The sequence below is a fragment of the Rhineura floridana genome, chromosome 1, assembly GCF_030035675.1.
Source record: "Rhineura floridana isolate rRhiFlo1 chromosome 1, rRhiFlo1.hap2, whole genome shotgun sequence".
In the NCBI taxonomy this organism is placed as follows: Eukaryota; Metazoa; Chordata; class Lepidosauria; order Squamata; family Rhineuridae; genus Rhineura; species Rhineura floridana.
In genome coordinates, this window is record NC_084480.1 from 283,717,759 (window position 1) to 283,990,216 (window position 272,458).

The following is a 272,458-nucleotide window of genomic DNA, read 5'->3' on the forward strand; positions in this document are numbered from 1 at the left end:
CATCTAGTCTAAAGCCCTGCTGAATGCAGGGTGCAACTACAGCAGAACCCTAAGCACGTTTACTCAGAAGTGAGCCCAATTTATTCAGTAGGACTTACTTCTACGTAAGTGTGCATTGGCTTGCATCCATACTGAATTCATGGCAAAGCCGAGGTTTGAAACAGAGACATCCTGACTTCTAGCATGGGTTCTCAGTCATTACGCCACACAAGCTTTCATTACACTTGTCCAACCATCAGGTTTTGTGTCATACATCTAATTGGTCTCCACTATTAATTATTACAGGAATCGCTGTCAAAGCAATTGTAGGTAGCAACAAGCCATTTAGGGCATAAGAAGGAGGAAACAAAATATTGTGAATCATCTCTCTGGCAAGTCTACACACGATAGGCAAAGAATGCACCTTCAGCCGGAAATTTCCCAGGAGAAAGCTTTTACGCAACAGGGTGGGGCTTTGCATCATGGCAACCCAGTTCATACAATGTTTACAAATGGCAAGCATTTGTACCAGGCATTTCACCCAGGGTTTTTTTTGCTGTCCCAGTTCTCTCCTAAGATCACTTAACTTGTACAAAAGAGGAGCCAGTGTGACGACAACAACAACAACAACTTCTACTACTACTACAAAATGTTATCTGATGTCTAAGCAACAGGATGCCATGCTGACCATGATTCAGAAAGTGTGGAAATAATATGGCTTTCCTGCCTACAGTGTTCTCACAGCCACACCTTGATTTCTTTATGACCTCTTTGACCCACTGTTGCTTCTCAGAAATTACACCTGAGATTTCCAAAGCTGCCTGAAAACTGGGCGTCTACATGCTTTAGGAAAATTGGGAAATTCTAGCTGACACATGATCCTTTTTAATGTTTGAAGCTCAAGGATATATTTATTACTGTTTACTAAGTGGAGGATAAAGCTATCAATGGCAACTAGCCACAGTGGCTATGTTCTACCTCTGAATGCAGTTGCTGAGAGTCACAAAGAGGGAAGAGGGCTGTAGTGCTCAGGTCCTGCCTGTGGGTTTCCCACACGTATCTGGTTAGCCACGGTGAGGACAGGATGCTGGACTAGGTGGACAATTGGCTTAATCCAGCAGGCTGTTCTTATGTCTCTCTGTCTACATGGGGCTTGCAGTGATTTCCCACTCAAAGGGCTGACAAGGACCATATCAGGTTAGCTTCACCAATTCTGGAGCATCGGGTGCTCCCAGGGATTTAGATTTTAAAAGGATCTGCAAATGGCTGATATAAGTGGAAATTTTATGTGGACTTTGTAGTCCACTTTTTAAAAAAAAAAAGTTTGTATCATGCTCAGGTGATTATTCGATGTAACTGACTTGTGCACCCATCATCTTCATATGATTTTTTCTTTTAAATATGATTTCTTCAATGTGATGAGGTCTATAATTTATCACATCCTGTGGAACTTAGCTTTCAATTAATTTCTAGAATTGAAAATCTCTCTCATCTCATACTAGGAATGACATGTTCAGCTAGCACACTAAAATAATGTCACTCTTTTGATGACTATATTAAAAATGGTTGCAAGAACCTGGCCTAAATCTTTCTCTGTCTCTGATATACAAGTTCCTCTTTCCAGAGCTTGCTCTCATAGTGTGCTTTGAACCAGAACGTTCAGATTTATATAAAGCATTTTTCTACCCTCTTGGTTAATCAAAAAGGCTCCCAAGCGGCTTAGAAGACCAGTAGTAAGATAATCACTGCCCTCAGGTTTACAATCTAAAAGACAGGACACACAAAGAAAAAGGGATAGGGAGGGAGAATTAAAAAGCAAACTCAGGCACTAGTTCATAAAGTTACATTTCTTATAATGACCAGCTGGGATTCAACCAGTTCAGGTACCAATTCCTCAGTGGGACCAACAGAGCCTTGAGGAGAGATCCCCACAGCTGGAAACTCCATGGCCTGGAAGGAGTCAACGGCTGCAGAAGAAGGCACTGGCCCTTTACCTGGTCAGGAGGCAATAATCGGGGGAGGGGCGTTTTCAAGTAACTGACTATGTATACCCCCCTCCTCAGTGGTGGCCGGTGCCCATTGGAACTGGTAGGGCGGAAGGTAGGACGCCCAACAGCAGGTGGAGCCTACTGTTGACCATAACATGCAGAGGCAACTAATTCTACATGTGTCCCCATCCTCCCTGCTGAGTTCTACAAGGACAACACTGAGACCAAGAAGGAGGAATCCTACAGGCAGGGCCACCCTCGGACTGGTTACAAATAAGAAGGCAGCCAGGTGGGGGCTGGCTGAGGGCAGACTGAGGTTAGTGGGGCAGTGGCCCCCTTGCCCTAAAAAGCCAGCCTCTACTGCTCACTTGCTCCAGGCCCTTGCTGAGACAAATCTGGATGTTTGGCCTCAGCTGCAGGAGTATTATTTGTGGGCCTCAGCTGCAGGTGTATTATTTGTGGTCTTCAACTCACACCTTGATCTTCCTCCAAGGTCCAGCCCTGCTAAAGGAATCAGGAACTACGAACCTCCCCTTGTTTGGGCAATCATCCCTCCTCAGCGGTGGGCATCCTCGCAAATCATGTCAGTTTGCAAACATTTTGTTGCAAACATTTTGTTGCTGATGGTCCTGCCCCTCTAAGTACTTAACATATTTGTAAACTTTCTTCTGAGACAACACCACAGCAGATCAGCCAATGGCTCGGGTGCTTACAAGCAGGCAGCATATAAAAAAAAGCTAAATATACATGTTAATAAGACATTCATTACGTTTAGGGATGGGGAACCTCAGGTCCTGGGGCCAAATGCGGCCTCCAGACAATGGTGGCTGGTGGCTCCATGTCAGTGGGGCAGTAGAATCCACACTGTGTTTTACTCCAGACTTTGAAGGAGAACCTTAGACAGCTCCTTGAAGGTTCAGACTAAAACCCAGAGCAGATTCCATTGCCCCACTGACATGGACCCACTAGCTGCCATGGTCTCCAGGCTTCTCTTATGGTCCTTGGGACTGTGCTCCTGCTGGGAGGAAGGGCGGGATATAAATCAAATAATAAATAAATAAATAATATCCCCTCTTTTCAGGCAGTGTTTTTGCCTGGCTGGAACACATGCTTGAACTGTAATGTTTCTTGATGCTGGGGGCTGAATCTGGGACTTTCTGCATGCAAAGCAGATCTCTACCACTGAGCTATGGTCCTAAATAGAAGATAGGTGAGGTTAAGAAGTTTTCCACAGCTGGAATGTATCCTGCTGTACAAAGTTAACAGTCCCATACGTTGGTCTACCCACTTTTGCCTCTGGTCATGACCATTGCTGGCAAGCAACTCCCAGAAGGTTGTCCATAAAGGAATGTGGCCTTTGGCCCGAAAAAAGGTTCATTAGGCATGATGTAATCTGTTTTCTTTTCCACTCACTCTGCTTTCATTATTTTACTGAAGACAAAGGTGAAAGCAGAAGAGCAGCAACAGTGCCCTCTAGAAGCGCAAGAGTTTTTAGCAGCCTTTGATATTTTGAGGCTCTCAGTGAAACCATCAGCAGAAGCCACATCACTTTTTCTCATAATGACAGCAAGCCTATATATTCTTATATTATGCATGCATTTATGCATAAATATGTCGATGCCCTTGAATCCTCTTGGCCAGGTTTACTAGATGTAGCCAAACGCATTGAAGTACACATAATATTTTACAGAAATTAAATAAGGGTGTAGAAAAAAGGTCTATAGGTAATCAGGAATGAAACGGGGGGGGGAGGAGTTTTTAAATAAATAGCCAAGATCCAAATTAATTAAAACAATATTTTCAAGATTGGAAAATGTAGTTAGGTTAAGGAAGTACACATACTGGACATTTAAAATGTGTGGTATGATCCTAAGTGTGTTTACCCAAAGGTAAACTTCACTGGGATTAACCCCTTAGCAAGTGTGAACTGGATTGCAGCCTGAATCATACAGAATTAGTTCAAGCACTCTTCCTGCCAAACTGTTACTTTCTCTTATTTAAACAGGAGACTAAACAAAGTTATATGTCAATGAAATGCCACAAACAACAATTACAGCAAATATTTCAGAGGAAAATTTATTTCAGATTTCAGGAGGGGAGGGTTGAGATTCTCAGCAAGGTCTAAGGACCCTTCCTTGGATATATTTGAGATTACAATGCAACACAACAATGTGTTTTACAGTTTGATATGTTTACATTGGCACACCCCATAAGAATGGTAGCAATATTACCGACATTGAGCCAGAGCGAAGCAGTGGTTAGACTGTCAGACTAGGATCTAGGAGACCCAGATTCAAATCTGCACTCAGCCATGAAGCTCACTGGATGACCTTGGGCCAATCACTTTCTCTCAGCCTAACCTACTTCACAAGGTTGTTGTAAGGAGAAAATGGGGAGGGGAGAATTGTATATGCCACCTTGAACTCCATGAAGGAAAGGTGGACTATAAATGTAATAAATAAATAAAAAATATAAACACAGGACAAACAGAAACTCACCCTACCATCACCACCACATCATTTTTTAAGTCAAGGGATTTATGCATTGGGTATGCATGCTTTCTAATGGTGTACTGGTTTGGGTTTTGGACTAGGGTGGGGGAGAACACGGTTCATAAGCACTAATCAGCTATGGAGCATAAGAAGAGCCCTCCTGGATCTAACGAAAGACCCATCTCAGTCCAGCAGTCTGATGTCACAGTGGCCAACCAGATGGCTATGGGAAGCCCACGAGCAGGACAAGACAGAAACAGCACTCTCCCGCTTCTGCTTCTTGTTAACCTTCAATCAATCGCTCTTTCAGCCTCACCTACCTCACAGAGTTGTTGTGACGATAAAATGGGAGGGGGAGGAAGAACCTTGTATGCTGTCCTGAACTCCTTGGAGGAAAGATGGGATAACTACCAAAACAAACTGGAGAAAGCCCCACAATTGATTAATAATAATATTTGGCCCCATAGTTGTGGTAGGTTAGCAAAATTCAATCAAAACAATATTACGCTGGTGCCTTACTCCAAACAAATTAAACAGAATTAGTCTATCTCTATCTCCTATGTGATGGCAGAACTTGTAGAAAATGGAGAATGTTTTTCTACATGTGGTGATCCTGTAAAGAAACGTTTCAATATTGGTCTACCATCTTTCTTGAAATTGGCAACATTGCTAGACAATGGATCTTTGATAATTCTTTGGTTTTTAAGAATCTGATTGTTATGTCATCGCTACTGCCCGGTTAATCCTGGCAAAACATTGGAAAATCACACATCTTAACTTATTGGAGAGTTTTGGCATCAGGAAGTTTGGCAAACTGCCTTAGTGGAAACACTTACTTACGAAATTAAAGTGCAGTGGAAAGGACCTACAGCTGACATTTCATGAAGTATTGTATAAGTGTATTGAATGCACCTCATCTTCCAGGGACTGTTTTAGCTCACCTTCAACACTAGAACGTCATGGAGAATTGTACCAGGCTAGGGAACTGCAGATGGTCTGATTCCATTCTGGATTTTATATCCGCATTTGTTTTCTGACCTTCTTTTCTCTGTACACTTGGTTCCTGTTTGTTTGTCTGTTTACTTGAAAAAATCAGTAAAAACTTTTTTTTTTTAAATAAATGGTGGGTTAGCCAGAAACGTATGTACTCCTGAGGAATAATTACATGGGGTAGTTCAATTGATATGAAGTAATTGAGAAATGTGCTTAGTCTGCAAATGAAAAACAGAACATCATGATAAGCAGCACACTTCCAAATGTTTATATTGTGTTCGTCAAAAGCTTCCTTTTTGAAAACTAGTGTTTGAAAGAAAAATTGTTTCCCAGTAAAAGCAGCAAGAGTCTTGAGGCACTGTAAATGAAGAAATTGATAATAGCATAAGATTTGTGGGCCAGAGCCCACTTTTTCAAATGTGTAACAGACAAATGGGGCAGGCAAAAAAAGTGTTTACTATGCAGAGCCAAATGGAATCAAGATCCAGTGAAAGAAAGGGAAAAAGAATCGATCAGAGTGGGGGTGTCTGTGTGACCCTCCAAACTGGCAAAGCAAGATTTTTTAAAAAGCATAAACGAAGAACTAACAGAACTAATAAGGAGCAATTACTTTCTGTGGTGAGCTAGCACTCCCCACCTCTGTTCCAAGTCTGACAGTACCAAATCTACATATGAATTCCAACTCACTCGCCTCAAGCTGGGGTCTCCTTTTGAAATATTTTGCTGCTGAAGTATGGCAATTTTCAAGTCTGTCGCTGAATGCCCAGGAAGACTGAAATGGTCCCCCATTGTTTTCTGAGCATTGCTCTACTAGTGTGAGACTGCTGAAATAGAATTCATATGCAAATTTGACACTATCAAAGTTGGGTCAAATAGAGACTGGGAGCTGGGAGCGGCTAGCTCACCATAGAAGGTAATTGTCCCTGGTTAGGCATTCATGTACACTAATGATCTCTCTTTGCCAATTCATTACCTGTTAGGAGTGGGTCCCACACCAACTCTGATTGAATCTTTTACCCTTTTTCCTGGCTCTTGTCTGCATAGTAATAACCTCTTTTGCACTACTGGAGTCTTTGGGCCTCCTTTTTTAATGACTTCCCCTTCCTGTGTTTTCCATGCATCTGAAAAAGTGGGCTCTTATGCCACAATACATCTGTTAGTTTTTAAGGTGCCACAGGACTCTTTGTTGCTTATGCAGCACAACAGGTGAGCACAGTTGCCCCTCTGAATTTTGTTTCTCACTAGTTGATCTCACATAGGTCTTTAAATGAAGGTGGTGTGATCTGCTTACACTAGCTTTGCGGGTTAGATTTATTACTACTGCTACTGCTTCTACTAATAAAATTTATATCCTGCCCTTCCTCCCAGTAGGAGCCCAGGGTGGGAAACAAAAACCCTAAAAACACTATAAAACATCATAAAAGCAGACATTAAAATATATTAAAACAAAACATCTTTTAAAAAATCTTTAAAAAAATAGCTTTAAAAACTTCTTTAAAAGCACTTATTTATTTCAGTTTAACATTTCTGTATCATTTTTCACATTAAATCTGAAGGCAGCATAGAAAACCTTTAAAAACATGAACATCAATATTAACATTTCAGTACAGAAAACAATGCAGCAGATAACCCTGAGTAGAATTAAGGTCACAGCAACCCACTAAAATCAAACACCAGCACAGGCCTGTTTTTAAAAGTTTAAATATCTTAGGAAGAAGCATTTGGAATCATTCTTTCCAGTTACTTAAACTATGAACCCACTTTGCTCAGAAATTACCTGCAGTGCATTTTTTTTCCTGTTCCACTTTTTAAAAAAGTCAAGCTTCATTCAGAACTTTCACATTAGTGTGGGTATACTAAAACTGAGTGTGCTAGGGTTGCCAGGTCAGATGCATCCCAAACCCTGAGATTTCAGGGGTGGGCCCTGAGTGATGTCATGGGGGTGGGCCTGAGAGATGTCAGAGGGGGCCCCAAGTGATGTCATTAAGCATGCTTTATTAAGCATCAACGACAGTTGCTTGGAGTGTTCAGTTCAAACAAAAACATTTATCTGATTGGAAATTAAGTTAGAAATCTTAGGTAAAAGATGGAGCCTAGGTATTTAATTTAATTTAATCTAGCCTGCTTGCTTCAGGCAAGAAGGGTTTAAGTGCCCTTAGGCCAGGCCAGTCATCAGAAGGCCATTGTTGGAAGAAAGGCCAGTGTGGTGGAAATGTTAGATGGGAGTACTCAGGGGTAAAGATGGATGCCCCTGAAGGCTGCAGTTCCAAACACACTAAGGGACTAAGCCCCATAGAACTCAATAGGACTTACTTCTGAGTAGATCAGAGCTTGGAAGTAAATAGTTACAGGTAACAAGTTACTTGTAATTCATTAATTTTTTGAGGAACAAGTGGGTAATTCCTTTACATTTTTATTCTAATAGAACTAGGAGTAATTTTATTACTTTTGAGGAGTAATTGTAATGTTTCCAGCATTACTTTTGGGCATTCCTTGCAGGGGGGGGGGAAGCAGGGGAAGTCTTCTGTTCCTCTGATTTGTGGATGAAAATCATGTGCCTCAAACTGGGCTTCTGTGCAGCGTTGCTCTTCCCTCATGATCTGTGGGTGGGTAGGAGGCGATGAGGGAGGAGGTGGAGAGTGAGATGGGGTGGAATGGAGAAAATTATTTTAAAAAATGGATGGTGGTGGTGAAGAATGGAGTGGAGCGGGAAAGGAGCTGAAGGGCAAGAACATGGAAAAAGGAGGAGAAGGAGGCAGCAGCAGAATGGAGGTAAAAGAACTGTGGAGGTGAAAGAGAGCAAACAAAGTGGTCCGGTAGAGACCATCTGGGTAAAAATAAATGGAGAAACAAATAAAACCGACATGGTAGTAGGTGTCTACTACAGACCCCCTGGCCAAGAAGAGGTGGTAGATGAGGCCTTTCTCAAACAAATCTCTGAAATCTCAAGGAGGCAAGAAGTAGTAGTGATGGGGGACTTCAACTACCCAGATATCTGCTGGGAGACAAACTCTGCGAAGCACAAAGCCTCCAACAAATTCCTGATAGGCCTTGCTGATAATAATAATAATAATAATAATAATTTAATTTGTGGGTCGCCTATCTGGCCAATGGCCACTCTAGGCGACGTACAGTTTAACAACAATACATTACATCATAATAAAATACATCATAAAATACAATATAACAATAAAACAATAAAACAATTCCAGTACAGAGTAGTAGGCTATTCGTCGTAAAAATTTAACCCTCCCCGGAAGTCCCAAAGGCCTGATAATTTTCTCTTTCAAAAAGTAGAAGAAGGAACAAGGGGATCGGCAATCCTGGACCTGATCTTAACTAACACGGACGAATTGGTCATGGGAATTAAAGCGGTCGGTACCTTGGAGGAAAGTGACCACGTAATGCTGGAATTCGTGATTCTGGGGAAAGCCAAAGAAGAATAGAGTCAAATATGGACCTTGGATTTCAGGAAAGCCAATTTTAGCAAGCTCAGGGAAATGATGGGTAGGATCCCATGGCTAGATAGTCTAAAGAAAAAAGGAGCCCAAGAAGCGTGGGAGTTCATGAAGAAAGTATTACAAAAAGCGCAATCGCAAACAATTCCAAAGAGGAAGAAAAATGGGAGACGTCAGAAAAAGCCAATGTGGCTACACGGAAGACTGGTGGAGGAGGTAAAAATAAAAAAGAGCATGTATAAAAATGGAAGGAAGGACGCATCACCAAGGAAGAGTACCGACGAGTGGCTCGGGCTTGCAGGAATAGTGTAAGGAAAGCTAAAACCCAGAATGAGCTGAGGCTGGTGAGGGAAGCAAGGAACAACAAAAAGGGGTTTTTCAGATATGTTCGAAGCAAGAGAAAGACCAAGGAAACGGTGGGACTCCTGCTCAATGAGGAGGGCAAAATGTTGACAGATAACAAGGAAAAGGCAGAACTGCTCAACGCCTATTTTGCCTCCGTTTTCTCCCAAAAAGGGAACAGTGTGCAACCTTGCATCGGTAGCAATCTCAGTAAGGGGTCGGGATTGCAGTTCAAGATTGATAAGGAGATAGTCAGGAAATACCTAGTTAACCTAAATGAGTTCAAATCTCCAGGGCCTGATGAACTGCATCCCAGAGTATTGAAGGAACTTGCTGATGTACTCTCGGAACCTCTTGCCATCATCTTTGAGAAATCCTGGAGAACGGGAGAGGTGCCGGAGGATTGGAGATGGGCAAACGTCGTCCCGCTCTTTAAAAAGGGTAAAAAAGAAGATCCTGGGAATTACAGGCCGGTCAGTCTGACTTCAATACCGGGAAAGATATTAGAACGGATAATAAAAGAGTCCATTGGCAACTATCTAGATGACAATGCTGTGATTAGTAGGAGCCAGCATGGGTTTGTCAAGAAAAAATCCTGTCAAACTAATCTCATCTCTTTTTTTGATCGGGTCACTAGCTTAGTAGATGGTGGAAATGCTGTAGATGTCATCTATCTAGAATTCAGCAAAGCGTTTGACAAAGTCCCCCACGACCTTTTGATTAGCAAACTGGTTAAATGCGGACTAGATGGAAATACTGTCAGGTAGATTCACAACTGGTTGGAAAACCATACTCAAAGAGTGGTCGTTGGTGGCTCTGCTTCGGACTGGAAGGAGGTTTCGAGTGGAGTGCCACAGGGTTCTGTCCTGGGGCCAATACTCTTCAACATTTTTATCAATGACTTAGATGACGGGGTGGAGGGAAGCCTTATGAAGTTCGCGGATGATACGAAACTGGGAGGGATAGCTAACACAATGGAAGACAGGAATAAAATCCAAAGGGACCTGGATAGACTAGAAAATTGGGCTGAAATTAATAAAATGAAATTCAATAAAGACAAATGCAAGATTCTGCATTTAGGCCACAAAAACAAAATGCACAGGTACAGGATGGGAAATACCCGTCTTAGCAGTAGTGCGTGTGAGAAGGACCTTGGAATTGTATTGGATCGCAAGTTGAACATGACCCAGTAGTGTGATGCTGTGGCAAAAAAGGCAAACACGGTTTTGGGCTGTATAAACAGAGCTATAGTTTCCAGGTCAAGGGAAGTAATAGTCCCACTATATTCTGCATTAGTCAGGCCTCATCTGGAATACTGCGTTCAGTTCTGGGCGCCTCATTTTAAGAAAGATATAGACAAGTTAGAGCGGGTTCAGAAGCGGGCGACGAGGATGATAGCCGGTATGAAGAACAAGTCTTATGAGGAAAGGTTGAAGGAACTTGGCATGTTCAGTCTGGTGAAGAGAAGGCTGAGGGGGTGACATGATTGCACTCTTTAAGTACCTGAAGGGCTGTCACATAGAGGAGGGTACAGATTTGTTCTCTGCTGCCCCAGAGGGTAGGACTAGGTCTAATGGTTTTAAGTTGCAGGAGCGTAGATTCAGATTGGACATTAGAAGGAACTTCTTGACAGTAAGGGCAGTTCGGCAATGGAACCGACTGCCTAAGGAGGTGGTGGGATCCCCTTCGCTGGATGTCTTCAAGCAGAGGCTGGACAGCTATCTGTGGGAGATGCTCTAGCTGTGGATTTCCTGCTGTGAGCAGGGGGTTGGACTCGATGGCCTACAAGGCCCCTTCCAACTCTACGATTCTATGATTCTATGATTCTAAAGATGACAATGTGTGTGTGTGAATACTGTATTTGCACTTGGCACACAAAGTGGCCTCCACCACCCTCTCTGGCTACTGTGCTGCATTTGCAGTATTTTAACTTTTTTGCATCTCAGGGAAAATTGTTTGCTTGGGTGAGTGTCCCTTAATTGGTGGCAGGGCAGGGTCTGGGAGGTAGTTAAATAAGAGAGATTATCCTTGCTGGCTGAGTGGGGGGGGTTGTACTTGGTTTGACTTGCAAAGATGTGAGTAGTGGCCTCTGCCTCCCTCCCCACCTCCCTTACCAGCGGAGAGACCACCATTTCTATCTTATGGATAAAAAGAATTATTCTACTACCTCTGTATTTGCGTGTTTATTTTTAATGTTGTTTTAAGCTGCTTAGATGTGCAGTAGCCAAGACCAGTGCAATTGTAATGGTAATTCCTACTTTTTTGGGCCATGTAATTGTAACTCTAATTTATGACTTTTAAAAAGTAATCTTCCAAGCTCTGGTTAGATCTAGTTTGGATTGTGCTGTTGGTCAAGCTTGACTAGGGATCCTCTGCAAAGATATCCATATCCAAGCAAGGTTAGCAATCCCCTGCCTGGAATGCCCTGCCCCTACCTTTCATCCCATATAATAGTTTGTTGTCAAAACCAGTTGGTCATTGCAGAACATTTTTAAAAAAATCAGTATTAGTTTCCTTCATAATAAAAGCTGTGGTACCTAAGTAAGCCCTGACTAATTGCTTTAAAAGTAGGATTAGAGGGGGAGAGAAAGGTTTACAATACAAACACAATTCTTTACTATGTTCACTCAAAAGTCCCATTAGTTTACAGCATGCTCCTAACCATGCCTATTCAAAAGTAAGTCCTATTGAATTCAGTGAGGTTTGCTCCGGGTATGTGGGATTAGCATTACAACTTTACTCCCAGAAAAGAGAGTATTGGATTAAAGCTTCATATTGGGAAGGTTTTCAAAACACTGCCCTCTTCAACAGCCCAGGAAAATTTAAACTTGTCTGACTCCTGCACACAAGAAAGAAAAAGACTGAAAGCGATATACTTATTCAATTTATGAGATTTTCAAATAAGGTGGGGGAAAACAAGTTTCTCGCCTTGCAGTGGAGTCTAGCTACTGCCTGGAGGTCAACAAATCACAACCTGTCTTCACTTATTGGCTACAAACCTGAAAGGACAGGGTTAGAGCAGCCAGCTGCGAGCTCATTTAACAAAAGTTGTGGGGGGGGTGGCTGAAGTTTTGGTGAATATCTCATGAACCAGACCACCTAGAATGAAAGCTGAGAGTCTGGAGATTAACGTGACTCGCCCTGAGACCCAGAGAGGATCCTCAAAATCTGGAGTTTCTGGGTGAAACCAGAGACCTGGCAACCCTAGAATGTGCCATCATGTTTACTGAAGTGAGTGGGAAGACTTTCATTAATTTCAGACATCAATCTACCTCCAAGTCCTCAAACTATGAGCTGCTTCATATGTTATGTGTTTTCTACACAGAAATCATCCATGTATATCATAATGTGTGGTTATCACATATGCATGTTCCCACATGACAAATGAAAGAATCCCTAAGTGAAGGGTAGATGCATAGTACATGTTGATTCCTAAAATACCACCCATGTAGTCAACCCAGATCAATTGCTTTTTAAAAAAATTACATGTACATTCAGTCTTTTCTCCAAGGTGATCATGGAAGCATACATGGGACTCCCCACCCCCCATTTATCCTCACAATAACCTTATGTGGTAGATTAGGCCGAGAGATTGTGACTATCCCAGGGTCACCCAAGTGAGCTTCATGACTAAATGGGGATTTGAACCTGAGGTTTTGAGTCTGACACTGATGTGGGATCTCAGGTGCTGCCATATCTCAAAATTTCCTTAAATATAGAGATATGGAGGAACTCTAGCATGCAATGAATGTTACTCTGATACTTAATTTCTACCAGGAACTCACTAAGAGGATGCAGACTTGCATCCTCTATGCTGAAAACCTTTTCCCCTTAAGCCTTTTTTATTTGCAGGCTGTGGGGAGGAAGGGAGGGGTGAAATGTCACATCTACAACATACATTGAAAGCACATTCAATCCATATTAAAAGCAGAAGGCTTCCCTCAAAGAATCCTGGGAACTGTAGTTTGTTTAGGATGCTCTGGCTCTGTGAGCAGTAAACTACAGTTCCCAGTATTCTTTGGGGGAAGCCATATGCTTTAAATGTGGATTGAATGTGCTTTAAATGCATGGTGCAGATGTATCTGTTGTATGTGTGATGAAGGTTTTCTTTAGAACATAAGATGAAACTTGCTGGATCAGATCAAAGGCCCATCTAAGCCAGCATCCTATTCTCACAGTGACCAAACTGCAAACAAGGAATTTAACAGCACTCTCCTCCGGTACACAGAGACACTGTGCCTCTGACAATGATGGTAGAAAGGTAGCCATTATGGCTGATAGCCCTATTCTCCATGAATTTGTCTAATCTTCTTTAAAGCCATCCAGGTGAATGGCTATCATTACAGCTTGTGGGAATATATTCCGTTGTTTATCTACCATGTGAAGAATTGCTTTCTTTTGTCCTGAATCATCCAGCATTCCACTGTATTGGATGACCCCAGGTACTAGTACTATGAAGGAGAGAAAAGCTTCTCTTTTTCTGCTTTCTCACACTTGTATCATGTCTCCTCTTACTTGCCTTTAAATCAAAAAGTACCAAAAGTTGTAACCTGTCTTCAGATGGGAGTTGCTCCTGCCCTTTGATCATTTTGGTTGCCCCTTTTTGAACCCTGAATGACCGTGTCTTTCTTTAGACTTACTAGGCAGGTCATAAGAGTGTCAATTATTTGAAATTAGACTAGACTAGCCAGGTGTGAATCCCTGCTCAGACAAGGAGCTCATCCCCGGGGCAGTCAACAACTTTCTGCCTAATCTACCTCAGTTTACAGGGCTATTGTAAAATGGGGGTTACACCCTGAGAGCCTTGGAGGAAGGTCACTATATATATGAAAACTGGTTTAGCTCTGAGTCTAAATTGCAATGACACACTCTCTTGATAGGAGGTAGAAATAAATCTCATTGTAGGCCGTGGACTATTCACTTTCCTGATTGGGATTTGGTGTGTGTGTGTGTGAATGAACTTGCATCAGAAGCTTTTTAGAGGAAAGAAAGGTTGGGAAGTCTTCCAGCTTTCATCTAAGGTTGACATCGGGGCGGAAGTTGTGTACAGAGACTTGGCTGCGCCTCGGTACGTGCACGAAATACGTGCCGCCGGCTCTCTGGATCCCAGAGTAGGACGTTCCGCGTCGCCCTGAAGAAAAGGAAAAGATGCTGGATTGGTAAGAGGCGCGCTAACAGGAAGTGAGAGGCAGCCGCTCCTGTAGCCGCGGGGGGTGTGTGCTCGAGAGTGACCAGACGCTGAGCAGGAGGAACCAGAGACCCGACCCCTTAGGTCCGAGAGACTGGTGGGAGGAACCGTTTAAACCTCCTGAGGCTCGTTCACAGTGGGCGGCTGGAGATGGAGAAAGAAGGTGAGCGCTTTGTACAGGCGGCGTGTTTTCCTTTCCATTCCGCCCACCCCCACCCGGGGGCCAGTAAGAAGGCTGCGGGAGGCAGGGGTCGGGGAAGAGGAGGAGGATGGCGCTTCATGTTTGAATGGGGGGGGGGCACTGAAATGCAAGAAGAAAGTTGGGCACTGGGAAGTATAAGGGGTCGTGGGAATGGAGCTAGGAACGCCAGAACGGCCGGGGAACGAAGTTTTGCCTCTCAGTTTTTACGAATCCTTCTGATCTCCAGTGGAACAAATAAAGCCAAGCTTTTCATAATACAGGTGACAAAACAATCAGCTGGTTTTCCAAGAAGGTTGCCTTGCCGAGTATATTGTTCTGCACAGGAAGCACTTTGTGTATGAGGGAAAGAAAAAATGAAATCTGCACACGGAAAATAGACCTGTGCACTGATGGATTTGTGTGATGAGCTTTGTATTATACCTGGGCCTCCTGTTTCTTCCTACATGTGCCTTTGGTAACACATGGATGGAAGACCTTTCTGTGTGAGAATGTATAACCCACATTGGCTCTAATGTGTTATGGCACCCTTTGTATTCATCCTTCATGCCTTCTTAATTTTTAATTATTATTTGAAATGTGTATCCTGCCAATATGATTTGATAGCACTCCCAGGGTGGCTTCTAATATACAATAAATACCCAGTAAAACAAGGTTAAAATGAGATTATATTAGATACAGAAATAAATAGCACAAAATGTAGAGAAGTTGGCAAATAGGGATATGTAGGACAAAACATATTAAAAGCCCCCTATTTGATATATATGTATTTAAGAAAGGCATATGCCAGTTGAACAAGACATCGCCTTCCTGTCTAAGGCCTGTTGCAACAAAAAGATCTTGCATAAACCTCCTAAAATAGAAACAAGATGGCCTGCCAAATCTATTTGGGAAGGGAATTCTACAGTATGGATGCTACTACAGAAAAGACCCTGCTACTAATAATTTAGCATTAGGAAAAGACAGGCCATTTAGGGCTAAGGTAAAGGTTGACACTGGTGTTTTGAATTGTGTTTGGAAATAAATTGGGAGCCAGTGCCAGATCTCTTAGCATGGGTGTAATGTGCTCCCAGTACCTGCTGATAAGTGGGCTGCCACATTTTGAATTAAATGGAGTTTCTGAACAGTTCCGTGTAGAGTGCATTATCCAACCTGAAAGTTATTAAGATTCTCCATGTAGAGTGTATTATAGTAGTCTAGCCTGGAAGTTACTAAGATGCATGTGTCATGGTACCAATACACTTAGGATGATGTCTTTACACACCATGTGAAATCCCTACCTCAAAAGATGTCCTAAGCTGGTTTTGCTCCTACCTCAGCGGGAGAACTCAGAGAGTAGCACTAGGGGATGAGGTTTCAGAGCCTTGGCCGCTGGACTGTGGCGTGCCACAGGGCTCGATTCTTGCCCCAGTGCTTTTTAATGTCTATTTGAGACCGCTGGGTGATTTCATTTGGAGTACTGGCCTAAAATTCCATCAATATGCAGATGACACCCAATCTACTTGTCTTTTAAATCCTCTCCACAGGCTGCTGTAACTCAATTGTCCAAAGGGCTGGAGTTAGTAGGGGAATGGATGTCTAGGAATAAATTGAGATTAAATCCTGAAAAAACTGAAATCCTCCTGGTAGGCGATCAGACGAATTTAGGGATAACTCATGTGACTTTTAATCAAGTCTCTATACCCTTGAGTAACCAAGTCCGTAGTCTAGGTGTTATTTTGGACTCTCAGTTGACGATGGAGGCTCAGATAGCGGCCATAAGTTGGACCGCTCTTTATCATCTGTCCCTTATTCGTAAAATCTGTCCATTCCTCCCTAGGCATCTTCTACCGACGGTTGTTAGTGCCTTGGTTCTTTCACGCCTGGACTATTGCAATGCTTTGTACATAGGTTTACCTTTGAGATCTGTGAGTAAACTTCAACTTGTCCAGAATGCGGCAGCACGACTCATTAAGGGTTGCCATTGGAGAGAACATATCACTCCAATCCTTCGGGAACTACATTGGCTCCCGATAGTGTCAAGGGTGAAGTTCAAAATACTGGTTATAACCTTTAAGTCTTTTTCTGATGCTGGTCCGATTTACTTGAAGAATAAACTTTCTCTTCTCGGAGAAGGTGGTTGTACCAGATCTTCAGCAGCTAGATCTCTCCTGGTTCCCTCAATTAGAGTGGCTAAACTAGCCGGCACTAGGTCTAAAGCTTTTTCTATTGCGGCTCCCCTACTTTGGAATACCCTGCCAGTGGCCATTCGCCTAACTCCATCACTTTTGTGTTTTCGGAAGCAGCTGAAAACCTGGCTTTTTGATTAAGTTGGTGGGGATATTCTGTTATAGCCATTCAGTGTAGGCTGTGGACTGGCTGTCATAATTTCATTCTGATTTTTATGTTGTTTTTGTTTTACTTATATGCTGTAATTTGTTTTAGTATGCTGTAATTTGTATTTCGATATGTATTTTATTGTACGTCGCCTAGAGTGACAGGTCTTACCTGCCAGATAGGCGTCTAATAAATTTTAGATAATAATAATAATGTGCCCCAAATAATCGTATAATGCATAACCACATTAATATCTATAAAGGCAGATTTAAAAGCTAATGTGAAAGTGATCACTGTGTTTAATTTAGCACAGCACCAGAGTTTTATGTATGGTTTAATATTCTCTTTCTGTGGAAATTTTTTATTGTCCTTCTCCTTCAATTAGATTAGCATAATGTGGATCCACACTATGTTGCCTTGACATACTGGTTCATATTCAATGCTAGTCCTACTCAGAGTAGACCTACTAAAGGTAATAGACATGACTAACTTAGGTCCATGAATTTCACTGAGCCTACTCTGAATAGGACTTAATTGACTGAAAAAAATGAAATGGACTGCCTTCAAGTCGATTCCGACTTATGGGTGACCCTATGAATAGGGTTTTCATGGTAAGTGGTATTCAGAGGGGGGTTTCCATTGCCTCCCTCTGAGGCTAAGAGGCAGTGACTGGCCCAAGGTCACCCAGTGAGCTTCATGGCTGTGTGGGGATTCAAACCCTGGTCTCCCAGGTCGTAGTCCAACACCTTAACCACTACACCACACTGGCTCTCTAACTACAACCCAATATTATTTGTTTTCATCTTTTGAGTCAGATTCTTTTAATGCTGTTTTCAATTTATGGAACTTACCTTTGCATAGGTAGAATGTCCAACCTATGTGTAGATGATGATAATTTTCAAATGTAACAGGAGTGTTCTGTGTGTGATACAGAAATCTTGTATGCAATACATTTGCTTGGTCAAATTTTAACATTTGTCTAATAAGGTAAACCTACCTGAAGAGGCAAAGTCTGTACATGCACTTTGTAAGCATTCTTCAAATGAGAGTGCATGAAAAAAAAAGAAAAGTAGCAGTGGCTAGTTATTCTAACACTTAATTCTTGAAACACTGAGTTGGTTATTTATTTAATTTAAAAAAAAATATTTAAAACTTTTATCTACCCCTGAATCACTTGTGGTATACATAAAATAGGCCATACATATGGAACAATAAAATTATAATAAAACCAAACATTACCTTAAAATGTCTGCTGGAATAAGAACGTTTTAGTCAAAGAGAGCCAGTGTGGTGTAGCGGTTAGAATGTCGGACTAGGACCTGGAAGACCAGGGTTCAAATCCCCAGTCAACCATGAAGCTCACTGGGTGACCTTGGGCCAATCACTGCCTCTCAGCCTAACCCAGCTCACAGGGTGGTTGTGGGGACTAAATGAAGTGGGGGAGAACCATGTACACCACCTTGAGCTCCTCAGAGAAAAGGTGGGGTATAAATGCAATAAATAAATAAATACTCCTGAAGTTCAACAAGGAGGGTGCCTGTCTAATCTCAGATCATGCCTGTTGCGGAACGGGGACCTTGAGCAACTTTTATTTGTTATTGAAAGTTTCATAGAATCATCTCTGTTACCCACCAACTCTGCCCCCTCAAAAAAAAAGGGGGGGGGAGAGAGAAGTGGCCCTAAGCACCTTTGTTCTTGTGTCCTAGGGCAAACTCCTGTCCTTTACAGATACTTATTGTTGAAAGGAAACTTAATGTTTTGCTTTGAATGTGACTTTAATCACATCATAACAATCATGGCTTTGTTGCACAACATGGTGTCGCTAAAATCGGGTTTGTTTAGTTTTGTGAATGTGTTTACCTTCAAAGATCAGTGTTTAGTATTCTAGATATCCTAAATATCTTGATAGACCAGCTCAGAATTCAGAAGGTCAGGTATTTTGTTTGAAAATCTCAAGAGCTCTGGATATACCCAAAGTGCTCCAATGCTGATTGAGATTATCTGAATTGTTCTTCGTGTTTCCAGATGAGTGAGAGTTTTCTGGTCTCCTTGGCAGTAGGTTTGTGAGCTTCTTGGGCTTTCTGAGCTTGGTAAACCTGTTTCATAAGAACATACTACCTTCTAGTCCCCCACCCCACCCAAAGCTGGGGTGCTTTGAAATGCTAGCAATTCAAATTATGTGAGGAAGTGAAAAGCTTAAATCTATTTTTGGCACTTAACCTTGCTCAACTTTCATTTCACCTTGCTAAAAAGTATTCAAGAGTGAAAACAAACCTTTCCTTGTTTTTAAAGCAGCAGTAAACTAAACAGAAGCCGTTTGCCTGTGTATTTTTAGTCACAGCTCAGCGATCTGTAAAATCAACATATACATAATTTAACTGACTTCCTCTAAGTTAGAATGCAGACGTTTTAATGCTTTTCATTTAGGGCTTCCTGTTCTAAATAAGGAATTCAAAGCTTAGCTGTGTGAAAACGGTTAACTTGCATGGTCTTGTCTGTGTGCAGTAAAATAAACAGCAAAATATAACTGTAGTGTTTAAAGTTGTATTTCTTTATTTACATAGTTCTCTTACTGACCCCTTACCCACCCAGGATGGGTTACAACAATAAAATGTACAATTGTAAAACAGTTACAATCATAAAACAAGAAAAGTTTAAAATCAGTTTGAAACAGCCCATACATAAAACAATTAAAAACAATTCCAAATAATAAAACAATTAAAAATAGTTTCAGTGCAGATGCAGACAGGAATAAAGATCTCCACTTCAAAAGGCTTTTTTAAAGAGGAAAGTTCTCAGAAGGTGCCGAAAAGACAACAGAGATGGTGCCTCTCTACCTAGGCCACACTACACATTTAAAGCACTATGATACTATTTTAAGAATCATGGCCAAAGAATCCTGGAATCTGTAGTTTGTTAAGGGTGCTAAGAGTTGTTAGTAGACCTTATTCCCCTGACAGGGCTACAATTTCCAGAGTGGAAATTTCCTTGGGCCAACTTTGAAAGGTGGGTGGGACCACCCACTTGCCAATCATCTAATGGCATAATGTTGCCAGGTGATTGACATGTGGGTGGTCCTGCTCACCTTTCAGAAATAGCCCGTGAGGGTGGGAGGGGAGAGTGAGCAAGCAGGACTGAATTCACTGCCCATCAGCTAACGTGGGGAGTTCAGTCCTGCTTTCTGCACATGTTGGTTGCTTCTCTACCTTCCCCACACTTGGCATCATATATGATGTCAGGTATAGGGCACATGGGTGTGGTTTAAGGTGCCACAAGACCTTTTGTTGTGAATGTATTTGTTGGGGTTTGTAGGACAGTAAGCAGGCAGAAGCCTTACATCCAAAGATTCTTCCCTGCCAATTCCCTCCAGCTTAGACTCTTCCCCCTGAGATATGCCCTTTTCTGGTCTTGGAGTCTGGATGAAAAAAATCAGTTTGAGTCCAGGATACCCAAAGGACCACTTGTTTTTCACATGTACCTGCCTATATGCTAAGATCTTTCACAGAGGCCTTTCTCTGGATCCCCCCTTGCCATTTGAAGTGCAGTAGGTGGCTACAGAGGAAAGGGCCTACTTGGTGGTGGCACCACAATTTATGGAATACTCTCCCCAGGGAGGTTCATCCTGCTTTGATGTCATTTTGGCACCAGTTTAGTTCTGCACTCATAGATAATAACCCAGTATAAATGAATATTTGAGTGAATGGTGTGACATTTTTATTAGGGTTGGTAGAGGCCTAGGGTAAATATGGTTTTAGCCTCATAGTGTTAGGCTTGCCAATGTTTACTGTGGTCATTTGTATATGTGCCTTAGGGATTGTTGGGATTGGTAATTGTTGAGAGTGTGGAGTGAATGTTTGCAGGTATAGGTTGATTGAAGTCCAGGTATGTTAGTGGGTGTAAAATTTCTGTATTAGATGAGTGGGATCCTTTGTTATGGATTTTGATGTTTGTTATACTGTATTATGTAATTTTTAGTGTTTTATATATTGTATTTAATTTTTTTCTTTGTACATTGCTTTGCTATCTGTTCTGCTGAAAAATGGTATATGGGTACTTGAAATAAGTCAGTCAACACACACACACACGGCTTTTTAATTATTGGTATGTTGCTCTTATGCTGCTTGGTGTTTGTTTTAATTCTGCTGATGACTTTTATGCTACTCTTTTTTGTTAGGGTGATGGTGGTGTTCTAAATGCGTTTGTTTTAAATTTGTTTTACTGTAATTTTAACTTTCTGTAAGCTGCTCCAGGAACCTATTGAAGCTTGAGATCTGAATAAAAACATAAATGTTATAAATACTGTAATTAAATTAAGCTATCTTGCTTTTTGGCCTCGTAAGAACCTCACGGTGACTCTCAACACCCGTTATAACTGCAGTTCACAAAACAATAAAGACTTAACCAAACAATACAAATGAAGTTAGATATTTAAACAATGCAAACTAGGAATCAGATATTTAAAATTGCAGAAGGAAATGAAACAAGTGTTCTTCAACCTTGGTTCCCAAATATTGGGACTACAACTCCCATCACTCATAACCACTGGCTAAGATGGCTGGGGATTCTGGGAGTTGTAGTCCAACAACATCTGGGGACCCAGGGTTGAAGAGCACTGAACTCAACCAATCAAAGGAGCAGCGGAATGAAGAAGGCGTTGGAAGCATGTTGAAATGCCGTAAAGAGGGGACAATTGGACCTCCCAGGTGAAAGAGTTCCACAATTTGGAGACTGAAACTGAAAATGCTCCTGACTCATATCCCAGACAAACCTGACTTCTGCTGATGCCAATGAGATGCAAAGCAGGGCCTCCAACTAGCACAGTGGGTGGGCAGGCTCATGTGTGGGAAGGCGGTCCTTTGAATCCCCTGGGCCCAGACCATTTATTTATTTAATTGGTATCCCGCCCTTCCTCTCAGCAGTAGCCCAAGGTGGCAAACAAAGCACTAAAACACTTTAAAACATCATAAAAACAGATCTTAAAATACATTAAAACAAAACAGCATTAAAAACATTTAAAAAACAACCTTAAAAAAGAGTTAAAACATTATTAAAAAACATATTAAACAATTCTGACACAGATGCAGGCTGGGATAGGTCTCAACTTAAAAGGCTTGTTGAAAGAGGAAAGTTTACTGTGGCTGACACTTGCTGTTGTTCAGCATTATGCTAATACACACTACACCTAATTAGAAAACTGAACGAAAGCGCAATCCTGTATGTGTCTATTTGGAATAAGTTCCATTGAGTTCAGTGGGGCTTATTCTCAGATAAGTGTGTGTGTGTGTAGAATTGCAGCCTAAGAATAACTTCCATCTGTATTGTAAGGAGCTGTAGATCTGAAACAGAGAAAGAAGCCAAGCTCTGCAGAAGCTGAAGGAAGAGCTCCTGAAGAAAACAATGAAGAAGCAGAAAAGTCAAAAAAATCTCCAAGATGTAAGTTGTGCCATTTTTCTGCTTAGCATTTCACTTCATCCAAAGTGAAATTGTATCTATGGGTTAAGATTTTGTCTGTGCGTTGCAAATTTACTTGGCAGTTCTTTTGTTGGAATGTGTGAAAATTGTTTCATTGGAAAAAGCCTATGGCTGCAGCATACTCTGTTACTAGTGCAGCCCTGTCAACGAAAGCACAAAGGTTACTAGCCTGCAAAGAAGCCAGGAGCCTACATTTTCTGTGCTGGCTGTATACAGAAACTCCCCTTCTTTGTGACCAGCGTGAAGCACATGCTATGTAACCTCTTAAACAAATGAAATATATTTGACTTCTACCAAGTGGGCTAGTGTACAAGGCATGGATCATTCTGTCTCTTTTATGCCAGCCTGCTGAATTTCTGTGCTGGTGGTAGGTGATGAGACTTTCCTTCCTCCATGGCTAGTATGGAAAGTACGTGAGTTGGTAGAGGAGGAATGGAATAATCCATCCCTCCTCCCCTAGCCCACTCACTTGCCCACATAGAATTTCTCATCATCTGTGGCTACCAAGCAAGTTGTTAAATACTAGGCTGCATTACTGGTTGATTCTGCAGTTCATATTTACTATTCTGAAAAACAGTCAACCGACCAAGCATTGCTGCAGATGAATATTCATTCAAGTTCATGCATTGCTTTCTTGGCCTACAGCAGTACTACTAATGGCCCATCTGTTTGAGAAATGAACAGTAGCTGGAAACTGATTCAGATGCTGTACTACCCTCCTCCCTTGAAGAATTCTGAGGATGGCAGTAATCCCTTAAGTAAGGCTGCATCTCAGTCTAGCTGGTTAACTGCACCCCCAATGAGAGTAGTTCTTTTGGTTAAAGCTCTTCTGCCTGTTTCAGCAGCCTTAGACCCCTAGAGAGTGGTGCAGGTGGTGGGTCTCTTGGAGCTCCTAGACTGGGGTCTCCAGAGCTAGAGAATGACAATGTGTCTTCATAAGGAAGAAAGGAGTTGGCAAAATGGTCTCCTTCTGTGTTAGAGGTTCTGGGGAAGTGGGGATCATTGTGTCTAGTTCTGTGGATAGTTCTGTCTTGTCTTCCAATTCTCCCTCCCAAGTCCACAACCTCATCCCCCAAAGAGGGGACGTTGGGTCCCAAGGTCATGACACTGGAAGGCTGAGACTAGGGCACACTAGTCAGGAAGCTAGACAAGAACTATATTGTCTTGTTAAAGCCGTACAACTGGACTAAGGGTTGTGTTGGATACATCCGCAGTCCTCATTGGAAGTTAAAAACATCAATAAACTTAGTCATGTAGGAGAGCGAACTTGCATTTATAGCAAGAACAGAACAGCAACATGAAACTGCTGATTCCACCCTGATAAAACTTAAGTCTAGTGCAACCTAGTGACTAAACTGTGTAATGACACTATCCTCACAGTAGCCTATAGCAGTGGTTCCCAACCTGGGGGCCGGGACCCCCAGGGGGGCCGCGAAGTAATCCAGAGGGGGCCGTGAACAGTAAATAAATGAATTATTTATTATTATTTTTTAAAGAAGTCTTCACTCCCTCGACACTGTCTGCTTCCCACTGGCGCTGCAGATGACACCCCCTTGCTCCAAACAAGAGGGGAGGCCTTTTCTGAAGCTCCAGAGCGTCTTTCAGGCGCACTAAGGGCAGACATCTGCCTATAAAATACATGGCAGATGCCAAGGAGGCTGAGGGTGGAGCTACCAGGAAGAAGAGGGGATTACTATCACTGATTCCCATCTCCTTGCACTGCCGCTGCTGACAGCGCCCTTACTTAGAATGAGAGGAGAGGGCTTTTTGTGAAGCAAAAAGAAGCAAGGCTGCACAGAAAGGCTGCTTTCCCCCTTCCTTCCTGGCAGCCAGCCTGCCTCCCTGGAGGGAGGGGGTCATGAATTTTTTTCAGCTTATAAAGGGGGTCCCGTGCTCATAAAGGTTGGGAACCACTGGCCTATAGTTTCTATGTGTGGTTGGAAACTCTTGATCAGGTCATCAGAACATGTTGGTTATAAGTACTGAATTAGATGACCGATTGGTTTGGCCTTGAAAGACTTATCCTCAAAAACTAGACCTTCGAAGTGGCTTTGTATGACTTTTATAACATTCCTTTACAGATGTCTTAATTCCACGTTTTGCAAAGCTTTTCTTTGGCTGTCTTGCAGCAGTCATAAGTGGAATGATGTATGCCATGTACCTTTCGACGTACCATGAACGCAAATTCTGGTTCTCTGGCAGGCCGGTAAGGAAACAGAATAATTAAAAACAATATGGGAAAGCCCCCTATCCCTTATTCAGGGGAAGAGCCTTTGGCCTATGGACTGAATGTGGCCCACCAGGCTTCTGTGTCAGAACACTCAGAACAGGCTACAGCCCCTTTCCCCAGGCCATGCCTTTCTCTGCACCCTTATTGTTTTTATCTGGCTGGACTATCCTTGAAGTGTGCTATAGCTTCTTGTTTGCCTGGATGGAGTGTTATGTGGGATGGGTTGGTGTAGACACGTTTGACTTTTGCACGGCTGGAATGCTGCTTGCTTTACAAAGGTAAGAGTCTCATCCGTTGCTCTGCCTGCTTTTAGTTCTGGTCCCACCAGCCAATTGTACATGTGACATGCAGCCCTGTGACTGAGAAAGGTCTGATACCTCTGCTTTGTGTTATAGTGCGGGAGTGGAGAACCTTCAACCATTCCAGTGTAGCTGGAGTATGATTCCCATCATCCCTGACCATTGGCCATGCTCTCTGGGTTCTGATACAGAAACAGGGCGGACACAAGAATAAAGCAAACTTCTGCAATGTCTAGTTTTGGCCATGAGGGACAGGATGGTGCTCTAAGCTGGATTCAGCATATCGTCACTTAGAGCTTAAACTCCCCTTTCTCCTAATCCCACAGTATGGATATAATAGGTACAACTTCCTGCTCTTCAGAGCGTCATACATAGGGTTCCCAGGTGTGTCTCTCGCACACGCACTGATCAAATCCGTAGAATCATAGAATAGTAGAGTTGGAAGGGGCCTATAAGACCATCAAGTCCAACCCCCTGCTCAATGCAGGAATCCAAATCAAAGCATTCCCCGACAGATGGCTGTCCAGCTGCCTCTTGAATGCCTCTAGTGTCGGAGAGCCCACTACCTCTCTAGGTAATTGATTCCATTGTCGTATGGCTCTAACAGTTAGGAAGTTTTTCCGGATGTCCAGTCTAAATCTGGCTTCCTGCAACTTGAGCCCATTATTCTGTGTCCTGCACTCTGGGACGATCGAGAAGAGATCCCGGCCCTGCTATGTGTGACAACCTTTCATGTACTTGAAGAGTGCTACCATATCTCCCGTCAGTCTTCTCTTCTCCAGGCTGAACATGCCCCGTTCTTTCAGTCTCTCCTCATAGGGCTTTGTTTCCAGTCCCTTGATCATCCTAGTTGCCCTCCTCTGAACCTGTTCCAATTTGTCTGCATCCTTCTTGAAGTGCAGAGACCAGAACTGGACGCAATATTCAAGATGAGGCCTAAGCAGTGCTGAATAGAGGGCAACTAGTACTTCATGCAATTTGGAAACTGTGGTTGCTCAGCTTCAGCAAGGCTGCTATATCATGAGTCTTCAGTTCACATCATGGGGCCCCTTGGTGGTTCTGAAGGATATGTTAAAATCTCTTCGAGGAAGATCCATAGCTGTATTGCTCTCCCAGCAGACACTGACTTAGTTAAATTTCCCACTGATACCATAAGGTCGTAGCTCAGGGCCCCATGCTTGGTGTGTAGAAGGGTCCCACTTCACTTCCTTGTATCTCTGCTTAAAAAGAATCTTGGGTAGCACTGTTGGAAGAGAGCCTGAGAGTTAATACCAGTTGGAGTACCAGTGTCAAGTTAGTTAGGTTGTTCTCAATGAACATGAAGGCAGTTCCTTATAGCTCATAGATATTCCAGAATGATTCCCATTATTGTGATGAATAACTGTGCATCAGGAACTACAAATAGAGCCTTGTGCAGCCCAGGTCTCTCCCATGTAAATTATTTTATACTGCCTCTCTGCAAGGAAGGGTGTTTTTTTTTAACTTTTAATGCTTTTTACTTTATTTAATATTTTGTAGAAGCTACCCAGGGGGAGTTTATTGATGGATGCCTTTATAAAACTAATAATAATTATTAGGTGATATCTAACATTAGTGTTACTCAGAGTAGACCCATTGAAATCAATGGACTATATACCTTAGCTGGATATCACCCCTTATTTTTATTATTGTTATTTTTTTTAATATATTGTTATGATTAGTAATAATAATGAATGGAAACGACAGTGCAGTCAAACTTTCCTCATGGTTTATTAAAAATGTAGCCTTTGTCAAAGTATGTTAAATGGTCTTATCTGGACAAATGAATGTAAATATATATTTATTTTCTTCTAGGAACTTGAACGAGAAATCACGTTTCAAGGTGATAGTGCCATTTACTACTCATTTTACAAAGACTTGTTAAAAGCTCCTTCCTTTAAAAGAGGTAAGACAAATACACTTTATAAATAGTGAGACAAAATCAAACAATTTTTTGGGATGCAGGAGAGAAAGTGTGTAAGCTTTGATACTGCAAAAACTCTTGTGCAGGCTTATATAACTCAGGGAGCTTTGGGTTCATTGCATAGCGGCAAAGGCCAGAGGTTCTCTGTCAAGTTCATCATCAAGAGGCAAGTGTGGATTTTGTAGCACAGGAGTGGGGAACCTTTTTCAGCCCAAGGGCCACATTCCCTTCTGGGTAACCATCTGAGGGTCACATGCCAGAGGTGGGCGGGGGCAGAAGCAAAAGTGGGTGGAGCAATGCATGTAAATTTTATATTTGTACAGTAAGCTAGTTTCTATACACCAGTCTCTATCCTCCATCAAGGCAACCAACAAGCATTAGCAGCGTTCCAGGACAAATTCCAGCTGGCAAAAACACTCAGGGTGTGAAACAGGCCGATGAAGGATGCCGTCTGGGGAGAGGGTGTATGACTTGGGGAGAGTTCCAAGGGCCACATAAAGAGTTCTGGAGAGCCACATTTGCCTCCCGGGCCTTAGGTTCCCCACCCTTTTTGTAGCAGAACGAGTTCTAGAAGGGAATTGCCTCGTCCCCCAAACAAGTGAGTGTAGATTCTCTCAAATAAATCAGTCTAATATTGCCTATTAGAGGTGGCATCTTGCAGCTTTTCGTACAGCGTAATATTCCTGAAATTCTAAAGGCAATTTCTATATTTCACCCCATGGAGACACACCTTTTAAAGTCACCTTCACAGTAACCTTGTTCAGGCATTTGTGCTTCAGGAGGGAAAGACGACACAAGTAGGGGACTTGCCGGGCACAAACCAGTCCTGCCCTCAGTGTCCCCATCCATTCCGTCCACCTTCAATCTTCCCATGTTGAGTGGGAAAGTGTGAATGGGGCTTCCAATCGCATTCAGCTGAAAACACTGAGAAGTGTCCCACTGGCTGGGAGAACAGTGTGCTATCTGCATTCCCAATAACAAGGAGGTGTGCAAAATGTGCTTTCCTGAGCATGCTTAAAGCTTCCTGCTCAATGTGGAAAGGTTGGGGGGGAGGTAGAATGGGGGGGGGCAGTGCATGCAGGGCGTTGGGGGCAGGACACATTGGCATGGGCTCAGCTCATGTAGACATTCCCTGTTCTGGCGTTAGCACCTGAGCAGCGCTAAAGTAGCAGAAACAAACACTGTAGAAATCTTTCGTGTTTTTTACCTTGAGAAATTGCATAAATGATGCTGACCCTTCCACTCCACCCCACCCCATCTCATCCTCAGGTGTTAATCAACTAACCCATGACAACAGAACTTTGTCGCTGAAGACAATGAATGCAGTGCGACAAATGACTTTGTATCCAGAATTGATTGCCAGCATGTTATATCAGGCATCTGGCAGTGAAGTATGCATTCTCTCTCTCTCTCTCTCTCTCTCTCTCTCTCTCCCTCTCTCCCCCTCTCTCTCTCTCCCTCTCTCTCTCTTGGTGTTACAGTCCTGGGCAATAAGTAGATGGGATGCGTGCTGCTTAAAAGCAATCAGCGTATTTTACTTCAGAGCATTATTAATGCAACTGGATGCCCAGGGGATGTGTGGTGAGCTGTCAGGACTGCTGCAGTCTTCTCTGTGTACCCAGTGATAGGGCAACCCACTCTGTGCTCCTTGGGTTGTGTGAAATTGGCCCCGGAATTGAGATGGGGAGGAGGGGAAGAGTCAAGTTTAAACCATTAGAATATTGTGTGTACCAACATAGCCGTTTTAAATTGTGTTTTAAATTGCTCAGCAAAAAAGCAATCAACTGCTGCTTTGCAATAAGGCTGCCTTAAATATCTACAAAGATAGGGGCTTATGGAAGTGTTCTCTCTCTCAGGGATGCAGCTGTCAATTTGTATGCATGGCTAAGTGCGTGAGTTGTGAGCCAGAAAATCTGATTCCAATCTTGATGCTACTGTGACTAACTCACTAGTTGCTCTTACTCCACTATCAGCATTTGTTTATTTAAAAAAAAAAAAAATTCTGCTTTTCCCCTCCCCAAAGGAGTTACCTATGAGAAGCCCACAAGCAGGACCTGAGTGCAGTGGCATTCACCCTGGGGAAAGAATCCCCAAGAGAATGAAAAGTTTGTTTAAAAAGGGATGTTCTCGGTTGCCTTTGGAACACAAATAAAGAGGAAAACAACCTAGCCTCTTGGGACAGGGAGTTCCATACATGGGGTGTCACTGCAAAGGAAAGAGGGTGAGGGTGAAACAATCTCTGCTGATTCCTTCTTTCCCTTGCACCCCCTTCCACACTGTTCCCCGCCTCTTCCTTTTCCTTCACCAGGAGCCTCCACTGAATCATAGAGCTATTCCATTTGCAGAAGGGACACTTTGGAGCCAAACTATTGGTAGTAGTAGAGGTACTCCTAGGAGTATCTTGAGATGTGTAAGGAAGTCTGTATATATTTTAAAAATCTAAAAGCTTATATAGCTGCCATTATTTTTGTGAGCATTCTTGATGACCCTTTCAGAAAGTCCTCTCCTTTTGCAAATAAAGAGGTTAGTTTTTTGCAGCAAGAGAAATTTGTTGCTGCTGCTATTCCCCCTCCCCCTCCCTGTTATCTTCCACCCTGTCAACTTCATGGCACTTTTCTTTCCATTTGTGAATTTCAAGTAATGCTGTCTTGTTGCAACTCAGCAGCTCATATTACACATTTAAAAAGATTTATGTCTTCAATTTTCAGGAGGTTATTGAGCCAGTATATTTTTACATTGGCATAGTATTTGGGCTGCAGGGTATCTATGTGACGGCGTTGTTTGTCACCAGCTGGCTTTTGAGCGGGACTTGGCTCGCTGGGATGCTGACCGTTGTCTGGTTCATTATTAACAGGTAAAACATGCCCTTAATTTTTCCATCATTTACTACCTAACTGTTCTTTTCTTGTCTTGGACTGAATGAGCAACTGTGTTCCTAATGTTTTCTTCTCTTTTTGCTTTCTGTGCTATTTTGCTAACGTGTAAAATTTCCACGAAAGGTACACTCTGTGATTGGAATTATTATAAGAACAGGAAACAGATCGTGTGAATAGGAATTGCGTATGGCCCGACTATTTTTTTTGTCCTGTTGTTTTTGTTGGTTATATTTGCATGTTGTGTTAAATGTTTGGAAAGTGCCTTGAAGCTCATCATAGGACATTGCTTTTTGCAGTGCTGATTACAATATAGAAAATGAAATGTTACTGCCGAAGCACATTGCTTCAGCTTTCAGTGGAGATTGATTGATTGATACATATCCCGCCCTTCCTCCCAGCAGGAGCCCAGGGTGGCTTCTATTCATAGAAAGCAGCCTTCCCCAATCAGATACTTTGGACTAAAATTCCCATTAGTCTCATTGGCTACACTGGCTGGGGCTGATAGATGTTGCAGTCTGCAGGGTACCAGGCTGGAGAAGGCTGAAAAAGGCATTTAGGATTAGATAGCAAGGCTATTTATGATCAGTCCCAAAAAGGTTCTGGTCACTTGAGACTCTGTTGCTGATACGTAGCTTCTGTTAAGAGCAGTAGTCGAGCTGCATAATCAAATATTTATGTTTTGAAGTAACTTGGTACGTTTCCCCCCTTGTACCTTTTTCAGGGCAGATACCACAAAAATAGACTATTCCATCCCTTCAAGAGAAAATTGGGCACTGCCATATTTTGCTTGTCAAGTTGCAGCTCTAACTGGCTATTTAAAGCACAACATAAATTCTTCTGCTGAGGTAAGATGAAAATGCTTCAAATGGGAGTATAATAGTATAAATAGGCCCTGATGAAATGTAAGAACCTTGGCCCAATAAAACACTGTTTATTGGACTGAGAGCAAGCCTTGTGCTCTTTCATCTTCGCTTGTGCACCAGCCTTGAGGAAAATACCATTTTGTTAAATCATAGTTTCCATTGACATCTGAATCAGGAAATTGTAGTTTAAGTGCCAATTATAAACCAGGATCCTTGTCTGATAAACTGGGTTATAAGCATCACTAAAACCTCAGTTTTTTGGCCACCTTTTCATTGTGGCGCAGAGTAGCAAGCGGCAGTAACGCAGCCGAAGCTCTGCTCACGGCCGGAGTTCGATTCCAACTGAAGGAGGAACTCGAATCTCCGGTAAAAGGGGTCGAGGTCCACTCAGCCTTCCATCCATCCGTGGTTGGTAAAATGAGTACCCTGCACACGCTGGGGGGGTAAAGAAAGGCCACTGGGAAACCCACCCCATATATACGGTCTGCCTAAGTAAACGTCGCAAGACATCACCCTAAGAGTCGGAAACGACTCGCACTATAAGTGCGGGGACACCTTTACCTTTTTCATTGTCCACAACAGCTGGCTTTGATGCTACTTTTGTGAGACTGATCAATGGCCTCTTCCTGGAATCTTCTGCATGCTGATTTTTTATTTTCAAAGGAAGTTTCTATACCTCTTATTTTGCAAGGATGAACATGAAAATGTGATTTGCAATGTAACTCTCATTTCCAAACCAGTTGCTCAGTCAGGCTTGACAGTTTTTTTCCTAGACAGGGAAAAAATGAGTTGAAATCCACTTAGCCCATATCAAAGCAAATTGTTGGGAAATTGCCTTGATTGGAACCAAAGGGCAACTTAGACATGCGGTGCACTTCCATGTATGTTCCATGCCATCTTTTCTTAAACTTTGGAGGCTGCTCTGTGCCCATCTGAGGAGTTGCAAAGAGCCCTGTAGATTATGGAAGTGGCTTGCTAGGAAGTGCAGGCTTGGGGGCCGGGAGGAGCTTCTTAAAGAGAATCTGGAACTTCTGCACATGCACAGCTCCCCATGCAGCCCTTTGGATCACAGCATTTGTTATTTCACTGCTGTGTCATTCCTTTGTTTCTCTTCTCTCCCCACCCTTTGTTGAACAAGGGGGATATTTGATCCACAATTAGTTCACAATTTGATTTATACTAGCAGGTTAGTGAACTTGATTTTGTTCATGTGGTCAACACAGTGTGGGTGGAGGATAAGGCTATCATGAAGGACAAGGCTCTTAATGGCTATTAATTTTGATGGCTATCTTCTACCTCTGCTGTCAAAAGCAGTATGCCTCTGAATAACAGTTGCAGGAAACTGCAGGAGGAGAGAATCCTGCTTGGATGCTTCCCATGGGCATCTGGTTGGTGATTGTGAAAACAGGATGCTGATGTAGATGGGCCACTGGCCTGATCCAGCAGGGTCTTACAATTTCCTTTTTTAGTATGCTTCTTTCATGTAATTTTTCTTCAGATTTCCGGCCTTGCTTTTAAAACATGGGCAGGGAATCCCAGGCCCAGGGGCTGAATGTGGCCCTCCAAGCCTCTCTATTTGGCCTCCGGGACTCCCTCCAGCCACACTCCCTACTGGCCCTTCTTCTCACTCTCCTGGAGTGTTTCTGCTTGGCTGGAGTGTTTGTAGGAACTAGCCTTCTGTACAAAGGTTAAAATTTATATTCATTGCTCCACTCTCTGTTGTCTCTGGCTCTACCCATCATTGGCACGTGGCCCCTGGAAAGTTGCTCAGAAGTGAATGCAACCTTTTGGCTGAAAATGGTTCCCCACCCCTGCTTTAAAAAATGAGATTGCTTGCTTTAAGAATGAATTAAGGGAAAAAAGTATTGGACAAAGGTTTCTGTTTTTCAGAACTGTTAAGGCCCCTCCTCCTTGCTGTTGCTCAAAGCCCAAGGAATCCTTATCATTGTGTTCAAGATAATTTACGTTTAATAGTAATTATGCTTAAAGGTGGAATGCCAATTACAAATGCGGTATTTTTTTCAATTCCTCTTCATATGAAAATAAGTACATGATGATCAGTGTGATTTCCCTCCTTCCCCCAGAGGTTTTGCTACCTGTTGGTGAGTGCTTCAACCTACACTTTCATGATGATGTGGGAGAACAGTCACTACCTACTGTTTGTCCAGGCTGTGTGCCTCTTCCTGCTAGACATTGTAGGTTTTGCGCAGACAGAGAAGGTATTTTGACATTTGAAACTTACTAATTTAAATACTTACTGCTATTTCGGTGCGCTTTCTCTTTTTTGCCTGCCTTCTAAAAGCATGATCTGTTAATTTGGGGATGGGCACAGAATAAGGCTGGCGGAAAAAATTAAAGAGAGGGGACAGTTGTTTCTTTCAGCTGTGATCCCCTGTTTTTATTAAGACCTTTTCTTAATGTTTCTGTCCCACAGATATATGAAGTGTATAAAATCTACCTGTTTTCCCTCTTGCTGGGATACATGTTACAGTTTGAGAATCCAGCTCTATTAGTGTCTCCACTACTAAGCCTTGTTGCCGCTGCACTGCTGGCAAAGTACCTTCAGGTAATAACTGGCAAATCATTTGGTAGCTTCACATCCGTCTGTGCTGATGTTTCTCTCTAACAGGGGTGGTAAATCTTTTGAAGCCTGAGTGCTGCATTCCCTCATGGGTGACCTTCTGGGGGTTGCTTGCCAGCAGTGGGTGGGATGTGAGGCTACAAGTGGGCAGAGCAAGAGATGTGACTCTTCCCTTTGTGCAATAGACTACATTCAAGCCAGGCAAAAATTCAGAGGGTTGTGTTCAACCAAGTCCTACTCAGACTGAAATTAATGAACCTAAATCAGTCATGTCTCTCAACTTCAGTGCTTCTAATCTGGGTAGGACTAGCATTGAATACCTCCCAGAGAGTTCTACATATGCGCGCGCACACGTGCACCTCTCCATCCTGGCAAGCAAGAGGTATTATTGCAGTTCAAGGATATATTCCAGTCAGGCAGAAGCACTTGGGGAGGGAGGGGAGCAGAGCCGGTGAGCAGCATGGCTTGGGGGGAGAGGGCATGACTGGAGAGGGTACCGAGGGTCATGTAGACAAGCCTGGAGGGTCACATTTGGGGGCCGGACCTGAGGTTTCCATCCCTGCTCTATAAGCTGTTTTTGTTTTTGTTTTTTTAGATGAATACAAAAAAGGGGACGCTTCTTTCAAGGATGCTGAAAGTTGTTTACTTTTATTTGGTATTCACAATAACAGTCACTTTGAATTTTGTAGCGAAGGTAAGATTATTATTTTTTGAAAAATCATTTAACTGTACAGAATAGTGAAGGCATTTCATCATCATCATCATCACTACTACTACTACTACTACTAGTAGTAGTAGTAGTAAGTAAGTAAGTTTATTAAATTGCGAGGCCGAAGGCCTATAGCATTACAAGGAAAAGGCATACAAACAGAGCAATTATTATAAAAACACTGAGAATAAAATTTAAAATTAACTATAAATAAACTCAATTACTATTTGAAGGTGAAGCATTGAGCATTTGTATTTTTAAAAAATTAATCCTTAGGTTACGAGCAGCTATGGTAAACAACGATACGTTATAAGTTACCTCAGGGTTAGAGTCAGACATTAAGATTTTTATTTTATCCTCAGTTGTATTCATCCAATAATTATTAATCCAATTCCTAAGAAATTTATATCGAGGGTTATTATAGATTGGGCAAAAGAGCAATATATGGGGGAGGTCTTCTGGCTCAATAGAACCACAAATACATAGCCTTTGATCTTTGGGAACTTCAGAAAACCTACCCTCTCTGTCAGCATTGGGCAGAGAGAAAAAGCGTAACGCTGTAAACGCGTGTCGCAAGGCCAATGGAAGAGGAGATATAAGGTAAAGTGAGCATTGAGAATCTAACTTAAATCTCCAATACCAAGGAGCTACCTTTGAGTTGATAAGGGATAATCTGTCAACTTTTAGGGAATGGAAAACAATTGTTTCACAGAGTCGATTATTATTATTAGAAAGCAAATTGAATTCCCCAAGTGATATATGATAATTATGGATCAAAGTCCCTAAATTGCTTTTCCACAATTTAGTAGCCAAGGGATGATCAAAACATAATTTTAGGAGTTTTCTGTCCTGGGGTATCTCTAAAGATTTCAAAAACTTCATAAGTACGAAGTGTATGCGAGCCGACAGCAGGGGAAGTCCAGTCTCTGAACGTAACATAGCAGCTGATGTTCCTTTTGGCAAGAACAGAATACACCTGAGAAAATAATTTTGTATAAATTCTAATAACTTTATATTATTATTTTCCCAACCCCATACCGGGGCCCCAAATAAAATCTGGGGTACCACTTTGGCCTTAAAATTTTTTAGGGCAGGTAGAATCTGTTTACCTCCGAAAGTACGGTAAAATTTTAAGATGGCTCCGATTGTTTTGGCAACTAAAGATTGAATGTACTGTAAATGAGTCTTCCAGGACAGAGTGTCCGAGAAATATATTCCCAGATATTTATAAGCTCGAATCTGGGCTAGCTGTTTACCTGCCATCTGCCAACGGTGTCCTTTATATCTCTTGCCAAAGACTAGTATGTTTGTTTTATCATAATTTATTTTTAAACTTTCTTTAGTGCAATAGGATTGTAGACTACTTAGTAGCCTCCGAAGGCCAAGAGGAACTAGGGAGAGAAGGACCATATTGTCAGCATAAAGTAAAATTGATATTTTCCTGCAGCCAATTGACGGTGGGTAAAATTGCGGGCCAGAAAGAGTAGGAATGACGTTATTCAGGAACAGATTAAAGAGAAGGGGGGCTAATAAACAGCCTTGTTTAACTCCCTTCTCCACCTTAATTGGTTCTGATAAAGCTCCAGAACGGCCGTCTCTTACATAAGCATAAGTATTGGAATGAAGAGTTCTGATAAGATGGAGCAAACGTGGGTCGATGTTCAGATCATACAACTTAGACCATAGAAGGGTCCGATCAACCGAATCAAATGCAGCAGCTAAATCTATGAAGGCCGCATATAAATGTTTGGTAGGACCGGCAATGCTCTGTCTCGCTAAGAAATAGAGTGTCAGACAGTGGTCCATGGGTGAGGACCCTTTTCGGAAGCCAATTTGTTCGGGATAAATTATTTGATGAAAATCAGCCCAGTCATTTAGTTTGTTAAGAAGAAATTTACTATATAATTTAGAAACTACATTCAATAGACTAATTGGTCGATAATTTGTGGGAGCCAAAGGGTCACCCTTCTTATGGATAGGAATAATACCGTATATTCCGGCGTATAAAACGACTTTTTAACCCAGGAAAATCTTCTCAAAAGTTGGGGGTCGTCTTATACACCCAGTCGTCTTATACGCCGGAATATACGGTAGTTATTTCGCAAGAGTGGGCATTGCTGGACTACAAATTTAAATGGAGCCGCAGCCGCAGGCTTCAATGGTCGTCGCGGCGTAATTAACTGCCGCGGAGAAAGCCGGAGGGAGTGGGAGGCAGAGCAAGGGAAAGAGCCGCAGCCGCAGGCTCTGGGGCCGCCGATAAAAGGGAGAGAGCGAGGCGGCGCGAGGCGGAGAGCCGCGATCGGAAGCTCTCGATTAGACTTGCTGCCGCCTGCTGAGCGAGGGAGAGTCGCAGCCACGGTCTCCCGGAATCGCCGTTAGGATCGGCAGAGAGCAGGGGCTCCTACGAGGCTAAACGAGAGCGGAGGAGTGCCGCTGGGCGAGAAGGAAAGCCGTAAGCTCCCTTAACAAAAGGAGACTAAGGCAGCCGCCTTAGAGAGAGAGAACCGCAGCTGCGGTATCTCTGGGAGCCATAGGCTAAAGTTCTGGGGGAAAGGATCAGGGAAGGGAGGGCCCCCCCCAAGGAATTCCCCAGGAACAACGAGATTAACGATGTCAAACACAAGACAGAGGGAAGGAAGAAACGTAGGATAGACAGATAACAAAACCTTCACACTCTGGGAAACGAATACACAAACAAAAAACAAGAAACTTAGCTACGCTATCTGGAATAACAAACTTGTTCGATACGAAGGCAAGAATGGCATGTCATAAGCAGAGGTAGTCTTATACGGCGAGTATATCCCAAACTCTATATTTTAACTGGAAAAGTTGGGGATCGTCTTATACGCCCAGTTGTCTTATACGCCGGAATATACGGTAATATTATTCCTCCAACCTTCTGGGATAACCCCTGAATCGTTAATTTCAGTAGATAGGCACGCTAGGAGTGGAGCCCACCAGTCTGGGAAATGTTTAAAAATTTCTGGCGGGAGAAAATCTTCGCCAGGGGCTTTTCCATGTTTTAACGAATCAATCAAGATTTTGATTTCTGTCGTAGTTACTGGTAACCAAGGTGAAAGGTTCAGATTGTTCAAATTATTGGGAATAGATTCTGAAAATGTAGATACAGAGTAAAGTTTTGTAAAATGAGTGTGCCAAACAGCTAACGGGATCTGCGGACCGTAGGAATGGTTGGGAGAAGAGAGCCCATATTTGACTAACTGCCAAAAGTGACGTTCCTGGTTTCCAAATGTTGTTTTGAATAAACGCAGCCATGAAAATTCAGCAAACTCTGCTTTTTTTCCCTTTAAAAGGCTTCTATAAGAAGCCTTGGATGATTTATAGGCCAAATAGGTGTCATGGCCCCGTCAGAGGACTCCTCAGATGAGGACGACTCAGGAGTAACAGCAGCAGACCCAGGAGCAGCAGACTCAGAAGGAGACATGGAGGAGCCTCCTGAGAATCCAGCTCCTTCTCCCCCTCAGCTGCAGAGCACCCCAGATACAGCAGAGTCCCTGCAGCCAGACACAGACAGTGAACAGGATACTCCCCCCTCACCTGCAGAACGTAGACAGCAGAAGGTCAGGCAGAAGAGAGGCAGGCCTGTCTCCTTAAGGCCCAAACGCTGAGGACTCACACCTGCTGTCAACCTTGCTCTTTATAAGGCACACCTTGGCTGCAGCTTGTTGCTGACTGCAACGTCAGGCGTGGCTTGTGTGTTCCTAGTTTCCTGGCACCCTCTTTCGGACTGACCCCTTGGCACTTGATCCCGGACCTCTACTGACCTCACTTCTGGACTCCTGACTCGGCAAGTACGCTTCGGACAAGCCTGGCCCTTATCAGCTCCCCTCCTCCTAGACCTGGCAGATTTATGACCAGACTGCCGGCTAAGGACTTTGCTTCCCTGCCAACCACCCAGGAATTTCCAGCCCCCACCGGCACTGCTGACGCAGTGTAGAGCTGACAGTTTGCAGTCAGCCCAAAACAAAGCAGGCAAACAAGGGAGTGGGGGAAGTGCTGACCATGGAGCAACTCCAGCAGGAAAACTTGCTCCTGCGCTCACAAGTAGACCAGCTGTTGTTGGCCGTCCAAGGCTTGCAAACCCAGCTAGCAGCAGCCCCACCCCCCTCTGTGACTCTCCCAGAGAAATTTACTGGGGCTTCCGACCAGCTCCCAGCCTTCTTGGCCCAGGCCCAGCTCTTCATGGAGTTACGACCAGAGGCCTTCCCAGATGATAAGACCCAGGTGTGATTCTTGATTAACCTGTGCACCGGGACCGCAGCTAGATGGGCCACGCCCCTACTCCTCGAGCGGAGCCCCGTGCTCAACGACTTAGCCACCTTCACCAGAGAACTGAAGGCTATGTTCGAGGACCCAGTCCAATCAGCTACAGCCAACCGCCGCATACGCCGGCTGCGGCAAGGCCGACGCCCCTTGGGGGAATATGTAACAGACTTTCGTTTATTACAACAAAACCTGGGCTGGAACGAAGCAGCTCTCATGGACCAATTTCAGGAGGGGTTGTCGGATGAGCTTCTGGATGAGCTAGCTAGGGTGGAGCGCCCTGGAACCCTGCACGCCCTCATATGCCTGTGTCTCCAGATTGACGGGAGGCTGGAAAGCAGGCGTGCTGCCAACCGACCCTGGCCAGTCTACAGAGCATCAGCCCCAGTGGCTGGGCCCTCGGAGCCCGTCGGCAAGGACCCTACACCCCCGGCAGAACCGATGCAGCTGGGAGGGGCTTGGCCACATCTCTCTGCGGCCGAAAAGCTGCTGACGCCGGCAACAGGGCCTCTGCCTGTATTGCGGGGCCCCGGGACATTTTGCAGCCCAGTGTTCCGCGAAACGACCCACAGCCCCTGCCTCGGGAAACGTCCATGCCCTGGCCTTCACAGGCCCCTGAGCCGGGGCAACCTCGTGGTTCAAGGGGCCTGCCACCTCAGTTCCTCACCGCCCAAGCATCTGACCGTGTTGATCGCACTGACAGTCCCCGGAAGGGGGACCCTACAAGTACCCGCTATGCTGGACTCGGGATCCACCAGCAATTTTATGGACGTGTCCTTTGCCAAGCTCCACCGGGTTCCTAGTCAACCCATTCGCCGCCCCCTCCTGGTGGAGACTATTGATGGCCGGCTTCTTGCCTCGGGCCCTGTAGTACAGGAGACAGTGCCGCTGGACGTGGCCCTGGGGGAGCACCAGGAAAGCCTCCAGTTCTACCTGGCTGCCGCACCCCACTTCCCGGTCGTGCTGGGCCTGGCGTGGCTCCAGCGGCACGACCCCATCATCCAGTGGTCCACGGGCCGGCTGACCCTCGGATCCCCCATTGCCAAGCCACCTGCTGGAGGCCAAAGGAGCGCATCCTGATGACCCGGGAGGCAAGCTCCGCGCTCGAGGCCTTACCGGAGCAGTACCGGGAGTTCGCGGATGTGTTTGGGAAGCAAGAGGCAGACCAGTTGCCGCCCCATCGTCCTTACGACTGTCCCATTGATCTGCTACCCGGAGCCAAGATTCCCGTGGGCCGAATTACTCCCTTTCAGAACCCGAACTGGCAGCCCTCAGAGAGTTCCTCGACAAGAACCTGCGCCGAGGGTTCATTCGCCCTTCCATGTCCCCTGCAGCCGCCCCTGTCCTCTTTGTCAAAAAGAAATGTGGGGAACTCCGGCTGTGCAATGACTACCACGCCCTCAACCAGATTACAGTTCGGAATCGCTACCCTTTGCCCCTGATCCCAGAACTGTTAGAGCGGCTGCGGGGCGCTCGCATTTTCACCAAACTAGACCTGCGAGGGGCCTACAACCTGGTGCGTATGCGGGAGGGTGATGAGTGGAAGATGGCCTTCCGCACCCGTTATGGGCACTTTGAGTACACCGTGATGCCATTTGGCTTGTGCAACGCCCCTGTCGTCTTCCAGCACTTCATGAATGACATCTTCCGGGACCTCCTAGACCGCTTCCTGGTGATCTACTTGGATGACATCCTGATCTACTCGCGGAACCCCTCGGAACATAAGGAGCACGTTCGAGCGGTGCTGCAGCGCCTGCGGGAGCACCGCCTCTTCACCAAGCTCGAAAAATGCGCCTTTGACCTCACGACCGTGGATTTCCTAGGCCATCGGATCTCGCCCTCGGGTATCCAGATGGACCCCGCCAAAATTGAGACCATCCTCCACTGGGCCGCTCCGCGAAGCCCCAAAGATGTGCAGCGCTTCTTGGGCTTCGCCAACTATTACCGCCGGTTCATCTCCCACTTCTCCGAACTCACCACGCCCATATCAGACCTGCTTCGAGGCAAAGAGAAGTTTGTTTGGACAGAGGCCGCTCAACAGGCCTTCCGGCGCCTCCAACACGCCTTTACATCTGAACCCATCCTCCAGCAACCCGACCCTACCCGACCTTACATAGTGGAGGCCGATGCATCTGATAAGGCAGTGGCAGCGGTCCTACTGCAGCCGGTGGGGAGCAAGCAGTCCCTGCTCCTCTGTGTGTTCCATTCCCGGAAACTCAACGCTTCGGAACAGAACTACACCATTTGGGAGAAGGAGTTACTGGCCATCAAAGTAGCTTTCGAGATCTGGCATCATCTCCTGGAAGGGGCACGCCATCCGGTCCAGGTACGAACGGACCACCGAAACCTGGAGCACCTGCAAAGCGCCCGACAGCTGAACCAACGCCAGATCCGGTGGTCCCTGTTTTTCTCCCGGTTCCAGTTCACGGTTACCTACCTCCCTGGCCGCCAAAACACCCTAGCAGACGCACTCTCTCGCAAGCCGGAATACCGAGCCGAGCAGGTCAATCGCTCCCTTCGCCCAATCCTCCGCCCAGAGAACTTTGCCGCTACACACCAACCACAACCCCTCCTGGACCGGGTGCAGAAGCAGCAGCAAAAGGACCCCTATGCCCTGGCCCAGCAGCGAGAGCTCCAGTCCGGGACGGCCGCCCGGGACAGCCCCTTTTCCTTGCATCAGGGCCTCTTGTACCACCGGAACCGGTTGTACGTTTCCCCGGGAGCTCTGCGGGGAGCGGTGCTCCACCTCTGCCATGACAGCCAGCCTGCAGGGCATTTTGGAACGTATAAAACCCTCCACCTGGTCCTACGGGATTTCTGGTGGCCCCGGGTCCAAGCGGACGTCAAGGACTATGTAGCGGCCTGTGATACCTGCCAGCGAGCCAAGAGCCACCCCGGCAAGCCCCCGGGGCTCCTGCTCCCACTGCCTACCCCCCCAGGGCCCTGGCGCTCGGTCTCCCTGGATTTTATCACGGACTTACCAGCCTCCCGGGGAATGACCACCATCCTCATAGTCGTAGACCTGTTCACCAAGATGGCCCATTTCCTCCCCTGTGCCGGCCTACCCTCTGCCCCAGAAACTGCGCAACTGTTTTTGACCCAGGTTTTCCGGTTGCACGGCCTCCCCGACCACCTGATCTCTGACCGAGGAGCCCAGTTCACCGCCCGGTTCTGGCAGGCCCTGTTTCGGGCCCTGCACGTCTAGATCCACTTGTCCTCCGCCCACCACCCTCAATCAGATGGACAAACAGAACATACCAACGCCACCGTCGAACAATACCTGCGGTGTTACACCTGCTTCCAACAGGACAATTGGGTGGATCTATTACCGCTGGCGGAGTTCGCATATAATAACTCTGTGCATGCCTCCACGCGCCAGACCCCGTTCTTTGCCTCCTACGGCTACCACCCCCGATTCTTCCCCTCAGTGCGACCCCCATCGCTTGTCCCCGCTGCGGATGTCATGCTGCAGGAGTTGCAAGCCCTGCAGGCAGTCCTGAAGGAGCAGCTGGAGCAGGCTAAGGACGCGTATAAGCGCTTTGCTGACCGCCACCGCCAACCAGGCCCGCCGCTGAAGGTAGGGGACCGGGTATGGCTCTCAACCAAATTCCTGCGTTCGCAACGGCCGTCTCACAAGCTGGAGGCTCGGAATGCAGGTCCCTTCCGGATCACCCAGCAAATTAACCCGGTGGCGTTCCGGCTCCAACTCCCTGCCTTCTTCCGCATTCACCCTGTCTTCCATAGATCACTGCTGACTCCCGCTCTCCCACCTCACCCCTTGGGTAGTAAACCGCCGCCCCCGCCGCCGATACAAGTCAACGGGGAAGAGGAATTCAAAGTGGCGCAGATCCTGGACTCCCGGAGGCATCGGGGCCGCCTCCAGTACCTCACAGACTGGCAGGGGTATGGCCCTGAGAAACGTTTGTGGGAAGAGGCGGCGCGGGTGCATGCCCCTCGTCTGGTCCGGCGCTTCCACCAGCGCTACCCGGATAAGCCGGGCCCCGGTGGGAGGTGGAGGGTTGGTCGTGGGGCGGGGGATGGTGTCATGGCCCCGTCAGAGGACTCCTCAGATGAGGACGACTCGGGAGTAACAGCAGCAGACCCAGGAGCAGCAGACTCAGAAGGAGACATGGAGGAGCCTTCTGAGAATCCAGCTCCTCCCCCTCAGCTGCAGAGCACCCCAGTTACAGCAGAGTCCCTGCAGCCAGACACAGACAGTGAACAGGATACTCCCCCCTCACCTGCAGAACGTAGACAGCAGAAGGTCAGGCAGAAGAGAGGCAGGCCTGTCTCCTTAAGGCCCAAACGCTGAGGACTCACACCTGCTGTCAACCTTGCTCTTTATAAGGCACACCTTGGTTGCAGCTTGTTGCTGACTGCAACGTCAGGCGTGGCTTGTGTGTTCCTAGTTTCCTGGCACCCTCTTTCGGACTGACCCCTTGGCACTTGATCCCGGACCTCTACTGACCTCACTTCTGGACTCCTGACTCGGCAAGTACGCTTCGGACAAGCCTGGCCCTTATCAGCTCCCCTCCTCCTAGACCTGGCAGATTTATGACCAGACTGCCGGCTAAGGACTTTGCTTCCCTGCCAACCACCCAGGAATTTCCAGCCCCCCACCGGCACTGCTGACGCAGTGTAGAGCTGACAATAGGTTTGCTGAGACTTATATTTAAGAAATAGCGAAAAAGAAGATTTAAGATATCTTTTCGCTGCTCTACAGTCCTGGTCAAACCAAGAATGTGAGTTACTGTTTCTAAGATGGCCCTTATTATGTTGAATCAAATAGGGTCTGAGATTTGAAAGAATGGATTGAAAGGCTAATAAAGAATTTTGAGGATCGTCCAGGACTGACTGACGTAATAGTTGAAATGTATTGCTCTTAAGCAGGGATTCGCAGGTAGATTTGATCTGCTCAGTCCAAGGGGCTCTTTTCTCTACCTTTTGGATGTCCCGAGGGGGAAGAAAATGCGTGTTGTGATCAGTAGAGATCTTCAATCTTAGGAGGAGCGCATTAGGAGAAGAGCATTGATATAGTGAGCATAACCAAGACCTGGTGGAATGCAGAAAACCAGTGGGATACGGTTATCCCTGGATATAAACTATATCGGAAGGACAGGGAAGGACGTATTGGTGGAGGAGTCGCTCTATACGTGAAAGAAGGCATTGAATCCAGCAAGCTCGAAACCCCAAAAGAGGCAGACTCCTCCACAGAATCGTTGTGGGTGGTGATACCGTGCCCCAGGAGGGACTTAATACTGGGAACGATCTCTCGTCCCCCTGATCAAAATGCTCAGGGAGACCTTGAGATGAGATATGAAATTGAGGAAGCATCCAAACTAGGAAATGTGGTAGTAATGGGTGACTTCAACTACCCGGACATAGACTGGCTGCATATGTGTTCCAGTCATGACAAAGAAGCAAAGTTTCTAGATATTCTAAATGACTATTCCCTAGATCAGTTGGTCATGGAACCGACCAGAGGGACGGCAACCCTGGACTTAATCCTCAGTGGGGACCGGGACCTGGTGCGAGATGTAAGTGTTGTTGAACCGATTGGGAGCAGTGACCACAGTGCTATTAAATTAAACATACATGTTACTGGCCAATTGCCAAGAAAATCCAACACGGTCGGTCACATTTGACTTCAAAAGAGGAAACTTCACAAAAATGAGGGGATTGGTAAAAAGAAAGCTGAAAAACAAAGTCCAGAGGGTCACATCACTCGAAAATGCTTGGAAGTTGTTTAAAAACACTATATTAGAAGCTCAACTGGAGTGCATACCGCAGATCAGAAAAGGTACCGCCAGGGCCAAGAAGATGCCAGCATGGTTAACGAGCAAAGTCAAGGAAGCTCTTAGTGGCAAAAAGTCTTCCTTCAGAAAATGGAAGTCTTGTCCGAATGAAGAAAATAAAAAAGAACACAAACTCTGGCAAAAGAAATGCAAGAAGACAATAAGGGATGCTAAAAAAGAATTTGAGGAGCACATTGCTAAGAACATAAAAACCAACAACAAAAAATTCTATAAATACATTCAAAGCAGGAGACCATCTAGGGAGACAATTGGACCCTTGGATGATAAGGGAGTCAAAGGTGTACTAAAGAACGATCAGGAGATTGCAGAGAAGCTAAATGAATTCTTTGCATCTGTCTTCACAGTGGAAGATATAGGGCAGATCCCTGAACCTGAACTAACATTTGCAGGAAGGGATTCTGAGGAACTAAGACAAATAGTGGTAACAAGAGAGGAAGTTCTAAGCTTAATGGACAATATAAAAACTGACAAATCACCGGGCCCGGATGGCATCCACCCGAGAGTTCTCAAAGAACTCAAAGGTGAAATTGCTGATCTGCTAACTAAAATATGTAACTTGTCCCTCGGGTCCTCCTCCGTGCCTGAGGACTGGAAAGTGGCAAATGTAACGCCAATCTTCAAAAAGGGATCCAGAGGGGATCCCGGAAATTACAGGCCAGTTAGCTTAACTTCTGTCCCTGGAAAACTGGTAGAAAGTATTATTAAAGCTAGGTTAACTAAGCACATAGAAGAACAAGCCTTGCTGAAGCAGAGCCAGCATGGCTTCTGCAAGGGAAAGTCCTGTCTCAGTAACCTATTAGAATTCTTTGAGAGTGTCAACAAGCATATAGATAGAGGTGATCCAGTGGACATAGTGTACTTAGACTTTCAAAAAGCGTTTGACAAGGTACCTCACCAAAGGCTTCTGAGGAAGCTTAGCAGTCATGGAATAAGAGGAGAGGTCTTCTTGTGGATAAGGAATTGGTTAAGAAGCAGAAAGCAGAGAGTAGGAATAAATGGACAGTTCTCCCAATGGAGGGCTGTAGAAAGTGGAGTCCCTCAAGGATCGGTATTGGGACCTGTACTTTTCAACTTGTTCATTAATGACCTAGAATTAGGAGTGAGCAGTGAAGTGGCCAAGTTTGCTGACGATACTAAATTGTTCAGGGTTGTTAAAACAAAAAGGGATTGCGAAGAGCTCCAAAAAGACCTCTCCAAACTGAGTGAATGGGCGGAAAAATGGCAAATGCAATTCAATATAAACAAGTGTAAAATTATGCATATTGGAGCAAAAAATCTGAATTTCACATATACGCTCATGGGGTCTGAACTGGCGGTGACCGACCAGGAGACAGACCTCGGGGTTGTAGTGGACAGCATGATGAAAATGTCGACCCAGTGTGCGGCAGCTGTGAAAAAGGCAAATTCCATGCTAGCAATAATTAGGAAAGGTATTGAAAATAAAACAGCCGATATCATAATGCCGTTGTATAAATCTTTGGAATACTGTGTACAGTTCTGGTCGCCTCATCTCAAAAAGGATATTATAGAGTTGGAAAAGGTTCAGAAGAGGGCAACCAGAATGATCAAGGGGATGGAGCGACTCCCTTATGAGGAAAGGTTGCAGCATTTGGGGCATTTTAGTTTAGAGAAAAGGCGGGTCAGAGGAGACATGATAGAAATGTATAAAATTATGCATGGCATTGAGAAAGTGGATAGAGAAAAGTTCTTCTCCCTCTCTCATAATACTAGAATTCGTGGACATTCAAAGAAGCTGAATGTTGGAAGATTCAGGACAGACAAAAGGAAGTACTTCTTTACTCAGCGCATAGTTAAACTATGGAATTTGCTCCCACAAGATGCAGTAATGGCCACCAGCTTGGATGGCTTTAAAGGAAGATTAGACCAATTCATGGAGGACAGGGCTATCAATGGCTACTAGCCATGATGGCTGTGCTCTGCCACCCTAGTCAGAGGCAGCATGCTTCTGAAAACCAGTTGCCGGAAGCCTCAGGAGGGGAGAGTGTTCTTGCACTCGGGTCCTGCTTGCGGGCTTCCCCCAGGCACCTGGTTGGCCACTGTGAGAACAGGATGCTGGACTAGATGGGCCACTGGCCTGATCCAGCAGGCTCTTCTTATGTTCTTATGTTCTTAAGTGATCACTCTCGGTTCGAGGGATTATTGTGAATTCAATGATATCCTCTAAGAGCTTGTAGGACACTAAGATGTAATCGATGAGACTAGCTCCATGTAGTGACCAATAAGTAAACGAGCCCTTAGAGGAATCAAATTGAGAGCCATTTAAAATTTCCAAGGAGTGTAATGATGCTAATTCGATTAGCTGGGGACCCTGTTTATTGGACTTTGTATCTTGTAGACCTACACACTGAGAAGTGTCTTGTATTAGGGGATCATAATTGCAGGTTGGAGATTTATATGACCAGATGTTACCTATTCTGGCATTCAAATCTCCACATAGGAGGAATCTATCATTAGGGAACTTAGACTCCAGCTGAAATAAAGTTTCCTGCAACCTAGCCCATAAATTCAGGTCATCACCAGATGAATTTGTGATAGGAGGAAGATAAGCATTAATGCAAAGCAGATAATCTTTCCATAGGCCCTTTATCCTAAAAACCAAGATATTATTAGGCATGGATGAAGGAATTAGGTCAATCAATAGAGTCCGAGACAATGATATAAAGGTTGTAAGTCCCCCGCTGGGACGGCCTTTAACCGAGGATTTTACCGCAGGTAAGAAAAAGGACTGGTAGCCTGGCAAACTCATAGTTGACGATGACAACGCCCACGTCTCCTGTAGGCAGACAATCGTAAAAGAGTTCAAAAATTCAATTAAGTCAATATCCTGACGTTTACTCTCCCAACCATTTATATGGTTCAATTCAAGGTACTGGTTCTAACCTTTAAAGCTCTGCATGGCCTGGGCCCTGGTTATCTGTCTGATTGCATGTCCTCTTATGAACCTGCTCGGCCTTTGAGGTCTTCTACTGACCCCCGCCTTGTGATTCCATCAACATCTCAAGTTCGTCTAATGGGGACCAGAAATAGGGCCTTTTCTGTTGTTGCCCCTGATCTCTGGAACTCTTTGCCAGTGGAGGTGCGGTTGTCCACTTCCCTTGGCATATTTCGTCGCCAGGTCAAAGCATTTCTATTTTGCCAAGCGTTCAATTAATTAATATATAGGATGCCTCATAATTTTACTATGTTGATTATATGTATTTTAATATTTTAATATAGTCATTATTTTGTCAATTTTATTTTTTATAATTGTTCTTTGTACGCCGCTCTGAGTTCTCTGAAAATAGAGCGGGTTATAAATGTTTTAAATAAATAAATAAATAAATATATTCCAGGATAAAATGGAAAATGGTCAGATGTTATTGATCTCTTCAAAGAGGTGAGAGGGAGCAATACACCCATTTTGGGAAAAGGTTATTGAGGGGGTAGTTTCTAAGGGAGCAGTTAAAGTTGTTACCATTAGCTGGGAGTCCTTGGGGTTCTGTAGAGAACAGGAATTAGAAGCAGAGGGAGCCTCGGTGGATCCCCTTTCTTCCGGTGACAAAAAGCGCATCTTGCACCAATATCCTGGGGAAGTAATTTTTGCATTTTTGGCAAGTTCGTATGTAGATGCATTTTCGAAATTAGAGTTAAAACTTTCCACCAAAAGGGAAGGATGATCTTTATCGGTAGGACCCTTATCTTTCTCTCAATGCGTGATCTTATGGGCCAAGATACCCTTTGTTGGGTCTGTTTGTTTGACTTCAAGGCTCCTTTGATTGGCTAACAGTCCAGGTCTTAGAATCTGTATTATTGGCTCTAAGGTGACAAAAAGGTTTAGAGTTTCCTTCTGGATAGTGTGGAGAATTTTGTGTTTTAAGAGAAATGAGATGGGTTTTCAGGCGGTCTAATCTGTTCAAAATTTCATTCTGATTCACCTCTGGTAAGGAGCTGAAAGAGCCAATAAGTAAAATCTCTTCTGGAGTAAATGGATTAGGAGAAGCTTGTAACTGCGAATCTGTCCCGGGCGAAACCTCAGTGTTGACAGTCCCTTGGCGAGGTGTAGTCAAGAGCAAGTCAAAGGTTCATCAGACAGAATAGGAATAGGCTGTTGTTAAGATGTTATTCTAAATTGGGTAAAATTAGTAAAAAGAGGTTTAGGATGGATTCTATTAACAAAGAATCTGTGTATAGTCATTCCATATCTTGCTATACTTGAACTAGCTGATAATATTTTACGAACTACTACTACTACATTTGTATACCGCCCCATAGCTGAAGCTCTCTGGGCGGTTTACAACAATTAAAAACATTAAAAACAAATAAACAAATTTAACTTGCTTGAATTTTTTTAAAAAAACACATGCTAAAATGTCCGTTACCAAATGTTAGTTGCCTAGGAAAAAAAATAACCGTCTGACAAATCCCCTTTCTGGTGTGTGTGGTTTTCTAGTAGAAAAAGATAATGAACAAAACTGATAAAGAAATAATCCATCTTTTTAAACCTGCTAACTTCACTAAAGGTTTTTTTTACAGGGTTGGGGTAAAGATAGGATTTGGAGGGCGGGTGGGATGAAGGGAAAATGTAAAAGAAGGATCTTGAGGTGCTGGCTGAAGGTGAGAACAATTCAGTTAGTCAGTTATTTAAAGCATTTTATCCCTCTTCAGCAAAAATAAAAAAGAAGTCTTCCAGGACTTAGAAAACATCAGTAATAAAATATTCCCTGCCTTCAGGCTTACAAGCTAATGACATCACACGAAAAGAAAAGCGATTGGGAGGGAAGAAGAACTAAGTAAACACAGACCTAGTTCTTCAGTAACAATCTAACTTGGTGGAGGTGGTGGAAGTGAAGGTGGCAGAAGGGGCCACCATGTCCTACCTCTGCTCAAGAGCTGCTGGGGGGGGGGCACTGGCTGCACCAGCAGAGCTCAGCAGAAGGAAAGGAAAAAGTCATGTTTCCTTCTACCACCCCTATTCTTAGCATTTTGGCTGCTGGGACTGGGGCTGCAGGACTGAGCTGAAGAGGCCCAGGATGTGGTCTAAGTCCCCCTCCCCTTTGTTCTATCCCTAACACACCCCTGGAACGCCCCTTTTTTGGGCCTTCCACCAGCTCCACTTGCACCAGTTTCAGCTGAGCTGGCTGGGCCCTTGCTGCACCCATGTGACGGCGGAGTTCCCTGGTTGTGCTGTGGCTGTGCTGGGGGGGGATGACTTCTGCTGACACCCTCCCTCTCCACCATATCCTATATCCCTTTAGCTGGGCATATATGCCAGTTGGATTGCGCCCTTAGTTAGAAAGCGCTTATAATGACCTGCTGGAATGGGATGAGTTCAAGGAGAGGAGGAGCCAAAAGTTGCTGGATCCAGCTGAGCTGATGAAGGGGCCTTGCAGTCCCTCTGCTATTTGTTTTCATCACATGGCTGTAGAATAATAATAACAAATGATATTAAAAGAAAAATTTAAAATAGTATGTAACACAAGATGTCAGTGATCAAATTTACAGTGGAATACAGCCTTTGCCAACCTGGTGCTGTCCAAATATTCTGGACTACAACTCCCATCAGCCCCAGCCAGCAGTTACTATCAGAACACTGCTTTGGATGATTTCAGGTGTTCTTTTGTTTGTTTTTAAAAAGTATTGGCCACCGTATATCTTCATCTGAAAACAGCAGATTGTATAATATCCTGTAGTGGAAAATACATGGTAGAATGCTTATGTACATGCATTTTCCCAGCTCCCATAGAAAATGTGTTGCCACTAACTGTAAGACACTTTATCTCACGCATGCAGTCGTAACTGTTTGTCAGATGTGTCAATTATCTGACTCAAAAGAGTGGTGCTAACACAGTTTTCTTTCTATTTGTTTTTCAGACATTTATTCCCCATAAAGAAAATGAGCATTTAATGAAAGTACTTGAAGTAAAATTGGGTTTAAACATAGCTAAGTAAGTCTGAAGGGATATTTTGCAAAATGCAAGTAGTTGTACATTATGATCACTGGAGGAAAATACTGAGTCCATTTGAGCATCTTACTGGTTCTCACCTTGTGGCAGCTATTCGGGGTTGCAAGCAGAGCTTTATACACTGAGACTGGGAGTGCTCGTTATTAATGTTGTTTTCAGTATCTCAAGAATGGTTGATCCTTGGAGCAGAGTTACTTATAAACAGAACTCTGTGTGGGCTGTGATTCTGCAATAATATGGAAAAGCCACAGAATGTACTATTGGCTGCAAAATTTAAAAAGCAAGTTTTCAGTCATAAGGGCTAGAAATATGCTTAGAAGTGTGCAGACATTGCCTGGTGAACTCTCAGAAGCCAGAAGAGTTTCTGAATAAAGGCGAGGCTTTGTTGCCCTCCATTTCTCCTTAACCGTTCTCATGACCAGCAGGAACACAATATATTATGCAAAATACCAAGGCAGGAATTATGTAAATGTGTTTAATTTGCGCTGTTGATGCAGTTTGCATAATCTAGCTTTTCTGGGTGCTGAAGCATGAAGCAGAATGTTTTTAAAAGACCTGAGTGCATTCACCTCTGCTTATAAATATATATGCATCCTCATCTGTCTTCTGCATTTCTTTCAAAGATAACATTATTGGCATTTCCCCACCTTAGGAAATCTTTTGATGATGAAAAGTGTTTCTGTTAAGGCTGAACGTGTAATTGATCTAACCAATCAAAGAATAAAACTCTTTTGGTCAACTAAAAAGGTGCACCAATTCATTCAGGCAGCAATTTTTTAAAAAAATTATTACCAGCACTTATAAAAATGGCAGATAGCAAGCACCACCTTAAAAGATATTGGGGTTGTGGTGGATAACTCAGTGAAAATGTTGGCTCAATGTGCGGCCGCTGTGAAAGAGGCAAATCCCACTTTGGGAATCGTTAGGAAAGGGATAGAAAATGAAACTGCCAATATCATAGTGCTTGGAATACTGGATACAGTTCTGGTCACTGCACCTCAAAAAGGATATTATAGAGCTGGATCAAAATGGGCTGGAGTGACTGGAAAGGTTATGACTTTTGCTTAGAAAAAGAGCACGTAAGGGAGGGCATCACAGAGGTGTATATTTAGTTCTCTAAGGTGTGGAAAAAATGGATAGAGTTTTCTCCCTCTCTTATAATGCTACAACGTGGGGTCATCCAGTGGAGTTCAGTTCAGACAAAAGGAAATACTTCTTCATATAATACTTAGTTAAACTGTGGAATTTGCTACCACAAAATTTGGGGTCGTATTCAGCTAAGTCCTACTCATAGTAGACCCATTTAAATGAATGAACCTAAGTTAGTCATACCTATTCACTTTAATGAGTAGAACTAGCACTGAATACCACCCAAAGTGATGGCCATCAATTTGGATGGCTTTCACAGGGGATTAGAAAAATGTATGGAGGATAAGGCTAGCAATGGCTGCTAGTCACATTGACTATGGACTAACTCCAAGCTCAGACAGTATTCCTTTAAATACCAATTGCTGGTCAACATTAGCAGAAAAGTGCTACTGTGCTCATGTCCTGTCGTGGATAGAAGCAGGTCTCTGGGTGTGGCGGAGCTGCAATGCTAGCTTCCCAGCAGGGGGCCACTGTCACTGGGAGGGAGAGGGGGCGGGCACAGTGTGGGCACACTGGCAGGAATGCTGGATTGGTTCTGCTGATGTGCCTGCAACATGCCAACCTCTCTGCTGCCTCATCCCTCTCCCTCCCAGTGAGCAGCACTGATCCTGCTGCTGGGAAACTAGCATTGCGATTCTGTCGCACCAGGTGAGCCACTTCTGCTTGCAGGAAACTGACTGGCCACAGTGGAAGCAGAATGCTGGAGTAGATGAATCTTTGGGCTGATCCAGGAAAGTTGTTCTTCTGTCTGTAACTGGCTGATGACCGCCCCTGTTTTTCCTTTTTGGCATTCATAGGAACTTCACAATCAATTGGCTTCTTTGTCAAGAATCCCTTCAGGCACCATCCCAAGACTTCTTTCTGAGGCTCACGCAGTCTTCACTATTGCCTTTCTATATTTTAGTGCTAATCATTTGCCTTCTCTCTGTTGGTCAGGCCATCTTTCGGAGAATTAGGTAAGGAGACTTCTGTCTGTTCTCAGCCTCTTGGTCCTTATAACCTTACATGTCAATCACTGGATGTAATTGATAAACCTTCACTGGCAGATGCCAGTTGTAGAACAAGAGATTTCCAAGTTGGAAAGACTGTGTTTGAGGTAGTGCATCTGTACACATGTAACTGCCCCTTCCTTGCATATAACATAATATGTGATGCATGTATATCTGTTTCTTTGCATGAATGCCTAATCCCTTCTGTCTTTCCATCTCAGAAATTATGTAGAATAATTTTATAAATCTGGGCACTTGCATGTAGGCTATATGTGTGTTTATGCAAGTTTGTGCTACACATTACATTGTATATATCAACCTTAGCCAATCTGGTGCCCTCCGGATGTTTTGGATTACAACTCCCATGAACCCCAGCCAGTATGGCAGATAGGGATGTATTTTCTTTCTTTCTTTCTTTCTTTCTTTCTTTCTTTCTTTCTTTCTTTCTTTCTTTCTTTCTTTCTTTCTTTCTTTCTTTCTTTCTTTCTTTCTTTCTTTCTTTCTTTCTTTCTTTCTTTCTTTCTTTGATTTATATCTCGTTCTTCCTCCCAGTAGGAGCCCAGGGTGGCAAACAAAAGTAGCAAAAACACTCTAAAACATCATAAAAACAGACTTTAAAATATATTGCAACGAAACATCATTGAAAACATATTAAAACAAAACATCTTTAGAAATATCATTTTGTTTTTTAAAAAAGCTTTAAAACATTTTTTTTTTTAAAAATAAAATAAAAACACCTTAAAAAGCAATTCCAACACAGACTCAGACTGGGATAAGATCTCTACTTAAAAGGCTTGTTGAAAGAGGAAGGTCTTCAGTAGTGCCAAAAAGATAACAGAGATGGTGCCTGTCTAATATTTAAGGGGAGAGAATTCCAAAGGGTAGGTGCCACTACACTAAAGGTCCTCTTCCTATGTTGTACGGAATGGACTTCCTGATCAGATGGTATCTGCAGGAGGCCCTCACCTGCAGAGTGCAGTGATTGACTGGGTTGTTGTACTGAGCTGTAGTCCAAAACAGTTATAGTCCAAAGCAGGTTGGCTGAGGCTGGTATATTCAGTGGAGATGAGGACATTGGTCCACTGCACAACCATGTATATAGTGCTTGAACATTGGAGAATGTGTGAATCTGCTCAACGTTTGAGCTGTAAAATACTGACACTCAGCTTTGATGTATTTAACGTTTAACCTTAAGGACCATCTGATCCCTTATGCTTCACCTTGATCACTGAGATCCTCTGATGGGGCACTACTTGTAGTTTCCCATGGCCCTGAGACTCAGCTGCCCTTCACTAGGAACCAAGCCTTTAGTGTGGCAGGCCCTGCCCTGTGGAACTCCCTGCCAGTAGAGGTTAGGCAGGAACCATTTGTCCCTTCTTTCAGATGTCTTTTGAAAACGGCGTTATTCAGACAGGCCTTTACAATGTGAATTTCTTTTTACCAACCAATGTTTATTGATGTGTTATTGATATTATTATTATTGTAATTTTGTGTGGCATACACCACCTTGTTTTGTTTTGTTTTTACAAAAGAGCAGTTTATAAAGATTGATATAAATAAAATATAGCTGGGTTTAGGGAAGAGTGGCTATGTTGAATAAAACAACTACTTCAAAAGAGTTTTTGGCAGGATTGGGAAGCGGGAACACTTCAAGGGGAAGAACTTCAGAGGTCTTGGGTTATTGTGGGAGAAGTGTTGCTCAGATTTAAGCTGACCTTGATACCAGTTGCTTGGATGTCAGACAGACTCCATGAACAGGAGAGATCACACATGATTTTACTTTCTCCTTTGCATGCTACAGTGGTGAACCAGTCAATAACACAGCTAAACTTGAGGGCAGAAGGATTGGGGAAAGGCCAGAGGTTGTGTACCATGTACTTCACACGCTTTCATTGGGATTGCTTGCAATGATGATGGAAGGGTGAGTTTGTATAGATTTATTTTGTTTTCCCTGGAAGTGGGAAGGAATTGGCTCTTAGCTTGCTTTTATTTATTTCTGGGACTAGATGGAGGGTGAACTACATCAGAGAAATACTAGTGTTTGGTTCATAATTGGCTTCAATTACAATGCAGCCCGGAGAAATTCTGGGGATGGGAGTCATGTTTGCAGGATCTGATTTTAAGTGCTCTTGCCATTATCGCTTCTCTGCTAAGGTTTCAGGCTGCTGGCAGATGTTTCAAAAAGCCTTTTATAACTGCAACATGTTTCTGAAGCAGCTGGATGCGCATAGTGGACTTAGGGCATTTGCTACCACAAGTTTATGGGATGGCCATCCGCTTAGATGGCTTTGAAAAGGGATTAGACAAATTCACGGAGGATAAGCTTTATCAGTGGCTATGCATAATGATGGGTATATACTACCTCCCAGGCTATGACCCTCATGTTCATTGTGTGGGCTTCCCATAGGCATCTGGTTGGCCACTATAGGACACAGGAGACTGGACTAGATAGGCCTTAGAAGTGCATGGAAACTATGCTGACAGTAGCATATTCTGCAGACCATCACTGTGGGAGCTTTGAAATTTCTTAAGATAAAATAAATGTTGTAAAACAGGGATGGCCAATGTGGTTCCTCCAGAAGTTTTGGACTGTAAGTCCCAACATCTCTGACCATTGGCCAAGGTGGCTGGGGCTGATGGGAGCTGGGAGCCCAGCACCATTGGGAGACCACCACGTTGGCTACCCTTGCTGTAAAGCAGCCTTGTCCAACTTTTGGGTTCCCAGATGTTGCTAGACTGCAACTCCCATCAGCCCCAGCCAGCATGGCCAATGGTCAGGAATTATGGGAACTGTAGTCCAGCAACATCTGTGACCCAAAGGTTGGACAAGGCTGCTGTAAAGTGTAGCACAGTCTCTTGCTCTTGATTTTGATCATTTGCAATGTGTTCATGCTCTTTTACCCTACACTGAATCTGGTTTGTCTTCACCTGGTAATTTTTGCTATTTTGTTTTCACAATGGGAAGACTGTGAGGCGTCCTTCCCTGGCTCTCCCTGTCAGTTTCCTACTCGTGGTTACTGCCTGTCACTAGGCACTACCAGGGACTCCACCAGTCCGGACTGTCCTTTTTTATTGTTTCTCTCCCCGCTCTAGCACAGATCTCAACAGATCCCCCTGCTAGGCAACCACCAGTAACGTCCCAATACTAGTATTCCCAGAGACTCTGAATACTGGTATTGTTATTCTCTTCACCGCTGCCACCATTTGTTACAGTTCCCCTTCAGCCTTGGTCATTACCTTACCCTCCCTTCTGGTCTGTGAAACCCCAGCCAAGGATCAGGCCTTTGGTAAACCAAATTAAGTATTTATTAAAGATAACAAAGCTAACAAGATTAACAAGATTTCTTCTTAAGGCACATAAGCATATGGTTTTACTCAATACTAATCCGAACTCCACCTCCCTCTTGGCAAACAATGCTCTAAACCCCACCAAGCAACCCACTCAGTTCTCTTCTCCCCCCCAGATTCCACTCTCACTCTTCCTTTTATACATTCAGCCATTTTAAACACTCAGCCAATCATCTCGCATTCTACTGCCCATTCACTCCCCCTCCTCTTTCACTCCACTTACCATGTATCTTCTAAACAACCAACACTTACCATATATACATTAATATAGGAACATCACATTTCCCCCCCCTTAAACAACAGCAGAGTATTATTCCTGTTCCAGGATTTATACGTCGCGTTAACAAATAAAAGTCTCTATGGGGAAAATGTCTTTCTTTGTTCCTCTGTCTGGTCACGTCACTGCAGTCCCAGCCACTTGCCTGGAAAGTCCATCGGCCAGTACATTGTCCTTGCCTTTTATGAACTGGAAGTCCACCTGATAGTCCTGTAGGGCCCAGGACCACCTCTGCAGCATAGTGTTATGGTTTTTCATAGTCTGCAACCATAACAAGGCCCGATGATCTGTAGTCACTGTGAATCTTCGTCTCCACACGTATGGGCGCAACTTGTTCAGTCCCCACACGACCGCTAGGCACTCCTTCTGGACCGACGAATAGTTTTTCTCCCTCGGCGTCAGCTTGCGACTCAGGTACGCCACTGGATGTCTGGTGCCTTCTCTCTCCTGTAGCAAGACGACTCCTAGCGCGAGGTCCGACGCATCTGTAGCCACGATGAATGGTTTCTCATAGTCTGGTGCTATTAATATGGGTCCTTGGCACAAGGCTTGCTTCAGTAGATCAAAAGCCTTCTGACATTCATCTGTCCATACCACATGCTCAGAACACTTCTTCTTTGTTAATTCATGCAAGGGGGTTGCTATTTCCCCAAAATTTCTCACAAACTTCCTATAAAATCCAGCCACACCCAGAAATGCCCTTCCTTGTTTTTTGGTTAAGGGGATCGGCCACGCTTGTATTGCCTCCACCTTGCTCCATAAGGGGGTGATTTTCCCACTCCCCACCTTATGTCCTAAATAGATTACTTCCTTTAGTCCAAACTGGCATTTCTTAGCTTTTATTGTGAGGCCTGCTTTTCTTAAGGCCTCCAATACTGTTGGCAGGTGTTGGACATGCTCAGGCACCGACTTGCTAAAAATGGCCACGTCATTGATATAGGCCACTGCAAAATCTGACATGCCTCGCAACACAGTATTGATTAGCCTCTGAAATGAACTCGGTGAGTTCCTTAGTCCCATGGGTAAGGTCACAAACTCATATAACCCATCTGGTGTACTGAAGGCAGTTTTGGCTCTGGATTGCTCGTCTAGTTCCATTTGCCAAAATCCTTTACAGAGATCTAGTGTAGAGATAATGGTTGCTGCCCCCAATAACTCTAACATTGCGTCTACCCTAGGCATAGGATACGCATCTGGGACAGTAATTTTATTGATTAGCCGATAATCAATGCAAAACCTGGTCGTTCCATCTTTTTTCGGAACCAGGACAATACTTGAGGCCCAGGGACTGATGGATTCCCTGATCACTCCTAATTCCAGCATCTCTTCCACCTCCTTTTTGATCTCATTCAAAACTTTCCCATTCACACGGTACGGAACAGATCTGATTGGGGCATGATCTCCAGTATCAATGGAATGTATAACTATACTGGTTCGGCCAGGTTTGTTGCTAAAGAGATTCCTATAGGTTTTCAAAACTCTCAGAATCTCCTCTTTTACTTCCTCATTCACCTCCTCTGACCATTCCACTTGATCTACCCCTCCTTTGTCTTTGCTTTCCTGTACCAAATCTGGAAGTTCAGGCCCACTTCCCTCAGGGAATAAGGTAACTTGCAACACCTGTGCATCCCTGGTATGGTAAGGCTTCAACATATTTACATGAACCACTTTGCTTTTGTTTAATTGGTCTGTGGTAATTACATACGTCACTGTGTCAAGCCTTTCTCTGATGGTATATGGTCCTTCCCAGTTAGCCTGTAATTTGTCATGTTTCCTGGGTATGAACGCCATAACCATATCTCCCACATCATACACACGTTCCCTGGCTGTTCTGTCATACCAGTAACGTTGCTTCTCCTGTGCTTGACTCAAATTCTTTTCCACCACCTCCATCATTGATGTTAATTTATTGCGGAATTCCAATACAAAATCTACTACAGATGTTTTGTACTCTCCCAGGGTTCCTTCCCATGAATTTTTTAATAGTTCCAAAGGTCCCCTCACTTTTCTAGTGAACATGAGTTCAAAGGGTGAGAAGCCTGTTGACTCCTGAGGGACTTCTCTGTATGCAAACAAGAAGCATCCCAACCGTTCATCCCAGTCTTGTGGGTGATCTTGAACATAGCTTCTGATCATGCCCTTCAAAATGCCATTGAATCTCTCTGTTAACCCATTAGTGGCGGGATGGTAAGTAGTGGCCTTTAGATGTTTTAGACCACAACATTTCCACATACATTGCATCACTTCTCCCATGAATACACTGCCTTGATCTGTCAGCACTTCATGAGGGAAACCCAGCCTCATAAAGATTTTTAATAAAGCCTCTGCCACTACAGGGGCTTCCACGGATCTTAGTGCTTCTGCTTCTGGGTACCTGGTGGCAAAATCCACCACCACCACTAGATATTTCTTGCCATGCCTTGTGGGTTTGGAAAAAGGGCCCACCAAATCTATTCCCACTCTATAAAAGGGTTGTCCAATTATAGGAAGGGGCTTTAAGGGTGCCTTAGTCTTTACTCCACTTTTTCCCACCTTTTGGCATATTCCACAAGATAGACAATGTTGTTTTACATCTTTGGAGATGTTTGGCCAATAATAGTGTGCAGCCAATCTCCTCTTGGTCTTTTTTATTCCCAGATGTCCTGCACATGGGACATCGTGGGCTACCTCTAGCAATCTGGTTTTGTATTTGCTAGGTACTATTAATTGCTTCACTGGTTCACATTCATCCTTTCTCTCAGCAGGCATCCACAGTCTATATAAAATCCCATTCTCACACACAACTTGATTCCTCAGTTTGTCAGTGAAAGGAATCTGTTGGGTCAGAGCTTGTTCCTTTATCTGCTTCAAACTTATATCTTTTTGCAGCTCTTCCCTGAATTGATCTGCCTCATCATTATCAGAGACCACTTGATACAGTTTGTCTCCTTCAGCAGGCCTGCTAGTGGTTGCTATGGTGACCTGAGGCTGGTTAACAGATTCCATCCTGTTTGTTTCAGCCCCCCTTAATATGGCTTCTTTTTCTCTGCCAATTTGCTGTCTGGTCACTACATATATCTTTCCTTGGGCGCCCATTACATCTCTTCCCAGTATTACTGGTTCTTGTTGCTGGGCATTAATGCCTACTTTATATCGGCCCTCTCGACCTCTCCAAGTCATTTCCACCAGGGCCACAGGCAAACTTTCTGGTTGACCCCTCACTCCTTGGATAGTCACAGTTTCCTGAGGTAATATTACCTCAGATTTTATTAAATCTGGCTTCAGTAATGTCTGAGCGGCACCAGTATCAAGCAATGCCCAATAATTTGCCCCTTGTACACTCACTTCCTCTCTCAGACTTGAATCAAGGTCTGTTACTTCTGTCCAGTTTATCTGGCAGAACTGAACCTTTTTCGCTGTTTCTAAAGCCTTGGGCTCTGTTTTCACTGCCGTTGTCTGAGCAGGATTACTAATGGGGTTGGCAACCTCACATTGAAAACGTAGGTGCCCCGGTCTACCACATTTGTAGCATAATTTCTCCTCACTTTTAGGGTACACAGATCCACTCTGGGGTGCCCTGTGCCCTTCAGATTTTACTGGAGGACTCACTCTCTGTGGTACCACATCCCTTCTGCCAGCGTTATATGGTCTGGGTTTAAAATCTCTTGATGTTTTCCCCACCCAGCCAGTTCTGTTGGAGGCGAAGTGATCCGCCATCTCTGCGGCCTCCTGCACCGATGTAGGGGAACGGTCTTTGACCAGGAGCCTTATTTCTGGTGGTAACTGATGGTATAATTGATCCAATATCATGAGGTTTTTCACCTCCTCCACAGACTGAGCTTTTGCACTTGTCAGCCATTTCCCAAATATGTCCATCAGTTTTGCCCCCAGCTCCACGAAAGACCTCCCTGTCTGTATCTGGCAGTTTCTGAAAAGCTTTCTAAAATAATCAGGCCCCAGTCTGAATCTTTTAAACACTGCTTCTTTGAATTCAGCATAGGTGACGGGCCTGTCTGAGGGGAAATATTGGTATACCTCAGCCAATTCCCCTTTAATCAGGTTTGATAAATACTGCATGTATTTATCTTCAGGTAGCCCCCACAACTGAGCTGCTTTTTCAAAGGTGCTGAGGTAAATTTGAGGATCTTGACCAGGCTCATAGACAGCAAAGTCCTTTGGAGTAATTTTTATTTTTGCTCCATCTCTGTCCTTTCTTGTTTCATCAGAATGAAACTTCTCTCTTTCCAATTTTAATCTTTCCCCTTGTATCTCCGCATCCACTCTCATTCTCTCAGTTTCCATCCTCAATCTCTCAGCTTCCAACTCTCTCTGTTTGTCTTTTTCCTCAGCCTCCATCCTCAATCTCTCAGCTTCCAACTCTCTCTGTTTTTCCTTCTCTGCACCTTCCATCCTCAATCTCTCAGTTTCCATCTTCAACTTCTCTCTCAAGTACTCTATATAAGCGGGATTGCTTAAATATCCTTCTGGGGTCTCTTCCCTGACCGGTTGTTTTTGCTGCGCAGTAGCAAATCCTATAAGTGCTACCCTCAATTCATCTACCCCTTTACCCTCGTGAGGTAAATTGAATGTTATGCACTTCTCCACCAGCTCCTCTCTTTTCATTTTTATGTATTCAGCCATGGTGTTTGAGTTCACTCACTCTTTGCCACACACTCTTTGCCAGTCACTCTCACAAGTAATCTTGTTTTGTTATTTCTGTTTGCCACACAACTATTAGGGATTGTCTAGTATTCGTATCTCACTGCTACAGCCAACACCTGTGACGTAGTCTCCTTTGTTCGGATCTGGATTCTCTGTTGTTCGTATCCCACCCCTACTGCCACCACGTGTGAGGTGTCCTTCCCTGACTCTCCCTGTCAGGTTCCTACCTGCTCGTGGTTACTGCCTGTCACTAGGCACCACCAGGGACTCCACCAGTCCGGACTGTCCTTTTTTATTGTTTCTCTCCCCGCTCTAGCACAGATCTCAACAGATCCCCCTGCTAGGCAACCACCAGTAACGTCCCAATACTAGTATTCCCAGAGACTCTGAATACTGGTATTGTTATTCTCTTCACCGCTGCCACCATTTGTTACAGTTCCCCTTCAGCCTTGGTCATTACCTTACCCTCCCTTCTGGTCTGTGAAACCCCAGCCAAGGATCAGGCCTTTGGTAAACCAAATTAAGTATTTATTACAGATAACAAAGCTAACAAGATTAACAAGATTTCTTCTTAAGGCACATAAGCATATGGTTTTACTCAATACTAATCCGAACTCCACCTCCCTCCTGGCAAACAATGCTCTAAACCCCACCAAGCAACCCACTCAGTTCTCTTCTCCCCCCCAGATTCCACTCTCACTCTTCCTTTTATACATTCAGCCATTTTAAACACTCAGCCAATCATCTCGCATTCTACTGCCCATTCACTCCCCCTCTTTCACTCCACTTACCATGTATCTTCTAAACAACCAACACTTACCATATATACATTAATATAGGAACATCACAAAGACATCTGGCTCTTACAGACCCTATGTGAAAAACTCAAAAAGCTGCATCAACTCGAAGAGTAACTTGTGTCAGTTTAGCAAGTGGAAATTTTGCATGAGATAAAGAGCAGTAAGAAGTAAAGTGAGAAATATAGGAAGTGTAGGTGCTATTCTTTTATAGAGAAAAGCACTCCTACATGGTTAGTTTTATGTAATTGTTCTGGGTGCATGGATTCAGCTTCCTATGACACGATGCCCCTGTTCACCATGCAGCATAGGGCTCTCTGCACCTTAGAAAATAAAGGCAAGATGACCTCTGGCATAGCCTAATATTACATGATTGAACAGGATTGGGGCGGGGGGGGGAGCTCATTATGTACCCTTCCTGCTAAACATGTGGGAACAACGCAGAAGTGTTTGAAGTACCAAACACTGTTTATGTCCATATGAAGACCACCTCAGGCACCTGTTTTGGATGCCTCCAACAGGTGTTCACATGGCTTTAAATCTAAAGAAAACCCACACAGAAGTAATTTGTTGGAGGGTGCAAGACAATGACTGTGGGTTTCCTTGCAGTCCTTGATGGTGCCTTTTTTAGTTCTGGATGCTTACAAAGTTTTTAGTGAAAGATTTGGAGGCGACTGTGGGATTGGCTGCTTTTGTAAATCTCTCCGTATACTAGTGTATACAGTGTCTCATCTGTTTTTGGATTTGTTTTCTAGAATTAAGTACGTGTGGACTCCCTACGTTTGCATGATTGCTGCATTTGGTGTATGCTCTCCTGAGCTCTGGATGACTCTTTTCAAGTGGCTCCGACTGAAGGCTGTACATCCTGTCTTGCTGGTGAGTTCCCAGACCTTCTTGCAGCTACTTCTGCCCTACTTAGGTCTTTCTTAATTATATCCATGGAGGAGCCATGCATGCCAGTTCCACCGCCAACCTTTCTTCCATTGTGTCGGAAAGTGTAAAGGGGAATGGTAAGCACTTGCAGCTGAATGTGCTTGCAGTCCTCCTCATGATCAGAACTTGGAGGTGGTGACAGTTCCACCAGCATATATCTGGTCCTGGCATAATGTGAGTATAAGATTGCTTTATTATGTTCTAAATATTGCTGTCTTTAATCAGCTTTGGAGTGCAATCCTGACCATGCCTACTCAAAGTAAGCCCCACTGGGTTCAATGAGATTTTCTCTCCATAAATGCATATAGTATTGCAGCCCTAACGAATGAGCTGCAGTGATATGAAAGCATCTGAGTTTACATAGGTGAGGACTAACGAGAAACTTGTGAACTCTTATTTTGTGTGTATTCAATATTTCAGGCTCTCATTCTGAGCATGGCAGTTCCAACTATCATAGGCTTCAGCTTGTGGAAAGAGGTAAGACAATAGCATATAAACTATACTCCCAGTACTAATAATAGGAGTTGACACTATCCAGTTAGAGTGTTGGATGAAGGGGTCTTGATGACGGTGAGCAGTTAGTTGATTTTTGTGCAGTTCTCCATATTTTATATATTGCTGTGTTTTGCTATAGGCTTTTCTGACAAAGCTCCTTGGCCAAAAACCTACAGCTGAAATGGTAGCAGCAAAAGTGTTTGGCCACTAGATAGCACTGTGAGTCTCAAATGCAGGTCCAGTTGGCTGTCCAAACAAGTAAAATAAAACTAAATTCATCCTGATGGTGAGGGGCTTGTAACAACAACAAAAATTAGGTGAAACACAAGGTAGCCTTATGATGTAGGGAAGGGCTCTTGAGCATTTATGGTGTGGTTTGATGGTAAAGCTAGAAAGGTGCTTTTTAGTCTGCTTTCCTGCATTATTTAAAGTTCTGTAATTTGTCTTCCCACAGTTCATAGCCTTGGTGCTTCCTTTTAGTTTTTTCCTAGGATAATGGCAGAACTTTCAGAACTACAAGAATTTTATGACCCTGACACAGTTGGACTCATGACCTGGATCAAGTAAGTAATCCCATTTTGTGTACATCTTTTGGTTTCTTCTTAGTGCAGACTATTTCTGTAACCTAAGCTGTGATTGACAATAATTGGTTATCATGGCGTTGGTGCAATGGCTGTTTCTCTTGCATGTCCGGCTGTCCAGTCTTAATGTGGGCCTTGCTGCTCACCTTTTTGAGTTAGCATTCGGTCTGATGCCCTGTCAAAAAAACCTTGGTGGACTGAATGCATGAGTTCAATCAATCTAGATTGCAGCTTTTGTTCTTCACAGCTGTGCAGTACACCAGTCCTGTTGACGTGGACAGAGGATTTTTCTTAGTGTTCATCCCGTCTGTCTTGTCACCTCTTTTGAAAAGCCTTGCATCATCCAGCTGTGCCAACACAGCTTTCCCATCCTTAGTTGCTCTCTGGTGCAGCATTGCAACTTGTGACACTGCATCCAAGCAGTGTGGTGTTGTGGTTAAAGTGTCAGACTAAGACTGGGTGCTCCAAGGTTCAAATCCCCTGTCAGCCACAAAGGTCTCTGGATGACCTGGGGCCAGTCATTTTCTTTTAGCCTAACCTACCTCACAAGATTGTTGAAGATGAAGCAATGTGAATGGAGAGAGCCTTGTACACCACTTTGAACCCTTTGGTGGAAAGGTGTGTTATGAATATAGTAAATCTTTTTAGTCTGGAACAGCAAGAGCTTGAACCTTGAGCCTTTTTACATGTGCACTGTGCACTGAAACTAGTGCAAAAGAATGCTTCCAGCTGAGACACCTCCCTTTAAGATTATTTTAGCACTTCTAGAGAATCTCAAACAGTTCTCCTTTCATGTAGGGAGAGTCACTTCAAAGCCCTGAATTAGTGTGAGGGTCAGGAATTAAGGAGAAGCATACACCTCCTTGGCATCAGATATTTTTAAAGAAAGGGATCATAGCTGAGTGAAGGGGGGGGGAGTTGTCCAACCGTTTAGCCAGTACTTACCTGAAATGTGCAATAAGAACATAAGAACATAAGAAGAGCCTGCTGGATCAGGCCAGTGGCCCATCTAGTCCAGCATCCTGTTCTCACAGTGGCCAACCAGGTGCCTGGGGGAAGCCCGCAAGCAGGACCCGAGTGCAAGAACACTCTCCCCTCCTGAGGCTTCCGGCAACTGGTTTTCAGAAGCATGCTGCCTCTGCCTAGGGTGGCACAGCACAGCCATCACGGCTAGTAGCCATTGATAGCCCTGTCCTCCATGAATTTGTCTAATCTTCTTTTAAAGCCGTCCAAGCTGGTGGCCATTACCGCATCTTGTGGGAGCAAATTCCATAGTTTAACTATGCGCTGAGTAAAGAAGTACTTCCTTTTGTCTGTCCTGAATCTTCCAACATTCAGCTTCTTTGAATGTCCACGAGTTCTAGTATTATGAGAGAGGGAGAAGAACTTTTCTCTATCCACTTTCTCAATGCCATGCATAATTTTATACACTTCTATCATGTCTCCTCTGACCCGCCTTTTCTCTAAACTAAAAAGCCCCAAATGCTGCAACCTTTCCTCGTAAGGGAGTCGCTCCATCCCCTTGATCATTTGGTTGCCCTCTTCTGAACCTTTTCCAACTCTATAATAGAGTCTAATGTCTAAATGCACTAGCATTTTCATAGATTAGAAGGTTTCACGTGGTGATTGATAAGGGCCTTAGAAACCAGCACAGGTACAATTGTAGATAATAAAATGTGTATTCCTCTCTTCTCTCTTGGACATCTTTCTATCTGCAAAAATTAAAAAAGCAGAATCACAGATAACAATAAAAAAGAGTAATAAAGCAACCCATAATCCTGTACATCAGGGATGGAGAACCTCTGGCCTGTGGACCATATTTGATCTGACAGGCCTCCCCTTTTGGCCCATGAGGTTGTTTCAGTCATGCCCACCTGTCCTACGCCTAATGTTGTATATAATGTTGGGTGTGGGACAGATAAGGGTAGGGCTTGCCCAAAAGGGGCTTTGCAAACACTGCTGGTTGGCAATGCCTGCAAAACTTCTTGTGCAGCACTTCCCATGTGCCCAACATCCAGATGATTGTCTGGTGCCTTGGAAGCATTGCTCAAAGCACTTGGAAAGTGCCAAGAAAGTGCTTGTAAAGGCTTCACACATCGATTTCCAGACACCCAATGACCAGGTGACAGGTTATAAAAACGTTTTAAGACTACAGAAAAAGAATAAAATGTGTTGAAAGTTATGTTCTTTATAGGCCCTGCAAAAAGAGAAAGAAAAGCATTGGCCCTGTACTGGAAAACTATAAGGGGAAAGTTCCATAGCCTGGACACCATTGCAGAGGCTCTCTTCCTACCAACTATACTTCAGATAGTGCTGACACACAAATCAGGGCTTCTTTTGTTGAGTTTGATGGGTGGGCAGGATTATATGGAAAGAGACAGTCTTTAGGTATCCTGATCCCAAGCTGTTTATTTTTTGATTTGATTTGATTTGATTTATATCCCACCGTTCCTCCCAGCAGGAGCGCAGGGTGGCATTTTTAAGCTGTTTTAAGGCTTTAAAGTGATAATTAGCACCAGTGGCCAATGAAGTTGTACTGTGCTCCAAATCTTCCCTAGGGGATGACCCAACCATTAGATGAGGGGTGGGAAACTTTTTCTGGCTGACAGGCCAGATCCTTATCTCCCCACTTCTGGAAGATCAAATATTGACAGATAGACAAGACATCATTGCTATAATGTCAGGTGATGGTGCACTCTAAAGCCCTGACTGTTTGGACTTCAAAGCGTAGTGTGGGGCTGTTTGAAAGCCCTTTTGCAAACATCCCCATGCTGCACTTTGAATCTCCAAAAACCAGATGCTTTGGCTCCGTGTACCTGTTCCCACTTGATGAGCAAACGGTTCGATCTTGCTGGCTGTAGGGATCTGCTTTGCTGGTGTGTTTGCCATAGGAACATGCTGGCGAAGCAGCACCCAGCAGGATTGAACTCTGCCCTCCTACCCATCAGCTGACGTTGCCCGGTTACATCAGCTGATGGACAGGTGGACATGGTTGGTGGAAAATGACCTCTGGGACTAACTTGGACCCCTTGGCAGGCCAAGATTTGCCCATGAGGCGGACGTTCCTCACCCTTGCATTAGTTAGTATTAAGTGACACTCCCCTCCTTTGGATGGCAAAAGCCAAGGGGTTGGGAGCAGCATACAGTGTTGGAGGAAAAAACTGGACAATTTTGGGGGAAAACAGGTGTTCCCCCTCCCTCCAATTTTGACAGTTGGACAAAATATCATTGCTATGATGTCAGGTAATGGTGCACTTTGAAGCCCTGGCTGTTGAAACTTCAGAGCGTAGTGTGGGGCTGTTTTTCCCCACATTGTCTGGAAAAAAACCTGAAAAATTCAGGAAAAAATAGGGGGGGAAACATTTTTCTGTTTTTTTTCCAGGTCTTCACATTTCTAGCTCTAAGCTATTTAGCAGGTCTGCCTTGCCTAAGCTAGCCTGATGTCCTCAGGTCCAGTGGAGGACACCTGTGTTGAAACAAGATACAACTGCCAGCTTGATGAGCTTTTCTACATGGAATTGGGGGTGGGTGGGGGCTGTTGCTATCTGACCTTTGCCTCAGGCACTTGTCTTGGACTGGCCCTGACTTCATTGTTGCTTTTTTCCACCAGCTGAAGTTTTGAACACTTTTCAGAGGCAGACCCACATAGAGTGCCTAATCATACCCCAGTCTAGAAGGGAATATAGCATAGGTGACTGGCCCAATCCACCTTCTCCAGAAACAGATGTAGTGAGCACCCAAGTCTAAGCTGTGCATGAATATTCCTAGCCATGGTGCTGTCTGGGATCAAAGACACATCTAAGAGTATTCCCAAACTGTACAATATAATTTTATGAAACTACATGAGAGGACATTTTTTTCCACAGAAGACAGGCTCCTATTGCTGCGGTGTTTGCTGGCAGTCCACAGCTAATGGGTGTAATTAAGTTGTGTACTGGATGGATGGTGACAAATCTGCCCCTTTACAATGATGAAGACCTGCAAAAGAGAAATGAGAATGTAAGTCATCTTCATTCTGTACATTTGTAAACTGCTTCAAATATTTTGTAGTATATTGCAAAATTTAGCTGGGGATAGGTTGCTGCTATTCCTCTTTTGCACAAAATGAGTTGAGGTTGAAATTTGTTCAGATGCCTTAAATACAAGTACATAAATTCACATGCCATGACTTTGGATATAATCAAGAGAAAGTTAAGAGTCTGAAATCAACAGAAATGCAAACCTCATATTGTATTAAGACTCTGTCAATGATTCTTCCAAACACATTTCACTGGAAAGAAAGTCCATTTTATTCAGTAGGAACTGGTGTGTGTAGGATTCAGGAGTAAAACTTACTGATTTTTAACAGACCTTAGATGTGCCTTACTGTAGATTGCACTCTTTGTTCACTGGCCTCAGTAGCTCTAACCCAAATGTCTTTGTGTAATTCAGTCTGCAGTTTTTGCGTACAATTGCAATACAGAAGTTAATTGGCAGTCTCACCCCTGTAAATACAGTGGTATTCTCGGTAGCGGCCAGCGGGGATGCGTGGGTCAACCTCTCCCGGCTTCCTAACACTGTGTTATAGCTGATTACTGAGAGGGAGATGCGGAAGGTGTAAGGCAGAGGGGAACTAAGTGTGGTGTAGTGGTGGAGCCAATCTGATGCTCTGACCCTGTGTTCACACCACGCTGAGCTTCCTGCTGCCTTGTCCCTCTCCTCAGTAACCAGCAGCTGTATCCTTGAATGTGACTGCTTTTGTTTTGAATATGTGAAAACTCAATGCTAGTCCTATTCAGAGGAGACCCATTGAAGTTAATAGATATGGCTAACAGGTTCATTAATTTCAGTGCGTCTGCTCTGAGTAGGACTTAGTTGAATACAGGCCCTTGTCTTAAAATGTTGGCATTAATCGTGCTAAATATTCCCCAAAGAATTGGATTCCTTTGCTGTGTGTTAATGTTGTTTATTAAATTGTGTAGATTTTTCAGATCTATTCCAAAAGATCAGCTGAAGATATTTATAAGATACTCACGTCATACAAAGCCACCTATTTGGTTATAGAGGATTCAATTTGTAATGAGGTGGGGCCTGTGAGAGGATGCCGGGTCAAAGACTTATTAGACATAGCCAATGGCCACGTAAGTAGCAACTTCTGACAAAATTTGGCTACAAGTATAACAGGTTGCCTTTGAGAGCTTCCTGCATAAGTGAAGGCTTTGCATGATGTTAACATACTAAGTGCTTTTCAGTCCGATCAGCCTAATCCTTTGCATATTAATTGAGAAGGTAAGTCCCACCATGCTCAGTAGTACTTTCCTGCAAATAGATGGGCATAGAATTTCATCCTATATCTCCTTCACCTCCACAGCTGCCTAATTTCCAAAGGGGCAACTGTGTTATTCTCTTGCAGCAAAAATAACTGCTTTAAAATCCACTAACAACAAATTTTTTATGGCATAAGTTTTCATGAATCACAGTCCGCTTTCTCCAGATGTGTAGAAGTGTTAAAATGAAGGAACCTCGGGGAGAGACCGCAATCTGAAACTGCTGAATTAGGGATAATCAACAGGTTCAGTGCTGTCACTTGTGGATTGATTGGCACAATATCACACTGCATATGTTTAGTGGATTACCAATGCCAAGATGTCTGTGAGACTGACAACACAACTCTTTTTGTGAATGGCGACGGCTAAGAATGAAATTAATACAGTCTGTTCTTTTCTGCCTTTCATTTCTTTCTGACTTCACTCACTGTAATTTTTCCCACCCTCCAACCATGTGTATATTATACCTGCTATGTATACCTGGAGTTTCCTGGTATAAATTGTGGGGATGGCCGCTAGTATAAGTGGCTTCAGATGGAGATTAGATAAATTCACAGAGGATGGGTGTATCAACATCTAATAGCCATAATGGCTAAACAAAGCCTCCTTGTTGAGAGGCAGTATACCACTGAATATCAGTTGCTGAGATGGTGGTGGGTAGTAACAACAGGGCAGAGCAATTGCCTTTAGGCCCTGCTGCTAGGTTTTCCAGAAGTCTTGGCTGTCTCAGAAGTCTAATGGAGCTTTGGTCTGATCCAGCATGGCTTTGTGTATGTGTGAATAAGCACACAGGAAACTGCCGTATACTGAGTCAGGCCATCGGTCCACCTCGCTTGGTATTGTCTACAGTAGACCTCTTCAACTTTGGGTCCCCAGATGTTGTTGGACTACAACTACTATGATCCCTTGACCAGTGGCTAAGCCGGCTGATGGGCGTTGTAGTCCAAGAACATCTGAAGACCAAGGTTGAACAACAGTGGTCTACACTGACTGGCAGCAGCTGGAGATGCTAGGGATAGCAATGGAGTAGCTATGGCTTGACAATTGCAACTGCAAAGCTCTAGTGGACACAGGGGTTCCTGAATAGTGGCCAAGGATTGAATCGATTGGGCCACCCTGGTTCAATATGACTCAATGACTTGTGAGTGTGAGCGTGAACTACCTTGTTTGGATTTCTTTCTTTCCTTCTCTCTCTCATGCTCTATCATTTAGATGTGGTATCTGACTCTAAAGCCATATAGATAGATCCAGGCCAATAAAAACAAATCTTTTGACAGGCTAGGCTGAGTCTGTAGTTGTTGTTTTTTTTAAAAAAATACACACTCATTTTCATGTTTGTTCATTTGTGTCTTATCCAGATTGTGTCAAAATGTGGTAAAATATATTTTTCCTGTTGCTATAGCGGGTTGGTAAATGTGTTCAGCACTGAGAATCACATCAAGAAGAATATGAGTATCTGAATATTATTGATGTAGTTTGCATAAAATTTTCTCATATGTGATACTTGATGACATGCTGTTAATGAACTGGATCCTACACTGTACAATATTCTTTTTTTTTAAGGCTACTCTCTAAATAAAGTGTTTTTATATTTCTTTCTCCAGAATTGTTATGCACATTTATCTGGGGTGGTGGGAAGATATTCTGTCCTTTTTGGCATTTCAGGCTCCCACCATATGTTTGAAATATTGACAACTTCTCAGATCATGACATTAAAATTAGTTAATTTCAGGTAAGGATCATTGATAGGACATGTGTATATGTTTTACCCTGCATAGAGCTAAAATATACACATTTTCTCCCAGATATACTATGAAGAAAATGACAGCTATGGCTACTCTAAATATGGACGGTTTTGTCAGGAGATCAAAATGAACTATTCTCCATATGTGAATTACTTCACTCGAGTATACTGGAACAGGTCTTACTACGTATATAAAATCAACACTGTGATATCCTTCCAGTCCTGAAATAACATTTTGAAGACTGACTTTCTTTGCAGAATTCCTAAATAGGATGAGGTTATTTACAAACTTGTGTTTTTTGTATTTTCTATACAGTATAAACACACACACATACATAATTGAGAACGTGCAAAGTGGTATCCCACTGGAATACTGCAGACTGACGACAAGACAGCAAGAGACAGATGTTTCAAGGCCATGAAAATAGAAGATAGGAAAGTCTTCCTCATGTTAATATACCTCTTTCCAGCTTTAATATCTTATTTTAATGTCCGTTGAGATTTTGTTTTCATTGTTTATAACAATTGCTGCCTTTAAGTAGACTTATTTGCTTGGGTTAAATATTAAAAAAAGGAACATGTAAACCTTCTGGGCATGATGATCCTGAAGCTATGCACATTTATCTGGGTGATGGGAGGATGCTCTGTCCTTTTTAGCGCTTCAGGCTCCCACCATATGCTTGAAATGAATGGACATTTTGGGGGGCCCAGATGCTGCTGAAAATAAATTGGTTTGGGAAGGAAATGAGTTGTATACAGAGTATTGGCCAAGCTGTCTACGATCTGCTAGCTAATCATGTTTGTTGGCTGTGATCTGCCTTCTGTTCAAGACACTGGTAGATCTCTCACTGATTTTTAGTGGGGCACAATTGCACCCTACATTTGGTGAAAACTGTACCCTAAAGGTAGCACACTGTGGATTATGTATTTTTTAAACAATTCTCCCTAATACGTGCTCTAATACGTACAATATTCTTTGAAATGTGTATATGTGGGAAATACATTCATTATTACAATGGAGACCTAATTGTAATAAATATACAGTTCAGTCCCTAAACAAGAAAGGGCTGAAAAATAACTTAACTGTTTCACAGATTTCAGCCACTTTACAGGACTGTGTGTCTGCCTTAATATGACTGATGAGATTAATAATTTTGCTCTATTTTTATAGTCTTGTTAAAAGTATTTCTGCAAATTGGAGTTTAAAAACCACATGCTGCAAACTAAACTGATAATAGCAGATTATCCTCTGGCTTGAGTTGTTTTTTAAAATTAAAAATATATTGCTATTGCACCTTAGCAATTTCTCTCTACATCTTTTTCCCCCCTCTTGGTCATTTTCTGTGCCCCCCCCGGAGCTTGATTGTACAGTAGGGCCCCACTCATACGGTGGGTTACATTCCAGACCCCCGCCTAAAAGCGAAACCCACCTAAAAGCAGAACTCTGTCAATAAAATGGTGCCTGACGCCCAAAAAACGCCGTAAAAGCAGAACAAGCGCCATATGAGTGGGGCCTTTCTCTAATTGAAAGCCATCATATTAGCGGAATGCTGAAAAGCAGGCCGCTGAAAAGTGGGGCCCTACTGTATAGTCGTTAAAAAAGAAAAAAACCTGAAGAGCTTTTTAGCATAACCTGTGTGCCTGCTAGAAAGCTTTCTATCCAGTGACTAGAATTGAAATTCATCTACTGATGTTATTCACCCATAGTACACAAACATGAGAATAGCCATGCAAAGCAGAAAATTGAGTATGTGTATATTTTATTACATGTTTCATGTGTGGTATTTATTGATAGGCTGATGATGCTTGTTGCCTATTTTATGCAGGTCAAACAATTTGATTATAAGATTTTGAAAATTCATTATGCAAATATCTGATTATTAATGTTATATTTCAGTTGAAGCTGAAGTAGTCCAAATCAGTTCATAAAACTTAAATCATATTGGGGTTATGATTTGTGGGAGGATATGTATTGTGTTGCTGAGTGATTGGATGTAAAATTGCCTTATAACAGTTGTAGCCTTGAGATGCATTCACTTTGGCAATGTTTTTAGGTGTGAGGTTTTGTTTTAATACTACAGTTATTCTCTGTGTTCCTGGTTGAATGCATTTATGCCTCTGCATTGAATATTTTTCTGGTGCTGCAATAAATTGCAGCGAATGCACTTGTCTTGAATTACTGTAAGGGAAATTGATGTTTCAATACTGTTTTGTACTGATTGAAATGTTGCCAGTTTTGACATTTTTCTGGAATGGAAGACACACAGACACACACCCCACTTCACCTGGCACGTCTATGGTGCAGTCTCCTTTTATTTCTTTGAGGCTTCCGTCGAAATGGATACAGGTTGCACAGTGATATCAGTGTGTCTGGTTGGCTCAAAAAGAATGTCATTAATGGGGGTTAACCAGCAACTTCTGCAGTAGCCTCCATTCCTAACTACTGCACTTCTAGGCTGGCTGAATTGCCTTATCCTTTTCAGCCTTAACAGTTCCTCTCCAAGTGCAGTTTTATCTCAGCTCCTGAAATGGGCTCCTTTTGAGTATTACTCCGATGCTGAGTGTATAGAGTATTTTAGAGAGACATAACATTAACGTGTTAACAAATATAGTCTTTAAACTATTCCACACAGTGAAGATAAGCTTGTCTTCTCTTGGTAATTTTGGGTTGTAATGTAATGCATAAGCCCTTGCCCTGGTTATAAGTAGTGACGTGACTTACCATATCCCATTGATCATGCTTGAAAAGAATTGAAATCTGATGTCTTTCAGGTTTTAAGTTTCTGGAAATTATTGCAACGTTGAGGATAATATCCATGCTCCACCAGAAAGCTCCTCTGCCAGTGGATTTTCCTCGCAAATCCCGTGCTATAAATGTACCATAGGTTGCTCTGTGAGTTGTGAGCCTTTGAAAATAGGTTTGGAACTATGGAAGGAGGAGGTGATGTCTCCTATGGCCTCTGGTTAGATAATACATTTAAAAACAATTGATATATATTTTCCCCATAGAGAAAAAAGTAGCAACATTTATAAAACTGCAAATCTAACACTGGTTATTGGACTAGCTGTTGAATAGCCAGAAGAGAGAGATGGATGAGCTTTGATTTTTGTTTTTATTACTTCTGCAAAATACAGCATTTCCCTGGTATTCTCTGAGGACTTCAGAGATGGAAATCTTGTAAACATGGCTCTAAGGTGTTTATTGCACATACCTGCTATGGTTCTAATTAATGGAGAATTGTAGTTCTTAAAACAAAGAAAAGTAACATTCAAACCTCTTGCTGTCAATGTTGCAATCCAGTTGGAATATGTGCCTTGTAAACTATTTTTTATTAAAGAAACAAACTCAAACTTTTGTGCATTTTTATGTTTTCTAATGTTTAGTATCCACAGCTGAATGGATGGAATCTTGTTCTGCCTTTGATTTTAAGGAAGAATTCACTTGCACTCATCTGTAAAAAGTTACTGTTAGTACTCTAAAACAGTGGTTCCCAAACTTTTTTGCATTGTAATAGTCTAGTCTGGAGGTTTTTAGGCCACAGGTAACTGAAGCCCATATAATTCCATATATGCTTTCTTGATGTCCTTGGAGGAAGGGCAGATACAAATGTGCTAGATAAGCAAGGAGCTTGGTCCTAGACACTAAAGGACAGCTCTGTTAAATGCATTCCCTTGTGTTCTTGTTACTAACAACTCCCCATAGGAATGATGATAGTTCCACCATTGTTGAGTGGCCATCAGGACATCTATATTTATTTTATTGTTTATTAGTTAAATCTATGGTTTTGGTGTTTACAAGCAGGTGGTGCTGTTAAATGTGTGTGGTCTGTCACCCAGATAATTATAGGATGTGTTATCAGCCATAGAGACTGTAAATTTGTAGATATGTTTTGTATATATGCTTGCAATCTGTTGTTGTTATTTTCATTTATCACCTGCCTTTCACCCTGAGGTCTCAGGGTCGGTTGCAACAGTGTAAACAGTACATCGTAAAAAAAACCTTAAATTTACAACATCACAAAAAATAGGGTGGGTCTTAAAAATATACGTCCTGGGTGTCAAACAAGACAACAAGCTTCCTACTGTCTCCCATCACTGGTCTTCAGTGTAAGTTGAAATTTCACATTCACGAGGGTCACCCATACATTTTTGCCATATAGGGAAGCTAGTTGTGTTTTCAAGGTGATGACACGGTACCTGTACACCAGGGATGGGGAACCTGCAGCCCTCTAGATATTGTTGGACTCCAGCTCCCAGATAGTCAGGCCAATGGCCAGGTGTAATGGCAGTTGTATTTCTACAACATCTGGAAGGCCACACTGAGCTATGGTTTAGTTTCCCTCCCACATGGCACTTTCCATTAGAAGCCCTAGTATAGACAAGGCCTTTGTGCAGGTTTGTTTCAAAAACATCTGGAGGTCTATAGTTCCATACCCCTGCTGTATGTATTTCTAGTTGCAAACATGGTTCAGGACATAACAGAAGAGGTCAGACTATTTGTCCATCTAGTCAAGTACTGGCTGCTTTGACTGGCAGCAGCTGTCCAGGGTTGCTGGCAGATGCTCTTTCCTACCACGTACTACCTGATCCTTTTTGAATGCCAGCGATTTAACCTGGGATCTTCTCCATGCAAACCAGAGGTGGAGAACTTTTGGCCCTCCAGGTGTTCCTAGACTCCAGCTCTTATCAGTCCCAACCACCATGGCCAATGTGGTAATGGATGATGAGAGTTGTAATCCATCTGGAGGGCCACAGACTCCTCACTCCTGCTGTAAACCATGAGCTCTACTGCTGAGCTATGGTCCCTCCCCAAATGATTTAATTTCCTCCCAATGCATTAAAAGCCCTAATGTAGACAAGGTTTTTGGGACCAGGTTCTATTTTAAAAAGTTCACACTTGTGAAGCCCAACAGTACAATCCATGTACTATTCTTTTATGTGTTTTGTTAAAAAGAGCTCTGTTATGATCTTTACTATGACTCTTTACAAAACTATGCTCTATTCCATCCTGTGCCAGATCATGTATTGACAAGACAAAGGTCTCAGGGTGAAAATAATTCAAGTGATCATGTAGGACATGGTCATTATTGTACTACTTTTAGGGCAGCTGTTCAAAATAAAATTAAAACTGGATAACTTCAAAATAAAGCATGCTGGAAAATGCCTATGTGGGTTCTGTAACTATTAAATATCTCAAGTTCCTATTAAATTGTTAATGGAGTTGTATGAAACATAGTAAGAAGACTGAGTAAAGTTTAACCTGTTTTTAAACACTATGGAAAGCTATAGTGCAATGCTGTGGGACAGCAAGCTTGACCCCCGATATATTTTTTGTGTGCATAGACAAACAGCCCTTTACTGATTTTCATTATGTAGATTATAAGGATGAAAAAGCGATGTAAAGGGGATTCTTTTCTTAACACAATTCATTTGAGTGAGATTGTATTTGAACAGCGCCTCCAGGAAAAAAATATGGGGCCCAGGACTTACTGAGCAACTGTTTTGTATCTGTCAAAGAGGATATATTTTCATCTTCCATTGTCGGCTCCAAACAGCTCTATGTCAAATTCAAAGGTTTGCTAAACTAAAGCTGAAACCCTGTGTATGTCCTATTGAACTTGCTGGGATGTATTTCCAAGTAAACATACATTGGCTGTGCCCCAATCTTTGTGGTAGCCCATCAGTCTATTGTTGAATTCACCTTGGCTTGTGCATGAATAATGATTCAGAAGAGTCCAGTTTGCAGGGTAATGGTATATTGAGAGAGCTGAAAAATTCAGCACCCACCCACTCTCCATGTCTTTTGTGGGCTTTTTCAAAGTCACTGCTTTAGTTGTTTGTGGTGGCATAGGTCAATGAATTGTCATGCTTTTGCTTTGAAATCTTGGCATGACCGCTATATCCTGCAGTGATCTGCACACAGTTGGAGGTGTAGGGGCACCAGATGACAAGTCCCCATAGGAATGATGATCGTTCCACCATTGTTGAGTGGCCATCAGGACCTCTATATTTTATTTTATTGTTTATTAATTAAATCTATGCTTTTGGTGTTTACAAGCAAGTGGTGCTGTTAAATGTGTGTGGTCTGTCAGGTCAATGAATTGCCATGCTTTTGTTGAAATCTTGGCATGACCACTATATCCTGCAGTGATCTGTACACAGTTGGAGGTGCAGGGGCACCAGATGGGGAGCCAAGTCAGGGCTCAGAGTTGACTGCTGAAGATCAGTGGCATCACTAGGGGGGTGCGGGGTGTGTGGACCTCACCAGGTGACACCATCAGAGGGGGGTGACTCTCAGCTTTAATTTTAAAAAAATTAAGTTTCTAGGTGGTCCGGTTCTTGAGATATACATAAAAACATCAGCCGCCCCCAGTGGCGTCACTAGGGGTGTGTGGACCACACCAGGTGACACCATCAGAGGGGGGTGATTCTCAGCTTTAATTTAAAAAAAATTAAGTTTCTAGGTGGTCCGGTTCTCGAGATATACATAAAAACGTCAGCCACCCCCGTTAAATCTTTTTTTAAGCTACTATATAGCACTTCGTAGCTTTAACCCCGCCCGTTCAGAATTGCAGCCATTCAGTGAAGTGTTTGTTTGACCTGTGGCAGTGTCTAGTAAACCTCATTGCAAGGCCAGAAAATGGTGGTTTTCCCCCCGTTTATCTGAAAATCTCATAAATTGGGTAAGTATATATATTTCAGTTTTTTCCCCTCTTGTATGTAGGAGTCAGATCCTGGGCAGTGTTTTCAAAACCTTCCCAATACTTGCTTTTGTGGGGGTAAAAGCATTGCTAATCCCATATCTCCAGAGTAAATCCCATTGAATTCAATAGGATTTACTTTTGAGTAGACTTGGTTATGAATGTGCTGAAAATCAATGGGACTTCGGAGTGAATGTAAAAAAGAATTGTGTTTGTGTTCTCTTTCTGTCCCCCCGTCCTCCAGTCCTATTTTAAAGCAAGTAGGCAGGGCTTACTTAGGTATTACAGTTTTTCTGTAGGAAACGAATACTGATTTTTTAAAAACGAATACTGATTTTTCTGCAATGACCAACTGGTTTGACAATAAACTATTATATGGGCTGTATGTATTTATACATCTGCAGTGTGTGTGTGTAGTCTTTCCAAGAAATAAAGCCATTTAAAATCAATAACCATAAAGCAAGAATAAACAGTTGGAAAACAGCCTAAAGAGGCATGATTCTGAATTTTGGGTTGGGTGAATGAAGTTTATTTATGTATTATTTTATTTATATCCTGCCCTTCCTCCCAGTAGGAGCCCAGGGCGGCAAACAAAAGCACTAAAAGCACTTTAAAACATCATAAAAACAGACTTTAAAATATATGAAAACATCTTTGAAAATATTTTTAAAAGCTTTAAAAAAACATTTTTTTAAAAAAAAAAGAAAAGGCTTAAAAACATATTAAAAAGCAATTCCAACTCAGACTTTGATAAGGTCTCAACTTAAAAGAACAAGCTGAAAGAACGAGTTCCTTATCACTTGAGGCTATAGTTCTCTGCACACTTCCCAGTTTGAGTAAGCCCCATTGAATACATTGGATTGCACTATAAATATATTTACAGATTGTGTAATTCATAAACATATTTGAGTGTCATGTTTATATAAATATTTCTTCATACTGTGTCCCAATAAGTATCTGATTTCACACTATGGTTGTAGATGATTTTTTCCTCTACATTTTAAGTGTGCCCTTCTTCCTGAGGGTGGTCATGGTTCTCCATTGTTTTCATCCTGAGGGGAGGATAGCCTGAGAGATGGTGAGTAGCACATTTAAGGTCTCTTCACCTCCCCACCTTTTTTTATTTGCATTTATTTTATATTTCTCAAATATCTTCCCCTGGCTGTTTTTATGTATTTTAAATATTTTTAGATTAAATAAATAGGAAATCATAATTGTGAACCTCCCTAAAAGCAATTTACCTATTCTTATGTTTTGACAAAATGATGGTGTGAAGACATGCTGGTAGAACAAGAGACCATGTTTGAGGCATGTTACAAGGTGTTTGAGGACTTTGTCACACATTACTTTTTGAGACCTGTAGATTCATGTTGGAAAGAACACGTGCACGTATTGAATGGTGGCTTGGGTGCTGTTTTTTTCAGTCTACACTGCATGCGTAGGGAAGGTGATACATCATCTGGCAGCTAGCTTCATAACGTGAGAATGAAAAACATTTGGATCACCATTCACTTGTTTACTTTTCTCACTATTGAGACCACTTCATATATTACTTTTTCATACACAGAAATGTAATCTTTGTATAGGAAAGGTATTTTGTAAAATGTGAAGGACAGTGGCTGTCTAGTCAGTATAACCACTGTACAAGATCTACTCAGCCACTGTAATTACCTTTTTGTTTTGAGTGCCCTTTTGTCTGGGTCTTGGTTCAGGTGTGTATCCAACTTTGATGTGCTTATGGAAGGGGTGTGCAAGTAGTGCCCCCCCCAAGTGTGGAGGCTTGGACAAACATTGTGTTATGGAAAACCAAAGTCTCTGTGAAAGTACATATTTGGGAATGCCATCAGTGTAATCCTAAACACACTTAATAAATAATGTCAAACTTGCACATCACAAAATATATTACGGTCATGTCCATAAGCACCAGGAGGGTAGTCGCCCAGGAGATCTTAGTCCCTCTGCTTTTTTGGGAGCAGGGTCCCTATGTCTCCAAGCATCCTACAGTCAGCATGAAAAGGGAGTGTGTTAGTCACTGAGAAGAGTCTTCTAATATGCTTCCTTGTCTTTTCTGCAGATTGGAGCCAATCAGAGTGAAAGGAGGTGAGTCAGCCACTGAGAAGACTCTTCTCAGTTGCTAACACTCTCCACTTTCATGCTGATTGGCTCCTAGAGATGTTTGTTGTTGTGAGAGAATGCATTAACAAAGATCTCATTCTTAATCCAGGAGCAAAAAAGGGTGTACGTGGCTGTAACTATCATGAAGGGACCCTGCAGCTCTGAATTTTCTACTAAACGACTGATAAATACCTATGTAACTTTGTGTCTGGAGACTTATTATTAAGAATCACTTTCCATAATTGGAAGGGTGTGTGTCCACACACATGCATCCCAGGCACCTAAATGAGGGGAGAGAGCAGCATAGGGACATAAGCAGGTGTCTTATTCCAGGGGTTCCCAAACCTTTCTTCTACATAGACCACTTGAAAATTGCTGAGGGTTTGAAAGTATCTGAAAATTTACTATGGGCATATGCAAGATAATTAACTCCCATTAGTAATAAGAGCAAGAATTTGGGCTGTGCGTATGATACTGTAATTTAAAGGTGTAATTTTAATTTTGCTAGTTGTTTATGTCACTACTATTGCCATTACATTCAGTGATATATGGGAATTACGATTTACAAGTAACATTAGTACAAAAAACATTACTAAGGATTCTGTATGGTCTGATACGGGAGGAGGTCCATGGGGGTGACACCATGAGTTACCGCACCAGGTGACACCAACCCTAGTGACGTCACTGCTGAAGATAAGGACACCATTGCACCTGAGGCTGTTGGACAGGAACTCCCAGACAAACATCCCAGACTACTAGAGCCTGTTGAGCCAGAGCCTGGACCGTCACAGTCACCTTTCCTTGAGCCTGAAGAACCACAGTGTCCACCATACATACCTAGAAACCCCCAAAATTCTGGATATTCATCTGTGATAGCTGTGATCATTTTTTCATTTCTTCCTGTGACAATGAACATCTTAAGATGTGCAGACAAGCATGGATGTGCCCACACATCTTAAGATGTTCATTGTCACAGGAAGAAATGATCACAGCTATCACAGATGCTTTTTTAAAAATTATTAGGCAGTCGCAAGTGGGGCCCTGCATCAAAATGTTGCACTGTAGAGTGCTTCTGTTCAGGGTTCACTTCCAGTCCATTCCAGCCCACCCACCCCCAGCTTGCCAGTGTTCTGGGCCAACTAAGCATGCTCATTCCTTATTGACCTGGTTTTGTGGGGGTTTTCCTCCATTTTGGGATTTTCTAGGTATGTATGGTGGACACACTTGTGCCCAATCTCAGCCCCATCAATATCTCCTTTGATATCTATGGGCAGCTGTCTCTCTTCAATCTCTGGGGACAATCTAAAATAGCTTCTCAATGTGAAGAACCGGTAAATTACCTATCTAGACATTGAGATGGTTTCAACCTTCTTTATATATGTGTCTCTTCTCTTTCCCAGCACTCCATTCCATCTCCCTCCCCACCTAATTGTTTGTTTTTGCTCTCAGGCAGTCAGCATTTCATGCCACTGAATCCTTATGGAACTGTTTGTCAGGTTTATTCACCTTAAAGATTTCTTGGCTATGTGCAAATCTTGGGGTTATCCCAGTAAGTCCTGCATGTGTGGTTGGTGTGGTTTTGGCTAGAATTTCTTCAGCACAGTAAGATGGAAACAGAGAGATGAAGACCATACAAATAAAATTGTAGATAAAACACAGCTAACATTCACAAACCAAATACACTAATATACATAAAGCCATCAAAAACACAGATAAAAATCAATAGCTTTTAAAACAAATATAGATGGCTAAATTATATGTCCTGGTAGTCTTGCCAAAACAACAAAGTTTTCATCAGGCATTTAAAATAACATAGCAAGGGGACCTGCCTAAGGTCAACAAGCAGAATAGCAGTTCTTTTGCTGCAGATGTCAAGAATTGTGTGAAGTATCTGTGAGCTTCCATCATACATCTAAAGCACTGAATTGACATCATAGACTTTTAAGTCTTGTTGAAGTAGAAAAGCTGACTTCAAAGTATTGTACAGAGAAAGAATATTGTACAGATATTACAGGGGTACCTGTAAATCATGTAGGATTAGGAAGTGAGATAAGAAAATCATAGTCTCTCCTTTCACATTTATTTTGAAAAGTTGCTGTCATTCAAAATATATGGTACATCGGGTGACAAAAACTGTTGTGTAGGTTAATGTTAGACATGGTATGAGCAGTGAAGTAAATGTACTATTTTGAGGAAAGCCTCATTGGCCACGTTGGGACATTTCTTTATGCTTTCATAAACTGTGGGTTCTTAAGCCGTGGATGAGTGTCATGGTGGTATGCTGTCCCCACCCACCACATCTGTGATGTTGGGATAGTTATCTCTCAACATCTGTTTCCCACCTGTAAAATGGAAAGACACCTAGCTTGTAGAATTGTTTACGGCAATATTGTCACCCACCATGGATATTAGGAAAACCAGGTTTAATACTATTTTCTGTGCTTTGCTGACTGTTTTTTGGGGGGTGGGTGGAGGTGGGGCTATTCTTATCTTCCACCCATTTCAAAATAACTTGGGCAAGCCAAGACTGAGACTTCCGCTTCCCCACTCCACTATCTTTAAGGTCTGTGTACAGTACACGGAGATGGAATTTCAGAACAGATAAATTTAATTAAAACATAAATAAAAGAAACACTCCAGTCATGAATGGATAAAAGCTCTCTGTGCCTCCCTGTCTCTAGGTGCCTGATTTAGTCTGTGGGAGTGCCAGTTAGCAAAGGAAGCAGATAATTACAAAACCCAATTTAATCTCCAAATTGGTTTACATTTTGAAAGAGAGGAAAAACAAAATCTGTTAAATTCCCAGGATGACTGGTTCCTGCTGGGCCCCATTGCTTTCCTATTCTTCCTGTATAAATCCATCCTTTGTGTTCTTTTCCTGGATCTGGCTGAGACTCCCTGTATCTGCCCTACTTGAGAGACAAAGTGACTCAACGTAAATAGTGTGTTGTACCCTGCCAAGCCCTTATGAAAAAGGAGAGGGGAAAAAAAACTTTTTGTGAGTGTTTAAGAAGTCCACCCTACAGTTTTGATAGAAATTCCAAGAGCTCCATCACCACCTTTCTTAGCAAAATGGAAAGCCTAAAAGAGCGGGGAGCAGAAAGAAAGAGTCCTGTGCTCTGTATTTCTATAAGGCAGCTGCTGATTGTCCTTAACATTCTGCGTGACAAATTATCTTGTTTATTACGCTTATCATAGTAGATCCAATAACCAAGGTTCTCTGGTGCGGAACACAACAATTAAAAAGGCATATTCCAAGAAATGCAGTACAAGAATCCTATAAAATGCAGAACAACCAAAACCGAGCAGAAATTAAATGCAAATTTCAATTTAGCAGCAACTGCATAATACAAGTGACCATAAAATCCTTCAGAGCTGGAAACAACCAACCTAAAACCAGCATGGAATGAATGCAGTTTTAAAATGTATAGTCCACCAACATGGCTCCATAAAGCCCTCAGCGTAGCTGACATATTCTGAATAAAAAGCAAGTTACTTTTATTTATTTATTTTTTAAATGAGGCTCCAGAGAGGCTCTCCGCCTTCCTCCCTGCCTCTCTCTGAGGAGTGAAGCATTCTGGGCAAGGTGACCAAGAGAGTGCCTGTTATGCTGCCATTTTTCTTGCTGTTGTGGTTAGTATTCTGTTTTAAAATGAGTGTAATACTTTTAACTAATTTTAATTAATACTTTTAATCAATTTCAAAAAAATAATTTCTAGCCACCACAGCAAAGCAGCAACAGAGCAGGTGCTATCCTGGCCACCTTGCCCAGAATATTTTAAATGAAGAAATAACATGGCACAAGGTGTTCTTAAAGCACAATCCACATGAGGAGTGTTTTTATCTCTCTCAAGGGCTCGTGGGCCCTTAAAAGTGATGAAGAAGGTAGCCAAAAGCTGAAAATACTTGCTTCTGTTCAGCATCTCCTCTGTTTCTTTCTTCCTTCACCATCCTGGGAGTGGGCCTTTTAAAAAAAAAAAGCCTTTAGCTTTTACTTCCCCCCCACACACCACCTTTTATGCATTTTGCATCAAAATGTTCCAGAGCAGCTACTTCTCTTCCTGCTATATCAGTAGGCATGAAAACATTCAGGTTTAATGTATGAATGTTACATATCTGCCCATCAGCCTTAATCCACTTTAAGAGAGAACATAAGAGAGATCAAGGAAGTGAGGGAGAAGGGTTAAGGGAGGGAGAGGGGGTCTCCCAGTGTACTTGATCCAATCAAAATTGGTCATGTCCCCCCCCCCAAGCTGCTATAAAGTAAAACCTAAAATATAGGTATCATGTATAGTTTGGGCTTCAGGGAACAGGCTGGGAAAAATCTCTGCCTGAGATCTTGGAAGAACCACTGCCCAATGGAGCAGGCAGTACCCAAGGCTTGAAACGTTCCTTTTAAAAAGGAATTAGTTCCAGTTCCAGTTCACCCCCTCCAAAAAGGAACTAATTCTGTTCAGTCACCCAAAGTCCCATTGCAAAAGGAACTTAATATTGAGTTCACCCAAAAATTATAGGAACTACTGTCAGGTGTAATTCAGAGATCTGTGAATTAATTTAGTGAATTAGTTAATTCCAAGAACTAGCATTACCTGACTAGACAGACCAAAGATTTGTCTCTGTATGAAGCAGCTTAAGTTTATGTCTGTTGGTTTTTATAGTCCTGGAACAAGAGAGTGGGACATGTTTGCATTCCGTGTTCAATCCTTCCTTTCAGCCAAGCAGACTCTTCAGGAGAAGGGCAATTTGACAGTTAGACTCTTAACTCCACCCAGCTAAAATACTTGATGTGAACGCACCCACTGGGGTTTAAGCAGGTAACATTATTTCTTTCCCACTTACTCTCTGGTATCTGTTTGGTTTAAACAGCCTGCTGATTTTATAGTCTGTCCGTTTGCTTTCTTGGGGTGACAGATTGGTATTGACAAATAGCTTGGATATAACATCAAGCTGTTTGTGTCAACGGAACAAAATAATGTGTGACCATATTGATTTAGTATTAGCTGAATGCTTTTGCATGCTGATCTTTTTTGACAGGCAGAGGACTTGGTTGAAAATCAGGAGCAGGGGATACATGTTCCTAAGAACAAATTTGTTCTAGCAATGATATTACATGTTTGGGTACTTCTGAATTTCAGCTGATAATGTTCTAAATGTATATGAGAAAAGGGAATTTGGTTGGTTTTTATTTCATCTGAAAAGCATATTTTGAGCACAAATCATAGGAAGCTTCGCTTGGCCAAAAAATCTGCCAAAATAAGCCTCAAAGTTGGCTGTTTTGTGCAATAGCTAAAGATAACCAACTCATGTGAGTGCGTCTGCTGAGTAGAGGAATAATAGCCACCACCAAGCAATGTGGGTTGTCTCTTTCTAGGTGGCTTTAGTCAACCTCAGTTAGGCCTCTCTTGAATCAAGCAAGTCAAATCTTTTAGTCTTGGTTTTCTCTTTGGTGCCTGTGAAATATGGCTTTTCATATATTTATTTTAGTATACCCCATCCTTTTTCCATTATGAAAGTCAAAATGGTGTACATAGACTTTCCTAGGCCCTCTTTAGCTTCAGCAAGATGGCTGCATCATTTGCCTTCAGACCAGGGGTAACTAACATGGAGCCCTCCAGATGTTGATGGACAATAACTCCCATCATCCCTGATCATTGGCCATGTTGGCTGGGGCTGATGGGAGTTCAGCCCCAACATCTGGAGGGCACCACATTGGCTACCAGTGCGTCAGACCATTTCCTCAGACCTCAGACCAGATTGTTCTGAAGATGAATTAAACAAGGGCTGTAAGGCATTTGATATGCTGGAAATGCTAAAGGAAATGATGGCAATGCCCTGTTCCTTTGTGCCAAATCATGCCTACTCTTTGTTTGTCCAAAAGGTAAAAACCGGTCATGATCCAGATAGATTTTTTTCTGTTTGTGTGCCTTGTTGGCTGGCCAGGTTTTGGATTTCCCCAGTTTCATAAAGCTCAAGAACAAGCCATTTGGCATTGATTGCAATAGTTTGTTATCCTCTGGCTATGAAGTGACCCATGTGTAAATTAGTGGGTGAGCTCAATGAATGTTTCCTGAAAGCTTATTTGCATGCTATAATGATGGTCTCAATGCCTTGCAGGAGCTTTGCACCATAATGGGAACACAAGTCAGGACTATAAATTGGCTGCGGTCACTTTCTTCTTCATCCACTTTCATCTTACATGAGCAACTGGGAGTTTTTTCCTCATACCCACAACTGTTTTTGGTATTCCTGAGGCCAAGGGGCTGATTTGTTCTTGGAATCAGCTTGCTTGCTCAGGTTTTATACTTTCAAAGACTTGGATCCAGAATAGAGTGAGCAGCATCTTCCTTGTGCAACAGGGCTTTCTTGCCCCCTCCTCCTCTCCACTGAGGCCTCCTGTACCTGTCCAAAATTTGCTCCTGGAGATGGGGGACCCTCTGGAATAGCAGAAGATGTGTGTGTTCAGGGGACAGGAATCACTGTAATCTGAGCTAGAGGACCTTCTTCCTTGGTCAGTGTCTGTCCTGAGCAATGACCTCAGAGGTGAAGCTTCAGCGGTACCCTGGACAGCTCCATGCAGGGCTCAGGATGGATATTCCAAAGGCTCAGATATTACTTCAGCACCTGTCATCCTCAGACTGAGTCTTAACTAGCAGCTGTAGTTTTATCCCAGTTGCTAGCTCCTCCTTCAGTGAAAGGAATTGATTCGCTTCAAGCGGCCCAGACTTCTTTAGCAGTTGCTGACTTTGATAGAGTGAGGGAGATGGTGGTTCTACAAGGGCTTCTGAGCTGGAATCAGAGGAGCGGGCCAGAGAGGTACTGGCACCTTCTTCCACAATGCTACTGGTTGGTTATGTGCATTAGGGGAGTTTGCTTCCACCAGCCTCATCTTTTCCTCTCAGATCCACCTTCCTCCCAGTCTTTTTTTCTGGCTGGAAGAAATGCAATGGGAGGGAGGTGGTTTCAAGAAGAAATGTAGGTGGGCCCACTGGGGAAAGGGTTCAGCACTCTCCTTCTGCCTATTCCATTTTCTTACGAACTTCCCTCTCCGTTTTTATTTTTTCAGGAGCTATGCAGCTTGGGCTCGGGGACCTGGGCCTTGCCAGGTGGGATCTTGCATTGTTGGCTATTAATGCACGATTTCTGGCCACCAGAGGGCCCTGTTGGATTTGCACATTCCTTCAGCTCTTCCAAATACACTTTATTTATTTTTCAAAGACTTCAATATAGGCTAAAAATAAGCATTTTTTGAATGGCATATCGCCTATACTCAGGTCTTTCTTTAACACCTTTACATGGTGATGAGAAAATCTTCCTGGAAATAGTACATTAGTGTATAATAAGATTTCATTCTGGACAACTGCTTATTTGTCCCTTTCCCCTTTTATTATTATTCTTTGAACAAAGATGCTTGGTAATCATCAGTCGCTATTATATTTTGCTTTTTTTATTCTGTTGCTGCCTATTTAGACAGCTTTTGGTCTCTTGTCCTCAATTCCTTAAACGAATGCCCATTGTTGAGCTTCCATCCACTGTTTACTCCTGAGATTAAAGCCATGAGGCTTTAAAGCATGTTTCCTCCCTGTTGGTATGCTGTGAAAACATCTTCCTGTTAAAAACAGTATGGAACAGCTAACAAGACGAGCTTTTCTTTCTATCGTGTTTGACCCCACAATGCAAAGACCACATGTGTTGCTGTATCCCAATACTTCAAATTGGCTATCCACTTTTTAAAAAATTGTCACACAAATGTATATCTGTTTGTCCGGTATTTGCATTTCCCTTTTTAAAAAACAAACACACACCAGAAATGTTTAAAATATTTTAGCAAAACTTCCCCAGGAGTTGGGGAAAGGGGAAGAAAGATGCTTGATGCTAGCACAGACCCTGACCAATCAGTGCTGTGCACAGCCAGCTTTTACTGCAAACTCACAAAACTATCCCTACCTGCCAGAACTCAACACAGGAAAGGAATAGGTATGTTTTGAATTAAATGTGGGGTTCCATTGATTTATAAGCATCAATATGTCTTTACTGTCTGGTCTTGGTGATGGACTGGATGAGAGTCAATAAACTGAAGCTCAATCCAGATAAGACTAAGGCACTGTTAGTGGGTGGTTCTTCTGGACAGATAGGTAGAGTTCAACCTATTGTGGATGGGGATGCACTCCTGCTAAAGGAGCAGGTGCATAGTTTGGGGATACTTCTGGATCCATTACTGTCACTGGAGGCACAAGTGGTCTCAGTGGCACATAGTGTCTTCCATCAGCTTTGGCTGTTGGCTCAGCTACAATGCTATCTGAACAAGGATAGCCTAGGCTCTGGTAACCTCTAGGTTAAATTACTGCAATGAATTCGATGTGGGACTGTCTTTGAAGACAGTTCAGAAACTGCAGCTAGTGCAGAACTCAGTAGTCGGGTTGTTGACTGGAGGTGGGAGGTCTTATCATATAATACCGATCTTGGCACAACTGCACTGGCTGCCTATTAGTTTCCAGGCTCAATCCTCAGTGCTGTGTTTGCCCTATAAAGCCCCAATACCTCAGGGACTGCCTCTCCCCACATGAATCTACCTGGACCCTGAGCTTATCATATGAGGCTCTTCTTCTTTTGCCCTATCCAAAGGAGGTACAGAGGGTGGCAACATGAGATTGGGCCTTTTCAGTGGTGGCTCCCCAACTGTGGAATGCTGTCCCCAAAGAGATCCACTTGGTGCCATCTCTATCAGTCTTGAAGATGTTTTTATTCACCCGTGCATTTTGCTCCTAATTAGTGCTCATCTTTTAACTGAGTAGGTGGATTAGTATGTGTCCTTTTTATGATATTGTTGAATGAGCACTTTTAGTTTATGTGGTTTTTATCTCTAAAAATGTTTATAAATATTATATTAGATGCTTTTAAAAATCATAAGTCGCTGTGAGATAAACTTTTTGTTGTAAACAACAAATAAATATAAACAGTAGTAATAATGTCTTCACTGCACAATTAATTTGATTCTTTGGAATTATCTCCTTTTACATTCTGCTACTTGGCAGTTGTGATATTGCTGCCAGAAAATGTTTGTGTCTGGACAGTTTTTTGTTAATTACTGGAAACTGTGTCTGACGAGAGTTTACTAGCCTTCTATGTAACTTTGTGACTCATTCCATCTGTCCTCCTTGTTTTTATCTTTTTAAACATTCCTGGCTTCAGTTCTTGCAACAGACTGTGACTCTGGATCCAACTCTGAAGTCCTCTATTTCATTCAGAGTGCGGATTTTTCCATCACGCCTAAGGGTGTCGTCAATTCCGATCAGCTACTGAACTTTGAGCGATCAAACCACATGTATGAGTTTGTGGTCATTGCTGTTGACAAAGGACATCCTCCTCAGACAGGGACTGCATCTGTGCGCATCCGCTTGACAAACATGAATGATGAAGCCCTGGTGTTCTCCCAGTTAGTGTAAGCAGAGCTTCACCCTTTGCAATTATCTCCACTCAGTGGATTGTTCTATTCTGCTTTATATGCTAAGTAGTCTTATTACGCCATTGATGCCAGTCGGAATGGCTGATAAATCCTGAATATATTAAATTGACTGGTAGAGCTAACATTAGTCTGCAGTGTAATGAAGGTGCATTGTACAAAATAGTTCCAAGATCAGACTTTTAGAAAATAAGGACATATACAGTTTTTGGTGCTGTCTTTTTTTTTGTTAGGCCAACTTGGTAGCATAGGAGCAAGAAAGAATATGATTGACACTGAGCTTTCTTCATCTATTAAAATAGACAACTAATTCAAAATCAATGGCCTAAGCACAAAAAAAATTAACGGAATTTCTCAGGGGGAAATATGGTTGAACAGACTACAGTTATATCTTGAATATCTAAGCCAGTGAAGAGGAACTTGGTCTCCTCCAGATGTTTTGGACTACAGCTCCCATCAGCTCCAGTCAGCATGGTCAGTCAAAATCTATTCTCTCTCTCATGAAGCCCTGTTTAGTTGCACAAGGAAATCATGTCAAATGGATGATATCAGGGCTACATACACACCATACATTTGAGCGCATTCCCCTCCCCACAAAGAATCATGGGAACTGTCATTTGTTAAGGGTGCTGGGAATTGTAGCTCTGTGATGGGTCAACTACAATTCCCAGCATTCTTCAGGGGAAGTCATGCGCTTTAAATGCATTGTGTGTATGCAGCCCAGGAACATAGAAAGCTGCCTCATACCAGGTCACTTAGCCCCACAGTCCCATAATATATACTTACATAAAATTTGCATATGCTAATTTTTATGTAAATATGCTTCTAGAAATTAAGGTGGTGGCTGGAGTCTCACCTGCACTGCTCTTTGCAATCTGTCCAGCCACTCTATGCAACATATTAAAAATGGTGGAAGGGGCAGGAGATTCAAGGTCTACCACAAAAGCTGTGGGGCTTGGGTCCCTGGGCTACCCCCTAACAGTGCCCCTGGGCCACTACTCTGTCTGGCAGTAGCTCTCCGGGGTCCCAGACTATGGATCTTTCCTATCACCTGCTACCTAATATTTTCAACTGGAGATGCTAACGACTGAACATGGGACCTTCTTCTTGCAAAGCACATTCTCTACCAGTGAGCTGTGCCTCCCTCCATATTTAAATAATTTTATCTGTGCAATGCTGTTTAATTGAGAGATTGTTGACCAGGGTGGTATTCAACTAACTTGTCTTGGGCAAGGATTAGTGCTAGCACAATGGATCCCCCCCCCTTGCTCACACCTCGTGCCATTCCCCACATCTGCTCTGGAGGGCTGTAGGAATCCCTAGAACAAATGTAGGGGGCGGGCAGGGCAGGAGAGAGGGGGAAAGTTCCATTGTGCTAGTGCTAATCCTTGCGCTGACAGGACCCTAACTTAGTGCTGTGCTGGATACAACCCTGACTTAGGAATCAGAGTGCATGTCTGTTTTTCTTGTATCAGTTACAGAACTTTCAGAAGATGCTGGCCCTGATACATTAGTGGCCACCATCTGTGCAAAAGATCCTGATGGAGATGGAGTGTTGTACTTAATTACTGATGGTAATGCTGAAGGCAATTTTGAATTAGATAGCTATAAAAGTAAGAGAGAAGAGATGTCAACTGTTACTTTATGGCACCTTCCTTCATGACGTCCAGCACACATGACTCATAATAAGCGTGCCTGTATTCATAAATCAAATTGCAAATTGTAACTGGCTTGCTCATTGTGTCAGTATGGCTTTACTGGCATGTTCTTCAGGCTGCTGATGCATGGAGATTATTATTATAATTCTGCGCTTCATTAAATATTTCGTTGCCCGAGTGGGGAGCAATGAGATAAAGTAATAATAAAAATATACAGGAAAATAAAAGAAAATATGCAAACCCCACAAAATCCATAGGGACTAGTTTAATAAGTAACAAGCAAGTTATCAATTCCATCACAAAACAAAACATAATTTTTTAGGACATGGTAAACTGTATGACATTTTTGATCCTTCCTAGCCAAAAAAATCCAGAATCTGAATCCAGAATTGGAACTTTTGGTCTCAGGTACTCTAAAAAGCATTCATTTCAAGAGTCCCCAATTTTTTTTATTATTTTGGTCTTGTTCGGGTTGTAGCTTCTTGTATCTCCTGGCTTAGCACTAGAATAGAGCAACTTTGTAGTGAAATATCTTGCTTGTCACCTGTGGTAAAGGCAAAGTGGATGAGCCAGTCATGGACATGGTGCTAATAACACTGATCCAGGTGAGGACCTCACCCCCCCAAAAAAAACCTCAACTCAAGTAGCCAGCTAGTATGTTCAGTTATCTCGGCATTTATACACTGATCGCCAATGAGCATTCTACACTTTTAGCAGTTTATTGGCTTGGCATTGTATGGCACTTTAAATTGTACTCTGCCTGTTGTATTCATGCTTGTGCATGGGAATGATAACTGGGCCTCTTAATTCTTACATAGAGTGTAGGGGATGAAGTGTGACTGGTGCCCACAGAATTCTACATGTAGTCATAGGCCCAAAAAGGTTGGCAACCCCTGGTCTAATTTCAGGCCCATATGTGCAGTGTATATATATATTCTAATTTAATTATCTGATTCCAGGTATCCTTAGACTTTGTAGAAACCCTCTGCCTAAACTGAAGGGCCTGCAGTATGTTCTAAATATCTCTGCTGTAGATGACAATTCCTCCAGGGGACCAAGATCTCTCAGTAGCTTTGCAGAAGTTGTGGTAGGAATTAATGACATTAACAACAAGCCTGTTTTCAGAGAGGTGAGCTGACTGGCTGCACACTTCCTATTTATATTTTAGCATCACAGTTTGTCAGTTTGGTTGTTAAACTAGAGGGATATGTTGTTCTGTACTCTGATTGCTGCTGATATTGAAAAATTCAAATCTGTAAAGTTTTGGTCAACTTTTAAGTAGGAGGAAAAAGCACCAAGTAATAGTCAAAATAAAAGGAGATAGGCTCTGGCATGAAAGTATGTTGCCCTGATAACAGTGTTTTGGGAGGGGGCTTTGGCAAAGGATTTTTATATTTTATTGTTCTGATTAATAATTTGGCAGAGGGAAGAAAACACACTGCTCCACAGCACCTGAGGGAGGAGATATATTCTCTGAAACATGTAGAGCACATAATAAATCATCTACATAGTACCAGAGCTTGTCTCCTTTTGTTTCGACATCTTTTAAGTAGGTCTTTGGAGTCTGCTATTCTTCCCCTAAATACTAATATTTGAAACATTCTCTTCCTTTCAAATGAACGCCTCTGACTCTTTCTGTTTTATATTGTATTTAGTTTGACCTCCAATGTACTGGGCATTACTTGATAAGCAGTTTCTAATGTTGCTCAAGTAATTTGCTAATTTCTTGTATTTTAGTGTGCTTACTACAGTGACAGCACCTGGGTTCTAGAAAACCAGCCACCAGACACCTATGTTCTGCAGGTGGAAGCCTACAATGCAGACCTTGGATTGAATGGAGAAGTGAAGTATGGCCTCATGCACAGAGATGGAGCTTCACCAGGCTTCAGTATTGATCCTGATTCAGGTAAGAATTGCCACACTTAGCCTGTTTAGCCCAGTATTTTTACAATGGTGGCCAGATCCTTCTTAATCAAAGAGTGTTAATTTATAGGTTTAAGATCTTTTTTTGTATTTATCTTGGTTTTGTAAACCATGCTGGAAGTGAAGGGCAGTAAATAATAATAATAACAATAATAAATTATAGCAATACTAAATTAATAATAACAATCCAGCTTCCATTTGGGGGTGATTGGAACCAAGAAGTGGCATCGGGAGAGACAATGTTTAGCCTTCTCACCTCTTGAATTCTAGTTGTGTATAGCTCTTCCTCCCTACAATAGGAACATAGGAAGCTGCCATACTGAGTCAGACCATTGGTCCATCTAGCTCAATATTGTCTGCACTGACTGGCAGTGGCTCTCCAGGATTTCAGATAACCAGGGTCTCTCCCAGCCCCATCTAGTGATGCTGGGGATTGAACCTGGGACTTCTGTGTGCCAAGCAGATGCTCTACCACTGAGCTATGGCCCTCTCTATGTGGGTGGCTCTGTAAGGTGCTTCCAAAGAGTGTTCAGAACACTTTTGTTTCCTCAGACATTCTCCGACGCGTTGGTCCTGGCATTGCTAATGGTTTATCATTGTTTTTGTGTAGATTTATGTATATTTTAATATTTATTTGTTTTTATGTTTTTAACATTGTAGTTAAATTGTAGTAATTTTACGATGTAAATTGCGTTAGGAAGATGAGAAGTTCTCTATAATTTTTTTAAAAAATAAATCAGTAAATGATATCTCCGCATTTAAAACACGCTAGTGGGGAAATGAACCATTTGGAGGAGTGATTTCAAGTAGGGAAAGGATTGCCAGTTAGTTTCCAGTCCCAATTCAAGGTGCTCACATTAGTGTTTAAAGCCCTAAATGATTCAGGCCCCAAATATCTTAGAGACCATCTCCTTCCCTACAGACTCTCTCAGGTGTTAAGAGCAGCAGAGGGGGCCTTCTTGCTAGTTCCACCACCCTCAGAAGTTTGAGGGATGGTGGCCCAGGAGAGATCTTTTTCTGTAGCAGTCCCTAAATTGTGGAATTCCCTCCCTACTGAGGTGCGTCTGGCACTTTCTTTGTACAGCTTTTGGCAAATGCTAAAGACGAACCGCTTTACCTTGGTCTTTGGGGAATTGGAACCTGCTGAAGGTCGCCCGGTTGAAGCCCTGGTGATGGAGTGGAACGAGAGGATTGCTGGGGCGTTAGACCAAGTGGCTCCGAAATGTCCTCTCCCCCTGAACAGAACTCAAGTATCACCATGGTACACACCACGGTTGCGTACTTTGAGACAGGAGGTGAGACGACTTGAGCATCGGTGGCGGAAGTCTCACTCCGAAGATGCTCGGACACAGGTTAGAGCAGCAATAGCTGCCTACCAAGTGGCGGTGAGGGCGACAAAGAGGGAATTCTTTGCCGCCTCCATTGCATCAGCGGAGTGCTGTCCCAGGAGGTTGTTCCAAGTGGTCCGAAGCCTGGTCGGTCCAGTTGCTCAGGAACCCTTGGAACAGTCTAAGGCCTCCTGTGACAAATTGGCAAAGCACTTTGCTGACAAAATCGAGCACCTGAGGAGCTTGATTCCATGCGCCGTGGATACAGTGAGTGAGCTAGAGTTGACCAGTTGCAAACCGGTCAAATGGGATCGATTTCGGCCTCTTCCTTCTGAGGATATGGACAAGGTGCTCTCATCTGTAAGGCCCACCACTTGTCTAAATGACCCTTGCCCATCGTGGCTCCTTATGAGCTGCAAAGAGAGATTGGGTGAGGGGATCAAGGCAATGGTTAATGCATCCCTCCAAGAGGGTGTTATGCCACTAGCCCTCAAGGAGACTATTATTAAACCCATTTTAAAGAAGTCCTCCTTGGATCCCCAGATTCTAACCAACTTTCGCCCAATCTCGAACTTACCATTCTTGGGCAAGGTCATTGAGAGAGTGGTGGCAAATCAGTTGCAGACACACTTGGATGAAATGGATTATCTAGATCCATACCAATCGGGTTTCAGGACTGGACATGGAACTGAAACAGCCTTGGTCGCTCTGGTTGATGATATGAGGAGGGCATTGGATAGGGGAGAATTCACCTTCCTTGTCCTCCTGGATCTCTCAGCGGCTTTTGATACCGTAGACCACGGTATCCTGTTAGATCGCCTGGAGAGTATGGGATTGGGAGGCACAGTCTTACAGTGGTTCCACTCCTTTCTCTCTGATAGGTGCCAACAGGTAGCATTGGGTGATGAGGTTTCAGACCCTTGGCCTCTCAATTGCGGTGTGCCACAGGGCTCTATCCTCTCACCCATGCTATTTAACATCTATGTAAAGCCGCTGGGAGAGATCATCAGGAGATTTGGGCTGCAGTGTCACCAATATGCGGATGACACTCAGCTCTATCTCTCATTTAAATATTCACCAGAGAGGGCTGTGGAGACCATGTCCAAGTGCCTGGAATCCGTGAGTGGATGGATGGGCAGGAACAGGCTGAAGCTGAACCCTGATAAGACCGAGGTACTACTTGTGGGAGACAAGGGAGGGTTAGGAGATGTTGACCTGGTGTCTGATGGAGTGAAGTTACCCCTACAGGACCAGGTCTGCAGCCTCGGGGTTGTTCTTGATTCCAAACTGTCCATGGAGGCTCAGATTTCGGCTGTGAGCCGGGCAGCTTGATATCAATTACACCTTATACGTAGGCTGCAACCCTACCTCCCTGTTCAACAGCTCCCACTCGTGGTGCATGCCCTGGTCACCTCTCGATTGGACTACTGTAATGCGCTCTACGTGGGGTTACCCTTGAAAACGACCCGGAAATTACAACTTGTACAGAATGCAGCGGCGCGCTTACTTACCAACAGCCGCCGCCGAGACCACATTACGGCAGTATTATTTGATCTACACTGGCTGTCGGTTATTTTCCGGGCCCGATTCAAGGTGTTGGTATTAACCTTTAAAACCCTATACGGTTTCGGCCCAGCTTACCTGAAAGAGCGCCTCCACCGCCACCAGTTATGCCGCCCAACTAGATCAGCCACTCAAGGCCTTCTCGCAATCCCGCCAACCAAAACAGCTAGGTTGGTGGGTACTAGGGAGAGAGCCTTTTCTGTGGTGGCCCCCACTCTCTGGAACTCCCTCCCATGTGACCTTCGACATGCTCCTTCCCTAGAGGTATTCCGCAAGGCCCTGAAGACGTGGCTTTTCCAACAGGCCTTTGAGGTCCTTGGGAAGGGTAAATCTTTATGATTTTACCATCTATCATATGCTGCTAATATAAGTGCTTTTATATGTATTGATGACTGTCCAGTATTTTTATCTACTGTTATTAATATGACTGCATTTGATATTGTTGTATTGTTGTATTTGATATTGTTGTATTGTTGTATTTTATCTCATTTTAATGTACGTCGCCTAGAGTGGCTAATTGCCAGATAGGCAACAAACAAATTAAATATTATTATTATTATTATTTTTGGTGCTTGAGGTTTATGTTTTCAGGACCCACCCTATTCTCATGAATGTAATGTGTTTTTAATACTGTGTTTTTAATTTCTGTAACTTTCCCTGGGACCTACCGGTGAAGGGTGAGCAGCAATAATATAATAATAATAATAATGTTTTGTTATGCTATGTTACGGTTTATTTCTAGGCAGCCTTTTGACCAAAAAGGCCCCCAAGGTGGCTTACACACAAATAAAAAACACAAATACAAAACAGAAATAAAAACAATACAATTTATAGAAAATCAAACTATTGTAGCATTTCTAAAAAGCAACAACAGCTAATCAAAAGCATTCATCTTCCTGGTAAAGGACAGTCCCCAGAAAAATGTCACTAAGAGCAGGGGTGAGGGGCAAAGCAGGTGGAAAAGCGTGCCCTTTGATGGTCCCATCAGTCTCACCCCTGCAGCAGTACCTCTCAGTCTGCAGCTCCTCCTGATAAGGTCCAGGCAGAGGGGTGGGGCAAGGCAGGTGGAAAAACTTGCCCCTTGATGGTCCCAGCAGTCTCACCCCTGCAACAGTCATAATAATAATAATAATAATAATATACCCCTCCCTACTGCCACTCCCACTGGAAGTAATTTTTCTTTATCTAAACTGGTTGTCAGGCTACTGTTACTTGCACTTAATTGTATATCCGAGTAATTGTATGGAAAGTGTTGGTGTTGTGTTTAAAAAATGGCAACAACAACTTATTTGGGTACACAAGTATTTAATGAAAACTTATAAGACTCCCAGTGCATTTCAAGCTGACTATTCATCTTGTGGTTATTTCAGCAAATGTTTGTGATTTTTTTAAAATAGCCCTTTACCCTGAAGAAGGGGAAACAGGTCAAAATACACTGGAAATTTGGAAATTTCTTCAGTTAATGTTTTGACACCTCTAGGCTATTTTGTGAGACGCAACGAAAATAAATTGCAAAGTGAAAGAAACAGGGAGTCATTTGTGCAGCCAAATGTTTAGAAGGAAGAAGCTTTTAGTAAGCCTGAACAGTGTGGCTGATTAGTGGAGATGAGTTGCTGAAGATTGTGAAAAGGTCTGATTAAAGTGGGGGATGATCCTGCTGACTCTTTTATGGTATTGTTTCTGTTTAGGCATTATCACTACAACTCTGAGTTTTGACCAAGAGAAACAGAAGGAGTATATTCTGTCTGTAACAGCTGCAGATCAAGCACAAGAGCCACTGATTGGCATGTGTCAAATCACCATCTTCATTGCTGACATGAATGACAACAATCCAAAGTTTGGGAATAGCCACTATCAATGTGATTGGGCACAAATTGTTATTATAGTGGTTTAGATTTGATGTAGAGCATTGATGGTAGGTTTGTGGATAATATGTTGGGTCTGGAAGCCTTCAGTTCAGCTTCCAGCTCTGTAGCAATGTCAGGAAGCATCAATTTTCCTTTCAACCCACATTCGTTGCATGCAGCAGTGCTTCCCCTGCAGTTCAGCTTCCAACAAAAACTACATTATTCATCTTGCTTTCCATTGTGGTGGAATTTTATATAATTAATTAGATAATTGTGTTATGTTATTCCACACCATTCATTCTATTGCAAAGGCCATTCATTTCAGTGCAAAGGAAAACACAATGCGTGTCTGTGTGTGTGTGGTAATCAATTGTATATTGATTACAGACTGAGAACCACAACAGCAGCAAATACTGATTGTTTGTGCTGGATTGATTTCTGTTCCAGACATGGGATGAATAAGCAAACATCAGCAATTTTCCTTCCCATTTTTATAAAATTCTCCAACATTCCTACATCTCTTGCTATTTCTTATAGCCTTCACATGTACAGAGCAAAAGTACAGAAGCCAATTATAATGCAACCATGTAAAGGCTGCTTTGCATGACGAAATGCTTATTTGAAACACATTGACATATTGTTCGGGTTCTTTTCCATCCTAGTACCATAAGCTTCAGGTGCTGGTAATGGGATATGTTGTATTTACATCCTAGTTAATGGCCTAGGACAGTACTTTGTCAGGGGGTGATGGTATTATAAATTTGTTGTGGTTGTGATGCTGATGCTGCTATGATAGCTGAAAGGAACCTTCAGAGGCAGTCAGCCTTTAACAACTATGTCCTGGGATCAAACATCTGCCTTTTGCAGAATTAAACCATTGGTCCATCTTGCTCGATATTTCTGCACTGGCAGTGGCTCTCCAGGGCTTTGAGCAACAGTCTTTCCCCAGCCCTACTTGGAGATATCAGGGATTGATCCCAAGATTTCATGCATGCAAAGCATGTGCTGGGAAAAATGGATCTTTGGCTCCATCCTAAGACCGTGTTTTGTTTTTTTTTAATAAAGGGGGAAGGGTAGCATGTAGGGACATGCGACCAAATATTGCAAATACTGTCATTTTACTTCAACCTACAAGACAAAAGGGAAACTGTAGAGTTGGAAAAGGTCTAGAAAAGGGCATCCAAAATGGTGAGGGGACTGGACCAGCTCTCTTGTGTGGAAAGGTTACAACTTTGGGACTACTTTAGCAAAAAGGCACCTAAGAGGAGGTGTATAGCATTATGGTGTGGAGAAAGGGGGGACAGAGAGGGTTTGCTCCTTTTCTCATAATTGGAAATGAAATGAAATATTTCTTTATTGTTCAGAGCCATAGGCTACCACAATTAAACACATGTAAAAGGAAAATACAAAATACATACAGTATTAAAATACAGGTCATATTACAACAAAACACAGTTCGACGACATAGAGAAGAACAACAATACGTTTCAAATAAGATTTCCTCTCCTGAGAATCTGGCATCATCCAGTGAAGCTGAACAGTAGGAGATTCAGGAGAGACAAGAGGAGGCACTTCTTCATGCAGTGCATAGCTAAACTATGGAATTTGCTGCCACAAGATCTGGAGATGGTCACCAACATAGACACAGCTTTAAAGGGGAATTAGACAAATTAATGGCAGATTAGGCTATCCGTGACTACTAGTCAGGTATGGGAAAAGTATGATCTGAAGGCACACATGGCCACCACTTGCTGGTCTGAGTATAGACCGTGCCTAGCTGGGTGACCATCTAGGAAGTGTCATAGGTGCTATGATGAAAGAAAGGTAGGATACAAATGTAATAAAATAAAACATAAAATAGTCACAGTGACTGCTACCAATCCTTGGGGAGAAGCAGCAGGAGAAGCCTATTGCCATCTTGTCCTGCTTATAAGTTTCCCACAGAGGCATCTGGTTGGGAAAAGAGACAGGGCTCTTCTTATTTTCTTATGAATGCCATCACTTAACTAGGCCAGGATATACTCAGAATGAACTCCGTGCTTCATCTTTCCAAAGGTTTTCTTCGTGAAGATACCTCAGTGGGAACAAGTTTCCTCCACACTGCAGCTCATGACCAAGGGGTGAACACAGCCATCACTTACTCCATTTTACAGCAGCAGCCAGAATACTCCTAATTAGTGACATAAATGACAATGCTCCTACTTTCCCACATTTGGTGTATAAAATTAATATAGATGAAGACATGGATACTGGGTGTGTTGTTTTGACAGTTACAGCAAAAGATAAGATGAAGGTATGAAAATGCAGGTTTCTTTTATGTATGGTAGAATCTTGATGGAATCATCTCTATTGTGGAAGCAACAATGAGATTATTGCTGTGGGTGAGATGGCGATCTCCCTTTCTAGGAAGGAACTTTTTCTATCTCTGGTATAAGGGTGGGGGTTAATGAATGTAGGAAATAACAATAATGAAAAAATTACTAGGCATTTACTCTGAAAATAAGTTTATTCAGAAACAAGCTTTATTAGACTGTTTTAAATGTTCTGGAAATATAAAAATTGTGATGTCAAGCCTTGATATGATAGCATTAATCTCCATTTGATTGGTTGGTTGGTTGGTTGGTTGATTGATTGATTGATTGCATTTGTATACCATCCCACAGCCGAAGCTCTCTGGGCAGTTTAAAACAATTAAAAACATTAAAAACAAATATACCAATTTAAAAACACCTTTTTTAAAAAGCAATTTGAAAACACAAGCTGAAATGCCTGGGAGAAAAGGAAAGGAAAGTTAATAGGTTTTTATAGTGTATTAGCATCTCTCATAAACTACTGATGTCCTTAATCTGTGTTTTTACAACTGAAAACAGACTGAGACCTTTTTGCATTATAATATAGTTAAGCCAGAAGCTACTTTTTGGCTAGTATTTCACATGTATTAGTGTCTTCTGTTGTCCAACCATGGTACATTTACATTAACAAGGCTGCTATTTAAAGAAAAGCCCCTAGCCTCTGGATTCATTTCACAGTCTTGCTATATATATACATTGTCTTTTGTAAAAAGACATGCATGACAGTGATGCTCCATGCTTTTATGTTAATATTTGATGTTATCTTATAATATTTATGGAAAGTGGGTGATATTATAGAGTGTGTATGGTAAGTGATGAGTGTTGAGAGGGGGAATGAGTGAGTGGAATGTTGGTGTGTGCTGTATGGTGATTGACTGAGTGTGTGAGAGTTGAAGGTTTATATTTGGAGCTTTGACAGTTGACAGACAGGGAAAAGTTTTGAGTTGGAGAGGGCAAAGTATATGAGTTAGGACCTGAGTGGTTTATCTTAGGGTAGTGGAATAGGTTATTGGCATAGTAATTAAGGAACTTGTTAAGTGTATTATATTTGAACTAAAGAACCACTAACTCTAACCACATGCTTAAGAAGTTAGTTAAAGTAATCTTGTTTGTTTTGTTTTTATGTTCAATAAAAATCTGTTTAGTTTTCAAACACGCCTAGTTCTTGGTCAGTTATCAAAAAGGGCATAAGTGCTGGCTAAACATAAACACAGGTTTGGAAACAGTATCAATGGTGGTAGAGGAGTTTACCCCAGAGAAACAGTAACAAGTTAAGGGAGCAGCCCATAGCTGTGGTCTTTGAAAAAGGAAACAAAGATGCACAGCGGGGTGAGGTTTGCCTGTAAACCTGGTTATTTATAGCAGGGGCTGAGGGAATAAAGCAGAGTTCCTAGCAGCAGCATTGCTATAGGAGTGTGTTGGGTAAATATAAATGCCCTCATCTGCTGCAAACAAAGGGGGAGCAGGTGAGGGCACGATAATGACCATTGAGTTGGATCCAGGTTTAGAATGTAATCCTAACTATGTCCACTCAGAAGCAAGCCCTATTGAACTGAACTTACTCTCCAGTAAGTAGGGTTAGGACTGCAGCCTTAGCCATACTTTGAGTAGACCCACCGGAGTACATGGGACTTAAGTCAGTTGATTACAACGAGTCTACTCTAAGCATGTTTTATGTCTGGAACAAAATCTCTCTTCTTTTCAGAATTCTGAAAGTAATGTTGGAACGGGCCCTAGTGCTCAGAGAACTCCTGGGTGGTGAAAAGTAGAATATGATGGCAAACATGTTAGTTTCCTGTTTTTAGCATCTAACACGGATACCAGATTACATCAGGAAATGAGCGAGGAGATTTTTATGTGGAACCTGAGATGGGAAGTATCTTGATTGCCCAGTGTCTTGACTATGAACAAGAACAGCATTATGAGATCCAGTTGCTAGCCTCTGGTGGAAAATGGGAGAACCATACCCTTGTTATCATAAATTTAATCAATAAGAATGATGAAGCTCCTATCTTCTCTCAGGACGAGTACCATAGCAATGTCTTGGAGGAACTTACTGAACTGCCTGTAATTGTTGTACAAGGAAGCCGTGTACAACTGGGTTTAAAATTATACCCTACTGATGACCCATTTAGAAAATACTAGAAACTTAGAATTGAAACTGAAATGAATTCCAGTTCTTGAAACCTTAGCATATTTACTCTATCTCACTGAGCTTTATGGGGCTTACTCTCCATAGTAAGTGTGTGCGCTTAGGACTGCAGTCTAAGGGGTTGTATTCAATGCTAGCCCTACATAGTATAGGTCCATTAAAATTAGTGAACATTACTAACATAGGTTCATTAATTTCAATGGGACTACTCTGTATAAAACTTAGTTGGATACAACCCATATTCAAGTAATTTGAATTGCTGGATGTTAACAATGTACATTTATACCATGCCAGTGTTGTTGGGCCTTTACTAGACTCCTTAGTGATTTCAGCTGGTTGCAATTATGTTTTTCCGTTTCCTTCTCCTTCAGTGTATATATATTATTTCACTGTATATATTGCCTTTCCAGACAATGGTGCTTAAGTGGTTAAGAACCAACAAGATAAAATATAATATAAAACAACATTAAATATAAATGAAGAAGGTTAAAATCCCAGATCAGTAAAACAGCCAGTTAAAAGCAACAGCAGACAAAACCGATCAGCTTGACAGACAAAAAATGTAAATTTATTTATTTTATTTATTTCTGCGATTTATTTATCGCCCATCTGGCTGGAAACCGAGCCACTCTGAGCGATGTACAAAGTCATAATATATAAGTATCACAACATCAAAACAGCAATAAAACTAAAACAACAGGTAAAGGTTACTACAGTTTGTACTCATGTTAAGTGATTGGCAACATATTCACAACAAGAAGGGTAAACTATAAGCAAAGGAAAAAGCATAATTGGTAGGGTAGTCACTGTCATGCCTTCCTTGGAGGACTTATCCGAGGATGAAGAGGGATGGGAGAGTTCAGACCCAAGGAAAGGGATGAGCAGAGAGGCAACTCAAAACCCTTCATCCTCAGATGAGGAGTAGATCCTGCCGGAGCCATCCTATCAGATTCAGAGAACAACCAAGAAGCTATTCCAATCCCAGCAGAGAGGAGACGCCAACTGGTGTTGGTACAGTGGAGTAGGTCAGCCTGAATTTTGGACTCCCAAGGACTTGTCTCTTCTACATTCTGTCGGCTCTTCCCATCCTGTATTCACACTTGCTGTAAATGTACTGCCTTCAAGTCGATTCCGACTTACGGCGACCCTATGAATAGGGTTTTCATGAGACTGAGAGGCAGTGACTGGCCCAAGGTCACCCAGTGTGCTTCATGGCTATGTGGGGATTCGAACCCTGGTCTCCTAGGTCGTAGTCCAATACCTTAACCACTACACCACACTGGCTCTCTGACAGACCAAAAGCCTATCTAAATAGAAAGATTTTTAACTGTTTTTGGAAGATACCACAGAGGGGCTAAACAGATCTCTCTAGGAAGGGAATCCCAATGCTTAGTTGTTTTTGTGCCTAATCTTTGTCCTCACTTTCAGGTTTCTGCAACTGACCCTGATCAGGAGGCTGACCAGAGTGCCCTTCACTACTCATTGCAAGGACAAGGTGCCCAAAGGGAGTTCAGCGTCAATGAGTACACAGGGCAGATCACTGCAAATGAGAAGTTGGACCGAGAGAAGCGATCTGTGTGGTGCTTCCTTGTTCTTGCTACAGTTGAGGATGGGGAGGGCCTAACCAGCTTTGCTGATATCATCATTTCAATGACAGATGTGAATGACAACCCACATCTTTTCCTTTGCACCTATGACAGTTGCTTTATGGGACACATTCCACAAGATTCCCCTGCTGACTCCACTGTTGTGGAGATGTCAGCAGTAGACCTGGATGACCCCAGAGCTGGGAAGAATGCTGTGTTAACATACAGTATTATTCAGAATGTCCAAAATGAGATTAACCTCCACTTGTTCTCAATTGATCCAGTTACTGGCACCATCTATACTGTGTTGGGATCCTTACACAGGGAGAAAGAAGACGAGTATCTGGTGGTGGTTGAGGCAAAGAATGGAGAAGGCCTTACTGGAATAGGGACTGTCACTATTTTGGTGACTGACATAAATGACCATACTCCAACCTTTACGCAAAAGATTTATACGGCCTTTGTTTCTGAGGGTGCAATCCTCAGCGCTGAGGTTGCTGAGGTGTCTGCTACTGATGGAGATGACAGAGAAAACACTGTGGTGACTTTCAGCATCCTGGATGGAGATGACGACTGTAATTTTTTTATTGAGATGGACAAAGCTGATAAGCATGGTGTGATTCGACTGAGGAAGCAGATAGACTTCGAGAAGCCTCATGAGAGGGTGTTTACCTTGACAGTGAAAGCAGAGGACCTGGATTTTTTCAGCATAACTCACTGTGTCATCTACATGGAGGATGCCAATGACCATGCCCCTCTGTTTTATCCGCAGTTCTATGAAGTAGCAGGTCTGGCTGAATATGTTCCCCTTGGTACGAAGGTTGTCCAGGTTACTGCTGTCAATTTAGATTCTGGCCTGAATGGAAGATCCTCTTACCACCTACTAAATAAGTCAGACCCAATGGGAAGTTCTCTGTGGCTAATGATGGCTGGGTCATAGTGGCAGGACTGCTGGATTATGAGACTGTGGCACAGTACCAACTTGTGGTAATTGCTATGGGTTTGGGGCAGCCTGCCCTGACTGGCAGTGCCCCGGTTCTTGTGGCTCTTCAGGATGTAAATGATAACGGACCAGAGTTTGATGCTCAGTACAACCCAGTAGTTTGGGAAAACACTCTTTCTCCTCAGATTGTCCAGATGAATGATACCTCAGTGTTGTTGTACGCTAAAGACAAAGACAGCCCAGCAAATGGGTCACCTTTCTCCTTTCACCTACTGAGTGACTTTGGCAGTGTGACTTATTTTAATTTGCAAGACTGCAGCAATGGGAGTGCAATGCTGACTGCGCTGCACACATTTGACAGGGAGGTGCACAAGGTATTTCATCTGTGGATTCTGATTGCTGATAGTGGGAATCCTCCCATGAGCTCAACCAACACATTAACTGTTAATACTGGAGACCGAAATGACCACCCTCCTTATGCTGGCTTCATGGAGTGCCTCATCTACAGTTACTATGGTAAGCTGACGGTGATGAAGCTAGCTTACATGCTCAAACTCAAGACTGCTTTATTCCAGGCCAGACGTTTTGTACATCTCCCCAAGTATTGTCTACTCAGACTGGCAGCAGGTCTCCAAGGGCTCAAGAAGGTCTTTCTCATCACCTGATCCTTTTTTAAATACTGGAGATGCCAGGGGTTGAACCTAAAGTCTTTTGCATGCAAAGCATGTGTTCTGCCATGGAACTATCTGTGGTCATGCCAGTATTCTGTATTTCTGTAGTCATAGAATCATAGAATAGTAGAGTTGGAAGGGGCCTATAAGGCCATCAAGTCCAACCCCCTGCTCAATGCAGGAATCCAAATCAAAGCATAGTCTCTATTGCCTGTTCACAATCAGTTTCAGAACAGCTTGGATGGACAATTGGATGCACACAGAGGTTTTCTTGGTGGATCCCCCACCCCAACTTTGCATCTCCCTCTTCTTTCAGCTTGCCGAGTCCTGCCAAAATATTTCTGGGTTGTAAATTTGGATGCATTTGTGGGTGGAATGGAAATAATAGTATAGAACATTGGGTGCAGTGAATGTGTTATTTCATTCAGTGTTTCCCTAAGTGTATTCTGGGGTATGTCAGTCAGCTTGCCTGCTGTTGCCAATCTTTCCCTGAGTAGTAGTCACCAAGTCAATGAGGTTGCTGTGCAAGGGGGGACTGATTTTACATTCTGACTATTCCTGCTGATTTTCCCTGGTGGTTGCAGAGCCCACGGCATATTTTGAAAATCCACTCCAGATGGCTGGAGGACTTTTCAGAGTGCAATGCAATGTGGAGGGCTGCAGTCTGCTGATTCCTGAGGCCCTACATTTCTGTATTTCCTTTGCCAAGACATGCCGTACTCCTTGAAAACCTGGATCTTTAAAACAGGTGCCTACTTTTAGCAAACATATACAAACTTTGCTTGATTGTCACAAATGCAATTCACTCTGATGACTAAATCTAACGTTTCTTGGTTCACTTGGGAACAAGAATTTTCTTGACATGAATTTGGTGCATAATCTGGATGGCACATTTGTCAAGTTGTAGGTGTTAAAATCGGCATACTGCGAGGAGCACAATGTATTGGCATAATATTTGAAAAGCAAACATCATATGAAAATAAAATGAGTAGTAAATTTGGATACATATAGAATGCCTTCTCACTCTTAAGTGGTCATTTAAAAAAAATTCTTTTCTCTTTTTGTTTTTAAAAGTTATGCTACCCACAACTGTACTGGGTCAGATTCATGCCCCAGATAATGATGACTGGGATCACAAGACATATCACTTTGAAGGGAAAGCACCCAGGTAAATGTCCAGTTTTTATGTTTTTGCAAATACCTTTCTTAACGAGAGAGGTGAGGATCAGATACAGGTAACTGTTCTTAAAACTAATGCAAAATAGCTTCTTGGCACACAGAACATATGGGCTCATTTGCGCATCACACTAAATCAAGGTCACCAACCTTGCACCCTTGAGATCTTCACCTGTTGCCATAAAGCCTCTGAGCACATGTGTGCGCATGCTAGGGATGGGGAAGAGTAATAGCTAAATCAGACCTAGTACCGTATTTCAACATAATCCAACAATCCACTGTCTTTTTAGATCAACATTTATTTCCTGTGGCGGGTGGTGGCTGTCATTGGCACTTTTTAAAAATCTGCTCCAAACCTTATGTTATTGTCTTCGTAATTGGCTTTCTTCTAACTTGATGCATTCTTAACTGCTATCTAGATGATAAAGATCGCCATTTACATCCATTAGACTCTGTCCAATTTTAGGTGATTATAATAATAATAATAAATTTTATTTGTTAGAGTTGCCTATCTGTCTGACTATTCAGACACTCTAGGCGACTTATCTGTCTAATTGATTTGTAAAAAGGAAAAAAGGTGGAACAACCATTTTCTGTAAAAAAATTAATGTTTTTTCCATAGCCATTTTCTGTAAAAATTATGTTTTTTTCCCTTGAAAAAACCCAGGGGATTGGCAATTGCAAAAGCTAATGGGAGACAAAAAGGGCGGATCAGCAACAAAACGCAGACTCATGGAATTCAAGTGGATTGGAACTAGGCAGTGAACCCTATCCCTAGCATGTGTGCACATGCACACACACACACACACTACCCTTTTTGGACTTGAAGTGGTGAGGGTGGTTACCTTTTTTCTCCCTTGAAAAGTGCTGGATTACTGTAATGCGCTGTATGTGGGGCTACCCTTGAAGTTGGTCCGGAAGCTGCAGCTGGTGCAAAATGCTCACTGGGGCAGGGTATTGCCAACATGTCACCCCCCTGCTGAAAGAATTGCACTGGCTACCTATTAGCTACCGGACTAAGTTCAAGGTTCTAGTTTTGGTGTACAAAGCCCTATACAGCTTGGGACCAGGATACCTGAAAGACCATCTTATCCCTTATATACCTAGTCGATCACTGCACTCTGCAGGTGAGGGCCTCCTGCAGATACCATCTTACCAGGAGGTTCGTTCCACACAACATAGGAAGTGGACCTTTAGTGTAGTTTATTCATTCATTCTTTATTCGACCAATAGGTCAGCTTAAAACATAGTAAAATAAAACATACATGTAGCAATATGCTATATGGCATTTTAGTTAATACACAGTTTTAAATTTGAACATTAATTATTAAAAAGGTATAAAACATTAAAAGACTTTGATTTGTTAATTGGTTTCTATAAAATCAAAGTTAAACCTTAAGTAACTATATTAATAACCATTTATTAATTTGTTTATTAATCATTAAATAACATAACATAACATCCAAGGATTAACTATAACCTATTATGTGGAGCTCTATTATTTATTAAGGAATCACCATATTTAACACTAAATATCAACCAATATATCAGATTATGATTTTTTGTTTTCAGTGAGAAAGGTTTATGATATCAGATCGTAAGTTTTGTATGGCTACACTAAATTTTGCTACTTGGTTCGTTATTTTAGAGGACGTATCCCCAAGGAGATATTCCATCTGATCAGATTCAGATTTATAAGGAATGATCGCTAACAAAGGAGTAATAATTTGTTGTCTTAAAATCTTGTAGAGAGGGCAGTGGAGAAGTATGTGTACATTGTTCTCCACTGCATCTTCGCCGCAAAGACATACACATTCTTTATAAGGTATTTTAAGTAGTCGACCATCCATAACTGCTGAAGGCAATACATCTAATTGTATCTTAGAAAAGGCTTTTCAATATTTAGGTGTTTCTAAAGTCAACAACGGAAGGCCAGGGAAGGACGTATTGGTGGCGGAGTCGCTCTATACGTGAAAGAAGGCATTGAATCCAGCAAGCTCGAAACCCCAAAAGAGGCAGACTCCTCCAGAGAATCGTTGTGGGTGGTGATACCGTGCCCCAGGAGGGACTTAATACTGGGAACGATCTCTCGTCCCCCTGATCAAAATGCTCAGGGAGACCTTGAGATGAGATATGAAATTGAGGAAGCATCCAAACTAGGAAATGTGGTAGTAATGGGTGACTTCAACTACCCGGACATAGACTGGCTGCATATGTGTTCCAGTCATGACAAAGAAGCAAAGTTTCTAGATATTCTAAATGACTATTCCCTAGATCAGTTGGTCATGGAACCGACCAGAGGGACGGCAACCCTGGACTTAATCCTCAGTGGGGACCGGGACCTGGTGCGAGATGTAAGTGTTGTTGAACCGATTGGGAGCAGTGACCACAGTGCTATTAAATTAAACATACATGTAACTGGCCAATTGCCAAGAAAATCCAACACGGTCACATTTGACTTCAAAAGAGGAAACTTCACAAAAATGAGGGGATTGGTAAAAAGAAAGCTGAAAAACAAAGTCCAGAGGGTCACATCACTCGAAAATGCTTGGAAGTTGTTTAAAAACACTATATTAGAAGCTCAACTGGAGTGCATACCGCAGATCAGAAAAGGTACCGCCAGGGCCAAGAAGATGCCAGCATGGTTAACAAGCAAAGTCAAGGAAGCTCTTAGAGGCAAAAAGTCTTCCTTCAGAAAATGGAAGTCTTGTCCGAATGAAGAAAATAAAAAAGAACACAAACTCTGGCAAAAGAAATGCAAGAAGACAATAAGGGATGCTAAAAAAGAATTTGAGGAGCACATTGCTAAGAACATAAAAACCAACAACAAAAAATTCTATAAATACATTCAAAGCAGGAGACCATCTAGGGAGACAATTGGACCCTTGGATGATAAGGGAGTCAAAGGTGTACTAAAGAACGATCAGGAGATTGCAGAGAAGCTAAATGAATTCTTTGCATCTGTCTTCACAGTGGAAGATATAGGGCAGATCCCTGAACCTGAACTAACATTTGCAGGAAGGGATTCTGAGGAACTAAGACAAATAGTGGTAACAAGAGAGGAAGTTCTAAGCTTAATGGACAATATAAAAACTGACAAATCACCGGGCCCGGATGGCATCCACCCGAGAGTTCTCAAAGAACTCAAAGGTGAAATTGCTGATCTGCTAACTAAAATATGTAACTTGTCCCTCGGGTCCTCCTCCGTGCCTGAGGACTGGAAAGTGGCAAATGTAACACCAATCTTCAAAAAGGGATCCAGAGGGGATCCCGGAAATTACAGGCCAGTTAGCTTAACTTCTGTCCCTGGAAAACTGGTAGAAAGTATTATTAAAGCTAGATTAACCAAGCACATAGAAGAACAAGCCTTGCTGAAGCAGAGCCAGCATGGCTTCTGCAAGGGAAAGTCCTGTCTCAGTAACCTATTAGAATTCTTTGAGAGTGTCAACAAGCATATAGATAGAGGTGATCCAGTGGACATAGTGTACTTAGACTTTCAAAAAGCGTTTGACAAGGTACCTCACCAAAGGCTTCTGAGGAAGCTTAGCAGTCATGGAATAAGAGGAGAGGTCCTCTTGTGGATAAGGAATTGGTTGAGAAGCAGAAAGCAGAGAGTAGGAATAAACGGACAGTTCTCCCAATGGAGGGCTGTAGAAAGTGGAGTCCCTCAAGGATCAGTATTGGGGCCTGTACTTTTCAACTTGTTCATTAATGACCTAGAATTAGGAGTGAGCAGTGAAGTGGCCAAGTTTGCTGACGACACTAAATTGTTCAGGGTTGTTAAAACAAAAAGGGATTGCGAAGAGCTCCAAAAAGACCTCTCCAAACTGAGTGAATGGGCGGAAAAATTGCAAATGCAATTCAATATAAACAAGTGTAAAATTATGCATATTGGAGCAAAAAATCTTCATTTCACATATACGCTCATGGGGTCTGAACTGGCGGTGACCGACCAGGAGAGAGACCTCGGGGTTGTAGTGGACAGCACGATGAAAATGTCGACCCAGTGTGCGGCAGCTGTGAAAAAGGCAAATTCCATGCTAGGGATAATTAGGAAAGGTATTGAAAATAAAACAGCCGATATCATAATGCCGTGGTATAAATCTATGGTGCGGCCACATTTGGAATACTGTGTACAGTTCTGGTCGCCTCATCTCAAAAAGGATATTATAGAGTTGGAAAAGGTTCAGAAGAGGGCAACCAGAATGATCAAGGGGATGGAGCGACTCCCTTACGAGGAAAGGTTGCAGCATTTGGGGCTTTTTAGTTTAGAGAAAAGGCGGGTCAAAGGAGACATGATAGAAGTGTATAAAATTATGCATGGCATTGAGAAAGTGGATAGAGAAAAGTTCTTCTCCCTCTCTCATAATACTAGAACTCGTGGACATTCAAAGAAGCTGAATGTTGGAAGATTCAGGACAGACAAAAGGAAGTACTTCTTTACTCAGCGCATAGTTAAACTATGGAATTTGCTCCCACAAGATGCAGTAATGGCCACCAGCTTGGATGGCTTTAAAAGAAGATTAGACAAATTCATGGAGGACAGGGCTATCAATGGCTACTAGCCATGATGGCTGTGCTCTGCCACCCTAGTCAAAGGCAGCATGCTTCTGAAAACCAGTTGCCGGAAGCCTCAGGAGGGGAGAGTGTTCTTGCACTTGGGTCCTGCTTGCGGGCTTCCCCCAGGCACCTGGTTGGCCACTGTGAGAACAGGATGCTGGACTAGATGGGCCACTGGCCTGATCCAGCAGGCTCTTCTTATGTTCTTATGTTCTTAACAAGTATGACATTGGCTTGAAGAATTTAGGATTATGTCTTTGTATTTTTATTAAAAGTAATTGCTGTTGATGGTCTATGTCTATCAAACGCTGTCGTATACCGGCTGATGCTGCTTCATATCCCATAAACTTGATAAGGTGAAGAGAGAAGCCTATCTGAGACAATTTATCTGTAATTAATTTTGCCCAGGGAGATTGATAATTATCAATCAAAATATCTGGCGCAATTCCTACTGGATTAAAGTTAAGTTTTAACCATAAGTTAATCCTCATTACCCATATCTTGGTTTCAATTAGTTGGGTTCCTACTTCCAATCTTAAAATATTATTGGGAACACATGTCGGAATTGACAGAATGGATCTCAGAAAAATGGTTTGGATTGATTCAAATGTATTAAATTTCAAGTTCTTGTTTGTTTGGGATCCGAAAGTCAATTGTGCCAGTATTTTGGCGTTAAAAATCTTCATGGCTGGGAGAATAGCCTGTCCTCCTCTTGAATAGAAAAAAGCCTGCAATACTTTTAAGGTTCTCCGTGCGTTCAAAATCATACATTGATTATGTATCTGATGGCTACCAGAGGTATGGAATACATATCCTAAGTACTTTTGGGATTTAACCTGTTCTATTTTGTGTCCATTAATTTGCCAATTGGGTTTAGATTTTTTGTGAGTGAATGCTATTATTTTTGTTTTTTGGTAATTTATTGTTAGTAGCTCAGTTGAACAATAAATTGCTAATTTAGCTAAAAGCCGTTTAAGATCTATTGGGGTCCTTGAACATAAGGCTATATCATCCGCATATAGCAGGATATTCCACGGTTTCTTAGCCAAAATAGGTGGATGGGATGCAACTGATACTAGGTTGTGTACTATATCGTTAATATAGATGTTGAATAAAACAGGAGATAGTACACATCCTTGTTTCACTCCTCTTGATGTAAATACTGGGTTAGTTAAATGGCCTTTGGCGCTACAACGAATTTGTAGTGAGGTGTTTTTATATAGTCCTTGGATCAAAGCCACAAGGCATTTATTCATTCCTAAGTGTTTTAGTTTCGACCATAGGCGAGGGCAAGAAATCGAATCGAATGCCGCCTTTAGATCTATGAAGGCCACATAAAAGGACCCTCCTTTTCTATTCGCATATTTATCAACTAAATGATGTAACACTAGTATGTGATCGAAAATAGATCTTTTAGGTCAAAATCCTGCCTGTTCAATCGCTATTATATTGCTTTGATCGATCCAATCTGTTAACTTTATATATAAATGGGCCGCATACAGTTTGCTGATTGTATTTATTAAACTAATGGGTCTGTAATTATTCAGATCGTTGGCTGGGCCTTTTTTATAAATGGGGACTATTGTGGCCATACCCCAGTCCTTAGGTATTTCTAGTGATAGATCAATATGAGTGAATAATGAGGCAAAAACCGGGGCCCACCAATGAATATTTTCTTTAAACACTTCTGAGGGGATGTTGTCCGGGCCAGGTGCTTTATTTGGTTTCAGTTTATTAATTAAGTAAATAATTTCATTTTTATTTACTGGTGGCCATTCTGGAATTCTCTCATTTAACACATAGGATGATAATCCGGTTTCGGCCTCATCTTGGTATAGTTTTTGAAAGTGGGTTTCCCAAATGTGGGGTGGAACATTTGCAGAATTTTGATATTGTGATTTTGGCCAATGTGCCGTTACGAGATGCCAAAAGGAATTAGAATTTTTTAATTTAGCAGCTTCCAATAGTTTCTGCCATACTACGTTTCTTTCTTGTTGTTTTTTAAACTTTATCAAGGCTTTATATTTTTTCTTTATTTCACTATAAACCTGTAGGTCGTCTCGGGATCCCGTGACCTTAATTCTTTGATAAATTTCAGTTAGTTGTTTTTTAACCTCCCTACATTCCTCATCAAACCACGCCTTAGATTTAAGACGGTGAGAGGTATTAGAAGGGCGTATACTATTAACAATGGCTGTTTGAAGAGTTGTTATAAGTTTTTGTAAAGTGAGAAGTGGATTAGTTTCAGTGGTGGGCATTAATATTTCCTTTTTACTTTTATCTATGGCCGAGGAGTTAAGGATTTTAGTAATTTCAGAACTGATTTTGGGTAACCATTTCACTCTAGTTGGTCGTAGTTCAATTTCCTTCTTAGAGAATGTCTTAGAGGTTAAGTGAACATCTTCTAAGTTTATGTCGATTTCGACTGTAACTGGTAAATGGTCACTCTCCGGGCGGTTAGCTATATGTAGATTCTTTACTAAAAAGAAAAGATCTGTTGAAACAAATATTAGATCTATTAGTGATGAGCCCGTCGCTGAATAATAAGTGAGGTCTCCCATTATATCTCCAGAAGTTCGGCCGTTCAATAAAAAATTAACTTCCATACACAATTTCATTAATTTTAGTCCTGTATAGTTCATCCCCTTATCTTTTGAGCAACGCGGAGGAATATTGATGATCTCTGCTGGCAGTAAGGTCGATTGGTGGTATTTTTGATATAAAGTTATATCTGAAGTGCCAATTCGTGCATTGAAATCTCCATGTAAGATTAGTCTTTTTTGAGGATTTTCTGTCATCAATTTTACTATGAAACTCTCAAGCAATAATATTCTTCTATCCGCAGTTTTGTTATTGCGTGCGGGTGGTAGATATACATTTATAAGTATTACTGTATTACGGCTAAACTCCAAAATAAGAGCAATGGCCAAATCCTGTAATTTTCCTAATATTGTTGTTTTAGCTTTCAAGGAGGTCGAAATAAAGCTGCAGATCCCACCTTTGGGTCTACCTCCACTTTCACTTGGTGTAGCCTGTAGGTGAAAAGGAATATAGCCATCCAGGATAGGTTCATTCAGGGCCCATGTTTCTTGTAAAGAGATTATATCGTATGAAGTTAAAAAGTCAATAGTATCTTGGTTTGTAGATTTATTGGTCCATCCAGAAATATTCCATGATATCATCTGTAGTTCTTTCTCTCTTGTATCATGTGCAAGTCAGTTTTGCGTTTTACTTATGGTTGAAGATCGTTGCACTGTCTCTGTTTTGCGTTCATCTGTCCTAGTTAGATGGTTTTGAGATCGACCTGGGAAATTATTCTCCTGGCTTCGTCTGGGGGTATTGATATTAGTTCCATTTAGGACTGGGTTGATGGAATTAGCATGAGATGATTTTTCTTTATTTTGGTCTTGCAAATTACCTATGTTATCCACGGAATTTATTATAAGTAAGGAATTTCGTGTGTCAACTAGAATGTCATCATTCGTTGCATTTTCCATAAATTGTATGAGATTTTTAAGTCTGTTGATTGTCTCCAGTTGTTCATCCTCATTGAATTTGGGGTAAGAATCGAGCAATAACTTCTCTTCTGGCGAAAAAGTTTGTGGTTCCTCTGTCTTATTAGATTTCTTGGATGGGTTTTCTTGTTGGTGAGGGTCCTGGTTCTGAATTGATTGTATTAAATTCAATAGATTATATGGCGGGTCAGAATTATCAAAACATCTTGTAATCCAAATATGGTAAGAGGAGAGTTTCTCCTTATTGGTATATATCTTATTTAAATTTTTGGAATCTCGGAAGGTAACGATTGCTCTAGTCAAAGTATAAGTATAAAATAGATATTGTACATTAATAATAGCATTAATATCTATTAGTCCTGGAAAAAAACTCTCCAATATCTCCCACATATGTTGTCTTCTTTGATATTGATTGAGCCATTCTTTTGGTTTAGGGAAGTTTATAAATGCTAATTTTTTTGTATTCAAGACTAACGTCCAATGTAATCTTTCTTTATATCGTTCTGTTATATCTTTATTGCTTTTGTATTCTGCTTGTGTCTGTTCTATATTGGGGTGAACTGATTCTTCCTTCTTTTGGGTAGAAGGTTCTTGTGTTAAGTGTTGGATAGATTTAGCAATATCGGATTTTTGCGAAATTTTTAGGTCTTGTGGTTTCTCAGCTTCTTTTGTTTTTGAAATTGAAATTGAAATTGAAACTTTATTTTTACCCCGCCCTTTTTCCAAACTGGAACTCAGGGCGGCTTACAAATAAAACTACATGTAGTTAAAAACATAGAAAGACATACAATTAAAATACAATTAAACTATGCACAACCTTAAAACCGTAAAGGGCACTTAAAAATCTAAAAACAATTTAAAATAATACAGATAATAATATAAAACAATAAAACAAGCCTTGTAAAGCCCAATCCTAAACACCTTCTATCCCAAAAGCCTGTCGGAATAAGAAAGTCTTTACTTGCTGACAGAAGGATGGCAAGGAGGGGCCCATTCGTGCCTCCCTAGGAAGGGAGTTCCAGAACCTAGGAGCAGCCACTGAGAAGGCCCTATCTCGTGTCCCCACCAATCGCACTTGCGAGGGTGTTGGGACTGAGAGAAGGGCCTCTCCTGAAGATCTCAGGGCCCGGGCAGGCTTGTATAGGGAGATACGGTCTGACAAATAGCCTGGACCTGGGCCGTATAGGGCTTTAAAGGTCAAAACCAGCACTTTGAATTGTGACCGGAAACAAACTGGCAGCCAGTGGAGCTGTTGTAACAAGGGAGTTGTATGGTCCCTGTAACCAGCCCCTGTTAATACTCTGGCTGCAGCTCTTTGTACCAGTTTAAGTTTCCGAACAGTCTTCAAAGGCAGCCCCACGTAGAGCGCGTTACAGTAGTCTAAACGGGATGTAACTAAGGCATGCATCACCATAGTCAAATCAGGCATTTCCAGGAAGGGCGCAGCTGGCGCACTAGTCTTAAATGGGCAAAGGCACTCCCGGCCACGGCCAAGACCTGGGCCTCCAAGGCATATATTAGCTTGTTATGTCACTAAAGAGAGGGATTTGATACCTGCAGAAATGAAGCCTAACCAGCAAACCACTTTTTCAAAACCTAAGAGCAGCTCTGCTGGATCAGGCGAAAGGCCCGCATAGTCCAGCATTTTGCTCTACTGGACTCAAACTATTAACAACATGGGAACAAAATTCTCCAACAGAATGATCAGCTGGGGCTGATGGGAGTTGTAGTTTTAAAAGATAACTTTTCCAAGCTCTGAAATTAACTGACATCTCTAGAAGCATATTTTTGAATGTTTTATGGCTACCACGGTAAACTGATTAGTCCATTTAAATTTTTTTGGTTGACAAAAAATGTGGCCTAATTAAGTCAGCATTAAATTATATATCCATATTTAATATTAACTATTTTACTAGAAGTAGTTGCAAAAAACTCCAAAACACCCCCTCAAGTATATAGTCTGTTTTCTTAAGAGCTCTCTCTCTTACACATCTCTATGAACAGTTGATCAATTAATTCATTTCAATTCACAATATCAACAGTTAAGATTTCTTTCATCGGGTGAAAAGTCCTACAATTATGTCTTCAGGTGCAAATGTGCCCTAGGGGGCGGCAATCCTGCTAGAAAGCAAATCCCATCAAGCTAAGCTCTCTTGAAATCAGAAATGATCCACAGTACATGCTGGTTCCAGTCAAGCTGGACGGGACAGAAGAAAATCCTGAAGGTTTCAGAATATGGATGGATCCATACTTCCTCTCTCGCCTCTTGCACTGGGAGCCCTGCTGTCTGCGTTGTGCTGACATTGTTGGTCATACCTTGCTGGAGTTGTCAGACCCTTGGTTGTCAGACCCTTGGTCACTTGTTGGCGCTTCTTTGTATTCTGACTGCCATTTTCTGTACAACATGATCCCAGCAATTGCAGCTGCTCCCAGCAGGATGGCCCCCAGAACACACCCAATAATGGGTGCTATGTTGGAGGCAGGCTCCTCCCAGGCCACATCCAGAGGCTCCTTTAGGCCGTCATGCTCCACATGACACTGATAAAGGTCCCTGTCCTTTGGGTCGATCTTTTTCTTTTTCATTGCCTTTTTTGAATCTTGGCAAGGAGCATCCAACTGTTGAAATAGTTTCCCATAGTTCATATATGACTTCCTTGGTATTTTGGTATTTTTTATATTTTTACTTTTCTTTGTTTGTTGTTTCATTTGCTGTTTTTTGCCAACCTTGTTTATGGTAATCATATTGTAATCCGATGTCTCAGTCTGTGTTTCTTGAGTTTGTGGTTTTATGTTACTTCTTCTATTGTTGATTTGTGCATCTATTTTTATTACATACTCAATTAACGTTGTTAATAATGAGTTTGACTCTGCTGTAAATGCACCTATTTGGGAGAAGTATTTTGTTACCATTATGGTCCATTCTTCCCTTATTGGGGGTTTCTGTTGCTTTGTCTTCAGTGGAATGTTTTACTTTATTGTCATTGTTTTTATGTAAGTCGTTAGTGTTTTCTTTCTCCCCATCATTGTATAATGAATTGATGTAGTCTATAAAATCACATATACTATGATCCAGTTGTTCTGATATATTCCTTCTTGGGGAAGACGTTGTTAAAATTTCATCATCTTCAAGTATCAATGGTTCTTGTGTCCTCTCTTTGTAAGTTGATTCTAGAGAGGGCATAGAGTTAGTACTTGATTGATTATTGGCAAGGTCTATGTTATTCATATCATCATAAGTGGAGGTAAAATCTTTCTGTCCTGTTTGTTTTAACTCCTCCGCTAAACTCTTGCCCAAAAAACTCTCTCTCTTCTGAGTAAGTACACCTATATTGGATAGAGTAACATCAAAGTCATTCTTATCTTTGCCCTTGTAAAATTGCGTGATTTCAGTTTGTCTGTGTTTAGGATATAGTCGACTAACAGAGGGCTGCGTCAACTCAGGTGTAACAGACACGCCCAGCTTGTTACAAGCACTTTTGGTAAGAACCATTTCTGTTTACTATCAGTCCTTTTTAATAGAATATTATTTAACTTTATTTATTTTGACTTCTTATCTTCTTAACTTTAATGAGTCATTAATTCCGTATTTTGCTCTTTGTCTTTGCAATTACTCACGGTTGTTGGTGCAATAACTCAGCGTCTTTATCCTCCCCAAACTTAATTAGAATTTCGGCTTGAAGCAAAGTCTTTGAACAATCTCCTTTCAGGTTATCTTTCTTCTTTAGTGTAAAATGTTCGTTATATCTCACTTGTAGAAGTCTTAATAATGTGAGTTATTTATGTGCAAATAGGTCATTAATCCATTGGCAGGGGAGCTCCAAACTTAACGTCTTTTCTCCACAACCGCCAACTTTTATCCCCCTTTAGTGTAGTGACACCTACTCTTTGGCATTTCCTCCCCTTAAATATTAGACAGGCACTATCTCTGTTATCTTTTTAGTGCCTACTGAAGACCTTCCTCTTTGAACAAGCCTTTAAAGTAGAGACCTTATCCCAATCTGTGTCAGTGTTGGAATTGCTTTTTAATGTTTTTAAAGTTTTTTTAAAAGATGTTTTAAAAGGTGTTTTGTTTTAATATATTTTAAAGTCTATTTTTTAAGATGTTTTAGAGTGTTTTTGTTTGCTGCCCTGGGCTTCTACTGGAAGGAAGAGTGGAATATAAATTTAATAAATAATAATAATATCAAAAAATGGCACACCTACTGTCATGACCTACAACCCCCACGGGTGCCAGGTGCATGCTTCAGACCCAATTCCCCACTCTGGGTAATTGATCCGGAACCCAATTTTCCCCCTTGCCAAGGCTGTGCAAACCAACACCAACCCTGCAAGGTAGAAGATAGGCTGCCACCACCCCTTCAACTGGTTCTCACTCTGAGTTAGAGGAAACCCAGAGCCAAGACATAGGTAAACCAAGGATTCCTAAGGACAAGAGCCAAACAGGCAGTCCTTGTTCAGAAGCCTCTGGTAAAGCCAAAATACACTCTTGGTAGTTTGTGGTCAGTGGCCAAGGTGCTGGATCCAGAACCAAATTGTTCTCACTCAATGAACACACAAGGGTAAATAAGAAGTAGCTTTATTAATAAGATATAAGTGCACAATTAATAGTAGCAAAACATTTCCTCAAAACCCACATCCAACCAGGGATTTAGGTAAGACATACAAGAGAGTTCAAACACAATCAAAAATAACAATACTAACTAACCTATTCGACTTACTTGAAGAGGTAGTTGTTGTAAATCTCATCTCTCCTCAGAGAGACATAAGCAGGGTAGTGAAGGCAGTGGAACCCCACTCAGGTAACCACCCGTCTGGATGGAACCCAGGGGAACAAAGACTATGGGTCTCACCCCCTATACTTAAGGAAAAAACCCTAGCAACAGTTCACAGTGATTCAGCCAATCAGGGGGCTTTCTAATGAAGTAATTTTCCCAAAGCTTCTTCACTTTTCGTGCCTTAGCAGGCCCCCCTCCCTTCCTTATCTCAACTCTTCTCAGGCCCGCTTGACCTTGAGTACCAGGCTCTCACCAGATAACAGAGATAACCAGGTGCGCTTCTCCAGCTCTTAATTAATGGCAGCTGAGAAAAGAAACTTAAAAGTTTTCCACTCACACAGAGGCCCATCTCCTCCCAAGATGAAATCCCCACAATTCTCTGCATCTGAGCCACGTTGCAAAAAGCATTTTAAACCATTTTACAATTTCATGACACCTACAAGTATGAAAAAAGAGAAGGTTTGATTCGAGTACAAAGAAAGTGCAAAGCAATCAGGTTTGGACTACCAGCCGACAACTCCAATAAGCAAAGCATGGATTATTTGTATGGTCTGGACGAGCCCGTTGTTTCATCTACTAGCTCTGCTCAGTCCTGTTAAGGATCTCTGGGTCCCCAAGCAGGATGCCTATTAACCTACCTTGGTGAGGGGTTTCAAATGTTTCCTTTGCATTTTTAAATACTACAATACACTGAGTGGCTATATAAAATATTTGTGTGTGTGTGTGTGTTTAATAAGAATTGTGGGCTTCTTCATTTATCCAGGTGTCCAACTGGCAAAGGCGAAGTGACTGATAATCGTACGGGGCTCAAACAGTGCACATCATCACCCTGTGAGCATTGGAACTGTAGGAATGGAGGGATCTGTATGGCCCAGTCCCGAAAGAAATATGTCTGCCAGTGCCCGGAAGGCTATAAAGGGAAATGGTGTGGAGTCAGCCCTGTGAAAGCAGGAAGACCTGTGGGTCTCAGCTCTGGTTCCATCTTGGCTATCAGCATGTGCCTGCTTGTTTTTCTGGCTAGGAAAACTTCACCTCTCTTATGTTATCCTAATACTGTTGCCTTGCTATATTGAAACAAGGATGCCTTATTGGTGCCTCTGCCCTTCTGTACCGATTACTAAAGAAACTCCATGGAGATCTGGCTCCATCCATCCATCTTCTCCCACCCCCAACATTTTTCTCATCTATCCCTTCAAGTAGTTCTTGGTCGAGATTGGCACACATGCTAGACAAAAATCCACATTGTCTGAGCATATGTGACATGCCTCCTGTTGGCATGAGGAGGCATTTTCAGGCAGTTCCCAGGACCTCAATGCAGCTGACTTCTGCTGTGGGCACCCCTTTAATTTCCCCGTTGGTGCTTGGATGAGCAGCAGCTGAGTCCAAGAGGCCGGCATTTACATTTCCCACAATGCCTCAGAATAACGCTATGTAGGGGTCACTGTGGGCAATAAATATAGGGAAGCAGGGTCAGTATTATAATTCTGCTCCTCTGCTCTGTGAATTCAGAAAACAGCTGAACAGTATTGCTAAGACTATGAGCCGGAGTTGCTGTTGACCATTGAACCACACTGTCACTGAGTTTGTTTTCCATCAAGTCTGAAAAACTGTAGCTAGGGGGAGTTATGTCTTTGCCCAGTCTGGGAACGGACAGCCAAGGCCGTTGCTATGGTAACCATCGCGATAGACTGGGAAAAGTTCTAGCAGCTATTTGTGTTGAGCTGAGTCTTCTGTGTATTGCCTCTGAACTGAGAGGTTATCTTCTGTGTTTACCTTTGGAGAGAGAGGTACCAGAAGGGGGGTGACTGAAGAAACTCTACATGTATTTACTCTTAAGCCTTTGGCCGTAATGTCTTAATAAAGACTCTTAACATGATCTAATGCTCTGAAGAAGTTTCTTGCTCAACTCCAACGTAATGTATGCTGTTTCACGCAACAACGCACACACTTCAACAGTTGCATGTATGCACAGGGCTCCCATTGCCTGTTGTGTTTGGTGGGGCTCTACAAATGCATGGGGCTTGCTGTGTCCCACAGTTTGGCAGTGAGAAAGCCTCACTTTGAACCTCTGAGGCTGCCTTGCTACATTTCACTTGGTACTTAGGACTTTGAAAACTGCAGTGGAAAACTGAACTCAAGTCTAAATTAATTATTGACTCAGGAAGGATAAAAATGGGCTTGAGAATCATGTACAATGCCTTGAGCTCCTTGGAGGAAAGACAGGATATATTATAAATAAAATAAAATAAAAGTCTCCCTGAAATAAGTACCAATTTGAATGATGATATCTTGGCTTGTTCAGCTGAGATGTGCATAAGCCTTTTGCCTATGCTTTTGCAGCCTCTTTGCTTCTCCCTTTTGAGCATAAGAAGAGTTAGGAATGAGATTGCTTGTTGGTGCCTGTTTGACTGCATTCCATCGAACTGGCAGGTGGTTCAATTTCAAGTTAGTTATTTTTATGCTATCCTTTGGTTTTACCATTCTGATTTTTTCCCCTCCTTAAAAATGATATGGTTAATGTTTTCCTTTTGGAAAGGAAAGTGGCTTTCCCTCTGCCCAGTGCCAACCCACCCAGTCCTCCTCCCCCTTCTCCTCCCCTTGAATTGGATCCTTCCCCGGGGCATCCCTGGGAGAAAGTTAGAGAGGGCTTTAAGGTAAAGCAAAAACACAGGCTGACCAATTTCACTTTAGCAAAGACACAGGCTAGTCAGTTTACTCTTGGCAAAGCAAACACACAGTCTGGTCAATTTCACCTGAGCAAAGCCAAGCCCAGACTTGTTAGTTTGAAGTTAACCAAGCAAAGAGGCATGCTAGTCAGTTTCACATTAGCAGAGCAAAGTTCACTGCCTTTGTTTTTTTTTTTTTTTTAAAGCCGGAAAAGCCAGGAAACTCACACTGTTCAGGATGGGTCCACAAAGATAGTGAATCTGAGGAGTATTAGGAAGTCCAGTGCCAAGATTGAGTTTTGCAAAATTCTTGCCCATCCTTAAGAAGAGTCCTGAGGGATGAGAGCAAAGGTCTATCTGTCTCTGCTTCCCGCAGATGCCTATGGGAAGTACACATGCAGGTTCTGAGGACAATAGCTCTCTCCCACTAATGTTCTCCAGTGACTACTATTCAAAGACATGCTGCCTCTGATCCTAGAAGTAACTAATAACCATTGATAGTCTTATCCTTCATGAATTTATTGGTCTGTTCCCTTTCAAAAGCTATGTAAGCTGGTGGCCATCAATACATCTTGTGGAAGCGAATTCATACTACTATGCACTATATGAAGAAGTACTTCCTTTTGTCTGTCCTGAATCTCCTATCATTCATCCTCATTCTTTTGTAAGCTGGCGGGGTAGAAATATGTAGAAGTGTGATTTGATGGGTGGGGTAAAGGTTAATAAATAAAGCACTGCCACCTATTTGACTAAGTTTTTGAATATCAGTGTAGTTTACTGGACAGATCAGCCTCACTCAACCTGGGGCCCTCCAAAAGTTTAGGGCTACAAGTCATGTCATCTGTGACCATTAGCCATACTTTGTGTGGCTGATGGGAGTTGGGAGTCCAACATCATCTGGGGAAGGCTAGGAGAGAAAGATGGACATGGATCTGGAATACTCAAATGCAACATGATCTGAATGTGGCCTTGGACAAGGATATGACCTTAAGCAAGTTACTATCTCACTACCTTGGTCACCATCTGTAAAACAAAATGGATAGTGACTAACATCCCAGGGCATTGGGATAGAAAACACAATAGACTTCAAAGCTGTTTGCAGATGAAATGTGCTATAAAATGTTTTCTTTTCATTTCTTCCCTAGAGTGCTTATCATATAGATACATTAAAGCAACCTCTACAAAATATACCTCACCTTCCCTCAGGGAACACTGCTCTACTCCTCAGATCATTTGCTGAACCCCAAAGAAACCCACTTGTGAATCTTTTATGCTTGAGAGAATCTCTTCCTTTAGTTATCAGGGTCCCAGACTTCAAGAGTTGTGTCTCAAATAATAAAAGATGCAGACGATGATTTGCAGAGTCTTCCAGAAGACATTGTGCATTTCTATTGTCTAGCGAGCCAGCACTGTTTGAGTGGAAGCTTGAGTTCCCTAGAGATCTCCAGCATTGAGGAAGATCTTAATTTTGATTACCTCAAAGAATGGGGCCCAAAGGCTAAAAGAGCCCTATGAAATTCAAACTGAGCAGTTATAAAACATGGGAGACAGGAACCCAATACATCCTTATGGCCTAGGAGAGTTGACTTTGGAAACATTTTAGTATTTTATTTAGTAATACAAACCAATTTGGGTTGTATTTATCAGCGCTGGTTATTTGGAAACAGTAGAGTGGTTGATATCCTCACCTTCCCTTAAACGATCTGAATACAATATTTTAATGTGTGTTGTATAAATAAATGTAGAGGAATATTTGTGCTTTGAAAAGAAGAAATTTCCTGAGTGCTTTGAAATGAATAAATTTTGCAGTATTGAAGTAGCCTTTAAGGACCTCTAATGTATGAATTTCTAGTAATACTCTGTAGGTGCAACTATTTACATTTTTGCTGTCTTGTATTTAATCCTGTTACACTAAATGTTTTGTGTAGATATTGTAAAATACAGTTCTGTACTTGAGTTGTCTCTCTTTTTTGCACATGAGCTTCAATAAAATAGTTTCATACTTAATATATGGTAAAACAGTGGACAGCTTAGGGCCAAATTTGCAGGTATGTGTGGGGGTGGTTAGTCCTTGGCTTATTTTCCTAAATAAGGGAAGGAAAATATAATTGGGCAGCAGCAAGAGCCACAAATAAAATGTATCATTTAGTATAAAATTTATGTGAATTTGGAACACATTGCCAGACAAAAGTTGGTAGGCAGATTGTAACACCTGCTTGATGACATTTTGTGTAGGTTTTTTTTTTGCAAGAGTTCATCTTTCTGCAATGATACTCTGTGCTTATAATTGTATGTACTGATAAGAATCCATGTAATACGGTGTTGCCTTTCCCTAGAAAGTGATCCCTAAAGTTCCTAAGCTGAAATTCTAAAACCATATCCTAAAAATAAGAACTAGAGGATAAGTGATGAAATGAGATTTTAAAGCATAATGGCCTCATTCACATGTCAAGGTAAATCATAGTTACTATGAACTGCCAAAATGGGCCACTTTCTTCCTTTCCACTAGTGTTCTAGAGGAGCAAGCCATGATCCCTGGCTTAACATTGTATCTGAACCAGGCATTGTGGTTTGTTTTGTTCCAAACAAACCACAGTCTATAAACCAAGAAGAAATTTTAGCTTCAGATCATGGTTTGTTTGGAGCAAAACAAACCATAGTCTTTGGTTCTGATATTATATTGAGCCAGGGATCACTGTTAGTTTCTCCAATATGCTAATGGAAAGAGCAAACTGGCCCAGATTCACATGTTTGCAGTACACCATTAACTTTGATTCACCATGACATTGCAACTGGGCCACTTTAGTGTGCCCATGCGGCTTCTATTTGGCTGTTGAACACTTTTGGAATTATTGCTTACAATATATGTTTTCAAGCATGCCTCTGCACCCCTGTTGAGATTTAATATACAACCTCAAGATTCTTTAAAACAGCAATGGCTTTTTTGTCATTTCCCAAGGCCCCTCCAAAATGTGTATGTTAAAAAAAATTAAGTGCTTTAAAGCTTGTTTTAATTACTGCTCCTATAGGATACTGTGATGCTAAAATGTTTTTCTGGTCTCCCCTGCCCCCCTGGCAAATGCATCCATTTTTTAAAAACCCTGCTGGGATGTCACAAGATTCCTATGCTCCAACACCCCCTCCAAAATTTGTCCTTGACTTTTTAAATGATAAACATGATTCAACTAGTGTATAATAGCTGATGCAAAAGCTTTTTGGAAGGCAGCTTTAGGTATTGCAGTTCTTGCTACACCTACTTTAGCCACACCTGCTTTGCCATGCTGCTGTTAGCACATTGACCATGCATCAATGTGGCCCTTGGCCCAAAAAAGGTTAGTCATTCCAGAACTCTGCAATCTACAGAAATGTTCTTTGGGGACATGAGCTGTTGCCTGAAGGGAGGTGTGTGTGTGAATCTCTAGCGGTTTCAGTACTCCAACCAATACATCACACATAACTGCACATACATTCTCTGCATTTCAGTTTGTGTGGAGGTGTACACATTCTTTTGCACTCACAGCCCTAAACCTCTCATTTAAATGTTTGTTGATACCCTTCTTCCAAGCTCAGGTCAGTGTGTGTGGTTTCATCCCTTTATCCTGGAATGTATCCCCAGGGCCTCCGAGGAGTGCTTCTGTTAAGTTGGCGTGGAACAGGTGCAGGGTGAAAGGGGGGAAGAACCCTTTAAATTTTATTTTCCATCCCCCTCCCCCGACCCTCCTGTACTGTGCTTAAAGGATCAGGCAGCAGTTGTGAACGATCTCTGCCTGGGACCCTAGAAAGTTACCAGAGGATTTTGGGGGGGCTCAATGGACTAATATTCAGATCCGATACTAAAAGCAACTGCCTGGGTAAACCGCCACGGTGTTTTGGGGAGCCCTACCCGTTTTGCTGCATAAAATGAAAGAGAGAGGTATGGTCTGTAATATATTTATCCAACGCTCAAATGTACACAAGATAAAACCAGTGATAATTCAGAACAGCAGCAGTAACTGGCGGTAACAATCTCCCTGGCTTTTATATGCTAATATGTCTATTGTAGGAGAGCTCGATCGAGTCCTAAACGAACAGGATCAAGCTTTCTAATCCAGCAATTTCACCTGAAATCTTCATCCCTGCAATTTATCACTGAGAGCGCAGCACCAGCCTGAATCTAGTGCCAGGATAACTGGGACAGGATTTCACCGTCGAAGTACACATCGTTAGACGAGGATTAATGTACTATTACTCTTTACATTTACCACATCGCTGCTCCTAGCAAAGTTCTGCCGGTAGAATTTCTATTTCTTTTGCACTCGTGAAGGACGCAGGAGCCCAACCAGGATAAAATGAGGCGGCTGCAGCAGGGAACCCTGTAACAGAGTTGAACCCGAGCTCCACAAAAACCCTTAGAAATCCTCCGCAAGCAACAACAAAACACCCCACACATTTAGGCTAGCTGTAACGGAGGCGTCATCAGCGAGCCAGACAACGACGAATCGCTTTAGAGTCCGGTCTGCCGCCGCTTGTGAGTGGCCAGAACCTCGCAACGGAGGCGGAACTAAAGCTTTCCCTGGTTTCTGTCCCTCCCCGTCCCCGAGGCAAGGTGGGCAGGATAAGAGCAAGAGGGCCAGGCGGCGGCCATTTTGGTTTGATTGAGGAAGGAGCGGGGATTACTTGCGAGGAGTCGGCAGCACCTGCGGGAATGAAGTAGGGGGCGAGGCAGAGAGAAAAGGTGAGAGAGAAGAACGTAGGGGCTTGGGTGGTTTCTCATCTCTGCGCGTAATTGGGCGCAGTGTGCAGGTGCGGCGGGGCGCTCCGAAGGGAAGGGATGCTTTACTGTGGTGGTGTCAAGGGGAGGGATAGAAAAAGAGATCCTAGCGAGAGGGTCCCAAAGAATATTGTGCCACAGGACTTTGGATTTGGCGCTGCGTCAGGCTGTTAGCGCCCCCCCTCCCCAAATACGAGTTTTGCGGCACGTTGAAGCCTATCAGGTTTGTTGTGGCAGCTACAGCATGTGTAGGCTGAAGCGTCCTTCCTTGGGTTTATCCTAAGCGTGAGCGAGATACAATGCACAGGAGTGTGGCAAAATAAATAAACTGCACAAGCTGCGATATTTACATGCAAAGCTCACTGTGACAGTACTAACCAGTACAGACTGCTGGCATCTTTTTTGGCTGCCTATTGCAACCATTTTGTGCTGGCATTCATGACACTTTTATCGAGGTATGAGTACCGACACCTCCATTTTTACCAAAAAAAGCATTGAGTGTATCTACCAAATGATAATAACAGCTTATGCACCTGGTGAAGAAAGCTGTAATCCCTGAAAGCAAATACCACAATAAAATCCTTAGTATTTAAAGTATTTAGCATCTAAAGTATTTAAATCCTTAGTATTTTAAATCCTTGGTATTTAGCTTTATGAATGCCTCTTTATTGGTTTTGATGTAAGGTTGCATTCATTTTCAGGGTTCTGGTTATGTTGGTTTGGGGCACCATCTTCCACTTCAGCATTGTCAAAAGTGAGATCCTTCCCCCTTGTTCCCTGCATTTGTTGTGTTTGTGTTGTGGAGGTTGGTGAGAATGATGTGCTCTGCAGTGAGGCATAGTTTACATTATACAGAGCCATCATGTTCTGGCATAACATATGTTGCTTTTAAATCAGGGGACTTCTAGTGCTGCTGTTGGCCCAACGGATGGTCACAGAAAGCGACAGAAGGTTCCAAAAGGAAGATGAGTGCAGAAGCTGCTGACCGGGAGGCTGCCACCTCTGGTAGACCTTGCACACCTCCCCAAACCTCTTGGTTCGAGTTCTTGCTAGAAGAGTCTCTGTTGGAGAAACATCTGAAAAAGGTTTCACCTGGTTAGTAATGTCATAATCAAAGCTTATAGAGAATGAGAGAGATTGACAGTGTTGTGTCTGCTGGAATTGTTAGGATCTTCCTTAGTTCTACAGGATTTCTTTTGCTGCGAGCTAGTTGCTATTTCTCAGTTTATTATTATTATTATTATTATTTATTACATTTGTATACCGCCCCATAGCCGAAGATCTCTGCATGGTTTACAACAGTTGAATGAGGCTGCACAGTTAAACTGCATTAATCCTATTTAAATCAGTGGGATTTTAGCCTAAGGGAATGTCACACATTATGAGTGTGTCTGCCTGTACACCAAAGATGTGAAAGGGTGTGTTCTTGAATATGAACATGACAGACATTTGCAAACACATATTTCATAAATATAGCCATGATGGCAGCCTGTTGTGTGTTCACTTGTTGATAAACCTCAGTTTTCCTCTATGCAATGTGTAAAATGGCCATAAATGCACAGAGTTGTAACCTCCATCAATATTAAACATCAGACAGTTTGCTTTCTCTCAAGCAAAACTCATAGCTGTGTATGATCCTAGAAAGGATTCTGTTTGCTTTGTATTTGTTCCTTCTTCCTCTGTGACATTTTCATCCCAGACACAAGTTTTAAAACCTGTCTTTTCTGCCCATTAGATCCATCACCTGTTCAGCTGATTGTTCAGTTTTTGGAGCAGGCTTCCAAACCTTTAGTGAATGAGCAGAATCAGGTCCAGCCTCCGCCTGATAACAAGAGAAATCGCATTTTAAAATTGCTTGCTTTGAAAGTTGCTGCACATTTAAAGTGGGATTTGGATGTACTGGAGAAAAGGTATCGGTGGACTTCTTGCTTAATGTTGCTAACATATAATTATGTCACAGACCAGGATTGGGGAACTCTTGATCCTTGAGATGCTGCTGGACTACAGCTCCCTTTAGTCATGCTGTCTGAGGCTGACGGAAGTTGTAGCCCAACAACATCTGAAGGGTCGCAGGTTCCCAGCCTGACCATTAAACAACATTCATTCTTTTTTTACATTCTTTGTAAAAGGTTTTTGATATTTCTTTGTAAAAGGTTCTTTGTAAAAAGTTTTTATGATATTTTAGCATCTCAGAGAAGCACATAACTTAACAGAAATGTGTGCAAGTACCTTCAATGCCGTATTAGTAATTCTTAATCATGATGCAGCAACCTTGCTGAAGGTAAGGAGACCTGGTCAGTGTCTGGATGGAAGAACATCCCGGTACCTAAGAACCTGATGTATTCCGCCTTAAGTTGTGTGGAAGAAAGGCAGGATATAAATGTAGTAAAAATTGCTGATAGACTCCTGTTAAGGTCTTTTACTTTTTAATGGAGTTCTTTAACTAAATCAAGTTCTATAACTTCAACAAACTTTGATATTTTATTTTAGTTTATCGGTCCCTGTGTTGAACATGCTACTGAATGAACTGCTGTGCATTAGTAAGGTTCCTCCAGGAACTAAACATGTAGATGTGGACCTTGCCAGTTTACCTCCAACCACTGCAATGGCTATACTACTCTACAATAGATGGTGAGACTTTAATTGTTGGATGTCACTGCTGTAACTCAAAAATGAAGACAAATGTTAAGAGTAATCTTTCCTTAATTATAATGCTTAAACTAAATTGGCCTAATCAGATTCTGGGATCCTGTTTCAAAAATGTTGTGTGTACATTGGCTAGCATTTTTCTTTTAAATTTAAACCAGTAGGTGTCATAAACCATGATTTCTAATGTATTATTTTACATAAAAGATAAAGGAAAATATACTGTAAAGTTATTGAATCTGAGGACAAGTTGACTGCAATCCAGTGCACATTTTAAATGTGATGTAGAGTCCTTGATCCGTTGTTGCCATTTTTAAGGGGTGCGGCATACACAGTCATGGGCAAAGCTTCATATATATCTACTTGTCACATAGCTATTTGATACATAGGAGCCATGCCAAAGAAAGTTGGCAGCTTCATGTGTAGTACTGTATGTTGTATTTTTAGAATCAGAGAGGCTGTTAGGGCCTTTTCATGGCTTGTGATTATCACACTTTGAGTGCTGCTTTAGTTGTAGTAGCACAAACTTTTGCTTCAAGCAATAATAAATAAAGCTGTCCTTGGATGAGGTTTTGTCAGTGAATAAACTATGCTAATCACAACTTTTTTTTAATAGGGCTATAAGGACCATAGTCAAAAGTAGTTTTCCTGTCAAACAAGTGAAACCTGGTCCACCTCAGTTAAATGTGTAAGTTCTTTCATCTATTTCAGACTAATACAAGCACTACATTAATCAACCCTAATTTTCAGCAAGGCATAACAATGGTTTAACATCACAAATTATCACATTAAGTATTATTATTCAGTTAAATATGTTTGTTGGCTACATGATCAATCAAAACTACTGAGTGTTTAGAAAAGTGTGTGTGTTACTAAAGATTTTGAAAAAGAGAGATCCCTGGCACTGAATGCATTGTAGTTGAGAATAGGTTCTGGGCCTCTTAGAGCAAATTCTGTTCATGCATGCTTTGTAAAATACTTAAAATTGTGGGTTTTTTCTTTTTTGTTTTTTTAATGGAAAAATCTGAAATCTGTGAAACAAATAACTTTTTTCTTACGTTTAAAATATGTATCTTATTTTGGATGTCTACATGTAAGAAATTTAATATTAATTCGAATAGTAAACTTTAAATTGCTTTTGCCTTTTTTGTGTAGAATGAATCAGATTCAGCAAGAAAAGGAAGTAACAGAAAATATCCTGAAAGTAGTAAGTGTGGGTTTTTTGGACATGAATGTGAATGGATTGACATATTTAAGCAAGGAACGTGGAACTTTGGATCCACGTACAAAATTTAGACCCTTCCTAGTTAAATATGGCCCTTTGTAGCTTTCCTGTGACCCTGTTCTGTCATCCTAGTTTGGGTCTATTACCAGGTCCACAGGATATGTTGCACACAAAGAGTTTGTCAAGGAGATCAGGAGTGGGGACCTCTGGCCTGAAGGTGTAATTAGGCCTGTCAGGTCTCCCTGTTTGGCCCACCAGGTCTCCCTGTTTGGCCCATCAGGCCATTTCAGTCAAGCCACACACACCTGCCTTACACCCAACATCAGGTGTAGTGCAGTTATAAACACGGCTCAGCCAAAAGGGAGCTTGCAGGCACTGCCATTTAGCAGGTTGGCGGTGCATGCAAAGCCCTATGCAAAGTGCTGGGCATGATAGCACTTTGACAGGCTTTTGACAAAAAAAGTGGCCTGATGTCATTGTGAGGTCAGGTGATTGACAGGAGGGTGGCTCCACCCACATGTCAAACTTGGCATGTGAGTGGTGGAGGAGATAATTATCTGATCTGCACGCCAGATCCAGTTTGCCACCGCAAAGGAGATTTTTCTCAAATACGAGTATTGTGGTGCAGGGACCTAGGCCACAAAAGCACAGGAAGAAAGAGCCAGGCCCTTTTCAATAGATAATATTTACTGGATTTTTTTTTCTCATGGTGTGCAAAACTGTGCAGCTCTTTCAGGCATGGCATGTTTTGTCAGTGTTGGGAGAGAAAATTCTCTACTTTATACCCTCCCTTCCATGGGCAGATGAAAACAGTGAGAGAAACAGAAGTGTTTTATCGCCATTGGTAGCTTTATTCTTTTTTTTTTTTTTTTACAATAATTTTTATTCAAATTTTCATAAAACATAGAAAACAAAATCATAAAACATTCAAAGACAAAAAACAAAACAAAACAAAACTGATTCAACAAAAAAATAAAATAAAATGTTGACTTCCCATTTGTCACATATCAAATCAGTTATAGGTCTACAATATATAACAATCCTGTCTCTTAAATCATATTATAAAATCACTTTCCTCCAGTAGTTATCTTAATTAATCATCAAATCTCATAAACATTACTTTATTCTTTCCACAAAAAGTCAAAGAGAGGTTTCAATTCTTTAAGAAATATATCTATCAATTTTTCTCCAAATAAACATGTCAATTAATCCATCTCGTTAATAATTATAATAATCTTATTGTCATAACCATAGTCCAAATAAACATTTCGATTAATCCATCTCATCAGAATCTGTTAGGTCCAATAATTTCAATAGCCATTATTCCATTATCCCTATTAGTTCCATCTTCAATAGTCCTGTTAAGTCCAGTAATTTCAGTGTCCAATCTTCCATTATCAGTATTCCATAATAATCTTGCTGTTGTAGCCATAGTCATATAATAAGAGTCTGATGGGAATTTCCTCTATCCCAAATATTTTCTTGCCATCCATTCTGAATAAGTTGCTGAAATACTGTTGTAAAGTCATATCTGTGTTCTTCTTTTTTACAAAATGCACTGGCTCATCTCTTAAGAGTTTTTCCATTGTCACATGGCTGCAGTTAATTCCATAGATTTTCTCTATATCAAGCTCCATCACATCATTCCAGTCCAGAAGATTATCCAAGCCATTGATAACTTTATCTCTAATATCTTCATTAATTTCTTCAGAGATAACGTTAAATTCCAAACAGTAGATTTTATTTCTAAAATCCATAAACTCCAGATCTTTTTCCAATTCCACATTTGTTCCAATCTCCAGGGCTTGTATCTTCCCTTTATTTTTTCTTTTCTCATCTCTGATCTCATTCTCCTCTCTCACAGGGTCCCCTATTTCTTTAAGCTCCTGCGTCATTTTGCTCAGTTCAATTTTCAGCTCCTTACTACCCTGTCGCAGGGTTTGTTTCGTTATCTCAATCTCATCCATTATTTTCTGAAACATAATTACTTCCAGATTCTCAGCCACTTTCTTGATTGCCATTTTTAAAACCACGAAAACAAAGCAAAACAAAAATAAAGAAGAACCACTTCTTATTTCAGCAACAATTGGGTTAATATTCCAGGCTTGATGACATCACAGTATAAACAGAGCAACCTGCCTTATCTCTCTATGCTCAAGAATGCAAAACAAATTTAGTTCCCAGCATCAAAACAGTTAGTGGCGTCGTGAAGAAGCAGATTCGTCAAAATAAAATAGACCAAAAAAAAGAATAGTCCCAGACAATATAATATTCCTCGGAATAGAAATCAGGAATAGAAATCCCTCTTCTGTTTATTATCTTTAGAATGCACTTCCAGGACAGCTTTTTGCGACAGAAACAGAGATAAGCTGTTAATTTCGTGAATAACAGAGAAGAGCTATATCTCACCCAGAAGTTGTCCAAAGCCGATCAATCTGACAAATCTCCTTTTGCTGCAACAATTTAAACCAAGTAAAAAAAATAATAGAAAGAAGGGTGCTTGCCTGTTAGTCCGTTCTCTCTTTGAAGAAAAGATAAACGTATCGCTTAAGCAGATAGAGCTTGTTAGAAAGTCCGTCCGGCATTGTTGGCTGGACCTTATCTCATAAATTAATGAAATCCAGTCCTCCCAACAAAAACAGGCTTTGAGGTTGATCTCTACGTTTCTCCCTGCCCGGGAGAAATTTCATCAGTCAAAAAAAAAAATGTTCTGACTGATTTATATCTGAATAAGCTTCTTTTGAGGCGGGAGCCCGTCCCAAAAGCAGGCACAAGCGAAGTCACCCTTCCCGGAAGTCCGCCATTGGTAGCTTTATTCTTGAAACTGCTGTGCAGAATTCCGAGCCAACTTAGCAGTGGTAGGGATGTGCGTCTTTGGTGAGAAAAAAATGAGGAGAGTTTCTTTGTGGTTCAATGGCTGATTTGAAATTGGTAGCATAGCCCCATACTAAAAGAAAGTGTCACTGGATGTATGTGATGTATATCCAGCTGCTGTTTATCTTGGCCTTCTAATTAAAGAAGTAGAGTGTTCTTTCATCCCATTTCACACACCTGAGTTTTCCCTTCCACAAGCTGCACTTCTCAGTGCAGGTTATGCAATTAAGTGCAAAATGCTGGAGTGACCAATTCTCTATTTTGTGTGGACTAGGGAGTTTGAATTGGTAGGCCTGATGCTTTAATAGAAGGTCATTTTTCATCTGTTTAAAAAGTTGGATCAAAGTAGTTCCTGAGAGTCCTTGCTTATCTTGTAGTAAACTCTGTGTGTAGCTGCCTTTTTTCTTTCTTTTTTCTTTTTTAGGTAGAAAGCCATTCATGTAGGCTAGGGCTTTTCCTTTTTAGATTGGCAAAGTAATTGTACCTTTTTTTGCACTTAATTACATAACCTAGGAACGCCATCAGCATTGTCAAGAGTTGCTGGTTCTTAAGCTATTTTTCTGCATCAGTCATCTTACCCCTTGGCTGGTTGCCTGGCTGCTAAATCCCAGAATGATGTAGCCATATTCTCTTACTCACACCCCAAGTTTGACCTGTATGTCTTTAAAGTAATTTCATTTCCAGTGAACCCATTTTAATGGTTCAGGAAGATGTCTCTGGAAACTATTTCATAAATATCAGTAAATCCAAGTCTAGAAGAAAGAAGAGCTCTTGATGATCAGGGATTTTCCTTGTCATCCATCTTCAGCATCTTGACTTAGGCTACAATCCTAACCCCACTTAGCTGGGGTTGAATTCAGTAGAACTTTTGAGTAGACATGGTTAGGACTGCACTATCATTCCTTAAGTGGCAAGCTAATCTGAAAGTTAGAGGGTTATTGTTTGGGGATAAATGAGTAAATAAGATGTTAGTAACACTCTGAGGATGGGAGTGGCTGGCATCTGTTAGTGTGGAAGTGATCTTATGCTCCTTGCAGAAGAAAGCGAAACTTTCTTTCAAATATTCTAAAAATAGTGAAAGTGTTGAGTAAATAACTAGAGATAATAATTGGACATATATATTTCTTTGGGTTGTTACAGCTAAAGGAACAGGCTGCTGATTCCATTCTGGTGTTAGAAGGAGCACTCAAATTAAATAAAGATCTTTATATTCACACAATAAGGACTCTAGATTTGCTAGCCATGGAACCTGGTATGGTTAATGGAGAAACAGAGAGTTCTACAGCTGGATTCAACATCAGTGCTGAGGAAATGCAGTGTCAGGTATGTCTGAAGTTTTGACTAAACATAGCTGCTAAAATGTTGTGGTGGTTTGGCGATACAATTCATGGCACCTCAAAACACCATTGCCATTTCATGTTCCAAACTGTCCTAGTTTACCTGTGGAGTCTGAGCTTCAGGTTTGGCAGCCTCACAAATTTCTCTGGGCCTGTGTTCCCAGTGGTTGCTAAAGGTCAATTTGATTATTTTTAAACTGGTGGAAATAGAGGGAAAACATTCCTTTGAGCAGATATGTAGCCCTGGAATTTTCATCTCTACAAGCATACTTAACCTTGCTCCTTCAGGTTTTTCTTAAAAGATTGTGGCAGACATTGAAATTTTACTTGTGTGTGTTATGTGCCTTCAAGTCGATTATGACTTCTGGCAACCCTATGAATCAGTGACCTCCAATAGCATCTGTCGTAAACCATCCTGTTCAGATCTTGTAAGTTCAAGTCTGTGGCTTCCTTTATTCAATCCATCCATCCATCTCTTGTTTGGCCTTCCTCTTTTTCTACTCCCTTCTCTTTTTCCCAGCATTATTGTCTTTTCTAGTGAATCATGTCTTCTCATGATGCATCCAAAGTATGATAACCTCAGTTTCATCATTTTAGCTTCTAGTGATAGTTCTAGTTTAATTTGTTCTAACACCCAATTATTTGTCTTTTTCGCAGTCCATGGTACCTGCAAAACTCTTCTTCAACACCACATTTCAAAAGAGTTGATTTTTCTCTTATCTGCTTTTTTCACTGTCCTACTTTCACATCCATACATAGAGATTGGGAATACCATGGTCTGAATGATCCTGTCTTTGGTGTGCAGTGATACATCTTTGTATTTGAGGATCTTTTCTAGTTCTCTCATAGCTACTCTCCCCAGTCCTAGCCTTATTTCTTAATTATTGTCTCCATTTTGGTTAATGACTGTGCTAAGATATTGATAATCCTTGACAAGTTCAATGTCCTCACTGTCAACTTTAAAGTTACATAAATTTTCTGTTGTCATTACTTGAGTCTTCTTGACGCTCAGCTGTCGTTCTGCTTTTGTGCTTTCCTCTTTCATCAACACTTATTTCAGTTCATTACTGTTTTCTGCTAGTAGTATGGTATTGTCTGCATATCTTAGATTAATTGATATTTCTCCCTCCAATTTCCACACGTCTTTCATCTAGGTCCATATCCGCTTTCCATATGATATATTCTGCATACAGATTAAACAAACTACCATAATTTAAATGTTTGTTTAGATAACTTATACCTTGTACTTTCGACATAGATTTATGTTTCCAGGGCATAAAACACAAAAAATACAATTTAGAAGAAACGTTACTTGTTTATGTTTCAGGTCTGTTATGATTTAGGGGCCATCTATTTTCAGCAAGGTTCCACAAACTCTGCTCTTTATGGAAATGCCAGAGAGAAATTTTTTAGAACAAAGGAACTGATTTCAAAGGTAGGCCGTTACATGGTAGATAGCTCATGCTAGTTTGCACAAGTGTAACGAAATATTTCACGTTCATGCAATGTAATCCTGTGCTAGCTTTAACCAGATAAATCTTGTGAGCTGTTTGGGTTTACTTGATCCATCATCTTAAGTTCAAGACTTTAAGTCTTTTGCAACATGTGATGACCCCAGTTAAAATGTGTGTGTGTGTTGGGAAGAGTCATAGATCAGCAGCAGAGCATCTGCTTTGCATGCAGAAGGTCCCACATTCAGTCCCTGGCATCTCCAGGAACGGCTGGGAGAGAAACTTGCCTGAAACCTTGGAGACCCTCTGCCCGTCAGTGTAGACAGTCCTGAGCTGGATGGACTGGTGGGATGTGTGTGTGTGTGTTTATATATATATATAGTGTGTGTAATAGATAGGTATTTAAGAAATGAATCCCATTTGCAGTAGTCAGCAAATACAGTCTTTGAAGGTATTTGTCTTAAATAGTGAATTATTTTAAAGTCACTTATACAAAATTTGATACATCTTTACAGATTGGCTCATCACTTCATTGCATCATAGATGAGAAAAGGTTAGCTGGTTACTGTCAAGCATGTGGAGTTCTTGCACCTTCTGACAATATGTCACAGCCATCAACTCCTTATAGTCAAATCCATAGCTGTTTAAGATCTGGCAATTATCAGGTAAACTACTTGGAAAGCATAAAAATGTAAATGTTCTGCCTTCAAGTTGATTCTGACTTATGGCGACCCTATGAATAGGGTTTTCATGAGGCTGAGAGGCAGTGACTGGCCCAAGGTCACCCAGTGAGCTTCATGGCTATGTGGGGATTCAAACCCTGGTCTCCCAGGTCGTTGTCCAACACCTTAACCACTACACCACACTGGCTCTTGTTGGAAAGCAAGCATTGTACATTTAAGTTGACATCCATTGATTTTTATGTCACTTCTGTTATTTTCTCTATTCCTTAAGTATGTGACTACTTGAAGTAGTCATTTCAGAATATATTATCTGAAGTAACTTGCTGTGTATAGGATTTGTTGTTACTATTCTCTAGGCAATCAAAAGCCAGATGAAACTAAAACTATCCTCTTATTTTTTTTCTTGAATAAATTTCATAAATAACATAACAGTATTATATTTTTAAAATATCTTCATATTCTGATTTTCAAAGCAAGTTTGATATGACATGCTTTCATGTTCAAAACAATGAAAAGTAATATATATAGCATCTATATTAAGTTAAGTTGTCATTGCAGTATTCGATAAATGTGTTCCAATCCATCTTATTCTTTTCTCCTTGGCCAAATTCCACATTTTGTCTGGTCGCTCTGTGAAGGTTAAGTTTTGAAACCTCCAGTGTTTTGAATAAATTAACCCTGCTTCACTAACCAAATAACTTAGTCACATGGTTTTTGTATATGATAGATTGATTTAATTTATCTTGTTCTGCTTATCATCAAGACTGTATAGAAAATGAAATGTAAATTAGTTGTCATATGCTGAGAAGTATAGTTTTCCAATATGTTGTGATAGTCAAGATTTCCAGAGATCTTTCAGGTGTTTTTCATGGTTGTCCAATTTTCTGTTCTCTAAAACAGATTTAACACTTTTTCTTTTGAGATCTTTTCATGTTTACCAACCTAAGGTCTCTAAAGCTGACTGATAGGCCTTGTTTGGACACAACACTTCCTATTTTATCAGGCATTTTAGCTTTTCTTAAACATGTTTTAATTGGTTTTAGATTGTGGATTTGCATTTATATTTTTTCTATTGTTCTGTGTGATTCTGTTGTATTTATTGTAATGGTTGTACACCGCCCAGAGAGCTATGCTAGTGGGGCGGTATAAAAATTCAATAAATAAATAAATAAAATAAACACTAAAGTATGACTTAGTGTTACAACTTGACTGGCCAGTTAACATAAAACAGTTCCTATTTATTGTTTGTTAAATCTGTGTCCCATCTTTGTTTGCAAGAGAGTGGCAACTTGACCTCACAACAATCCTGTGAGGATGGTTGGGCAGAAAGATAGTGACTTGTCTATGGCCACCCAATGAGTTGCATTAAGTGAACAGGAATGTTAACTTGTGTTTCCTGTTCTCAAGTCCAGTACTTCAGATGCTGCATCACAGTATTAAAACTGTAGTAGAGGCCCTTTTATCTATATTGTCAACACACTGATACATCTTCTCTGTGTAGGAACTAGTGAAAATTTTCCTTGAAGATAACCGAACACCAAGTTTACCCGATCAGTTCAGGCAATCGGTGCTAAGGGAACTTTCCCAGAAAGCTCAACAAGGGTGAGATATAACTTGAATGAATCTTTTGGAAGCTCACGTTACTTGATAGTTAAGGTTTTCCAAGCAGTGCCTGTCTTTGGTTTTTTGGTCCTACATTCACCTGGTGTTTCACAAGTTAAAAATTGGTAGTATTTTTTCCTGAATTGCTTCTAGTTCACATTATTTTAAAATGTTCACTATTTGCTTTTCATTTTAAAAGCAGCAGTTCAAGCAGGAATTGAATAATCCCAGTGCCTGGTCACTACTATTCCTGTAATGTGAGAAAATTTAAAATATTTTCTTGGTTCAGTACAGGATTGGTTTGTAAGTATTGGGGGTTTTCTTTTCTAACTAGGTTTGAAGCATATGCTCACTTTATTTCTTCCCAGAGAAATGTGTGTGTGTTAAATTGTATTGTATGTTGCCTCCTTGAGCAATATTTAGGGGAATAAAGTATGAATGCACAATCGTCCACTTAGACAGGGGAGAGCTGCCACTATGAGCTTCATAGTGATATATATGATGGGATTCATGCAGTGGCGCATATACTTACACCGCATCATTTGGGAATATTTGCACATCATGCACCCTTGTACCATTACTATCCAATAGGTCAGGTATGGAGAACCACAGGCCCAGGGGCCAAATGTGGCCCTCTCCATTTGGTCCTTGGGATTCATCCTCTCCCCAGGCCATACCCCTCACTGGTCCTGCTCTGTGCACTCCTCAAGTGTTTTTGCATGGCTGGAATGTGTCCCTGAATTGTGATAATGCTCACCAGAATGGAGAGATGTGGGTTGCAAGTGGGTGTGTAGAAACCTCTGGCTTTTGTATGCTGGAATGTAGCTTACTGTATAAAGGGTAAGAGTTATATCTACGGTTCTGCCCACCCACCACTGTCATGCAAGGGAATGCAGTCCTTAAGCTGGAAAAGGTTCCCTTTCCCTGCCCTGCATTAGGTAAAAAAATGCAGAAGTTCAAAGTCAACTAAGTGCAGATTTAAGCCAGAAAGATGGAACACCTTTTTAGTGCCTAAAGCAAAGAGTAGCAAAATTGGGTGTTTTCTGTCTTCAACAGCCAAGGAAGTAGCCTGCGATGACATGAGGTAAAAAGAGTCAAGGCACTGAGAGCAAGAAATTCTCAGCTTATGCCTTTCGTAGTTCTTTGGTGTCCACATTGTTCAGCTCTTACATCCTTTTGACAGTAATATTTAATCTTTTTTTTAAAAAAATCCAGAATGTATAACTCTGGTTATATCTTATAGTAAAAGTCCAAAATGTGGATGACTGTCATGATTTACATGTGAATGCTAACAGTTCCATATGAATTTTATGAATGCCTGGATACTGATATATAGATGATGGTTAGCATTCACTGATGTATCTTAATTTTTGGATATTAACAAAATTAGTCTGGGATTATCAACTTTATGATCTGAATGTTGACCACCACCAATCTTGAAGCATTCATTTAATACAGGGTTTCCCAGACGTCTGAGTTCATTGACCCCTTGATGAGCTTTTAAAGTTGTCATTGACCCCAACTCTTAGGAATGTACACGAAATAAGAAATAACAATATATAATCAATATTTATTAATCATCAAGCATTAATCAGTTACTCGGAGTCCTGAAATGTAAAAAATAAAGAAGTAAAACAAGTAAAAGTAATATGCCACTCTGTACACACCTATGCCCTTCCTTTCTGAGATTCATTTTTCCTAATAACATTTTTCACACTATACTGTACCTTGCAAACTTCTTTTCTACCCCTAGCCCACTTTTCACTCCCTTTTGATCCTTAGATCTTTATTTACACCCTAAACAGTCCCTTTGACCACTTTGGGAAACTCTGCTTTAACATATCAAAGAGGTTCTCCCTTAAAATGAATAAATTCTGACAATCAAGTTTTAGAGCGTGCGGCATTCATGATCTTTTTCCTTTATCATGATGATAAATGTGCACAGGGTAATGGATAAAATGGATGAATTGTTTGCCCAAAATATTACAGAACATCCCTGAACTAAAAGGAGTAGATAATCAATAGTTTTCTCAAGCTTGCTGCTGCAGTAGCCTCATCTGTGCAGTCAAGCTGTATTCTGGAGTGGATCTAGAATTGGCCTTGAGGTGGATTTTGATCAATACTGAACAAGTCTGACTGCCATTCTCCCTAGACAGGGAGTCACGTAGGCAATAGGATAGTGCTGCTGTAGTGAAAATATGCCAAGGACGCTGATATCGCAGGAGTGGGAAGAGAAGGACGGATGGTACAGGGGGCAGAGCATCATTGTAGCATTGTAACATAAAATAATGCAATGTAACTGTTGCCATGATTGTGACGAAGGTAAAGGTATATAACTGTCTGTAACTAACGACCATTTTGAGGAGAGTTGAGTCCTGTACTCTACTCTGGCTAAGCGCTTAGCTAAATAAACAACCTTAAAACAGGCTTTGGCTTTATTATTAAGTCTCCTTCAAAAAGAACCCAGTTGTAAATTCCACGACAGCCTCCACAGTCACTTACGGACCCACTGTTAAAGACCCTGTCTTGGAAGACAATCTTACCACAAGTGATTGCCAATGAATTCTGGAGTTTAAATAATTTTGTCTTGTATCCTTTTAGATACCTTTTTCTAATGCTGTCATTGTCTTTTGAAACTTTTTATGTAGGGATGATGCCCTGGAAGAAATATGCTTCAAGGTTTGTGCATGCAATAGTATTTGTGATGTGATGCAAGGTCGACCAGTTGGTGTCCAGTTTAACCAACTGTTTCTTAGACCCACCAAAGAAAAAATAGATTTTCTTCTTGAGGTAAGGAATTGTCCCCAATCTTAGGTATAACTTCTTAACCTGTGTTTTCAGTTGCTGTTAAAACTGTTTTTAAAGCTATTTCTTTAATACAGCTTATTGAGTCTAATGTGCTTTTTAAATGTTATGCTTTTAAATGTTGCACCTGAGCTAAAGGGTGCTATTTTTAAAATACGTTTTCCTCATTTTTGTGTCAGTGAAATCGTTAGCCTGTTCAGTCATAGTATCAGATAGCTTCTTGGTTGACTTGCTAGGTCTGTGTACTGCTTTAATTATTGGCTAGAGTTATTAGGCAATTGGGTGTGTACCCTCATTGCTTCAGGAAGTTCACTCCCAGAATGTGGAATCCACAATACGTCTTCTGATTCTCCTCACGAAATGAATATCCTTCTGATACCCAATTTTACTTACATTATAAATGTGAAAAGGTTATTTATTTATTCATTTGATTTATATCCCATCCTTCCTCCCAGTAAAGCCCATGTGCTGACTAGTTTTACATTTACATTGGCAACTACTATAGGTAAATATATTTAATGGAGAAAACATGTCATGGTTCAGACATTCAGCAGGGTTTAGGGCTGCACTTGTTTGGAGGTGCTGTTTTCATGAACTGGTAATTCCATTTGAGAACTGTATATGCAGATGTTACATTTTGTGCTGATAATAGAATGATGCTTTTTTCTTTGTCCAGCATGCTATTTTTATTTCTTTTATTTTGCACAGTTTTTAGAGGAAGGTGATAAAAATGCTTTTTCCGAAGGAACAGCTGCATTATAAGCAATACGCAAAAAATTGTAAACTTTCACAAAATTGAATGTGTGTTTGTTTTGTTAAAAAAAATCTGGATTTTCCACTAAATCTCAATTCAGTATTTAAACTTCCCAGGTGTGCTCAAAATCAATACTAGTAGAAAGTGCTTCAGAATCCTCAAAAAGGAAGATGGCCTATTTTTTGAAGTAAGTATGCGATATTAGACTGCTTACTCTACTTCTTAAAAAGCTGACTAGTATCGTATTTAGTCTTTAAGGGATGTAGTTTAAATACTGTGTATACTGGGTCCTGATATATCATAGGCACCAAGGAAAACAATAGCCACATGAGAGAGTTGTGTATCTATAAGTTAAATAGTGTTGAAGCATGTTCTTAGCTTCAGCAGATTCCCCTTTTTAGTCTCTCTTGAGAACATTGCATGTGATTCTTCCAAAAGATGAGATGGTAACTGCTGACATAATTCATGGTGAGCTCTAAGCTAAATACTCTGACATAGAACACTTTTTGTTCACTGTCATGGTCTACTCTAGGTATATGGTTCAAAAGGCAGTTGTAGTTAAGACCCAGAGCTGCACAAGACGCTGATGTCCCAACAACCATTCATCCTATTTGATTAGCTGGACACCTGGTGTGTGATCCTTTGCAAGTGTAGTGACTAGTGGAAAACCCTGTTTAAAAACGTCTTTAAATGGTTTTTCCAAATGTGATGACAGAGCAAACTGTCCCCCCCCCCAAGCTTTAATTTCTCTTTCTATTATTCTAATTAATGTCTTTCATTTTTTTCAGGAATCTCTGTTTGGGTTTGGAAGATCTCCAGCTTGTCTTCATGATTTCCTCTCATGAACTCTTCATAGCATTACTGAAAGATGATGAGCGAAAGCTGCTCATTGATCAAATGAGGAAAAGATCACCTCGAGTCAACTTAGGCACTAAGCCTATAACTTCATTTTATGATATTCCAGGTTATTTCCTCCCATTTCACTAAAAATATTAACAAATTTATTTCTGAAGAAAAATGACAGTCCTGTAATCAGTAAGCACCAAATGAAGAAATGAATTTATTCCAGTTTATGGAATAAATTGTTATAGTATATGTTTTGGCAGTTGTAAATTCCAATTAACCATGATAGATAGCTAACATTGCAACCTCCATGTTCAGAAGCCATACACTTCTGACAACTAGGTATTGGGGATTCCAACTCTGTATGGGACATCAAGAGGCATGCAGTTTGCTATTCAACCTGCTTTACTGAAGAGCAGCAGTTGTCTCCCTGGCAAGCACCTGAGTGGAAAATCTGAGCTGTACCTATAGGCCGTGCAATGCTTTTGCTAGCTTTACTCATGGCTCGAAAGAATAACATCTGAGACTAGCCATTGCTATTTTAGGTTAGGAATACATCTCTTATCTTTGTTTTAATGGATACTGGTTCTTTAGGATAGAAAGGACTCTGGTAGAACCAAGCATGCAACCTGACAAGATGCTTTGGGAGCAGGGAATCGGTCTCTGTGCTTGTCTTTCCATCTGTAGTCAGTAGGTCCAGCTCATGAATCAATCCAGTTTTCTTGGACTTGTGAGTAGAACCAGAGAACTGGTCTCTTCACGTGTCTTTCTGAGCTGCAGCTAGGATGTCCCTTCTTTACTTGGGGGTTAAAGTGGAGAACTGGGCTCCCTTCTGCACTATACATTTTAAGTGGTATCAAACCACTTTAAACAGTCATGGCTTCCTCCAGTGAATCATGGATGAATCAATAGGCCTCTATTCCTCTCACAAACTACAGTTCCCACAGATCCTTGGAGGGGAATTAGGGGCTTCCTAATAATTCTTAGCACCCTGTAACAAACGACCATTCTGAGGATTTTTTGGGAGAAGCCATGACTGTTTAAAGTGGAATGATACTGCTTTAAATGTATAGTACAGATGAGGCCTCAGGGCAAGAGGGAGACATCCTCTTGGTCATTATCTGAAACATTATCTGTAATATTGCTGCCATGCCCTCCTGGTGAATCTCTCTGAAACTGTTTATTGAGCCTGACAGTTTGCTTTCACCCAGTGCAGAAATTTGATTTACCCTGTTCAAAAAGTATGTCAAAACAAATGTAGATAAGTGTGGTAGGTAGGTGTAACCCTTTTGGGGAGACCAAACCTGATGTGTCAAGAGGGCTATGACAACAAAGAGTCTTGTGCCCCCTGATAAATTCTAGAGGTCTGCATGTAATAATGACAGGAACTTTCACTGTGCATTACAAATGTATACGCTGGATGGTATTATTAGAGAAATTTTTATTTTGGTTAAGATAAAGATTTTTCTTTTTTAAAAAATGGTTTGTCTATTGCCTCCAGTTAGTTATAGTTTAGTTTAGGGCAGTGCTTCCCAACCTTTATGAGTACAGGACTCCCTTTGTAAGCTCAAAAAATTTCATGACTGCCCCATGCTAATTGTAATTTTAGTCTCTGTTAATTGAAAAAGTGGGGTGTGGCAAAATCACATCTCCAAATATCCCTTTCCATTAAAAGCTCCCTGCATACAGGGAGGTGTTCTTTCTTTTCTTAATGCAAAGGTCCAATCAAATTGGTACACCCCTCCTCCACACACAGTCTGAAGATGACAGTCCTATCTCCCAACATCCAATGGGTTACAGTGTTGGTCTAAGATCCAGGCTCAAATCCTCACCCAGCCATGAAGCCCACTGGGTCTGTGTAAAGATAAAATGGAAAGGGGGGGGGACCATGTGTACCACGTTGAGCAACTTGGGGGAGAGGTGGGATATAAATGCAATAATTAAATAAATAAATACATTTCAGCTGCAGCATGTGGACCCCAGACTCAGCCAACCTGCTGAGCTTTTTAAAAACCATCATCATCAAGAAGCAGCAGCAATGTGGATGTGGTGGGGATGCTAGATTGTGAAAACAAAAGAGTGGATAGATTGAGGAGGGGATTAGTGCTTTTAGGCCTTGGGATGATCATCAAAACGGATGACTTGGTTAGCATGTACTTGGGGAATGAGAGCGGAGCAGAAGACAGGTCAACACACTCACACCTGCCCCTCCTGCAAGCATCAGCAGGCATGCATGCATATGTGGGAGGGGGGAAGCCCTCAACCGCTGCAGCGTCTTGGAGAGAGAGATTGGGGGGGTGGAGTGTAGGTGGAAGAAAGGGGGGGGGCGTTGGCACACACACACACTTAGCCTCAGAGATGGGGAGTGAGCAAGTCTTGAGTGTCCTCCCTGCAGCTTGGCTCCATCTGGGCCAAAGGTGAAATCTGTGCAGTCTTGCAAATAAGAATAATTTTTAAAAGGAGGTGGCAGCGAAGCAGGACTCAGGAGAGGCAGGCAGGGGGAAAGCAACCTTTCCTTGCAGCCTTGCTTCATGAAAAGCCCTCTCCTCATTCTGAGCAAGGGTGTCGTCAGCAGCGAGGAGATGGGAGTCAGTGATAGTAATCCCCTCTTCCTGGTAGCTCCACCCTCAGTCTCCTTTAGCATCTGCCACATGTTTTATAGGCAGGCTCCTGCCCTTGGCACACCTGAAAGACGCTCCTGCCCTTGGCACACCTGAAAGACACTCTGCCACTTCAGCAAAAGTCCTCCCCTCTTGTTTGGAGCAAGGGGAAGGTGTCCTCTGCAGTGGCAGTGGGGAGCAGACAGCATCCAGGGAATGAAGACTTTAAAAAAATTAAAATAAATAGATAATTCATTTCTTTACTGTTTGTGCGCCCCAGGATTACTTTGGGGGGGCCCTGGGGGTCACATCTCCTAGACTGGGAATCACTGGTGTAGGGCAACCATTACATAAATTGCTCAATGATCTGTGTGCTCATTTTTCTTCCAGCCTCAGCAAGTGTCAATATTGGCCAGTTGGAACATCAGCTTATATTATCAGTGGATCCCTGGAGAATCCGCCAAATTTTAATTGAGTTGCATGGCATGACATCAGAACGTCAGTTCTGGACAGTTTCTAACAAGGTACTTTCATTTTTGACTAAATTATTTAAATTAGGAATATCTGACAGTTACTGATTTCTATCTTTTTTTTTCTTTTAGTGGGAAGTACCAAACGTTTATGGTAATGTTATCTTAGGAATCAAAGATAATTTGACCAGGGATTTGGTCTACATCCTTATGGCAAAAGGGCTACACTGCAGTGCAGTTAAGGTGAGGAAACTCGCATCTAGCTAATATAAAGCTTGTTTATATTCTTGAATGCAAGTAATAAAAATCGCTTTCTATTCTAGTATGAGGCCTGAGTACTATAGTGTTGGAGAGTAAGCTTCTTTTTAAGACAGTGCAAATTTCTGTTTCCAAGAGTTGTTCTCTTACTTTGATATCTAATGTCTTAGTCTGCTTAGTGCCTGAGTGGCATATTTGAACTGTACTTGTAGGTGACAAAGTGCTGCCACCAGCGTTATAAGAGACAGGTGCAACTGACAGTTGCCATTTTAGGTCATGCCCTCAATTTGCTCTATATTCATTTTGCCTTCGCATGCTTCAAACAAAGCAGGACAAGTTTGTGAGCGTGTGGATGCCGCCCTGGGCTCCTGCTGGGAGAAGGGATGGGATATAAATCCAACAACAACAATACTACTACTACTAATAATAATTTCTACTGTATAGAGGCAAGGGGTCCTCTGGGATCACTCTGCCCAGCTACCAGAACTCTTTCTGGATATGTCAGCAACCAAGGGAGGGGCAATTGGCTCTATAGTAAGTATTGTTGTGTAATGTAAGATGATTGTGAATACAAAGACACTGTATAGTTTTATCACAGGACTCTTGTCTTTTTTGTTGTAGTACACTAACTTTTTTTGTAGTACACTACTGTTCCCCTCCCCACCCCAATTCATGCATTTAACTGGAAAAGGAAAATAAGCAATCTCCTGAAACTGACTTTTTATTACAGGATTTTGTCCATGCAAAACAGCTTTTTGCTGCTTGCCTTGAACTTGTGACAGAGTTTTCTCCAAAGCTGCGCCAAGTCATGCTGAATGAGATGCTACTTCTGGACATTTATGCCCATGAAGCAGGGGCAGGGCTTTTGGGAGAACGACCCCCTTCTGACCTGATCAGCAGAGTGCGAGGATACTTAGAAATGAGGGTACCAGGTAAGAATGTTTGGCTTAATTGCGCAGCAGCATTTCTGTTCTGGTATAGCCCTGTCAAGGCATTTGATGTCTGAAAGCTCTGTGCTTGGCCGCCATGGAGTCATTAGTTTGGAGAGTAGGCAGTTTGTTTTTAGGAGTTTTTAACTATTTTTGTGGTGTTGGAGGAGAGCTTTGCAGATACCATGGACCGTGAAAAAGACAAATAATTGGGTGTTAGAACAAATTATTTTATCATTTATCATTTATTTATCATTTGATTTATATCCCGCCCTTCCTCCAGCAGGAGCCCAGATTAAACCAGAACTATCACTAGAAGCTAAAATAATGAAACTGAGGTTATCATACTTTGGACACATCATGAGAAGACATGATTCATAGAAAAGACAATAATGCTGGGAAAAACAGAAGGGAGTAGAAAAAGAGGAAGGCCAAACAAGAGATGGATTGATTCTATAAAGGAAGCCACAGACTTGAATTTACAAGATCTGAACAGGGTGGTTCACGAGAGATGCTATTGGAGGTCGCTGATTCATAAGGTCGCCATAAGTTGTAATCGACTTGAAGGCACATACCAACAACAACTACTATTTTTAGCTGTGTTTTAACTGTTTTAATTGTATTTTTTTAGCATTGATATGTTTGCCACTCTGGGCTCCTTTGGAGGAAGTGTAGAATAATTTTAACGATAATAATTTGTTAATTGTATCTATGGAGGAGCTATGGGGCCAAGCATACTGGCCTCGTTCGTTCTGCCACTGCCCTTCCTGTGCTTAGTGGAAGGTCTGAAGGGGGACTCTAAGCATATTCAACATAATGCAGTTACAGTCCTCTGTGTGATCAGGGTTCCCACCTGCAAGGAACGTAGCTGTCTTCAGCTGAACATATGTATAATTCCCTTTTGCTTTGTCCTCCACAACACGGGAAGGGAAGAATGGAGGGGATAGGTCTGGTGCATGTGGTCCCACAGCCCCTCCAGAGAAACAATTAATAAATACTTGAATAGGGCCTAGGAGTTTAGCAAATGTCATAGGTCTTTAGTCATGACAACTGATTAGGATTATTCTTAAAAGTAGCAGGAGTTCTTGCATCTCACTCCTTCAGAAAGTCTATAGCATTGCGCAACGTTCTTCATATGCACGCACACATGCGCACATGGACACATGCACACTGTGTAACAATCCTGTACTGGGAGATGGTGACTGGCCCAAGATTACCACTAAATTTTTTGAATGAGTGGGACTTAAGCCAGGATCTCCTCAGTCCTACTCTAACTTATAGTATTAAATGTTTATTTATTTATTTTATTATTACATCTATATCCCACCTTTCCTCCAAGGAGTGCAAGGTGGCATGGCGTACAAACATGACTCTCCCCCTTCCAATTTTATCCTCACAACAGCCCTGTGAGGTAGATTAGGCTGAGAGACTGTGTCTATCCCAAGTGAGCTTCGTGGCTAAGTGGGGACTTGAACCCTGGTAATATTATCATGTGGTTTTCTAAGGTGTCGTAAGCGCCACAGTCCACTGAGGGATACATATTGAGCGGATAGAAGTTCTACATGTTCTTAAGCATAGTGAAATGAACCTCCCTGAGAAGAAAAAACTGTGAACTCCCCTCAGCCGAACAAAGGAGCATTTTGACTGTGGACAAATCTTGAGCTGAAGCAGGGTGCCTCAGAGATACTCTTGGTGAAACAGGATCTCTACTAGGTGTCCCAAGGCAAAGCTGGGATCCCCTGAAGCACCTCAGTGAATTGAACACAAAAAACCTGCCACAGGCAAGCATCTGTGAAAAACAAAACTATGTTTCTAAGCATACCCATATAAGGAAAATGCCAGGGGTCAGGGGAGCAACGCTGCAAAATCAGACTTATGTCTGCCTTATAGAAAAGCAGCTTCCTTTGCTCAAGAACAAGATAACTCAGGAGGAGTCTTGTTATTTCCTTAGTCTATCTTTTTATTTTAAAACAGTCCATTGTGGGATGACTGTTTTGAGAGCTTGCACATTCACATATACTTGTATGAAATAATGAGTTGTATCCAATGTAGTGCTGAGTCAGGGTCCTGTCAGTGCCAGGATTACTGCTAGCACAGCAGGACTTCCTCCCCCACACGCCCCCTAAATCTGTTCTAGAGGTTCTCCCAAATCTCCAGAGCAGATCTGGGAAGGGCGAATAGGGGGAAAGACCAGTTGTGCTAGTGGTAAAGCTTGCGCTGATTGCGACAAGTAAGTTGAATACCACCCATCATCTCTGCAACAGCTCCTATTTATCTTGCATATACATGGTACCAGGAGATGGAAACAGATGCACACAACACAGAGATACAGTTTTCCACAGAATCTTCTTCTTTGTCCTGGATCTTCCCTCACTCTTGCTAGGTCTGCTGTATGAAATGAGAGGAGGAAATACAGTATTTTATGTACTCTTCTCTGTAAATACCAATATTTAAAGTGGGGAGATATCCCATCAATATAGCTGCAGAGTCCTGCTTCCCAAGTGAGTGAGTGAGTGAGAGAGTGTGTCATATTTCCACTTTCTCCTGCTCGTAAGTGGAATATTGTGAAGATTTCCTATCTCCACAAAGAGAACCCTGCCATCACAGGATCTGTTTAATCATACCAATTTTAGGCCATCACTGTAGTTCATACCTGTTGCCTGATCCTAGTTATTAAAATTAGTGTGAGATAGCATATAACTACAATTGTAGCTGAAATTTTACCATAAAAGATGTGAAAAAGACCTAATTAGTTGCTCTTTAAAAATATTTTTAGATATTCCTCTTCGACAAGTTGTAGCAGAGGAATGTGTTGCCTTTTTGTTAAATTGGAGGGAGAATGAGTACTTAACCATGCAAGTTCCTCTCCCACTGGTTCAGACCAATCCTTATGTAAAGGTAAGGCATGTTTCAGAATTGGATATCAAATACTTTTGAAACAGTATGAATCCTAAGCTGTCTTTTATTTGCTGTTCTGTTCAAACGAGCTTTATTTCCCCCCACAACATTTGCTTTTCCAGTCTGTCTAGATTTTTTGCTTTCTTTCACTCTCCACCCAATGAAATGTTGGCATATATAAAAATCTTCCCTTGGTGATGTTTGTAGTTGCTGTGCACACTTTAGCACTTGCTCTTACAGCAGGAATATTAAAACGTGTGTGTGTGTTAAGGTTTTTCATGATAGCCTAGAATCTAATTGCTGTTCATTGCCTAAACCTCTGTTAAAAATGAGGGTCTGTTATTAGACTAGTCTTACTAAAATCATACGTAATTCCAAACTATGGTTAGAGGAGCCACAGTTCTGGATATAGTCCTGTGTGTATATATATATGTGTGTGTGTGTGTGTGTGCGCATACATGCACTCTCTGGACTGTCTGATGGAACAACAGAAGCTCCCTATGGTGCACACTAAACTTGCTATTGAAATTCTGAACTTCAAAAGCATGTTTTTATATCAGGTGTACAGTGCATCTGCCAGAAAAGGGTGAAGTATTCTGGGCATGTGCAAGCTCTTGCAGTTCCCTGAAGTAGCTTCCTGGATTGTGTAGCTGAGAATTTTGTTGCCCTGTTTTGATTGCTGTAACCAGGCACAGATTGCTAGAAAAAGAAACCTTGTGCCCTGAAAGCTTTCAAAGACTGCCTGTTCCTTATCTTTGGTGGTGTGTTTTCCTTAGCTTGGACAGCTTCTGGCTGCCACTTGTAAAGATCTTCCTGGCCCAAAAGAAAGTAGACGGGCAGCTAAAGACCTCTGGGAGGTTGTTGTACAGATCTGCAGCGTATCCAACCAACACAAACGAGGGAATGATGGCAGAGTGAGTTTAATAAAGCAGAGAGAGTCAACGATAGGTATAATGTACAGGTAAGTTGCTATCTTTTTAAAAATATAACTGGAAAAGCCAAAATAGGTCTGCTAAACATTGGTGTACCTAGAGGCAAGATTTGAAGGAGTCACAACATTGCTCGACCCCTAAGTTGATTCTAATTAAACTAATTACTACATAAGATTAGTTGAATATATGAGTGGTGAGGGGAAAGAGTAAACTGGTCTGCTTATAACACCTTAGAGGTGGCATGATCAGCTGGAAGCCTGAATGGGAACACTTCTGTTATGGGGTGAGGATACACTTCAGCCTTTTGGTTCAGGCCCCATGTATCTGGTCTGATCGTTGATGTGTATTGTGCATTGTAGTCCCTATTGTATTAGGATATGTTTTTAAAACCTTGTACGTAGCAATTGAATAAATGTTGCTAAGTAACTAATTTTTAATAATCAGTACAGTAATCGGATGTCTTCTGTTATCTAGGAGTGAACTGCTCTCTTTTATCAAAAAGTTGCGGGTGAGTTTGGAGCTAAAGATTTTAAAATGGATTAAACCATTTTAAAAAACTGTTCCTGATTATTTTTGTTCGGTAGAAAAATATTTTGCAGAAGGACATTACTTTTTTTTCTTGAGAGAAGTGTTTAATCTGATCCTTTTTGCAAAAGGAGTTGTAGCACCAGATGCATTTATACAAGGAAGGTGTTGCATTATTAACTCTGCTCCCCTTTGTTTGATGACTTTGTCAAATTCCAGGTAGATGCTAGAATAAATGTGATAAACTTAAACTAATCAACCACTCGGCAATGACTTTTTTTTCAGATTGATTCTGCTTCTGTTGTTTAGGTTGCTTGTTATTACCCAAGTTTTATTGCTGATTTAGTAAAGAATCTGCCGTTAAGATCACAAACTGAGAAACAGATATTGTATACTGCCAGTTATATGCACCAGGCTGTCTGGAAACAGCATATTTTAAACAAGCTCTTTCTTCTGAATTGAAGGACTACTACTAGCCCAACCCTAAGCATGCAGCCACCCAGATAATTTTGTTGGGGCAGCCTACAGATAATACATAAATAGCTTGGGTAGTAACTCTTGTTCTCAGTGACAGTGACTTGTGGGTTAACTTCCCTATGATTGCAATTTAAAGGTATTTTTACAAGTAATTCTAAGAACACCTTTTGTTCTGTAATACGTCATATTATAAATGTTAAGGACATATAAGAAGAGAACCATATTAAATCAACTGTACATTGTAGCCAGTGTAGTTTTTTAATTTGATTTACAGACTTTAGAAATGCAAAAAATGATTTCAGTATCTCTTGTGAAAAAAAGTAATAATTTTATTTATTATTTGATTTATATTCCGCCCATCCTTCCCGTAGGAGCCCAGGACGGGTGCATATAACCTGCGTGTGAAATTGTTAATAATTTTCTGTAAGGTTAGGGTAGTCAATAACCTAAATAGGCTGTGAATATAGAACCATTTAAGATTGCATCACATTGAAAGTTTAGAAAAATTGTCTAGAAAAATTAGATTTCCCTGATGGTGGAAAGAACCATTGTATCATGTAATTTTAGGTTTTTCCACTATTTTTGTAGGAACCTCTAGTACTGACGACAATATTATCCTTGTTTGTCAAGCTTCATAATGTTAGGGTAAGTTCAGTACCCTCTTTATCATAAATATTTGACTTTAATGTTTGTCTTTTCTGACTCATTTCATATATATTTCCCTCTTCTAGGAAGACATTGTGAATGATATTACAGCCGAACACATTTCTATTTGGCCATCAACTATTCCCAAGTAAGAAAATTGTTTCTGCTCCAGTTATAAAAATTGTGAAATGTGTGTTTCTTGGACCTGAGTCCGTCCTTTCAAGGCTTGTCTTTGTGTCAGTTGTATTTAACCATTTCTGGAACACCTCTTCAGCTCCCATTTTTAATAATAAAATGGCTTTCCTGTCAATTATGTAAGAAATCACACCTCCCATTCTATTTTTCGCTGGAGACAGCACTGTCCATCTGTTAAATCCAAAAAATTTGATGCCTTTTTGCTTTACTGTTACTGACTGCTGTCATGTATTAATGAGCTTTGCTTCAAGCATCAATAGTAACAGTGGGTGATACCTGAGGAGTAGCCTGAGGAGCACTCTGGGTTTGTTAGTTTGGAATTTGATAATTATCAGCCTCGGGGGGCTATGACAAAGGGATGTATATGGAAGATTGTGGGGCAACTCAACATCCTTCCTAGGGTGGCTTAAGGCAGCGTTTGTCACAATCGTAACATAGTACATTATGAAGGGACTATCTTAAGCCCTGGGCTCATACCGGGAGGAAGGGCAGGACAGAAATGAATTAATGAATGAAAGTCTGGATCCAGCGTAACACCCAAGAGTGGAATCCCCGTCTGCTCTGTGTATCCCCTGGTTGAAATGTTTTGTTGGAATGGCTGTGAAATGCAGTCTGAACATTGGGGGAAAGTGCACTGTAAACTCGGGGTGATACTGGTGAGGAAGGATAGGAATTCTGATGAAGTGCAGCATTGCACAGAGCCCCCTTCATGCCTGGAAAGAGATTGCACATCTTTCCTTCTCCCTATTGCTAATAGAAGACAGAAATGAAACTGCTAATACAGCAGCCTGGTTATAACATTCTTGCTTCATCCTGATCACACCTAATATACCCAATGGCATTATTTCAGTGATTTTGAGGTGCTTTAATCATAGACAAGAAGTGTGTTTAAATAGTGTATAACAATTTGGGGTTTAGCTACAATTTTAATTTTTTAAACTTTATTTTCAATTTATATATAGGTGGCTAATGTTATGAAATATTTGTCATTTTAGCTTGCAGTCAGTGGATTTTGAAGCTGTAGCTGTTACTATCAAAGAGTTAGTCAGTTATGCACTGACAATAAATTCAAACAATTACTTCTGGTTAATCATTCAGGCTGATATTTATTTTGGTAAGTTGAATGTACTTCTTTCTGCCACTCTTGTAATTTGTGTTGCTGGCTGTCTTCAAATATACGAAGAAGCCTGTGTGAAAATTCATATTGAGCAAAGATAAAAGGACAGGAATAGCGAATGAAAGTTTTTGAGGCCAGTTTAGAAGAAATGTCCGGAAATCTCATGAGTAGTCGTTCTCCTTATTCATCAGCCTTGTAAATTAGCCCACAAAAGTTACTTGCTTGCTAAAAGGCTTTTGCAGAGGATGCGAAGTCCTCCCCTTCACAGCCAGTACAGAAATGCAGGCTTACTAGTCTCCTAACTGAAAATTATTTTAACCATCCTGCTTTCTTTCTATTACCATGATGACTTGAAAACTAACTGGTTTTCCCCTCCCTTAAATTATTCTTACTCACTGCAAGCTCTTTCAAAATGGTCAGGATTGATATTGAAGTAAGTAAATGATTTCTGAAGGAACATGGCATTAACTGCCTTTGTTTTTATTACTGTCTCCAATGTAGCAACTAATCAGTACTCGGCTGCTCTGCACTACTATCTTCAGGCAGGAGCTGTGTGTTCGGATTTTTTTACAAAGATGGTACCACCTGATGTATATACAGATCAAGTGAGTTACATTTTTAAGTTGCAGTAAAAAAGCAACAGATGTTATACTTCACAAACATAAATTAGGGCTCTTATTCTGAGAGTTTGCTAGTGCAATTTCAACTGATGGGCCTTCTGCTATACAAAAGTTCAAGATTCCAAACCTACTGAACATTTGAATCCATTCTTTCTCCAGTGCTATGAGCCTGGTGTAAATTGCGTTGAAGACTTGAATGAATCTCTTATTAATATTGTAGTCTTGCAGTGTTACACTGCTAAGCTTTCTCTAATGTTATTTTTTAATTTCAACCACCTCTGCCCTTATGTGGTCCAAGACATTGTTAAGACTACTTAGAAACTCTATCATTCAGTGTGCCAAATCAGGTCTGCAAGTATCTGCTACTCGGCCAAGTTCAGGGTTCTAGTTTTGGTGTACAAAGCCCTATACAGCTCGGGACCAGGATACCTGACAGACTGTCTTACCCCTTATATACCCAGTCGATCACTGCGCTCTGCAGGTGAGGACCTCCTGCAGATACCACCTTATCAGGAGGTTCATTCTGCACAATATAGGAAACAGCCTTTAGTGTGGTGGCACCTACCCTGTGGAAGAGCTTGGAAAAGTTACTTGTTTTGAACTACAACTCCCATCAGCCCCAGCCAGCATGGCCACTGGATTGGGCTGATGGGAGTTGTAGTTCAAAAAAGTAACTTTTCCAAGCTCTCCCCTTAAATATTAGGCAGGCGCCATCTCTGCTATCTTTTTGGCGCCTTTTGAAAACTTTCCTCATTCAACAAGCCTTTTAAGTTGAGACCTATCTCAGTCTGCGTCTGTGTTAGAATTGCTTTTTAATATGTTTTTTGTAATAATATGTTTTTAACCTTTTTTAAAAAAGATGTTTTTAATGTTGTTTTGTTTTAATGTATTTTAAGGTCTGTTTTTATGATGTTTTAAAGTGTTTTTAGTGTTTCTGTTTGCCACCCTGGGCTCCTGCTGGGAGGAAGGATGGTGTATAAATAAATAAGTATCTACATAGGTGCATTCTTGTTGTTTTTTCCTCAGTTATCTTATTTATTTATCTATTAGATGTATATTCCGCCCTTTCTCCCAGTAGGAGTCCAGGGCTCCTGGAGACTTTTGCAAACTGTGTCTTTGGCACTAATAGAAGAGGTTTTTAGTCAAACTGACAATGTCTCATAACAGGGTAGAATAATTAGTATACCATTACCCATTTGGAGGGGGATGAGGCAGGCTATAAGTCACATAAGTAACTAATCGAATTTACCAAAAAACAACACCCCACCTTGTTCAATACCATGCCAAATTGTGAACTGAACAAGAGTGTAAGGACCTGTGTCCTCATGGAGGTAGGAACTGTCACTGTTGTTGCAGAGTCTGTCAAGCCTGCCACAGCTGTCTGATTAGGTGCCAATGCTCCTACTACTTGCAGTTATTCCTTCTTGGAGGCATCTCCCTAAAAAGAAGGTAGAAGAATTGCCCTTTAAATTTTGTTTAGTAGAGGAGCCCATCTTAAACTGTACAGGAATGCTCTACACTATCAGGCAACATCTGACATTGCTGAGGGGAGAGAGCATGAATTGGATTTGGGGGTCAAACTGGTCCCTGGTAGCAGTTGAGCAGGAAGCCAAAAGACATGGGACAGATATTTCTCTTGTCATCCATTTCATTTAAATATACAGTTTGCAAAAGTAATCAGACCCCTGACCAGTGCTCTCATATTGGATCGGATTGTACTGCCTTCAAGTCGATTCCGACTTATGGCAACCCTATGAATAGGGTTTTCATGAGACTGAGAGGCAGTGACCAGCCCAAGGTCACCCAGTGAGCTTCATGGCTATGTGGGGATTCGAACCCTGGTCTCCCAGGTGGTAGTCCAACACCTTAACCACTATACCACATAGCACATTGTAATTTCATTCTGTATGATATTTTATTTTGAAACACTGAAACTCAAAATCAATTATTGTAAGGTGACACTGGTTTTATGTTGGGAAATGTTTGTAAGAAACATACAAAACTGAAACATGTTGCTTGCATAAGTATTCAACCCTCACACATTAATATTTGGTAGAGCTATCTTTCACTGCAATAACAGCTTTAAGTCTTTTGGGGTAGGTATGTACCAGCTTTGCACACAGTTTCAGAGGGATTTGGGCCCATTCTTGGCAGATTTGCTCCAAGTCATTCAGGTTGGTTGGACGTTGCTTGTGGACCATAATTTTCGAAGAGTGCCACAGATTCTCAATGGGATTGAGATCAGGACTTTGACTGGGCCACTGTAGGACATTCAGCTTTTTGTTCTTGAGCCACTCCAATGTTGCTTTGGCCTTGTGCATGGAATCATTGTCCTGCTGAAAAATGAATTTCCTCCCAAGCTTCAGTTTTTTAGTGGACTGAAGCAGATTATTTTGCAGTATTTCCCTGTATTTTGCTCCATCCATTCTTTCTTCAATTTTAACAAGATGCCCAGTCCCTGCTGATGAGAAGCATCCCCACAGCATGCTGCTGCCACCACCATACTTCACTGTAGGGATGGTGTGTCTTGAGGCATGGGCAGTGTTAGGCTTGTACCACACCTAGCACTTTCAGTTTTGGCCAAAAAGCTCTATCTTGGTCTCATCTGACCACAGAACCTTTTCCCACATCTCAGCTGGGGCACTCTCATGCTTTTTGGCAAACTCCAGCCGTGCTTTCAGATGGTACTTTTTGAGTAACGGCTTCTTTCTTGCCACCCTCCCATGCAGGCCAGTGTTATGCAGAGCTCTTGATATGGTTGACTGGTGCACCATTACTCCACTCCCAGCCACTGAACTCTGTAGCTCCTTCAAAGTGATTGTTGGTCTTTGGCTTCTCTCACAAGTCTCCTTTTTGTTTGAGTGCTGAGTTTTGAGGAACGGCTTTTTCTTGGCAGTGCCTGGGTGGTGTGATGCAGCTTCCACTTCCTGATTATTGATCCAACTGGGATATCCAAACACTTGGATATTATTTTGTACCCTTTCCTAATCTATGCATTTGTATTACATTATCTCTCACTTCTGTAGAATGCTTTTTGGTCTTCATTTTCCTTCAGATCCACAGCCTGACCAATGATCCTTCAACAGTGGGGGTTTTATCCTGACAGTGTGACAGCAATTTTAATGATTCACAGGTTGAGGCCAATGGTAAGGTAATTGTGTCCTCGATAGGGCAATTTCTTTCATCTGTGTAAACTGGGAGCTTCCACAGCACAAGGGTTGAATACTTACACAAGCAACATGTTTCAGTTGTTTGTTTCTTACAAACATTTCCAACATAAAAACAATGTCTCCTTACAATAATTGATTTTGAGTTTCAGTGTTTCAAAATAAATTACCATACAAAACAAAATTACAATGCACCATTTATAACTTAGTAATAAGGCACTGTATTCCAGGAGAAAATGTGTGCCTGAAATTGACATGCAGCATGTGCTAAGGCAGAGCTGGACTTTATTTGCAGTCAAATCTTAAAGTCAGTGGCTTGATTTCCAGCTTTGGATGGTTAAGTAAGTGTTCCGTCAGCACAAGGATTTCCGCTTATGCAATCGGACTCTCTAACTTCTCCCTCATGTGCCCCCTAAATCTGTTCTAGAGGTTCCCCCAATCCTCCAGAGCAGATTTGGGGAGGATGCAGGGTGTGTGCAAGGGGAGGAGATGTGGAAAGTCTTGTTATGCAAGCAGAAATCCATGCTCTGATGGGACACTTTTAGCACTGTTAGATACAATCCTTGGTTGCCTGGGGTGTCTTTAAGAGTTCCTTATTTGATCAATGAGCAATCCATACTCCGGTACTTCAAACTCTGGGGAAGACCTTGCTCACTGTGGAGCACTGTCTTGGATCAGCAAGAAGAATGGTCTTAAGCCCTTGGGAAGTTGTTCATGTATATATAGGATTCAACAAACTGCACAAAAGGAAGACTTGGTATTTAGCAAGCAAAGAATGCAAATCATTATACAGCCTTTTAGTTCCAATAGCTAACTAGTACATCATCTCATATAATACAGATTTTCCTCCCATAGGCTGTAAGCAACTCCAGAACCAATGAAATCTAGATATAGGCAAATCAGAAGCCTGCATAGAAATTCATATTGAGCAAAGGGTTAATTGATAGTTGCCAGCTATATTTGTTCTGTGTTACTTCTTTGGCAGAAGCTAGAAATAATAAAGTAGCAGACAAGTACTACTTGGGGAATATGAACTGTATCCTGAATATTGCATGACTATTTGACATGATTGGATACATTATAGGCTTACTAAAAACGGCACATATATTTATCTTTAGGTAATAAAACGAATGATAAAGTGTTGCTCTCTGCTTAATTGCCATACACAGGTAAGAATATATATCCACTATGTACCTAAAAACAAATCCTTCCAAAATAAGTCTGCCAGAATAAAAAGCAGATTTATACAGCATTCTCCTGTAGTGTTATATATGAACCTATCTTATCAGGGGGTAGTGGATGTTTTATCAAGTCTCCATTTTTCCAGGTAGCCATTTTATGCCAGTTTCTTCGAGAAGTAGATTATAAAACTGCATTTAAAGCACTTCAGGAGCAAAACAGGTAAACTGTTTTAAACTTCCACAAACTATGAATGTAAATGCATTGCTGAAAATTAACTAAAGCTTTCTTTTTCAGCCATGATGCTATGGACTCTTATTATGACTACATCTGGGATATTACCATCTTAGAATACCTGACATGTATCCTTTTGAACAGCTACACGGGGTTCATTTGAAAATCAGTGTGGCTTAAATAGAATTGTGTGCACAGAAGGAGTTTCCATTCAGGTATTACTTTATCTTAGTTCTTCTGATTCTGCTTTATTGTATATTTATGCAATATTAATGTGGTTGAATTTACTGATGTGAAAGTGGCATATAAGTATTAATACTCCTGTGAATGGAAGTTCAGTTTAATAAACTTGTGAGGCTGAAGGGTCTGAGAAGTATCAAACTGTCCTGCTAGTCATTTTAATTCCCATGACTAAGTCTTGCTGATTGTACTCTTTTAGATTTCCTTAATGATATTTCAGACCTTCATCATAAACGAGGAGAGACAGACAAGAGACAAATAGCAGTAAGTTTCTGCTAGGCCACAGCAGAAAATTAAACAGTACCTCCATTTTGCTACTATGTGGTTTCTTCTGTAAACCTAATCAGTTTGTCTGAATTTTGTCCAAAATGTTTCTCAGAACTTGCTTGTTACTAATACTTATTTTGATCCTTGTTTCTATACTTAGATTAAAGCTATAGGGCAGACTGAACTGAATTCCAGTAATCCAGAGGAAGTACTACAACTCGCTGCTCAAAGACGGAAAAAGAAGTTTCTTCAAGCAATGGCAAAGCTTTACTTTTAGACCCTTGTTTCTAATATAGTGGGATGAAAGATGGCGGCTGCAAGAAAATTCCAACACTTTTTATTAACTCATAAGACTTTTTTTACAATACATATTTATAAACATACTGTCTGGTATTTTCCTATTTAGAAAACTTAAAATTCCTCCTTTTTATTTTTACAAGATTATACAGAAGTAAGTTAGCTTTTGTAATGCATTTCAAACAAGTAGATATAAGGTGGCATGAAGAGAGCAGCCTTAACAGTACATTGAAGAGCATAACTCTCCTCTGCACATAAACTGTTGCTGTTGACTTTTTTTTGTCCTTGCTTTGTGGCATCTCTTCTTGAATATAAGATAGCACCTCATGAGGAAAGAGGTAGTATGTGACAATTATTCACTGTAAAGCTGGTATCTTTCCAGTTAAGAGCTGACTGCTCAAATTGCCTGCTGATATAGGAGTAGTTTCATTGTTTACTAAAGCCTTTTTCTTACCCCACCCCCTTACTTTTGGCCAGGCTTTAAACCAGTTTCACCTTAAAAGCTATAATGTGCAAATGTATAGAAGCAGGAACATTGGCTTATGTTGATTCAACAGGAGGGGCAGTTGCACTGCTAGTCAGGCTGCCAAAATCTGCCTAATGCTGTTGAGCAGAGTTTGATTGTACCAGCCGGTCTGCTTTCAACATAGGGCAGAAGAATACATCTTGTTTCCCACAAAACAGGCTTATGCTTCAGGTAGGTGGTATGTAAGGGTTTTGTATAAGTCCATACACAGTTAAACCACTGACAGATTCAGCCACAGGTATCATAAAACAAAGTTATTTAGGACTGTTAAACAGGTTAAAAATCCATTGTTCATTATGAATTTAACTGTTCAGCAGTCAGATGCTGGTTAGGTAGGCTGCACAGACAGGACTGTTGCGTTGGAGCTTCCTTTTGTTAGATTTGATCTTCCCAACCACTTGGTAAGTGTAAAAGTTCAGGCTGCAGTCTCCAATCCTGATATCGTTCAAGTTGGCACACATTCCTGTTTTGTAGGGATTTCACTTTTCAGAACTTTTTGGAGGGGTAATTATTCCTCCTGTAGACAATGGTGATAATTGGCCTCGTACTGCAACAGCTACTTCATAGTTGACTTCATCCTAGTCAGTTAAAAGAATGGCAATTACGTACTGAAAATGTAAAGCAAGTCATTTCTGCTTCACCAGTCTCCTCTCATGGGTAGGACGGCATCCCTCGATGTGTGAGAGTCTGCCTGTGGGTCTATAAAGGCAGAAATTACTCACTAAACTCTAGCCAGAAATTACCACACTCTAGCCTGTCTGCCTGCCCAAAGTCCCTCTCTTCTTGTAAAGGGAAATAAATGGCACTGCTAAGGTACCATCCCCACATCAAGGTCTATCTTTCATTTAAATGGCATTTACCCATCATGGCAAAAGAATTATTTCCTGCCTTTTTCTGCATGGAGGTAAGGGAGCATACATACATTGTCCATGTACCCATCCACACCCCCTTGCCCTTAAAACCATGCGACTAGCCTATTTAGTCCAGTTCTAGTGAATGTTAACAGCACCTGTGTGGCCGATGTCCTTTCATTAAGACAGGCACTGCTGGTCTAAAGCAGCATATTTCTGATGCTGTTCACATATTTAACACTAGCCTGATCATACTTCAAATGTCACAATACCTGATGGAACGCCTCTCCCCACACAAACCCACCCATACACTACGCTCAACATCAAAGGTCCTCCTCCAGGTGCCTACTCTGAGGGAAGCTTGGAGGATGGCAACAAGGGAGAAGGCATTCTCAGTGGTGGTCCCCAAATTATGGAATGATCTTCCTGATGAGGTGTGCCTGGCCAACACTTATCTTTTCAGCGCCAGGTCAAGACTTTCCTCTACTCCCAGGCATTTTTAACAGCATTTGAATAGTATGTTTTTAACTTGCCTATCGGTTTTTATGGGTTTTAATTTGGTATGGTTTTAAATTTGTATACTTGTTTTAAAGGTTTTAATTGTTGTAAACCACCCAGAGAGCTTCGGCTGTGAGGCAGTATATAAATGCAATAAATAAATATTTTTTTCAGACAATAGTTTTTAAGTTCTGATAGTAGCTTCCAGTAGCGTACATCACTGTTTTTACAGCCCTAGCCCCTATGAAGGATGATGGGAGTTGTAGTCCAGCAACATCTAGAGGGCCAGTAGTTCCCTGTCCTAGCCAGTCTCAAGTGGAGAAAGAAGCAGCTAGATTTGGCCTAGAGCCTACTAGTTGCTGAGCTATAATGTTACTTTAAACTTGGTGTAGCACTATTCAAATATGGCCTTACCATTCCATATATGTTGTTAATAAAACATACAGTAACTTGTTACACTGAAATTGGGCAAGAGTCACTTAAGAGATGTGATGCCACATTCATTCAGGGAAGGAAAACAAACTTACCAGTATGTCCAAGTAATTTGTGTGGGTTTGTATATTATGCCGGTCTTCTGCTGCAATTTTCTTAAAAGTCTTTAGTTTTACTGGTGCTTTTTTGGCAACCTTAAAAAATGGTTCCATCCACTCTACGCATTCTGCAATACTGTTCCACTCCAACCCTAACAATAAAAGAAAACTTTTGTGTCTAGGTCTTTTAACTACTTATTCACCTCTACAACATATAACATTTACACATTAAATACTATACATAAGTGTTAGGACTATGTGGTAGCCCTGTGTAACAGAGGATAATTGATTTTTAATAGAGTGTAAATATAATGTACTTGATACCAAACAACAGCTTCAAAACTATTTATTTGACATGCTGCATATATTATTAGCCCAGTAACCCTTGACCATCCCTGTTAGAACAGTGGTTTGTTAAAGGTCCCCTACTGAGTTCATGGCAGAGGCAAGATTTTGAGTTTGATTTCCCTCATTTGCAGCTTAAACTTAGCTTTGTCACAAATACGGCTTTCAACCTTAGTGGCAGTCGGTTTCATAGTCCTAATGCATTAAGATAGAAGAGACTCAAGGCAACCTAGAAATCAAAACTAGAAAACAAAACTCATGCACACTACAGTTTCATTGCTATTTTGTTCAGAGTTTAACATGCCTTGTTTAGAAACTAGTGACCACAATCCAGAGAAGACAGATTAGCATAGGTATAAGAAATATGAGGATAGATGGGTATAGGTGCAAGAAACCACACCAACACAGCTCAATCTTTCCTCTGATGTTTCTGCTGCAGCAGTTTTCGGTGTCATTTGCCATTCTCTGATAGACTAGTGTGCAGGGCAAGAGGATCTGGCAATTCTTTGTCCACTTGCAAAGGGAGAGACTAGTACACAGCATGTCCAGGGATCACTCCCAATAGCTGACTCAGCTGATGAGTACCAACTGGATTGTGGCCAAAACAATTCCCTCTTGTTTCTCATTGATACAATCAGCATTCTTTGAGGAATCACAAAGTTTGCAGAAGTTTGTTTTTTAAAATCAAACCCTACCCTTTTTCTATGTCTAGTGGATGGAGGAATGGAGCAAAATAGGATGAAGAGAGACACGTGTGAAAGAGAGAATCCCATTGTTTGCTATTTTAAGTGGAACCAGAGATGGAACCAAGTGCTGCCCCTAGAAATCAAAAATTTAATACAGTTAGGATTAAGCTAGAGGAAAGGGCAGATGAGAAGGCTCAAGAGGGAGCGTAAAGTAACAGAAAGCCAAGAGCAGTGGAGAGGAACAGGCTGGAAACGTTAATGAGATGGGAGGGCTTCCATCTCTGGAGGAAAACAGAACTCTAGCCTACTGAAAAGGCATGCACACATTCACCCTTCGTGAAGGGACTCCAGTACTACCTCTTCAATCCTGAGCCAACAGCCCCCATAACCACAGGATTGGGTAAGACACATCAGGGATAAAATGCAACATTGTTATGGGGCCCCATTTGTATTTCATTACAAAAGCATCCAGCACCCAGAGCCTGGAAAAGTTACTTTTTTGAACTACAACTCCAATCAGCCCCAGCCAGCATGGCCACTGGATTGGGCTGATGGGAGTTGTAGTTCAAAAAAGTAACTTTTCCAAGCTCTGCCAGCACCTTAAGTGCCAATTGGCATGCTTATGTATTTATTACAACCTTCAGACAAACATTAGGAGAACCAAAACACTTTGAAACAAGCAAAAAAAATATCCTACCTGAGACTCTTTTAACTACATGTACTGAGGTATAGTGGCAGAGTGCAGCCGCCACCAAAATTCTATACTGGAAATCCAAAGAATTGACATCTAGAATACATAGATCTAAAAGCTGCGGGGGGGGGGGGAAGCATACTGTTAGAAAGTTTATAAACAATCTCCATGTTAAATATTCAACCACCACAGATGGAATAACTCAGCTGATAATTGCTTGGATTACAAGGGTGCATGACTACAAAAAAGCCTGTCAATTGTTTAGAGTCTAGGAATCGCAGCAGTTACATTTCGCTGTGTACTCCAGTTCCACTAAGTTTATGTTACTTGAGCTGATACAATTGAGCTTTCCCACAAGATTTACACTCTTGGCCTTTGAGTACTGATAGCCACAGATCTGCTAATCTAAAAAGTTTATGATCTGGATTTTATTGAATTAAGATGAAATGTATTTGGAAAACAGCTGCAAGCTAACAGTCTTACGTAATTGGCTTCATTCCTTGTGATCACCACTGTAGTGATGCTAGCTCACAGGATTCCCCCTCACCACATTCCAAACAGAGTTCAAACTGACTTTTGCATCCGCTTGCCAAGAGTTCAGTGTGCTATGCAGAAGTTTATCTTAATTCTTTTGCAACGAGGGCTACTTCTGCGAAACATTTTAAAACATGCAGAGACCAGACAGATTCTATATATTCTATACACACACACACACACACTTGTTGCATTGGGCATATGTGTGTTTTGTACTCTAGCATTTGTGCTAGAGCAGCGTTGCATTCAGGAGAGCGGGAAGGAATTGCTGTAGACAATGAAGAAGAGCTTAAGGTGTTTCCAGCACATGGCTTCTTGTCCTGCATTCCACTGCTGCCATCTTGGTGTTCAAACATAATCACAGCAAGTTGAACTCCTGTCAGAGGTAGACAACTGCCAAGGAACTGAAATCTCACTTCTGGATTTGTATCAATGCCATCATACACCGGTTGTGCCAGAATAGGAACTCACCTGTGCTATTTCAATAAACTTTTCCTGAGAATACTGAGGTAGCAGCACCTTTGGGACATCTTTCAGAGCATCCACTTGGAGATAAAGGTTAAGCCAAGAGATTATCGTTACTGGACACAGCTCCCACTTTAGAGCCTATATGTGTTTGAACATCATAATAAAGGCTTTAGGACAGACAAGTCAAATCATTTTACCATTTGGCTGCATTACCAACTTAGCGAGTAAATTTTATTCAGTTGCCCCCAAACTTTGGCCTAGTTCTCACCAATAGCAAGAGTGGTTTCTGTATTATGTCACTGGCATGCTAGGGAACACTGCTGGTTTTATCTTCTCCCCATCATGCCAGTTTTCATTGTGTAAATTGGGGGGGGGCTTATATTATGATTAATTCAAATTGTGACCCCTGCCTCATATAGAAACCCATTTTACCTGCTCATCTGCTGTTCTGTAAGACTAAACCTTTGCATCATGCCCTAAGTCAGGGATAAGGAGGCTGTGTTGCCCTCCAGTGGTTGCTGGACTTCAGCTCTCATCACTCCTTACCACTGGCCATGTTGGCAGGAGCTGGTGTCCAACAGCAACTGCAAGGCCACAGCTTCCCTATTCCTATCTGAAAAAGTATACAAGAACTCAGTGCTGCTGCTCCCCGGCAATAACCCTTTTCTAGGTAAGTGTTCCCATTTGGGGAAAACCAAACAAAAATAGTTTCCAAGCAAGATCACCTAAACTGCAAGCTGTTCTCTTGTCCCATTAGAGCTTTCCAGTGTATCTATATAGCATGATATGTTAGCTGCTCAACTCATAGCTTCAAGTCTTAATGCCAAGAAGGCATCAGAACCATCTTCCATCAAATGCAAAGCTTAAAATGGATTCACTCTTGTCATTCTGCTGCAGTACACATCACAACTCCAAAGTAAGATTCAGGACTTACAGAGACATTGCTAAATAAACACTGTCTGCTCCAGTTAAGCTAATAGAGCAGGGATAGTCAAAGTGGTGCACTCCAGATGTTTTGGACTTCAATTCCCATCAGGCCCAGTCAGCATGGCCAATGGTAAGGGATAACACACACACGAAACAGGAAGCATCAAAGGATGTAGAGCAAATAAGAGAACTGAATCTCAAGGGCACCAAAATAATAGAAAGTTTCATTGTAACTATGCCTATTGCATTTCAGCACAATTGCTTTTATCAAGGGCTTATTCTTTTATTTCTTTACAAGCTTGATCAAAAAGCATCTGTTTCAAAAGAACGCACAAGGCAAAAAGCTAATGATCAGGGCTGAAAGGAATTGCACTCAAACATCTGGAAGGCACCATGATGGTTACTCCTACACAGAGCAATTCCTAGGATACAGACTCTTAGACATTTTTTGGAATCGTCAGCATCTTCATTTCTGTTACCTTTAGTATAATGAGCTCCATCCTTATAATATCATCTTCACTGCAAGCACCATCCGTAACATAGGCAAACTCTTGTAGCTTGGGAGCATAGATCTCCTTATGAAAGAGAGGGAAAAACCAGAATGTTCGAATAGACTGCAGCAGATCCAACAGAGTTTATAGACCCTACAATCCTATTCAGCAGACCATGACAATTTTACAGACTTGAAGCCCAATTCAGATGCTTTTAGTGCCTTGTTATCACCCATGGGAGAACATCAGCTTGCCATCTTATGAACCCAGCTGAGTCACATGAATGTGTTGGCCTGTGTAAATCCCCACTTCAATGTGGGGATGGGCAAGCAGTTGGAAAACAAAGAGAGAAACGCTCACTGAGATAGTGCATAACTGTGGTGGCTGAGGATCTAACCCCCACATGTGGAGAACCATGTCGTAACACGGTACTTCCATGCATTCCTAGATATGTCATGAACCCACTGGCAGCCCTATAAACTCCTAAGAACAATTGCACAGGAGGTCTGAAAGCTTCTTTTGCCCAAGTCAGCCTTGCAAACCACCACCACCACTCAGCAGTCAGAGCTTAAATTTGAACCCAGAACTGCTAGGCTCACATCCTTTACCCTATCACCAAACCATACTTGCTCTTCAGATTGTTAAGGAATTCAGTTACCAGCTTAATTAAAAGATATGTTTTATCCCCATTTGTGTGGCACAATATGCCTTGTGTGGTTTATTGTTCAAAACAAAACATTCACACACCATGTAACAACAAAATGCTTTTACTCAGATCTCACAATCTGCATGATATTAAGACTTCATAATGAATTAAGAGTAGGGTTTAGAAATGAACCATATTGTTCCAAAAAAGCTTTCACTCATTTACTACTTATATTTCCATATAGTTGATACATAATTTTTTTTTTATTAGTACTCAGGTCTAGTTCCCAAGGACTTAAAAAGGGGACAGTCAGGCAATTGCTTTTAAAAATTCAATAAGGAAAACATTCACATTGTGTGTGTACCCAGAAATGAAGCTGTACAGGCGCATATAGCACAGACTGGGTTTGCAGTGAAAACAGGTTGTATTTAAATGACGCAGACTTTCAAGCAACATGTTTTGCAGTGTTCGGCATATATATCAGAAAGCCCTCCCCTTTTAGCAGGTATTATCAAGAGCCAGTGTGGTGTAGTGGTTAGAGTGTCTGACTAGGACTGGAAAGACCCAGGTTCAAATCCCCATTCAGCTCACTGAGGGACTTTAGACCAGTCACCATCTCTCCGCCTAACATATCTCACAGGCTTGTTGCGAGGATAAAATGGGGGAACCATGTACGCCATCTTGAGCTCCTTGGAGAAAAGGCAGAATATAAAATAAATTGTTCCAGCTTAGCTAAGAACTAGGTAACTTCCTGCCTTGAGGGATGCCTTTATTGTGACCAGAATCCTAGTAAGAACTTTGCACACTAACAGAACAGCTGTGTTCTTAACCTCCAAACTGACCACTTAGAACTTTCATTGTCCTCAGTAACAAGCCAGTCTACTTTAATCAACTAGTACAACCAGAAAGGGACCAGTTCTCTCTCTGCTACACTGGGACGGGCCTTTGATTTGAGAGCCATTCAACTAAATTATGGGTTTAAAAGGCTATATTGCTACATGAAGAATGGTTTTACCTACAGCTGCTTACCTCAAGCTTGGAAGCAATGAACAGCGTTGTAATTCCTATGAGCTGAAGCATGGTTTTATTTATGTTCTTTTGAGTCAACATGAATCTGTCAAAAAAGTCTTGTGCCAAGTAGAAAGTTTCTCTGTGGAGCGTATACACTTCACATACCTGTTTCAGAGTAAGCTTTGTTTAATCATGGTACTTAACAGTTAGACAGAACAATTCTTAAAAGTTGAAACAAAGGGAAAACACTGCTCATAGTATGAGTGCTGTATTTCATTTCCCCCATACACACACAAATTGGACCCTTCAGAGGGTTAACCTTCTGTAACATAAATACTGGGATGGGGTGGTGAATGTTGCAGTCCCAAGCATGCCTCTTTGGAACCAGAGACAAAATGAAGTCAGTGGGATTGACTTCTCATGTAGGATTAATCCATGTGAGGAGAGGCTGGGGAGAATAAAACAAAACAATGCTACTGGCACCTTGCTGATGACATAATGTGCGCTACCATTCTGGCCCCCTTGATATACAGGTGTTCCACATGATGTCTGCAAGTAGGTGTATGTGTGTGCGCAGGGGCACCACATGACGGGGACCCTTGAACATGTGAAGTGTGTAACATTGCATGCATGTAGGTGCTCCTTGGCAGACATCATGCCAAATGCATGTAAGTCAAGGGTAACAGAAGCCACACAGCACAGCGAGCTCTTGCCCCCACTCATGCATTTATCTTTTTGTAGAATAGATCTAAAGAGGGTTCAAGTGTGCTCAGTATCTCATCATAAGCTCCTCCTTCCTATATTAAATCCTGTATGCTAAACCTTTCCTTATTTTAAGAATAGTGCTGTAAGTCAAGATGCAACATGAAGCAACTTTTGCTGTGCCTATGATTTTTTAAATTTTTTTTTACTAATCTTGCAAGCTGCTTTCAGCATGATTTGGAAAAGTGGCATATAAATAAATTTGATAATGAAGCTTAAAACCTAAAAAAGGGAGGTAACGTTCTGGGGTAGTCCATTATTTCTCAGTACTGTCCTTTTTAAACACATTATATTCATACTTAAGTACTCACCTCCAGAAGCCAGTCCAATAGGATTGATCTCATGTGCGGCTGCAGGTTTGAGTGTAGAGATGTGAAATGCTTGCAGTGAGAATATTTATTTTCTTTCTTGAGAATGTTGAACCAGACATCTTCAGAATTCCCCCAACTAAATCAAGGCAGACATTTTAAGTTTCTGCTTAGAAACAAGCAATTATAAAGCACAGTATAAAGCAGGTAGTCTCAGCAAAAATTGGACTTTGGTGGGATGAAACCAAATCTTTTGATTTGATGAATTGTATTTACCATTTCTAGTTTCTAAAAATCTAATCACCTTAGTTTCCAAAGTGGTTCTACTCTGGGCCTATTTGGATTTCACAGAACTTACCTGCCAAATACGTTTTTAAAAATCTTATGTAGAACAGATAAACAAGAAAATAAGGTACATTTACCTTAAGACTACATATGATGTAGGTGACTGTATCTGACTTTTAAGAACTTGAAGGCAGCTGAAGGGCTCGGTGGGGAAAATATTTATAGCATTTTAATGCTCCTCTTCAGCTGAAAAGCTCAGAAGAGCAGCTTACAAAGATCAGTAGTAAGACAGTCCCTACTCCCAACAAGACTAGAGACTAGGGTAGTAGCACTGGGAGGGAGGCTTAATCATTCACCCCTTGCTCTGTTTCTACAATCTAATTATGCCCAAGACAAGCTTAATAAAAGGTGCCTGCCTTCTCTCCCACCCAGCTGTTGTCCTGATCAAAGAACTCCTTGGTGTTGCACTGTGATTTTTGTAAATCCAATCAAGGCTCACCCATGTTGCATATACTTCAGCCATTAAGAGCAAAAACAGGAAAGAGGTCAATACAAACTCAGTACTCGAGTCATTGGGTTTCTAAGCAATTTATCTACAATCTATTTTTTTTTGAAGAATAGAATTTCTACTATTTTAGTTTGCAACCACACTAATAAGTTCTCAGGTCTTAAGATAACCAATTTTCAAAAATTGCTTCAGACAGTGAGCTGCCACTTAATTGCAAAATACACTGACAATTAATCAGTTTCACCACAATGAAACTTACATTTTCATATCAATTTCACTCACAGTGGGAGAAAGGAGATGCAAAAACTGACACACAGAGTGTCCCTCTACTGTATATGTGTACAATGTGCTGTTCTCAGTCACACCACCTTCTTGCTCAACCTGGTGCCCTTCAGATATTTTGGACTACAGTTCTCTCAGCCCTAGCAAGCATGCCTAGGAGTTATAGTTCAAAACATTAGGAGGGCACTGTGTTGAGGAAGGCTGTTCTAATCAGTGCAATTCCAAAAAGTTAGCAGTATTAAGAGACTACATAGCAACAATACTTGCAGCCATGATCTTAAAACATTACTCAGGGAAGGTAAGATCTATACAGTATGTAATTTTTATCAGAGACAGCTCTCTGCTAATTGTAGATTACATCTTGGAATTTCACAACTCAGGTAGTATCCTTGAAGTTATGCAGAGCATTAAGACTAATGACTAAAAGCCTATGTCTTGTCCACATTTGAGCATTATTTTGCTGTTAATTCACTTTTTCCTCATTTGGATTAGATTAGAGTAGTCCACACCCTCATGTATTTGAATTTATATAAAAGGAACAACTTTGGTCTTTCCCATTGACATCACTAGGCAGTCCCTTTTTATGTTTGTCCCTGCCTTCTCATTTGTTGATTCTGTTGGGCTGATTAAGTGCTTGACAGGGCATGCGCACATATAGCTGTGCGTGCACCTTGCATTTTAAAAATATTTCACCATCCAGGAAGTGTGCAAAAGCACACAGTCAGGCAATTCTCAGCACATATGTTTGCAGTCTTCTGGTTTTGTGCAAATCTGAGGGATCAAGAGAAAAGCGTAATATATTGCTACGCTACCAAACAAGACATACATTGGAAATAGTTACGAGCATGAACGGAAAATAAATGAAAGAACCGAGGAAGTAGTGGGCATGGAAAGGGGAGCAGCAGAAAGTGATGACTGATCCACTCACCCAAACCACCAAAACAAATAGTCTGCAACCCTGAGTGAAGTAGCTTGGAGCCCAATTTACACCAACATATTGGATTATCCCCAAATTTACAGGGGAAAAGCATCGAGATTGGTGTTGTTTGAGGGTAACATCATATAGACTATGCAAATTAAATAGGAACACAAAGAGTTGCACAGTAAACTTTGGTGTGGACAAGCCCCAAACATTAACTGTGTTATTCACTTCATTGGTCCTTTACATTTTCTAAAAACTACTAGTGCCAAGTCAAAGACTACAGACCATTACAGAGTATCAGTGGTATGGGAAATGGGTTTTAGAACCACATTCATCCTAATTCAAAGTACAGAAGAATCACAATTGTGTTTAGTTATAGGTAACTTACCTTAATTCTGGTAAAGGTGATGGGTTTATAAAGAGGTTTCTGAACCTGTACTTTTTGAACCTGGAAAAATCAGTGTTTGCTGCTTCTTTGTGAGGAGTTTCTATTATTATGCAAGGGGAGATGCCACCAGATATTGTAGATGGCCAACAGCTCTACAAATGAGATATTAAGAACTAGAGTCAAAGAAGAATACCAAACAAGATAGTTTGTTAGTAGCAGAATTTGTCCTAGTCTTTGGAAACCTTTCCCCTGTTTTTAATAATATGTTTGAAAGACCATCAATTGACTAAAGTTTACTACTCCTTAGAAATCAGATTCTACCGGCTCTTGGAAATCAATATCAAAACCTTTGCAACAGGAAGGTATTTGCTAGGATGTTGGCAGTTAACTGTAGTATAATCAACATTACACATTCAGAGAAGATGAAAGGATTTTTCAGTGTTAATTAAAAACAATTGTAGCAGTCAATACAACAGAAGTCACACACTATCCAGCTGGACACATTAATTCCCCCTTATGTATTTAGTGGAACAAACAAACAATTCAGCTTTCCCCAACAAAAAGTGAATAAACAACCTTCTGCTCATGCTGGAGCCTATGTTACCGTGGTAAACTCACATGCTAAAGAACATGTACCAATTCAGTTAAAAAGCACTGTTTATGCAGGTCAGTACTACCTTAATTTCATACTGATGCCTCATGTTGTTTTCTTCCTTTATCGTGGGGTCCTTTGGAAAGCAGACATAGATACACATTGATTAATAGCAAAGCAGCAGCAAACTGAAACCTCTCTCTCCTGGTCAAAGGTCCCTCAATCTGAAATCCCTCCCTCAATGACAGGAACTTTAAGGCCTTCACTGCACTACTATTAACTTTGGAAAGTCATTTATTGACAACATCTGCACAAACAATCACAAAGACTTGCCCTAATCAAAGTTGCAAAATGCTCTTAATAGCATTAAATCTCAAAATATTTAATAGACAGATAGTGCTTTAGCTGCTCATCTCCAACAGACTATGTCAGTATTCTTATAACGTGATTTACAAAGACCAACAACCAAGTTTAGTGTTTCCTGGCAAAGTGTCACTCGGTGCCACGGCCACCGCCCAAGTGACGGGCAGCAGCAGAGCTGCAATCTGTGGCAGGTCACTGCAAACCACTTTCAGTTTTCCTCAATGAATTGCTCTGGAGTATTGTGGGAAAATTTAAATGGTGGAAAGCTCAACAAATACTAAAATTGGTTGAGGGTGGGGAAACAGGCTCAGCAATTCAAGACCCCAGCACCTGTAGGCTCTTGGCAACTGCCTGATAGTGCCATGTGCTGATTCTTTGTTGTTATGTGCCTTCAAGTCAATCATGACTTATGACGACCTTATGAATCAGCGACCTCCAATAGCATCTGTCGTGAGCCACCCTGCTCAGATCTTGTAAGTTCAGGTCTGTGGCTTCCTTTATGGAATCAATCCATCTCTTGTTTGGCCTTCCTCTTTTTCTACTCCCTTCTGTTTTTCTCAGCATTATTGTCTTTCCTAGTGAATCATATTATCTCTAAATTACAGATGCAAGGATGAGGCCTTCATCAGCACAATGAGTTATTGGCTGAGACTTAAATCAGGCAATCCCAGTTGATATTCTCAATCACTATGCTACACCTGATTTTAAGAGAACTCTTAAATTCTTACCCACCTGCATTGCTTTCCTTTTCCTGTTCTGAAGACACTCTGGCACCTGCAGTTTTGGGGGAGACGTATCCTGGCAGGGCTGATGGAGTTTCGCTTGTAAACGACTGCTGTGGAAAGGTAAAGACATTTTCCCATCAAGACAGCAGTGGAGTGCATTGCTATAAATACACTGTAGCACCGAAAAGACTAACAAATTTCAGGATGGCATATACTTATGGACTAGAGCCAGTTTAATCAGATTGTTCACTGTAGCATATTAAAAGAGTGACGTTACCTGCGCCTTGACATCTTATTAAGATCCCAGATACCGGTCTGCAAATGAGAGAAAACTAAAGGTTAACACAAAGAATACACAAAGTGATGTTTAACACATAGGTAGCTGCCTTATTTTGAATCAGACCTTTTGTCCATCCAGCTCAATGTTGTCTAAACTGACTGGAAGTGGCTGTCAAGGGTTGCAGGCAGGGGACATTCCCAGCCCTACCTGGACCTTCTGTATGCAAAGCAGATGCTCTGCTGCTGAGTTGCAGCCCTTCCCCTCAAATTAAGTCTGGCTCCCAGTGTGTGCATGCCAGCTGCATATCCCCTTGGATATTTGCAGAACGATCAGAGACCAAGAACAAGAAATGGGAAGTATCCAACATCTTGGGCAAGACAATTTAAAGTACAGCCAGGAGCATACAAGTGCTTCACAGAGAGGCAGGCACCTGTTACCTCGTGACAATCCTGTGCTGGGAACAGGAAATCTGGGCAAACTGCCCACATTAGCCATGTTCCAGTCTCTGAAAAATCCTGCACACCTGAATTAAGGGAGTAGAGCAGCACACTGCAATCTCCCATATTAGGGTGATCTAGGTAAACTCCCTTCATCTCAGTTCGAAGTAACAGCTCTGTCCACATAGAAGTGAAGGTCACCCCCTTCTCATCATCCATATGCTCACTGGTCAATTTCAGGTTCAACCAGCTTCCATCTGTTGCCTCCCAGAGTCTCAGCATCTCTGCCAGTTAGCCATTTTGTTCCACTTTATGCCTTGCTCCAGGCACCATTCCATTTCGTTTGCTAGAAAACTCTGCTGGTCCCAAGTTAGATCTGCTGAAGTACGAGTTTTGTATTCCCAATAATGGGTGGTGATAGTTTCCATATTTCACAAACATGCATGCACCATTTGCTCAGAATTAAGTCCCCTCACACACACACACCCCACAGCATTGTTCGGAACTGAGACTTGCAAAAAACAGTTCGTTTTGTATGTGAAAATATTTTATGCACACAAATCATATGCACTCTACCTTCTCTACCTTTACATCTCTGCCCAGAACGTTATTATTTATGATGACTTATTACAAAGAGACATGTCTTGTGTTTCGTGAGCTAGGGAACCCGCAGAAATTGCATTCGCCCCTTTTTCTGCCGGGGGTTGCCATTTGTTCTACCCCTTCCTGTGCCAAGCGGGAGGGGGGAGCAGATCCAGACCCCCCTTCTAAGCTGCCGAGCCAGCTATACGAGGCTCTCCGGCTGCCCCGCGCCAATTTACAGAAAGCGGGTAAATGACGGAGGCGGCAACAGCAGGCTGGACTCGCCGGGAGTCCTCGCTGATTGCTGCCACCCTCCATGCAGCATGCGGGTGAAACTCCCGCTGGCCCCATCAAGGTGCAACGTGGAAAAAAATACAGCGGGGGGGGGAGTCTGGCGGGGGTGCAGAGAAAGGACACCGGCGGGAGCTAGTGCGGTAGGGGGGGAGAGAGAAAGCTATTTTTATAAAAAGGCTTTCCCGCCTCCATTTACACATGCTGGGAAGACAACCCTTATATACTGGAGGGTACTAATAGGAGGAAATATTAAAAGAGGGTGCACGGGCGAAAGGTAGAAACCCCAATTCTTTCCCCTCCTCCCATCAAGTCAGCTTCCCTCCAAAAACAGCAAACCCACACATACGAACGCTTCCCCCACCCCCGACAAGAAGGTACTCTCCTTCCCGTTTACTTCCCCACCCCCAGTAATTAAATCAAGAGCCAAAGTGGAGCGATTCTGCAGGATGGATGAAATCCCCTAAATTGCCTTCCCTTCCCTCCCGCCTTCTAGTCCTTAGAGTACAACAGGGGAGAGAAGGTTCCTTACACACACGAACACACACACACCTTTCCCTCCAGTCCCTAAATATTAGGGGTGAAAGAAAGGCAAGTGGTCAGGCCAGGCCGGGAAGCAAGCTGCCAGGCGGGCTCCCCACCCCCTTTTCCTCCTTTGCACCGAAGGAGGGAGTCGCTCTCTCCCTCCAAAAAAATCTCACGCACACCCAGCAAGGGCAGGCCGATCAAACCAGGTCTTAAGACTACCACACAGACTTATCGATCCCTCCCCCCATGCCCAATGGGTGACTCCCTACAATCCCACCCCCCCAAAAACCCCAGATCTTCTCGTTCCACCGAGGACACTCTCCTCCAGACACCAGGGAAGAGGACGAAGGGAAGAGTCAAACCAGGAGCGATCCCCTGATCCTACAGAGTACGATCCCCCCCGTTTTCCCGCCTCGACACCCCCCATTTTGGCCATCGAGAGGCCCTCTGAGGTCGGATGGGTCGGGGATCCCCGCGATTTCCTCGTCCCCGCCTCATTCTCCCTCCAAAAAGCCAAGCCGGCAAACTTGGAGGGCGGGCATCCCGCCTTCTTTTTCTCGCTTCCTTCTGCAGTGAGCGCTGAAGCTCAGCCACTCGCAGCCCCTAGGTGCCTCCTTAACGTAATCTCCCAAACCCAGACTTCCTCAGCACTTATGGGATCACCCCACTGCGCCGACAGTCACCCCACAACCAGCCCCCCCGACATTCCCCACAAACCCTCATTTCCACAGACCGAAAGCAACAGGGCACAAGCAGCCCAGCACGACCCCCTTCTTGCAGCGCTTTTCCAGCCATTGCTACCCCCCCATAAGACACCCCTCCCCCCAAAATACTGCACCTCAGCTGCTCCTGCCGCCCAAACCTGGACTGTTCTCAGCTGGCGCCGGCGCCAAGGCTCTATATAGGGCGCTCCCTGCGCATGCGTCAGAGTAGGTTGCTGCTCATCCCTCCCGTCACCGCCTTTAGTTCCCGGGCTGCAAATTCTCCCGCCTGCCCACCTCGGAACCCCGACTTTAAAGGCACCCCCCGCGCTCACACACACTGCAAGAACAAACTTTCCGTCTTCCCCAACACGCGTAGTCCCTATCTTGTTTCTGCTGTTACTTTCCCAGAAAGAGGAAAAGCCTATTTATAAAAAACCCGAAATGCAATAGCAACAAGGCACTCTTTTATGCACTCCGATATACGCTTCCACACGACACAGGAAACCAGCATCAAGCAGAAAGCGCGTTCCGGGTATGTGTTTCTCCCTCCCTTTACCCTCCAGCCTGGTACATTGCGTAATGCCGTTCCTTCCTCAGCCCCAGCCAGCCAGGAGGACAGGTCATGTCCCGCCAAATGCACGGTTGCCTCAGAGGCTTCTAAGTCTTCTCGCCGTATAACGCGGTCCCCTCTTTCCGCAACCAAAAAGTCCGATGGAGCTTTCGTAGCCCAGGCAGGTGCTTCTCCCTGAAAGGAGGCGGTGTGGGGAGAACAGTCGTCGCCCCAAAAGGCTGTGGAGAAGAAGTCTCCCTCCCAAATTCATCCGTCTTCTACATAAGCCCCGAGTCTTTCCAGTATGTTCTTCTGGGTTTCTCACATGCTGACCATAAAGCCATCTCCCCACCACCCCCTTAACCATTAAAGCCATAAGGCGCCGCTGCTCTTTTGGAAGCCCGCGCAATAGGAGTTCTCCGGAGTCTGCCTCGTCTTCATTGCAACCCGCACGGGATAGGTTGGCGCATCAAGCTCCACCCATGGGCGGAGTCGCAGAGTGCGTCCCAGCCAATGAGGAGGGAAAGAGACTCGGCAACGTGGACTGGTCTGCAAAATGTAAACACAGCTCGTTTGAAGGCTTACAGGACAGGTTAGGTTAATGTAAAAGCAGTCGTGGCTTCCCAAAGGGGGAGATGTGGAGAGAAACAGCGTATTAAAACATCATTAATGTTTAAGGGATATAGACCTTGTTTCAGCGATTAAAGGTCTTTCCGTTCAAGCGGTAGCTCAGCGGGCTGATCTTCGCAAGTGACTGCTCCAGCCAGGGGTCCGATTTCATGAGCAGTGTTAACGTCTGAATCCGGAGCTCGCGGGAAATCGCAGTGAACCTAGCTGGAAATATCTCCAGAAATGTCACATGCAGCAAAATGAAGTGGAAGAAGCCTGAGGTCGACTGTCACACTTCAGGGTGCAGGTGGGTAATGCCCTTTGTGAATGCTCATCCAGGTAATAACTCCCTGCCAAAAAGCAAGGAAGCAAGCAACAAAACAAAAACCCCAAAGAGGTTCTAAACTGTGCTGTTAACTATATATCTTCGATCACTACAACTTCAGACCCATTAGCTTACTATCCATTGTTGGGAAACTATATGTCAAATACCTTAATGGCAGACTGACCTCCTGGATCAAGGAGAAGTCTATTCTGGGGCCTGAACAGGCGGGCTTCAGAAAATCGAGATCCACCCTTGACCACTGCATCTTGCTACATCACCTAGCCGAAAAATATTACAGTACTCATGGGAACGGTCTCTATGTGGCCTTCATAGACCTTAAATCGGCCTTTGACTCGATACCCAGAGATAGGCTATGGGCAAAGCTCCTTCAGACATCTACAGACAAAAGACTTCTCTTTCTTATTTCTCAACTCTACCAGCCCTCTTCCCTCCGGGTCCGCTGTAGAATCGATGGCTCAGTCACCAATCCCATTTCAGTTAATAGGGGGGTGAGACAGGGCTGTACACTGGCCCCCTCCTTATTTAATCTTTATTTAAACGATCTGAGCACACACTGCCAAGCTGTTAATTTTCATTCCCCCAAAATTGCCAAAATTGCCTGTCCCATATTACTTTATGCTGATGACACGGCTCTATTGTCCCTAACCAAAATAGGCCTCAGAAGGTTATTCCGTTCCTTCATGGCCTACTGTGATTCGAACCTCCTGACCATTAACTATTTAAAAACCAAGATCTTGGTTTTTTCGCCACGTCGCTCCATTTCGGCCTGGAGAATCAATGGACAGAAAATCTCCCAGGTCAAGGAATACAAATATTTAGGGATAGTCTTCCACTCCTCACTCTCTTGGACCCCCCATATTCGTTCCTCAGGGGCCAGGGCCAGGGCCACAGCCAAAGTGTTGCTCCGCTATTTTTTCTCAGAAGAGGCTCAATTTATACCTGCTGCCATCAAAGTTTTTACTGCCAAAATCGTTCCACAGCTCCTTTATGGTTTTTTTTATCATTAATTTTTATTCAAAATTTCAAAGACAAAAAACAAAACAAAACAAAAACAATTAAACAACAAAATAAAATGTCGACTTCCAATTTGTCGCAGATCAGTTATAGGTCTAGAATATATAACAATCCTATCTCTAAAATTATATTATAAAATCACTTTCCTACAGTAATTATCTTAATTAATCATCAAATCTCATAAACATTATTTTATTCTTTCCACAAAAAATCAAAGAGAGGTTTCAATTTCTTGAAAGATATATCTTTCAATTTTTCTCCAAATAAACATGTCGCTTAATCCATCTAATTCAAATCTGTTAGGCCCAATAATTTCAATAGCCATTCTTCCATTATCTATATTAACTCCATCTTCCATCTTCAATAATCCTGTTAAGTCCAGTAATTTCAGTAGCCATTCTTCCGTTATCAATATCCCATAATAATCTTGTTCATAGCCATAGTCCAAGTAAACATATCAATTAATCCATCTCGTCAAATCTGTTAAATCCAATAATTTCCATAACCATTCTTCCATTATCAATATTAATTCCATCTTCCATCTTCAATAGTCCTGTTAAATCCAGTGGTTTCAGTATCCATTCATCCATTATCAGTATCCCATGATGATCTTGCTGTCATAGCCATAGTCATATAACAAGAGTCTGATGGGAATTTCCCCCATCACAAATACGTCTTTGCCATCAATTCTGAATATGTTGTTGAAATATTGTTGTAAAGTCACATCTCTGCTCTGGGTGCATCTCTGCTCTGTCACATATTTGTAGTTAATTCCATAATTTTTTTCCATGTCAGGCCCCATCACATCATTCCAGTCAAGAATTCTGAATATGTTACTGAAGTATTGCTGCAAAGTCATATCTCTGTTCTTTTTTTTTACAAAATGCACTGGCTCATCTCTTAAGAGTTTCTCCACTGTCACATATCTGTAGCCAACTCCATAGATTTTTTCTATGTCAAACTCCATCACATCATTCCAGTCCAGAAAATTATCCAAGACATTGATAACTTTACCACCAAAATCTTCATTAATTTCTTCAGAGACAACGTTGAATTCCAAACAGTCAACTTTATTTCTAACATCCATAAAATCCAAATCTTTTTCAAATTTCACATTTGTTCCAATCTCCAGGGCTTGTAGCTTCCCTATCTCATCAAACTCCTCTCTCACAGAATCCACTATTTCTTTAAGCTCCTGCGTCATTTTGTTAAGTTCAATTTTCATCTCCTGTCTACCCTGTCTCAGGGTTTGTTTCGTTATCTCAATCTCACCCATTATTTTCTGAAACATAATTTCTTCCATGGTCTCATTCACTTTCCTGGTTGTCATTCTTAAAACCACAGAGACAAAAATTATTTCAGCCACAATTGGGTTAATATTTCAGGCTTGCTTGTATCAGTGTAGACAATACAGCCTGCCTTATCTCTATGTGTTCAGGAATACAAAACAAACTTAGTTCCCAACATCAAAACAATTAGTGGCGTCTTGAACAAGCAGATTCGTCAAAATGAAATAGACCAAAAAGAATTCCCCCCCCCTCCTCGAAATAGAAATCCCTCTTCCGTTGATATCTTTAGAATGCACCTCCAGGACAGCTTTTTGCGATAAAAACAAAGATAAGCTTTTTCGATTTCTTTCCTCCTTAATTTCGTTAGTGAAAGAGAAAAGCCAAAACTCACCTAAGAGTTCTTCACAGCTGATTCATTAACAAATATCTTTTTTGCTGCACCAATTTAAGCCAAGTAAAAAAAGAAGATAGAAAGAAGGATGCTTATCTGCCTGTTAGAGTCCGTTTTCTTTAAAGAAAAGATAAACGTGTTGCTGTAATCAGCTAGAGCTTGATGAAAGTCCGTCCGGCATTGCAGTTTGAACTTTCTCTCATAAATAAATGAAATCCAGTCCTCCCCACAAAAACAGGCTTTGGGGTTGATCTCTACGTTTCTCCCTGCCCGGGAGAAAATCTTTATCAGTCAAAAAGAACGTTGTGACTGATTTTAGAGCTGAAAAAGCTTCTTCTGAGACAAGAGCTCGACTCAGAGGCAGCACAGGCAAAGCAACCCTTCCCGGAAGTCCTCTCCACAGCTCCTTTATGGAAGCCCGCTATGGGTCAGCCACTTCAGCCCCAAAACTGAGGCAGTTCTCTCCAACTTTCTTTGCTCCATCTTTGGTGTTCCCCGCTGCGTCCCCAGTGCAGCCCTAAGGCTAGAGGCAGGTCTAACGTCTATGGAACGTCAGACCTGGTCCCGCACCCTATGCTTTTGGTCTAAGATGGCCTCCCCTACTCTAAAGTCAGAATATCTCACTCATATCCAACAGGATTCCTTTAATAGCTCCTGGGCCAAAGCAGTACAACTCAAATTTTCCTCCATAGGCCTTCCTTTGCTGTCTCTATCTACTCCAGATCCAGCTTCAATTAAGACCTCCATTAACAGAAGACTTAAGGATATTGATTTTCAAATGGACACAGCTAAGGCCTCAACCTCATGTTCCCCTTCCCATTTTGGTCTGAGGTTTTCATCTCATCTTCCCGCTCAGTATTTGACTTTCTTAGACTTCCCATCTTACAGATTAGCCTTCTCAAGGGCAAGGTTTAATTGCTTGAAGTCAGCCCTTCTCGAAGGTCGCTTCAAGGATATTCCATACGCCAGCCGCCTTTGCCCTTGTCGTTCTAATGAAATCGAATCCCTTATGCATGTTCTTTTTACTTGTCCTTTTTATCATATCCCTCGGCCTCGGTCCAAGTTTTTAAATCCTTTGATGGCTAAATTGCCTCAATCCTGTTCACCCTTAGATAAATTACAGTTTCTTTTAAAGGGGACGGATAAATACATATCCCTTGGGACTGCTAAGTTTCTTTATTCAGCCCAATCCTTACGTTGTCAATTTTCTTAATTCCTGCTCGTTTTAGACTTTGCTTTTATGTATGTACTCGGGTCTTTGACCGCATAATAAATTTGATTTGAACTATATATCTTCAGGAAATCTTTAGCCTAAGTGAGCATTCAAAAATGTAATCCCCTCATGCAAAGTCTGAGTTGGTGGTATTATTATTATTATTATTTTATATTAACAAGTCCTTTGCCTTGCCCAGAATACCACCTCAGGATACTGTGATGACATTGTGATGATGGCTACCTGTGTAAACACTTCACATGTGCGCTGTTCATGTTTAAAATAATACATTTACCACATGTGCTGGCCTATTTATAAGTGGCATTAGCATAGCAGCAGCTCACCTGCTTGGCCTGCCAATCACTGGCATACTATTGCTACACAGAAATTAAACACATTTGGTATTTAAACAGGATAGTGTTCCCAGAGAATGCTTTCATGGGTAAGTGCTTTACATGTGACCCACATGATTCAGCCCTTTAAAAAGTTAACATCTACATCATCTCTTTACAATCAGTTTTTATGTACAGTACACAATAACATTTCCAAACAGAGCTCCGTTTGAAACTGAACTCAACAGGGTTCAAATCTGGTTAATTCAAAGGTTCAGTTCAGGAAAATGTGAATGCAAAAGATCATCTAAGCATATGCAGAGTCCTTTCTCCTTGCCTCTGAGTTACCACAGCCTACCTTGATAACACTGGGATTTTGGGGCAAGTATTCTAGGTCAGGCTTTGAGACTTCCACCAGGCCTACTTGAAACTTGCAACTATTTTTTTTTAGAAGTCAGCTATTGATAACTCTGTATTACCCTGAGCCATATTTTGGCCTGGACATCATTGCGGAATATATGCTTTTCTTTCTGTGTACAAAGACCATGATAGAGCAAGAACAAAAACATGTAACCAACCCTTTTTCTCATTAACTCTCAGTAGTATAGTGGCAAATTCAGAAGTGCAGGGTCCCTTCATGAATAGTCGCAGTCACCCTTTTTTGTTGCTAGGTTGAGAATGAGATTCTTGTTAATGCCTTCTCCCACAACAACAGACATCTCTAGGAGCCAATTAGCATGAAAGGAGGGAGTAGTGTTAGCTACTGAAAAGAGTCTTCTCAGTGGCTGACTTATCTCCTTTCACCCTGATCAGCTCCAATCATCAGGAAAGGACAAGGAAGCATGTTAGAAGACTCTTCACAGTGATTCACACACTACCCTTTCATGCTTGTGGGATGATGAAGATATAGGGAACCTGCGGGGAACCTGCTCCTAAAAAAGTAGGGGGACTAAGACCCTGCAAGACCCTGGACAACTACACCCCTGTTAACTCTATAATTAAAACCAGTGCTGTGCAGCCATTGTTTTCTGTCAAATGAAGTAGAAATATCCACGTTGTAAAGAAGCCCAATGCAAGGATCAAAACAGATATGTTTTTTACATGGTAGTCTTCCAATAATGGTAATGTAGCAGTGATGTAGGATAATGATGAATCAGGAAAATGGGCTCTCTTGGACAGGAAGGAGGTTGGTACAAGTAAGAGAAAGCATATCTGCTGTTCATACTTCATATGTTTACAGTGGAAACTCTGACTTAACACAAATGTAGCTGTAGTAAACACAACTGATCAGTGACCCAAGACACAGGGCCTTTTTGATGGTAGTCTCAGACCTGTGGAACTCTATCTCAAGGTATATACATTTGGCTCTATCAGAACATGTTTTTAAATGGGCCTTGAAACATCATCTGTTTTGGGCTGCTTTTAGCTGAGATGAGGAGCTGAATTTTTATCTGTTTAATGATCTATAGTGCTATTTTAAAATATTTTAAATTGTTTAAATTAATTTTATAGGAGCGTCCTACTGGCTTGTGAATTGTTTTTAATCTATTTTTAATTATTGCATTTTATTGCAATGGAATACCTTGGTTCTATATTTCTTTATTTTTAAATGAGGTAAATTGCTTTGGGAAGACTTTGCTCTAAAAGGCAACAAATGAAGATTTAAATAAATAAATGTGCAGCTGCCTATGTTTTAACTTGGCTAAAGTTCATACCGAAGGATAGAATCCTATGCTCACTTCCCTGGGAATAAGCTTTAACAAACACCGTGAATGTATAGGATAAGCTAGGTAATAATCACTTCTTTTCTAATTCCTTTTTAGCTTCAAATCATTGTTCAAAGCACGTCTGTTGGAACCTATGCAGTTATAAAGAATTCAGGTAAACAGCCTCTAGAGAAAGGCAGAAAAAGTAAGAAAAAATGAAACTATCAAAAGGAGAATGATTGCTGGGCTGTTGCTTTAATTCCTGTTATCTACTGTATTTCTTCTATGTATGATATTAATAGAGGCTACTGGCAGATATTCAAGATTCCATAGGGACAAAGAGAACTATTACAATAATTATTGTATAGAAATAGAAGAGGACAACAAAAAGGGAAAAACAAGAGCCCTATTCCAAAATATTAAATAAATTAAAGGGAAATTTAAACCAAGAGTAGGGATGTTGAATAAATCAACAGGGGAACACACTGACTGACCAAGATGAAATAAAAGGAAGAGGGAAGCAATACACTGAACAACATATAAAAGAGATGCCAGGATGACAGATTCATTCATGGAGGAACCGTATGAAGAACCAGAAATTTTAGAATGTGATGTGAAAGCTGCTCTTAAAATACTTGGAAGAAACAACTCACCAGGAACAGATGGCATACCAATAGGGTTGCTACAAGCTACTGAGACTGAATCTGTCCAAATTTTGACAAAAATCTGTCAAGAAATATGGAAAACTAAACAATGGCCCACAGACTGGAAGAGTTCAATATACATCCCAATTCCAAAGAAAGGGAATCCCAGGGAACGCAGCAATTATCGAATTATTGCCTTAATATCCCATGCAAGTAAAGTAATGTTCAATATTCTACAACAAAGACTCTTACCATATATGGAGCGAGAAATGCCAGACGTCCAAGCTGGATTTAGAAAGAGAAGAGGCACCAGAGATCATATCGCAAACATACATTGGATAATGGAACGGACCAAGGAATTTCAGAAGAAAATCACCCTGTGCTTTATAGATTACAGCAAAGCCTTGACTGTGTAGATCATGAAAAACTATGGAATGCTTTAAAACAAATGGGGGTACCACAGCATCTGATTGTCCTGATGCACAACCTATACTCTCGACAAGAGGCTACTGTAAGGCCAGAATATGGAGAAACCGATTGGCTCCCCATTGGAAAGGGTGTGAGACAGGGGTGTATTTTATCACCCTATTTGTTTAATCTATATGCAGAACATATCATTCGGAAAGCAGGATTGGACCAAGATGAAGGAGGTGTGAAAATTGGAGGGAGAAATATCAATAATTTAAGATATGCAGATAATACCATACTACTAGCAGAAACCAGTAATGATTTGAAACGAATGCTGATGAAAGTTAAAGAGGAAAGCACAAAAGCAGGACTACAGCTGAATGTCAAAAAGACTAAAATAATGACAACAGAAGACTTATGTAACTTTAAAGTTGACAATGAGGACATTGAACTTGTCAAGGATTATCAATACCTCAGCACAGTCATTAACCAAAATGGAGACAATAGTCAAGAAATCAGAAGGCGGCTAGGACTGGGGAGGGCAGCTATGAGAGAACTAGAAAAGGTCCTCAAATGCAAAGATGTATCACTGAACACTAAAGTCAGGATCATTCAGACCATGGTATTTCTGATCTCTATGTATGAATGTGAAAGTTGGACAGTGAAAAAGGTGGATAAGAGAAAAATCAACTAATTTGAAAGGTGGTGTTGGAGGAGAGCTTTGTGCATATCATGGACTGCGAAGAAGACAAATAATTGGGTGTTAGAACAAATTAAACCAGAACTATCACTAGAAGCTAAAATGGTGAAACTGAGGTTATCATACTTTGGACACATCATGAGATGACATGATTAACAAGAAAAGACAATAGTGCTGGGAAAAACAGAGGAGTAGAAAAAGAGGAAGGCCAAACAAGAGATGGATTGATTCCATAAGGGAAGCCACAGAGCTGAACATACAAGATCTGAACAGGGTAGTTCATGACAGATGCTGTTGGAGGTCACTGATTCATAGGGTCACCATAAGTCATAATCAACTTGAAGGCACATAACAACAACAACATTCTATCCCAGGGTATAAGTCCAATATCTAGTAATCATGTGTTTTCCAATATCATAATGGTGAAGAGTTGGCCAATGAATCTAAGGTTCCCTTACAAAAAAAAAATACAGGTCTTTCTCCCTAGATGTCAAAAACGCTTCCCAACAGTGGTCCAATAAATGATTTAAGCAGACTGAGTATTGAGACCAAGGCTTTTGACTGAACAAAGTAGAAATTGACCACCTGGTAATAATCTTCATTCTCCTTTCCCTTTAATCCTATCATGCTGTTGCTGTACAGTGGCAAGCTTGTCTCCTTGCTTCCTGTTCCAACCAGCCCATGCTGGCACAATGTTCTTCACTTTTGATTTAATTAATACCCCTTTGCATCCACCCTGCATTGTGTTGCTGAGCAGGTGACCTTCTCAGGTTTTCCTTTACATGCTGAGAATTACCTATCCCCGCCTTTCAGGGTCGGCCTTACCATTAGGCAAAGAGAGGTAGCTGATGAGGGAGTCAGTAGTTTAGTGGCAAATTCAGAAGTGCAGGGTCCCTTCATTGTAGCCATAGCCATTCCCCCTCCCCCCCTTTATGCTGCTGGGTTGAGAATGAGATCCTTGTGAATGCTTTCTCCCACAACAAGAGACATCTCCAGGAGCCAATCAACATGCTGTGGTGAGGTGCCCTATTCCATCATCAATCTTGAATCAAGATTCATCTTCCAGTCCAGTTGTTTTTCTCTACAAGGAATGGCGAAAGAGCTGAGTCCTGTAATTTGCCTCTGGCAGCAAAATGTCTTGACCCTACCACCTTCCTTTCAGAATCCTCAATTCCATTAGCCCTCCAACCCCTTAGTTTTTATTTTTTTAAAAAGTAAGTCTAGCCCTCCTAGAAATAAAGTTATGAAGCAAAAGGTGTGCCAATCAGAAATTCAACAGATTAAGCCTTTTCTTGTATGGAAATACCATTATGGTAAAGCTTTGCCTGTTCACATTCTGTCTGTCAGACATTTTATTATGTACATGGCCACTGATTTATTTTTGGGGCCTCCACTTCATTTCCAAAAGAGAACACAAATTTGCATACAACACAAAGCATATGTTGTTTTTATACAAATCGGTGTCCTCTTTTGCGAGTGGGTTGGAGGGCCCAGTGTATTGAGCCCAGAAAATCCTTTTGGCACCCCCACCGCCAAATGAGCCTATTTTGGTGATGGGACATATAACAGATGTTAAAATCAGTTTCCAAAGAGAAATGCTAGGGCTGCTTCATACATTTATTTTTTATGAAAATGTATATCCTGCTGTTCTGGTGACTATGCATGCAGCAAAGATAACAATTCAAATCAACCATAAAATACGGTAACATTCAAAAGAAGAGTGGTGGTGGTGGTTGCATAAATATTGTATGGTTGGTAGCACATGCATGCACTGTTAAGCCATATATGGATGAGAAATTCCAGAAAGAAAAAAAATGGTCATTTATGAAGCTGGTCTGAGTCTACAGTAGCAAAACGAAAGGCATTTGGGCAGTTTAGAGACTAATTGGTTTACAGGAGAATGGCAGGAGCCCTCCTGCAGATGCAATCAGTGAAAGTCTTGTCATTGTAGGATGGTGTGGATTACAGCTACTGTCATCTGTGTTAACTGCTTCACTGCCGTTCCATTGTTGTGTGTTTAATAGCATTCAGGGCCGGCTGGTGTTGTAAGCAAAGCAGAGTGAGTAAGTGTGAACTGAAATGTCATGTTTCCAAAGCCAGCGTTTGGGGTCACCTCTGCTATGCCCAATTGTGGAAAAGAAGAGAGGCCTGCCTTTTCTAGTCCTAACAGATTGGACTCAGTAAGGATTGCCCAAACTGAGTTTATAATCCAAAGCATACTTGTGTGGCAAGTTCTTGCTGCCAAATGTGATCAGAATCAAGGCACAGGACTCTAGTGTTTGACGTGGAAGAGACCCAAGCCCAAATCTCTGCTCAGCCAGACTGTAGCGAAGATAAAATCAGCTAACTAGGTATTTGCATTTGGGATAAGGTAAGAAAGAATTCTAAATGAGCAGAAAGAAGCCATCAGCATTCTTTTGTGCAAAACTTGTACTGCCCAGCATCATATGAATATATTCACCTTCTGCACATTTAAAATGCACTGGCTTCCACCTCTCCCTTTCTCTCCTCCTCTCCTTTGAGATTAGAAGTGATCTGGGCTACCAGGGTCTTTTGTTATGGATTCACATTGTTTGTTTTCACTAGCTGAATTTCACTTGAAGTTGCTCATGAAAAGTTCATTTCCATCAGGGCAATCTGCATTACTATAACACAGAACTCAGCCTCCTGGGCGTGGCTGAAATGCTACAGCAAAGTCTGATGGGGTCCTCCATATTCCCTTGCCTTAGCCATAAGAAATATATTGGTGTGGTTTGGTTTGCAGATAAAGAGATTAGCCTGCTTAATTGTAAGAGAATGCTGTGAAAATGTGCAGCTACAAGAAACTCACAATGACTCATAGCTACTTTGCCTGTTGGGAGGGGAACAGCAACTGAAAAAACCTCAGTATGGCTCTAGTTCTCAGATTAAAACAGCCTTCCTCAACCTGGTACCCTTCATAACGTTTGGTCAACCCCTTCCATCAACCCCAGCCAATGGTGACTGGAACTGACAGGAGTTGTAATCCAGTTTGAGGAAGGCTGATTTAAAATAATGGAAGCTTTACCAGGGCCACAGATCAGCCACAGACCATCTCTGAAAGTAGCAACATGTGAAAAAAAGAAACAATGAGCATGCACAAGTAATTTCGTCTCATCATAACTTTAACTGGCTCCCCATCAACTGGCTCCAGAGGCAGAAGGCTGACTTTCAGATAGGTTTAAGCCCTGCCACTGTTCATCTCAGAAATTAAATTCTGAATTATGCTAACTGTCGGGCAACTGATGTATCTTCACAAAGGCCAATGCATTCACACTGCTGTCTTTGGACAGAGTATAAACAGAAAAAAAGCTAAACCTCAAATGTAGTGATGGGCACACATCTCAGGAACATACAAAGCTGCCTTATACTGACAGAAACCATGAGTCCGTCTAGCTCAATTTTGTCTCCATTGACTGGCAGTGGCTCTCCAGGTTTTCAGGTTAGGGGCCATTCCCAGCCCTATCTAGAGATGTGGAGGATTGAACCTGGGGCCTTCTGCATTGAAAACAGATGCTCTACCACTGAGCTACAACTCTACCTTGTATGTTTAAGTTCTGCACACACACAGTTTCCCATTTACAGGAATACAGCATTCAAATACCAGTCTGCATCTCTGTTGGAATTGCTTTTTTAAATGTTTTTAATTTTTTTAAAAAATATGTTTTATAGGTGTTTTTAGTGTTTTATCGCCTGTTTGCCACCCTGGGCTCCTTCCGGGAGGAAGGGCGAGGTATAAATCATCATCATCATCATCATAAAAGCAACTCAAATGTAGCATGCCTCTAAATACCAGTTACTGGGGAGCAAAAGCAGGAGAGATCTATTGCCTTCATATCCTTTTTGTGGACTTCCCAGAGACATCTAGTTGGCCATTGCAGGAAAGAGGATACTGGACAAGATAGACCTGTGGTCTGATCGATGTTTTTAGCTCAGAATATCCATTTGCACAATATAACTTTGTTATTTTTTTAGTGTCGTCAGTTCACAAGGCATTTTTGAAAGTATTATATTTCTGTACAAAATGCAATTCTAAGATAATTCTAAGATGCACACAACAGAGGATAAAAAAAGAAAACAAACTATAAAACATCTTTACATAAAACGATGCTTCTAGAACTTAATCTGAATTAAAAAGCAAAAAGTCACAAGTTTTTCATTCCTCCCATATGCAAGGTAGTGTGGTCTAGCTATCAGAGTGTTGGACTAGGGCAGGGGAGCCCCATATTCAGATCCTTACTAAGCCATGAAACTCACAAGGAGACCTTAGGTCAGACACTATCTCTCAGTGTAGCTGACCTGAACAGGGTTATTGTGAAATAGAGAGGAGACACAGTGTGTCACCTTCAGTTCTTTGGAGGAAAGATGGGATAGAACTGTAATAATAATACTTGATGTCTCATGCCATCAGTTCTCGAAATACATTTCCAAAAGCACTCCCATCTGTCCACAAAATTGCTAGACATTTTCTCTTATTTATCCACATGTGTACAATGACATTTCCCTTCTCCCAGGATTTCCATTCACCCACCATACTGTATAAAATCATGATGACCACTAAGTGTTTACTGAGGAATAATGAAGAAAATGTGGGCAAGATTGGATGAAAGGAAATACTAATTACATAAGGTTATGCTGACATGGGAGGTAGAAAGAAAATGAATTCTGATAGCAAAGAGGCTTTGCAGAAACTGATAATTGGGGCTGAGCTGTACATGGCCAATGTAGGCATCACTGCATCTTGTGGCAGGAAATTCCACAGGTCAGGTGAAGCCAATGTGGTGCTGTTCAGATGTTGTGGACTCCAACTCCCATAGCCCCAGCCAGAATGGCCAATGAACAAGGATGATGGATGTTGACTCTAAAACATCTGGAGGGCACCACTTTGGCTACTTCCACCACAGGTTAACTATGTCAAAAAGTACTTCCTTTTGTCTGCCTTGAATCACTTGCCAACCGGCATCATGCAATGATACTGTGTTCTAGTAGGATAAAAACTTCTGTCCATTTTCTCCATGCCATGCATAACCCTGTAAACCTTTATCAGGTCCTCCCTTACTTACTTAGTGGGTTTTTTTACGTCCCAGACATAGGAAGCTGTCTTATACAGAGTCAGACCTTTGGTCCATCTAGCTCAGTATTGGCTACACTGACTGGTAGCAGCTCTTTAGGATATCAGGCAGGGTTTTCTCACAGCTCTACCTAGAGATTCTGGGAATTGAACCTGGGACATGCTGCATGCAAAAGTGCAGATGGTGGTCAAAGAACAAATGGTAGTAGAGGAAAAAGAGGGTTTTGCTGTAAAACCATAAATATCATACACCAAAAATAATGAACGTTGTTGTATTTTCTTTTATTTCTTTCTTCATAAAAAAACTTTTTCTTCATAAAACTGCCCAACGCGTTTCGGCTTTGGTTAATAGCCTTCGTCAGGGGCTACGACATAAACATATTTACACATATCATTTTTTTAAAAAAATATTTTTACACATTATAACATTATTAATGACAAAATATTTTTCATTTTAAAATTACTTACACTTCACTTCTCCTAGTGAAGTCTCTTTCTTACTGTCATTCACTTTGTTCTTACTATTCTAATATCTGAGGATCTCTTATAAAAGGCTTCGTTTTGCATATGAATCATTGCTCAGCTGTTTTGTGTATTCCTTGACCATTGCTTGCGTTTCTCTAAAAGGGAACGTCTCCCAATTCATTTATGTTTACAAAAGAGGAAGAAAGTCTATATCTCCATTCAAGCCTGAAGGGGATAAAGTTTGTAAAGTTAAAATCCACCACATTTCCCTTTTTAAAAGTAGTTTGTTGTCTTTATAAGAGATCCTCAGATATTAGAATAGTAAGAACAAAGTGAATGACAGTAAGAAAGAGACGTCACTAGGAGAAGTGAAGTGTAAGTAATTTTAAAATGAAAAATATTTTGTCATTAATAATGTTATAATGTGTAAAAAAATTTTTTTTTAAATGATATGTGTAAATATGTTTATGTCGTAGCCCCTGACGAAGGCTATTAACCAAAGCCGAAACGTGTTGGGCAGTTTTATGAAGAAAAAGTTTTTTTATGAAGAAAGAAATAAAAGAAAATACAACAACGTTCATTATTTTTGGTGTATGATATTTATGGTTTTACTACATGCTGCATGCAAAGCAGATGCTCTACCACTGAGCAATGGCCCTTCCCCAAACATTGCACCCTTTCCTCCAAGGAGAGCTGTTCCAGCCCCAGATCATTTTATTTACTTTTATCTGCCCGTTTCAGCTCTACTACACCTTTTGGGGAACAGACATAGCTCAATGAGAGAGCATGCGCTTTGCATGCAGAAGTCCCATTTTCAGGCCTTCCATGTCCAGGGCTGGGAAAGATCCCTCTCTGACACCTTGGAAAGTTGCTGACAGTCAATGCAGACAGTCCTAAGCCAGATAGATCAATGGTGTGACTCTGAATAGGGCATCTTCTGATGTTTCTTCCAGAGATGCTGCAGCAAAAACTATATACAGAACTCGGTGTTTATTTTAGAGACGGAGAAAAAGAGGAAGGGATATAAAAGGTTTACAAAATGATGCATGGTGTGGAGAAGGTAGATAGTGAGTTTTCTCACAATATTAGAACTCAGGGTCCTCCAAGGAAATCATCTGGCAGCAGGCTCCCTCCCTGATGGTTTTCCGGAAACTTGTAAAAACTATTTTGTTCCAGAGAGCCTTTGGTTGGGACTGACCGGTCCACCCGCCACTGTTTAAAGTTTATCTTTTAAGTTCTTTTATTCTCATTCCCTTATATATATGTGCACATATATGTGTTTGGATGTGTGTGTTTATGCATAATGTATTTTAATTTACTGTAATGTTTGTGTTTTTATTGTGTATTTTACTATATATGTGTGATATTTTATTGTAGCCGCCCTGAGTGCCCTATTGTGGGGTAGAAGGGTGGGATAGAAAGTTTAAATAAAATAAATGCTTCCGTTTTACTTTCTGCAGGAAAATTGCTCCCTCCCAGATCTTAAGGTGAGGGGGCAATGAGGTTTAAGAAGAACCTTTTGAAGCAGAGGGATAAGAACTCCAGAAAGCTCTCCTTAAACCCTGCTAAGCTGAGGTTGAGCAATTTGCCTAGGAAAAGGAAAACAGAGCCTTAAGGAGCAGACTCTTGTCCCATCCCAGGGCTCCTACCCCTGCTCCTCATGGGTGGTGAAATCATTGCTAAGTTGCCTTTTCCCATATGGACCACCATTGCTAACTAGTTGGAGCACTTAAGAAAGAGGACCTCTCCATTCTGCTCCAATGTTTCCCAAGCCAATCCGGAAACTCCAGACTGTCAGCAAGAACAGCGCAAAAGGGAAGCAAGATGCCTAGTTCAGCATCTACTTTGCTGCTAGCACCAGTGATTGAACTGGGTCTAGAGGCTGACAGGCCATGAGAAAGCTTGGCGGGCCTGATCTGGCCCACAGGCCAGCCACCCCCTGCCTGAACCACTACATTGCGTTGGCTCCCATGTGGGGAAAAAAATAATAATCCATGGCTATTGTAAGAAAGGGCTTCAAACAGTTGAAATGTAAATGCTACTATCAGTGGTTGCAGCAGCAACGTTTTTTGTAATCATCAAGATATTCTCTTATAGAGTGGAATTTTATTAACTGAAGTACAAAGACCAGATTCTGGAGGGGAAAAAATTCAAGAGGCCTTTTTATAGATTGATTTTATTTCACCAGAGGTTCAAGCTACATCATGAAACACATGTACCCCAGACCATAACTAATTGTCTATAAACTAGTATCACTTTTGTTATGTGTTTTTGGGATGGTGGTAAAGTGCTATAGCCATTTGTTGTTTCTCTTTTAAGATCCTGAGGGCTTCGCCCTAAGGGCTGCCGCACTATACAAGCAGCACAGAGAATTAGTGATAACGACAATGCCATCTCATCACAACATGTGGCAGCATGTTCATGCCATAAGCTCATGCCAGAACAGCAGTGTGATTCAATGCTACTACAGCAATCTGTCAAAGCTGTGGCCAGCTGCAAAAGAGAACAGGGCTCCTCACCTTAATAGTAGTTGTGGAAGAGGCAATTTCAGCAGGTACACCTTCTCACGCCACTTGCTGAAATTCCCTCTTCTGCACAATGATCAAAAGATGCAAGATCTAAACAGACAGCAGGCAATGGAGTAAAATTCTCTGCGTACAAGCAAGCTAGAAAAAGGCTAGCTCTCCTAGTTGGGTTGTTTTTAAGATGTAGGGCTTTACTTTGTTATCAAGCCCCATCTGCAATATGCTTTTAAATAGTGAAGGCTGGTGGTTCCAATGCGAGTGTGGCAATGAATCCGCTCCTGGTTTTAGTCTGAACTTTCAAGGAGCTATCCAAGCAGTGGATTCACTGCCCCACTGACATCGGAGCCACTACACTTAAAGCAGTACGATAGCAGTTTAAACAGTCGTGGCTTTCCCCCAAAGGATCTTGGGAACTGTCGTTTGTTAAGGATGCTGAGAATTATTATTATATCTATTTCCCCCACAGAGCTACAATTCTCAGAGTGGTTTAACTGTCAATCCCTCATCCCCGGGAACTCATTCATTTTCAAATTGCTTTGCCCTGACCCCATAGTCTGAAATGCAATATACATGTACTGTCCATGGAAAAGGTTGGGAGGGAGGGGAGCAAGAAATGAAATAGACAAACTGGGAAGCTCTGCCTAGTATAAATAACATTTAGGTTGTGTCTGTACTGTGTGTCTTTTTAAACTGGCTATTGCCTAATCTAGCCTTTGCCAACCTCGTGCCCTCCAAATGTTTTGGGCTACAATTCGCATCAGCACCAGCCAGCTCAGCCTAAGCTATCTGAAATCTGGCAGGTTTTATCCTGTCTCTCTGTGCCATTGAGATGGAAATCAGTAAAAAGTTACAGTAGCAGAACACTGGACGGATCTTCATGTAAATGAAAAATGCAACAAATTAAATATGAAATTGAATAGAAAACAACAACCCCTCTTTTATACCCCCTTATGATCTAGGAATAGTGTTTAGCATGTGATCTGCTGTTGACATAAACCAGGCCCAATAGATATGATGGAACATTGAGGAAGATGTCATCTTACTAAATTCTACAGGCTATTCAACAAGGGCAGAGGTGGGAAATTTGTGGCCCTCCAGCTGTTTTTTGGACTCCCATCAACCCCAGCCAGCATAGCCAATGGTGAAATATAATGGAAGTTATAATTCAGCAATATCAGAAGTACCACAGGGTGCCCACTACTAAAACAGGGAATGGTATACTGAATCAGCTACATTGGCACGAACTGTGCATGTGATATTTCTCAATAACCAATTGCAAAGGGATTGCATTGAACAAATAACATAACAGGGCATACCTTCATTTTCTTTCATAAGCAGGAAGTTGACTTTCAGTAGGTACTCATACACAAGCCCCACTGAGATATGACTGTTACATGTATATTGTAGAATCAGGGTTGCAGAACCTTGGATATTTTAAATCCTGCTACAAGTAAAAAGAAAAATGGCTCTACAAAGAAGCTGCCATTTGGTAATGCATAGACTGGTGTAGGGTATTTATCCCGACAGAAATATCCCTTTTTTTTGTCTTCAAGTTCAAGTCTGCTGCACACAAGTCACTTAAAAAGGCACAGTTTTGTTTACAATACATATGAAAAAACAGTTTAAGCAAAGTTATTGAATCACCATTCAACATAGCACAAGGGCCCCACTTTTACAAGTTAATACATTTTTTAAAAAACACTATATATATATATATAAAAAGTCATACCTAACCACAAATCACATACCATTTGTAAAGCAACAAATCTAACAGTCCAAGACTTTCAGGCACATAATAGAGCTAGTAACATAAATATGCAAGATAATTAAGAGTCAAACATAATGATGTAAATGCAATCATTCCTCCCCAAATGGTACTATTTCCAATATAAAGAACTGAAAAGCACATATTTGTGCAACAAACTTGTGTGTCTATCCTAAAAAAAAAAAACTAGCAAGTTATCCAGTAAAATAATGGTAAGTTACATTTGTATATCTCAACTAGAAGGCCAAACTTCAAATGTTTGCTAACCAGGAACACACACACAAACAAGGTTAACAGTGGGGGAAGGTAGCCTTCATTTTAAGATTCCTAAAATTAGGAAGAATGGAGACAAAGATGAAGGCTAAGAACCTACACACAGCTACTCGCTAATACTTGATTTCAGTTAACCAAACTTCCAAACAAGTATACCTAGGGCCACTGTAAAATATTGAAGGGTTCCTGAGTTTAAAAATAGGTCTGTATTGTTTGTCCATGAAACTGAGAGAAGATTAACAGTACTGGGTAGTTGCTGAAATAAGGGTGAATATTTGTGTAATTAAAAAAAAATGGAACTGACTGGGATTCAGGGTATCCTAGCATGGGAAGTTAAACAGAATAATGGCTCTGAGAAACTTCAGGTGTTGAGTATTAAACTCAAATATTTATTTGTAGACAGATGGAAACTGCCACAAAATATTTTTAAAATCCTACTTCTTATTCGGACTCATTAAATTAGCCCACAAAAAGACTTGCATCCCCATAAAAGAATGAACTTTTTTTTTTTTTAAGAACACCCATGAAAAATCAGCTAAGCCAGTAGTATTTCAAGTGACAGTGCGGGGTGGAATAAAATATGCAGTCACACAGTCACTGAATTGGATTGTCCACAGGACAACCAACAATCAAGACAGTTTTAGATCTCAACAGACTCTATGGAGGTAACACATGCCCCCTTTTATAAAGCATATTCCAGTAGGATATTTTGAGAAGGTAGCTGTAAATTTAATTTTAAAATAAAACATACAGTTTTCATCATGCTGAAAAATTCTGAGATGGCAAATAGTGCTTGTAAATCATTTCAGGATTGTGGCTGCAGGTTTAGTTAGGCCTGCTGGTGGGAAAATCATGCAGATAGCTATCTAATCTGAAGGAAGTGAGAAACATTCAGTACTTCATACTCTGAAATGTAAAAGAGGAAGAGACCAATGCCTACTTACTGTGAAGTCACTCCTAATAACAATGTGGTGACAAAGGCCTACACATCCCAGCTTTGCCCGATTCGCCCACAGAAAGGCTCATTTCAACATGCTACAAGACTCTTTAAACAAATGGATACCCTCATGGTCAAATATGTCATGTGGGGCATTCTTAAGGAGAGCCATCAGGGCAAATGTGGTCATCCATTTTCCTACTTATATTTCAAAGCATAAAGAGCTGAAAAAGAGTGTCACTTTCCTTCAAGTTTAGAAGGTCCAACAAACCACACTAATCCTTGCTTACAGGGCTACTTCATACTTTCTGTGAGATACCTCCTTTCAGGAGGAAATTGGGTAAACCATATTAAGCCATGGAAGTTAAACAAAAGTTGATGGGAGAGAATTAGGTTATGCACAATCCCTATTCCCCATCCCACCCTGCCACATACAGTTTACTCTTCAGTTCAGAGTTCAATGCCATTCAGTCCATCACATGTTAATGGCTGTGTTAGAATGTTAACAGCAGGGTGAGGAACTTGTGGCCCTCCCGATGTTGTTGGACTCCAGCTCCCATCAGCCCCAGCCAAATTGGCTGACAATCCAGGATGATGGGGACTGTAGTCCAACAATATCTGGAAGGCCAAAGGTTATCCACACCTGATAGGTTAAGAGGATATACAGTATACACAGATCATTGCAAGTGTATGGCTGACCCTGAGAAGTTCTGTAACTGCATCTGGATTACAAAGTGATAAATTGCCTACTCTGTCTTGGTTAAAAATACCAGTATAAAAAACAAACCCATCCATCCACCCATCATACAAAGTCATGTACGAAAACAGAAAAACAAATCCCCAATCACACAAACACACTTGTACTGATATGTTTCCAAACCATGAATAAAGTAGAGTCATTCTGTGACACACCGTTACAATAATGTGGTTTACAACCGAAATGTAACACACTGTGATTGTGTAGAAATAACTGATGATCAGCCTAAGATTGATCTCGCCTTCATTACCTACATATAAAAATACAAACAAACAGCAACAGTGAACCAGTATTTTTGAAAAAAATAATGCAAGACATCCTCAGTAATTATACTGACGATGGCAAGGCTGGTGAACAAATAATCCATTGTTCTTGAGTTGCCGAGAGTAGCAATCCCTGGTAAGGTTTTGGCGACGAAGGCAGTTTTTGTTCAGATATTGCCTTTCATTGTGTTCTTTTGTCCACTGGGAAGGTCGAAAACTCTTGGTCTGTTCGAGAAAGGTCGAGTGAGCAGTGAGAGCTGCAATATAGCACTGAATGTGTTGACTCATTTCACTTTGGGCTTCAGATCTAGAATTCAAAGCATAGGCACAGAGGTTATAGTGCAACGGTTGACTGGCTGCACCCTACTGCTCGCAGCTCAGAAAGCTCTAGTGGTGGTAACATAAGGTAGCTGATCTTCTTGGGTGCTGAAGTAGCCACACTATGTGTGGCTGCCATTGGCTCTTTGGAGTGTGGTAAGGATATGGTCCCATGGGATAGGAAATCCTACACAGGGTCATCATCAGGGGTGGGCATGACTGGACACTTGCCAAGGCCCATGCCCTGCTGAACTCTGGAGCCTCCTGGTCCTGCTGCTGCTGAGACAGCAAGGAGAAGAGACCTCTAAGTGGCTTTAACCTTTCTTCTCTGGAAGGTGGTTTGGACTGAGCCAGCGGAAAAGGCATGCAGATAAGGCCTACGGTAACCAATACGGTGAACATCAGAAGTTGTTGGACTACAGCTCCCATCAACCCCATAGCCAATAGTCAGGGAGGATGGGATGAAGCACTATAAGATGTGGAAGACCATGTGCGCCCCCCCCGCTTTAGGCAGAGGAATAGATGTATTTTCACTGCTATGTTTAATGCATGTGAACACCCTTTGGGCTGGCGCTGGTTGTGCATTGGCCAGGATGTTTGTGACCAGCCAGCACGTTTTGGACAGCGTTCTTCACATGTTCTGTACCCATGGGTAGCAAGCTCTGGAAGAGGGCATGTAGTGTGGCAAGGCTCAAGTGGTGCTCTGGGGAACCAAGAGCTCCGAAGTTGCTCCAGCAACCAACAAACTGCAACTGAGCCCTATACCAGGTGTGGGGAACTTTTGGCCCTCCAGTTGTTGCTGAACACCATCACCCATCAGCCTCAGCAAGCATGGCCAATGGCCAAGGATGATGAGAGTTGTAGTTCAGCAACATTTGGAGGGCCAAAGGTTCCCCACAGCTATCTTATATAGGTGTAGCAGCAGGTGCAACCCAATTGCTAGCCCAACTGTACTGCAAGCGGCCCAGCCTTCTCCAAAAATTTCCAGCTACAATGGAGCAGAGGAACCTCAGGTCTTCTACAGTGGAGTCATCAGAGGATGGCTGCGCCAGATCCTTGGGCCATGGAGGCACTGGCCCCACAAGTTCATCTGGTATCTGCGCTTCTGAGATTGGCCCTGCATTCCCTTCCTCTTCAGGTTCAGAGTCCTTGCCTCCATCACCTGATGAAGAGGAATCTGACTCCTAGTCCCTGCAGTGTGTCAACAGTGTGTGTATATATATATACATGCACACACACCTGCTAACAGAGGATAACAATTTATACATTGGAAATGGACTGTATTCCACAAACGTTTCATTCATTTTAAAACCCTTTTTTCATTGCAAATCAGCCATAATTTGGTTACCTTATACAAATCAAGTGGCAAGGAACTTACCTAGGATTGCTTACACCACAAGGCTCGGTCTCTTCTGCCTCTTCCTCCTCATCGCCACCACAGCTGGTCTTGTTGAGATCGTGGCAGGTATTATGGACTGCATATACAGACATGCTGGGGTGCTCAATCAGAAGGTTCTCCAAAGGGCTGGTTTCCACTTTGAGAGCAGTCAAGCCACCTGCTGTGAAACACGGAGGTGGCGTAATAAACCAGCTCTCTTCCATGGGGCATGAGTCAAACTGGATAAAGCAAGAGTCGCTGGCATCAGCCAAACATTCCAAGGAAGTAGGCAGACAAGAGAAGACAGGTGAATGGTCAACAGGTGATGCTTCACAGAGGTCATTTTCTTCCTTCTCTTTCTCCTCCTCTTCAATCATCGAGAAGCTAGTACAGGTGTCTATTGGGAGTTACAACAGCCATTGAGATAGATGGGCAAGATTGATTGAAGCAGCCAGAGGACAGTTGGTTTATAGCAGGCACAAGGAACCTGTAGCTCTCCATATATTGTTGGACTACAACACCCTCCATACCTAACCTTTGGGCCTTGCTGGTTCAGGCTGATGGGAGTTAAGAGTCCAAGAACATCTGGAGAGACCAGAACTTGGAAAAGTTACTTTTTTGAACTACAACTCCCATCAGCCCCAGCCAGTATGGCCACTGGATTGGGCTGTTGGGAGTTGTAGTTTAAAAAAGTAACTTTTCCAAGCTCTGGGAGAGACTTAGGTTCTCCCCCTTACTTTGCAAAGAACAAAATATGCACACTATGCACAATTTTACACTACTAGGTATGTAGGGAGAAGAGTACAATAGGCATAAAAAACATAAGTAGAGCCTTGGCCCATCTAGTACAGCATCCTGTCCTCAGAGTGGCCAACCAGATGCCTACGGGAAGCCCACAAGCAGGACTTGAGCACAACAGCACTTTCCCCTCTTGCTGTTTCCAGCAACTGCCTCCATGATGCCTCTGACTGTGGAGGCAGAATATTGCCATTATGGCTAGTAGCCATTGATAGCCTTTATCCTCCATGAATCCTCTTTTAAAGCCATCCAAGTTGATGGCCATCACTGGCTCCAGTGGGAGTGAATTCCACAGTTTAACTATGTGCTGCGTGAAGTAGTATTTTCTTTTGTCTGTCCTGAAATTTCAAACATTCAGCTTCACTGGATGTCCACAAGTTAGTGTTATGAGAGAGGAAGAACAACTTCTCTACCCACTTTCTACACGCCATGCATAAGTTTATATACCTCTATCATGTCACCTCTTAGTCGCCTTTTCTCTAAAGAACCCCAAATGCTGCAACCTTTCCTCATAGGGGAGTTGCTCCACCCCCTTGATCATTTTGGTTGCTTTTTGTACAGGCAGGGTAGGGTAGGGTACAAAAACATAGGAATTACACCGTCTCAATTCAGAAGCCTACTTGGGCTGAAGATTCTGCTTCCCTGGTAGAGGAAGGCATGAGAGCCAGCTCCTTCACTATGGGGATCAGAGTTTTCAGCTCAAGGAAGCATCTGAACAAAATCACAAATCCTTCCCCAGAGGGTTTACAATCTACAATAGCTGCATAAGACCGGGGCAATGAAAGAGGAGAAAAAGGAGAGGTTAACCATTTATAAACATTGAGGGTGAGCTGTGGAAACTGGGTGGAAGCATGGTGGAACTAGGTTGGCTCTGGAAAAGCCTTTGTTTTTTTAAAAAAGACACTTGGCCCTGCTTGAACAACTGCACTATGTTTATTCATTTCTTACCCAAATGTTTTGCCTGAACATTCCATGCACAATTTTTTTTTAAAAAAACATGTTGCTTCCTACTGCAGAAATTATATTTAAACTAGAATCTTACCTATAAAGTCTACCAGTACCCACTCCTCCTCTTCTTTCTCGCTGAATTCTGGCTCTTGGCTGGGTAAATTATCGATTTCTCCCACAAACATATTATTCAGCCTCTGGAACATTACTAAGGCAATAACAAGACTCTGGCTAGAACGTCTTCGTAGGCAAGAGTTAAGGAACAGGTTCACAATGTACTAGCCAATGGCGCAGGTAGAAGATTAAAGTGCATAAAGACTTCATCAGCTTAGGCACAGAACTTGAGGCGGCATGATTTGTAAACAGTTGCTACAAAATCCTGCAAAGAAGATGGAAAAAGTAGTCTCAATGCTATATACACATACAAAAAACATTTACTGTCTTAGTTTCCACACATTATGTGGCAGCAAACCCAGATTTGCCACTATCACTGAACAACGTGGAGCCGCAGCCAATTACATTTCTGATTAGGGCACCTGCATGATACACACGTTTCTCTTATTCCCACATTACATTTTGGTGGGGAAATGTAGCGTGTAATCTGGCTCCAAGTTAACTGAAAATACTAATCCATAACATCTATGTTCTCTAAAATTTAATGACACTATTTTTCCACCACCCCAAAGCAGTTAAATAGGTTCACTTTATTCCCCAGTTTTCACCAAAAGCCAGAAACTCTCATCTTACCTTTGGTTACTTATGATATATGGCTAAAAACATTCTGCGGTATTAGCAGACACAGAGTATTATTTCCTCATGTGTCCAATACTTTTCTCAACTGAAAGAAAGAAAGAAAGAAAGAAAGAAAGAAAGAAAGAAAGAAAGAAAGAAAGAAAGAAAGAAAGAAAGAAAGAAAGAAAGAAAGAAAGAAAGAAAGAAAGAAAGAAAGAAAGAAAGAAAGAAAGAAAGAAAGAAAGAAAGAAAGAAAGAAAGAAAGAAAGAAAGAAAGAAAGAAAGAAAGAAAGAAAGAAAGAAAGAAAGAAAGAAAGAAAGAAAGAAAGAAAGAAAGAAAGAAAGAAAGAAAGAAAGAAAGAAAGAACTTTACTGGAAAGTTATTTGAACTTTTCTGGCAAGATCAAGTGGTGATTGTGAAAGTCAGCATGAGTTCTGGTTTTACATTTAACATTTAACAAGACAACACTATTAAGCATCAAGGGCCTGGCATTACTCAAACAGGTATACAGGAATTTCCAAAGGCCCTGGTAGAATTTGGTACCTTGTAAGAGTCATTACCTCATTATTTAAATTGAAACCTTGCCTTGCCCCACAGGCCAAAGTTTCCCAAACTTCCAATACATGAACCACAGCGGACCATGTCCAGCTCTGTAGTTCTGCTGGCACAATAAACAGAGCTGCTTTTTTGTCCTCTTCTGTTCCCTCTAGCCCCCACCATTAGGGTTACCAACCCTACTCTGTTAAGAGTACATGTACGCTTTTTGAGATGGTGCAACTTTTCACTTATCGAAGCCAAATGTACTCTTTTTGAAATGACAAAATGATGGTAACCCTACCCACCATGCACCCTCAAAATCAGCTCCAGACGAGAACCCTCCAGAGCAGATTTTGGGGTAGAGGTGAGAGAGGAAACAAAAATCCTATTGCACCAGCAGAAACATGGATGCAACCCAGTATTTTCATAGATTAAAACATGAGGCATGCCTCTGTATGCCCAAAAGAGTTCGCTTGAAGAACAATGGAAAGGCATCCACTTGAAGCTTATTCCAGAGGAGTAGAGTGGAAACAGCTGTGGCTGATTGACATGTAACCCAGACCTAGATAAGAACATTGCTGCAGTGTGAAAGGCAGCTGCCAGTGGGCCAACACCAAAGGGGATTTTTCCTTTGGGATCACAGTGAGAGCACTACCTCCTTTAGGTTTGCATTGCTAAATTGATCTGGTACAGAAGGTGAGGAAAGAGTAAGTGATGCATTATTTTGTTGCCAAGAGTAAGAGTCTGGGTTATACGGATTGATTTATAAAGTTGCTTAATATCACTAAGTATGAGAGACTGAACTGGTATAGAGTAAAGCCCTACCCGGGAGATGAGGGAGTGGTCATGTTGCTGTTTGTACTGCACGGGATTGCCCAAGATCAGCCTTTGCCGACCTAGTGCCCTCCAGATGTTTTGGACTATGACGCACATCAGCCCCAGCCAGCACATGCAAGCTGGCTGGGACTGATGTGAGTTGTACCAAGTTGGCAAAGGCAACCCTGGCATAATAAAAGTGCTGTTTCAGATTTCTATAAAGAAGGGGAGCTGGTTTCTACAGTGTCCAAAAGGATAATCTTAAGATGCGTTCAAGGTTCGAGTACAAAAAAAACCACAATGCCTTTTTAAAAGCATATGCTCCGATTTTCAAAAAAAAAAAAAGGAAAAAAGACAATACCACTATAACAATTCTGAGGCAATGCAGAGCAAATAGACTCTCCTCCTGTCTTTATACTTGTCCATGCAGGTTAAACCAGTGTATGGTTCATGAGGGCAATCATCATTAAACCATCTTTGTGTGTTTGTCAGCACCTCAGCAACTATTCTCCACCTGGTCTTTCCCAATCCTGCCTGGAGATGAAGTGAAGGCCCAGAAAAAAACCTGAAAAGGATTTTTTTTTTACATCCCCTCACCATTTTTCCAGGGAAAAAAGTCCCCCCCCTATGTTTTCTGTTTTTTCCCCCCAGGCCTACACATCTCTAGGTGTTCTATCACCAAGTTAAATAAAACTCTTTACCTCAAGGACAACAAAGCAATCATAACCCCAAAATACAATTTAAATAACATCCCAGAAGAATATAAAGATCAAATACGGAACAGGTTTGAGGCTTTAAACTTAGCTGACAGAGAACCAGAAGAACTATGGAATGAAGTCAGAGACGTTATCAGAGAAGAATGCAAAAAGACAATACCTCTAGTTAAAAAGAGAGAAAGACCCCAATGGATGACTGAAGAAACTCTTCAAATGGTTAAAGAGAGAAGGAAAGCAAAAGCAAAACGAGATAGAAACACAGTTAGAACCCTAAATGCAACAATACAGTGACTAATACGTAGGGACAAAGAGAACTATTACAATAGTTACTGTATAGAAATAGAAGAGGACAACAAAAAGGGTAGAACAAGAGCCCTGTTCCAAAAGATTAGAGAAATGAAAGGGAAATTTAAACCAAAGTAGGGATGTTGAATAATCCACAGGGGAACACACTGACTGACCGAGATGAAATAAAAGGAAGAGGGAAGCAATACACTGAAGAACTCTACAAAAGAGATGCAAGGATGACAGATTCATTCACAGAAGAACCATATGATGAAGAACCAGAAATTTTAGAATGCGAGGTGAAAGCTGCTCTTAAAATACTTGGAAGAAACAAATCACCAGGAATAGATGGCATACCAATAGAGTTGATACAAGCTACTGAGACTGAATCTGTCCAAATTTTGACAAAAATCTGTCAAGAAATATGGAAAACTAAACAATGGCCCACAGACTGAAAGCTTTCCATATACATCCCAATTCCAAAGAAAGGGGATCCCAGGGAATGTAGTAATTATCGAACTATTGCCTTAATATCCCATACAAGTAAAGTAATGCTCAAGATTCTACAACAAAGGCTCTTGCCATATATGGAGCGGGAAATGCCAGACATCCAAGCTGGATTTAAAAAGGGAAGAGGTACCAGAGATCATACTGCAAACATACATTGGATAATGGAACGGACCAAGGAATTTCAGAAGAAAATCACCCTGTGCTTTATAGATTACAGCAAAGCCTTGACTGCGTAGATCATGAAAAACTATGGAATGCTTTAAAACAAATGGGGGTGCCACTGCCACAGCATCTGATTGTCCTGATGCGCAATCTATACTCTGCACAAGAGGCTACTGTAAGGACAGAAAATGGAGAAACCGATTGGCTCCCCATTGGAAAGGGTGTGAGACAGGGGTGTATTTTATCACCCTATTTGTTTAACCTATACGCAGAACATATCATACGGAAAGCAGGATTGGACCAAGAAGAAGGAGGTGTGAAAATTGGAGGGAGAAATATCAATAATTTAAGATATGCAGACGATACTATATTACTAGCAGAAACGAGTAATGATTTGAAACGAATACTGATGAAAGTTAAAGAGGAAACCACAAAAGCGGGACTGCAGCTGAATGTCAAAAAGACTAAAGTAATGACAATAGACGATTTATGCAACTTTACAGTTTACAATGAGGATATTGAACTTGTCAAGGATTATCAATACCTCAGCACAATCATTAACCAAAATGGAGACAATAGTCAAGAAATCAGAAGGCGGCTAGGACTGGGGAGGGCAGCTATGAGAGAACTAGAAACGGTCCTCAAATGCAAAGATGTATCACTGAACACTAAAGTCAGGATCATTCATACCATGATATTTCTGATCTCTATGTATGGATGTGAAAGTTGGACAGTGAAAAAAGCTGGTAAGAGAAAAATCAACTCTTTTGAAATGTGATGTTTGAGAAAAGCTTTGTGGATACTATGGACTGCAAAAAAGACAAATAATTGGGTGTTAGAACAAATTAAACCAGAACTATCACTAGAAGCTAAAATGATGAAACTGAGGTTATCATACTTTGGACACATCATGAGAAGACATGATTCATTAGAAAAGATAATAATGCTTGGAAAAACAGAAGGAAGTAGAAAAAGAGGAAGACCAAACAAGAGATGGATTGATTCCATAAAGGAAGCCACAGACCTGAACTTACAAGATAGATCTGAAGAGGGTGGTTCATGACAGATGCTGTTGGAGGTCACTGATTCATAGGGTCGCCATAAGTCATAGTCGACTTGGAGGCACATAACAACAACAACAACCTCAAAGAAACCATCATCTCTGACTATTTTGAGATTCCAACAGTACTAAGTTTCTAAGAAGTGATGCACTGGGACATAAGATTGCATCTAAATAACAACCTGTGTTCTTGAAGCTCTGCTTCTCAATCCAAAAAAATTGGGCTGAAATGCTGCTACTTAGCAGCAAAAGCAAACTCAGAGAGACTATTATTATAACTCCTTTATAAGTGTTCTAGGGCCAGGCTCTGGCTCCTGCTCCTATGTAGAGATTAAAATCCATCTGTTTTATACCAACTTTGTTCTTCCACAGAGAGCAATATCACTGTTTCCAGCAGGGGGCTTAGAAGTGCAGGTTTTAAGTTAAAAATAGCCTCCACACTGTCTTTTTATTCACCAGGGTACTGTTCAGCAGCCGGATTGCAGTTGCACAGATAACACTGCTATACAAACCTATGGAAATAGTCTGAATGTTGGTGTTAATGAAATACCTGGAGTTCCCATTTGAGAACATAAAATAGCCAGAAATGAGTGACTCATTTTACATAATCTCAATAGGCCTGATCTATGCTTTCCAAATTCACTATTTCCCGAACTTCTGATAAATGTGAAAAATTAAGAATCATCCACTCTCAAAGAGTCCCCCTGATTTTTCCTGTGTGAGTCGCTGTTCTGAACCTGCCTGACTGGAAGGAGACAAACCAAAACAGGAATGCACACAGACACACAACAGGCAGTTTGCCAAGTAATTCTCTTGTATCTGAATCAGGAATGATTGACTGATGAAATCACTTCCAATGAAGAGTCACAACAGAATTACCTGCCCCAAAGGTCAGTTGATCTGGTCTTGCACCCTTCCAGTGATGCATACAATTCTCTGATTGTGCCTATTTGCAGAGATGCATACAGATGCAAGGGACAGACCTCCTCCATGGCCAGGTGATCTGTGCTCCTAAGAACCTTTCATTTCTTGAAGCACATTTCTTTGAGAATCATTGTTCTAGATCCACTGGACATGCACACCTATGTGTTCAATAAAACATTGCTTGTAACTCTCAATGCAAAGGAAACCTTTGGAAGCTCGAAATGGCTTGAAGCCATGTTACATCTGCAGGATATTCTCTTCTCATACATATGTACCTAGATCCTAAGATCACCTTCAAATAAGATGGGCAGCTACTAAGAAGAGGACATTCAGTGGTGGTGCCCTGCTTGCAGAATGCCTTGTGCAGAGAGGCACACCTGGCACCCGTGCTGTAGTCTTTGCAATACTAGGTGAATACCTTTTCAGTTCCTAAGGCTTTCATGTTGTATAAAGAGTCTATTTTACTGCCCTTTATATTTTAGGCATTGTTTGCTCTGTTGCTGGTTTTATTCTAGTGTTTTAACTTGTTTTTGATTTTGTGTTCACACTGTATTTAATAAGCCATTTCAGACATTGCCCAGAAAACTTGCTGTTAACGGGCAGTATAAAATGTTGAAAAAATGAACACAAGCAGTGTTAGAAAGCAAAACAATAGACGTCCAGGGCTCGCTTCTCTAGGGAGGTGATTCCCTCCCCTCCTCTCCCCCAACTTATGCATTGATTGGTGAATATGAAAACCACCCCTATTCTTTCCCAATCAGGCACCATCCTGTACACAGCACTATCTGCTCCTTTGTGCTAATTTTCAGAGTTCTAGTGCTGGGGGATCTTTTTCTTCAGGCTTTTTGCTCCTTTGGAATTCTTTCCCAGGCACACCTTAAATTGGGAGGTGAGAGAATGAAATCACCACCCCTGTTTTAAGCATTTGGATAAGCTGCCTGGAATTTCTATCAGAAACAATACTTTACAGCTCTCTTCTCACTACCCATTATTTAAATTTACTTGTCCCCAAGCCACAGGCTAGATTAAGCAACATGACTTGTTTGGTGAGAGAACTGGGCGAGTCATTTAACTTTATAGCCCACCCTATCCTGAAGTCTCAAGGCAGATAATAAAGAGGCAAAAACAGGATAACCAGTTAACTCCCCCACCACTCTTCTCCCATACACCCTTCCCAGCTCTTACTCTGCACCCACCCAATCCTCTAAAGAGATCAGAAAGATTCTCAGACATAGATGGGTCTCCCTTATGCAGATTCAGACCACTGGTTCATCTTGCCGGGCACTGGTTGCATAGGGGTGCAACCTTCCTAAATGGATTGTTTAAAATATTTGCAATCTGCCCTTCACCTGATAGTCTCAGGCAGAAATATACACAGTCTAAATCAAAATTAAACAATCAGATTAAAACAGCATAAAACAAAATACAGACTTCAGTTACAAATAAAACCACCAGCTGTGACAGAAATTCAGGTTGCATCCACACCGTACATTTAATGCACATTGCTTCCCCCAAGAATCCTGGGAATTGTTCCCAGAATTCTTTGGTGGAAGCCACACATGTTAAATATGCTTTAAATGTATAGTGTAGATGTGCTTTCAAGTGCCCCATACACCTTAGCCCTTGCTAAAAAGCCTGGGGAAAGAGGTACATCTTCACCTGCCACCAAAATGACAATTTCAAGGTGATATGCACCTCAGATGGGATCTCGCTCCAAGATCAAGGGGCTACTGTAGAAAAGTCCTTCTTGGCTGCACAGCAGGCAGCAATCAACAGGTAAATCATTTAATAAAGCTTGGTTTGCACCATTCATGGCTTTTCTTCTTATTGTTTTTCCACTGCTTTCAAGGACAGCTCCATGAAAACTGCATTACAGTAGTGTGGTCTAAAGGTTGCAAAAGCATGAACAATTGCATGATCCTAATCCCAGAGGTATGATTTAGGTCTGGTACACATGCGGTAGAAGGTAGCAGAAGAGGCTCTACTACTTCAGGCTGCCATTAGAGGGTGCCATTTTAAAAAGTATCCTTTGCATTTTTATTTCATTTTTTATTGTTCTAACTAAAACAGAAGCATACACCAAAAAACTCAAGGGAAGACATGGAAATGTTGAAAGACCAGAGAAGTATGACCATGATGAAAAATGGCACTCTACATTGCAAATCAAAATATATTTACATTTACAATGAAAATGATAGATATAATAAAAGGAATATAGAAAAAAATTTTTAGAAGTATTCTCCTCAGGTATTTCCAGTACTGTTTTGTCTAATAGATAGTTTTATTTGATTATTTATTTAATTAATTATTTGATTTATATCCTGCCCTTCCTCCCAACAGGAGGATAATAGGGTTCATCCTTGTTGGCCTTTTACAAAATGCTTTAGAGGATTCTGTGCACTTCAAGAAAGGAACCTTATTTAAAAAAACAACCTTCATAGTACAAATTAGTCATGCCTTTAAGCGTTAGCCTAAGGCAGGGATAGAGAATGCCAGATGTCTTAAAACTCCAACTCCCATCAGCCACAGCCAGCATAACAGATAGCCAGGGATTATGGGAGATGGTAGCTCAGCAACATCTGGAGTGCTATAGGTTTCCTGTCCTGGAGTCCAAGGTTACCTAGTGAGATTATGACAGAGACAAGATGTGAGAAAGAGGATTCTCAGTTTGCAGCTCAATCTCTTAGCTAATGGTATGCACACTCTGTAGAAAGCTGCTACATTCAGGGGACAGGGAATGTTCTGTCCCAACCCACTCCCTGCTCTGTCCATACAAAAGGAGTAAAACATGTGACCTTCCCCACACATGCAGTTTGAAGTAGTACTGCATTTTACTATACCAGGATTCTACTGCTTCACTCTGCTGCATGTGTACACCACAAGAGTGGTGTTTGTTTGTTAAAAAAAAAGGCCTACTGTAACAGAAAAACCTAAACTAAATGCCAAGGAAAAATTAAAATGTGAATCCACTTCCATTGCTAAAAGTCAATCCTGCAAACACTATCTAGCCCTGAAACACAATTTTAAGGTTTTTCCCCCAAACCCCAAATCTGTGCAACGCTACCTCCAAAAGCCTACAGAAGCCTATCAGAATGTTCAGGTTGTCTTCTGCAAGTCTGGCTCTAACTGATACAATGTGACATGTTCTTGTAAAGTAAAACACACATTCAGAACACTTGCCAAGACTGAAGAGTTCTGTTAAAAACAAATACTTGTGAAACATTATAGCACACACACACGAAGTTGCCCTCTTGTCCCTCAAAGGGATCAAGAAGTCCTATTGCACTGTTGCATAGGAGCATGCCCATTGAACTCAGTGGGAAAGGGCCATAGGTCAATGGCAGCGCATCTGCTTTGCATGCCAACGGTCCCAGGCTCAATCTTCAGGTAGGGCTGAGAAGAGAGACTCTTGTCTGAAACTCTTAAGAGCCACTCTGACGATACTGAGATAGGTGGGCTGATCCCGTGTAAAGCAACTTCCCATATAGAATGGATTCGCCTAGGATTGAACTACAAGACTGCTTATTCTCTCGGTGTGTTGTGAACTACCAAAGCCTACTGTCTGCGGTCTGATCATGTATTTAGGGCTTCCCTGGGAATAGGCTCCCAAGGGGAAATGTCCTGGCTTGCCCCTACTCCCCTCAGAAGAGGGCAATGAGTCACAGATTCTGGTTTGTTTTGATCGCGCAAGCGGCCCCCTCCCTGGTTGGCGCCGCTTGGCTGCTCCAGTGAGGTTGGTCACACCTGAACGCGACTCAACGAAAGCGTCCGAGATCCGCTCGGGAAGAGAGAGAAGAGGAAGGAAGCCTTAAAAAAGAAAGGGCGGTCCCTCGACCTTGTCAACAAAACAGGATATGCAAAAGAAAAAGGAACCCGATATCTTTCCAGCCCCCTTGGGTGGATCAAGCATCCCCAGCTCCTCCTCAGCCGGACCCCCCTTCTCAGGGGGCGGGCAAGGACAGAGACAAAGGGGGGGGGTTCAAACTGCAAGCGCAGCTATCGTGACCGGCTGCAAATGAGTAGAGGAAGTGGAGGACATAAACAAAACGCGAGGATCGACGCCTGGGGCCGCTACTTAGCCAGAATCCAGGCGCGCTGCCCAGCCTAAGCTGGAACTCCGGTCTCGATCCTCCCTGCTCCCCCCGGGGGCGTGGGTGGGCCGCTAGCTTGGAAAGGGCATCTCCAAGGCTGGGAAGCCCTCTTTGTCCATGCCCCGAACGCTGGCCGGAGGACGACCTTCACGGAAAGGAGTTCCTCTTCGCTCGCTCGCCAGCCTAGAGCAGGCGTCCAGCCTGCGAGTCTCGCCAGCAATTTGAAACTCTGCTCCGGAGACGGAGCGCGCAAATCAGACACTCGCTCCCTTCTCCTCGGTTACATAAACTTTGTCACCACGGCTATTATTCCGCAGAAGCGCGCAGAACGACGCTGAGATCCACGCGTCGCCTTCACGTGGTGTATTTGATATACAAACCCTATTGCAAGCCCCGATCCACAGTCACCTTAATCCCCTCCGGAGGCTGCATGAGTTAAAGCTGCAATCTTATGCACCCTTACTTACAAGGAAGTAAACCACCTTGGAATTAACCTCTGACCAAAAATGCACAGGATTGTAATGTAAAGCCGTTTATCTGCAATAAGGGGTTACCCTGAAATCAGTGGGACTCTCCTTCCAAGTTAAACATGCTTAGAACTGAGTTGTATTTTTTCTTTAAAGCTACCATTTTTGTGGTTGTAGGTTGGACTGCTAAATCTTGTAAAAGTCGAGTTAACCCTGCCAATTCTAGAAATCACTCCCCCAGCACTTAGGTGATTCGAGAGGACCGCAGTTATAAAACTGCTTTTGCCCTCGTCGCCTCAGACGCAGCCCGCGGGAAGTAAGAATAACTGAACTTAGCGGAGCTTACTCCTGGGGAAGCGTGTCCGGGTGTAAGACTGCAAACAAAACTACGCCACAAGTGGCTTGTGCAGTCCAGTCGGAAGACACTTCCGAGCGACGACCAAAACTCGAAGGAGGATCTCGCAGTAATTTACCTTTAAGGAAGCGTCGGGGGGGGGGGAGAGAAAGACTTTATTAACTCTCCCTACAAAAACTCCGGCGTTATTTTTCCCTGTATACAACTTTACAGAAACGGCTCCCTTCCAGAGCGCTGCCAACGGAATGAAAGAAGGGGCAGTCGGTAAACGATCCCACCCGGAACCTCGCCAGTCCGGCTCACAATCGGGTATATAAATATACTAAAGTTTATAAGCGGTGGCGATGGGAATCCCCTTACTGACTCGCCCTGTTCTGAAAAGAAGCCCTCGCCGGAAGGTGACCCAGACCTATCTGGTGGGGTGGTGGGGTTTTTTGTGGGGTTTTTTGGCTGTATCCAAACAGAACGCGGCCAAGCAGCACTCCGCGCATCCAACGCCAAGTGGATCGCGCAAAGAAGGTCACCGTGGCAACGCACCCCGGGTAGAAAGGATAGCAGCAGTAGCGGCGCCGGCAGCAGCCTTCACTCACCGTCCACAAATCCCAGGGCAGCGAGAAGCTGGACGGCGGCGAGTGAGGTAGATTTCGGGGAGGCAGCGACGGCCCGCTCGGCTCTTCTTAGGCGCCGCAGCCCTGTTGCATCGGCCAGTCTCAGCTCCCCGCTGAGTCTTTTGTTGTTATAGAATCCGGCGAACAGCTGATCGGCAGAGGCCGCCCCTGGCCCCGCCCCGCCGCTCTCCCTCTCTCTTCCCCCCCCTCCCTTTCCATTCCCATCCCGCGGTGTGCTGCTGGCAGGGTGAAAGGAAGGGGGCGGATAACAAGCTCCGTCTGCACCAATGTGAGCCTGGCGGTGCTCGTGGCCGCGCCGGGACAGGCTGTCACTAACGCACGTGATCCGGCCCTGAGGTACAGAGCAAGACGTCTGGTGCCGCGAGCAAGCCCGGGCAACAAAAGGGGGGGGGGGAGAGAGAGAGAGAGGAGGGTAAAAGAAAGAAAGAAAATAAATAAATGGGAGGAGAGCTGGGAAAAGACGGGAGGAGGGGGAGGAGGAGAAGCGTGGGTGGAAAAATAAAATATATGAGGAGAGGAAAAAGAAAGAAGTGGAAAAATACCGGATAAGAAGAGAAAGGGCCTGGGGGGAAAGGCAGGAAATGCTCAGGCCTTGTTTATTTCCACCCTCATTTTCAGTCCCAACGCGATGATGGGTAAACATCAGGACACGGAGAAGTCCTTATCTCACCGGTTCTCACACAACTTTCCCACCACTTTGGGATGGCACTGTTGTTCAGCACTTAAGTCTCTGCACTATTTTCCTGGCCTACTTGACCAAGGGAAATAAGACATGCTTGAATTGAAGCAAACAAGGGAGCTGGTGGTAGCATGATTGCAAGGTGGGAAAACCAAATCACTCAGGGCCTAATCCTAAGTATACTTCCCTCAAGAGGTAAATCCTCATTGAGTCCAAGCTACTTTCAGAGATGCCCCAAAACATTTCTGTGCCTGAGGCAGAAAATCCCAAAGGAGAGGCACTAAAGAAGGAGCATTTTTGTGCCTTTTAATGGGACCGCCATAACCATCACCTAAGACTGGTTCTGAGTCTCTTGGCAAATCCTTGCTAAAGAATTTCTGTAATGCTAAATTAAGTGCATTGAGCTGGGGGTTGGACTCGATGGCCTTATAGGCCTCTTCCAACCCTACTTTGTTGTTATGGGCCTTCAAGTCGGTTACGACTTACGGCGACCCTGTGAATCAGCGACCTCCAATAGCATCTGTCGTGAACCACCCTGTTGGCATGCAGGTGTCTGATGTGTACACTTTTTGTTGCTCACCCACCGTATTTCACTCCCACAGTCATAACACTGTTAGTATTTCAAACCCTGCTATAAGGCGGCAAAGCTGTGGCCAAGAAATGAAACATATTTTTGATGTTTGTTCCATTCTGGTTTCGGTTCAGCTATGACTTAAGGTGTTTCACTTGGTTTCCAATTTATAACAACAAAGGTTTCTCAAAATACCTACTTTGAATCCTGAAGAATGCAAAGACTGCCATATTGTGCTTTCTCTGGAGGCCTGGAGGCCTAACTGGCAACCTATTTAAACTTTTAACTAAACACCTCTATCTCTCCCTCTCGTGTATGCTACAACAAAATGTCACAGTGTTATTTCCAACTCCTTACAGGAATGTTCTTCATGGCTCTTAACCATCTCAGAAAAGAAGCCTTGTAGTGCAGTTTGTGACTTGCAGGGAAGGTGGGATTAAAGAGGGGGAGAACAAAAAATACATTTTTTTTCATTCCCACTTTGTTTCCACTTCACTGTACTATAGCCTTCTAAAGAGCTCAGTTTCCAGCTGACTGCCATCCTGAACCTGAGGAGTTAATTGCTTATATAGCAGAGGGTGGCAGGAGATTTCTTGAGCGTGGGAAGGGTTCCCTTTCTCCCTACCTCTCTCCTAAAGGGAAGTTTTTAACCTGACAAAGAACATTTACTAATCCTTACAGGATGCTATAAGCTGTTAGGGACACAAGCAAGTCAGTTAAATTCCTCAGCTCTTTTCCTTTCCTTTTTTTTTTTTAGGTTTTTTGCCTCATTTTTTTGGACACCCTCAGCTTCCCACAGGCATAGGTCCTGGAAGCTCACAGGGCCACTCTTTAACTATTTCTCTCCCCCCCCCATGTATAAATTCATTTACATCTATGCAGCTGGAGAATCTCCCAAGTATGGAGAACTTACTTTTTATTTGTCTTGTTTTGGGGTGGCCCCATTTTGCTTTGAAACTGATAAGCGCTCTGCTACCCAAGTTTGGTCCTGGAGGAAATGATAAATATATGTATATATCTTTTAGATCAGTATAAAGTGTGACAACTACAGAGACCCTTACAAACTACAACATAGGGGAACATTTTAGTCAAGCGCTTGAACTGAGCCAATATTCTGACTGTCAAAACTGGTTCATCGGAGATTTCTGATAACAGTTAAGGTTTTTCCTATGCTGGGTGACCACTGCAACAGCTAGTGTGAGAGCCTGTGTGGTATAGTGATGAGTGTTGATAAAACAGAGGAAAAACAGAGTTCAAATCCTACATGGCACTGGAGCTCACTTTGGGGCCATCTCTCTCAACCTCCCCTACTTCACAGGGTTGTTGCGAGAATAAAATGTGGTAACCCACATCCATATATGTTTAACATATTTTAACTTATGTTGTAAACCACTTCAGAGTTCTGATTAATTGTAAGTGGATATAAATTGTCCAAATAAATATATGCAACCCTGACCTGAATGGAGGAAGAGTAGGATACAATGGCGAGTAACAATAACTTAGGTGGAATTCTGTGTACTCTCAGCAGTAAAACAGAATGCACAATAATTGCGGAAGAAAGGAAAAGGGCTGTAGCTCCATGACAGAGTCCCTGCTTTGTGTGCCGAAGGTCCCAGGCTCAACCTTTGGTATCTCCAGGTAGGACTCCTGCCTGAAGCCCTGGAGAACTGCTGCCAGCCAACAGGACTGAGCTAGATGGACCAAAGGTCTGATTCAGTTTTCGGCAGCTTCCTAAGAGTCAGCATAAGCAAACTTGAAAGCCAGTCTCAGAGGCTCTGAGAACTTTGCCACCACCTTCTAATCATGGTGATGCCCTTTCACCACTCTTGCAATGCAAACAATCCACAGGCAGCGGTAGCTGAATGACCATGATAACTGGGGAAGCCAGACCACATCTCCTCCAACATGCAATAGAAATATAGATTTGGAACCTCTTAAAGAGTAGAGTTAGAGGGTATCACTCTACTCAAGAGAATACAGTATGATCTGAATGGTATGATCCTATGGTATGATCTGAAGGCACACAAAGCCACCATGTTGATGAAGCTAAGCAGGTCTGGGTCTGATCAGAGCCTGGGTGGGTGATCTGGGAAGCTCATATATACCATGGATCCATGTTGGAGGAAAGGTGGGATAGAAATGTATGAAAAGAAATGAAAAAATAAATTGGAGTGGGGGAGTAGAAGGTAGATACACAAGCAGATACTGTTGCTGGTTAGAGAAAGTATTTCTGGTATTTAGATTTGTTGGGAATGTAAACACAGTAGTAGCACTACTTAGGTTAGTTGATTCAGACCCACAGCAGGATAAGCTTGGATTTTAAAAGCCCTGTGAAGTGTGGAGAGAAACGTTTCTTTCAGTTTTTAATAAGCATGGAAGTATATTCAGAGTTAAATGTAGGTGATTTCAAGAAGGAATATAAGATAGGATTGAGCAGAAGAGCTATTTGGGGTGCAACAACTTGCATGTGTGAGGGGAAAATAAAATAATACTGAATACATGTCATTTTAAAACAAGAGTTCTTAAAATGCGGAGCAATATGGTATAAGTAGCAGAATCTACCAACAAACTTCTTTGCAAGTCCATTTGAAAATAATGTGAGGTGTGACTTGGGCAAGAGAAAATTCTAGTGGGTTGCGGTCAAATGCCACATCCACAACAGACATTTATTCCACATTAAACATTACACAATTCAGATAACTGGTTTAACAGTTAGTCCCTCTTCCCAGAGAACGCTGGGAATGGTCTCTCTGTGAAGGGAAGAGGGGTCTCTTAGCAACTCTCAGCACCCTTCACAAACTACACTGCCCAGGATTCTTTGGGGAAAGCCATGGCTGTTTAAAGTGAAATAAATGTCTGGTGTGGATGCGGTAACACAGTCTTAAGAGAAGAAAGAGAAAATAAGGGAGCTAATAAGGAGGGGGTCATATAAGAACACTGAGGATGTGAGTTTGCTTCTTTTATGAGGAGTAGGGAGTTAAGGACAATCTTTCCAGGGGTTGTTTTCTCCACAGAGAAGGATGCTGAGATCCTGGGACATGGGCTTTTTTGTATCCTCAGTTTATTATGCAAATATGTTTATTTCTGATTTGTCAATCTATAGGAATATCTTCACTACAAAGATAGATCAGTAATCCGGGGGTGAAGGGTGTGTGTCATAGATCCTCTACTTTGTTTGGAGCAGGATCACAGCAGGGTCCCTATGTCTCCAGTGTCTTGTGGACCAATCAGCATGAAAGGGGAGTGTTAGCTGCTGAGAAGAGTCTTCTGGAAGCTATCATTGTATTCTTGCTGAACTTCAAAAAGACATACCTTCTTCTTGCATTCATCACTCAGCAGAACTCCAAAGTATGAGACTGAAAGCTCATTTTATTGTATAATCTTAGAAGGTTGTGGCTTGTGAGGGGGCATAACTGTCCTGAAGGAACCCTGCAATTCTAAATTTGCCACTACAACATCTGGGTTCCCATTCCTGTTCCAAAGGGAGAAATAAATACTAACAAGGCCCTGGCTTAGGCGCAGTCTACTACTTTTTAAGGGGCCCTTCTTAGCGGCCTGGCTTATGGCCCATGGTTTTCATAATACAGCGTTGGTTTAAGACCTCTTCCAGACCTGTTTGTTCAGCATTCATCCTGATTTGCTTGCACAAAGTTTACATGATGGTTAGACTATGTCTGGTCTTCACCGGACATTTGTTCTCATTTGTTTACGGGATAGTGATGTGACAATGAGCATTCACCTGATTTGCTTGCAGGGTGTTTGCATGACTTCCCATTAATCATTTGTTCATCCCACACTTTTCAATGCATTTCCCTGAGACTTTGCAAATTGCAGAAAAAACATTTTTTTAAGTGGGTTTGGTGCATTAGGACGACGTTAGGCCAATACATATCTGCTGCCTTCTTTCTCCTCAGGAAACCTTGCACGTTTTGTCTGACTGGCCAGAGAAACAGGTTTGGTGGGTGCTGTGAGTGAGGTGATGCAACGACTTAATTAGACCAAATTGCTTCTAATCAATGAGTGAGCTCCTCCCTGCTCCCTGAGGATTGTTGTGATACAGTGGAGAGGGTGCTGGGCTTAGAAGACTCCACAACAGGTCCTTGCTTAGGCATGAAGATCACAGAGTGATAAGCCACCATCTGTCAGCCCTTCCTACCTCACAGGGTTGTTGTGAGAATAAATACTACAGAACACCTTATATAAAGAAAGTGGCATAAAATTAATCATTTGCTCACTGTAATGTAGATGTAGTGTTCCAAACAAAGGCTGCACAAGACAAGTTGATGTCTGCGGCAGAAACTCCAAATGATTCCAAGGTGATAATGATGATAAATATTTGAGAATCTGCTGCCCTTTATTGGCACCTCAAAAGCTTATTGGTAGTCTGAGTTTAACCTGGTTGTCAAGCTAATAATAGCAGAAAGGCAGATGTATTCTATGCCTGTTTACTCAGACACAAATCCCACTCAGTTCAATGGGACTTACTCCTAAGTAGGTGTGCATAGGGGATTGCAGCACTTACTGGGCTGCAGAACAGTACTAGCCTCTGTACTATTATTCAGTATCTTCAGAGATACTGCTACATCGCCTAAGGCTGAATCTATATTTCTATTCTGAATGTACTAATAATGTTCTCTAACATTACCTGGTGTCACATTGACCTACTTGAATGCTGACCTGGAAAATCTTCTGAATGTTGTTGAAGATAGGAACAAATACAGGACAAAGCATTTAGGAGGAGTTGCAGTTTTGCTGCTAGGAACAGACTGAGATTAAACTTCACATTTTAAAAAGAGATTTGGATTTAAGAAATGACCTGACCTAGAAACATGAGATTTAGTCTTCAGGTCTCTTAGCTCTAGAGCTGCAGTCCTTTCCCCATATTTAATTATGTTATCAACAATTCAGAGATATATTTCTTTCTTAAGTTGGGAAATAAGGACATAGGAAGGTGCCTTACACCAAGTCAGACGATTGGTCCATCTAGCTCAGTATTGTGTCTACACTGACTGGCAGTCGCTCTCCAGGGTTTCAGGGTGAAATCATTCCCAGCCCCACCTGCAGATGCCAGGGATTGAACCTGGGACCTTCTGCATGCAAAGCAGATGCTCTAACACTGAGTTACGGCCCATCCCCAAATAAAGGCCTATTTCCAGTCCTTTTATTAGCAACAAGTGATCATTATAATTAGCACTGACCATGATTGCCTCCCATATACGTTTCTTTGATTGTACTGTCTTATGGGCTTTCCTGTAGACCATGGGTGGGGAATGTTTGGCCCTCCCTGACCACTGGCTATGCTGGCTGGGGCTGAAGGGAGTTGGAGACCAACAACAGCTGGAGGGGCATAGGGCCTTCACCTTTGCTGCAGACCAAGGCAGGGAGAACCCCTATACTGTGAGCCAATTTTGGCTTGTCAGCCCTCCCCATTTAGGCTGAGGGCCATTTTCATCAAGCCATGCCCACCTGCCCTTAACCTGATGTCATATGTAAATGACACCAGGTTGCAGCAGGTAAGGGTGAGGCCAAAAGGGGCTTTGCAACCACAGCTGATTGGCTGCTTCTGCAAATCAGCTGATTGTCTGGTGCTTGGAAAGCCCACAAAGTGCTTTGCAAACCCTGTGTTCAGCGCTTCCCAAACACCAAGCATAGTTGGTTGTCAGACACATGGGAAGCGCTGCACTTTGACAGGTGTCAGTCACCTGATGTCAGATGATTAACCTGTGGGTGGTCCTTGTCACCTGAGAAAGTTGCTCTCCAGGGATGGGGAAGATAAAAGATCTTGCCCGTTGGGCCAAAAAGGTTTCCTAGCCTTGCTGTAGACCTTGAGACTTTACCAGAGCTGGCCCTGCCTCTGGCAGAGTGAGGCAGTTGCCTCAGTTGACAGATTCTGGGGGAGCAGGGAATGACAGTGGGATGTTGATGCACAAATCTGTGTATGCCACAGAGCCTACCCTGCACCCTCTACTAAGGGAGCCTGCTGTTCCCAGATGATATGGACACGGGTGTACTCGTCTGGGGTCTTGAGGTGTCTTAGACCCCTTACTTTTTGGGAGCAGGGTTCCTATATCTCCAGCATCCTATGATCCAATCAGCATGAAAAGGGAGTGTTAGCCACTAAGAAGAGTCTTCTAACAAGCTTCCTTATCTCTACCTGCTGATTAGAGCCAATCAGAGTGAAAGAATGTGAGTCAGCCACTGAGACTTTTCAGTAGCCAACACTCTCACCTTTCAGGCTCCTAGAAGCTTGATGGGGGCTTGATAGGGTAATGATTTGAAAAGAATGCTGTTGAAAGTTAAAGAGGAAAGCACAAAAACGACTACAGCTGAACGTCAAAAAGACTAAAGTAATGACAACAGAAGATTTATGTAACTTTAAAGTTGACAATGAGGACATTGAACTTGTAAAAGATTATCAATACCTCAGCACAGTCATTAACCAAAATGGAGACAGTAGTTAAGAAATCAGAAGAAGGCTAGGACTGGGGAGGGCAGCTATGAGAGAACTAGAAAAGGTCCTCAAATGCAAAGATGTATCACTGAACACTAAAGTCAGGATCATTCAGACTATGGTATTCCTGATCTTTTATGTATGGATGTGAAAGTTGGACAGTGAAAAAAGCAGATAAGAGAAAAATCAACTCATTGAAATGTGGTGTTGGAGAATAATAATAATAATTTAATTTTTGTGTCGCCTATCTGGCCGAAGTCACTCTAGGCGACATACACAATTAAATTCCAGTAAAATTACAATTTAAAATACAGAGCAAATACAATACAGCATCATAAAACAGTGTATGAACAATGGGCATTCAGTAATATTGATAAAGATTAGCCCACCCCGGAGGTCCCGAAAGCCTGTTCAAAAAGCCAAGTTTTTAATGCTCGGCGAAATGCATCCAGGGAGGGGGCATGTCGAAGATCGAACGGGAGTTCCAGAGAGTGGGGGCCGCCACTGAGAATGCCCTCTCCCTAGTTCCCACCAACCTAGCTGTTTTTGTTGGTGGTACTGAGAGAAGGCCCTGCGTAGCTGATCTGGTCAGGCGGCTTAATTGGTGGTACTGGAGGTGTTCCTTCAGGTAAACTGGGCCGAGACCGTATAGGGATTTAAAGGTTAATACCAACACCTTGAATTGGGCCTGGAAAACAACTGGAAGCCAGTGTAGATGAACTAACACCGGCGTAATGTGGTCACGGCGGCGGCTATTTGTGAGCAGACGAGCCGCCGCATTTTGTACCAGCTGTAATTTCCGGACCATTTTCAAGGGTAACCCCACGTAGAGCGCATTGCAGTAGTCCAATCGAGAGGTGACCAGGACATGTACTACCAGTGGGAGCTGATGAATAGGGAGGTAGGGTTGGAGCCTCCGGATAAGATGTAGTTGATACCAAGCTGCCCGGCTCACTGCCGAAATCTGAGCCTCCATGGACAGCTTGGAATCAAGAACAACCCCAAGGCTGCGGACCTGATCCTTCAGGGGTAATCTTATCCCACTGAGAAGAGCTTTGCACATACCATGGACTGTGAAAAAGACAAATAATTGGGTGTCAGAAGAAATTAAACCAGAACTATCACTAGAAGCTAAAATGATGAAACTGTTATCATATTCTGGACACATCATGAGAAGACATGATTCACCAGAAAAAACAATAATGCTGGGAAAAACAGAGGGGAGTCGAAAAAGAGGAAGGCCAAACAAGAGACGGATTGATTCCATAAAGGAAGCCATAGACCTGAACTTACAAGATCTGAACAGGGTGGTTTAGAACAGATTCTATTGGAGGTCACTGATTCATAGGGTCGCCATAAGTTGTAATCGACTTGAAGGCACATAACAACAGGGGCTTTTTCTGTTGTGGGAGAAACAAGGTTCTCATTCTCAACCCTGCAGTGAAAAAAGGGGGAGCAGTGTGGCTGTGACTAACATGAAAGGACTTGTACTTCTGAATTTGCCACTTCACTACTGGTGAAGGATGCTGTCTGATCCCCAGTGCTAAAATAAGATCCAAGTGCCTAATCCAGTCCGCTTCTGTGCATGGAATGGGCAGCAAGCACCGCCTTGTCGTTTGCTTCAAGGCAGCAAGCAAAATGTTTTTGTCCGGCCCTAGACCTAACCACTGTGTACATGGGGCCAGGAAATACTTAAAAGGAACCAGAAAGAGGTTCCGTGGGAATCAACCTCCCAGGAAGATAAGGCACTGATTTCGGCTCAGAATCAGTTAGTTATGTCTGCTGTGGAAGACTGGTGTCTTGACCAGAGGAGGAGCAGGATAGTGGTACAGAAAGAAGACACCTTAAATCTAAAGGAATTTTGATATAGTTACAGCTGCACAGAGTAAACATAATAATATAATAATAATAACTTTTATTTGTTGGTCGTCTATCTGTCCAGGTTAGTGGACACTCTAGGCGACTTACAATAATAGAGAGCAGTACATAATACAAAATAAAATACAAGCAAACACAATCATAATCAATTTAAAACCAATTTCTATTTAAAACCTTATAAAATTAATCCTCCCCAATCCCATAGGCCCGCCTGAATAGCCAGGTTTTTAAGGCTTGGCGAAAACCCATCAGGGAGGGAGCATGTCGGAGATCAAAAGGAAGGGAATTCCAGAGGGTGGGGGCCACAATCGAAAATGCCCTCTCTCTGGTCCGCACCAGCCTAGCTGTTTTAACCGGTGGGACCGAGAGAAGGTCTTGTGAGGCTGATCTTGTCAGGCGGCATAATTGGTGATTCTGTCAGCGCTCCTTCAGATAGACTGGGCCGAAACCATATAGCGTTTTAAAGGTCAGCACCAACACCTTGAATTGGGCCTGGTAAACAACTGGTAACCAGTGAAGATCTATTAACACTGGCGTGATATGGTCACGGCGACAGCTGTGCTTAATCAAGCGTGCCGCCGCATTCTGTACCAGCTGTAACTTCCGGACCGTGTTCAAGGGTAACCCCACGTAGAGCGCATTACAGTAGTCTAAGCGAGAGGAGACCAGGGCATGTATCAGCCGTGGGAGCAGATGAACAGGAAGGTAGGGTCGCAGCCTCCGTATCAGATGTAACTGATACCAAGCTGCCCGACTCACCGCCGAGACCTGAGCCTCCATGGACAGCCTGGAGTCAAGAATGACCCCGAGGCTGCGGACCTGGTCTTTCAGGGGTAATCTCACCCCATTAAGCATCAGGTCCGTAATACCCAGCCTTCCTCTGTCTCCCACAAGCAACACCTCGGTCTTGTCGGGATTCAGCTTCAGCCTGTTCTCTCCCATCCATCCACTTACGGATTCCAGGCACTTGGACATGGTATCCACAGCCAACTCTGGTGAGGACTTAAATGAGAGATAGAGCTGAGTGTCATCCGCATATTGGTGACACTTCAGCCCAAAACTCCTGATGATGGCCCCCAGCGGTTTCACATAGATGTTAAACAGCATGGGAGAGAGGACAGAGCCCTGTGGCACCCCACAATTAAGAGGCCAAGGGTCTGATACCTCATCTCCCAAAGCTACCCGTTGGTGCCTATCTGAGAGACAGGAATGGAACCACTGTAAAACAGTGCCCCCTATTCCTAATCCCCCTAGGCGATCCAACAGGATACCGTGGTCGACGGTATCGAAAGCTGCTGAGAGATCTAGGAGGACGAGGAAGGTATATTCTCCCCTATCCAACGCCCTCCTCATATCATCCACCAGAGCAACCAAGGCTGTTTCAGTTCCATGTCCAGTCCTGAAACCTGATTGGAATGGATCTAAATAATCCGTTTCCTCCAAGTGTGTCTGTAACTGTCTGGCCACCACTCGCTCAATTACCTTGCCTAAGAATGGTAAATTAGAAACTGGGCGGAAGTTATTCAGCTCTTGGGGATCCAAGGAGGGTTTTTTTAAGATGGGCTTTATCACCGCCTCCTTGAGGGCTGATGGCATTGCACCCTCTTTCAAGGATGCATTTACCACTGCCTTGATCCCTTCGCTCAGTCTCTCTTTGCAACTCGTGACGAGCCACGAAGGGCAAGGATCAAGCAGACAGGTGGTTGGCTTCACAGTTCTGAGCACCTTGTCCACTTCCTCAGAGGGAAGAGGCTGAAACCGATCCCACCGGACCGGAATGCAACTGGCCGACCCTGGCCTACTACCTGTATCCACGGCGAACGGAATCATGCTCTTCAGGTGCTCGATTTTACCCCCAAAGTGTTTAGCAAAAATGTCACAGGAGATTTTAGATTGCTCCATGGGTTCCTGAGCAACTGGACCGACCAGGCTTCGGACCACCTGGAACAATCTCCTGGGACAACACTCTGCTGACGCAATAGAGGCAGCAAAGAATTCCCTCTTTGTTGCCTTTGTTGCCACCTGGTAGGCAGCTATTGCTGCTCTAACCAGTGTCCGATCATCTTCAGTGCGAGATTTCTGCCACCGGCGCTCAAGTCGTCTCACTTCCTGTCTCAGACCCCGCAACCGTGGTGTATACCAGGGTGCTGTCTGAGTTCTATTCAGGGGGAGAGGACATTTCGGAGCCACCCTATCCAAAGCCCCAGTGATCTCTCTGTTCCACTCCATCACCAGGGCTTCGGCCGGGCGTCCTTCAGTCAGCTCCAAATCACCCAGCGGATTCAGGAATCCCTGCGGTTCCATCAGGCGTCTGGGGCGGACCATCCTAATAGGTCCTTGTCCCCTGTGGAGTGTGTCCGGCACTGTTTCTAGCTGCACCCTGGGCTGATTGGTGTAGGTGAGCAGGGGCACAGAATGGTTTGAAAAAGACATGAATCTTTTCAAGTTCAGTGGGGGGGAGTTCCTATTGAAGGGAATGAGTAGTGTTTCTTTTCCTATGCAAATTGCCAGCAGCCTGATCTGAATCAGAACCAGATTTGTTTTTGTAAAACTCTACCCTACATGCTAGGGCCCTGATCTGGATCCACCCTCCCTCCCCGCACTTAAGGGCATCAATACAGGACACAGAATGTTTCTGGTCATTGAGGAGAATGAGTCATAAGAACATATGAGTAGAAGAGCCTTGCTGGATCAGGCCAATGGTCCAGTAGCCCAGCACTCTGTTCTCAAAGAGTGGCTCCATTAGCAACCTCACAGAGCCCACTGGTTTTAGATTCCAAAATGGAGTTTGGGTTTCAAAATGCATCTCAGGAGACTTGGGCCAATGTGTAGTCAGCCACAGACTAGCAGGTCCCCTGAACAGGCCAACACTTTTATTCCTTCTGGGTGTGCATCCCTACAGTGTGCCCCATGTTGCTCCATTCTTCCACCCCTTTCCAGCCAATTTGGAGACAGCACTTGTTTTTCCTGATTTCACCCAATCTGTGGGTTCTGCTCATGGGGTCCTTCCACCCTGGCACCCTTCAGCATTCCCCAATCAACATTTTCCCATGATCTGTTGCAATCAGTTAAGTGCCTCTTAGTTCCCCTACACCTTTATCCATTCCGTTTTTCATTCCCTCTTAGTTAACCTCTTGCAATCCTCTGTGTGGTCCACACAATTACGCTTGAAAAGCTAGGGCTGAAAGGAGCATCACATTCATAGAGTACAGTCTCTGGGCAACTCTCTCTCCCCTGCCCCTGCCCCCTAAAAAACAAACCAACCTGGCAAGACATGCATTCACTCCAGTGACTGCGTCAGTACTCCCAAAATAAAAAAATAACAGAGCTCTTGACCACACCTGCCCTTCTCAAAAGAATGCAAAGTTGCTTGCTATTAATGCGAAAACAGGCTAGTATACAAAAGGGAGTGGTTTAAAGTTTTACAAAACATAATGAAATAGAGCAGGTAGCAGAAAGGTAGCATTTTAGGAACACAGCAAGTTTCTTTATACAAGACAAGTTCATCTCACCCTGTATTGTCTCCTTTTTGATTGGCAGCAGCTTTCCAGGGTCTCAGGTTACCAATCTTTTCCATAACCCAGAGGTGGGGAATCTTTGGCCCTCCAGATGTTGCTGAACTACAACTCCCATCATCCCTGGCCCATTGGCTATGCTTGCTGGGGCTGATGGGAGTTGTAGTTCAGCAACATCTGGAGTGCCAAAGGTTCCCCACTCCTGTCCTAACCTGTTACCTGATTCTTTAAATTGGAGACATCATGGATGTGTCCCAGGATCTTCTGCATGTGCTTCTTCCCTTGTTTATTACAAAAAATAATAAATAAGGAATAAGGACAGGTGATCAGAATGAGACCAAGGGCAGGTAATGTTGTCAGCACACTTGGATGAAATGGATTACTTGGATCCATACCAATCGGGTTTCAGGACTAGTCACGGAACTGAAACAGCCTTGGTCGCTCTGGTAGATGATTTGAGGAGGGCATTAGATAGGGGAGAATTCACCTTTCTTGTCCTCCTCGATCTCTCAGCGGCTTTTGATACTGTCGACCACAGTATCCTTTTACTTCGCCTGGAGGGATTGGGAATTGGAGGCACTGTATTACAGTGGTTCCGTTCCTTTCTCTCCGACAGGTACCAACAGCTAGCATTGGGGGAGGAGGTTTCAGTCCCTTGACCTCTCAATTGTGGTGTGCCACAGGGTTCTATCCTCTCTCCCATGCTATTTAACATTTATATGAAGCCGCTGGGGACAATCATTAGGAGATTTGGGCTGCAATGTCACCAATATGCAGATGACACTCAGCTCTATCTCTCGTTTAAATCTTTGCCAGAGTTGGCTATGGAGACCTTGTCCAAGTGCCTGGAATCCGTGAGTGGATGGATGGGAAGGAACAAGCTGAAGCTAAACCCCGATAAGACCGAGGTGCTGCTCGTGGGGGACAAAAGGAGGTTGGGAGATGTTGACTTGAAGTTCAATGGGGTGAGTCTACTCCTGAAGGACCAGGTCCGCAGCCTTGGGGTTGTACTTGATTCCAGGCTGTCCATGGAGGCTCAGATTTCGGCAGTGAGCCGGGCAGCCTGGTATCAACTACACCTCATACGAAGGCTGCAACCCTACCTTCCTGTTCATCAGCTCCCACTGGTAGTACACGCCCTGGTCACCTCTCGTTTGGATTACTGTAATGCGCTCTACGTGGGGTTACCCTTGAAAACGGTCCGGAAATTACAACTTATACAAAATGCGGCAGCTCAACTACTTACGAACAGTCGCCACCGGGATCACATCACACCAGTGTTGTTCGATCTACACTGGCTTCCAGTTGTTTTCCGAGCCCAATTCAAGGTGTTGGTATTAACCTTTAAATCCCTAAACGGTTTTGGCCCAGTTTATCATACGGAGCGCCTTCAACGCCACCAATTATGCCGCCCGACAAGATCGGCCACACAGGGCCTTCTCTCAATCCCGCCAACAAAAACAGCTAGATTGGCGGGTACTAGAGAGAGGGCATTCTCAGTGGCGGCCCCCACCCTCTGGAACTCCCTCCCACAAGATCTCCGGCACGCCTCTTCCCTAAATGCATTTCGGAAAGCCTTAAAGACCTGGCTCTTTCAACAGGCCTTCGGGATCTCCGGGGAGGGTTAATTGCTATGATTGAAATGCCTCCTGCCCTGTTTTAATATTGTTGTTCCAGCTGTATTGCTTTTATACTGTTTTTATATTGTATTACTGTATTTTATCATATTGTGTTTTAACGATTTTGTACGTCGCCTAGAGTGGCCATTGGCCAGATAGGCGACACAGAAATTAAATTTATTATTATTATTATTATGGTGGAGGGAAAGGCAAAGGAGAGAGGTAGAGTTCCACAATACCACATAACACATAAAAATGTTAAGTTTTTAGAAACTTCATAGAAATAAGAATACTAGGCACTTGTCTAAGTTTAGTCTGGAGCTGATTCCCTTGGATGTGACAGGCCATATGACATGCTGCAACAGGGCACACTGTTAAGCATGGATGGTGATTGGACAGACATTCAGGATGTACAAATATGGTTCTGCTGCCTCCATGACATGGGATGAGTGACACATCATGCACTTCCCAGGAAAGTGGCAAAGGCCTGTGCTATGCTTCACAACATGGTGCTGGAATGGCAGGTATGAACATTGCTGGGCAGGAGCCCCTGGGACTGGAGGATGGGGGTGGGCCGGAGGAGACTGTGGCAGCGTGGCACCACACCACGGTACTGTCGCATGAAACTATTTTATCCTATGGAGCATGTCCCCATGTTCCATCCTTTTGGCTGTAGTAGGATTTGCCTACCTGTGACAGCATGGGCAAATGTCTGAGCAGGGTTTGGATGGGGCACCCAGGCCACTGCACATCTATTTTTTGGGCATTAGGCTGGGCAGATCAGCAATGGGTGTGACTTCCACCAACCTGCCAGCAGTAGAAGTTTCCACAGCAGTGGAAGAGCCTGGCTGGACCATATCCTAATTGTACCACAGTCTAGTCCAGTGGGTCCAGGGTATGGATTGTCACTGCATTAAAAAAAAAAAGTCTGCCTGGTAAGAAACATTTTTTTTAAATCAAGGTTTTTACAAAGGTGAGGGGAAGTGGCAGGAGATGTGTGGCCTAGCACAATGGTGCCAAGCCAACTCAGAATTGTGCTATAACTGAGATGAAACCTCCAAAATCCAGTGAATGTCAGGGGAAAACCACAGTTCCCCAGATTCTTTGGGGAATGTCAAATGCTTTAAATGCTTCAGATGTGCTTCAAATGTATGGTGTGGATCTGCTGAAGTGTGTTGCCCCTGTAAAACTCAGCAGTGAGGAGAATGGGCACAAAACTAGAATTAGATGGCTGTGCTTGTCAATGGCTTTGCCTACTGTTTGGGCTGCCAGCCAGCTCCATTCCACCCTGCCAGTGCCAATCGATACTGGCTTTCACGATAGCTTACAGCAGGCATCTAACCATGTCTTCTCAGAAGTAAGCCCTATTGAATTCAACTGAGCTTACTCCCAAGTAAGTGGAATTAGGATTGCAACCTTAACAGGTAAATTCACATACATCATCATTACTTGCTGCTGCTACAATTCTAAAGGCAACATGTTTATCAACACAGTAACAGAAGAAAATTACATTTTATTGGTACATCTTCATTATGAATATGAATCAACAATCCAGACAGATGTATTTCTCTCTCATTTCATCATAGATTGGGAAATAAAGGAGATAATGTTCTAAACTTTCCACTGTGTACATTTCACAGACAGAAGTTTTTGGCTGCAGATATATTTGTATATTACCCACCAAGTGAGGTGGATTATGCAATTGTCAGAGTTCATTTGGAAACCAGGATGTTGGGATTTAGTGCTGTTAAACATTTCCTGCATAACTGCTGCATGTTGATGCCCCAACATGCTGAGGGAAAAGGGGATAGTTGTCACTTACCAGCTTGGCTTTGGGACAGAGGGGAACCAGTTCCAGTGTTTTGGTTTCCTTCTTGTTAAGAAGTGGCCACATGAGCAGAAAGTGAGTTTGTCAGAGCTCTTCATCAACAGATTGTAATGACCCATCCCATTTTCAGCAGGATTACTTCAGCCAGCAGACCCTGGTGCCAACATCTGAGTCATTAGAAATTACCTCAGCCGGTCCTCGCTGGGAAAATGTCCAGTGGGGCTAAATGGATTATTCAAGAGGGTAGACTGTGCTCTGAGAAACCAATATGTCCATCCGAATGCAATTGCCTCAGAAAAGGGTTGAAACAAATTGTCTGTGGCTCCTCAATTTTAATTAGAGCCATCCTGCCATTAGATAAAGAGAGGCAGCTGCCTCAGGTAGCAGATGCTAGGGAGTGGCCGCAGTAATTCCTCATGGATTAAAAAAAGGAGAGAGAGACAATGTATGTGTAAACCCATAGGATATGAAGTACACCTTATACCAAATATTTATCTCTGCCTCCAATGTAATTATTTACGGTTTGGGGGACCACATGGGTAGAAAAGGCAGCTGTCCTATGGGTAGAGAAGACAAGCAGTACAATAGTGTGGCTTATGTTTGCTTTACCTACTGATCTGAAATAAACTGTTCCTTTAAGGTCAGTTTTGGACATCTTGACTGGGTGAGCAGCAAGGAGGAGAGGAGAGGAAGCACACACCATCTGCTACTTGACCGCAGGCAGAAAAATGACCTAGGGGACACCCAGAGATAAATTTCAAAATTCACTGTCTGAAGTGTTCCAGGTCCCTCATGCATCAACTCAATTTTCTCCCAGAAATATTTTTTTAAGCGCTCCATGTGCAAACCTATCTCTGTGAGAAGGCTAGAGAGAAACATGCGCGATGTCTAATCATGATCTCTGATGGTGAGGAAGTGGAGGCTTTTCTATTCTGCATATCTCTTGACCCCTTCTCATGATAAACAAAAGTGCAATAAATGGTAAATTGGCAAGGAAAATGCAAATGTTTTTTAATTTGCTCAGTATATTAAGGGTGCCCACCTGAGTGTTCCTTGATGCAAAACTGACATAGGTTTTGTTTCAAGGTACAGAAACTATTGAGGCCTTTTTGGATCCTTTCGAATCACATTCAAAGATGTAAGGAGGTGAAGTGGGTTCAGAAAAGAACTTGTGCTTTTGTATGGAGCTTAGAACTCTGTCTTGCACACCTGGTTCAGAGGATCAAGCTCACATGTAGCCATTCTAATGCTGAAATGAACATGGAGAATATCTGTGATAGCAAGATCCCATGGTGGAACCTTCAGATTCACATGGAGATTATCTATACATGACCAACCCTTGCAAAGATCTGTGGATAAACATTTGGATACATGAAGGATCACTTCCTCTCATATGTACCTACCCTGACCATGAGATCATCTCCAGAGGGCCTGCAATGTAAAAACACATTCATTCATGTAGGCAAAACAAATCAATCCAGGTGCAGCATCCTCTGAAGCTAGTTGCTTCTTTGACTGTTACCTTTCAGTTTTATGAGGAATTTGTCTTAAACCTCCCTAAAGTATATATGTTTTTCTTTTAGTAATTATTATCTTTGGGTTGTCCCCTCCCTGTTGTTTTATAATATGTATGCCAATATAATGCAGTGTTCTTTAGTGAGATATTTTTCACTTGCTTTGTTATGCATTATGTATTTGCTCACAAGCCTGTAACAGTTCCAGGAATGTTAATTTGATGATGTATTTATTTACTCTTACAGATTGCCCTTGACAAAGGGTTTTGTGATAACCTGTAATGCATTGGGCTGCAATAAATTCTCTTTAATATTTCAACAACTCTGCAGTGTCATCTGGCTTCGGCACCAAGAGAACTCTCCTCTCCCTGGTTTGTTTGTACATTGATGCCTCCCTGTCGTTCCTAGGAGTGCTATTAGCCAGTTTTAGCTGGTGCACCAACTGCAGCTGTTCATGGACTACTGGTCTGTCTAGCTCAGTATTGTCCACACAGACTGGCAGCAGATCTACAGTGTTTCAGACAAGAGTCTTTCCTGGTATTAACAGAAAATGCACAGCATATACTCTGCCACTGAGCTACATCCCTTGTAACTGATGCCTTTTCCTCATCTGATCAGCTGCAACTTAATATGTGATGGGGAAGGCCAACCTTACTGAGATAGGGAAACATGTCCTGGCAGACAGGAGTGGATTTTTGTTTTTACTTTTTGCCTGATTGGTGTTGATTTCCATCTGCTGTAATAGTATTTATGGTCTGTGGTATGTCTGTGTAAACCTTAATGTCTGGTATTTAAGGGCCTACACCTTAGTCACCACTTTCACTTCCAGGATAACAAGATCAACTCTCTTTTTCTTTCAAAATTTGCCAATGGAGAAGTTATTTGGCAAAATGGAAACTAACCGATCTGTCCAAACTGAAAACCTGTGTAGGGCAGTAATGTCATAGCAAAATTTTAAACTGTCTGCAGGAGCTCATCATTTCAGCCCCCATAGCCACACTCCTAAGCAGAGTCCAAAAATGCAGGTAACTGGGATGATTCATTTTATCTGTCTGTCTACCACTGCCACTCCTAGAAAAGTAGTGGTACATAGCATAATACTGAATTTATTAGGATTTACATCACTGCACTCCCTTGCATAGTTTCCTGGGAGGAAGCTCCATTGAATTCAGTGGTGCTGACTTTTGGCACCATAGGTTCATACTGAAAATCACACTGAGCTTTAACAAGAGATTTTCAGCCAGTTGAAATGCAACCAGGGTTTATTCCAATGTGCATGCAGCTAGACTCATTTTGTGCAGTGTCAAAAAGTTTGTGAAGTGTGAAATAACTTTTTGTGCATTTGAGCAGATGGGATTTAATAATGAGCTAGGCAGTTTCTAAAAAAACAGATGAGAAAAGATAAAAAGAAATAGAAAATGAAGATGAATACTGGTTCAAATCTTTCAAATCTTCATAATGTTATACTAATAGTCAGAGCTTTTTTCTGGAAAAAAAATGGGATGCCGGGACTCACACCTTGATTAAAGTACTGTGGGTGCCAGCATAAAATGGCTGCCATGGGCAGCAAAAAAAAGAGGTGTTGGTACTCTGTGCCAGTGAGTATTGTCACTAAAAAGTCCTGCTAATAGTATATTATGGGACAAATTACTTGACTAATTCAGGGGGTGGGCAGTGTGCCTGCTGCTTGTGCAGAATGGGGAAAAAAAACTTAGAATAAATCCTGAATACAACTGTTAGCATTTAATCTGAAATGCAAAGGATCTTGCAAAAAAAAAAAGTTATTTAAACTGCCACCATGAAAAAGTATCCAGCCCCTACTTGTTTATTTTCTTAGGCTGCTTGGTTGTCACTATTTTGTGGGTGGGATTAATTGCATGCATACCAGCCACTTCAGGTTGCACAATTAAAGTAGATTTGTGCTTTTGTGTAACAAACCTGCTTCCAAAAAACACCCAGAATTTTTGCAAGTTTATGGGAAAGTGCACTGGAAAGAGTGGGACAACAATTCTTGATGCAATGTGCTATAAAAAAATGGAAATGGACTGCCTTCAAGTCGATTCCGACTTATGGCTACCATATAAATAGGGTTTTCATGGTAAGCTGTATTCAGAGGGGATTTACCATTGCCTCCCTCTGAGGCTACTCCTTCCCAGCTGGCTAGGGCCTGCTCAGCTTGCCACAGCTGCACAAGCCAGCCCCTTCCTTATCCGCAACTGCCAGCTGGGGGGCAACTGAGCTCCTTGGGACTATGAAGCTTGCCCATGGCTGCACAGGTGGCAGGGCATGTAACCGCTGAGCCACTCCCTGTGGGGGTGATCTTTAGCTGGCCCTTTACACCCAGGAGACACGAGCGGGGATTTGAACTCATAGACTCTGGACTCCCAACCAGGCTCTCCTCCCCACTGTGCTATACCAGCTGCTTAATGTGCTATAACCTCCCTGCAAATAAATCAGAACAAATGTTCAATAAACTCTTGGCATTGTATAACCTCCCCACAAACTTTATGTAAACAAAGCAGGATGAATGCTCAATAAACAAGTTGTCTGGAAGTGACCTTATTCTCCAACTTTCTCTAGGCAAATAAAAATAAAACTTGAGCACCTCATCCACTTGCAAGAGCAAAGAGAGTTCATAACCTGACACTCCAGCAGATGACATCATCACTCCTGCTCTAAAAACATCTCAGAGCTACACTCCTCTGCATTCCTTCCCACTACACCATTGATGTAGTGAACGTGTGCGTGCTTGTGCATCTTGACCATGACTTCCTTACCAACTTTCTTCAAAGAATCTGCACTTCTATGCAAGTTCTAGAAAGGCCACTTTAGGAGAGCTGGAAGCAGCCATAGGCTCTTCCTTCTCTGTGTGTCTTGAAGCCTCTCCAGCCTGTAGCGACGGAGCATCTGGAATTCTAAAGAGTTGGAGCTGGTTCACTTTTCACATGGCAAGTAAAACAAGCAGCCTGGCTCTGCAGTTCTGAAGCTGAAAGGTTATGTACACTTATCCGGGCATTCTAAAAGGGGAAGGCACATGAAAGAAGTTAACAGGGTACAAAAAACATCAAAAATAAACAATATCAATAATCTCTATTGGTTAAAATAACAACAATGACAACAGATCAATAGATTAAAAACAGCATAAAAAGAACTCAGAGAGCCAAACGAACAGATCACAACTTTAGAAGCAATAGAATTAAAGGCTGGCTGAAAAAGAGAAGTCTTAAAATGCCAGTGGAACACACAAGTCAAACAGAAGTTCTGGGTTCCTGCCGAGAGGAAGGGCGGGATATAAATCAAATAATAAATAAATAAAGATCTAAGGGTGCTTCCAGATGAGTGTTTATTGTGGGATAGGTGCTGGTCATACATGCAAGTGTTTGCAGTGACCACATGATGTCATTGGCATCAAAATGCCAGCCTTTGTTCCCCCTCCCCTCACCATTTAATCCAGTTTTACCCTTTTTGTGCAAAATTGAAGAAATAAAAAAACAAACCCACCTATTTCCAATAATCTGTTTGCAATATTTAAATGACCCATTTGCAATATTATGTTCTGCAAGAGGGAGTCAAGTACATACCAGTTTGCACAATTAAAGTGAATTAACGCACTCTGTTGCCCTAATGCAACAAATCCACTTTTTTAAAAAAATCCAAAACTTTTTGCGGTTGGGAAAATGATCGGGAAATGCACTGAAAAGTGTAAGATGAATTAACAGCGGACAGAAAGACGTGTAACACTCCACAGCAGATCAGGATGAACATTCCCTGCCGTATAACTATCCTGTAAACAACTCAGAATAAATATTGAATGAACACCAAACACAGTTGAACCACCATATAAGCAAATCAGGATGAATCCTGAATGAACAGGTCATCTGGAGAAGCCCTATAGCTCTTGGAACATGGAATTTATTTATTTATGATATTTACATACCTCTTTTCAGGTGGACCTCAGAAGGTCATGGTACACGCAAGAGGGTTACTGCATTAACTGATGAGTGTCTTCACATGAAAGAAGACCATCCCTCTAGTAGTTTGATCCAAGGCCATTTGAGGTTATATGCAGCACCTTGAAATTAACCAGCAAAGAAAGACGTGGACCAGCAGCCAATGCAGCTGGCACAATAAAGAGTTAATCCCAGCACTTGCCCCTGGGGCCCGGTCAACATTTTGACAGTGACATTCTGTACCATCTGAAGTTTCTGGGTTGTTTTCAAGGGCAGCCCTATGTAGAATGTTTTGCAGTAGTCCACATACAATGTAATTAATGCATGATCAGCTCTATTGCAGCAAAACCAACAAAGCGTCCTGTGGCACCTTAAAGAGTAGGGCTGAAATCCTAACCATGTCTACTCAAAAGCAGGTCCCATGTAATTCAATGGGGCTTGCTTCTATATGTGTGAGGTTCAAATTGCAACTCTTATTATCTATCGTGCCATAAGCTTTCAGGGACCAGAGCCCATTTTGTCATTTGCGTCCCTCACATGCATGCTCAGAAGAGGGGAGAGGAAGTAAGTGGGGCTTACTTCTGAGTAAACATGTATACAATTGAGCTATCAATTCCTTATCTGGACCCCTGATTTCATGTAATTTTTATGTAATTATGTTGCCACCTCATGCAAGTGGTTTGTGGGTATGTATGATTCTCTGATATAAAAATGGGGTTCTAGTTATGAGAATGGCTAAAGACAGAAGTTTACTGCTACATACCATTCTAGAGAATTTTTCTGATGGTATAAAATTGGGAGCAAAAAGGTTAATCCATAAAACCACCCAATTCTGATCAGATGACATATGGCCCCATATTACTCTGTGCTACTTACTGGCTGATAGAGGTAGAGCATTCACATGAACTTTGTATGCTGCACTGTACATCAGGGTTATTCCTTCCACTATAAATTGTAAACTGTCAAAAGGAACAAAGCAATCATCTGTGGCTAAAGGGTACCATACTGTGATATATTTATTTATTGCTCTCTTTTCTTTCAGTATATGACCTTTTTCAAAGCTAGGCACCCTGTGTAAGTGTAGATTAAAAATTCTCTAGAATATCATGAGTCATGCAAAAGCACAGCCCTAGCCATGGAGAATAAAATTTTACTGTGAAGGTTTGAGTCTTAATTGAATAAATATACTGATGTTTAAAATGAGGGCCTTCTGCAGCTTTTTAAGGAGGATCCAGTATTCAGAAGTACATTCTGTGATGCATTGTCCAGAGTTAGCTCCATCTGCACTATTCATTTAAACACTATTATACCTCTATTCACCTCACAATTCCACTACAATTCTGAGAAGGATTATCTGTTAAACCATTCTGAAAACAGTAACTATATAAGGGGAATAGGGGTCTCCTAACAAAGCACCCTTAACAAGATATAGTTCCTGGGATTCTTTGGGGAACCCATGACTGTTTAAAGTGGGGCAATACTGTAATGGGGCCTTAGGACTGTATCCAAAGTAGCACTAAGTCACCGACCCATCAGAACAAGAATGACTGCTAGTGCAATGGAACTTCCCCTTCTCCCCCCACGCACACCCTAAATATGTTCTAGAGGTTTCCCCAACCCTCTGGAGGAGATTTGGGGTGGGCACAGGATGCACACAGGGGTAGGAGAGGGGGGGGAAGTCCTGTTGTCCTAGTAGTAATCATTGCGCTGATGGGATAATACCACCCTTAGTTTGTTGTGGCCCAGGAGAGAGTATTCTCTGTGGCAGCCCATAAGTTGTGGCATTCCTTCTCTGCAGAAGTGCATCATCACTGTACAGCTTACATCATATGCTGAAGATGCATTTTTTCACCCTGGCTTTTGACACTTAAGAGAGATATTTTTAGGACCCTTTCTAGTTGTGAATGTAATTTGTTTTAAATTATTTTTAATAGTGTATTTTGTATTATTGTGACCTGACCTGGGAGCTACCAGTGAAGTGCAGGTAATATTTTTATTAACAACTTCTACAGTGTGGTGTAGTGGTTAAGGTGTTGGACTTCGACCTGGGAGATCAGGGTTCGAATCCCCACATAGCCATGAAGCTCACTTGGTGACCTTGGGCCAGTCACTGCCTCTCAGCCTCATGAAAACCCTATTCATAGGGCCGCCGTAAGTCGGAATCGACTTGAAGGCAGTACATTTACATTTTACATTTAGTCTTGATCACCTTTGACCTGTGATGATATAATGGCTTCTATGCATTGGCATCATACATTCTCCCATTTCTGATCAGAAATGCCTGCAGTCACCAGCGTTAGAAGCTTGGCCGTGTGGCTTAATTAGGAATGGAGAGAGCAGAATAAGCACTCTGGCCAGAGATGTCTGCTCTTTAGTGAAGGATGTGTGATTGTGACTTGCCTCCTGCAAGGCTAGGGAGCAAGAGGCCCTCACTCCGGCCATTGCTATATCGGATGAACCCGCTGATGCAATTAACCCCATGATGCAATTAAAAAAGGAATGCACTTACGCAAGGGCATTCTTGACTCAGTGGAATATTTGATAATATTTGAGTGCAGTCAAATAATAATAACTGGTCAATTGGGCTGACCTCCTGACCCTAGACTGCTTCCAATCCATTCATTGTCCGCAATTGATGTAGGAATGACTTATGGCACTCTACAGTGAAGCTGTCAAGTCTAATAAGCGGGCAAAGCAATCTGGCTGTGCAGCTGAAGACAAATGGTTTGTCCCTATAAATCTTTAGTAGGTAGACTGAAGACCTGTCACTGTTCAGGTTTTTACACAAGATAATAATGGAACTAAGGCTTCACCTAATGCACCCATGCTAATGCACCAGGATTATTTTCATGCATTGAGTAAGAATCATTGTGCTATGAAAGCAGCATTATGCAATAGAAGCCTTGCAGGGCACTCCTACAAATCCTTCATGGGCAGTGGAGACATCTTTTAGAGCTGTGTTTAGTCCTAGTGCCAGAGAATTCACACGTTAAAAATAATACCAAAAAAAATCTGATTTGTCCCAGACAACACAGAATTTCAGCACTTGGGGCAATTTCATACATGCGGCTTGGATTCTATTTCCTTATATTGGTCTTTCAAGGTAGCTAATTTAAAACCTGAGAGCCAGTGTGGTGTAGTGGTTAAGGTGCTGGACTACAACCTGGGAGACCAGGCTTCGAATCCCCACACAGCCATGAAGCTCTCTGGGTGACCTTGGGCCAATCACTGCCTCTCAGCCTCAGAGGAAGGCAATGGCAAACCCCCTCTGAATACCGCTTACCATGAGAACCCTATTCATAGGGTCACCATAAGAGTAATCAACTTGAAGGCACATAGCAACAAAGCATGGTTGGGAGGGGAGAAAGCTATCTCCATAACAAAGGAAGGGTGCTTGACCACTTTGTCAGGCCCATCAAGGTAATTGATGGTCCGCCCAAAGCAGCTCACAATCAAAAGGCTATATACAAAAACCCATAAAAATCCCATCCTAAAATTGCACGTTAAAAAAATCATAAGGGCCAGCCATAAGAGCCAGTATGGTGGGGAGGCTAGACTGAGTGTTGGACTACAACAAGAGAGACCAGGGTTCAAATCCTCACTCAACCAATCATAAAGCTTTCTGGGTGACATTGGGCCAGTCTCCTCACAGGGTTGTTGTGAGCAAAAATCTGGATGGAGGTAATCACATATACCACTCTGAGATCTTTGGAGGAAAGATGGGATATAAATATAATAAATAACACCATCAAATTTCAACAGTCCTACTTCCTCTAACATATCAGACCCTTAACACATATTGACCCCCAAGTCTCCTACAGATGTTCTCTGGCTTGACTCACTCCTGTTGGTCCCTCTAACAGATCCATATCATGCTTGAACTAGAACAATGGTGTACAATTTTATTATGTACCGGCTCGATTTTATTGTAAGCCGCCCTGAGTGCCCTATTATAGGGTAGAAGGGTGGGATAGAAATATTTTAAATAAATAAATCAGCCACCCACTCCCAGAGTCGCTGTTCAAAAGGGAGGGGCAACTCCTATCACTGCTGTCTGGTATGGTCTTTCCTCACAGGCTTCCAGTCACTGGCAAAGAGCCTTAGGCAAGCCAAGAGGCTTAGGTATCCCTACAGGAGGGAGATGACAAACACACTCTCAGCTGCAACAGATTTTCTCAGTCTTCCAAATGCTCCTCCCCCTGCCTATCTTGCTCTTACAGTAAATAAGCACAGGGCTAAAAAGAGCCTTTAGGTTATCCAGCTCAATCCCCAATCCCATTACAGTATTATCTGAGGCGTTTCCTGTCCCCTGCCCCTACCAAAAGTGCACTTGTTCAGAAATTGACAACTGGAAACCATCTAGCTGCCAGTCCTGTCCACACCTCTTCCAAGAATGTGTTCACATTCGCTCTATACATTTAATGCACTTTTATACCACTTTAAGAGTCATGGCTTCCCCCAAAGAACAGATTAACAATCAATTCCTCTTCCCAGGGAATTCTGATGATTACAGCTCTGTGAGGGGAACAGAATATCCTAGCAACTCAGCACCCTTGACATACTACCCTTCCCAGGATTCTTTGGGGGAAGCAGTGAGGTGTAAGTGCTTTAAATGTATGGCATGGACGTGACCTGCAATTCATATGTTCAGGGAAATGTTAATATAAAATGAATGTTTTTGCTAGTTTGCTAAAGTGGACATAAAACATATGTATGAAATGTGTTTGACATATTTACAACCATTTTTGTTATGGGGACTGCCTTCAAGTCGATTCTGACTTATGGTGACCCTATGAATAGGGTTTTCATGGTAAGCAGAATTCAGAGGGGGTTTACCATTGCTTCCCTCTGAGGCTGAGAGGCAGTGACTGGCCCAAGGTCACCCAGTGAGCTTCATGGCTGTGTGGGGATTCGAACCCTGGTCTCCCAGGTCGTAGTCCAACACCTTAACCACTACACCACACTGGCTCTCTAATTTTTGTTATACCTATATATTGTTCCCTGTTCTTATGAGCTGCCTTGAGCATTGTTTGGAAAAACAGCATACAAAATGAACCCTATTTGGTTGATGACTTCTTAACTCAAGGGCTTTGCAATGAACCCTCTTCTCTCTGACACCCACTTCGGTTGCACTTCAAACAAAATAATCTCTGCATGTTTTCTTACACAGTTTTCTGGGGTATTGACTGTTAAACCTGTCTGCAAATGGTGGCTCTGTGAAGGAAAAAGGGACTGCCCAACAACTGTCAGCACCCTTAAACTACATTCCCCAGGATTCTTTTTTTTTGAGGGAGGAATCCATGACTGTCTGAAGTGGCATAATACTGCTTTAAATATATAGCGTAGATGGGACCTAAGTCAGACCATTGAGTCCATCTAGCTCAGAGTATTGTTTAGTACACTGACTAGGGTGGCCAAAGAAGAGGAAATTGCCAAAGAAGATACAGATCTGCATAAAATTTGAATATGCTAATACACATATATTTTCATGTAGTTTATGAGCAGGAGACCTGTGTGTCTATTCAGTCTGCTGTCAACATGCTGTTAATGGGCAACCAGCCAGCCATTCAAATAGAGAACAGTCCTCTGTATAGTACAACAAATGACCACCCTATGACTTTCCAGAGTTTTAGACAGGACACTTTCCCTGCCCTACCTGGACATGACAGGGATTTGTTATGAAGTGTGCAGTTTGCATGCAAGTTAAAGTATGTCATAAATGGTACAGGACCCCAGTTCAAATTTGAAGCATGACATCTAACTTGGCCCATACTACCACTTATGGTGGGAGAGTTTTGGACTGATGAGTTAAAAGAAATTACCAGTATCATGAACCTGTATAGATGACACCACAATTGTCACTATTATCATTTTTAGTTGAAGATTTAAACATGGATATTAAAACTAAAGAACTCTTGATTTTTTTGCTGTTCGTTGCAAAGCTATTTGATAGTACTGACAGAAAATTTTAGAGGACTGGAATCTATGTGGTATAAAAATATGTGCTATCTCTGAAAGAATTACATATAAACCAATTAAAGGTAAACCACTTATCGATTTTATTGCAATCAAGTGGTGTATAAACATTGTTAAATGAAATAAAAAAGTAAATTAGAGTCTTACAAGAAAAAGAAACATCACGGGCCTTCTACGCAGTTTGGTGGAATTTTATCACATACTTTAATAGTAATTATTTACAATATCTATTTTCAATTGTTATCTCTCTTGAGATTTGGAACTCATGATCGTATACTTGGTCTTCTGTGCTTCATTTACCTCTTTTCTTCTTTTTTTCATATATATGTTTCTTTTGGAGTATACTCTGTCAATTTGTACCACCTTTGGAGATGTTTGTTATATTAGCTCATCTTTGTATCTTAGTTTTGTTTAAAGAAAAATCCAATAAAAATTACTTTTAAAAAAGAATCAGAATGAATTCTAAAGCACATCTGGGAACACATAAGAAAACTAGGATATGATTGTGGAAAAGGCTGTGTGTTGGCCGAATGAAGGGATTTGACTGGGGGTGAAAGTGTTGCTTGCTTTAGGAATGGGAAATTGTCAAGGAAGGAAGGGGGTTTGGATAGATATTTTGTGGGGCTTTGGGGAAAGGATTTAGGGCAACAACCAGATGAAAGTAATTAGAAGAATTTGGAGCACAGGAGAAGGTCTCCCTCACAAAAGAGGGACCCGATTAGGCTGAAAATAAAAAACGGGGAAAGGGAGAGAATGAGGGCTTTGCTAGCTGATAGACTTGTCAGGGAAGACAGCGATGGGAGATTTAATACCTGACCCTGTTTCTGTGAGGAAGGTGTTTGATGTGTGGAAGTTGAGGGTACCTGTTGGAGTTGAGCAACAAAAGGGATGGAGAGAAGGGATGCAGGGGGCGGAGGTTGAAGTCCACAGGAAAGTTCCTGGGCAGAAAAAGATGAGGTCTCTTGGGTATCCAAAGATTCCTAATCACTAAGATGAAAACCATCACCTCTTGTGCTCAAATGGAGCTTGAAAATTAACATAAAAAACAGACTGCAGTGCAAATTATCTTCCTGAAAGTGGCCGGGTGTTAAAAGTTTTTAAATGGTGCCAGCTAGGAAGTACTCTAAAATGTTTGAGAAATGGCTTCTAAAAATGTATCTTTATTCTGCTTTTCAGGCGGGTAGGGGGAAAGAGATTGACTTATCTTTGGGGCTTTGGAAGAGCCTCAGGCTACTGAAAACTGCTTGATTGTGAGGAGGGTGGGGGAGGAAGGAGTGACATTTAGGCAATCATGCCTTGGTTTAACACTTCCAGAAGGAGTCTGATGTTCTCTGGTTTACTTTAAATTTGCAAATGATAAGGTAGTAATGGCAGAGATTTACAGCAGGAAGGTGACAATGAATTCATCAGATGCTGTTGTGACTCAGCTTGCTTGAAGATGTGTACCAGGCTTCCTGGAATGGAGTCCCTCTTGAGGCCCCTCCAGGTCAACATTGAACCTCCATTGTCAGGTGCAAACTACCATACCAAAAGCTGGGTTTTTAAAGGGGCGCTTCATAACAGATTGAACCAGGGACCTTCTGGATGTAAAACATGTGCTCTGCAACAGTTCCTTGCTCACCAGTTTCTTCCATGATGCCAAGATCCAGGTCTCAATGCCAAAGCACTTGTTGATCTATCAGCCAGTTCTTGATCTATATCTGTTTGATGGCAAACTCACAGAGGCAACATGCTAGGATTGTTGCAGAGACCAAAGATTTCAGTCTCGTGCTGCCAACATGGCTGACACTTTCTCCAGATTTGAAGCTACAACATATGATGCCTTTTGCCCCACACAAAAGAGGTTGCAGAACAATTCTGTATTTTTCCAAGTAGACAAAAACAAGTAGGTGTTTCTGGCTGCATGTACTGTATGTTCTCTAACATTAAATACCTATTGATTTTGACAAACTGGGAAATAGCCATTGAGTATTCACATTCACATAAACATAGCACAAAGAGGCTGATTGATTTCCTCTCTGTTCCAAGATAGTGAAGTGGAAGAAACAAGTCAATGAACAGGAATAAACAATCATTGATAACCTAGATTTCCTCTCTTGGACCCATGTATTGTGACTGAATTTTAGTAGTAGTAGTAGTAGTAGTAGTAGTAGTAGTAGTAGTAGTAGTAGTAGTAGTAGAATAATTTAAAAAATCCAGTTTGGAAATAAGTTTCTCTCTACATGCACAACTCAGGCTGAAACCCTATACTCACTTAACTGGGAGTAAGCCCCATTACTTCTGAGTAAGCATGTATAATATTTCACTGTTAAACACAATTTTTAAAGAAAAAAATAATCCATCACGAAGCTTTTTTGGGGGCAGGGGGAGAGATCATTCAGGTTGACCCTGCAAAACAGAAGCACTATTCTTCCTTGGATATACCCACAACCTGTACTTCGTCCATCCCAGATGCCAAGATGAGAAGATCTACCTACTGACGTGTCAGATTCACATCACTGAGGGTGCTTCCAGACTGTCAGTATGTTGTGGTTGCCAGGAAGGATACAAGCACATGCTGGCAGTGGAGGCTGATCCATTGGAGCTAGTGGAGCTCTGCCACACCAACCTCAGTCTGCTCTCACCTGCCAGCCCACACCTGCCTGCCTTCTTATAAACAGTCCATGAGGTGGTCCTGGTTTTCAGGTTCCTCCTCCACCTCAGTCTCAGTGTTGCCCTTGTAGAACTCTGCAGGGAGGATGTGGACAAAGCTACAGTTAGTTGGTTTTACCTGTCATTGGTTCTGACGCCATCTACTGTTGGGCTCCCTACTTTCCGCCCCACCAGTATCAATGGACAGCAACCGTCACTGTATACCACAACTTTAGGTTTGTGCAATTAAAGTGGATTAAAAAGCTCTGTTGCCCTAGCACAACAAATTCACTTTAAAAAAAGAAGAATCAGACTTTTTGTGGTTTGGAAGGTGATGGGGTAATGCATTAAAAAGTATGGGAGGGCATGTGTACACCCTGAAAGAAAATCAGGATGAATGCTCATTGTCACGTAATTACCCTGCAAACAAATCAGAATCCATGCTCAATAAAGACTGCAAATAATTTAAGCTATGTGTAAGCTTTGTGCATGCAAATCAGGATGAATGCTCAATGAATTGGTCTTCTGGAGGAGCCCTCAGAAATCCTATCCAAAGTCTGCTTGTCATCTACAAAGGAAAATGTTGTCCACCAGGCATGTTCAGTGAGTGGACCGCTTTTCCCCTCCAGCCTATTTGAAGTTGTTGCCATCATCATCATCATCATCAATTGGCACTTTAACCTGCTCTTCAGGCAAAAGTGGCTTCCAGAGTGGCTTACAAATATGAGACACAACATAAGAAACATGACACAAAAGTAAAAGGGAGTGAGAGACAGAAGGGAAAAAGCAAGCTCATGCACTAATCCTTAAATGACTTGCCAAAACAGAAGCACCCAGTCAAGTGCTCATCCAGCCATGCAGTCATTGGCTGATGATCTGTATTTGGTGGATTGCAAAGCTGTACAAACTGACTTCTGACATTCGTTAGTACACATTTATTACTCAGATGAACAGCAGAGTTTGGAAAAGTTACTTTTTTGAACTACAACTCCCATCAGCCCAATCCAGTGGCCATGCTGGCTGGGGCTGATGGGAGTTGTAAGTTCAAAAAAGTAACTTTTCCAAGCTCTGGTGAACAGAGGTAATTCAATTAGTATTTTTTTAATATTTAAGCTTAATCTATTCAATTCAATTAGTACTTTTGCACATTTTAAAATGTGATTGTACTATGAGATAGGGAGAACCAGAACCGATGTAGATTATGGCAAGTACCATAGGAAGAGCCAATGTGGTGCCCTCCAGACGTTGCTGGACCAGAACTCCCATCAGCCCCAGCCAGCATGGGATGATCTGGAGGGCACCATGCTGGCTGCTCCTGTACTATAATATAGGTCTCATGGGAGAGTCTCGGTAAAGATATGATTGAGATATAGATGCTTAGGGTCAGAAGGTCTGACAAAATGAACAACTGAGGATAAAGCAGCAGGTGATGAGAAAGACCCTTTGCCAGAGACCCTGGAGAGCTGCTGCCAGTCAGAGAAGACAATACTAGGCCAAAGGGACAAACAGCCTGGTAGAAGGCAGCTTTCCATGTCCCCTCTTCTCCCTGCACTAACCCTTTTCATTTATTTTGTTTTCCTGGTTTTATCCTATTTTTAGATTAGGATGTTTAAGCTTCAAAAATCATTGTCATCAATGAGGTTAGCATGCTTCATTTTAAAATAAATAAAAAAAGAAACCACCTGTCTCCTGTCCTTGTATTTCAAGAATGGCACTATGAGATAAGACAACCTTCACCAACCTGGTGCCCTCCAATGTTTTGGACTACGACTCCCAGCAGCTCTAGCCAGTAGTCAGAAATGACAGGAATCAGTCCAACCACTACCAGGTTCCTCAGCCCTGTTTTTTTTAAATGACTTTTTGTATTGAGAAAACATCACATCTTTAATTTCTGTGTATCGAGCCACTGTGAAAAGGCACAGGGCTAGTAAAAAGTTGGCAATTTTATACATGTTATGTGGAATCACTCCACTGCTTGTCCCCTAGAATGACCAGCATGCATAAGAGTTCAAACAATGCCTTTAGGCCTGGATCCAGCAGCCATGGAAATCAATGGAAGGAGCACTCAGAGTATTGTTGTTGTAAATAGCCTTACCTTAACATGAAGTTTGACCCACTGTTGTTACTAAAGAGGGATGGGCAGAAAGCAGAAGCTCAAACAGGTGGAGCCTTTCTAGACTCCAGGTGCAAATCTGTCCTCATCATTTCCTGTTGAACTTCTGCTGGGATTTGTGTTGTCATCAACATTGCTTTGAGACTGGTCACGCTAATGATTTTTACATACATTTAAGGTTTAATGTAATTGCCACAGTCTATACTTGCTGCATTTCACTTCCTTCAGACCTCACTGCTTCTCTTCTCTCCCCCTCCCCAAATGTAAATATATACCTGCCAACTTAGAATGAAAATGGAAATGGACTGCCTTCAAGTCTATTCCAACTTATGGAGACCTTATGAATAGGGTTTTCATGGTAAGCGGTGCTCAGAGAGGGTTTCCCATTGCCTTCCTCAGAGACTGAGAGGCAGTGACTGGCCCAAGGTCACCCAGTGAGTTTCATGGGTGTGTGGGGATTCGAACCCTAGTCTCCAAGATCATAATCCAACACCTTAACCACTACACCACACTGGCTTTCTCAACTTAGAATAACACCACATATTTGATGAAGTGGATTCTAGTCCATGAACGTTTATGCCATAACACATTTGTTAATCTTTAAGGTGCCATAAGATTCTTGCTTGATCTGGCTTTCTGTGCCATTAAAGTCTCCATCCATTAAACAGGGGGGCATTAACCATTAGCCATATTCAATTGTCCCTTAAGCAGCACCTTCTGACTATGAAACAATTAACCTCTATTCCAGGCTGACACAGCTGTGTGTGGAATCTGCTTCTCAGTTCCATTGGACACCTGTTTCCATCACATTTATTACCATCCCTGCTGGGTTGCGACAACTAGATTGCTGTGGACAGAATTACGATTCCCATAAAGGCAACATTAACAGAGGCAAGCTGGTCAGGAAGATAAACAGTTTGTTCTGCTAAAGACTGAACATACATTCTTGCTGACTAAGGAACAGACAGCTGTTTTTGTGGTTCTCAAGGGCTGGTATTATCCCACCTGATTAGTTTTGCTTTTTTTCTTTACATCCACACCTGTAAGAGTTTATTTTGCATTTCCAATCTTTTCTTGAGCCTCCTTCTCTCTTGGTCACGTAAAGGACTTGTTGGTGCCCAGAGCTACAAGCTGCAGTGGGAAAGGCTGGGTGTAATCAAATCCAAGTACAGGAGCCAATGAGAAACCCTTCCCTGATGGAATTTTTGCAGGAATATATTATTCCATTAGAGTTAAGAACGTTAAGAGCAGGGCTGTGGAGTCGGAGTAGTTGTGGAGTCAGAGTTGGGAGCAATTTTGGGTGGAGTGGGTAGAAATGTACCGACTCCAACTCCGGCTTCAAAATAAATTTTGATTGACAAATTTTTTAAAATATAAATTCAAAATGTCAAAGAAGCTTCCCATGAAGTCAGCTGTAGTTGAGCATTTCACCATAACTCAAGATGGAAAACATTTTGTGTGTCAGTGTATGACACAGGACCCAGATGAAGACAAATGCTGTGATGCCAAGATCAGCGCATATTCAGGCAGCGATAAAAATGCTGCTATGAGAGCTTCCAATTTAAAAAGACATTTACAGCCCTTTCCAGGGCAGTGGAGTTGGAAGCAATTTTGGGTGGAGCTGGAGTTGGAGTCGGACAGTAGAAAAATAGAGGAGTTGGAGTCGAAGATTTGGCGTACCGACTCCACAGCCCTGGTTAAGAGCCCTGCTGGATCAGGCCAGTGGCCCATCTCACAGTGGCTACAGCATCTCACAATGGCCAACCAGTTGCCTGTGGGAAGAATTTGTGAAGTGCATTGCTAAAAACAACACAGGCTACCAACAAAACAATTATTTAAATAGTTTAGTAGTAGGAGACTATTTATGGAGGTGACTGGCCCTTTGGATGACAAGGGAGCCAAAGGTGTGATAAGGCTACTTTTTCATAGAGAATCCTAAAATGCTTAATAATTATTATAATAATTGTGATGATAATGATAATGCACATCCTATTCTTCTACTGAAAACACCCAACTTGTATGCAATATAATCATAAAACTATAAAGTAATCCATAAAAATCAGAAATATAACTAGCAAACAATTTCTAAAAGCAGTAACAAAGAACACAATATAACTAACATTAACTAATATAACCAACTAATATAACCAACATTTTCCTTCATCTATTATTCAAATTTGGCGTAGCCTTTTAACTGTTACTCTTTACAAAAAGTAAAGCTACATATGTGCAAATGCATTCATAGATATTGTTCTTCTTGGCTCTGTCTTTCTCCTCCTGCCCTTCCTGTTAAAATTTATATTGTAAACTCCTTGGGGCAGAGACCCATATTTTTGCTTGTATTACGGTCCAAAGTGCTCTGTATATTAATTCTGTGATGATGATAAAGTCTCAGCTGACACCAGGCACAGCATCCCTTAGAACACCAACTTCATGTTAGTTATGCAAAAGGTTAGGGTGGTTTACATAGGTACAGGAGCCTGCTTGGAGCAAGTCTATGGGATGGAAATTTCTTGTGCCATCTCTGGAGCTGGAATAAAGTTGTGCCATTGATGGGGGTGTACCCATAGCCTAGAAGAGTACCGTATGTGCCTCCTCTGTGTCACTCACATCTCATCCATTACTCTGTTCTGTTTGAAGCATCCCATTGCACTGGCAGCATAGTATTCTGAGTTCTATTGGCGTAGAGGTGCATTCACCAAATCCTATTGTCCCTTAACTAGCAGATCACCAGCATAGGATTGCTCTAGCTTGCTATCCTGTAATTTGCTTACCTGAGACTAAGCTTCACTGAACATAGGACTTACTGCTAAATGAGTGTACTGGTATCTGATTGTGGTGTTGTTTTATGCTGGTAATTTATTTTTGCTCTTCTGCTGTGATATGTTTTAATGTTGTTTCTGTTGTGATATTATTGGGGTGTTTTTTGAAGCAGTCTGGTAGCTCCAGCTCAAGAGGGGCCAATAAACCTTAAATAAATAAAATAAAAATAAATTTAATAAACAAAGGCTACTACTCATTGCAAGAATAAAATGACATTTTAAATATTTTCTTCTTCATTCATTAGTAAAGTGACACACTAGGAACAAAATAGTTTTCAAGCACACACACGTACCTTAACTCTCACCTCTTCTGTGTAAAATTGGTCTTCAGCCAACATTGTAGCGGAATGATCTGCCAATTAAAACTTGCAGTGTTACTTCCAGGGTTTTTAGCAAACAGCAGTAGTAGCTGTGGCAAAATCAGGAATGCATTGTTAAAGGAGCAGTGACAGCTTGGGAAAGGTGTTATGTAAAATGCACTTCAGCATTAAGCCTTGTGGCTTAATTTAAAGTATTAGCAGTGAAACCTGAAAAAGTGAAAGCAGTAAATACTAACCTGTAAATACCAGACCGACATGGTGTGAGGAGACGTAATTGCCAGGCCCCAAGGACAGCAAACATCGTCCCACTGTCAGAACAAACTGAACAGTTAATGGTACTGCCGGGTCAAAATACACCATAGTATCTGAAGTGGAGGGCCTGTGTATAGACTTAACATGACCATATTGTACCTGGGCTAGAACAAAGAACACTGTTTTCTAGATCTCTGAGTAATAAACCAAAGGTGATGTACATGTGCAACTCCTATGGGTAAAGTGGAAGTCAAGTTCCAGTTATCAATCTGATTTAAGCTATAAAGTCCATATAAGGCATGATTAAATCTGATACAGGTTGTCATTATTTAAAATAAAAAATAGATTTTTACAAACAAATTACCTTTCAGCTTACCTTTTCCAACTTACTTTCAGTCTGAAATTCACCAGTCAGCTATAGGAAGAAGAGAGAGATATAAAGAAAGACACTGGATATAGAAAAATAATGTGCTTCTAATGTGCTATTTTATTTTTTTCTAGAGTTATTTTCTTTGTAAGCACAAAGATGGAAGAACAATGGAATGAAAAAGGGGAACTGCAAAACTATTTTGTATCTTTCCCCCACCTTGCACCCCCAGGGGAAAAATACAGCTTGAAGAAAGTGATTTTTTAGGGAGGAAAGTAATGAAGGGGAATTGGATGGAGACACCCCTCCATTCCCAATATAGATCTCCTGTTGCAAACTGCAGCATCTGTGACTGCATTTTGTGTGTGCATAGGGGGGGAGGAAACTTCAAGAAAAATACACCCAGCTACAACTTGCCGCATGTTTTTTCGCCCTCAGAGCAGGAGTGCCAACAGAATTTTCTGGCCCAGTACACTGAATGTGGATTGGCTCCTCTGACCCACTCACAAAAGACAGCATAACATTTGCATATGCTTTGTGTCATATGCAAATGTGCGTCCTCCTTTGCAGGTGGAGGGCCCCAAACCAGATCAGTGGCCAGTCACATATGTAATGTCTGACAAAGAGAATTTGAATAGTTGAAGCTTTCCCCATAATTGTATTTTCATACTAGGAAAGGCTTAACAGGTTGAATTTCTGCCTGCCACCCCCCACCAACTGACAAGTCTAAACCAATGCCTAGGCTGCAATCTTTTACCTACTTACCTTGAAGTAAGCCCCATTAAACACAAAGAAGCTTTCTTTTGAGTTGACATGTATACTATTGTACATAAGTTAACTATGCAATGAATTCTTATTTATTTATTTAATTAAATTAATATCCTGCCCTTTCTCCCAGAAGAAGTCCAGGGTAGCAATACTTAATGAGCATCTGGTTTTTTGCTCCTACACAGCACACAAAATGCAGTCACAGTTGCTGCAGTTTGCAAGCCTCTTTTCATAGTTTCCACATTTTGCGTTTGCCATTTGGGGGATTCTTTAACACCTACCCACCCTTACTGTGTAGCAATATTTGCAGAAAATAACTAATGGTGTACCTGATTATAGAACACCCACCACAGGAAAGAATAAGATGCATCCTGGTTGCTAGGAGAAAAGAAGACCAAACTACATTTATTTTATTCATTATTTTTATTTATTTTATTTATTATTTAATTTGTATCCTGCCCTTCCTCCCAGCAGGAGCCCATTGATTCCAAGGTTTAAAAAACAAAAGCAGGAAAAGTGCACTAAAGAGGTGGGGGAAACTCTTTAGGACCCCAAATATTCCTATTGCTTGTTATCCAAACAACATGTCTGAGAGTCCGAGCTCTGACTTCACAGATGGCCTTAAACATTGAAAGGCAGGAACAGCCAGGCTGACTCATCTCACTTACAATGGTACCTGAGCATTTCACTTCATAACGTTTTTTCTATGAGGACTTACTTTAAAAAAAAGCCTACGGTACTTTAAAAAGAAAAGAAATCTCAGACTGTGCCCCCCCCCAGTTGTGGGGTTGGTACACCAGTATCCTCCTACCCACCTCTCAGCAGCATTTCTTAGAGATCCATGTTCAAATCCCTACTGAACTATGTCTTTATTTAAATATTTCTAGGCTGCCTTTTAGGGCAAAACCCTCACAAAGCAGCTTACATGAAACAACCATAAAATACAATCCCACATTTCAATCAAAATAACCATTTAAAACAGCAGTTTAACATAAAACACAGGCCAGCAGTACACCGTTCTAAGTGGTCTAAACAACATGAAACTGTTCAAAACCTACAGCACAATAAATTGTTTAAGAAAAAAGCAACTAGAAATAACTTGGGCTTTCAAAGCCCATTAAAAACCCTGTACTAATGGGACTTGTAACGAAAATGGCACTCCCTCTCGCCTCTTCCTTGTGAGGTAAATAGGCTGAGAGGCTCACTTTTCTTATTCATTAACTGCCTACCAGCATCTCCTGGTTTTGCTCTCAAGCCAGGTGATGCTTAAAAGCTGCAGAGATTAATCTGAGGGTAAGGAAGTACTATTGGCAGGTCTGATCTGGCCAGGCAAATCCCAAGCTGTACTTTCCTACCACTACTTAAACATTTGGAGCATGGATGAAGAGCTAAGGCAAGCGAGATGCTCTGGCTGACATGATAAAAGTGTATGAAATTATGCACGGCATGGAGAAGGTGGATAGAGAAGAATATAACAACACTAGAACTCCTGGACATCCAATGAAGCTGAATGTTGGAAGATTCAGGACAGACAAAAGAAAATAATTTTCACACAGTGTGTAGTTAAAATATGGAATTCGTTCCCACAAGGGGCAGTGATGGCCACCAACTTGCATGGCTTTAAAGGATGATTGAATTCATGGAGAATAAGGCTACCAATGGAGGCAGTATGTTTCCAAATACCAGGTGCTGGAAACTGCAGGAGGGGAGAGTGCTCTTGCACTCAGGTCCTGCTTGCAGGCTTCCCATGGGCATCTGATTGGCCACTGTGAGAACAGGATGCTGGACTAGATGGGCTACTGGTCTGATCCAGCAAGCTCTTCTTATGTGGTTGGCTAGACAGAATACCGGTCAACTTCAGCCTCCTGATTTGAAGCAGTTTTCTTAAAGGCTTTAAATAGGCAAAAACAGAAACGGCAGTTTGCATTAAAAATAAAAGATAAGCAATGTTGTCTCACTGGTAGCTACATTTGCTAGGACCCTAAAATTAGTTTCAGTATCATCTGTATGAAAAAAAATATCCTTTTTTATGCCGATGGTAACGGTGTTCATTTTCGAAGGGCACCAGTGGAATTTTCCCAGGACAATGAGGACGAAGGTAAAAACACACTCACAACTATTCATTTTGTAAAATGTTGTACTCCAGGGACAATGGCATACCATGTATGCATGTTAGGGTTGCTAGGTCAGAAGCATCCCAAACGCTGAGGTTTCAGAGGTGGGCCCTAGTGATGTCATTAAGCATGATATGTTAAGCATCAACCACAGTTGCTTGGAACATACCACTCAAACAAAAAAAATTCTCCAGTTGAAAATTAAGATAGAAATCTTAGCTACCTGAGGGTGTTCCCAGTTCTAGTTGAAGTGACAGGATCATTCCTTCTCACCTGTTTAGGGTTGTTGTTGGTTGTTATGTGCCTTCAAGTCAATTACGACTTATGGCGACCCTATGAATCAGTGACCTCCAAAAGCGTCTGTCATGAACCACCCTGTTCAGATCTTGTAAATTCAGGTCTGTGGCTTCCTTTATGGAATCAATCCATCTCTTGTTTGGCCTTCCTCTTTTTAGACTCCCTTCTGTTTTCCCCAGCATTATTATCTTTTCTAGTGAATCATGTCTTCTCATGATGTGTCCAAAGTATGATAACCTCAGTTTCATCATTTTAGCTTCTAGTAAGAGTTCTGATTTAATTTGTTCTAACACCTAATTATGTGTCTTTTTCGCAGTCTATGGTATGCACAAAACTCTCCTCCAACACCACATTTCAAATGAGTTGATTTTTCTCTTATCTGCTTTTTTCACTGTCCAACGTTCACATCCATACATAGAGATTGGGAATACCATGGTCTGAATGATCCTGAGTTTGGTGTTCAGTGACCTGTTTAGGGAGCCTGGGTGAAATCTGGCAAGAAGGGTTTAAGTGCCCTCAGGCCAGGCCACTCACCAGAAGGCCACTGTAGGAAAAAGGGAGCCTAGTGTTGTGGAGATGTCAGATGGGAGCACTCAGGAGTAAAGATGGATGCCCTGGAGGCTGCAATTCTAAACACACTTACTAAGGGACCAAGCCCCATAGAACCAGCCTATCCTGTGGGCTGCTATAAACTCACTTTGACAGCCAATGCAATTCCAGTGAGTAATAATTGATCGAGAGAAAACGCACATAGTTTGGTCTACCTTCACAGGCAGTAGCCTGGGAACAACAGCAATTGAAGCCACACTTCCAAGTATGTGAATTCTCTTTTACCAGTATTGGGCAAGAAACAAACCATCATGCAAATAACAAGGTGCATCATTAGTGGGTTTAACGGGGGTTGAGCAGAGCGCATGGAACCACTGTTGTTGCTTTTATGAATGTCAGGGAGTAAGGTCAGAGGTAAATGAAATGCAAATAGAAAAGAAAAACAAATGACAGTGATGATTCCCTAAATGTAATAGTCAAGTCAGTCAAGGTCACAGAAATCCCCGTGCAGCATAATCTGACCTGGGAGTTGCAGTTTGTGCAGAATGCTGTGGCACGATTGCTGACATGAGACCCTGTCAGCACATAATACCTCTGCTCTGAAATCTGCACTGGTTGTCAATTTGCTACCAGGCCAAGTTCAAAGTGTGTTTTCCATGTTATGGGTGCCACATAGCACTTGCTCTGGTCTTATAAGAAATCGATCCTTTAGTGTGGCAGCACCTACACTTGGGAACTCCCTGCCTATTGACATTAGGCAGCAGCATTCATTGCACTCTTTTTGGCACCTGATACAAACATTTTTGTTTAGGCAAGCCTACCAAGGCATGTAAAAGCTATTATGCTTTTTATCTCTTTTTAAATCATTGTTGGTTTTATTATTTTGAATGTTTTTAAATACCTGTTTTTAACTGTTTTTGTCAATAATTTTATTGTTTTAATTCCTTTTGTAAACCGCTGAGTTTTTTTTACAATAAAGTGGCATATAAATGTTGTAAGTAAAATACATAAACAAATTTCTGAGTCACTGTGGCCCTTAGGTCTCTTTCCTCTTTAGGAACAAAGGAATCTACCTTATACCAACTCAGGCCATTTGGTACTATCTAGCTCAGTACTGATGACATGGACTAGCATTGGCTCTCCGGGATTCCAGGCAACAATTTTTTCCAGAAATTGGATTTTGGACCTCTGCATGCAAAGCTTATTCCCCTACAGCCCTTCCCGTTTAAAAATTATCTTTTAAAATTGCTCTTTTCAATTCACTAATGAATACACAACATACCTAGGGCAGATTCACGCCGTGCATTTAAAGCACATTCAACATACAGCTGAAGCACATGAATCCCACCAGAGAATCATGGGGTTCTGTTAAGGGTGGTAGGAACTATAACTGTGAGGGGGAAACTACACTTCCCAGGATTCTTTGGGGGAAGTCATGAAACTGTTTTCAAGATTTGCAATGGATTCCAGCTCTTGCCTGGAGGTAAGCAAATCTCTTGTCAATCACAACCCTGAGTGACTTCACTTATTGGCTAAAAATCTGAAAGGGTGGGGATTAGAGCAGCCAGCTTCTAAGACAAGTTGGGGGCGACTGACATTTTAGTGTATATATCTTGAACCAATTCACCTAGAAACTTATTTTTTTTAATAATGAAAACCAAGAGTCCAGAGATTAAGGTAACTCACCCAGAGACCTGGAGAGGAGCCCCAAAAACTGAAGTCTCTGGGCAAAACCCGGGGACCTAGCAACCCTAAGTGTGTGTGTACACAGGATGGCCATACTTAGTCCATTTAGTCCATGGAAGAGACTTTAAGAGGAATACATTAAAAATGGTCATCCTAATAGATTGCTGTCAATCAGGATAGAAGGAAGGAGACAACATCCTATAGTGCATTAGCCCAAATGTGGTCATGTTCTGCTCATTTCTATTTGAAGGAGAAGATATTCTGGGGTTTTGCTTTGTTACAGGGCCATACAGATCCCACTTGGAAGGGAACTGCACAAATGTGGGGCCACCACAAAAAGGCCGCATCTCATGTGCCTACCAATCTAACAGCCAGGCCTATGAGACTCACAGAGCAGCCTTGGGCCAGTCACCATATCTCAGCCTAACCCTGAAATATACCCAGTTGATCACTGCTCCTCAGGTGAGGACTTTCTGCAGATACCATCTTATCAGGAGATCCATTCCACACAACATAGGAAGCGGATCTTTAGTGTTGTGGCCCTGACACTTTGGAATTCCCTCCCCTTAAATATTAGACAGGCACCATCTCTTATCTTTTTGGTGCCTAGTGAACATCTTACTCTTTCAACAAGCCTTTTAAGTAGAATTTGTGCTAGAATTGCTTTTTAATATGTTTTAAAAGTTGTTTTTAAATATGTTTTTAAGATTTTTTAAATATGTTTTTTAAAATGTTTTGTTTTAATGTGCTTTAAAGCCTTTTGATTTTAGGATGTTTTAAAGTGCTTTTAGTGTTTTTGTTTGCAACCCTGCGCTCTTTCTGGCTAGAAGGGTGGGATATAAATTTAATAAATAAATAACCCATCCCACAGGAGTTGTGGTAAAAACAAAATGGAGAGTGGCAGAAGACTTATTATATTTATTTTAATTAATTAGTTAACAGAATATGTATATTGTAAAAAACCTCAAAGCGGTTTACATAAAATAAAGCATAAATTAAAATTATGAATGAAAGTCAGAGTTTTAAAAAGTTAACCTAAAAATATCAAATATAAATTAAATTATTTATTTGTTGGGGGATTAGCAAGAGGGCCTGAGCCCCAGATCTTTTGACCTGAATCCAAATCTCCTGCCTCTTTTCTTTACTTTTTAAAAACTTAAATTTATTTTTTACTTTTCTTACAAAGCAGCTGGGCACACTGTAAAGATTTAATTTGCCCAGAGGCATTCACATATATAAACCAGCAAATGCAATTTTTTGTCATGGTCCTGTGCCCCAAGTCCTTTAAGTACCTAGCAACACCTGTTCTGCCATTTTTGCAATTGAACTCAAGGTGGTATGTGTGTAAAGTTCCTAGGTTCTACTCCATCCAGGGCGTGACCAGATTTAAACCTACCTACGCTCAGTATGTTTACTGCATCATGTGCCCCCAAACCATACTCTGGCTATATCACGTGTGTCCAACTTCTACCTCCTTTGTGCACTCTTCCTGGGATATTTGGGCTGCATCTATAACCGGCAGAAGTAACTGGAGAGCCAGAGTGGTGTAGTGGTTAGAGTGTCAGACTGGGACCTAGGGAGACCAGGATTCAAATCACTCTTGGTCATGAAGCTTACTGGGTGACTTTGAGCCAGTCACTCTCTCTCAGCCTAACCTACATCACAGGGTTGTTGCGAGGATAAAATCAGGACGGGGAGAACCATGTTTGTACACTGCCTTGAGCTCCTTGAAGGAAAGGTGGGACATAAATGTAATAATAAATAACATAAATAAACCAGGAGGTGGGGAGGCTGACCTCTGGATCTTTTCTTTTTCTTGTGACTGTGAATCCCTTTGAAAACTGCCCTAGTAGAATGTGTTGAGGAGGGACGAGTTGGACCATTATGCTAAGTTCCCACTGATCACTGAATTGGAGATGAAGATGATGGACAACAACAACACCCTGGTGTTCATTATGGACATGAAAGCTAACAAGCACTAGATCAAGCAGGCTGTCGACTATGTCATGTGTGCCCCAATAAATTTTGGAGAAGAAACGGAGCTTAAAAATGTAGAGTGCAGCACCAATTTACCAGTATAATCAGTAGAGTCCAGTAGCGTTTTAGCTTGCTTATCAGTGCCAGTCGCCGACCGAAATAATAGACCGTCAGCCAAGTCTTTAAGAAAACAAAACTTTACTGTTTTCACACCGTGCTCCGTCTCTTGCTCACCAACCAACTCTATAATGCTTTCCTATTACCCCCCACACCTCTGTGTGCTCATTGAAGCCTTTTTATTGCTGCTTCACTTATCAGTTACAGCTGCAGCCTGACCTTGGGCGTTTCTGCCAAGTGCTGTCAATTACCGGCTTCACTGTGTCTTTAACTCCTAACGGTCTTGTCTGGAACTGGCTGTGTTGCCCACCTAAGCCTGACAGCCCCCACCTTCCAGACAGACGTTTCAAGTTACAATTTTACATTTTTTCACAGTACAATTATACATTTCCTTTGTTACATACATTTGCTTTTTACTTTGTACAGTCTTCAGGCATTTTTCACTTTTCTACATTCTTTACACATTTAACACATATATGCACAGTCACTGTCACCTTCTTGAGCATACTTTGCCATTCGTTCTCTTATGCTATTTATGAACAGAGTATCACTGTCTGTTATTACTTTGCACTGTTTGTTTTCCTCTTTGTTCATCTCACCCTGTATAGCTGATACTTGGAAACGTTCTGGAGGTTTCCCTTTGTTTTGTCTTGTTGACCTCCTTAATGTTTCTGTTTCTTGTTCCTGTTCTGTATCTATGTCTGTGCTTGATGCACTGCTACTGGAATCAGAGCTGCTTGTCTCTATCTCCTGTTTTGTTTCTTCCCTTTCCTGTTTTATTTGTTGAGCAGGCTCTGTTGCATTTATGCCATTTGTGTCACTGCAATCTAGATTTACATATGTTTTGTGGTTCTCTGAGTCTTGTTCTTGTGTTCTAACACTCCTGCTGAGTGTTACACTACCATCCTGTGGAACCCACACGCGGTAATTTACATTCTGATACCCCAACACATATCCTTTCTTCGCTCTGGGAGCCAATTTTCCCTTTCTCTTTCCCTTGGGAACATGCACCCAGCATGGGGAACCAAATCTCAGTCTGGGCTTTCTTTTGTACAACAGTTCATATGGTGACATGGCAATAGTTCTATGCAGTACTCTGTTTTGAATATAAGCAGCATACATTAAACTTTCTCCCCAGAAAGATTGATCAAGGCCTGAATCCTTTAACATTGCTCTCATTGCATCCTGCAATGTTTTGTTTTCAGCTGTCCCATTCTGATTCACATTTACAGCAAGGTTTATTCCTTTCATTTCCAAATATTCTTCCAGGGACTTTCCTGTGAACTCCCCGCCCTGGTCAGATCTAATCTGTTGCACCTGTGTACCATGCTGCACTTCTACTCTGTTTAGAAAACGTTTTAATTACTCTGCAGCCTCATCTTTTGTTTTCAATAACTTTACATGACAAAATCTTGAAAAATCGTCAACAATCACAAGAAAATATTTAGCACCACCTTTTGTTTTGGGAAATGGTCCCGCTAAATCAACATGTATTGTCTGATAAGGCTTATCTGTATTTCTTTCAGCTACTTTGTTAATTGGAGCTACAGTGGCCTTTGTCTGCTGACATACTTCACACTGCATGTATTGCTTGCAGTCTTTTAGTTGTATATCAGCACTGAATTGCTCTGCCTTTTTCACAGTCTCATAATTTACATGCCCCAGCCTTCGGTGCCATTCATGGATACATCTATCATGTGTTTTCTTATGCGTTACTAGTGAGGCTTGTACTGCAGGGTTTACATTTACATAGAACATGCCTTCCTTACAATATCCTTTTAGGCACACCTTTCCCCTTTTCATTATTTCACATTTCTTGTTACTAAATAACACACTATAATTCATTTGCAATAGTTTTGAAACTGACAGAATGTTGTTAGTTAAATTAGGCACAAATAAAACATTTGTCATTATTGTTTGTAAAGCACATAACTGTACAGTACCCTTACCCATCACCTGTTGTTTAGTGCCATCAGCTAAACTCACGTCTTCATTAGCTGGCACCATTGTTTTAAACAGACTTTTATCTTTTATCAGTGAATGGGTGGAACCTGAGTCCAGGACCCACAAACTATTGTCTCTGTTAACAAAGTCTTTTTCATTATTTGTCTTTGCACTCACCAACTGCACGTGTGAGGGTTTTCTTCCGTCCCTCCTCCTTCTCAGTAAGTCACAGTCCCGCCTTAAATGATGCAAGGAGCCGCAGTTGTAACAAGCTTTAGTCCCAAAAGCCTTTATCTCAGTCTTTTCTTTTCTTTCACTCCTTTCGTTCCATCCCTCTTGCCTTTGTTTTGTTTCTTTTCTTCTCTCCCACTCTTGCTTTAGTTTGTCTGCAACATATCGAAACGAAAGTCCAGAATCGGGCATCGCTTCAAGTGCGCTGATAACAGGATTCCAAGAGTCATTAAGTGTTGAAAGAGTGATATAGATCTGCTGCGTTTCAGAGTGTTCCACTCCCCTTTCTTGTAATTCTACAAACAGGCTTGTAATGTTCATTAAGTGTTCTGACATAGTTACTTCGTCAGTTAGCTGCATTCTGTATAGTTTTCTCGCAAGACTTATTCTACTGCTAGCTGTTTCTTGAACATAATATGCTCTTAAAGCAGTCCACATTTCTTTAGCAGTCTCTTTACCTCTTAGAAGCAGTAGTTGCGAGTCTCCAACAGCCAAGATAATTAATGACTTCGCTCTTTCATCCAAGCGTAGCCATTCAGCAGGTGGTGGAACGGAGGGGGGTTGTTGGTCAATTACCTGCCATAAATCTTCTCTGTTTAGATAGGCTTGCATCCGCAGCCGCCAGCATGAGTAATTTCGTTCAGAGAGACGTTCCAGTGGAATGCCAGCCAAAGTTACTCCAGTCATTCTTGCAGACCTCTTATCACTTTGGTTTCCAGGCAACACGGTTCTCTATCTCTGCTTTGCCGCTCTCCCACAGCTCACCAGCTCAGCTTCCTTCGGTTGTCTGGCGTAGCACAAGCTTGCTCACTGGTTTTAACTGGGTGTTACTGGTTTGGAACTGGGCCCATAACCCTTGTAGAGTGCAGCACCAATTTACCAGTATAACCAGTAGAGTCCAGTAGCGTTTTAGCTTGCTTATCAGTGCCAGTCGCCGACCGAAATAATAGACCGTCAGCCAAGTCTTTAAGAAAACAAAACTTTACTGTTTTCACACCGTGCTCCGTCTCTTGCTCACCAACCAACTCTATAATGCTTTCCTATTACCCCCACACCTCTGTGTGCTCATTGAAGCCTTTTTATTGCTGCTTCACTTATCAGTTACAGCTGCAGCCTGACCTTGAGCGTTTCTGCCAAGTGCTGTCAATTACCGGCTTCACTGTGTCTTTAACTCCTAACGGTCTTGTCTGGAACTGGCTGTGTTGCCCACCTAAGCCTGACAAAAAAATACATGAAAATAGTAATTATGTTTTCTCTGTTTCTGACACTAATCTCACTTCCATGGAAACAATACTGATTTATAAAATCCCATAAACAACCGCAAAAAGTTGCAATCACTGCACAAAGACATATCCTGGAACATGAAGACTTACATTTGAATTCATTCTACCTCTCCATCATTTTGGCAGGTGTTAAAAAATTATTATGAACTCTTTAATGAGGGTTCACCCTTGTTACAACATGTACAAAGTGCCCGGCTTCTGAAGAGGAGCCTTAGAAAAAAGACACAATGCCTTTACATATGATAATGTGTATTATTTTGCTAAGGGTGAAGAGCATTCTGCCTTTCTCCCCCATTACTATAGCAACAGACATCTGTGAGTAATAGCTCTTTTAACTGTGTCAATTAGGCTTACGTAAGTGTATTTTAATGACAAAAAGCCTGTGTAAAGTGCAGTCTAAGGTCTAGCAGAAGGAAAACTTCACACTCCAAGTGTTAAAAAACCCTTTCCTCCAACTTCCTTGTGCAATAATTGCCATGTTCTGCATTAGTTAGCCACGGTTCACTGAAACGTTGTAGCTTTCCATGAAAAATTGGAGTCTCGTTTACTTCTCAGGCCCCAGGAGATGACAGCAAGTGGTTTGTTACATGCCAATGTCTTGGAGTATTCTTCTATATAAAGACAAGCGAGGGAGGGGAGATGGTGGGCATGCTATGCCAGGTGGCTGCTATGCCTGGGCTAATGCCACCAAACCATAAACCCTCTTCAGGAGTTGTAAACTCCCACACCAGGAGCATTATGTAGAGGACAGCTGGGTGAATATGGTAAGCATTGCCTCCCACTGTTACCCTCCCTTAGTTGAGGGCAAATGTGTGAGCAAGGAAGCCTCCTATACTCAACTACCCACTCGATTTAAAATCCTGGAAGGTCATATCCCTCTGGGCAGACCACATGGAGGAGTGCGCTAGCAATCCCAGCACCCGGTCCCCATTCTCTCCGCCATCCATGAATTGGAGGGTGCTGATCTGAAGTGGGGAGACACCTGTATCCATGGAGACATCCAACCTGTTTTAGAAACCTGATTTTCCAGGGCACATAAAAAACAAAGGTAGCCATGTTGGGCCATTAAGGAAAAAAAGAACACCATCCATAGTTGTATAATGAGTAATTGCTCATTATTTCACAACATTTTGGTTGTCCAACTGCGGAGAATGCCAACTGGGGTGGTGATAATATGTTTATCCCTGCAGTCTTTGTCCCATGATCATGCATTTACTTCAAATGGTGAGAGAATGTCTGTGATTTCACTGCTGCCGATCACCCAGAAGAACAAGAAAGCTGGTTTGAACTGAAAAAACTGGCTTGCCCATTCTGCCAATTTATTATCTACAGGCAGTAAACCCTTTCAAACACCTCATGCACGCTTCTCCTTTGCTGTGCTATGGCTATGTATGACCATGTCCTTGATAAGTTCATAGCCCTGCTTGCATTGTTAAAGCGAGCACTTGTTTACAGCCTTCTCATCAAGAGGCAGGCCTCATGAACAATACTAAGCATATCTTGTGCTAGAATAAAGTAGATGCTGCATTGTTCTTACCAAAATAGAATTTACATTTGAAGACTCCCAAATGTCAAATTATCATTTTATGACTGATGTTATTCTATCATGCTTGGACACTAAAAGACAGCAGTTCTGTTTTAGTTGTTTGGATTAGTTTTTTTTTTTCTGGCTAGAACATCCTGGAACTAAAAGTCTGTTAACTGTTAAAAAAAAAAAAGACTACTGACTCATACTTTTAGAGTACATAACAGTCATATAACCATAATGCTTGCTAACAACACCCTTCATCCCAGAGGAAATTAAAGTACACCATGGACTAACATACTAATCTGAGGACTGATATTTAACTTGAATGCTCCTACCTCATCTTGTTTTAACAAAACTCACAGCTTTATTAGGGAGCTGAAGATAACGACATTTAAACAAGAAAGAGGAATGCAACTGAAGCAAAACATAACTCCAGAGTGCAAGTCTAATCTGCATTAGGCTTCACTGAAATGTGTTGAGAAGTTTGTATGTATGTACGGTATTTATTTCTTATTTGATTTATATCCCGCCCTTCCTGCCAGTAGGGTTACCATCATGTTGTCATTTCAAAACAAGTACATTTGGCTTCGATAAGTGAAAAGTAAGAGTATGCTGTTGCACCATCTCAAAAAGAGTACATGTACTCTTAAAAGAGTACGGTTGGTAACCCTACCTCCCAGCAGGAGCCCAGGGCAGCAAACAAAAGCACTAAAAACACTTTAAAACATCATAAAAACAGACCTTAAAATACATTAAAACAAAACAACTTTAAAAACATTTTTTAAAAAGCTTTAAAGACATCTTTAACAAAGGGTTAAAAACATATTGTTTAAAAAAAATTAAAAAAAAATATTAAAAAGCAATTCCAACACAGACGCAGACTGGGATAGGTCTCAACTTAAAAGGCTTGTTGAAAGAGGAAAGTCTTCAAAAGGAGCCGAAAAGATAACAGAGGTGGCGCCTAATATTTAAGGGGAGGGAATTCCACAGGGTAGTTGCCACCACACTAAAGGTCCATTTCCTATGTTGTGCAGAAAGGACCTCCTGATAAGATGGTATCTGCAGGAGGCCCTCACCTGCAGAGCACAGTGATCGACTGGTACAGTAGGGTCCCACTCATATGGTGGGTTACGTTCTGGACCCCTGCTGTAAAGTGAAAAACGCTGTAAAGCGGAATCCATTGACTAGAATGGCGCACAATGCCCGACACCGTAAAAGTGGCCATGTGAGTGGGGCTTTAGTCTAATTGCGTCTAATTGAGACCGCTGTATTAGTGAATCGCTGTAAAGCGGAGCCCTACTGTATATAAGGGGTAAGATGATCTTTCAGGTATCCTGGTCCCAAACTGTATAGGACTTTGTACACCAAAATAGAACCTTGACCTTGACCTGGTAGCAAATCGTAGTAGTCAATGTGTTGCATCTTACAGAATACAAGAGGAGAGGTATGCGTCCAAGGAGTTTACATTCTATAATTTAATACAATGGAGGCATGAACATGGAAATAATGTTATTTTAGTTGACATAGTTAAAATTAGAATATAAGAGCTCTGCTGGATCAGGGCAAAGACCCATCTAATTTATCTGTTTATTACATTTATGTCCCACCTTTCCTCCAAGGAGCTCAAAGTGGTGTACAAGCATGGTTCTCCCGCTCCAGATTTTAACCTCGCAACAACACTGTGAGGTAGATGAGGCTAAGAGACAGTGACTGGCACAAAGTCACCTAGTAAGCTTCATGGGTGAGCAGGGATTTGAACCCTGGTCTCGCAGGTCCCAGTCCAGCACTCTAACCACTATACCACACAGGCTCTATGCCAACTAGGGGAATTGCTCTACCCCCTTGATCATTTTGGTTTATCCTTCTCTGAACCTTTCCCACCTCTACACACGGCATTTATATACCGCTTTTTAAGCAGCTTACATAAAATTACAATAAACAAATAAATAAACCACATAAACTGTAAGAACAATTAAAATTCATCATAAAACTGAACAGTACCTTAAAATGCCTGTTGAAATGAAGTCTTTGTCCTGCACTTGAAGTTCAGCAGGGAAGGTCCCTGTCCAGTCTTAGTTGGGAGGGAGTTCCACAGGCTTGGGCCCACAACAGTGAATGCATGGCTTCTACAAGCTATGCAGATGAGGCATGGGGGACCACCATCAGAGACTGTACACAGTATTCCAAGTGTGGTCACACCATAGGTTTGTATAACAGCATTGTGATATTGGCAGTTTTGCTTTCAGTTCCTTTCCTGATGATCCCTAGCATGGAATTTGCCTTTCTCACAGCTGACCCACACCGGCTCGCCATCTTTATCCAGCGAACCACCACAACCCCAAGGCCTCATTCCTGGTCAGTCACTACCAGCACAGGCTCCATTAGTGAATATGTGAAGTTAGGATTGTTTTGCCCCAACATGCTTCATTTTACACTTTAATACACTGAATGGCATTTACCATCTTAATGGCCATTCACCAGTTTGCAAAGATCCTTCTGGAGTTCTTCACAATCCTGTTTTGTCTCAACCACCCTGAACAATTTGGTATCATAAGCAAACTTGGCTACCTCACTACATACGTCTAACTCCAGGTCATTTATGAACTTGTTAGTACAACACAAGTATTACTGACAAAATCAATGAGCCTCACACACAGTGGAACTACTGCCTAGTTTACGTGCTAGCAGTTCTGCTGCCATGTGAAGTTTGTGGGATGGCGGTTCTTGAGAGGGCCTTTTCTGTGGTGGCCCCCAGAATGTGGAATGTCCTCCCCTCTGAGGTGCATCTGGCCTCATCACTGTGTACATGTTTATATCAGGATGCACCTTTTTGCACAGACCTTTGGGAATGGAACATGCTGCATGGTTTAATTGTATAGAGCTGTGCACAACCCACCCTGGGACCACATGGGGAAGGGTGGGGTATGAATAAATACATGTATAAATAAATAAAATTGTGGCATAAGCTTTTGTGATGTTGCACTGTGTAGCTGTCCAAGCTTAATAACCTCTGCTAGGGGCTGAGCCTAGCTCTGCCATACCAAAATAATAACAAACTGGTTTCAGTCAGTTGTCAGCTTCTAAGGAACAAGCAATGCAGAGGACAAAACAGAAGGGGCAGAGGAGTTGCCTGGCTTAATGTTTACAACGCAGGCACTGACCTATATTGACCTGCTTCCTGGGACTGAAAGCACACTTTCCCATTCTGGAGAAGAAAGAACTACTTCCCTGTGGCTTTTAGTCGTCAATCTCCCAACGCAAACCTCTATTTTTTTTCTTTAAGGCGTTCAATAATTTGTCTGTTTCAGCAGTGCACACAGAGTTGCCATAAATCACTATTCACTTAAATGCTTTCTTCCCCTCACTGGGATGTCTAAGGGTGTTTTGTCATCAGTGCATTTAGGTTATTGAGCCTCCCCTCCCCATCCTTGCATGCAATTTGGAGGGTCATTCACAGTGCTCACTGAACAGAGGGTAATGCTTGGGGTCTCATACCAGTACTTTTAACAATGCTGAGAAAGCCTTTAAAAACATCCGTTAGGAGGAATCTGTGTTAGGTAGAGAAGGGGAGCAAACAAGATTGGATGGGTGGATTATGTGAAGCTTTTTCAGGTATGAAAAAGCTGCGAAAGTACATACTAGGACTTTGGTGATGATGAGTCAATAATCTGCTAGAACATTTTCACAAACCTGTAAATGTCTGCTCAAAAGTAAATCCCATTGAGTCCCAATAAATGGGTTTAGGTTTGCAGCCTTAATTTTCTTAAAAGGTACCCTCGTAATCACACATTCCACACCAAGAAAAGCTGAAATTTGTTTTCTGTATCATTTATCTGAATTAAAACAAATCTGCATGTACATGCTTAGTTGTGAGCAGGGTTGTAAAAGTCCTAACTGTGCTCCCTCATTCCAGTTTGCAACTAACTTCACATTGACCCACCTTTTTGATGCTATCTTTGCAGCAAATAAAAGCTAGGAACTTATGAAGAACACTGCTTGATCAGACCAAAGACCTATCTAGTTCAGCTGTTTGCCACAGTGACCAACCAGATGTCCCCAGAAAGCCCACAAGCAAGGCATGAGGACAATAGTCTTCACCCACTGTTGCTTCTCAGCAACTCGTATTTAGATGCATGCTGTTTTTGCTTCTGGAGGCAGCATATAGCCATAATGGCTTGTAGCAACTGAAAGCCTGATCCTCCATTAATTTGTCTAATCCCCTTTTAAAGCCATCTAAGTTGATAGTCATCACCAAATCTTATGGTAGCAAATGCCATAGTTTAACTGTGCAGTGTGTGACAATTTGGAGGGGACCTTATACCACTAGTTTACCACACAGAACAAAAACCTTGTTGAAGTTCAAGTATCAGTTGCATATCTCTTATCTACTAACCACTGCATTCAGCTGACAGCTGTCACATTTTTGAAAGAAGGCAATGCACTGTTTATTTGCACCTAGTGAAACTGCACTGATCTCTTTTTCTCTCGAATTGGACTTTAAGACTACAATCCTATTGACATTGACCTAGGCAAAAGGCTCCTTTGAACTCAGTGGGACTTACTTTAGTAGACATGTATGGGATTGCGCACTATTATACACCAGCCTTCCTGTAGAAACTCCTCGCTTTGCTTTATTTATCCAGTGGGAAGAGGGTGTGTCATTTGGCTAAATCACCTGCAAATATTTATATAAAACTTTTATAATACATGATACCAGGTGCAAGATAAGGGATAAATAGAACAACAGCACTCACAATGAATACATTTGCATCAAACACAGGCAGAATAATTCTTATCTCATTTAGAATGTGTAAATGTCACTCAAATGCTCTCTTTAATTCCATCTGCTCTTTATGCCGTGTCACCCCAGGCAACAAGAGGGAACAAAACAGCATTTACTCCATTTACTGCACTCCTGCAGAGAAAGATGGAGAAAAATTATTCAAAATGTCAGATTCAGAATGTTTTCATGCCACTCCCACTCGTCCAGGCAGGCCTTATGGTAGTGATTCCCAAACCTTTTCAGTTTGTGGAGCACCTCGACATCATGGTGCTGTCTGCAGAACATGAAGAAAAAAATATGTTTTTAACATTATCCTTCAAACTAGGGGCAATATTAATAGTAGATAATATGATATCATATTATATTATGGTCATATTCAGTGAAAACTAGTGGCTCCAATGTCAATGGGGCAGCGAATCTGCACCTTGGACAGCTTCTTGAAAATTTGGACTAAAACTTAGAGCAGATTCACTGCCCCACAACATTAGAGCCACCAGTCTCCACTGGTCATATTATTATACCATATTATATTAAGAGATTGCAAGAAACTGGAAAATTGAAAAAATCTAGCCATAAACTTTATTTTTTTCTGAAAATTGGAAAAAGACCACCATTGCTTGATTTCAGTGGAAGAACACTTTGGAACAGCTTGTGGAACACCAGCGTTCCAGAGGAGCATAGTTTGGAAACCACTACGTTATGAGATAAGAGAGCTTTATGGGTTAAGAAAACTTCTGGTAGTGAAAAGGATCTCTGCCCTGCTTTCCTGCAACATTGAGGTCTTGGACAATCAGGAACAACATGGGGAAAATAATTCTGTGATGAGACTAAATACTTTGAGAAGGCACCATAGATTCTAGTGTGGGGAAGGGCCTCATTTCCCTAGAGTTCTTGGTGTGGGTGCAGCATTCTAGTAGTGGGTGGGCCAGACGCACACTCCATTACACACCCTTAACAGTTATTTCAAGAAAATACCAATATAGCGATTTTGATATAATAATAATAATGGACTACCTTCAAGTTGATTCCGACTTATGGACGACCCTATGAATAGGGTTTTCATGGTAAGCGGTATTCAGAGGGGGTTTACCATTGTTGTCCTCTGAGGCCGAGAGGCGGTGACTGGCCCAAGGTCACCCAGTGAGTTTCATGGCTGTGTGGGGATTTGAACCTGGTAGTCCGACAACTTAACCACTACACCACACTGGCTCTCCGATTTTGATATAAATTCAATTAATTCATTGATTGATTGGATAAAATACATGATTATTCAGCTACAAATCTGAATTACTTGACATCCATACATAAAAGGGAAAACCCTAATTCTGCAGCTGCAAAGATGTGCAAGTGACGCAAGGGAAAACTTGGTTCGTAATTGGCTGAAGTTGTTTCCTACCTCCCAGTTCAACACAGAGGTATATAGGCAGCCTGAATAAAGAACTGAAGCTTGAACATCTCTGCTTTCCTAAAATAAGCTTTAGGTTATATCTACCTACACCCCTATCACCAAAACGCTATCCCCTACAAATTGTCGCATCAGAGTATAATCACAATAATACATGTGAAAAAATGCCCCACTGTCTGTGGAATGCTTGCGCTAGAGAGGCTCTGATGGCACCTCTTTTAATGACTTTTCCGTACAAGGCAATTTTTTTGTTCTTTTAATACCTCTTATTATCCTTTAATATAACTTATGTTATTTTATTCTAGTACAGTATCTGCAGAAGAATGGTAATTTGGGTATTTCTTAGCTTTTGTGGCCGGGCTGAGTTTTGTTGGATTGGTTGCCTATGTTGGATTTTATGACTGGATGTTATCGTTATACTATTGCCAGGTTGGTTTTTATTGATTTATGGTTTGATTGAGTTGTTGCATGGTTTGTTTTAATTTTGTTTATTTTACTGTGTAGGTCACCCAGATAATTTTCCATTAGGTGGCTCATAAATAAAATAAAATAACATAAAATAATGAAGCTTTTGTGCTAGGGCAACCTGGTGCCCTCCAGATATTATGGACTAGAACTCCCATCAGGTCCAGGCAGAATGGTCAAAACATCTGGAGGGCAAAATATCTGGAAGTTGGGCCCTATCTGCACTATACATGTCATACCACTTTAAACAGTCATGGCTTTCCCCAAAGAATCCTGGGGACTGTAGTTTGTCAAGGGGACTGAGAGGTGTTAGGAGACCCTGTTCCCATCGGATGGGTACTTGGAGAAAGCATTACTAGGGCATCTGAAGGGGGCAATTTCTCTGTGACAGGGAAGTATGATATGGGGTGGCCCAAGGCTTGATTTGAAGTGCACTTTTTTATTTATATGTGTTGCTTTGGGGCCATCAAGCATCAAGGTATATTGTGCTAACAGTCATGAAGCTTTGAGCTGGAGCCAATGAGAGGGGACAGTGTTCTGGTGGCAGGGTTCAGTGATTTTGGTTAAACTTCAATCCCTTATCCATGCTGCTTATGTACCTTTGCCTTGGCCAAGCACACCACACAGCACACGTGCCATCCGTTGGAGCAACGATTTCCTGGGATGCTGCTGGGAACTCTTATATCATTCCCTGTGATGTGTGTGGGCAGTTAATATCCTTAGAATAAACTGCCTGGAACATCCTGTAACATGTAGGAAATAGCAATTTGGTGACAAAAGGAATGATTTTCCACTATCATGACTTGCTGGTATTTCCCCCCCCTGTATAATTGCTGTGTGCATAATCTGGTTTTGATATAAGAACTGGTGGTTATAGTGTAGGAATGCTGTAGAGGTTGTTGCCACAGATATGGCCTTTTACATATTGCTATTTTTTCTTTTTTGAATTGGTCTTGCACCTCCACATACAGAGACAGTATGTTCCGTAATCCCATTTGCAGGAGGCAACAGTGGGACAATCCCAGTTGCAGGGCGGAACAGCCCACCACATTTTGCTGCCTGAAGCGAAGGACAAGATAACACCCCCTCATTATTCTACTAACTAAGGTCAGTAGTTTTAGCAAGAATTGACATTTGGATCAGAGGTTGAAAGTAATGAGTTACAAAAAATGAATTACTTGCCATTTATTACTCTTTTGAGGAACGAGTGGGTAATTTATTTCCATTTTGATTGTAATAGAATGAGGACTAATTTTATGACTTTTGAGGAGTAATTCTAATGTTTCCAGCATTATTTTTGGGAATTACTGGGGGGGTAGCAGGGGCAGTTGTCTTCTCCTCTGATTCATGGATGAAAATCATGTGCCTTAGTCTGGGCTTCTGTGCAGTGTCCCTCCTGCTCTGTGGGTGTGTAGGAGGCGATGAGGGAGGAGGTGTAGAGTGAGAGGGTGGTGGAGTGGAGAAAACAATTGTTAAAAAAATGGACAGTGGTGGAGGAGAATGGAGTGCATGGAGAAAGGAGCCTGAGGGATGTGGATGAAGGAGAAGGACGCAGCAGCAGAATGAACTGTGGAGATGAGCGATTATGATGATGATGTGTGTGTGTGTTAATATTCTGTTTGCACTTGGCGTGCAAAGTGGTCTCCGCCGCCCACCCTGGCTACTTTGCTGCGTTTGCAGTGTTTTAACTTTTTTGCATCCTAGGGGAAAATGCTTGCTTGGGTGGGTGTGACTTAGTGGCAGGGCAGGGTTCGGGAGATGGCTGAATGAGAGAGATGACACTTTCTGGCTGTGTGTGTGTGTGTCTGTATGTGTGTGTGTGAGAGAGAAAGAGAGTTGCATTTGGTTTGATGTGTAAAGATCTGAGCAATGGGCTCTGCCTCCCTTACCAACGGAGAGACCACCACCGCTATCTTACAGATAAAAAGAATTATTCTACTACCTCTCTCTCTGTGTGTTTATTTTTTAATGTTTTAGGCTACTTAGGTGTGTGCAGCAGCCAAGGCCAGAACCTTGTAGGCACTCTAGTTGCTTTCTTTTAAAGTGACTTAACTGTAATTGTAGTAACTACTTTTGAATAATGGTAAAGTAATCAATTCCCTTTGGAACAATTGTAATTGTAAAGGTAATTTATTCCTTTTGGGCCCATGTAACAGTAATTGTAATTTATTCCTTTTTTAAAGTAATCTTTAAAGTAATGGTTTGAAATGAATGCTGATGAAAGTTAAAGAGGAAAGCACAAAAGCAGGACTACAGCTGAACGTCAAGAAGACTAAAGTAATGACAACAGAAGATTTATGTGACTTTACAGTTGACAATGAGGACATTGAACTTGTCAAGGATCATCAATACCTTGGCACAGTCATGAACCAAAATGGAGACAATAGTCAAGAAGTCAGAAGAAGGCTAGGACTGGGGAAGGCAGCTATGAGAGAACTAGAAAAGGTCCTCAAATGTAAAGATGTATCACTGAACACTAAAGTCAGGATCATTCAGACCATGGTATTCCCGATCTCTATGTATGGATGTGAAAGTTGGACAGTGAAAAATGCAGATAAGAGAAAAATCAACTCATTTGAAATGTGGTGTTGCCCCGTAAAAAAGAAGAACAGAGATATGACTTTACAACAATATTTCAGTAACACAGTCAGAATTGATGGCAAGAAAATATTTGTGATGAAGGAAATTCCTATCAGACTCTTACTATATGACTATGACAGCAGAATTATGTGTGCAAGGATGGACGATGGAAGATGGAACTAACACTGATAATGGAAGAATAGCTGTTGAAACTACTGGATTTATTAGACTTGAATAGATGGATTAATTGACATGTCTATTTGGAGAAAAATCGATAGAAATATTTCTCAAGAACTGGAAACCTCTCTTTGACTTTTTGTGGAAAGAATAAAATGATATGATGTTAATGAGATTTAATGATTAACCAAGATAACCACTGGAGGAAAGTGATTTTGTAATATATTAAGGGACAGGTTTGTTATATACTATAGACCTATAGCTGATTTAAGACAAATCGGAAGTCAATATTTTTGTTGTATTAGTTATTAATTTGTTCTTTTTCTTTTTCTTTTGTTTTAGAAATTTGAATAAAAAATTTATATTAAAAAAAAAGAAATGTGGTGTTGGAGGAGAGCTTTGCGCATACCATGGACTGTGAAAAAGACAAATAATTGGGTGTTAGAACAAATTAAACCAGAACTGTGAGTAGAAGCTAAAATGATGAAACTGAGGTGATCATACTTTGGACACATAATGAGAGGACATGATTCACTAGAGAAGACAATAATGCTTGGAAAAACAGGAGTAGAAAAAGAGGAAGGCCAAACAAGAGATGGATTGATTCCATAAAGGAAGCCTCAGATCTGAACTTAGAAGATCTGAACAGGGTGGTTCATGACAGATGCTGTTGGAGGTCACTGAGTCATAGGGTCGCCATAAGTTGTAATCGACTTGAAGGCACATAACAAACAAAAAGTAATCTTCCAAGCTCTGATTTGGATACATTTGGAGATTAGGTAAATTCAGTGTAATACCTTCTCAAAGTGAGGAAAATGCTGTTGCTTCTTATGTTCTTTCATTTCCAGATCTTCTGCTGAATATGTGGTGGTCATGGGGAAGAAAGCGAGTGTTCTGAAATGTGTGGTATTGTTGTTTAAACTTCATTAAACATAACTGAAAAAGCTCTGCAAGTATGACATTTTTGCTGCCATGGTCAACTGAGCTTACAGAAAGACATCAATAAAAAGAATTTCAAGTGTAGCTAGGCACTTACTAGACTAGTCTTCTTCAGCCAGGTAGTATAGCTGAGGTCTCTTCTCACATTTCTTTAATGATGCTGGGGAGCTATAGTAGCATGCATTCTTCACATACTGTTCTGGCAGTGACAGAACCATTCATACAATTAGCACAGAGCCCTATGTTGTTATACTTCAACTTGCATCAGTCCCAACCAGTATAGTAAATGGTCAAGGATGATGGGAGTTCAGCAACATTTGGAGGGCCGCAGGTTCCCCTAGTCCTGAATTAGCAGAAGCACGTGGTAAACTTTACTGGGCCTGTACCACATCAGGCTTCAGGTGGAGGATTGAACGCGCTGACCCAAGATCTTCCTATTCATAACAAATTATTATGACTAGAAGAAGGCTGGCATGCTACGTAGCTTTTTGTACATAGAAAATCCCCTCTGCCTGCAGCCTGGAATGATGCAATCCAGGAAAAGCTTTACAATTAGATCCTGCTGGTTGTATAAAAGGCCCCTTAGATCAGAGATTCCACATAATATGTTGAGAGGCACAGTGCCTCACAGGAGAGGATAAATAAATGTGAGTGGGAGACAACCCGGTTGTAGACTTCTCCTGTTTGACCTAGGCCATGCTAAATGACAGCCTTTGGGAGGGGGAGTAGGTTGAGGAAGTATGAAGAGTTGAGCAATAGTAACTGACTAAAAATCCTATCCTATAATGATTATTAATTTCCCCATGTTGTAGGAAATTGATTATTTTTGCCATATTGTAGAACTGGGTGTGGGTTGACTACTGCTTTGTAGTATATGCTATGGAACTCCCAGCCTATTGACATTAGGCAGGCTCCTTCATTATACTATTTCAGGTGCCAGCTGAAAACTTTTCTGTTTCATTGGGCCTATCCAGACACATGGTTTGGTTATATTTGTTTTTAAATTTGTTTAATGTTTTACTTTGTTTATTGTTTTTAAATGTTTTTAAATATGTTTTTATTTTATTCTTAATTGTGTTGTTTTATTACAAACATGCTTGCCACCCTGGGCTCTCTTGGGAGGAAGGGTGGGATATACATTTAAATAAACAAATAATGTTATCCACATTTCAGATGAGGGCTGAGATTTCTATATAGAAAAGTGCCAGCCTTGTTAAGATATATGGAAATACATACGTATAAGATTAGGGTTGCCAGGTTCAGGGCCTGAGACTGATCCTGTATCTTTAGAAGAAGAGAAAGTCAGCCAAGTGCAGGTGTTCTTGCAACCCTGTAATGGGAAAAACCACAAGGTGGAATTCTCCCTTCTCCCTGCACAACTTTTAAAGATACAGAAGACCTCTTGGTTGCCTGGCCCAGCCTCCACGAGCTCTTCTGTATCTTTAAAAGTTGTGCAGGGGGGAGAATGCCACTTTGTGGGTTTTCCCATTACAGGGTTGCAAGAACACCTGCACTTGGCTGACTTTCTCTTCTCTTAAAGATACAGGATCAGTCTCAGGCCCTGAACCTGGCAACCCTATATAAGATGGACAGTCAAAATCATGTACTTTCTTTTGCAGCCCATTGCTACCATTTTTTTTGGGGGGGGGAGGAGTGAATTTAGAAAAATTGGTGGTTTCTGAAATGTGTAAATATTGTAATGTAA

General features: G+C 41.9%; 4 protein-coding genes, 1 long non-coding RNA gene and 1 pseudogene across 20 annotated transcripts; 3 read left to right on the top strand and 3 right to left on the bottom strand.

The window, feature by feature from the left end:
• The first annotated feature begins 14,373 nt into the window (after window positions 1–14,373).
• On the top strand, window positions 14,374–73,601 carry DPY19L4 (dpy-19 like 4). 4 transcript variants are annotated; one of them, XM_061603196.1, is made up of 19 exons: window positions 14,374–14,603; window positions 22,281–22,388; window positions 24,509–24,633; window positions 26,790–26,880; window positions 28,168–28,289; window positions 29,607–29,752; window positions 30,496–30,619; window positions 32,722–32,856; window positions 33,072–33,203; window positions 33,814–33,912; window positions 49,899–49,972; window positions 51,937–52,095; window positions 53,930–54,049; window positions 61,947–62,067; window positions 62,545–62,601; window positions 63,100–63,182; window positions 67,067–67,199; window positions 68,162–68,320; window positions 70,312–73,601. In XM_061603196.1, the coding sequence occupies exons 1-19, from the start codon at window positions 14,591–14,593 to the stop codon at window positions 70,474–70,476; spliced, it is 2,166 nt and encodes a 721-aa protein (XP_061459180.1). In that variant the 5' UTR covers window positions 14,374–14,590; the 3' UTR covers window positions 70,477–73,601. The 4 variants fall into 4 exon arrangements, with proteins under 4 accessions (XP_061459180.1, XP_061459210.1, XP_061459190.1 ...); XM_061603226.1 differs by having other exon boundaries at window positions 73,023–73,601; XM_061603206.1 differs by having other exon boundaries at window positions 22,290–22,388.
• A 13,327-nt stretch (window positions 73,602–86,928) lies between these two features.
• LOC133377475 (cadherin-7-like) lies at window positions 86,929–122,755 on the top strand (annotated as a pseudogene).
• Window positions 122,756–125,730: 2,975 nt separating this feature from the next.
• On the top strand, window positions 125,731–160,240 carry INTS8 (integrator complex subunit 8). 3 transcript variants are annotated; one of them, XM_061603236.1, is made up of 28 exons: window positions 125,734–125,954; window positions 126,888–127,085; window positions 127,726–127,900; window positions 128,481–128,621; window positions 129,253–129,324; window positions 129,792–129,843; window positions 133,876–134,058; window positions 135,400–135,507; window positions 136,039–136,188; window positions 137,708–137,808; window positions 140,457–140,598; window positions 141,484–141,554; window positions 142,156–142,331; window positions 145,201–145,334; window positions 145,413–145,523; window positions 146,269–146,470; window positions 149,244–149,365; window positions 150,142–150,326; window positions 150,772–150,805; window positions 151,888–151,944; window positions 152,031–152,092; window positions 153,135–153,253; window positions 153,758–153,861; window positions 158,162–158,212; window positions 158,371–158,444; window positions 158,520–158,584; window positions 158,917–158,960; window positions 159,124–160,240. In XM_061603236.1, the coding sequence occupies exons 2-28, from the start codon at window positions 126,956–126,958 to the stop codon at window positions 159,238–159,240; spliced, it is 2,982 nt and encodes a 993-aa protein (XP_061459220.1). In that variant the 5' UTR covers window positions 125,734–125,954; window positions 126,888–126,955; the 3' UTR covers window positions 159,241–160,240. The 3 variants fall into 3 exon arrangements, with proteins under 3 accessions (XP_061459227.1, XP_061459225.1, XP_061459220.1); XM_061603241.1 differs by lacking the exon at window positions 158,162–158,212 and having other exon boundaries at window positions 125,733–125,954; XM_061603243.1 differs by lacking the exons at window positions 153,135–153,253; window positions 158,162–158,212; window positions 158,371–158,444; ... (1 more) ...; window positions 158,917–158,960; window positions 159,124–160,240 and having other exon boundaries at window positions 125,731–125,954; window positions 153,758–153,863.
• CCNE2 (cyclin E2) lies at window positions 159,285–190,243 on the bottom strand. 10 transcript variants are annotated; one of them, XM_061603255.1, is made up of 12 exons: window positions 190,181–190,243; window positions 172,877–172,914; window positions 172,607–172,709; window positions 171,597–171,647; window positions 170,920–171,071; window positions 168,538–168,673; window positions 167,483–167,629; window positions 165,796–165,891; window positions 164,393–164,527; window positions 163,394–163,505; window positions 161,663–161,817; window positions 159,285–160,364 (listed from the first exon to the last, which is right to left on the bottom strand). In XM_061603255.1, the coding sequence occupies exons 2-12, from the start codon at window positions 172,888–172,890 to the stop codon at window positions 160,266–160,268; spliced, it is 1,200 nt and encodes a 399-aa protein (XP_061459239.1). In that variant the 5' UTR covers window positions 172,891–172,914; window positions 190,181–190,243; the 3' UTR covers window positions 159,285–160,265. The 10 variants fall into 10 exon arrangements, with proteins under 10 accessions (XP_061459239.1, XP_061459307.1, XP_061459317.1 ...); XM_061603323.1 differs by having other exon boundaries at window positions 172,607–172,706; window positions 190,181–190,211; XM_061603333.1 differs by lacking the exon at window positions 190,181–190,243 and adding an exon at window positions 175,993–176,376 and having other exon boundaries at window positions 172,607–172,706.
• A 2,094-nt stretch (window positions 190,244–192,337) lies between these two features.
• Window positions 192,338–211,561, bottom strand: TP53INP1 (tumor protein p53 inducible nuclear protein 1). Of its 2 annotated transcripts, none has more exons than XM_061603359.1 (4): window positions 211,386–211,561; window positions 200,234–200,518; window positions 198,394–198,790; window positions 192,338–197,004 (listed from the first exon to the last, which is right to left on the bottom strand). In XM_061603359.1, exons 2-4 carry the CDS (start codon window positions 200,343–200,345, stop codon window positions 196,755–196,757), a joined length of 759 nt encoding a protein of 252 aa, XP_061459343.1. In that variant the 5' UTR covers window positions 200,346–200,518; window positions 211,386–211,561; the 3' UTR covers window positions 192,338–196,754. The 2 variants fall into 2 exon arrangements, with proteins under 2 accessions (XP_061459343.1, XP_061459352.1); XM_061603368.1 differs by having other exon boundaries at window positions 211,333–211,561.
• A 20,416-nt stretch (window positions 211,562–231,977) lies between these two features.
• On the bottom strand, window positions 231,978–247,302 carry LOC133373504 (uncharacterized). The gene is made up of 3 exons (XR_009759682.1): window positions 247,265–247,302; window positions 233,417–233,551; window positions 231,978–232,496 (listed from the first exon to the last, which is right to left on the bottom strand). It is a non-coding gene; the product is annotated as an uncharacterized LOC133373504 (long non-coding RNA).
• Between the last annotated feature and the right edge of the window lie 25,156 nt (window positions 247,303–272,458).

What these genes read in the sequence shown, in the direction of transcription:
- TP53INP1 (XM_061603359.1), bottom strand. Translation starts at nt 200,345, where the DNA reads ATGTTCCAGAGGCTGAATAATATGTTTGTGGGAGAAATCGATAATTTA. An exon ending in GGTACTGGTAGACTTTATAG is followed by an intron (nt 198,791 to 200,233) that starts GTAAGATTCTAG and finishes AACTCCCAATAG; the next exon opens with ACACCTGTACTAGCTTCTCG. An exon ending in TGTGGTGTAAGCAATCCTAG is followed by an intron (nt 197,005 to 198,393) that starts GTAAGTTCCTTG and finishes TTTGAATTCTAG; the next exon opens with ATCTGAAGCCCAAAGTGAAA.
- INTS8 (XM_061603236.1), top strand. Translation starts at nt 126,956, where the DNA reads ATGAGTGCAGAAGCTGCTGACCGGGAGGCTGCCACCTCTGGTAGACCT. An exon ending in CTGAGGAAATGCAGTGTCAG is followed by an intron (nt 134,059 to 135,399) that starts GTATGTCTGAAG and finishes TTTATGTTTCAG; the next exon opens with GTCTGTTATGATTTAGGGGC. An exon ending in TCTGGACAGTTTCTAACAAG is followed by an intron (nt 145,335 to 145,412) that starts GTACTTTCATTT and finishes TTTTTCTTTTAG; the next exon opens with TGGGAAGTACCAAACGTTTA.
- CCNE2 (XM_061603255.1), bottom strand. An exon ending in GGCATCAGTATGAAATTAAG is followed by an intron (nt 171,072 to 171,596) that starts GTAGTACTGACC and finishes TCTCATTTGTAG; the next exon opens with AGCTGTTGGCCATCTACAAT. An exon ending in TCACCTTTACCAGAATTAAG is followed by an intron (nt 168,674 to 170,919) that starts GTAAGTTACCTA and finishes GCCTTGATTTAG; the next exon opens with TTGGGGGAATTCTGAAGATG.
- DPY19L4 (XM_061603196.1), top strand. An exon ending in GTCAAAAAAATCTCCAAGAT is followed by an intron (nt 22,389 to 24,508) that starts GTAAGTTGTGCC and finishes ATTCCTTTACAG; the next exon opens with ATGTCTTAATTCCACGTTTT. An exon ending in CTTTGAATTTTGTAGCGAAG is followed by an intron (nt 33,913 to 49,898) that starts GTAAGATTATTA and finishes TTTGTTTTTCAG; the next exon opens with ACATTTATTCCCCATAAAGA.